Here is a 243,793-nt window from a genome sequence, read left to right as displayed (position 1 = left end):
CAAAGAAAAACCAAACCATCAGGACATTCATAGGCATTGCCAAAGCTAACTATCCCACCAGTCCTGGCAGAGTCCTGAGCCTGCCACCCCTCTCTGTGTTAAAGATATTGTTGTCCAGCATCTTTCTGAATATCAGTGGGTCATTTTTTTAACTTGGTCCCTATTATAATGATACTAAAAAGAATACATTCTCTTGTGAAGTTGGGTTGCATTATGTAATCTTTCATGGTTTTTTTTTTTTCAAGAATGCCTAAGGTTCTGAGAGCACAAATCTTTTGCAATATATTTTTCAAGCAATACAGAAATAACTAAATATAATACATAAAGCATTTTTTAAAAAAGTGTTTCACTCACAATCCCAAACTCAAGAGGTAATCACAGCCATTCAAGAAATAAGCAATGCTGAACATACAGCATTTTTTAGTATTAATTTTTCAATATGAATAGGTGAAAAGAATAAGAAGTTAATATATTTCTTTAATGAAATTATCCAAACAGATAAAAGAAAACCGTTATAAGTATATTCACTGACTTATTTTTTGCTCAGGATGTCCTAAAAAGGATAGCAATTGAGTTTGAACCATTCCTTCCCTTAGTGTTTTCAGGACCACACCAAATTTGAATCGACAGCTATGCTTTCTTAAACCAAATATTTTGGTCGTATCTTGGAAACCTCCACTCTTCATTTGAATGTCACTTCTTGGTGAGGACAGGCCCCAAGAGATTAAGCCTGGGCTGGCTGTCAGAGCCTAAAGGAGTCATCCCCTTTCATCCTTTGCTAATAATCATGTACCTTCTCTGGAGAAAGCAGGAACCTCAGGGATAGCATTGTGATTGAACAGATTTCCTCCCCTTCTTCACATTACTGTCTCTTTCTGAAATTACCAGTCACCCAGTTTCTCAGACTTGAAATCCGGAATCCATGCTTGCCTTTTGCATATATCTACCCCATATCCCATTGGGTGTCTCGTTCTACCCATAATCCCTCTTACACTGTCCGCAGAGTCTGCTTGTGGCCTCAGCCCTACACTGCTGCTGTCTACTCCCTTATCACTGAACTATAGTAGCAGGCAGCATAGTATATATAGGGAAGGACTCATAAACTATGGAAATAAATCAATCACAATTAAAATCCCCGCTTTGCCTCTTGTTTCTACATAGATTCACCTGCGCTCCTTGATTTCTGTATCCTAACACTTTAAATGAAGGGAACGCTTACCTTGATATCTGGAAATCAACCTACTGCAATGCGCTGGAAATCTAAGTACTCATCGGAGTTCCTTACTGAATGTACCTCCCCACCCCAGTCCATCTTATACATGTGTCAAAACTGCTCCAAAGTTATAGTTCCAATTAGTCAGTTCACTCCTTAGCTTAAAACCATCCACTGACAGAATTCTTGTTGCCCTTAGGTAAAAATCTGAACATTTTAGCATAGAATAGAACACCTTCCAGAATCTGGTTGTGGTGGTTTGACTAAAAATGGCCCCATAGGCCCATCGGGAGTGGCACTATTAGGTGTGGCCTTGTTGGAGTAGGTGTGGCTTTGTTGGAGGAAGTGTGTCTCTGGAGGTGGGCTTTGAGGTCTCAGGAGCTCAAGTCTGGAGAGTGTATCACTGTCACTTCCTTCTGCTTGCAGATCCAGATGTAGAACTCTCAGCCACCTCTCCAGCACCATGTCTGCCTTCATGCCACCATACTGCCTATCATGACAATAATGGACTAAAACTCTGAAATGTAAGCTTCCAATTAAATGTTTTCCTTTATTAGAGTTGCTGTAGCCATGGTGTCTCTTCACAGCAATAGAAACTCTAACTAAGACACTGGTCCAAACTGTTGTCTCTACTTCCCTTAGAACAACAAATCAAAGGCTTAAATTGTGTGACATAATTCTTGTTTTGTTCCTTAGCACCCTAACATGGCCGAACCCATGGCAGATGTTAAATAAAAGTTTGGTGGCTGGAATTTGCATGCATGAAGAGAGGAATACATGCACACATGACTGAATAAACTTAAGGGAAGATAAGATTCAAATGTTTTCCTCACATCCTGAAATGTTTAATAAATCTGAATTTGCAAGCTGCTATAGAAGCTGACCTTTCATTTCTTGTCTCTTTCCTATATTTTCTGCCTTTTTCTAAAGAAAAAATTTCCTGCTTTAAGTAAAGGGTGTGGTCTGGCTCATATTATGGATGAATGTATCCCAGAATGAGATGCTGCTGAGAAATATCCCACATATTCATGGAGCCGTTTTCAGGTGACAAATAGTCTGAGATGTGTTAATGGTTTTACACTACATGGGAGATCAGATGTTAAGAGTTGCCTAGAAAATGGGAATCTGTTACTGTGAATACAAAGAAGGTTCAGAGACGACTTCATATGAGAAAGAGAGCCTCAAGTGGGCATTGAGTGTGGGTCTGTACAGGTCATTTAACCCTGAGTGAGGCCGAGGGCTTCCTAATGGCAAGCATAGTATGTGAAAGATACAGAATAAACAGAGAACATGGATGAAGAATTTGCAATGGTTTCACTGTAGTTGTTATTGCAAAATCTTTGATTGAGAGGCACATTCCTGTTGCTTTTAAATGATTTTATTATTATTATTATTATTTACATCCCAACCAAAGTTTCCCCTCCCCATCTCCTCCCAGTCTCCCCCACCACCACCTTCCCTTTGCCCCCTACCCATCCATTCCTTCTCCATTTCTCTTCATAAAAGGTTAGGCCTCCCATGGTTATCAACCAAATGTGACATATCAAGATGCAGTAAGACTAGGCACCTCCCCTCTTTACCAAGGCTGGACAAAGAAACCCCGTATGAGGAGTAGGGTCCCAAAAGCCAGCAAAAGAGTCAGAGACAGCCCCTGCTCCCACTGTTAGGAGTTCCACAAGAAGACCAAGCTACACAACTGTAACATATATTCTGAGTGCCCAGGTCAGTTCCCTGCAGGCTCCTGGTTGTCAGTTCAATGTCTTTGATCCCCTATAAGCACAGGTTAGTTGATACTATGGGTTTCTGTGGTGTCCTTGACCCCTCTGGAAGACCTACAATCTGTCCAGCCCTTCTTCCACAGGATTCTCTGAGCTCAGCCTGGTTTGGCTGTGGGTCTCTGCATCTGTTTCCATTAGCTGGATGAAGCCTGTCTGATGACAATTAGGCTAGGCACCAATCTATGAGTACAGCAGAATGTCATTAGGCACCATCACAGTGACAGTTTTTTCATTATTTCTTCCCCAGTCATGCTTGGTTCTATCTTAGGTTTCTGGGCTATCCAGCCTCTGGGTCCTGGCACTCCAGGCAATATCAGAGGTGGGCTCTCTCCCATGGCATAGGTCTCAGGCTGAACCAGTCATTGGTTGGCCACTCCCATAATTTCTGTATCACATTTCCTCCAGCACATCTTGTAGGCAGGGCAAATTTTAGGTCAACGGTTAGGTGGTTGGTTGGGTTGATGTTCCAGTCCCTCCACTGATTACAAGAGATGTCCAGTCCAGGTTACATATCCTCTATTGCTAGGAATCTTAGCTGGGGTCACCCTTGTAGATTCCTGCGAGTTTCCATTCCACTGGGTTTCTAGCTCACCTTGAAATATTCCCCTTTCCCAGTCGACTCTTCCAATACTGCCAGCCTCCATACTCCCCACATGTGATTCCTCCTGTTCCCATCCCCACTCACTCCCAGTCTACCCATGAAATCTATTCTTCTTCCTTCTCAGAGGGGTTCCAAACATCTCTCTAAGCCCTGCTTATTACTTGGCTTCTCAAGGTCTGTGGATTATAGCATGGTTATCCTTTATTTTACAGCTAATAATATCCACTTATAAGTGAATATATATTATATATTTGTCTTTCTTGGTCTGGGTTACCTCACTTGAGATGATTTTTTTCTAGTTCCATTCATTTGCCTGAAATTTTCATAATGTCATTGTTTTCAACAGTTGAGTAATACTCCATTATGTAAATGTGCCACACTTTCTTTATCCATTCTTTGATTGAGGGACATCTAGGTTGTTTCCAGTTTCTATTTCTATTATGAATAAAGCTGGTATGAACATAAATGAGCAAGTGTCTTTGTTGTATGAAGGAGCATCCTTTGATTATATGCCCAAGAGTGGTATTGCTTGGGTCTTGAGGTAGATTGATTCCCAATTTTCTGAGAAACCACCATGTTAATTTCCAAAGTGTCTGTACAAGTTTGCACTCTCACCAGCAATGGAGTATTCTGCTTGCTCTACATCCTCTCCATCAAGAGCTGTCAGTTGTGGTTTTGATCTTTGCCATTCTGACAGGTGTAAGATGGAATCTCAGAGTCATTTTGATTTGCATTTCCCTAATGGCTAAGGATGTTGAACATTCCTTGAAGTGTTTCTTGGCCATTTGAGATTGCTCTGTTGAGAATTCTGTTTAGATCTATACCCCGTTTTTTAATTGGCTTATTTGGTTTTTGATGTCTAGTTTAAGTTCTTTATATATTTTGTAAATCAGCCCTGTCAGATGCAGGGTTGGTGAAGTTATTTCCCCATTCTGCAGGCTTCTATTTGTCCTATTGACAGTGCCCTTCACCTTACAGAAGCTTTTCAGTTTCCTGAGGTCCCATTTATTAATTGTTGATCTTAGTGCCCATGCTAGTGCCAGTGTTCTCTTCAGGAAGTAGTCTCCTGTGCCACTGTGTTCAAGGCTAGTTCCCACTCTCTCTTCTATCAAGTTCACTGTATCTGGATTTATGTTGAGATCCTTGATCCCTTGGATTTCAATTTTGTACAGGGTGATAAATATGGATCTATTTGCATTCTTCTACATGCCAACATCCAATTAGACCAGCACCATTTGCTGAAAATGCTTTTTTTTTCCATTGTGTGGTTTGGAGTTATGTCTGGGTCTTCAATTTAATTCCATTGATCCAACTGTCTGTTTCTATGCCAATACATTTGGTTTTTATTACTATAGCTCTGTAGTAGAACTCAAAATCGGGGATGGTGATAGAGAGGTGCATTTCAATATAAGCAAGAACAATTATGAATAATCAAAGTTGGATAATTTGTGTTAGCAAGAATGAAAGTGAGAAATTCCCCCAAGTGATCACGTGCATTCTTCCTATCTTGCCACATAGCTTTCAGCCTGCATGCTGATAAATCTTAAATGTTTATCTCTGATCTTGATTTCTGTCCCAAGCTTCAACTTGCTTACTTAACACCTGACAACTCAAATTTATCTCCTAAAATGAACTCTTCAGTTTCTCTGCTTCGAATCTTTAATTCTCAGATGGACTAAGTTATCTCATTTACTCTGTTGTTTATGCCAGTATTGGGCTAGGATACACTGACTTTCTTCATTTCCACTCATGTTGATTAGTGAGCCACTGATCTTAGATGGCCCTCTATTGTCTGTCAGTGGCCACTACTATGTTTGAAGTACTGTTTTCTTGTTTTCTCTGATCCCCTCCAATCCATTCTTCACCACAGGATGGTTTCAAACTGATACATCTCAAGTGGTTGCCTACTCAATGCCTTGACATTGGGGTGTGGGTGTTTGTATTTGGGGGGCAGAATATACATCAGTTCTGGACTCAGACAGCTGAATGGGACTCTTTGGGAACTCCACAGAATCTTGGAATTTTTGAATTACTGGGTTCCACTTCCACTCTTCTTTGCCATTTTAAGAATTACCAACCCACAAAGCCAGGTAGTGTCTGCAAGTTACAAGGGCATCATATCGTCTTGAGAATGCCTGCATTTAAATTCTATGTGTGGGTCTTTGGGTAATTTAGTTTTTCTGTGCTTCTACATCTTCATTGGGAAAACCAAGATGCTTTCGAACTAACTCTCAGGTTTCCATGAGGTTCAAATAACTACAGTTGAAGTGGCAGCCTTTAGCACACCTTGCCAACCATCCTGGTTCTCTTCTGCTTTGTTGGCCAATAGTTGTACTTCTCCCGATCACTGAAAAATGATCACCTGATGGTTTTAAGTCAGTGGCACACGAGCACAGACAATGTGCATCACTTCCAACAGAAGCTTAGAAAGAGGAGTCTAAATGCCCTCTTTTCTGCCGCCACAACAACCACAGAAGGGCATGTTGAGACTGGGAATGTCTAATATAGAAGCAGTGCAGAATCCTAGATCAAGATATGCCAAGCAGCTGCCCTGAATGTGTAAGAAAGAAATAACTGTTTATCATTCTATGCTCCCATGCTACTTTCTTTCTTTGCCATTAAAATACATCATCATACAAAATACAGTAGTAGGGTAAGAGTGTATATCTGCTGGCAGAATGCCCAGGTTTGAACTGGCAGTGTGTGAGTTGGGTTTTTAACTCATTTCTTTGTGCCTAGCCCAACTTAACTTCACAGTGCATACAATGTTCTTGGGGTAGGCCTTTACTGACAGCTCAGAACACAATCTCCGTGACAGCTTCAGAACAAAAGTCCAGCAACGTGGCCAATGGAAGAGCTATTTGCCTTACATCAACTTAAAACACACAGAAGACTTTGTAGTTTTGCCTTTGACAATGTCTTGACTGATTCTAGTGGGATTCAATTTCAAATCTAAGTCATTAATCGCATGCTTTGGTCTCCAGGTTTATCTTGTTCCCTCTTCCATCCACTCTCCTATCAACTGGCCTCCTCTCGTGTGACAAGGGCTTCCATGCAGGACACTGAGCTCTGGGCTTCCATGCTCCTCCAGCATTCAGCTTATCTGCATTTCTCCACTAAATGGTCAGAGGCGTCTTATGTCCACCCAATTGGAAGCATTTGCTCTTACATTTACTCCCTTTCTTACTCCTGTCTTGGCACTTTTTCTGTCTCTATGTCACTTAGGAGTTTTAATTAATTTGCTGGTCTACTCATGCGTTTTTGTTCGGAATGGAACAAGGAACGGAAGCTTTATGAGGACATAGTCCACATCTCTCATGTTCTTATTTTCATCCTCAACTAAAACAGCAATGTTAGGCATGGAAAAATGAACCAGAAAGAAAAGGCAAAGAAGGAAGAGGGAATGAGGTCATCCTAGAATTAGAGCCTTTCTGAGATAAAAATACTATATCCTAAAATGACTATTCTCAAAAGAAACAGAAATTCTAACAAACGTGATGAAAACTCTGAGGAGTAACGTTTCTTATCGTGATAGGATGGCTGTCCTATTACTTTCAGAAAATGCCCTCCATCTATACAGAGAGAAGTACATTCCTGCCAAGACAAGCTAGTCAGTAAAAATGCTCTTGAGCGTCAGCTCATATTACAGGCAATGTATTATAAACACACAAATCTCGAATCTGAGTTACACCTTTTATTCTGAACATTTCACTCAGTAAAAAGTGGATCTACTGGGTCCAAGCGATGACACACGCTAAGCAAATGAGACTTGCTGTTGTTTACATAAGCGGATTCAGATCACTAAACAAAATCCAAGCCGAGGATGTCGAGAATGGATTGGAGCCTCTAATGGTTTCATCATCCATAAGAACTGGGTCTTTGCAGTGACACCGTATTCGACATTTGTTCTCACCTAACTCATCTAAAACATACACAACATCCATCTTGATAGCTGCCATTTAATGTCCCAGACTGAGAAACCTGAAAGAGAACTGTCATGGAGCAATGTGTTACCTTCCCAGTTACTTAAGTTAGAGGAGTTCTCCCACGGGATTCTAGGTCAGACTATGTGGATTTTCTGTGTGCTTGATGCATTCCTCTTCCTCACTGGTCCTATTTTTCTGCAGTAAATTTCATCTAGGGCTTAAAGATGGATATAGGCTACTTGCTCACTGACTGGCTTCCTTTATACCAGAAAGCTATTTGCCTGGGTCCTCAAAGGCACACACATAAAGCTGCTGTTGAATCCTTTGTTATCAAGAAGATTTCTTCTCTCTAGTGACAGAAACCAAAGGAAGTGATGGGGTCCTCAGGAGGGCAGAGGATAAGAAAATGTTGTGACCTAACAAACACTCTGCTTCTCACGAGCCTTTTCCTAATCCAGACAGAACCTACATTTGGTTGTAAATGAAGACATGTAGCCAGAAGTTTCTCCAGTCCCACTCAACCCCAAGGTTGGGATGAATTTCTCCCACTGGTGGTCCTGCAGCTGTTTATAAAATAATTATTCTGAGGCATGATATTAATTACAAACTTTAGGGCCTATGGCTCAAGCTTCTTGCTAGCTAGCTCTTAAAACTGAATTCAACCCATCTCTATTAATCTATGTATCGACATGTGTTCCATGGCTTTACCGGTTACATGTTACTCCTTAGATGGCAGGCTGGTGTCTTCCCTGACTCCACCCTTCTTCTTCTCTCTGTATCTCTGCTTGGATTTTCCACCTGCCTCTAAGCTTCCTTGCCATAGGCCAAAGCTGCTTTCTTTATTAGCCAGTGGGAGCAACACATATATTCACAGCATACAGAAAGACATCTCACAGCGTACAGAAAGACATCCCACAGCAAAGACACCCAGCTTTCTTAAAATGGTTGTTAGCAGGGTCATGTAACTCACAGAAAGATATGGTTTTCTTTCCTAATTTCAACCAGCAAATAATAGAACTTGTGGTGGTTTGAAAGAAAATGGCCCCAAAGAAGTAGAACTATTAGGAGGTGTGGCCTTTCTGGAGTAGATGTGGCCTTGTTGGAGGAAACGTGTCACTGTGGAGGTGAGCTTTGAGATCTCATATATGCTCAAACCACATCCAGCATCTCAGACCACTTCCTGCTGCCTGTGGGATCAAGATGTAGCTCTTTCTCTACTCTCAACTCCTTCTACAGCACCATGTCTGCCTGCCTCCTGCCATGCTTCCCACAATGAACATAATGGACTAAACCTCTGAAACTACAAGCAATCCAGTTAAATGTTTTCCTTTGTAAGAGTTGCTGTGGTCATGATGTGAAACTCTTACTAAGACAAAAATCAAATACTTTTTAACACTTTGATTTTCCTTCAAAAGAAAAGAGAAGTTCTAATTTAATGGCTAGAGTATGTGGGATCCAGTTTAATTTCCTCTTACCATCTAGAGCAGATGTTCTCAACCAGTGGGTTGCAACCCCCCTTTTTGAGGGAGTTGAATAAACTTTTCATAGGGGTCACTTAAGACTATCAGAAGTTAATATAATAGTAGCAAAATTATGGTTATGAAGTAGCAATGAAAATAATTTTATAGATGGGGGTCAGCACAACATGAGGAACTGTATTAAAGGATTGCAACATTAGGAAGGTTGAGAACTACTGTTCTAGAGATTTTTAGGAATGTCTTAATACTAGAAGACAGAAGAGTTCTTTGGTCAACCACTATGTTATTGAGCAGAACTGGTACATTTTGTGTTGCTTTCACTGCCTGGTAAATTATATGACATTAAAATGATGCCAGGCACTTTGTGTGAAGTCCATCAGTTCTGGTAAGCTTTCTATTCCACTGAAGATGAAGGGGTGAAGGAGTGAGAGTTAGATGCTTACCTACAGGAACAGAGCTGTTCCTTTTCAAGTGGACACTCAACTAAAACTACAAAAGTTGAAGGTATCATTCAGAAGTACAATAAAAAGAATCCACACATATTGTTTTAAGTTTTTTATTTGCTTATAAAAAAGAATAAAAACAAGTCTTCAAAAACATATCTGCATTTACAAAGCAATCCCTGTAGTCAAGAGGAGGCAAGCCCCGAAACACACTGCTGGACAAATTATTCATTTAATAAAAAGGGTCTCTTTTGCATTGGAGTTGGTAGGAAGTCATTATTTTACATGGATCAAAAACTATTGGAAAACAATCTATTTTTTTAATTATCAAATCCAAAAAGGCTATATTCTAGCTTTTATTTCTGAATACCCGTGAAACCAGTTACTGAGTGATCTAAGAATTGAACAGATTATTTTAAACAAAAAAGAGGTAGTTTCCTCAATGATGGTGGTATGTTAATTATCAGCCAGGTCATTGCCCTGGGTATGGGGTAAGTGACATTAACCATGAATCTCCATAGTAACACTTCCACTACTGGAGCCCCAATTCCCTCCAATGTAACCACACATCTCTTATATATTTTGTAAATTGAAATGATCTAACAGAGAAGAGATTCTGGGGTTCAACTTATCCTTTTCAATTCTTCTCTCAGCACTCTTCTTTGGGAAAAGACCAAATTATCTGGCATGCAATTAAAACAGCAAAGGGACAAAATTTCAACAGTGTCACAAAAAGGGGATGGTTTAAAAATACAGTTTTTTAAAACAATAATTAACGATATCCATAGAGGAAATACCGGCTGATGACATGAGCCTTGCCTCCCCCTGCAAAGTAGCATACAAACCACATGACAACATTTTGTAAGTAAAGCTCCAGAAGAGGGCCCGCCACTGCTCTTCAAATGTCTCCTGAGGCCATCAGATGCTCGAGCTCCACAGATCCATGGCCTCCTGCTCGTCCTGGACCGGTGTGAACTCAGGCTGATCCGGATGGGACACTAAAGAGGAAAAGTGAGGGTGGGGGCCTGATGGGACCCAGGAACCAGAAATGGATAATCTCTCCTGAGTCCTTAGAGACACAGATTTGGTCCGTAAACCACAAAGGTGCCCTGTGTGAGGAGAAAGCACTCACTGCCTAGCCCACTGTGCTGCTTCCCCGTGAGGCTTCACAGTTAGTAAAAGGAGGAAAGGAAAGACAAACTAGAAAAAAAAAATAACATTGGAAAACTAGAATCGTGGCCAATTGCTTAAAATGTTGTATGTTTTATTTATAAAAGAAACCCTGAAATGAAGTAGAGTCATAAGAGAAAGTATAAAATTAAAAACCCAATCTTGTGTTACAAGTCCATCACCAGGGGAGAGTGGGAATAGGGTGATCAAGAGAAGAAGGAGAGGCAGAAGGGCCAGGAGGGAAGGTGCCCATCATCTTGTGTGGGATAGGAAAGAAAGACATAGAGTTAAGGAACTGTTAGAGACCCTTGGCATAGAGGAGGTTGGGATCAAGTCTTGGCACACACACAACTCCATTCAGACTGACTCGGGAAATCAGTTTCTATCACAGTTGACCTATATTTCTTTGCTATGTTTTGATGCTATCACTACAACACGTTTGGTGCAGGGGAGGCAGAGGACTTGATCATGGTGAGGTGGGGAAGCAGTTGAGACAAGAAAGAGGTGACAGGGTTACAGGCAGGAGCTTAGTAGTGGAGGTGAACTGGTTCTGTATCCATAGCCAGATGCCCAAGTCAATGCAACCAAAGTGCAAGATTGGCACCTCAGTGTTGGTAATCATTGTATGGGATGAGATCTTAGGGGACAGGGGACAGATTTGAGAGGACAAGGACAAGGAGGGAAAAGATGAACAGAGAAAAATACATCAACACAACTTTGACCAATTTCTTGGGCAACTAAGGTTAAATTTCTCTAAAAGCAGAAAAATTTCATTCACTGACTAATCTATGGACCTCTCCCATTGTGGCTCAAAAAGGCCCTAGGGTGAGCAGGAAGATTGTTTCATCTCTCAGATTCTCAGTCTAGCCCTTATTATTTTTATTCTTAAGATCTCCCTTGTCATCTGGTGGGCAGGATGTCCTCTAAAAGAATCATGGTAGCCTTATTCATTATGGGGAAGGTCTAAAGCGAAAAGTGAAATTTCACAGGATGTCATGGCCACACCATGACAAGAACAGCATGGAGGATACTAAAATGTTCAACTATATGTGACAAATGACCCAGTAGGAGGCCAAGTCTAGGTGGGTCATCATTTGGCAAATATTCTACCACTATGCTATATCCCCAGCCCTAGAGGATTTACATAGACTGGACAGAAAATTGCAGTCTACAGAAGATAATGTAAGGGAGTGAGGAGTCCAGGCTCTACTACCCTCTCCTAACTGTTGATTTTCAACCCCTCCACAGGTTAGTAGTAACCACCGTATAACTCTGCAAAGCCCACAAGAGGCTGGTACTTACCTCCAACACCATAGGCAGAACATGATGAGGGGTCACAATATCCAGGCTGGCCAGAAGGACCCTGTGGTCCAGGTACTCCCAGGTGGCCTGGGGGACCCCTTGGTCCAGGAGAGCCAGGTGGCCCTGGACTGCCAGGACGACTTTCTCCTGAAGGTCCTACGAAGCAAGCAATGATGAAGAGTTTGTCATTTACAACAGCAGAGTGAGTTTTGAGACCACCATGAAGTAAATTAACTTTAAAAGATGTAACAATGAGGGGACTGCCTTTCTACTCATTGTGTACTCTTTCCTGAAGTTGAGTCCCTGAGCAAAGGATCATATCATAATCACATGTTCTCCTCAAAGACAATGCTTGCAATCAGCTCCAACACTGGGGAGCAAAATGTATTCTTCTCTGTGTCCTCTTGGGCATTCAAGGGAAAGGAGTAGGCCATTCTCAAAAACCTCATTTTCTCAATGGAGCTCTTGTTTTCCAATACAGCCCCTCATGAGTCCAATGTGTAGACATGCACATATGTACACACATGAATACATTCAAATCACAGTCTCATAAAGCTAAAATTGTTGTGTAAATTAGTACTGGCTTACATTTTCAGCTAATTAAATTAGTCTAGGTCTAAAAACATCATCCTGGAAAAGACAAATGGAAAGTAGTTTAAAATTGGACCCAGTACATTAGTCTAAATTTCCTTAGGCCATCTTACATCAATTAAGAACTCTGAATGGAAATAAGGGATGATTAAAAAAAAAATTTTTTTTTTTTGAGTTCAAGAAATTTGTTGGGTTTGGTCGTTTGGTTTTTCATGCCTATTGAATTTTAGGCCTGGCTTTTCTTAGTTTAAAAAGCATTCTCCAACTAGAAATAAAACCATTCAACTACATAGAGAGAGGAAGGGGCTTTAGAAGTCCCACCCCTAGCTGAGGAGCTGTTGGAAATTGAAGGCTGCTGTGAGATAAGTCAGTTTTCATCCAGGAAGTGATGCCTAAGAGGCTAGCCACACTCTAGTAGGTTTTCCTGCTTCTGTACACATGTAGGCAGTACTCAGTGGACTCCGTGAGTTTTTTTTTTTAAGAGCACATGAAGTTGGAAGGAAAAGTGATGTATAGGAGACATATAGGGCAGGAATCTGAGAGGGAATGGAGATGGATTTAATCAAAACAAATTATGTGTATATATGAAATACTAAAGCTATAAAAATTAAGATCCCGCTCAACTAACATTGAAATGAGATATAGACACAAGTACAGCTTGCTGTTCGAAGGATGAGAAGGTCTACAAGTACATTCAGTTTCAGTCCACCAGTTCTCATAAACCACCGAAACTGGGGAACACATGACATCAGTTCCTCACACAACCTCTGGTACTAAAAGTACTTACAATTAAGAGGGACCTATTGATTTTGTACTATCACTTAAAGACATGTTCCAAAACCACTGTTACACTAAAAAGGAAAATCTGTACTCGTTTGACTCACTATGGCTAAGACTAGGGTTGTAAATACAATAGAACACAAGCTCATGTTTCCGGTGACAAGTCAGCTCATCTGGAGATAATTTGAAAAGCATGATATTGTACTCAACTCAGAACTTCCACAAAGCTCATTTGGCAAGACAACCACAGCAGGAACCACCAGTGTTCTCCAAATTCCCTTGTGTCTCTCTAGATTTCATGCCTCCCTTACAGTTCAGCTGAGGCTGTGTGACTAGTTCCAGCCAGAGGTGTGTGAAAGTGTAGGAGATTGATGGGCCTTCTTCACCTTTTTCTTGGAGAGTGCATAACTCATGATGGACATCACGTGGTTCAACACAGGGGAGTATTTACCTCAAACACACGAAAGTATGCAAATGTGAAGTAAAGTTTCATCGTATCACCAAGCTCCTAGGATGTATGTGTTCCTGTAGCCTTATCTAACTCATTCAACCAAAATGAACCCAAATGTGCTGTCACTTTTTAGACTGACATCATGGGTGGATTGCGACCAGTGCATTAGCCTTGCAATAAAATAAATGAGAAACACAGTTATTCCTGTTGACACCAGGGTGAAATATGGCTATTTTCTTCACCTAGGAAGTGACCATAAAGAGTTACATCTTATAATTTCTGTTAGGTAGAAAGATTTACCTGCTGGACCAGGGGGACCTCTTGGGCCTTGAGTTCCAATGCCTGGATTTCCTTTTTCTCCTTTGAGACCAGTTAGACCTGTTTCAAGAAAAGGGGGGGGGGGACAGAAGTTCTCTTCAGAATTAAGTCTTGGAAGTTCCATTTTTATGTGTTACAACAGTTTTTTTCTGGGGAGGGCAGTGAAGTTGGGTTAGGGTTACAGGTATCATGGGATTTTTGGTTAGATTCTGACATGGTGAGCTTACACAAAGCCATGTTATAGAAGATCTGTACTGTAATCTGCTCTATTGCTCTTTCTCCTTCCCACCAAAGTGGCTCAGCCTGCCAGGAACTGCCCTGTCATTGCATATACCAGACCACTCAGTGTACGCACTTGGCAGTCCACAAATAGCACAATAGAAATCACAAGTGGACATGTCTAACATTTTCCTTTTGGTCCACCTCATAATATAATCTGCAAAAGGCATGAATTATAATTGAACAACAAACTTCTGAAGAGTGTGACTTTCCAGTAAGAAGTTGGAAGCCTCAGGAAAGCCTGTGTTTGATTTGGCTGGTTCAGTCCCATAAAAAAATCTAAATGCATTTGAGCTTCTTTTCCACTGGGTAGACCTCTTATTCCAAATAATTTACAGGCTTTTAACCCCCACTTTGAGTTAGGTTCTCACTATGTACCCCTGACTGGCCTGGAACTTACTCTGTAGACCAGGCTGGCCTTGAACTCATAGAGATCTGCTTGTTTCTGCCTCCTGAGTGCTGGTGTTAAAGGTGTACACCACAGCACCTGGTTCAATTTTCAGTATTCTTCACATTTTACAGGTTAAAAAAAAACACAGAGACATATACTCTGACACATCATTATGCAATCATATTCTACAGCAAGACCACTGGATGGTGTCCTTTAGGTGTCCCAGCCTCAAACAAGACAGGTTAGCATTACGTTAGAATTAGGGCCCATGGCTCACATGACTCTGTGTCTCAGCCTCACAGTGTTCAGGAACAACAATGCTTTGAAAGATTGGAGTGCAGAATAGCATCTCCCATGAACCAAATTTACTGAGAAATAATGTCTAATTGACTGAGAGTGGAAGAAAATGTCAAAAAATTAGAATGGTAAGCTTGATAGGTAGTAGTAATATAAAGGATTTATTAAGTTCAAATTATAATAACTTTCCTGAGCATAAAAACAATACCTATTCACTGTAGACAAATTTGAAATCATAATAATCAAGAATTCTGACAGCTGAAAATAATGTTTTCACGTGTTAGTTTCTAAGTTTTAAAAAGAAAGGTGTCAGTCTAGTATTTGTTCTAGAAATAATGAGGGAGGATGAAGGTAGTTAATGATGAAGTTTTTAAACAATGCATATAGAATGACTATCTATGCAGTTTGGATAGACTCTGTAATCCTAGTCATTATCTCCTGGGGTCAAAATACCATGGCATCTCTGAAATAAAAATCTCTTCTTTCTGGGCAACAGTCATCCAATGAACCAACTATGCCAGCACTTCCCAACACCCATTCCTGCTGCCCATGACCTTGGTAGTGCTAAGTGAACCCAATAAAGGTCAGTCCTTCTATCACCAACCCGGGTAGAACCACCATGCCCTATCTGTCTACATCCAGTTGAGATCAGACTAGCCTTTTGGAAGCCTACAGGGAGGTAAAGATTTCTCAAAGGTAAACCTGTCATCTCTGAGTTTCAGTAGTCTTCATTTCGTACTCAGATACTAACCAAGTTGGCAGACAGGAAGCCACCCTAGACAAGTGTGTTTAGTTACTTTTGTGTCATAGTGACCAAAATATCGGACAGAAGCATGTTGAAGGAGAGAAGGATCATTGAGGCTCATGGTTTCGGGAGTGTGGGACTTTCAAGGTGGAAAGGTATGACAGAATTCAAGGTGGCAGCAGTATGGAGCAGGGTCTGCTCACACTGTGATGAACCAGGAAGCAAAGTGAGGTGGCCAGAACCCGGGGTAGACATAACCTCCAAAGCCCTACTTGACTCCTAAAGTCTCTACTGTCTTCAAAACTGCACTGTAAGTGGCGGCCAAGCACAGAAACCATGAGCCTCTCAGGACATTTCAGATCCAACCCACTTGTAGACCATCTACTGCATATTAGTTTAGAAGCTAACTACAGTTAGTTCTTTCTATTGGGTGGGGGTCCCCACTTGTCAATGCCTGCGTCCTAAAATGTATTTTGGTATTTAGTGACAATTCCTCTTCTTCTCTCAGAAGTTACACGACTTTCCCTACAGGGAACCTCTAACTGTGAAGGAATTAAAACACAATAAAACACTGATGACTAAATGCTAAGCTGCTCCTCATTATCATCTCGCATGACTCAGAGACCTCTCATGACCTTATGCCACAAGCACAACTTGACTTGCTCACAGCAGAAGACAGATTAGCTTGAAGGGACCTCCAGGAAAGTGCCCTCGGGAACAGCTCCCCAATTCCCTGACTTATTCATTAGAAAGAAAAGGGCAAAGGGGTTAAAAGCAACAAATCTGGTTGTTTTGATTTTGTAAATCTACAGAGAAAAGTAGATATAATTCAGTGCAATCTGTAATGCAAATAACAGCAACTGATAGAAAACCTCACAAAAATATTCAGCCCATTGAAATGTCTCAGAAAAGATGAAGACTGTGGAGATACAAGTCCATATTGTTAGGGAAATTTGGGTTTTATTGTCCTTGAAGTTATTGTATAATCCATACTCAAATTTTCTGTGTACATATGTGATTCCCATAATGGAGATTATTCATGCCCACCATACCTGTGCTTGACTGTAGGTCTCATTCATTCATTCATTTATTCATTCTCTCTCTCTCTCTCTCTCTCTCTCTCTCTCTCTCTCTCTCTCTCTCCCTCCCTCCCTCCCCTCCCTCCCTCTCTTTCTCTCCCTCTCCTCTCTAGGATTGAGATAAAGTGCAAGTTTACACAGATCTGCAGTTGGACCTGGAGATGCTTTTGTACACCTTGTTGACCTGATTAAAAAGCAAGAGAACCAAGTGTCCTAAAACATGTGTCCACAGCTGCTCATAAGTTGGTTAAGTCCCCAGAGCTGGGTGTGAAGAAATTCTTTACAGAAAAAAAACACAGTCACAGTCCATAACAAAGATTTTTGCAAGGACCCAAGGTGAGGCCACTTGATAATGAGATGGGGCCACCCAGTCTAGGTGCCAGTGCCCTTTCTAGGGAGATGCTGGGATTTCTTAGTACAGGAGATATTCCCTCCTCAGTACCCATTCCCCTTGTTTGCCTCTATTACTATTTATTCCTCACTCTTTTTCCCTTTGTTGAGACAGGGTCTCGCTGTATAGCATTGGCTGGCCTGAAATTCACTCTGTAGACTAGGCTGGCCTCAAACTCACAGAGATCTACATGTCTCTACTTCCCAGGTGCTGGGATTAAAGGTGTGCATCAGCATGCCTAAATAGTCCTCTTTCTTAAAGTCTCAACTCAACCCTTCTTCATAATTGTAATAAACAGAGCCACCATGAGTCCAAGAGATCAAGGGTTACCTATCTTATTTGTGGTTACATTTTATTGGTGTCTTCCGTACAATATGTAAATTAAGAAAAGTTTGTTGCATGAACTAACAAATGAATGGATGAATGTTCTGCCCTCATGGCTTCCCCACAGCCTTTGCTATCTCTGACCCATCATATTGTTTAATCTCATTTCCACCTTGCCTCCAAATGAGAGCCTTTTGACTGTTGGCATCAGACCTTATTGAGCTCTCTTTCGTCAGACCAAACGAGAGTCTCACAATGAATAGGTGGTCCAGCGTATACAGGATGAAACCTAAGTGAATGTATGTCCAGATCAACACTTAAATATGTGTAACAAGCAAGCATGATCTCTGAAGGATAGATAGTCAAAATTTCTCAGGTTGAGGGTTTAATTTATCTCTGATCTTCTCACTCTTAAATTTTGTAAAACTGATTTTTAAAAATTTAGTGCCTCATGGGTGATGGTGGCACATGCCTTTAATCCCTGCACTTGGGAGGCAGAGGAAGGTGGATCTCTGTGAGTTCAAGACAACCTGGTCTACAAAGTGAGTTCTAGGACAGCCAGGACTATTACACAGAGAAGCCCTGTCTTCAAAAAAAAAATATCTAGTGCCCTATGTCCTTGTAATCCTAGCACTCGGTGTTATAGGCAGTGGTCGTAATTCAAGGGCAGCCTCAGTGACACAGTCTCAAAAGAAAATTATTCTGGGTAATTAATATCCATCATATTTTTAGATGATTGTTGAACTACTGAGTGAATGGTTGACATGCCAAGTCCCATTATAGACTTCGTAAAGGAAAAAAATGTGGCTGGCAGTTTATCAGGTATTCTTCTAGACTATTTCACTAGGTCGTAAATGCCAGGTAGTTTATGTATGTAAGCTCACTTTTAGTCTTCACAAGAACCAATAAGGCTGTTGTTACTACTGTCCCTGAAAAGGGGCTGTAAAACCGAGGCCAAGTTACCTGTCCTTGTAGGTAGGGCAACAGAACGCAAAAGCAATGGTTACTGCTTCTCCAATGGATGCTGGTCCTGTAGCCGATGTCTGTTCTTGATAGGTTTGCTTTCTCAAGCCTCCAGATGGTCTGCATGTTCCTTCTCCCATCAACTCAGCAATCAGCCTTGAGTTTATTAGCATGTTTCCTCTTGCTCACTTGCCCTCTGCTCTGAGTGAGACTCAGGGCCGAATTTAAAAGGATTTCTCTTACTTACGCTGACTACATGTCCTGTGTCTGGCCTTTGTTGTCTGTTTCCTATTTTCTTTGGCCCAATGGCCTTCAGCTTGGAACGTTTTATTCAGTTCTGTGCCCTTGGCCACCCCAAGCACTCCAGGCAGGAATCTCATGCGACTCTAAGGAGCAGAATCACTTCTTCCTGAGCCGAGACATTCGGAGAAACTCCTGGGATTGCTGCCTGGGCAGATATGCAATGCCTGGGGAATGCTTTCCATGTCATTATACTAAAAGCCAGAGACTGTGAAGCAAGGCTTCAGCTGTGTTATATTTGTCTGTTGCCTGGGAAATGTTGGCAATGAGATCTAAGTATAGTCTGCTTCATGTGATGTGGGTTCCAGTGCCTGAAAGGTACAAGGTACTTAGTACCACTTTCAAGAGGGCAGTGTGACTGATCAGTTCCCTGAGTGTCTGATGCATTTTCCTAAGCTCTCATGCTTCTATGTGTTTGGTTGACAGGACTAGTTAAGACCATACAGAGCTCTATACTTGGTGTGAAAGTGGCCAAGGATAAAAAAAAATATGGAGTTGTTTTAGGTATAAATAAGCCCAGCAAAAGTTCTTCCTGTTGAATTTTGATGTTAGCTGGCTAGTTACAATGCTGTTATAATTCAGAACCCTGCCAGGGACATACAAACCACTCTAGACCTTTTTGGGAAAGCGAATTTCACAGAGACAGAATTTCAAAGATGAGATGATATTAGAAGGTCTTCAAAGCTACATAGAGATGCAGCCTATAAATGAACAAGAGAAGGAAGTCACTATCAACCCTTGAAGTGCAGGGACAATAGGAGAAGCTGATGTGAGGAGAGATGGAGCAAGAGGAGGAGACAAAGAGAAAGGTCAGGTTGACAGTGGTTACCACACACCCGTCTACTACAGCACTGTAAAGTACCTGGTCACAGTTACAGCTACATTGCCAACTAAAGGGAACACAGGTCATGTCAGGCACCAGGAATCCCAGTTTTTTTATTCATGACTTTTTGTTACTCACACCGTGACCCCCACAGTACATAGGAATGTCAGTGCAAAGGTCATTTTGTCACTTTCATCTCCAAAACATCAACATCCTTCCTTAAACGATATGACATCAATTACAGCACAGATCATTAAGAACTCATGTTATTTATAATTAGTGGGAAAAACTGAACCAAATATGAAAGCTTAAAAAATGAATATTTTAGGCTCAGCATGAATATTGAACTAATCAGTGACATTAAAATGATAGTTTGGTCTCCATGCCTTATAATATTGAACTGAAAAATGATGCAATGGTCTCTAGCCCTGTGATTGAAGGGAACTGGGATAAGATCAACGTCTGCAGAATTTTGAATTAAAGTGCTTTTAAAATCAACAAAACTCCTTTTTGAATAAGCATACTTTGTGTATAAGGACTCTCATTATGTTTTCCATTTTCAACTAACTTCAGAAACATCAAGCTCTTTGCTGTATTTACCTAGTAATCCCATGCCAATATGAAATCTAAAACCAAGTAAAATTGCAACAGCGAATGCATGTGCCTTCTCTATGTATGTCTTACCCCATTTTTAAAAAGTACATTTTGTAATACACTTATTTCATCATTATTGTATTTATTTTTGAGACCCCATATTCAAAAACCCACAAAAATAGTTGATTATAGATAAATAACCTTGGTTATATCATATAAGTTTGGATTTGTTATATTTCTAGTACACTTATTTATTATGTTCAAGCCCTGAAAATCTAGAAGATGGAAAGGTATAGCTTAATAAAAAGGAATTCCTTTTTCCCTGCCTCTGTTCCTCCTCCTTTCCTTCCCTCCCTCCTGTTGTACACGCCACTGCTACCATCCAGTGTAATAAAATCTCCTTTAAAACTATAGCAACCAGAGACGTGAGGCTCATATCACTCACTTATAATAATGTTCCATTAACATGGTGTCTCAGATACACACACACACACAAACACACACACAAACACACACACACACACACACACACACACACTGATGTGAGATATTTGTATATTGTGTGAAGATGTATTGCTGTGATTGATGTAATAAAAAGTCAAGCAGCCAATAGCTAGGCAGGAGGTATAGGCAAGATTTCTGAGGAGAGAAAGGAAGACGAAGAGGAATCTGGGTGCAAAGGAGAAGCCAAGAGACAGAGAAGAAACAGGAGGTGCAAGATGGAAGAGAGGTAACACCATGTGATAGAATGTAGATTAATATAAATGGGTTAATTTAAGTTATAAGAGATAGTTAGGAACAAGCCTAAGCTATAGGCTGAGCTTTCATAATTAATTAGAAATCTCCATGTCATTATTTGGGATCTGGGTGGCGGGTCAGAAAAATACTCATTACATGTAACAACATGGGCTTCCATTTTTGTCATGATGCTAGAATGATTGAGAAATGGCCATCACAAAGCTAGCCAACAGGCAGTCAACGCCATACATCATTTATGATTAGTGACAGAACTATTGTATTTCAGGTAGTATGGGGAACTGAAGCAAACATTCTATTTGGCCTTTGATGAGAACGTAGTCTCCTTGGTGAGACAGAATTAACAAAAGTGAAATCACTAAAATCCAATTCAAGACAGTGTATCCCACCAGGGTGCTAAATGGTGCGTACCACACATTAATGAGGTAAGCATCAGTCTGTTGATTTATTAAATATTTGTTTGGAGCTGCTCTGTAGATGCTAAGGTTTTTAAATTTTTGTTTAAATAAAGAAATAATTATATTGGCTTCCATGGGGGAAAAAGAGAGGCTTTTATATATACTGTTTCATAGCTTTTGTTCTGGTAGTAAAGACGTAAGTTAATCTGATTTCAGTTTGACGGTGGCTTTGTTTAACCTTCTTGTGTTTGGAGAATTGTTTTGTCTTGATTACAATGTATCTCAGGAACAGGATTATAAAAGATGGCGATATCTATAAAAAATGTTTTTCTATCCTGTCATACATATACTTCCTTAAGGTGCTTAAACCTAGATATTCTATCTGCTTCTAAAAAGCTACATCAACTATTAAATGATTTGAAAGGCCACGAGAGAAAAACACACATGAAGGGTGAAAGTTGGTACCCTGGACAGACCTTTTGCAGCCCATTCATTCCCAAGTGTCCCAGAAGTCACACCCGGTGGGGGAGAGGGGACTCGGTCACACTACGGGGTAGAAGCATTTTGCCTAGGTTTGATCTGGGAGGGTGAAGAACTAAATCATGGCTCATAATTTGGTTACTTGCCTTGCTCCAAAACAGACTGCATATTCTCCCTGCTCTTGAAGATGAACTGTGTTTTCTGACTCCCATCACTGGTTTTGACCAATTGAGGATGGTAGAAAGAAAAGCTTGAATTTCTGAGACTAAGTCCAGAAAGACACTGTGAACTTCCTTGTTTTCTACTGTTCACCAGTGGCTCTGAGGAAAGGAAGAGTCCATGGAGAGTTCCATGGTGAGGAACTGAGCTCCTGTAGCCACCCTGGGCCCCAGATGCCTGCCTACTGCCCTGTGAGGATGTTGTCTTGAGCGAGTCTCCTGGCACAGTTGAGCCTCTGGTTGCCTACAAGCCTGGATGACATCATAACTTCAACTTCAAAAGGCACTGTGGGCTCAATTCTGAACCCCAATCCCTTGGAGGAAAAAAAAGTGAAAAAAAAATCCCTTGCCAAAAAAAAAAAAAAAAGGAAGGAAGGAAGGAGGGGAGGGGAGGGAAGAGAGGGAGGGAGGGAGAGAGGGAGAGGGAGGGAGGGAGGGAGGGAGGAAGAAAGAAAGAAAGAAAGAAAGAAAGAAAGAAAGAAAGAAAGAAAGAAAGAAAGAAAGAAAGAAAGAAAAAGAAAATGGAAAGAACAACCATTGGCAACACTTGGAGGAGATCATAATTAGGAAACTGATCTATCAGACTTGAAGAGAGAGACCTTGTTCTAAAGGGAGTCCCAGTTAGACTTCCTTTGATCATTGTATGAGAAGAGGATACCTGTATTCACCTCACAAGAAATATGAAGTGGGAAAAGAAAGAAAAATATATTTCAGTTGATTCTTTTCTTTTCTTGAAGTTTTTATTTCTTTTTATTTTTAAATTAATAAATGTATTTGTTCTTCTCTCATATATTACATCTTGATGACAGTTTCCCCTCCTTCCTCTCCTTCCAGTCCCTCCCTATCCCACCTCCCTGCTCTCCCAGATCCACTTCTCCTCCATGTCCCTTCACAGAAGAGCAGGCCTCCCAGGGATACCAGCCAAACAAGATATAACAAGTTACAATAAGACTAGGCACATCCTCTCATATCAAGGCTGAACAAGGCAACCCAAAAAGGGTTCTAAAAGCAGGCAAAAGAATCAAAGGCACCCCCACTCCCACTGTTAGAAGTCCCACAATTACACCAAGCCATACAAGCATGACATCTGTGTAGAGGAAACTAGGTCAGACACATACAGGCTCTCTGATTATCACTTCAATCTCTGGGAGCCCCTGTGAGCCTGGCTTAATTGATTATGTGGGCCATGTTTTTGTGGTGTCCTTGACCCCTCTGGCTCCACAATCCTTCCTCCCCTCTTCCTCAGGATTCCCTGAGCTCTGCCTAATGTTTGGCTATGGCAGAGGAGACACCATGATCAGTTGATTCTTAATAGCAATGGAAATAAATAACACGTGCCATGCAACTGAATATCAATAGTAACGCAAAAAATAACCACAGTAAGACATAAATATTCAACTGCCAAACAGTAGTTTGGCAAATCATAGTGAAAATTGTTTACTCACTTTCTCTAATTAAGTTGATTTGTCCCATAAAAGTCCTCTTTTTTTCCAGACCCAAACCAGGATACATGGGACATTAAGAGTTTTCACAATGATCCTTCCCATTTCTCCAGTCTTGGCTGGGAGTTACTGCTATGCTTTCATTCTGACTAATAATCAGATCATCTGTCAAATTTATCTGCAGCTCTCATGGCTATCTGTTAAATTATAGGAATACTGAACACAAGAAACCTCCCTAGCATCAGATCTAGGGCTCTATTTTCTAAGTTTATCGAATGTGTTATGGACGTAGGCTATCTTAGTATGGGGCAGCAATCCCTGCCTTCATGCCCTTTCTTGGTCTCTTGGACAGACTGTCATTTATTTATGGTATCTGAGCAAGGTCAGGTCAAATTTGTGTTTGATTAGGGGCATTCTCTTGGTTGGATCACTGATGTTCACATGCATGGCAATCTCGTATTTGGAGTCTTAGCAGATCTTCACTATGAACAAATGCACAATAATGATATCCTGAAGAGGAACTTTAGGAAGTTTCCTTTGTTCCTAGGATGTAGTTCAGATTCCTCCTCCAAACCCAGCGAACAAGTGTTGATCATATAACTCCCTTCCCACCCACCCTTTCTTTTAGCTGGCTTCTGTCTCTTCACTCAGAGTGCCACCTATGCTAATCACCGGAAGCAGTGACTCTCAGTAGTGCCACCCTTAGGAGATGGCCCTGATATTTTAGGGAAAGTTCTGTTTGATGAGATGATATAAGTACAGGGTATACTTGCATTTAGGAAAAAATCATTTCAGTGAAATATAGACCCCAGGTCCTGGTACCCTGTTTTTCTTCCTAGTGACTTTGAACAATTAGTAATTAATATTTACTGCAGTTTCATCATCTAAGATGGAGCTTGGCTAGGTGTAGTGATGTACACCTATAATTTCAGCACTTAGTAAGATCAAGAGTTCAAAACTAGCCCTAGGTAAATAGAAAGTTAAAGCCAACCAAGGCAACATGAGACCCTGTCAAAAAAAAAAAAAAATGGCCTGGAGAACAGCTCATTCAGTAAAGTGCTTGCTTTGTAAACACAAAGATCTCAGTTGGATTCATAGAAGTCATGGAGGAACAAGGAAGAGGAAGAAGGAGGACAAGAAAGAGAAAGAGGAGGAGGAGGAGGAAGATGAGGAGGAGGAGAGGAGAAGAAGGAGAAGGAGAGGAGGAGGACGAGGAGGAAGAGGTGGAGGAGAAGAAGAGAAAGTAGTAGTAGCAGCAGCAGTAGTAGTAAGTGGTGTTGTGTACTTATTATAGTCCTAGTACTGGAGAGGCAGAAACAGGAAGATCCTTGGAGTTCACTCATCAGTCATCTTAGATTAACCGGTAAGGCCAGTGAGATGTCTCAAAGATGATGGAGGTGGCACCTGATTAGCACATGGGAACACATATGCACACACAAAAGGAGGGCCTAATCCAGGGCTGGAATGCACACACATGAAGGTACACACACACACACACACACACACACACACACAGAGTAAGGGCTAATTCAGGGCTAAAATGTACTCCGTGGTTAAACATCTTTCTAGTATATGGAAGACCCTGGATTTGACCTTCAGCATCACAAAAATAATGGGACTAATTCAGATCTCAAAGTTTTTATTTTTAATGAATATCATGTTAGCAAATAACACATGGTATTTGCTCCATGTACACCAGCCCTCTTTATTATCAAAGTCCACAGTTACGTCGTCCTCTAAATTCTGCAACTGTTTACTTTCTACAATCTCAAGGCACCTGACATCCCCAGCCTATACACTCAGTAGTAGGCTCACCCTCTCCCCTCTCTGGATCATTTCCCAACCTTTTGAATGAGGTAGTGTGCGTTCTGGTCTATGACAATAGTTGGTAGAGGTATTCGATGCTGAATAAGTTATAGCCACAAATAATAGTATTATCTCTCACATGGAGAAGCCTCAAAACCTTACACAATCCTTGTCCTGAATAAAATTTTGCTGATTTATTGTGGAAAACATACCAAATATGAAATTCAGCTGTCACTGATGGAAAATAAAAAAAAAATGAAACTATTGAGTTGGACGGTGCCTCTAATCCAACTATTTTTGAAGAGTCATAGGAATCGGAGGAATTGTCAAGAAGACAGAAGTTGGGAGATTTTTATTAATTCTTTCTGAGTAAATTAAAAACATCTCATTCCAAGTAAATAACTCATTTCAAGTAAATGAAGAAACTCATTCTTAACCAAGATCCCAGTGTGGATATGAACATTTCAACAACTAGAGAAAGTAAATGAATGATGAATGAAAGTAAATGGTAGATGAATGTATGATCCAGGGGATCTAGTCGGGATCTTCCAAGCCAATGACCATCGAGGCAGAGGAAGGTCAGAAGAGTCAGCACACGAGTGTGGCAGTTCAGGGAATCAAGGAAGAAGGTGAAGGTTGATCCTGATATAAAGAGCCCTGTACCCCAGGGCAGTGTAGACTGTAATGAGAGGAACTAAGCAAGCAAAGGAAATGTTGGTTCACAGAAAAAGAGTTTTCTTTGTAATAAGGTAAGAAAAGGCAGGTGAGAAAGCAGGCTAGATAACAAAAGCATGATGTTGTGCTGAATGGAGGCCCTGGAGTTCTGAGAGCCAGCAAGTGGGGAACTCAGCAGTGGAGTGGGTGAAGGAAACAGCAGGTGCATGATCTCTTTGAGTCCTCCCGTTCTGAGGAGTCTCTGTACATTACAATCTAAGACAGAAGGGAGCTGACGGGAATCTGTTCCTCGTAAGTTCTGAGTGTGACTTTCTGAAGTGAAATGAGACAAAGAGTCTAGGAGGAGGGAGACAGACAAGCAGAATGAGCAAAAATCACCTGAGGGAATGAGAGCTGCAGAAGAAGGTTTGGCTAGTTCTCAAATGAAGGAGTTAAGCAAAGATGCCATTTCTAAGACAGTACTTTTCAAACGGAGATAATCAAATCCAAGATCCTCTGCCATGGTTAGTGTGTGAATTGGACACAACCCATAATCACCTGGGAAGAGAATGTCAACAAGACATTGTCTAGATCAGCTCAGCCTATGAGGCATGTCTATGGGGGACTGTCTAGAGCAGTTCCACCTATGGGCATGTCTATGGGGACTGCCTTGATTGTCTTGACTGACATGGGAAGACTCAGCCTGAAAATGGGCCGTCCCTGTTCCCTGGTTTAGATTCTTGACTATACAACAGTGTAGAAAGCTAGCTGAGCACCAAGCATGGTGTGTGTGTGTGTGTGTGTGTGTGTGTGTGTGTGTGTGTGTGCATTCTTTTCTCTTTGCTCTTGGCTGTGGATGTGGAGTGACTAGCTGTTTTAATTTCCCATTTCTTTGACTTCCCCACAAGTGTGAGCTAAAATAAGAAGCCTTTCTCCACTAAGTGACTCAGTGATAGAATATTTTATCACACCATCAGGAATGAGACGAAATCACCCCCCAGGGAGGGGGTGCTTTTAATGAAAATGGAAAACAGAGTTAGGGTGCTCCTCCACTTACCCCAGCATCATCTATTTGCAAGGTTACTGCACCAGCATTCCACATTACACCTCTCCCACCCTGGCTGTCCTAGAGCTCAGAAATTCACCTGCCTCTACCTCCAAGTTCCTGGATTAAAAGTGTGTGCTACCACACCCCATCCACTCACATATATTTCTGTGTATTTTCCTGTACACTGTGTTTTTCAGAAGCTTGAAAAACTTCAACAGAGAAACCAAATGAAGGACTTCTGCTGAAAAACTGGCCAGATGAAGAAAGCCTAAGTCTTCAGACTCAGCAGAGAGTGGGCTACACTTGAGTCCTAAATAGCCAGAAACTATTTGTCAGCCACGTTTCCTTTTATCTTGCTTTCATGGTTTATTATATTGCCGACTGACAATATTTATGGTTCCTCATTATGAAATGGTGTTGTCTTAAGCATCATGATAATCACAATTGATGCAACAGTGAAAAAAAAAAGCCTCTTCTGTTTCTTATTACCAGTCCTGATGTTGGCTGACTTTGAACACTGTTTGGCCTTAGTGCCTTCATATGCTTCCTTTTATATAAAACTGGAGGGCCAGAGAACAGATGGATGAGGGCTTCAATTTCAATCCCATCACACACACACACACACACACACACACACACACACACACACACAGAGAGAGAGAGAGAGAGAGAGAGAGAGAGAGAGAGAGAGAGAGAGAGAGAGAGAGAGAAATGATGATGTGGAAATTCATATACCCAACAGTTGTCTAGCTACCCTTTGAGAACTCCTGGGTAATTTTTCTTTTATCTAATCACTCAGTTATCTTGCCATATAGGAAAGACTCAGTTTGGCAAGAGCAGAGTAAGGATTTCCATACAGAGCAAAGACAACTTGGAGCTTGCTGCGAGTGACTCAGGCACTGGCTCTACACTCTGTGAGTCACTGTTTCTCTATCCCCAACACCACTGAAGGGCACCCTGCTGCCAGAAGTAGACTCCCTCAGGGTGTCCAGATCTTTGGTGCATTGGAAGGGCATTAAGACCTTTGTTCTGATTTTGTGTCCTGTACAATAATCACCATCAGATCATAATCGATGTGACAGCCTTGTAGGAAGTGAGGTTAAAAGCATTGTGCACTGCCAATCACAACATGCGGACTATTACTCCCAGGAGTCTAGCTGTCAACTGATGTCAGAGGCACACAAAACCAGGAGGGAGAGTCAGTAAATGTACCAAGTGTCCATGGGTGGCTCTACTTCTGGACTGGGGTGATGAGGATGAGGTTCATGAACAGGACAGGATTAACCTGAACCTTGCACTAAGAATAAGATGCATAACACAAGGGAAGATGGATTTTTCTAAAGGTAGACAAATAAGTAATATATGTAAGTGCAGAAGCAGAAATGCATCTATTCAGGTGGCCATGTGCTTTTTGTTTTTAAGTCCTTTTATATGATGCCACAACCCCTACAGGTAAAGCTCAGGGACCATCACAAAAAAGCCTGAGGATTGAGACAACTGTTGCAAGATAGTCTCCTCTGGACACTGTAAGGATGTTGCACCCATGAAATCTCAACAATATGGTTGCCTGCACAAGACCACACCAGCCAATGTACCAATATGGATGAGGGAAAAGTTAACAAGGCCCTACCCCTAAATGAAAGCTACAAGAAGCAAGTGGCTGCCGAGAGAGGGAAATCAGGATTTTCACTGATGAGCCCCGTGGTAGGTGCCCCAATCCTAGACTGTCAGCCCTAAACATATGTCCACATGGTCAAACCTAACTGGACTCAGTAAGGTGGATGTATCTGTGCATCTGCATGCAGATGTAAGAGTAGTTGTAGAAGAGGTCATGAATTTGAGAGGGCATAATGGGAGGACAAGGAAGAAGAAGGCGGTATAGAAAAGACTTAACAGTGTATTCATATATACAATTCTCAAATCATTAAACAAAAACCTCTTAGCGGTAAGTTGGGGCTCCTGGTCATACAAGTCATACAAGTAGATATACTCTGATTAACAGGTATGTTGCTTAATTTTCTCAACTTTTGTCCTGTTGTTTCAGTCTCTGTCACTGTATAAGTACCCCAGTCACATTCTGATTCTCTGTCCTCTTCCCTGGGGATAGCCTGTGAAAGAAGTGGCCCAGCTTACCTCGTTCTCCTGGGGTCCCTGGCACACCTGCATTTCCTGGGAAGCCTGGAGCGCCTGGAGGTCCTTGGTCTCCCGGGGTTCCAGGTGAACCTGGTCTCCCAGGCTCCCCAGGTGGGCCCTGGATGGTCCGGATGGATGTGGAATGGCTGGGAATCTGGTTGAGGATGGCTGTGTACCTGGCCATATGACCTGAGCAACAACAAATAAATGAACTGTCACACATTTAAAGGAGATACTGGGGGGGGGGGGTGTCATTCTTCAAACCTCCAAATAACTCTGTCAGATGTCCACTGAGGAAAAGGCACACCCTTCTGAAATGGGCTCATTTGTAACTTAGGATTTTTTGCATTTTATCCTGGATGATATTAACAGCTGGGCTGCATTCAAGTCATATCTCATGTGTTTGGAATTCCACAGCTCACGTCAGCATTGCCATAAACATCATTGAACAGAAGTCATAAATTTTCTACTCACCCCAACATTTATCTGACCCCTGAACCCTCCCCCGGCTGCCTTTCTCCCCAGCAATTTCCCGCCATGTTAGTTACTTGTCTTTGTTCCAACCCACAAAGGCTGCTCCACCCTCCTGCTCTCAAAGCCCCAGACAAGTCCCATGTCTGTGCTCAACTCTCGTTGCCAAGATAGTGTTTTCAAGAACTTGTGCTGTGTCCTAGCTGCAAGCTGCCCCTGCCCCGGGTTAAAAACAAAGGAGAAAACAAAACAAAAACCTGGTGCTCTCTCTTCTAACCTCTTAACTTAGTTATGTTTGGAAGAACACATTTTAATAATGACATATAAAGCCTTAATACCATAAATACTTCATTTTCCAGCATCTTTAAGGGTGAGATTTCCCCACCTAGGTGATGTTTATTTATCTTCTTTTAAGAAACGAGCAGTTCATTTATTATTATTTCAGTGTATAGGGGCACCCACTCTTTTTCGTGGCTTTTTGGGGCTTCTTTGTTTCTGAGATATAAGGACGTCTCACGTCTCTCATGCTGGCCTTCACTAGCTATGTAGTTGAAGATGACCTTGAACTTGTCATCTTCCTGCCTCCACATCCACAGTGCTAGGATTCAGGCATGCATCACTAAGCCTCCTTCATGTAGTTCTGGGGATCAAACCTAGGATCTCACACATGTAAGGCCAGCACTCTACCAACTGGTCTATATCCTCAGACATATTTATTTCCTTTTAAATACTTAAATCTAAATAAAAACAGTAATCGTATTTTAGGAAGCACATATAAATACATCCAATGCATTCTTTCCTGGAACTCTGACTGTGATCCAGGACGCTCTTCTGATTCAATCAGCAGTCTTGTCCACTGCTGTTTGGGCAGTCGAGGCATCTGTCTTCTCCACTTCCCACTCTGACAGGAGCTGTCATTCATCACTTCCGCAGCTGGTGTCACTCTGCCCTCCCTCCATTTCCCACCTAACTCTTCTTAGCATAATTCTTACCATCAAGTAGGAACTAAAACCCAGATGGCTGGGCTTGTGTGGAAGCATATGCAACCCCCAAAACAGGGTTCTGGGTCAGTGTTTAAGTAACACAGAGGAAAGGAGAGCTGTGTTTAGGGAGACGGCCAGGGTGTGGTAGATGATACCATTTCCTCCTCCTACAGCTGCACTGACAGGCAGGCTCTCCCTATTGCAGATTCTTTTCAGCTCTTGTCTCATTTCCGACTCTATTCCTAGAAGTCATTTATCACAGTCTGGGGACTTCTAAGGGAAAAAACTATATTGGGCCCTCACTTTTACTTTTAAGTAGTCACATAGCCAAAGTTTTCATCCTATAGCAAAACCAGGCAGCAAATACTGTGAATCACTCTTCCTGTTGTGTGTAGGAAGCCATATGAAGATTCAGCCCAGTGAATTTTCATACAAGCTTTATCTCCAACTCATTTACATTGTCCATTAGAGATTAAGAAACCCATGAAATAACGCAGAGCTTATATGAACTCTCAGTGCATCCTACTCTAAAAGAGACTAAAGACTACTTCCCTTGTAGAATGTACCATTTCTAAAGACCTTGTTTTGTCACTAATTGGAACTGTTTAGTTTCATTTGTAAATTTTCTCTTCCACACACACTGGCTGTGGGCACTCTAGGACTGAATAGAATTGAATTCCAGTTGAATACAACACACAGTGAAAACAAGTGAGCTTGAAAATAGCAGCTTTGTTCTCCTATTGCTACTGATCATTTTGCCTGAGTGAAAACCTCATTCCTCCATCCACACATCCCCAGAGCAGGACCTGGGTTTATCCCCAAGGAACAGGTGGAATTTTGGATCTTGCCCACAGACCTTGGCACCTACTAGACTCCACTGGCCTGATGCCTACACCTCTCTGGCTTAAAGTAAATATAACCCTGAGACAGATAAGGCAACTATCCTGAAAATGCCATGCCTGGAGGAGGAGGTTGCCATCAGTGTGGGGAGTGTGGGCATGAGTGCTCGGCTCGAGTTGGGTGGGTCTGACAAGAATTTTTGTTTTTACTTGGCCTCAAATATTCTGAAATGAAACACATTCATGGCAAAGAGAAGGGCCCACCCTAGTAACCTTGTGGTTAGATTTTTGAGACAAAATATATAAAATAAGTGGGCATGTGTACAAAATGGGTGAGTACAGGAATCTGTTGTTGAAATAAATGCTGTTGAAACATTCAGGTTTGAAAATAAATAAATGGAATAAATATTATAACAAGTATGTTCTAGTGTGATTTTAGGAATGATGTCCAACTGTCATATCAGATGTCGCATCAACCCTATGAATATATGTATATTTTGGCATACAGCCTAAGGAATCAAAGGAGGGGCCTTGGGCTAACCAAAGGTAATGGATATAACTCGGATAAGGAAGGGAAAATGATTAAAATCTGTGAGCCAGTAGAAACCAACACCATGGTCATTTTGATTCTGACCGAGTCAGGTCTTAACGCTTGAGAAAGTACCTATCCCCTTGGTGGGAGAAGGAGGAATGGAGGATCCCATCAGAGCAGTTAAATTAAATATTCATTTGCAAATGGCTCTTGGAGGGAGGACATGGGAGTCTGGCTCCAGGGCCATGACTGGAGAGCTCTAGAGCAATCTGTTAGGACGGTAGGTGGTTCGGAGGCGGGGCCTGTAAAGCTATGTGTATTCAGCAGTACATAGCTTCAGAGGGGTCTTCCTTGGTCTCCCTGTCCTGGGAATGGGGGCTTCCTGTGAACAGGCCTGAGACATGGCCTGGGTGACCAGCATGTGCACTTACTCTGGATGAGTTGCTCGCATACTTGACGCGCCACCGCCCTCACCATGGCTTGGGACTGCAGGTCTCCCTGGATGGGAAGAAAGTGTATTCCTCAAGCATGGCCATAGCCGACCTGATCCATTGTTCCCAGCAAGACTCTAGGATCCTAGCAGCAGGGAGGGCTAACTACTGTGGTTAATGCAGAAGAGGCATATTGCACCCAAGATTCAGGGTTTCTGAAAGACTTTGCTGATCAAGTAAATATTTTTGGATCCCAGATTCTAAAAAATTATTAACAATATGTAAATATGCTCATAAACAGTTAATGCCTTCTCAAGTGGTGGCTCATTTAATGCTAATAACAACTCATAGGAAAACTATAAAGCCCGTGCTAGGGCTAACTAGCATTAAATCCATTGCCAAAGTTTTCACAGAAATAACCTGTTGAACCTGAGATCAGGCTATTTCTACCCCAGCCAAGAATGCAACTACATTAGGAGCCTCACAATTTCCACAAAGAGAGAGTGGGCACTGGAACTGAAGTGATTTGAATTTCAGGGCCTTTTTGTTGAGTCTATCCAACCACTGTCTTGCTTCGTGCCAAAACTATGCCATCAGGAAAATGGGAGTCCTGTGCCACTGGCATTAGTAAAAAGCCATCCACATCCATTAGGACACCCTTCTACATCTATTGTGTTATTTCCATCTCAGCTCCACTTTGTGGGTTAGGTGAGTGTGGTTCTCCCTGTGTTTATCTTTAAGGAGTGGAGCCCAAGTTCAAGGAGCCAGACGACGGCAGCACACAACTGGAAATCTTCTCCTGGCCCCCATCCCAGCCAGATGTTTTCCCTGGGAAATGTGAAAGACTGCTGAGACCGCAATGAACACCACAGTTGGCAATGACCATTTTTCATCCAGCTTAGGCAAGGGCTGCGTGCAACCACCTATAGCCAGAAGCATCCTCGGGACACTTACTCGTTCACCTCGCTCTCCCTTTGGTCCAGGGACACCCTGTAAATGTGAAGAATAAATTTCAAGTTACTTGGGATGCTGTGCTGAACTATGAGTCAACTTTTCATAGTTGACAAAGGCATTTTCCCCCAAAACTTGGGTGAAAACAGGCATCAGGAATAAAACAGGTAGCAACCTGTAGTCCCACCGAGCAAAACAGCTTATTTATGCACTTTAGTCCTCTGGATCTTTCATATAGAGATGTGGCCATTTGGAGCCATGGAAGTGGAATGGTGCAGCAGTACCATGGAGTAATCTATGTTTTCATCAATGGTACCATCACAGCTTCCTACCAAACTCCACACAGTGTGCTGAACTGTATAGAGTACATCATAATGATTCCACAAACCCCTTCTGAAAAGTTTCTTTCTATAAGAAAGGCAAAGAACTCCTCTTAATCTAGCAGTTAAAGGAATTGATGAGATCTATGAAACCCCACAGCCTCAGCCTGCTTCCTCTCCAATGATAGCAAGAGCCTCTACAACATCAGAGCTCATGTGTGCGTGCTTTCTCAGCTGAATTCTTATTTAAAACCACAGCTTGGCTACTTTTGACAATAAGAAACCTTACTATTACTGTAAAGTATTTACTGAAAAAAAAATACAATGTTTTCAGTGTTTCTGCAATGAAATTGTGCTTATAATGGGAAACAGGTGTCCTCAGAAGGCTGTCATATTTCTGTGTCAACTCACAGGCAATATGGATGCAACATTTCCATAATTACTCCTAGGTGGGTGAACAGAATCCATGAATGGAATATGCCACATTGTCAAATTGTTTCCTCTTGTTCCTTCAATCTTATCAGGTCTCAAAACAAATGCAGTGTAGAGTCCAAACTCTGATTTGTAAGTTACCCAAGCTTAAAATTCTGTTTACTTCATAGGGTCCAGAGAACACCATGACGCACGGTGTGTGCAGATGTTAGCAGCAGAAAGACTTCTTCCCGGGTTGATTTCCATCAACACACATACAGTCATAGTTGGGGTGGGCAGGGGAAGGGAAACAATAGGGACCCCTCCTAAGTAGGTGGCAGCAACCCACTATTTTTCATCTCTTTTCCATTTGTGCCCTTCCTAATGTATTCAAAACACACACACACACACACACACACACACACACACACACACACACACACCTTAAAATATCTTTTTAAATAAGAAGAGGAAGGTAGGTGGGCACAAAGTCACATCCCTAGTCAAGGAGCTATTGGCAACGGCCAGCTCCTGAGAAAGAGTCAATTTTCTTTAAAAGTGTAGCCTCTGCTAAGTTGGCTGCACTCCAGCAGAAGGCCCCACATCTAACAATGTATGGGTGATGCAAATGGATGGGTTTATTGTTTCTAAAGACACAAAGTTGGGTGGGTAGGAAAGCGAGAGTAGATCCGGGAAGAGTTGGAGGAGGAGGGAAATATGATCAAAACACATATGAAATTCTCAAAAAAAAAAAAAAAAAACTAATAAAATTAAATAAATAAAAAGTTTTAAGAAGAACAAATATTTTGGGGAACATGCAAGTCTTTGGCTCTTCAATCCATTTAATGTCTCTGCATTTCTTCATAAGGCAGGGCCTTCAATGAAGGGACTCTCGAGAGTAGAAGACCCACAGCTTAGAATCTCAGGGCATGCTGATGATTTGGAAATAAGTGGCCAAAGAGCTTGTAAGAGGATCCCAGATTCCAGAAAGAAAGCAGCTCCTGCTTGGCATTTGAGCTCCACAAGGCTGGGTCTGCATCTAGCTAAGGGATTTCCATATGTCCATCTCCAGAGAGTGCCTGGGGCATGGCAGGCACTCACACATACGTGTTAACTGGATGATTGAGTGGTTAGGTTTCATTTCAAGTCTGCATTACTAGCCAGTCTACACTTTGCCTCAACAGCCTGGATAGGAAAGAGAGAGAAGAAAAATAGTTAAGACACACTACAGTGCATTGTTAGAGGCTTAGAGAAAGTGTCAGTTCTGTTTAAAAATACCCAACTTCCACAAGAAAAACTTGTTTGCAAAAATAAAATGTATGCAATTGTCTCTCTCCCTCCCATCCTCCTTTCCTCTGCCTCCTCTCTCTCTCTCTCTCTCTCTCTCTCTCTCTCTCACACACACACACACACACACACACACATTCATTTTTTCTCTTTGTGTCTGTGTAACAGCCTAAATTCATTTTGTAAATAAATTCATAAGCTATTCCTTCTTCCCTGAGCACCTGTCACCCCTGATTTCAAGAGCACAAAACCCCAGAGAAGGCAGTGTGCAGTGGCAGCTCCTAATAGAGACAAGAGATACTTATGACACCATTGGGTAAAAAAAAAAATGGGGGCATTAGATACAAATAAAAAACCAGCAGTAAAAAAGAAAGGAAGGAAGGAAGGAAAGAAAGAAAGAAGGAAGGAAGGAAGGAAGGAAGGAAGGAAGAAAGAAAGAAAGAAACAAAGAAAGAAACAAAGAAACAAAGAAGGAAGGAAGGAAGGAAGGAAGGAAGGAAGGAAGGAAGGAAGGAAGGAAGGAAGGAAGGAAAGAAAGAGGAAAATCCTGACATTTTAATATATTCAGAATTATAAATTTTAATAATGAATATTTGGGTTGCTTTTGCCAGCCACTGTTCTGGGTACTTCTTATATATTCCCTCAGTTAGCCTTTCCAATAGCTTTGTAAGGTAGCTCTTTTTATCCCTATAATAAATATTTCTATAAGATTTCATTCATGCAGTCCTTGTAACAACTGCATGCTACAGTCCCAGTTTACAGATTAGGAAAATCACACACGGAGAGTTCAACTCCCATTTGTCCAAGATCACACAATAAGGGACATAGAAGAGCTGGAACCTGAGGCCAACTTGTGGACTTCTGGACCTGGTCCTCTCTGTTGCTTGACTAGAAGAGGATGCTGCTCACAACAACCATGATCCAGAATCCTCAATTCCAATTAAGAAAACATTTTTCCCAATACAAACAAAAGCAAGCAGGCATACCACTCCTCTCCTGACACACTTCGTTTTAGGAATGCAGAATGAAGTCCTAACTTGAGCCATTTAAAAAATTGATCGTGAGCCAGGCGAGGTCACTCACACATTTGTAATCAATAGTGTTACATAGTGTCGAGGCAAAAGTATTGCACTGAGTTCAAGCCCAACCTGGCTCCACAGTGAGGTCTTGCGTTTAAAAAAAATTATTTTGTCTTGAACAGTTTGATTTCGACACCAACATGCCTTTCCATGTTTCCTTTGTTGCCATTTGTTCTATTAGCATATTTGAAAATATTTCATATTTAGAGAAAGGAATTAGAGAGCAAACTTGATTAGTGAGGGAAATAGACAGTATTTAGCTATTGGCACTTTCTGGTCTAAAGAGATGGATGTGTTAATTAGGTCTGAAACTCCCTAAACTCAGTCTCAGGATGCTTGTTATTAAGTAGTTAAAAGGCACAGCTACGCAGTCTCAATGCAGTCTCAATGAAAGATCTTTTCAGTGAAATATTAGTACAGCAAGTAATTATTTTTGATTCCAACTTCTCTGACATATTCCCTTTGATTTTTGCAAAGCAAAACAAAAACACAAAATAAAAATTCCTGAGCACATGAAGGCCCATAACTCCACCAAAGTATGCTTTGAGGGAAAACACATAGCCCCTGTAGATGGAGGCAGGAAAAAGTCGTGAATTTTTCCTTTAACTTGAGGAACCCTTGAAATGTAAAGAAACACAGTAGCTACATTCATAGATTCACAGAAGTTTGGGCCTGAAAGGGAGAGAATGATCTCACGGTCCAAGTCCCACATGTTGAAGAAGCCTGTTATACAAATCCAACCCTCATCAGGCTTCACAGATCTTCAATGACCTGACCTCTAACCAGTAACAGTAACTAAGTCTCCCTGAACAGCATCGCCCCCTCCCCAGAACCTGAATACCTGGTTGTCTCTTTTCCTACCCCCATCCCCACCTTATCCTTTTCTCTTCTCCTCTCTTTCTCCTTCCCTTCTTACAAATATGTAGAAAGTACTCTATGTCTCAGATGATAAAGTGGTATATGAGCACAACAATAAAATCTCCAGACATCAGGAGCCAGAAGATACAGCTGACTGTCTGAGATGGGTGGGTGGGTGGGTGGGGGACTTACCTAAGATATAAGCTAAAAGATTTAGTTCAGTTTGTGGCTCCCATAAAGAGTCTAGTTTGTGCCAGAGCCCCACCTAGACACGGAGAATTTGGACATTTTATACAGGGCTCTTTAAATAATGGGCTTACCTACAGAAACACGTGGCCTCAGCAGCAAGAAGCCCCCTCACGAGCTTCATTATGCATGTGACCCAGGGCAGGGAGGCACTACATTTAAGCCACCGCCTAGGGAGGAATTAGAAGCTTGGCAGCAGCCATGCTCATCTGCCTGGAAGAGCCGGTGCAGAAGTTGGACTCCGGGATAGTAAGCATTGCTGGCATCAACTGTAGGAAACACAGAGCCATTTTCTGTGCCACAGTCTGTCCTTCTCGGTTCCCTCATTTTCCTAGACAGTTATCTATGGGAAATCAATCAAGGCCTTAACAGCACCACATGGAGCCTGCTTTAATAATCACACCAGCCCAGCAGTCAGCAGGCATGTGGGAGCTGGCAGCCTGGACACAGGGATAATATTAGACTCTTGTGCAGAGAACAACTTGCTTTGGATGGGGAAATAGACAAGCTGACTGTTGCATCCCTACCCAGCAGCTACAGACCAATTTCTACTTCTGATAAAAGTGTCCGTGGCATGAGGCCTCTCTCGCTGCCACCAAACGCGATCCTCTGCTGATGGATGATAAAACTAACATGAAGTGATCTATTAGTATGTCCCAGATGCACGCTAGGCAAGGAGGGTAAGTGAAAAAGTATGATCCTGACCAATACATTCTAGCCTTACTCTGGCCCTCCCTAACCCATTTAAATTCTCCAGAGACCTTAGTGCCTGCTTCTTCTATCCTTTTTCATCCCACCCCTCTTAGCTCAGGACCAACCATGGCTTGTATTTTCATAACCTGGGCAAGAAAAATTAATTCTGGGAGATGTCAGCAGGAAAAAGGCCTGCTTCTCCTCCTACACACACATAGATTTGCTTAGTGTATGCAACCACGGTATAGTAACTTCTTCCTGATTTCTTAGTGTATTTGGGATGCTGCAATGTCTTTGATGCCTGAAGTGCTGCCATGGTTCTGCTGCATGGAGCATGCACTGCCTCTGAGACTTCTTTGACCACAGGCCTTTGCGCCCTAAATCTCAATAATGAATTCTGGGATTCTAGTCCCTTACACCACATCTTGAGAAACAGACTGAAACTTTGTAGCAGAAGGTTTCTAAGGCTATCTGGTATGGAATGGCTGAGTAGATAAGATTGACAGGAAGAGAGAGGGAGGGAGAGAGAGAGAGGAAAGAGAAACAAGCAGTCTGTGTGCTTACTTGTAAGAACTCCAGTGTGTGTGTGTATGTGTGTGTGTGTGTGTGTGTGTGTGTGTGTGTGTGTGTGTGTGTTTCCACACACAGGATCAAATGTGGCAATGTCTTTTTGATATATGTCTGAAGACAAAGTCATTCAGTTTTCTTCTGTGACCCAATACTAATTTGATTTGAAAACAGGAGAGTCAAGAGTGTTTGGGACAATGAGAAGGTGGTTAGGTTAAGTACATAGCTTTGTAAAGTGACTACTAATGATAGTTAATGAGGATGTGCATCCCACATGTGTTTGCTGAACCCTATATTCATTTTTCTGGGCACGTCCCAGGTGCACCTAGGTATGTGTCACGTGCACCACAGTGTCCTTTCTAATCTGCCCCAGTATTCTGTTATGCCTTTTCCCTATGACAAGTGGAAAAGGCTCCCCACCTTCTCTACATGTCCAAGTCTTATCCCAGAAAGTGTGAGTATGTCACTTTGTGAAGCCAAAAGGATTTTGCAAAGAGAATTTAGTTAAGGACTTGGGAATTATCTAGGGAGGGAGGTCCTTAAAGAAAAAAATCTTTCCCACATATGGAAAAGACACAGCCATGGAAAATGGGACCAAAAGAAGGCACAGTACTGGAACTGAAGATGGAAGCGGCCACAAACCAAGGCATGTGGCCAACACTTAGAAGCTAGAAAAGTCAAGGAACTAGATTCTTCCCAAGAGCCTCCAGAAAGGAAATTCCAGAACCTTGGTCTTTTCTTTTCTTTCTTTTTTTCTTTTAATTTTATTTAAATTACTTTTTTTCCATTTATTTTACAAACCAACTGCAGTTTCACCTCTCTCCTCCTCTCTTGTTGCCCCCACTTCCCATCTACCCCCCTCCCCATCCACACTTCCTCTGTCTCCAATCAGAAAGGGGCAAACCTCCCAGGGTTAGAACAAAGAAAGACACAGTCAAGTTGAGGTAGGACCGAGCTCCTCCCCTTGAAAGGGAAAAAGATGAGATCTCCTGGGTAAACTGGGGGCAGCAGCGTGGGGGGATGAAGGGATCGGAACTTGAGGGAGCGGTTGGGCGGGCTGGGTGCGGAGGTGCGTGAGGTGCGTTGGTTCGGGACCGTAGGGGAGAGTAACCAAAAAAGTGATGTCTTGATGGGGGGACGCATTTTGGGGTTGGAGAGAAACCTGGCGCCAAGGAAACCCCCAGGAATCCCTAAGGTTGACCCAGAACCTTGCTTTTAACGCAGTGAGATCAGCAGCAGACTTCCATCCTGCAGAACTGTAGGATGATAGCGGTGTACTGCGCTAAGCCACCGAGGCAGTGGTAATTTTTTAGGCAGCTGTAGAATTCTAATTCATACCCACCTCTGCACCCTTCCATCACACATCACACGCTGCAGGTTTGCAGCAGGATAGACTTTTCAACAGTGCACCTCCTTGAGCTTACTGGTGGCTCAGTCTAGCACAGATGCTGTCAGAGTGCTGATATCTAAGCCTACAGTGAGCATCTTGCAAGTCACAGACATGAAGTATGGCTTTGGTGAGAGTGACATTGCATCCCTCGGTTCCTTACCCTCTCTCACTGGTCACATTTAGACGCCAGTGAAGAGATTAGGAATGCAAAAAAAAAAGGGGGGGGGGAACAGGGAAAAACGCACGCTGTTTGCTTATGTGTGCATGTGCTTTCTGATGTAGTGTAAGGTATAAAAATATATTCCCATTTTCATTAAAACTTTGAATTTCTCCAATTTTGTATTTTCACTTCCTGCAAGTCCAGCTTGATTGACACTTAGCTGTTGCCCCCAACCTTGACGGGTGGTGCTGAGCTCACTTAGGCAAATCCAGAACAAGCCATGGGGACACATTTGAGCATCAACAAGGCTGGCTATTCTAGTAGGGACCATTTCACCTTTACCGTGGCATATGGACAACCCGATCTTAAAACCCCGTCCACTGTCATTCATGGAATCCTGTAAAGTCCAATCCCCATTTTTGATATAATTTTTTGAGACAGAGTCTCTCTATGCAGCCCTTGATATCCTGGAACTTGCTATGGTAGGGTAGACCAGACTGGCTTAGCCTCACAGAGATCTGCCTGCCTCTGTCTCCTAAGTGCTGGGATTAAAGTTGTGTGTCACCCTGCTTGGCATCTGAATAAGCACTTCTGATCCACGGGGATGCTGGTAAATTCAGACATATAAATGATGACAGGACATAGATCCTGAGCAGCTATCACTGAGTACTCACAGGTGGCCCCAAGGATCCTTGTGGTCCCATGCTGCCTGTGATCCCTGGGACACCAGGGGCTCCAGGAATGCCCTAAAAATAGAAGCAAGAAATAGGACTGAGGTGAAGATTCATATATATGATGGATCACAGCCTTGAACAAGGATAATAATGCATGCCTCAAGAGTTTCCATCCCCAATGATGTTTCAGGAGTCATTGCTCTTTCCTGTGCCCAATGACCAACTATAAAGCTGTTTTGAAATCTCCATAGGATTAGTCTTATTTACCGATAATAACAACTACATGAATGCAGAGGATCTTACAGAAACTGACTCAGTGAATAATCAAACCCTCTGGATTTGCCATTTTTAAAGGGTGTTACAGGTCTGTACCAACAGACAAACTATTGTTACACAATAGCAAAGAATAGCAGCTAGAAAACCCAGCAGAAGAAAATCTCTACAAAGAAAATAATACTTTAAAGCAGAATGGATCTCAGAAGTTTCTAGAAATACTCACGATTGGACCAGGTGGCCCTGGAGGACCAGCGGAACCGTCCTTTCCAGGAAATCCCTGAGGAAAAGAAATGGCGTGTCACCCAAGTGTTTGCTACATGGCTTTCAGAAGAGGCTCATCAAATTCCTTTCAGCATCTAAGGCACAAATCCTGTCACCTGCTCTGGACTACCAAGGATGCGCTGCTGTGGGACTCTCGTGGGACTTGATCTTGGCAGGTGTTTTGTGCCTGTTGGCCCCAAGAAGTGCCCCAAGTGCAAGGATTGTAGGTGTGAGAAATGCCACTTACAAACAAAAATAGGAACTTATTTTCAGAAAGTTTATTAGACTAAGCATAACAAATAAATAAGTTCAATTCTTTGTAATTAATGTCCAGACTGAAAAAGTGGATTAGTGTCTTTTGGGACCCACAAATCTTGGGTGAGGAGTATCCCCTATAGGGAGTCTATATTGCAGTAAGAGAAGTGCAATTATTTGCAATTCTTAGCTCTTGAGAAGCAGATTGGAGGAGAATGTGGGCAGGGCGGCCCGCTGTGGTGACAGTTTTGATCTGGGGAAGTTTCACTGAGTGTAGCAGGCTCATCACTGGGTACATACTGGCTTCCCATTCCAGTTCTTAAGTGTACAAAACAAACAAACAAAAAAACTAAAACAGTCCCCCCCAAAAACAAATGAAATCCCTTGAAAAATCCTCCCTCCAAGACACTGGATAAGTGTATGTGTGATATTTTTATGAGTGTAAAAAAATATGTAACAGTTGGGATGGCTTACTCTTAGCACAGCTGTGAATGCTGGCCTTTCTGATACAGTTGGCATGAGAGGGAATCTTCAATCTAAATTTTATAAGTTCATAAAAGTTTTCAAAATATCACCTCCTGCTTCAGGGACAAATAAACTTTTCACCATGAGATTTTTATATGGAACCCTCAGTCCCAGCCCAAGCCACCGAATCCCACAATGCCCTTTCTGACAATTCCCACCACTGTTGCAGTAGGCTGTCCTCCCCCTCGCCTAGCTCACAAGCATCTATCTTATCAGCACAAGGAATCTTCTACAGCATCACCTCTTCCACCACAGAGTACCAAATACTGCTGTGGACCGGTATGAAGAGGGAGTCCAGTCGGCCACAAAGAAACGGCGTAGGGTGAGCGTGTAGGAGAACCGTAGGTGAGCCAGGCCCTTTCAGCATGCTCTCAACCCGCACCATGCCAATGAGTCTTCGCACAGAAGGCGGCCAGCGAGGTGAAGGCTCACCTCTATTTCTAGTTTCCCTTTTCTGCCTGGCACATTGCTTGGCTTCATTTTGCAGCCTCCTCACAATCCAGTTGGAGCCTCCTGCCTGAGTACTGGCCAGGAAAGGGGGCCAGTTCCAGCCTTGGCTCATGAACATTTCCTGCGAGTGATCCTCCACTTTCTAGCCCCCCCCACCACCACCACAACTTTGGAACTTTAGAGGCTGAATGTTAATGAGTCCTCCAAGGCATAAAGACTATGAAATGATTATGTGAGGCAAAGACTCCTTCTGCTCCTCCACCTACCCTTGCTGGTTGCTCTGGGTTGTGGACAAGATATAGTCATTATTTATTTTATTGTGCTGCACTGTATAAGGCCACTTATACATTAGGGTCACTATGGCCACTATCCAAGACTGATACATATGGTATTCTTGTTGTCATTTTATAATATTTCTGGTTTTTCACTTTAGTGAAAAATTGTTAGAACTGGGCATGATCGTCTGCATCTACAATCTCTGCACTTAGAGGGCATTATGAGTTTGAGGCTAGCCTGGGCTATATGGTAAGGTTTTGTTTTGGGGGAAAAGTCTGAGAAAGCTCTAAGAGTAAGTCCTGATACAGACAAGTTTTACACACACACACACACACACACACACACACACACACACACACACCTCCATTGGATCTGATAGTTATCAAAAACTCATTGTGATATAGGGGTAACAAATAACTTATTTTAGCATCATGTGATATCGTTCCTGCCTCTCTCAGTACTCAGGAGGAGAGGCAGGAAGACTGCATGAAAGTATGAGACCAGTCTTAGATACATGGTTGCCCAATGAGGCCTTGTCATGAATGAATTACCTTAAACGGGTTTTAAATGAAGCATTTCCTGGGAAAAGGACATACATAAACCAGAATAGATAAGAGATAAGTATAACCTTGCAACCTAATAGCCTCATTTCATGAGAAAGCTTGAATGTAAGAAAGGACAGAAAAAAAATCTTCATGTAAAAAAGTTAAAATATATTTTTTAATTTTATTTATGAGAATGTGCGTGTGCGTGTGTGCGTGGTGTGTGTGTGTGTGTGTGTGTGTGTGTGTGTGTGTGTGTGTGTGTGTGTGTGCTGTCTGTGTGGCAGTGCCCTTGGAGGGCCAGAGGATATCATCAGACCTCCTGGAGCTGGAATAACAGCATGGATGGGGGAGGGGCTTATGAAGTCCCACCCCTAACTGAGATAACTGCCTGGGCAGGGAGAGTATATTTCCTCAGGGATGTAACCCCTGAGAGGCTACCCATCCTCCATGCCATTCAATAAAAGCAACAGTTAAGCGTACCCCGGCGGGGGGGGGGGGGAGGCAGAAAACAGAGGGAGGTCATGAAGTTGGAAGACAAAAACTGTAGGGGATGCAGAGGAACTGGAGGGGCAAAGGGGAGAGATTTGAACAAAACAAGTTGTTTGGATATGTGAAGTTCTCAGTAAAAAGTAAAATGTTAAAGAGAATTTGAAAATACATACTTTGTTTCTTAGATGAAATTTTCATATGGCCAAGGTGGACTCTGGGCACATATGAAAACATTTTTTTAAAGGATTCCTCTTAGTTCCTGCCTGCAATGTCTTCTACAAAAAGGAGAAACAGCCTGGGCCAGAACAGCAGCCTTGTTGCGTGAACCTTCCCAGCCTCAGCTCTAACAATGCCCAGAAGAGGAAGACTTCTAATTCAAACAGAGACAAGCTTATTCAAAAGGAGAGTTGAGCCATGACATATTTTCTAAGAGGGAAACAACATAAAATTGCATTATTCCCCCAGAAGATTGTCAGGAAATAATGCATTTACACCCGGCTCGGCTTCTCACCACAGGGAGAGAGTGTGAAAAAGCAGTGGTCTGCCTGTGTTCTGCTCCCTGCTGACATGAGTTTGCATTCGCCTGATTTATGAACATAACATGCTCCATCTGGGAGGGAACACAATGAAACGTGGTTCTTACTCAGGGGCTTAGCTGTGTACGCAGTAAGTGAGAAAGATGCTTGTCAGCTAGACAACATGTTCAGGGGCAGACGTAACTGAGTCCTATGTTTAGGGGGCAGTTTCTCAGAAGTAGGCCTGCATCTGTGTGTGGCTTTTTCACACTCCTCTCCCTGTGGTGAGGAGCTGAGCCGGATGTAAATGCATTATTTCCTGCCAATCTTCTGGGGGATAATGCAATTTTATGTTGTTTCCCTCTTAGAAAATATGTCATGGCTCAACTCTCCTTTTGAATAAGCCTGTCTCTGTTTGAATTAGAAGTCTTCTTCTTCTGGGCGTTGTTAGAACTGAGGTATATGCTGTTTGGTGTCACATTCCTAATACCTTTCTGATGCACAGAACAGTCACTGATAAATACTTCCAAAAGTGCTCTGCTCACGTTCATTCAACAAGTAGATGTTAATGGGAGTTACTCTGAGTCTGGCAACATATAGGGTAGAAGGAAATGCTGGTGTCATTCCTTCATAGTCTGTTTTTTTTTTTTTTTTTTTTTTTTTTTAATGGTGCTGGGGGTCAACTCAGGGCTTTGCACATGCTCAGTCATCCAATGACTGAGCTGCCTTTCCAGTCCTTATCATTCTCAGATATGGACTCGTCTAACTTCAGAAGCCAAAATTCCATTTCACCAAGTTCTTGGGGGCAATTTCTTAGAAGTAGACCTGCATCTGTGTGTGGCTGATTTCTTCCTGAATCGACCTTGGAGAAAATCTGAAAAGTCAGGGAGAGAGGGAAGTAGAACAGGGGGGACAGGTAGAAAAGTAGGTCATCTTAAGTTTGGTCTGTCTGAGCCAATGGGGGAGCTCTGGAGTGTGAGATACACATCAGAGCCAACCCAGGCTAAGATTTTTACATACCCATATTAGTCAGCTATGGCCCAGGGACTAACATGCCATTTCCAAGGATAAATTTGTAGGGAAATGAACAACTTTGGACAGCTGTGGGATGTAGCACATTTGCCAGGTGAAGCGGATCTGGCCAGGGCACCCACAGTACCCAATACAGCGGATTTTATATCTGATCTTAGAATCTTAGAAATAAGGCCAAGAGGTGGTCACAGTGGATTTCAGTCTGACATTTTCTTTCATGGACTACAACATTTGAACAAATGAACAACTGACCATTCATTCTTAAGGCTCCTGTGAATTTCCTATTTCCATCACCACCCCCATTAAATTTTACATATGAGATGAAAGAATGTTAGCCTTAACATTATATTAGAGACAAAGTCAAAGGCATTTCCTCAAACATCTTCTTAGTCCTAGATAGAAAATAAAAAGTATTCACAATTTTGATTTCATAATTAAAAATATATAATCATCACCAGTAATTTTATCTCTACAATAGTTTTGTTTTTGGTAAGCTTCCAACTTACCACACATTTAAAAATACTTGCACAGTTATGATGTGCTAGACATTCTACGAGGTTTAGATTGTCAACAGAGAGAATAAGTTCAAAGTTTTGTGAATGATCAAATAATGGAATGATATCAGCAGCATCTATGCTAATACACAAGGGAATTCCAAGGGGACATGCAGGACAAGCCACTGACCCTGGCTCAGGGGGACAAAAGGCAGCACTTACAGAAAAGCAAACATCTAGGCCAACAAACTCAAAATGGTTGGACCTTGCTCTGGTTTGAATGTGTCCCCAAAACACAGGTCTTAGAAACAAAATTCCCTTCGCAGCCCTATTGAAAGGTAGGACCTGTCAGGATAGTTAGGTCATGGGAGGTCTGCTAGTGTGAATGATACACATGGTCATTATGGAAGTAGTCTTGTGATAACAATGAGTTACTCTTTCTCTATCACTCCTGTTCACTGTTCAGTGACTTCTGCCATGTTATACCTCAGGCAAGAAAGCCTCATGAAATGTGATCCTCTAGATCTTGGACTTCCAAGCCTTGAGATTCATGACACAATAAATCTGTTTTTATAAAGTATCTAGCCTTAAATTCTATTACAGTACCTTCAAAATCAACAAACATACTCAGTGCATCAGTTTCCCTCTCTAGGTACCACTATATTCCCAGATGTAGCCCACCCTGAGAAAATCTATTCACTCTTTCTTACTAGGACAGAACTCAGGCCCCCTTTCTCACCTCTCTATCTCAGGAAAGCAAGAAACTCGGTGAAATGAAATTTTGAAAAATGTGTACTCTTTATAAGATGTATTTTTTAAAGTATGTGAAGTCAGCCATCCACAAATAGACATGTTTGTTGACATGGCTTCAAGTATTTTTGCCTTTTTGATATGACTACCACAAAATACTAATATACACCCACATCCCACATTCAAATAATTCTTGCTATTAAAAACTTAAAAAGATTTTTGTAATTTATTTGGGAAATATTTGGTTATGAGTAAATTACTGAGTTATTATTGGCTTTGATTTGTCAGCAACAAAAAAATCTAACTTACAATTTGCTTTCATTGTCACTAATATTCCAATGAACATTAAATGCACTTTTGCATAAACATTGCAGGCAACTTCATTGGATATTTATGAATTTCCATTATACTTTTGCATACATTAGAGCAAATATAGATGTCTAATAAGTTTATAGTTTCTAGGCCAGAGCCTGCAGTACCTGTAGGATGAAACACACCTACCCACACCTAGATTTGTAGCTGATGTTAAAGTCAGACTCTAAAGTATATGTGTTTATGAATCTCTCAGAAACATCTTTCAGATCTACTGACTCACTATGATACTTGCATCGCTTTCCTGAAGCCTGCAATGGCAGATCACTGACATAAGTGTAAGATTCTGTAATATGGGTGATTGTTAAGGTCTCTTGATTGCTCAAGTGGGATCTGTGAGCCACCTGGATTTAATGAGTTAGTTGTCAAGAAGCGAGGGCTAGACAACCCCGTGATACATGATTTCAATCCTGTGCTCTGATTCTGGATTGCCAAGACTAGTGCTGGCCACTAGAAATAAGGCTGCTACTTGCCGCAAAGGATTACTAGTAACTACCAGACACAAAAGCCAAGCAGCCAAAAGCTACAGGCTATGCAAACACTGGCCTGGGGTAGAGATTAAAGACCAGTCCTTACACATGGCACCATGCTAGGTCTCATTGGAGAGTTTTCAGTAGCACCCACACATTAAAATTATGTGTGTATGCATAGTATATGTCTGTGTATTGATAAATGTACACATATACACTATTTAATATAATATGTAATGCAATTTAGAAAAATGTAATTATATAGATTTTTTAATATCTTACACTTACAACTTGAGATAATTAAAAAATAACACATCAGCAATATTGTGCCAAAGAACTGAATTGGGCATACAATAGACCTTGTATAATAGACTATTCAGTGCTTCCAAAACTTCGGTATAGAATCATTAAACTGTCTAAATTTAAACATTCCTAAGTCTTGCCTAAAGAGCTTTCTGCATCTGATGTCTGAGGATAAAGAGAAGGATCTGTGCCTTAAACAAAACAAACAAACAAACACCACCTGATGAGTGAGGTGGTAGATCTGTTGTTTTACAAAAATTTAAACATCTGGTCCTTCCCCGAATGACAACACTCCAAGAGGAAGGCAAAGTCCATGTCCAAAAATGGGCTTCATCAGAGCAGCTAAGAGCAGGAAACTAAATACCCCAGAAGCTCCTCCCTCTCAGATGTGAACAGATGAACTGCCATCCAAGTAAAAGGCTAAGAGGTTAGAATCACAGCTTTATGACTGATCAATTCCTACTTTATTAGGACAATAACCCAAATAGGATTCCTGCTCCCAAAGTGCAGGGTGTGACATCCTCATTGTTAAGAGTCCCACTACTTAAATGTCTTCTTGGAAGATTTTCTCAGTCACGAAACTCCACAGTAATCTTTACTTTCATAATTTCGTAGAAGATAAAGAACAATGCTGGAGCCAGAGAGATGAGCTAAACTCTTGGCTCCAGCACGATCTAGTTCTGACCATTGTTTAGTTCCTCCAACTTTTAGACCTTCTGCTTCTCTGTCTAGAACAATGGAGGTGGCATTGCCTAGCGTACGTAGATATCCTGGAGTTAAAGAATCGAACACAGACATCTGCATATGATCCATACTTGATGGTGTAGCTTATTGACATTTTAATTAAAATAAACAGCCAAGTCCCGATTGCATAAACTGTCCTCACTGTGGCTGACTGTGCAAATGTTTTCCTGAGACTTTATAAAAATCCATCTAGAGTTGGACCCACAAAGAAGAAAATCCAATCATTCTGGCTACCAGTTTTGTGGTAATAGCTTACTTTGCTTTTTCTGAGGGAGGAAGATGCCCAAGGGGCTCATTATCATGAACCTAGTATTTTCCAAAGTATTTTTTAGATGACTCTCTCATCACTGCCTAATATTCATGACAGGAATGAAATCCATCCAAATAGTTGACTCAAGTTCAATGTCTCAAGCACATTTTAAGTCCAACTCATTTCTGATGAAACGGAACATTCCATACAATACGGTCTTTGTGTACATCAAAACCACAAAATCAAGAAGCATGCTTCAAGGGTCCTTTCAAGGTAGAATCCAAGTATTAAAAAAATACATTTCCTTGACTTTTTGTATTTCTTCACCATCTAAGACATCTTAATTTACTAAGCACAGGCATTACAAAAAGTCCTTACTCATTAGGCCAGCCTGAAAAACAGTGGATGCCAATAATATTACCTTAAAATCCTATCATTAGAAATGCTTCATATGAATGAATCTCCACGACAACTCCATATAGTGCGAGATTATGTCTTTAACTGACAGATGATAAAGGTGGGTCATGGTGACATGGAGTAACTGGGCCCACACCATACAGCCTGGGTTTAAACCTGGTTACCAATGGCTGTGTGTGCCCTTCCCCACAGACCTTTTCATCCACACCCAGGTTCACCAGGTCTCAGGGGCAGAGCACACTCCACAACAGTTCATCCTTTATCGATAAGGAAGGGCAGCTACTGCTGAACCATGAGGATGAGGGGAGCAGTAGAGAAAAAGGACTCCCACATGGGTTTGCCCTCATTAAAAAACTAACACACCCTGCACACTGAGGAACTGCTTCCCGATGGGCCATAAAAGCGTTTCCTCATCATCTGTATTTTTTCCTCTCAATTTTTGGTAAAAACAAGTTGAAAGATAGGCATAATTCTAAAATTTTTCTTTGGGTGCTGGCCAGAAAAATTGAACTTGGAAGAAATGGAACTCAGAAGTATGAAAAAGGTTGTCTTTCATTTTTCTTTTCGCTGTACTATTTTTAATTCTTCCATGACCTATCTATCTGTCATCAACTTACCTAGCTCTCATTTATCAATAATCTATCTATATATGTCTATCTTTATCATCTGTCTCTATATCTTTATTTTCTACTGATCTTTCTAAATTTCTATAATTTTCTTTCTAATATTCTATATTTTCTCTATATAATCTATCTCTTTCTATTCTTGTATTTATCTACCCCTGTATCTCTAAGTATGTATGTATGTATATATGTATGTATGTATGTATGTATGTATCTAGCTACCTACCTACCTACCTACCTACCTACCTACCCACCTACCTGCCTTACATCCCTCTTCTATCTGATTTCCTAAGGACCATACAAATGTGTAGGGTGGAGACTGAGAAATCCACCACACACCAGAGGAATTTGAAGATCTCATGAAAGGCTATGTACTCAGATACCAAGAAAAGAAGAAAGTAGGCAGGGGGTGGAGGGGATGATGGGCAGGGGTGCAAGATTTATAGGAAAAGGGAGAAAAGGCCCGAAATATTTTAGCTGGAATGGCTTAGAGTGAAACCTGGATGCCTGACTGAATTAGCTGCAAATGTAAGCTTGAACCACCATTTTCAACAAGCTAGTGTGTTGGCTCTCAAGGTCGAGGCGGAAACTTACTCTGGGAAGTCTAGCTAGACTTGCTTATGGCCTCAGGCCCAGAGTTGAATAAGAGTTGTCTCCAAGAGTCCAAGATTCCCCTTGGGAAAAGCCAGAATAAGCTGGAAATATGAGGAGAGGTTATATTTTCTTTTTTATTTCTCAAGACCTCCTACCCTCTCAGTAAATTCAGAAGTAACATTGGCACCAGATTCATGAAAGAGGTCACCCTTTTCCTAAGCTACCCACCAGGTGATAGTGTGAGGTTTGGACTGTCAAGACAAGAACTGCAGAATGCTCTAACCAGTTACTCTGGTTGTGAACCCCAACCTTCTGTTCACTCTCAGTCAGCAGAGTGCCACAATTATTGCTATTGTTGATAGCATCCTATAGCAGAACAGGGATAATTGTGAAGTATTTGTTCTCAGTATTCTTTAAGTATCCCCATATCTACCACTGCCTAGCCAGATGGACCTGGTACTCCATGTCTCCTGAGAGGGTTCTCAACCTGTGTCTGTCTACTTCTTTCAAAACTAATCCCTGCAAAGTAATTCTTTTAGACCTTGACCATCCTCCAGCCTTCAGATCACCTGACTAAATATATCAGAGTCCCCCAAGTGGCTCTTCTTTAACCAATCCTTCTTCCTGCCTCCTCAGCTGCCTCTAAAAGACTCATTGTTTTCCTTGCCCAGGAGAGTAGGCATGAGATCCTGTCCTGCTTTTTCCTCCTGTAGGTGGTCTGCAGATTGCACTCTTTAGCAACTAAAAGTATTCCTGCTTTCATAATCTTCTCTGCAGATGGTAATGGGAAACTCTTTTCATGCTGAGGGTGGTAAATGGCATGGTGCAGGTGCTCAGTTATGGCTGATTGAGAAAAGTGTGACTTGTTCTTCCTTCATGCAGAGCAGCTACGTCACAGTTCCACGGCACCACTGTTTTCTTTCATGTGAATGGTATCTCCTTAATTTTGTGCCAGATGATACCATCTTCAAATACCTCTCCTAAGGTAATAATCACGGGATCCACTTCTTTAAAGGACATGTGGTTTCATACTGAATGGATATCCTGACCATCAGATTTTTAAAAGAACTCCATCCCCAGCCAAGAGGATTTCATAATCAGCATCAGATACATCCTCCAAACTTTATTTCCAAATGGAGGGAGAGGGAGAAACAAAAGCCAAGTATAGATAGCTTATCATTTTATGACAGCTCTAAACTTTTATTGTCAAAGATGAACACATGTGAATAGAAAAACATTTATTAAAAGTCTGACTTCAGATATGGATTTTAAGAGAAATAATTATAAAACCAAAGGACTCAAACACTAGCCTACCAGGTTTGGTTCCAAGCTCTTTGCCAAGACTGGGCTCTATGTGTAGATAAATCAAATAAACTCACCCAACCAAATCTTCAGACATGCTGCTTTCAGGGCTTCCTGAAGGAATCTAGCTGTGTAACCACACAGGATCTTAGCCTATGCACTTGGCCAAAACATATAAATACTTCTAGACACTCCTCCCACATGCACAAGAACCCTACATAAATCTAACTCTCAGAGAAGGCCTTCTTCAGATGCACTAGCCTAAACATGTTCTATAGCCTAGTCCATTTGGTAAACAGAAACTGCACCAAGATTGTAAACAAATCTAAACATGTTGCTAAGGGGGGTTAAGAAGAGATTTCAAATCCCATACCTATGCACCCAAAGAAAAATTAATTTTTCTTTTTCTTTTCTTTTTTTTTCCAGTATTGGGAAAAGTAGGACTCCATGCATACCAGCCAAGTACTCTACCACTGGAATGTATTTTTATTCTCCATTTTGTGAGAAGGAATCACTAAGTTGTCCAGATTGGCCTTGAGCTCACTGTAGCACAGCCCAAGCAGGCCTTTAACTTGCAGTCCCCCTGTTTCAACAGGATTCCTAGGATTGCAGACCTGTTTCCCCATTTCCATATCCTTGAGCAGCCTAGTGAGAGGAAGCCACCCATAGTCAGGACTGACAGAGGAGAGAAGTAAGTGTACTAATCCAGTGTTAGCCCCCTAAAGTGTATCAACTCCCAGGGGATGCTATGCGTGTTGAGCTTCATTGGACAAGATGTAAGTGTTTGCCATTGCTCTAATTCAGGGATTAGAGAAATGTAGGGTTCCTCCCAAGCCCTAACCAGCAATCATTTAGGAAGATAGACCCTGAAGAGACACATGCTTAGGTCACAAGACATGGAGAAATCAAGCTGGTACAGACTTAGAAGCTCCCTCCCTAGTGTCTAGCTTTCAGAGTGCTAAAAGGTACTGTGTGGGCTCTAGGGAAGAAAAGTCATCAACAGTCTGATCCAGCTGTGAACTCTGCAAGCTACATTAAAGACTGGCCTGCAAAATACACCCATTCATGCAATAGTAGCATGAATGTTATTAGGGTAACCAACTATTTTCTGTTTGGATTTAAGCCCACTCAACAGGATGGAACTCATGCCTGGTTTTGTAAACTGGACCAAGAACCCATGATGGGTAGGTCATAGACTCTAGGGGAGAACCTACTACTATATATTTAGACTAGGTATCAAAGTGTTTTATAAATATTAACCTCTATGCCCATAAATTACTTCAGCTTTTAACACTCACCAGACAAGTTTCATTTTGCAGTAAATATCAATTAATACAGATGTACAACTGGTCAAAATGCAGAGAATAATTGATTGTAGTGTTCAGATCTAAACTGAACATCTGTATCACACTCCTTCCCCCTCAAGGCTCCAGGGACATCATGGAAGAGGGAACAGAAAGATTGGGATAGCCAGACATTGGGGAAGACTGTTAGAAAATAATGTTTTCTTGACATGCCAGGGCTGTGGTACATATTAACTCACAGCAGCTGTAGTTGCATGCATAAGACTTACACATTATCAAGCCAGTCAGAATGCCAACATGTTTGGTGGAGGGGCTTACAGAGCCCCACTCCTAGCTGAGGGGCTACTGGGAGTTGATGGATGCTGGGGAAGAGACAGTTTTCTTTAGGGATGTGGCCTCTGTTGCCCATGATCCAGTGAATGGTCCTATACCCATGCATATCCCGGCCACACTAATTGAACTCAGTGGATTCAAACAGGAGGCTATGAAGTTGGGATGGAGAATTGGTGGTGAGTATCTGGGAGGAGTTGAAGGGGGTGAAGTAGGGAAATGATACAACCAAAATATATTGTGTACACAAATGAAATTACCAAAGAATAAATAAAAACATTTTTTTTAAAATAAAGACATTTTTAAAAATCAGATAGCTTTTCTTTCCCTTGAAAACATAGTGAGTGAATTTTTATTTCCTTCATGTTAAAGTTCAAAATTTTAGGTTAAAAAAAATTAATATTGTGAGTAAATCTGACTGCATTTCACAATAAACTTGCATTCCTATACATTACACAGGCATGTAGTTGCTGATTGCAACAGTTTTCTTTTCCTCATCCACCTGGTCACCTCTGTCTTTCAATCAAGCAGCAGCCTAAATGGCCCCTCCTCAGAGAATCCTCAGGTCCTGCCAGCCTGGTTTGATTTTCCATTCTTTTGTCCTAACAGAAATCTGACCTCATCATAACACATGACAAAGTTTTAATTTTCAATTTCCCCCAATAAATTATAACCCTCCAAACCTGCCTTAGTGAAAACTTGTCAATGAAACAAATGCCATTATTTCAACGTACACCTTGCTTAATGATTTTTGTATGTTACTTTGCGGCTGTCTATTTGAGCTGGTAAAAAGAACAGATAACTGAGACATACTAAACCAATGGAGAGTCCTTTATAAGCCACACTACTTAAATTTCCACTTACGTGGCTGTTACTTTCTTTTAGGTCTGTACTTCAAGGATGAAACAACGACAACAAAAACCTAGAAAAACCTACTAAGCCAATAGATCCAGTTCAGCGCAAATAAGAATCAGGCTTGGGAGCACTCGGAGCTGAATGCTGCCAACTGGGGTAAGTTTGATGAAAGAAATGGACATAGAAGACATGGCTGAATGGAAATAACTACGTAATAGACAGAAATTAGACTGACAAAAGAAAATACACAAACCCTAACTTGGTGCCCATATATAAAAACCTGTCTGCAGCAAAGTGACTAGGCAGGAAGTCTACCTTGCCAACAACCGATATTTGCAAATTCTTACCCTCTGGCCTGGAGAGCCATCACGTCCTGGTGAACCCACACCTCCAGGGACACCCTAGGGTGGACAAGAACAGAAGAGAGTCAGAGTTACGGAAACAGCTGGTCTGCTTCCCTGGGACAGACCGCAGTCTCAGAACAAAGCCATTGGCACAATGGGAACCCCCTTGGGACACAAAACTGCAACCCAGAAGTTCCTACTGAGAAATAAATGTTCCCAGTCTCAATCAGTATGACTTCCAGACCAGTCCATGAACATGGGCAAATGTCATTAACAGACACCCCTGGCAAGGTCACAGCTGATGTCAGAAGCTTCAAGCTTCTGTCCTTGGCAAAAGACTAACAGCAAAAATAATACCTGTGGACCAGGAAGGCCAGCATCTCCTTTGTCTCCTTTGTCACCTGGCATACCCTGAGTGCCCAAAAGTACAGAGTTAGTTCACAGACATAAGTTCTCAGTTCATCCATCCGCTGACAAAATACTGTCAGTGTTTCAACAGTAAACTGCCTTGGCACTAACACCCACATGTCATATTTCACTTCTCACATATGCTAAGCCATCCATGTAAACATTCCTACGGAGCTGGATGTCTATGTCCAAGAACAATTCCAACCCATCATGTGCAGTCCCAGATGGCCAAGCTGATAATGCTAACACATGTGGGGACGAGTTGAATATTTAAATGTTATTTATAGTTTACAATTTAAAAATCACATACATTTCAATGAATTAAATTACATTTCTTTTCAAAGATATCCAATATTTCAAAATAGTCATTTAGTGCCCACAATCTAAACTCTAAAATCCACTCAGTGAACTATATTCTACTGGAAAGTAGAAATAGGGAATCATAGGGTGGCTTTTATTCTTCTGTGTTCACAATGGCTACACATCAATAATAAATTGGTATAACAGTTGTTACCTTCTAGATGTTAAAAGTTTAGTCAAGGGCTGGGGATGTAGGTCAGTGGGTAAAGCACATGAGGACTTCCAAAGTTTGATCCCCAGTGCCCATATTAAAAATAAAAATCTGAGCATGGTATCACATGCTTGTAATCCCCGCACTGGGGTGGGGCACTGGAGACAGGTGGGGGTCCCTGGGGATCCCTGGACAGGCAGCCTAGCCTATTCACCACATTTTAGGCCAATAAAAGCACTGTCTTTCAAAACCAAGGTAGATGACTCCTAAACATGACACTCAAGATTGACCCTTGCCTCCACTTGCATACATGCACACCTGCACCTGCATTCAGTACACCCACGAAATGTGCACGGTATATGCACATTGTGCACAGTATATGCACACACACACACACACACACACACACACACACACACACACAATGATTTTATGAAAGAATTTAGATGGACAAGCAAAGGCTGTCCATGTTGGCCCTGCCATTCTCCTTAGGTGCAATCCTGTGGGCATGCTTACGCCCTTTCCATTTACCTGTCTGTCAAAAGACCACCATCACTGAGCAAATAATGGATTGTGGGTTGAGTTAATGAATGGTCAGCCAGTCATGTTTTCCTCATGGACTGGGACTCATTGGTAAGACACAGAATATAAAAGCTCATTCTATATGCCTTCATGGAGAACAGATAACAATAAAAACCCATCTGAATATGTGCACATAACTCACAGGCATGCCTTGAATGGACAGACCACTGGGTCCTTGAGGTCCAGGGGGGCCCTGGGGTCCTGCAGGACCTGTTTCCCCCCGAGGGCCTTCTGGTCCCTAGAAGCAAGAGAGAAATGTTACTCTAGAAGTTAGATCCTCTAGAATCCGAAAGACATCTTTGCGTACAACACTTATTTCTTAATACAACTTCTAAATTATGAAATGCTCAGAGGGTAGCAAGGCACCAAAAGCTTCAACTGATTTACCTCCCAGGTAAAATGTCATCAGTAAGCCATCAGAACAAACACACCAGGATTTCATCAACTATATTTATTTTGTTTCTGCAAATAAGAATGCTATGCCAATTATGTGAGCAAGTAATCCGCCACAACTGCCCAACACTTCCCCAAGAGGAAGCACTGCAGGACCACCCTCCTGGTTTAGGAAGGAATCTGGATGAACAGGCTCTTCCCCATCCTCCCTGCTGCCAGTTCCCACCTTGGTGGGGAGCCTCAGCCTCTCTCTGAGAACTCCCCCCCCCATGCCTGTTTCCTTCCCCCACCTCCCTGCAACACCACAGTGCAGTTCTGCAGCCACCAAGCACCTCAGCTCCCAACCATCTTCCCTTTATCCAGGCCAGAGTCAGACATCCCTCTCACATCAGTAGCTCTCACTTCTTTCAGACCCTATTGGGTTTTAAACAACTCAATGAATAATCTTAGACTCCAAATATCTATTTTTGCTCAATGTCTTCATCCTTGTCAAATTTCTTGATGACAACAAAAGCTATCCCTATATTAAATTATGATCCGCTGTGCCTGGGTAGCGTCCTATTCTGTGTAGTGGACATGCTACAACTGTGCAATTAATGCAGTACCACATGGTACTTCTTCTCCACACATGCATGTGCAATATATCAATCCATGGTAAGACCATCTAACTCCTCAAATGTGTGTGTGTGTGTTGAAAACATTGAAAATCCTTTCTGCTAGCTTTTTGAAATAGAAAGTATGTTATTGTTACCTACAGACCTTATTATGCAGTGGAATATTAGAAGTTATTTCCCCTGTAACTTACATATTTGCTAATTCTGTCTCATTCTTCATCCCCACTCTTGAGCCTTGGGTAACCACTATTTTACTCTTAATTTTCTACAAAATGTTTAGATTCCATATATGAATAAAATCATTCATGACTTTCTCTGCCTAATTTATTTCATTTAATATAATTATCTCTAGGTCCATCCATGTTTTACAATTGACCTTCTTAAATGGTTAATTAGTACAGGCATCACTTTTTCTTATCCACTCATCTTTTGATGGACAGTTGGGTTGTTTCCACTTTTTATCTATAGTGAGTTCTATTGCAATAAACACAAGAGTACAGATATCTCTTCAACATACTGATTTCTTTTTTTTTTGTGGTTTTTCGAGACAGGGTTTCTCTGTGTAGCTTTGCGCCTTTCCTGGAACTCGCTTTGCAGACCAGGCTAGCCTTGAACTCACAGAGATCCGCCTTGTTCTGCCTCCTGGGTGCCAGGATTAAAGGTGTGTGCCACCACCACCCGGCCTGATTTCTTTTGTATTTATAATTTCAAGTGTATAATTTGTAAATCGTCTCAAATGTGAAATTGCTCAGTGGATTTCTTGAGACAAAGAATATGGAAAAAATGCTAATGGGGTAGACTGTAGATAGGTGATCAGGACAGACTAAGTTTCCTCAAGATTTAGTGTATAGGCAAAAATCACATGGAAAAGTCCAGAAGCTGAGGATGCTGGCAAAGTCTGACCTGTGCAGACCACAGAGTGCTGATGACATGCTTGTAGATGAAGTCGTAAGATCATGTTGAAAGAGGCTGGAAAGACAGGTCAGTGCTGAAGGCCCTGTCTGCTCTTTCAGTGAATTCAAGCGTGGTTCCCACTCCCCACATAGTAGCTGTGTGTACTATGTCTGTAACAACTGTCTGTAACTCTAGTTCCAGAGGACCTAGTGGCCTCTTCTGCTGTCCATCAGGGTAAGACATGCACATGGTGCATAGATGTGTATGTAGGCAAAACACCCATATACAAACCAATACAATAAAATTAAAATGAAATATTTTTTAAACTCTACATTGAAAGTAGAAATTGATTAAAATTACATGACAATTAGAATGGAGAGGGAGAAAGCCTGGGAAAGAATCTGAAAAAAGCCAGAAAGTTAGTGCCAGAACAAAGAGAGAATGGCAAAGAGGAAACAAATTCCAACAGAGAGCCAGCCAAATGAGTCAACTACTGCAGAGATCGCAAGGAAGATAAACATTAAACAGTAGCCCATGGAACTAGTCACATGTGGTGACTTTAGTGAGAACAGCCGCACAGGACTTGGAGGGGGATGAGAAATCACACGTGATTTGAGAAGTGTGTAGGAAATGAGACTGTAGAACACCAAATGATAACTCTCCTTATAAGGAGCATGCAAGGTTTATGTGGAAGAGGCCTAGAGCATTAAAATTGCAATGTGCTTGAGAAGGGGCAACTTACAAACACCACTTAGAATGTTGAACAGTAATAGTCTAGTACTACATCATTTATGTATTATTGGTGAGTAGGGCAGAAGGTAAGTGGCTCATTTTATTCTTTACAATATAAAACAAATAGACTAGAAGAGACCAGTGACCACTGCTTTTTGATCCAAATTCTTATCATCTACTTGGTGTTAGAAATGAAAAAAGATTACATATTGGGAATTTCACTACATGTATATATGCATGTATGTGTGTGTGTGTGTGTGTGTGTGTGTGTGTGGTATAGTTTATCTGCTCTCATACTGTTCACAAAGGTAGCTATGTGATACTCTGCTATCCAAAATCTACTGCATAGCAGTATCCTTTGTTTGTCAAAACTGCCACACAGAAATAACCATACTGGTGACAATCCTGTGGGAGTAGATAATTAGAGAAAATGGGTTGCCTTACAGTCACCAAATATCAGAATTAATTCATAGTCATCATTAGAACCGTTGTCCACTGAGAATGTTGGGGAAATTATTGGGGTCTTGCTGAGGGAGGCCCTGAGAAAGAGAAGCCAGAAAGCAGAGGAGCTCCTGGGCTCCGCCATGGGTGACAGAGAGAAAGAGCCAGAGCAGCCCTGTTGAGAGGGGACATTCGGTTCTAGCCTTTCTTACAGCATGGTAAGAGATGGGGCCACGTAAGGAACAGCGAGCCTCTCTCAGAAAATGGAACAGATAAACCACAAAGCATACATCCCATGGTCTTTGAATTGGATAATACTTGATTGATTGTCTTCAGCTTTCTTTCATTTACTTCTTTTTCACGCTCACATCTTGTCCTACCTTGTATCATCTGTTTCCAATTCTAAAGTGGAACTCCTCTTTAGTGCAATGGTCTCTTCTATATGAATTAATAGTATGTGGAATTAATGTATTTGAAGCACTAAATCAGTAAGACAGGTGCTGTGGAAACCATGAGAAGCAATGTCACAAGAATGAGATGGAGAATTGAGTTAGAAAGGACCTGGAGGAGCTGGAGAGACGAGTCAGTGGTTAAGAGCACTGGCTGCTCTTGCAGAGGACCTGGATTCGATTCCCAATACTCACATGATGCCTCACAACCACCTATAACTCCAGTTCTAGGGGATCCAGTGGACTTCTATTCTGGACTATTCTGGACTTCACAGGGACTGCACACAAGTGGTGCACAGACATACATGCAAAACACCCATACACATAAAATAAATCTTTTAGGAAGGAAGGAATGAAGAGCCATGAATATGATGCCAACAATGACCAAGCCATGGTCCATGGCTGAAAGTTTTAAATAAGCATAAATCCAGCTCAGGAAATTAATCTCAGAACAGATGTGTAGAATCAATCAGAAAGTCAAGGCACTGCACATAGATCAGTTAAAGATTTTCCAGGATCCAAAGGGGAGAGGATGAGGCCTGAACCCAATTAGTAGCTGGGCTTCTGCCAGTCCTTAGGATGCCTTTGTGCGAAGGAGAAAAATGTGTGTTTTGATGTGGGCTGCATGGCCTGGTCAGTTTGGCTGACTGATGCCTCTGCAATGCATGACCTGAAGCATCATACTTGGTGGCCTTGGGTACTGAGAATAGAACTCAAAGCTAGGTGTTTGATTATATATAGTGCAAAACTGGAAAAGGAATCCAAAATGTGGGAAATTTCCTGGGAGGGACTGAGGCTGAATTGTGATTGTGTGATCCTGCTTAAGATATTTCTGTTACAGATGCAGAAAGAGAAGCACCTTACAGACCTGTATGGCCACCTTGTAGACTAAGCCACACAGACACTGGCATTCTTGTCTGTCCCAAAAGTCTTTCATTTGACTGAGTTATTAAATACTTAATAACACATCTGCATTAGAAGTAAAAATTGTAGACATGAGTGTCACAAATGCATAAGATGCTATCAGTCACAAGGTAGTCACATCTAACTCCAAAGTGATAACTAGTAGAGACAAAGAGGGAACACATTACCTTCGGCCCCTGTTCACCTTGTTGGCCTTTGGGTCCTCGGAGTCCTGGACCACCCTGGCAAACAGATGTTAAGTATTAGCTCAAGAACAAATCTCAAAACAACATACTTTATTCATCTGTCTTCATAATATGGGATTAGGTCACTGCTATTTTATATGAAGCCCACACATTGTGTACCAGTAAATGTTCATCACGATCTTCAGCTGGAAACTCCCCACCCAGTTCTGGCCCTTCCCGCAGATCATTTCATAGCCTCAGAAAAACCTTTGCTGCCAGGTCCTTTTAAACCTTAAAAATCCTTATATGATTTGTTTATTTAGAGCTTTCTATAACGCTACTTTGGTTCACATATAAAAAAATAAAATACTCAGTTGGCATGGGATTATGTGTGTTTTATACCATAACTTCATAAAAGGCCAATGAAAAATCAACAATTCAACTCCAACTATTTATATAGAAATAAAAGTAATTTACTGTTTCTGAAATTACAATCATTTGTTTTTCTTCCCAAGATGTTCTGACATATCAATGCACCAACTGTGCCATTTTAGTGGAAATTTCCTTTATTAGACATATCTATTTACACAACAAACATGTGAATATATTCTTTATGTATTTGTTCACATTTGTAAACACACATCTACATACAATACATGTGTCCTCTGAATATTTTAATTGGCTAACACATTTAAATAAATCTGTTTGTCAAAGCAAATAAAGAATTATAATAAATAGAAAAGAGCATCACTAGATCACCTTAAAAATGAATACAGTGTAGATGGTGTCATTCAATTTACCTAGGTTTTGCTCCTACTAAAGTCTGTACAGACAACCTTGCTCTATAAATGGAGAGGTGAACAGTGTGAGTGTGGGTGACACCAGACAACTTCTTAGTTGAACAAAAGGACTGAAGAGCACTGAAACTGACTTAACACTCCCCCTGTGTAATTCCAATTTATTTCAAGAGGTGCGCCGGTTTACTTGAAAATGGCTCAATAGCATCAACAGAACGCATATACATCTTTATACAGAGTGGGCAGCAAGAAGATATGCCAATCTTGTTGTTGTTGTTTTGGTTTTTTTGAGACAGGGTTTCTCTGTGTAGTTTTGGCGCCTGTCTTGGATCTTACTATGTAGACCAGGCTGGCCTCAAACTCACAGAGATCCACCTGGCTCTGCTGGGGTTAAAGGCATGTGCCACCATCACCAGGCCGATATGCTAATCTTATAAGCAGGGGTCCAAGGACTGACACTCACACTGAAGATAAACCACGGTGGCTTAAAGGGAGGACTTTGCACATAAAGCAATGGAAGGTTGATGGCATGGTCAGAAGAGGATCATCTTGTAGATGTGTCTAAGTTTACTTAAGATTAAGTGGGTAACAGCCCCTTAATTCAGTAGGCAGCACATGTGAGACCCAAGGTGATGGCATTAACGCTATTGAAGAACATTCAAGGCTGAGCTAGCAAGACTTACTGGGGGGCCTGCTGGTCCTAGGGCCACTTCGTTAGTTTCTGAGCAAGAGCAGGAACGTGGAAGGTCTGGGCAGGACTCTTCATCCCTCTGAGTAGGGAAATAAAGAGTAGTTGTGAGCAAGACGGTCTATATAAATGGCTCTATTAACTCTAAGAAAATACTTTAGGAGGTGTTTTAAAATTTTAAGTGAACATTATACTATAAGGTTCCCAACTGCACTATGTCTTCCGTAAGGAGGCAGCATGGACCATAGGTATCATTGATTATCCTAACTTTAGAGGGATTTGCTGAAACTGGCTTAGAAATCCAAATGAAGAAACAAAGAAAAAAGAGAGCAGAGGATACTTTGGTTTCTATCTAATTCATCTAGAATAGCAATGAACTAAAGGCCTTCAACACTTTCATTACACGACATCATTTTTCTGTTTTAAAGAATGAAAGAAACCTTGTTGAAAGGCTCAGTCAAAACTACTGTTTTAAAAGAGTAAGAACATTAAAACAAAGAACTACAACTGTTGAAGCACATCTGTGTCCTGTGACAATTCCACCAGGGTTTGTAGCTGAAACTAAGAAAACACTGTGGGCCTGAAGCTTTAGGGTAGGGGTCCTTCTTCTCCTCTCTTAGGATATTTACTGACAGGTGATGTTAGAAAATGATTGGTAATGTCAGGCTGAATAAATCCAAGTGAGTTACTCCAATGTAGAGCAAGGCAGCACTCCTGGTAACCACCTTGTACAGTTTTTAAATATCCCGTTTGGAGCAGATGCCAAAAGGACCTCGGCACTATAGGACTTAGCGTCCACCAGTCCCATTGAGTAGATGGGAAGGGGCTTCATCATTTGAGACCTCACAGGACAGTGGGGTGAGATGGAACAGAGCACAGACAATAAATAACCAAGATGAAAGTAAGTCTCTCAAATATTCAAAAACCCCCCAAAACAGCTAAACCAATGACCGGTTTAACCGGTCTTCACATCCTTTTCTTTAAATGATGGACAATAGGGGAAGATTTCCGTTCAAATCTCCTGCTAACATATTTCATCTGCTCTAACATTTTGTAGGCTAGATTAAAACATAAATTTAAGTATTCCAAAAGACCCCCCCCCCTCAAATGAATTTGGTACCAGGCTTCCTGTTTCAAAGACTCAGGGGTGTTTTTGCTACTGCTGATGATATGTGGTCCAGGTATGGAATTATAAGCCTTCAATGAATAAAGCAAGGAGAAAAGTACTGAAAAGGACCTAGGTCCTTCCTAGGGGCACTAGGGACCACATTTTTGTTTGATGCAACGTGAGATTCTGTTTCTTCTTCCATTTCCCAACCTATCTTCCTTTATGGCTAACACAAAGATGTCTTGTTTAATTCACCACTAGTTTAGAAACTTATCTGGATGAAGAAAGAATGAGTTACATGCTTCCCCAAACAGGCCTCCAGGAATTTACTGCCTATAATAAATGTTTTAATCTGGTTCTAGCATCAAATCCTCTGGACTTCATAAAGACTTGACTGTTCTTATCATGCGGGTTTAATTATTAAGATATGCTAACTGCCTGGCCACAGCAGAGCCTCCTACATTAGCTTGCTTTCCATGAGGATCCTAAGATATGGATCTCTCTGCTTACATGTAGACTTATAGATACTTTATGAGAGAATAGTGGGAAATGCTTAGTTTTCTAATAGTGTCAAATTATACAGATGATGACTACAGTACCAAATCTGTGGGACAAGATAGCCCGGGGCAGTCTTTTAAATTCCTATTGACACTGTGAATGTTTTAAAAAATCAAGGAAAATAAAGCAACATTTGGTATCCATTGGACTTCATGTATATAACTAGCTCAAGACAGTTCAGAGCTTCATTCTGGGCATGGGGATGCTACCTTAAAATCCCAGGACTTGGGAGGTAAAGGCAGGAGGGTCAGAGTTCGAGGTCATCCTTGTTTTAGTCACATCCTCTCTGCTGTTGTGATAAAACATTCTGAAGAAATCAACTTAGAGGAGGAGAGGGTCTATGTCAGCTGACTTTGAGAGAAGTCAGAGCAGGAACCTGACTCAGAAACCACACATTGAGTCTGTTCATTGGTTCATTCACAAACCCACGCTCACCTGGAGTTAAGGTAACCTAACTTACAGCGTTAAGGACTTGCTGACTAGTGATAGTACTTCCTTTAGTGAGCTAGTTCTCCCACAATGAACAGTCAAGACAACTCCCTATAGATAGGTTCTCAGGCTAATATTAACCAGATGATTCCTCTCAGGTGACTGTAGGCTGTGTCAAACTGACAATCAAATCTAAATAGGACACTAGACTAGATAGTTAATTTGAGTACAGCCTGGATGACATGACACCCTCCTCACAGAACAAAATGGATAAACAAAAGCAGTCTACAATTTCAGCAGCATATTTTGAAACATCTTTTTGGTGTCCTGTCTTTACAAGCCTAGTTTTTCAGTAGTTGCTATGATGAAAAGCAAGACCATGGGGCAAATCCGTGTGTAAAAGGAAGTGAGGAACAGGCATAATCTAACCTCGACACATGGAAACATTGCCACGTTCAGTAGACACACACTGCTCACTAATAATCATCATTAATCAAGAATCAAACAGAAATGTCATATTTTCCTTTCAATGCCTGCATAGTATTTTCCTATGGCTACTGAGTGGCTAGGATAAGCAGGAGGCTTACAGCTAAACATTTCATAAGTGGAACTTTTAAGTATTTCCTTTGGCCTAGGAAGCTTTGTGAAGCAGGAAGTTTGAAAGCATCTGGACTGTGTGTCGATAACATCTGTGATACCAAACCACGTGGGATCATATGTGATGGCTTTATTGATTTCTTCTTTTCTGTCTATTTATTAAAACTTACTGATTTTAGTTATCAACACAAAAGGAATTGCCTATGGTTTGAATATTGATAAACAGCCCCTCACTTCCAAAGAAATCATAGATTTTAATTCTGATAGAGGTGAAAGAATTCTTACCAGGCCGGGAAGTTCACAGCATCTGTCTTTACTGGCCCATGATGTAGAGCAAATGATATCAAACATCTGTAACTGGAACTGATTAAAAAAGATAGTCATCATTCAATAAGGGGGATACAGATAAAAGGTGTTCATAGTTATAATTATTTCATCTGAGATAAAATACAAAAGCATTTCTAACATAAGATTCCAGTACATAAATCTAAAAATAAACTCAAGCTAATTTTGTTCCTGAAATGCACTTTCTGTCTACAGTTGCTCTGTCTACTATCCAAATCCTCCCCGAATCATAACTCCCCCTTCTCAGATCTACTACAATAAGTTTAGTTCTGTGGTCAAAGCCTTCCTTGGAAGCCCCTCATGATTCTCAAATGCCCTGTAATCATAGAGCACTCTAAATGACTTCATAGATCACTTCCCATCCACTGTTGTTATTTGTATTATCAGTTCCTTAAATTCCTCAAGGTAAGAAGAAATGCTCATCTCTGAGTCACTTAGCATAGTATGTAATACATAATAAACAGGTAGACTATCAGATGAACTAACTCTTAGTTCATCCCTTTGTGCAGTTATTGTTCTGTAAGCAAGATATTGTATAGCCTTTTCTGAGATAATAGTAAAATTAGAAAACAAAACATTTCTCTGCTGGAAAAACTTATAGGGAATATTAATAGTAATATAAACTTATACTATTGTTGTATAATTAATATCATATTAATTTTAATTATATTTCATTTAATTGATTTGATTAATTATATTAGCATATGATAAAAGCAATATAGTATGTTAATATATTAATATTAATATTCTATATAAATATTGTACTCAAAGAGGTGCTGTGAGAGATTCACAGTGAGTACATGGACTTGGTGTATTTTTATTTAAGCCACTTGTCACACTGTAAATATTTAGTCTTGTTTCACCTACATGTGTTGGTATAACTCAAGGTACAAGGTGAAACATACATAAATATCTCTGTAACATTAGTTAGGGCGAACACTAACTTAATGACCTGATCACTTCTACTTATTTCTTTCTACATTACTTTAAAAAATTTAAGCACGCCGTTAACAGCAGAACTGGGAAGATGATAATATTTCTGCTTTAATGTTCAACCTTCCTTCAGCAAGTAATGTTTTCAAGAAGGGCCATAAATATGTTGTCCAAAGAATGCTACTCATCCTTGGCCAAGAGCCTCCAGGGTGCAAATGACAGCACTCAAGTAGCTACTACTATTGAAACCGGCTACCGGAAGTTTGGGAAGCATCACCAAAGAGCCACTTCTAACAGAAAGAAAATGAAACCAAGTTTCCTGTCCTCATGCTAAGAATAACTGTGTGCATTATTGGAACATTTATTCTAACAAGTCAACAGAATAACCTTGGGTTTTGAAAAGAGACTCGTTATTCAAAACATCTTACTTTCTTGAACTTATGCATAGCAACATATTATTTGCTGAAATACCAGCAGAGCACATAACTTTTGTTCTCCTAGATATTTTAATACTCAGGCCCCAAATGTACAATATATGAACCAGAACAGGGAAGCCATACGACAAATAATGAACAATCTTAAAAAAAAACCTGAAAAATGAAAACATTTCCAAAAGCATGCTACAGCAGACTTTTGTAAATATATACAGCAAGAATTCGTTCAGAGAGTACAAATATTAGCGCCTATGGAGCCAGACTGCTGTGGTGAGGGTCCTGACTCCAACCCTAGTGAGTTGAGTTATTTGAAGACATTTGTCCCTATCTTAAACTCTCATTTTTCTCATCTGTAAAAGTTTGCCCTGACACAGGTTGAACACCCTCAGTCTGAATGTACGAAGCTTATTAAATGTTGAAATGATGCCATGACTGAGAAATTCTACATCTGGCTTTGTTGGGTGGGTTGCATATAAAATGCAAGCACATTAAAGATATCTAAGGTTCCTGCTGAGTGTATGTAAAGAGTATACATGAAACATAAATAGATCTAGTGTGTATACTCGGATTCCATCCACAAAATATCTCATTGTGTATATTTGAATACTCCAAAATTCCAAATTCTTTGATTCCAAGTACTGCAGATAAGGGACTGTCCATTCTATGAGCTAGTCATATGTTTGTTGTGAAGACCAAATGAGTTAATATGGAGATAATATAGAGAACAGTGCTTGGAACACAACTGCAATAAAAAATAAATATCATTTTAAAGTTCTACACACAACTCTCTCATGATTTACTTTTCAAGTATGGAAACTGAAACTATAAAAATCAAAATAAAAGTGATAGTAGCAAGGGCAGAGACAGAATAGTTTTCTTCTAAATTATTATTGACTTTTAACATTTTGTTTGAAAAAAATCTTAGCAACAAGCAATATCAACCAACAGGTTTTGGAAATTTGCTCTGTACCAGGTACTATTGTAAGCACTCTATGTCTATCACTTTTCCTCAGATCATCACCGTGGAGCACAGTGATGGGAATGTCCATTCTGTAGTCCAGGTCTGTAGATCCTGGAATGAGGAAAGCCTAAGTAATTGAAGTACATTGTGAAAGTTCCATTCCAGTTGAGATTTGAACAGTACAACCAATGTGTGGTCTAAACCAGTGTGGTTTATTTTGTAATAAATGGATCTTTGGGTAAACGCTTAAAACAAAGATAGTGCGGCCTGACTTTTTAATGTCATTGCATCTGAAAACATTTATTCAATGGGTCTCACGATGGCAGCATCAGCTACAGTCAGCTATGTCTGGAAATCATTCGTGCATTAAGAAATTTAACATTCCTGGATAAAGTCTTTATGTCAAAATATTTCAGTGAATGGAAAGATTTACTTAAAGCAAAAGCCCTTCATCACCCCTAGTACGCATCAAGCTTTCTTGAAGTTTTTCCAATAAACATTCAACACTCAGCCACTGGAGCTGCATAATGTCTACCTATAAACCTTTGCCTAGCTCTCTGCCCTGCGGAGTGGTTAGGATTTGTATGAGCTCAATTTATCTCCTGAAGGGATCAAACATCCACTAAGCACTTAATGAAGCCAATACGATCATTTGCGGAATGCTACTACGTGGGCTGCCTTTTCTTTCGCAAGTCAGATGGAATCAGCAGCTTTTTCTTTGAGTACAGACAATTTATTCATAGTCATTTTGCGTTTGTGATAGCTTAGATTCCTGAGCCTGTACTTAGGACTTCTTTCCCAAGGCACATTTCTGCAGATGGGTTAAACGACCACAACAAAATAAAAAAGGCTTCTGGCTTTTATTCCAAAAGCAATGGTATGCAGAATTGTACAACTTACACAGGAGATCACATAGCAACGCTATGTTAAAGCATCTCACACTTGAGTGCCTTAGAATGCAAAAGGACATGGTTCAAAAGAAGTCATACCTCAGGCAGTTAATACAAGAGACAGCTCCCCTTTACTTCACTCACCCCCAAAACATAAAATATCGATTTTAAAAACACAAGGAAGGACACATAACCTTCCACATTTACTTTGTAATTTCTCTAAGTGAAATACTTAGCCAATTACAAATGCTCATTTTCCATCACTGGACACTTTGTCTGGGTGTAACTCAAAAGACAAGTCATTTGGGGTCAAATGTTAGCAAGAAAATAAGATTAAAATATTTCTTGCCCTTTGAGTCATTTTGATCTATGAATGGGAATTTCAAAGTTCTCTTGGCTCCACTTTCCACTGAGTACCAAATTTTCTCCTCCAATTTTTCTTGAATAATGCAAGTACATTTATGTATTTGTACAAATAGAAAGAGTTCTGTGTATAAGAATGTTCCATATGTAGAGCTGCAGAGACCTAAGCCATCTTCCACTTCTCATTGGGTGTCCAACTTTTCATTGACCTCATTAACAAAGCAAGAAATACTTAGCACTTGTCATGGTAGAGCTTGGAGATTTGACTTGCTTTTAATTTATTAAACTTTAGAAAAACCATGAGCATTCTCATTAAATTCAGAAATAAAAGTTAACAACTTTTATTTAAATTTGTGAGAAATTTAAACGCTGAAGTATATAAGCATTTTGAAAACAAGATTTGACCACAGTTATTTGCAAGCTTGTAACTCAAATGACGAGTCTTCGAAGCTGTGAAAGAAGAGATGGGGCACGTGGTCACTGGATCAGACTCACTCCTCTGCCTTACGATGTATAGAATCAAAGTGTGCGCTAGTGGAAGACAGCACTGGAAAAGAAGGCCCACAGTCCTGGGGAAGGCAGACAGAGTCTCAAATCTCAAGTTCATTCTGTGAAAGAGGAACTCTCAATAACTTCTTCAAGCCTCAGTTTTTGCATCAATGGAGTGAAGGCAGCATGAATATCTCTTTTTATGATTATAGAAGATTAAATTGATATTTCAGGGTAATACATGCTTCCTAGACCACAACAGGCATATGTATTAGCTACTGTTACATCATATGGATCTAAAAAAGCAACGCATGGAAAGCTCCTTTTAAAAATTTAGCACTTATTCTCTTTTTTAATACATAATTTATTTTTATTTAATGTGCATTCATGTTTTGCCTACATGTATGTCTATGTGAAAGTGTCAGATCCCCTGGAAACAGAGTTACAGACAGGTATGAGCTGTCCTGTGGGTGCTGGGAATTGGTCCTCTAGAAGAACAGTCAGGGATTTTAACCTCTGAGCCATCTCTTCAGCCCAGCCCTTGTTTTCTAAAGATTTATTTATTTATTATGTACACAGAAGAGGGTGCCAGATCTCATTACAGATGGTTGTGAGCCACCATGTGGGTGCTGGGAATTGAACTCAGGACCTCTGGAAGAGCAGTCAGTGCTCTTAACCTCTGAGCCATCTCTCCAGCCCCAGCACTTGTTTTCTTAATGTCCTGCTTTTTCACTATTTATATGTTTTAGATATTGGTCCTCTATTGAATGTGTAGCTGGTTAAAAAAATATTTTCCCATTCTCTACCTTGCCATTTTGCTCAAATAATGGTTTGCTTATAAATAATGGTTTTTTATTTTGTTTTTATGGTTTCTCTCTCTCTCTCTCTCTCTCTCTCTCTCTCTCTCTCTCTCTCTCTCTCTCTCTCTCTCTGTGTGTGTGTGTGTGTGTGCGCGCGCACACACACACACATCTGTATCTGTTTCTTGAGTCGTTGGCTCTTTTTATTTTTATTTTTTGGTTTATCCTATTCTAGCTTGTTTGCTTTGCTTATTTTGTCTTATTTTGCTATTGTTTTGGGATACCTGTTTGTATTCTAATGGGTAAGAGAAAGAAAGGATGTGGATATGGGTGGGTGGAGAAGTAGAGAAGATTTGGGGGGAGTTGGGAGAGAGCAAACTGTGATCAGAATATATAATGTGAAGGGAAGCCTGTTTTCCATACAGACAAAAAAATTAACATTTGGCTATTGAAGAATCATCAACTAGTCTACTGTTGAATTCTACACCAAAAAAGTCTACTCAGTGAATAAAATTATAGATGGCTCCCTGACATATTTCTCTTTTATTTCAATAGCAGGAGCCTGAATACATGCCAATTGAATAACTGCCTAAGTGTTAGATTCAAAAAAAGTAGAAGAGAAACTTTAAGAAACATAGTTCCATGCCAGAAGCTCAAACTTTCTCTAGAATCATCCAAAAAGAAAAAAGGTAACAAACCTCTTAGAGGAAAGACTGGCAGGGAGAGGCAGTTACTTTCTTTCCACATGTGTTTTGACAGCTAAGTGAGGCCTGCTTATTTAGTTTAGTCTCCCCGGGGGCTGCCACTGCCTGCAGAAACTTGCATTTCTGAGCATGAGTTGTTTTTGTTAAGCATGTGAGCAATTTCTATACAGTAGTTACTATGTCCCTAATTTCTTTCTCGACTATGGTTTGAAAGGATAAGTTTCCTTTAGAGATAGAGTCTTTACACTCCTCTAACATTTTGAATTACTGCTAGATTTGGCAGGTGATGCTGACCTGGGAGATACTATTATAATGATTCCTCTGGAATTATCTGAACCACAAGCCTTTACACATCCCCCCCCCCTCCTGGAATTAACTGACTCATGCCCATTGCTCACACCCCCTCCTGGGATTATCTGAACTATACCCCTTACACATCCCCTTTTGCTGGTTATCAGAGGAAGACCAACGTTGAGATGGATGTTTTTGAAAATGAAACCCAAAGGCCAGGACTTCTCTTGTGAGGCAATGGTACCAGTAGGCAATGCCTCCCAAAGCAAGAGTAGGACTACTCAATCGCATTTTTACGATCTAACCTAATATTATCCAATTCAGTGTAAGCAAATTCTTTAGTAAGTGGGAAACTGAAAATCTATTTAGTAGCCCTACGTAGACTCCTAGATTATAAGGGAAGCCATGGCTTTTTTTCTTAGTAGCCTTACAAAGAACTCTTTGGTTATTGACATCTATAAATTCGCCTTTGTCTACTTCTGGCTACAAGTTGCCACAAAGGGCCCTCTGTTTAACTGCATTTCTTTGGTGTCCCAAAGTGAAAAGTTACCATCAGTGCACCTGAAATGTACAGGCACTTTTAGGTTTAGAAATCAATTTTTTGATATTTCATTAGTTATGTACATAGAGTACCCATGGTCTAATTTGAAACATAATGACTATAAAGTTATAATTATAAAATACAAGTAGGGGAGAGTAGGATATGTTTAAGAGATTGCAGTTGATGCCACATATGGGTCTACTACCTTTTAAGGAAAGAGATTATGCGAGTCAAATAGTCTAGTACTAGGTATGTAGTTCAGTTGGAGGCCTTTGCCTGATAGTCACAAGGTCCTACGATCAAACCTCTGAACCACAAACAAAACCTCATGTATGAGAAATAGTCCATTTCTGTTCACATTCTAACAAGTGTTTCTTGGGCACTAATTCTGCTTGTAGAAATATGTTAGACACTGTGATGGTTTTTAAAGGAAGCACATGCTATTGTTTTATTTTAGGGAATTTATATTGTCTAGAGAGGTAAAATATAAATAAATGAAAAAGCAAAAAGCTGTGACTGTCAATAATCAGGTTGTAAATGAGTATTTAGCTGTCTGTGAAATGTGGGGTGGAAGACAGAAAATTCGTTGTAAAAAATTTCATTTCTCCAGTAACACAGCTGATCACCTTTGAGTACTACACTGTCAGGGATATTAGATGCACCGTGCCTAAAATTAAGACAATCATAGCAGTACTAAATGATTTGGGCCTAGAGTCCCACCCCAAGCCTCCCACCCCCATCTCTCTTCAATGAGTCCATCTATTCATCCTTGAATGTGTTGATCCAGCATATTCTTAGTTTGTTAATTCTGTATTTTTACACTCTCTGGAAAACCATTTCTGGTGCTATATAAAGAAGAAATATAGATAAGAATAGTCAGAGTTCTTTTTTTAAAAAGTTACTAGTTCTAGAATGACCCAAATCAGAGTGTGCTACTAATTAGCTGTGAATGCAGGCTGTTAAAACGAAACCCTGTATACACTATTCTGTTTTTGTGGGTAGTGAGTGAAAGGAATGTGATTTCTGTGCCAATTGAAAGTCTCCCAGACTTAAATTTCATTTAGTGCTGTAAAAGTTATTTTAGAAGGATTTTTACATAAGCAAAGGCTAATAAAGGGTAAATCTCACATTAGTGATAGCACAAACAGTTTTAAAATACACAAATCTAACCCAAATCAGAGGCAAATGCCACTTCCCTAGATATAATATTGAGAAACTTTGCATGGATTTGTATTTTCTTGTATAAGTTTGTACATGTAGAGTTTTGAATTCCAATAACAAACCACTTACGTCACAAATTAACTGCTGAATATTATAATATTAAATTTTTTTCATTTTTCTTTATTAAGAAATTTTCTACTCACTCTACATACCACCCACAGATCCCACCTCCTCCCTCCTCCCATCCCCTAGCCCTCCCTCCCAAGCCACCCTACATCCCCACAATCTTCAAATCTTAAAGTGCATTTAGATAATTAACTAGCCTAGTTCCTGAAGCATTCTCTTTATCATATACCAGCAGCCTACTGCCTTGAACATCCAGGTTTGTTTAAAGAGTCACCATCTATCTGTCTGTCTGTCTGTCTATTTATCAATCCATCCATCTGTCTGTCCATTTATCTCATTACCAAATTCCCTCCCTTGAAAACAGCTAACTGTATATTAAATGGGTTTTTCCTGTAATAGACACACAGCTTCACTTCCTTATCTACTTACTGGTGCAGAGTTTCCGTTGGGTCCTCTTGATCTGACCATTCTCCCCAGGACTTCCACACCATCCGATGTGATATTCGCCGATGCATTGATTGCCTTCTGGCCCACTTCCTTACAGTCAACAACCACTTTGGCCAAAGTCTTGCTGATAACAACATGGAGCTAATTAAAAGAAAGGATGTTTTAGGAAGTGCGATGCAGGGAGAACTGTCCACCAATGTGTGTAATTGTTTAACTCATCATTAAAAAGTACCGAGAAAGGAGGGAATTCTGTCTCTATGTTCTTCGCTAGACCTTTTCTGTGACTGTTCAACATTCAAAAATAAGCTCTATAAAATACCTCTCTCTTATATGACTTTAAAATGAGTCACTTTTTACTAGAAATTTTAGTTTACTTTTACTGGTGTTTTAAGTTAGCATGCTATTGTGTCATAGTTTGTGTTCTGACAAATAAAGCTTGCCTGGAGACCAGAGGGCAGAGCTGGCCACTAGTTAGCCATAGAAGCCAGGAAGTGGTGGTACACTCCTTTAATCCCGGTACTTGAGAGGAGGAAGCAGATCCCTGGGCTACATAAGATTGAACCAGTCTAAAAGAGAAACAGCCAGGCAGTGGTGGGGCACACCTTTAGTTCCAGCACTTGGGATCTCATGCCTTTGATTCCAGTACCTGGGAGGCTCACACCATTGATCCCAGCACATGGGAGGCTTATGCCTTTAATCCCAGCACTGGGAAGGTGGAGATAGGGATATAAGGCAGGTGGAGACAGGATCTCAGCCCCCCATTTGGTCTGATGATTCGTAGAGGTTAGTTTCTAGTGGCTGCTGCTCTGCTTCTCTGACCTTTCAGCTTTCACCCTCAATGTCTGACTCCGGGCTTTTTTATTGTTAATACTAATTAGGAACAAGCTTCAGCAGACAAAGTATTGTGTGCTATTATAGAATTTTATATGTGTCATTACAGTTAGTTCTAATTTGTTCCCTTCCCCCATTGTCTTCCCCCTTCTTCCTCACCTCCCTAAAGCTGAAAGGAGTCCTAAGAGTGAAGGACATGAGGGGAAGGGAAGCAGTGGAATACATATGAGAAGAAGCCCTTCAGCTTAGATAGTGTCTCATGTAGTTTTCTCAAACCATAAGACACGGAGGACACTGTTTCAGCAGTCACTGGATCTTCGTGAGGATTTGGAAAAGGCAGATATTTCTATCCTCTAAGTAACCATCAAGGGTAAGTATATTGTAGGTAAACCAGGTAACCATACTGTAACCAAGTTCTCAAATAAAAATGTCTGTGCCCACTACACATTTTGATTTGGACTGTTTGTTTCATGACTGCTAGTTCCTCGTGGCAGACTAGTGAAAGTAAAATCCATACTCCAATAATGATTGCACTCCCAAAGTAAGATAACCATGGCAACTCCATGAAGAGGATTAGGCAATGTGAATCAAGCTTATAAGAGCTAAATCAGCTAACACTGTGCTCAAATCACGAACAGACTCAGAACGTCAATACTGTAACATCTTTTATGTTAAGATAGTTTAATTTTCCAGATTTTGTTCAATATTGTTTTGTCCCAAGGTTGTATAAAGATGAAAGCACATGGATTCCTGCCTATTTTTATTTAATGTTTTATTTAAGATACATCAAGGTAAAAGAAATTCCAGTCAGCAGGGCAGTTCATTAGAAATTTTTCTCTCAAAAAGAAACTAACCATTACTCAAACAGTGACCATCCCTGGGGAAATCCCACCATATCGCTTGCTTCTTGCTAACATTGTCATTTACAAGAGTAGAAATTGACTTCTGTGAGTTCTGGGGAGATTGTTCATTCTCATGTTTAAAACAGTATTTTTGCTTTACAAAGGACATTAAAACATTTTTTAAAAATATTTTGCTTCTTTGGTTACACATACAAGTGGTTATTCCACTTATATAGTTGCTAACATGTTGAAAAAGGTTTGGGGACTGTATTTTATATCCAAAATGTAAAAGATGGAGCTAACTCATAATCAATAAAGAGTGAGGATATTTATTCAATTGTAATGCTTTGAACAGATAAAATCTGGTCTGTGAGAATTGGACTTTCATTGGCATCTTCCATCAATAGTCATATGCTGCATCTGTTCATCACACAGTAGGCCTCTCCTTTTATTTTGTTTCTTGTTTAGCTTTACTAACACATAAGCTAGAGGGAAGTATTTCATTATTCAGCTTTAACTAATTTAAAGGTTTATGCATATGAAGCCAATCATTAACCACACTTCCAGCTCCTTGAGTTCTGGTAAGGTAAATCAAGCCTTACACCGCCTAAGACACATGAAGAGTTCCTTGAAGGGAGGACACGAGCCCATACCTAAGCCACAGGCTGTGATGGCAATGACTCTTTCGACACAGATGGATATGTTTTTCATCTCCCCTACAGTTTTCCCTGGCGGCCTTGCAATATACTCTGCACAACCAGGAAAAGCATCCCACCACGATTCTAATGAAATTCAAAGAGCTATCAATGGAACTTCTAATTAGTAAACCTCCACTTGTACCCCCCCACACACACACACACTTTTAAGATAGGTATGTAATCCTATCAAACATGAAAAGTAAGTTTTCATATATAATCATTCTTAATTATACAGTGTGCAGTAAAGATACCAAAAGAAAGAAAATTCCAATTGGCTAGGAAGACCTGTAATCCTTTCTAAGTGTGTGTGTGTGTGTGTGTGTGTGTGTGTGTGTGTGTACATGCTCCATAACATGTGTAATGTCAGAGAACAACTTTGTAGAGTTGGTTTTTTCCTTCCATCTTTCACATGGATTGCAGGGATCAAAATCAGGTCATTCAGCCTGTACTATCTGGTGCTAAGTGCATTTTTCCACTAAGTTATGTCACCAACACAGCCAGCAATCTTTACTACATTACACATAATGCAGCAAATGGGCATTGGCTAATTAGTAATGCAGAATTTTCTCCTCAAAGGGGGAACCCGGACCAAATCTGTCAATGTCTTCTGGAGTGCCTGCAATGAATGCACATTTCAATGTCCCACCTCAGAACCTTGAGTGTCATTATCAAGTCCTGAAGGAAGTAATTCTTACTCAAGTTAAATTCTGAAATCCAAAGCTCTATGAATTTTAAGAAATATATTTCTGAGCTGGGAATAGTGGGAATAGCATTCCTTGAATCCCAGGAGGATTAGGATGATTAGGAGGCAGAGCTTGTTAGATCTGAGTGCTTGATTTCCAGGACAACCAGGGCTATGTAGAGAGACCCTGTCTCAAAACCAGAGCAAAACAAACAAACAAACAAAACAAGCAAACAACAACAATTACACACACATATTTCTGTTCCTCCTAACAGAAAATGGAATTAATCAGTACATTTTACAGAGATCCTCACTAACCTTGTGAAAGCTTCCGTAGAACATTTTCCTGATGTCAGGTCCTTCAAAAGTGACCGTTTGAAAATCTCCAGTATAGTCATAGTTAAAATAAGTTAGAGTTTTCCCACCATCTAGTCAAATAAAAAAAGGCAAAATATTTCAGAAATAACTTAAATTGGTGAATAACTTTTTTCTAAAATTCAGCTTGACAGAAAACATTGAATCCATCATTTTGAAACCATGTCTAAAACAAAATGAGTGGGATGAGATACCGATCACCCCTCAGGTTGTTACAGGCTTTCAGGGTTAAAGTACTTGACTTAATGACATGTGATGATGGAGAGACCAGGTACCTACATGTCCCTTTCCCTTATACCTCTCTACCTAAACTCTTATCCACATCATCTCTGAAGAGAGGTCATCAATGCTTAGAGTAAAAGAAGATAATGAGAGAGGACATTATCAATAAATATTAGGAAAGAAAAACTAGGCACTTTGACTACTAGCCCACTACAGACATCAACTTTCCCAGAACATGATGCATTCATTACCACATGGATGTCTCCTTTGTTATGAACTGACTTAGGCTTTCTAAGTTTTGATCTTTTGTCTTACAATGAATTTTCATTATTAAAAATAAAAATGCTCCCCCCCTCAATAGTGCTTTGTTACATGAAAATTTAATTTTCACTTTACTCTTAAGTGAACATTCTGACCAAAAGCAATCTATGGGAAGAAAGAGTTTGTTTAAGCTTGCAGTCCATCATGTCAACTCAAGGCAAGAACCTACAGCCGAGCCTGTCTGCTATTCCACACAACCAAAGAGACACAGGAGGAACCGTGGAAGGTGCTGCTTGGTGATTCATTAGCAGACTCATGCTTACCTATCCTTCTTATGTAGCATAGGACCATCTGCCAGCAAGGTGCTGCCCACAGTGGGCTGGACCTTCCTACATCAATTAACAGTCCAGACACTCCCCTATAGGCATACCCACAGGCCAATCCAATCTGGGAAGACCCTTATTGTCTTCCCATGTGACTCTATGCTATGTCAAATTGACTGTTAAAGCTAACTAGGACAAGGATCAAATTCATTTTAGTCATTTCAAGATTTCTTTATCTTTAAGCCCAGAGTGCATATGGAGTTAATGATTTAATCCCTTTCAGTCTGTAGATGCTCCTTAGTTTCAGTATCAATGCAAAAGGATTCCCCCTATACTATGTGTGATTGTTGATTGACTCCCATACATTTTCCATGACTTGGAAATAAGACCAAACTAATCTCCTTACTCAAATGTTTGAGTCAGTTAAGTAGAAATACCTTTCACGGCTTCATTGTAATTATGGGACTCACTAAACTCCATGACATGAATCAAGAACTGCGCATCGTGTGCTACACTTCCAAGCAGGACAGGGGAAAGTTTCCCTGGCTGGTTCCTCCTCAGTTTCCAGCCTCAGAGCATTGTAGATTCCCAGCATCTGAACATTTGCACTTCTCTTCACTTTCTCAAGGATAGGATTTGGTAGCATACACATAACTTACAAATTTATATCTATTCCAGAATTCTTTCCAAATACAAATTGGCATCCTCTATGGAATATCAAATAGGCATATGTATTTATCATATCCATGTACAATCAATGAACTTCTGATCTCCTTTCTCCAAGCAACCCTGACCCCCTAATTTTGCTCTGCCTGTAGTCTTCACTCTCTAGTAGAAACTGCTTGTCTTGCTTCACCTTGCTTTACCATCCATCTGAGCCTAATGCTGGCACAAAGCTGGAGTTCAATGAGCATTTCTTGAAAGAATTGGTTAACAAGTGAATGAATCAATGATTTCATAACCCACTGCTTGTTGTTTATATACCTCATAAGTTACATTGCAACAGGAAATGGCAAGATGGGATGCCACATGCATTATCATCTAGATAGCAAATGCTATACACATAAATATACTTACTGTCTAAAATGATGCCAACCAGTGGGTCAGAATTTTTATTTAAAATCTCCCAAAGAGCAAATGGCTCCTGTGGAGTGTCAGGAAGAATCCGGAACAGGAAACTCATTGTATAGTCAGAAGGCAGTCCTTCTGGATGCAGATATCTGATGATGGAATAAAATAATGCCTTATTGTATCTTTCTTGAGAAAGTCATCCTGTGACCATAAGTAATACATTTTCATTATAGAAGCTTTGAAAAAAACAAAAGGAGATTGCCATGAACCCCCATTAGATCACTATTTTAGGCTGTCCTCTCCAGCTTTGGGAGGTTTCCCCTGTTTCCTCCTTCCAATTCACTTTGGGAGTGATTGGATTGCAGACATACACCCCTGCATCCATTGCATCCATTTTTTTTTTTCACATAGGTTCCAAGTTCCAGCTCATCAGGTTTGCATAACAAACACATTTATCAGCTGAATCATCTCCCTGCCCCTATCTGTGGATTTTACCTCAAGTCATTGGTTTCTCTGAGTTTTTCTTTTAGCATTTCAGAGTTGTTTAGAAGCTTGAAACTTAGCATACATCAGGATTTAGAGTACACATGGTCCACTGGGTTACTATGTACACATCCATTTTTTTTACATGTTTTCACAGATGAAACTATGCTAAACTTCACCCAGTATGAGGCTGATGTCTTAATGTTAATTTTTCAAAAATTTCATGTTCTATGTATGAATGTTTTGTCTGCATGGAGGTCTGTGCAACAGGTACACGCCTATTGCCCAGAGGGGCCAGAAGAGGTTACCAGATCCTCAGGAAGTGGAGTTACAGATGGTTGTGATCTGTTCAGTGGGTGCTAGAAGTTGAACCCAGGTCCTCTGGAAGAGCAGCTGCTGCTCTTAACTGTTGGCTGACCTATATTTCCAGCCCCAGGGTTGTTTTTAAATAAAGAACTATAAACATCATTCGCTCTAAACATCATAGAAAATCTTACCACAAACTATTACAGTAAATTACAAATTGACATTTTTCTTCTTTTTTTATTTAATTTTTTTTTCATTTTATATACCAACCACAGTTCCCCCTCCCTCTCCTCCTCCCTTTACCCCCTTCACCTCCCCTTCCCCACCCCCTCCTCAGGTAAGGATAAGGACTCCCAAGGGGAGTCAACAAAGTCTGGCACGTTAAGCTGAGGCAGGGCCAAGCCCCTCCCTCCTGCATCAAGGCTGAGCAAAGTATCCCACCATAGTGAACAGGCTCCACAAAACCAGTTCATGACCCAGGGACAAATCCTTGTCCCACTGCCAGGGGGCAAATTGACATCATTTTTATATTGAGATATGATTAACTTTAGCATCTTGCAAGGAAAACCTACTTGGTTGGCTGGGAAACCAGGGCATCTTTGTGGATTTGGTAACACGGGAACAAATTGAAGGTGCCAGGTTCCATAGAAACTCCTTCCACTGCAGAAAAATCCTTTTCAACCAAACCAAACATTTCCATCATCTTAAAGCCTAAGGTGATGAGAGAGAGATAAGAGCAAACAGGAAATTAAATTATTTTTAATTTTCTACTAAGTATTTAAACAGTGACAGCTGGACCCCAAACAAGTATTAATCAATGTTTGTATTTAAAATGTTGTGGTAATGATGGGGATTGTATTGAATCTGTAGATTGCTTTTGGTAGGATGGCAATTTTTACTGCATTAATCCTACTGATCCATGAGCATGGGAGATCATTCCATCTTCTGATATCTTCTTTAGTTTCATTTTGCAACGTCTTCAAATTTTTATCTTATAAAAAAAAAATCTTCACTTGCTTGATCAGAGTTACCCCCAAGATACTTTTATAGGCTATTGTGAAAGGTGTTGTTCCCCTGATTTCTTTCTTATTACATTTGTCATGTGTCTAGAGGAAGGCTACTGATTGTTTGAGCTAATTTTGTATCCAACTACTTTGATAAAAGTGTTTAACAGCAGGAGTTTCCTGGTGGAATTTTTTGGGCCACTTATATATGCAATGATATCATCTACAAATAAAGATACTTTGACTTCGTCCCTTCCAAGTTACAATCCTTCTAACAACAGAGGTTAGACATAGAGCAAGGGACTGTGGGATAGAAATGGATCTCCCTAAGAAGAGAAAACAAGATAGTTGGATGAATGAGGAGGAGGAGGACAGAAATGGGAGCACTGAATGGGGATGAGGAGGGAAGAAGGGAACAAGGGAGTGAATACAGAGAGGAACATAAAGTAAGGGCCATCGGAGGAGTCAGGTGGAAACTTAATGCAGTAGAAGCTTCCTATGTGTATGAAGGTGATCTAAATAAAAGCACTAAATAACACGAGAGATGGAGTCCTAATTGGGCATCTCTTATCACTGAATAAAGCTTCCAGTATCAGGAATGGGTTGCATCTCTTATCACTGAATAAAGCTTCCAGTATCAGGAATGGGTTGCATCTAATTGAGCTGGTGGCCAAAGAGGCCCTATGGAAAACTCCAAAACAACCTAGACTATGGTCAAGACTGTTGGTTGCTCTGTACAAACTGACAATAAGGCTGTATTGTTGAAGACAAGACCTACACGGATCACTGAACACGGAGCTGGTGCCTACCTAGAGCCTTCACTCCTATGGGCTAATGTTCATGGTCCTGGAACAAACTCTGCATGCTACCAAAAAGAAAGGTAAACACCAACCCAGCTACAAAGCCTTAGGTCGACAGGGATGACCTGCCTGAAAGATGTGTTAGTGCAATAGTGGTGCAAGGCTTGTGGTAGTCACCAACCAATATACGCTTGGATTTAAGACTTACTACCTGACATTGCCTGGGTAGCCAAGAACCTGAAACTAGATAGGTCAGGGACTTAGGAGAAAACAAAATACTACTGCTCTGCTAAAGGAATACAGCCATAAAATGACTCCTAGCAACATTCTGCTATACTCATAGATCCATGCGTTGCTCAACCATTACCAGAGAAGCTTCCTCTTAGAGTAGATGGGAACAGATGCAGAGACCCACAGTCAGACAATGTACAGAAGGTGAGAGACCTTAGGACTCAGTCCTAAATGGGATATCTCTATCAAATACCTCCCAGGCTCAGGGAACCCTGTAGGAAAGGAGGAGGAGAGATTCTAAGAGCCAGAGGGGATGGAGGACATCAAGGAAATAAGGCCTTCTAAACACAGCAGGACCAAGGCACATATGAACTCACAGAGACTGTGGCACCAAACACAAGGCCCAAATGGGTCTTCACCAGATGGGGTCCCAGCACTAAGAGAAATGGACACAAGATTCCATCCCTAACCCAAAAGCTATCTCCAATTTATAACCACTCGCAAGTGAAAAATTCAATTTCTCCAATGGAGTCTCACTGGAGACACTCCGAAAGCCGGGCCCAGTGCATCAGTAGATGCTAACACAAAACTAACTCATCACTGGAGGTTCTTCATCTCATAATGCCTTGTCGGGGTTAAACACCATACAAGTCGTTTGCATAGACATTAAGGCTTCTGTTTTTATGGGATTCCTGTGTGTGCTAACGTGTGTGTCTTGGCATCTGTATATGTTTCTTTGGCCTCTTTTTCTCATGTTTGTTTGCTTGTTTTGTCCTATTTGTCCTTATTTCTTTGTTTTTGTTGTATCTTATTTTATTATCATTCTTTAGATGCCTACTTGTTTTCTGGCAAGAGACAGAAATAGTATGGATTTCAGATGGGAGGGGAGGAGGGAGGATCTCTTGAAGCTGGGGGACGGGAAACCATAATCAGAATATATCATATGAAAAAAAATGTATTTCAATAAAAGAAAACAGGAAAAAAAATGTGACAACACATACCTGCAAGATCGACTCCATCCTTGTGCACCATTGGACAGGCTGAAAAACAAGGCAAGCAATGTAAAAGCCCATCTTATGTATCTCCCAAATATATGGTTTCATTGTTGTGGGCACAGGCAATTAACACAACCTTCCCTAAGCTTCCCACACCTGAATTGTGGAGTAACTCTAAGACGATGTGGCTGTGGTTATCTAATGTTCCATCTAGGCTGAACTAAAGGGCCATAGCTTCTAACCACTCTCCTGAATCCATTAAATCAGTGGTTGTTACTTGAAAGCCCAAGTTGAGAGATGTTTTGATTAAGACATCTTTGAAAACTATTTCCTACATTTGTTTATTTTTGGTTTTAAGACAGGGTCTTCCTATGTAGCCTTGTCAGATACTAAGCATTCCAAGCTGGCCTCAACCTCGGTTCCATCATCCTTTGTCACACTCCTGTGTTTAATACAAATTGTCATCAACTTGGGACGATCTTCATCAACTTCAACTGTAACAGGAGGAGAGAAGACGTTTACCTCATATGCTCAAAACCATAGGACTTAACACCTGCACAATAAATACCCCATGGGAATCAACAGTTCTTCCTCAGTTCTAGATGGGACTCTGTACTTAACCAGTATTCGATATTTCAGGTTTTAAACAATGCTCAGGAATGCAAGTTCTGAAGAACTAACTTGCTGATGCGGTTTCGCAGACAAAAGTAATCAGTTCATCCTCAATTTTCTTGAAGGCATCGAAGTCATCCACAAAGAAGACGTGACGTGAGCTGGGTTTGCTGCCGATCCGAACCAACTCTGAATAATCGGCGTCAGCCACACCAATGGCAAAGATGTTGTATCCTATGACGACACACAGCAGACGTTCAATTACTTAAGCTTCACAAAATACAAACAATGCAAGATGCTGAGTGCCCAGATGTTTAAAATGTACTCATTTAAGAAGTCCAGTAGGAATGGCTAATTCATTTCTTACCATTCATCAGAATTCTTCATGTGCATATTACATTATGTGAGAATTACTCCATCATACCCTGAAGAAATTTTCCATTTTAAAATAGACTCAGCAAAAACAAAGCCCCAGTTGGTGCATAAGCCAGAAATGTTTCTCATTTGAGTAACATATTCACAGTTGCATATTCTTTTTTTTTGTTTTGTTTTGTTTTGTTTTTTGGTTTTCAAGACAGGGTTTCTCTTGTGTAGCTTTGTGCCTTTCCTGGGACTCACTTGGTAGCCCAGGCTGGCCTCGAACTCACAGAGATCCGCCTGGCTCTGCCTCCTGAGTGCTGGGATTAAAGGCGTGTGTCACCACCGCCCGGCACAGTTGCATATTCTTAATAGTTACTTTTACATCTGTGGCATGAGGTACTATTTAAACAGTAATGGTTTCTTCCCCCACCCCTTCTGAAGCACAACTTAAGGCCTAGCAGCCTAAAATGGGTCACCATGTTAAAACATGCTAAGCATGTCATCTTAGTTTCTTTCCTATGGCAAAACACCCTGACAAAAGCAACTTCAGGGAGAAGGGGTTTGCTTTGGCTCACAGTTCCAGGTCACAGTCCATCCCAGCAGGGATGTCACAGCAGCAGGGGTTTGAGGCAACGGGTCACAATCATCCATCATCAGGAATGGAGAGTAAAGAATACACACAAGCTAGTGCTCAGTCCACCCTCTCCTCTTTCAGTTCAGGGCTCAGCCCATGAGATGGCATGACCCATATGTAGCATGGGCCTTCCCACCTCCATTAATCTAACTAAGAAAACCCCTCACAGGCATGCCCACATGCCAACCGGATCTCTACCTTCTCTCATTGAGTCTAAATTATGTCAAGTTCACAAAGAACACAACTCGTCATACATATTTCATATAGCTGAATCTTCACAGCCATCCTGAGAGAATCATTATTTTATCGATCAGGAGACAGAACAGTTTCTATGAGCATCTTCCTCTCCCTGACCCTTTAGAGTGGTCTTCTCAATATTATTGTACACCATTGCTGGCATTCCTTAGACAGGAAACCCTGCTGTAACAAATCATATATTTGTCTCTAATAAAAACATATAATCGCAGAATTATGAATGTATGTGATTTTTAAAACCGATATTATCCACTGGGGGATATTTAATTAAGCTGATAGGAATATGTGCTTGGTGCCAACCTTTTTCTCAGTAGCCATGATGGTGCACATAAGGGAACCTTACCATCGGCCTGCATCTCCCTGGAGATTTTGTTGACGTCATCTTGTGATCTCCCATCAGTTATAACCACGATAACTTTCGGGATGCCTCTCCTCGTGCCTGACTCTACAGTGAATAAGGTATCGCGAACGTGCTTGATAGCTTTCCCTGAAACAGAGAATCAACAGTTCCGTTTCACTCCTCCGCATGCTTTCACAGACAGCAAAGGGAAGGACAGATATGTTACATCGGTGAAAAATTATTGTGTCCTGAGAGCTGGGGCAGCCACGGAAGGGGAAAATACCTGTGAGGTACATGTAAGGCCCTGGATTCCATACACAGCACCAAAACAAACCAACAAGTCACATAACAAAAGTCATCCCGAAGTTTCTAACGATTACAGCGAGCTTTCACTGGGCATCATTTGTCTGTTTAGGTCTTACCTGTTTTAGTATTTCCTCCTTTGTAGGAAATGTGTCTGATTGCATCAAGAAGTGTCTCCTTGGTTTTGTAAGCATCGAGTTTGAATTCTGTTCTGGGGTCATCAGTGAACTGGACCATTGCCACCTGGAGAGAGAGGGTACATTCACTTTAACACAGGTAGGGACTTTCCACAGAAAACGTGACCCAGTAGCTCAGTATCACCCGTCATTTACATTTCTTCCTTAACCCAATCCTCACATTAAATTTTTGTAGAGGTTACATATCAAATTTGAAGACAAACAAAGTTTCAAGTTCTAGATACATATTAAGAACTAGGATTTTTAAAAATTCTTTCTAATGGTTATAATACTTTTGCCACGTCATTTAACAAGTAAAAATTGACCTAAATCTGGTAAATGGATGTGGCACAGAGTCAGGGTTGTATTCTCTGTAAGAGCTTCCTTCCTATGACACAAATATAAAGTAGCCACTATGATTCCACCCACTGTACAAAGGAGGAAACTGAGGCACATGAAATCAAGTAATAGGGTCAAGATCAAAAGCAAACAGCTGAAGCCAAGTACATTCTATTTCAAAATCTGTGTCTTGTTCATTGCTGCCCAAATCTTTCTACCTTAATTTCCTACAATTTACTTCTATTCCTGTGGCACTATGGAACAATTTTCAGTTGATTGCCTTATTTTATTTATTTATTTTTTTGGAACAATGAACTACGGATATCTGTTGGATGAATGAAATAGTTTCATATTCTTCATGATCCTGAGAAATGTGTGACCGCCAGCCAGTGGTGGTGCACACCTTTAATCCCAGAACTTGGGAGGCAGATGCAGGTGGATCTCTGTGAGTTCAAGGCAGATCTGGTATACAGAGGGAGTTCCAGAACACCCAAGGCTACACAAAGGAACCCTGTCTTAAAAAAACTAACTAACTAAATAAATAAATAAATAAATAAATAAAATAAAATAAAATAAAAAGAAATGTGAGACTGTGGCCTGGCCTCTGATTTTCAAGACTTCCATGTACTTTAGGGCAGGGACAACAGTATGTGTAAAGGACATACTCTGCCTTAATATAAAATAAATACTCCCTAATGTCCTTTGTAGCATCTTTAATTTGCTAATCTCAATAGCTTTTGCAGGGATGTCTAACCTTTTGAAGTTACAGTATGAGGTTATCATCTACAATATCATAGCAATCCTGGAAGCATATATCCATTAGCAACAGGTTGGACATGCCTATAAGGATTAGCATTCCTTCATCACATTTCTTTGATTACAATCCCTGACAAGTGGGAACAGTAAGAGACTAAGAAATAATTCCTAGATGCATAGTATAGTGTAATGATTGGCTTGTTTACCTTACCTGATAGGATAATGTAATGATTGGCTGGTTAACCTTACCTGAGTTCCATCTGCACCAATCTTGTCCAGGGCTCCCACGGTGCTATACAGAAAATTGATGATCTTATTGAAATTGTCATCTCCAATACTCCAGGATCCATCCACCATGAATACTAGGTCTGCCTTGGCAGCTTTACATACTAAAGACAAAGAATACATTTTGAGTCAGAGGAAAGAGGAAAATAACATCTTTATTAAGACAGAAGACAGGTAGCAGATGCCTTCTGGTAACTAAAGCTCTTTGCAAAAGGAAAAGCTTCAACTATTAAGAATCACCATCCGTGCTCCTAAAACTTTACCACCACTATTTCCCTTTCATGCCCATTTATGACTGAAAAGCTTCTACTGACCATGTGAGAACAGGGAGGAGAATAAATCCAACAATCACCACAGAGAATGAAAATGAGGAATAGGAAGGAGAAATGGAGGTGGATGAGATGTAGAGTCAGAAGCAAACAGCAAGCACTATCTAATGGCCACCGACAGGGAAAAAGTCTATGCAGTCACACTGTGCACCCAGTCATCTGCTTGGTGAGTCTGAAGTAATAACAAGGAGTCGAGCTCGGGAGGAAGATGTGTGATGTGATGGAATCCGATGAACTATGATTTGGGGTGGGGATGGGTGCCAGAGCCAGAGTGCCCACCCAGCATGCTCAAAACCTTTGAGCTCAGTTTGATCCCTAGCATGGCATAAAACTGAGAAGGTGACCCATGCCTATATACCTGGCATTGGCAAAGTAGAGAAGGAGGTTTACAGGTTCATGGTCATTCTTGGCTAATGACAAGTTTGATGCCAGTCTAAGCTACATAGACACTGTCTTTAAAAAAAACAAAAAACAAACAAACAAAAAAAAGAAAAAAAACGGGCTGGAGAGATGACTCAGCCATTAAAGGCTAGGCTCACAACCAAAAATATAAAAAAAAAAAATCTACAATTCACTGGGAATAAGCAGAAGCAAACTTTAATTACTGCATTGCTCATCACTGACATAGCCCCCCCCCAAAAAAAAGTATAATAATACTAGGAGAAGGAAGTCATCATCAGTAGTTACTATGGATACCAACAAAATAAAAAGGCCATACAATTATATAACCAAAAAGCCCTTCTCCAATGAAAGCCCCCTTTCAAAGTCCTCTAAGCTGTTTCTCAGGATGCAACCCTCTGTTAGTGTGGATCATTGAGATTAACTGTGTTTTATGATGATGCCCACAATTTGTTCTTCAGTAATCTCAATTTTTTCATCTTAGTTCGGTCACATACAAGCACTCTAGGAGATAATCGGCATTTCTCCCTTAGAAACAACAGCCTGGTTACTGTTATAGTAACTTCGTTCCTGTCAGCTGCCCATAAGGTAAGACAAATCGTCTTCAAGTGAGGTTACACTCGGGGACAGTGGGGGTCTGGAAAGCTTGCTTTTGTGAACTCTGTGATTTGTACAATTTCATAGATTCATAGTCTGACTCTATAGTTGAAAAAGATTATAACAAGCCTCCTAATGATAAACAGGAAAGGAAATCATGTCCTCTGTTTCCAAAGAAAGATGAAACAAACATTAAGTTTCATCTTCAAAATGAAAGCAAAAATTATTTTAAATTTTACTAATGAAACATTTGCTTAGAATAAAAGAAAATTTATCAACATGCATGAAAAACTTACATTTAAGATATAAAATTGTGTTTTTAATTTCCTTCTTTTAAGCCTTTTATTCTAATTTTAAATACTTGCCTAATAAGTATCCAGTATAACTTTGATAATTTAAAAAAAATTCTATATTCTAGGCTTTCAAATAAAAAGCCCAATGCCAGATATGGAATACCTCTCCTCAAGTTGTTGGTCAAGGGTGTCCTAGATATTTCCAAACCAATACAGGGTATTCCTATTGCTTTCGGCTGCCCTCCAGAACTAGATGGTAAGACCCTGTTGCTAAGGACACCACACACTTTGCCACAGGTTATGGAGAAATCATATCTGTACTGCCAGGAAGCTTCCTTCCTGGTGGCTTGCTTTCATAGATCCAGAAGACACTATGTAGGCTGCATCCGGGGAAAACCACCCACATTTTTACCCAGCTATGAATACTATGAACCGTAACATTTGTGTATACATGTGTTCATGCATGTATATGTGCATGCATGCATAATGGAGGCCTAAGGTTGATGCCGGGTGTTTTTCCTACAGGGTATCTCACTGAATCTGGAACTTGAGCTTGCCATTTTTGCTAGACTGCCTGGGCCATAAGCTCCAATAATCTGCCCAAGGTTATATATATCTTACCCAACATTTATGTTGATGGTAAGGTGCGAACCCAGGTTTTCCATGCTTGTGCAGTGAGAACTTTACCAACTGAGCCGTCTCCCTGGCCCAGAGTTACCTTTCCTAAGCAGAGATTTTATTAGGTCATCCTCACCTTAAGGGAACTTCTTGTGCACCATATTTTTGAAGGACAAGTCCTTGATGTTGGCACACAATTCCCTTCATCACTCTCTTTACTGTCTTCTGTGTGTCTCATTAAAGCATTGATAGTTCCCCAAAACACATTATGGACCTAGACCACTCTATGACACTGAGCATTATTATTCTGTTATTTCTCTCTCAAGCTGGTTCAGAGATAGATGAAATTTCCCCCGTTTATCAGTCACTAGTCAACTGAGGCATTGATTATTCTTACTCTTGGGTTACCATAACCCAATTTCTCTTTCATAACTCCTACCAGTGACATTGCTATCTGCACTAGTACATATTTCTCTTATAATACTGAAAGTAAGCAAAAGGTAGCAGTCAGGTACTATTATGGCATTCCTTGTGCCTAACCTAAGAACTTTGAAAATAATAAATGTTTGTTAATGGGATGAAAAATTAATGAGCACTACATTGTTTAGAGGCTTAACCTCTAATAATTACCTTGGCAGCTCCAGGTGTTGAGATGAGATTAGAACCTGGAGAGGCATTTAGGGGGAAAATTGGAGACCATTCCCCTTGAATTCAAAATTATATGCTAGCTTTTCACTTTCACTATGTAGGGCAACAAATATTTTGTATTAATACCTTGGTTTTCTTCTAAAATTTTAACTTTTATTATTCTTTTAATGATGTGTATTTGTACAGATGAGTTTGCATAGGTAAGTGCAATACCCAAGAAAGCCAGGGGCTTTGGATCACCATGGAGCTGGAGTTACAGGGTTGTGAGCGGCTTGATGGAGGTGCTGGGAACCCAACTCAGGTCCTCTGCAAAAGCAGTAAGTGCTCTTTACTGCTGAGCCGTCTCTCCAGCAGCCATTCGGGTTTTCACTGGATGGACAAACAAAAGCAATGGAAATCTTGACTGTAGAATCACACTGTCCTCACTGTTCTCTTACCTTCCTTTGCTGGTGGAATGGTTGGAGGGAATGTCGGTGGTTCAGTGGGAGGTGGTTCTGGGAAGGAAAGGACAAAGAGCCCCCATTAGTGATCTCATTATAGGGAACAGAGGGAAGCGATATAGTAAATCTTTATTCAAGGTTATCAAGAATGTTGATAACTTGCTTCTTTGAGAATTTAATGACTGCTATAAACTAGCTGCTGCCTGTGAAAACTGGTTTGATCCATCCTTTCATTGCACACCAAAGGCTTGAAATGCCATTCTGCCCCCATTCAGTCTGCACAGCAGGAGTTGGTATAATCAAACTGCCAACTACAAAGTGGTTCTGATGTTGATTTAAGGCAGAAAGCTTAGCCTTCTATTGAGATGTAGGTTCTGACTGTTTTCACATACACAGTGAACTTCATTTCCATTCTGCCTAAGTACTGACCATCAATCCTTGGTCCCTGACACTTCTAACCCTTCCCACCCTGTGTCCCCAAGGATACCAGTTGCGAATGAAATGTGATTCACTGTCTATTCTGTTCAGTGTGCATCTGGAAAAAGTCTTTCGGTTCTGAGGATCAAGAATAAATACTTAGTGTGTTCAGATACTTTCAACCTGCCATGAAGATGACCCGGGGAAAGTTAGAAAAAGGAGTGATTCTCATGCCAACTCACATGGTAAAGCACCAAGGAGCTGCAGTATCATTAGGTAAAGATAATAAAGTAATATTTTATTTTTCATTTTTAGTAAGACCTGACACTGAAGATTTAGGGGAAAAAAAACAGAAAATCTGACCATCTCACTTTAATATTTGGGAAGTCCCTCTACTAATAATGGCCATTCACAAAGGGGAAGTCCAGCTTCAAGCAGCCAACAGTTGGAAGAGTTCAAGCTCTGACAGATGTTATAAAGAGAATTCCTTCATTAGAAGAGATGAATTTTGTAGTCTCTTCTAATCTGGGATTCAATGAAATGAAATGATCTAGGTGGCATGAGTCAATAAGAAAGAATGAGGTAACTGTATATTACTGAAAAAGAAAAAAATGTCCACGAACTAATTATTATGTGAAACAAAGCAAGTCATGGAACACCATGGCAGGATCCCATTTGTGGGTAAAATGAAAAGCTTTTTGTTGAAGAAACCACAATGGTAGAAATATGTCTTTCTGGAAGAAAGCATGAGAGAAGAGACACTGTGCATTACTGCTGTTCTGTTGTGGATACATGAATCACTGTTGTTTTTTAAGGTTTTTGTTGCTTATTTGAGAATTCTAAAATTAAAAAGGAGAGAGAAGAGAAAGGGAGTTTTTAATACTAAAACTATGATTGCAAAACTTTCATTAGATCACTAAACATGCTTCCAAAGCCTGGTTTCTGCACTTTAAATAACTTGGGAATAATGGGACATCTTTACTGTTAAGCATTTTCTTTAACATAGAAGATTGGGACATATCCTCAGTTTCATCAATACACTCAGAATCAAATCAAGGGGCAGTTTGTTTGAGCAGAACATCTGGCCAAAGAATCTCTTGGGTATGAAGAGCACACACACTGGTGCCACATGTTTATCCTCTTTACGTGGCACACAGATGGTCCCTATCTTCAGCCATATGAGGGGCTGCCCCAGAGCAGACAAACAGTCCCGATCTGCATTGCTTCAGAAAGTTGAACTCGAGCCAATGGATGGAAGCTACAAGAAGACAGAAGTCTTCCACATCAGGGAAATATTTACATCAAACTAAGAGATCTGAATTGGAATTAACCCTGGGATGGTAGCTAACAGTTGTTGAGATTAAGGTTAGGGAATACTAAAAGAGACCAGAGGTCCCAAGCTTAATTGTTTTTAACAGTCAAACACTGAGTGTGAAGAAAGAACTTAGCCTATAAACCTGAGAGTATAGCAATTAACAGCTTCCAGCAGATTGGCACCAGGAGGGTACATGGACTGTATTTGAAAGATGTCCAAAGTGTTCAAAATATATTTTAATTTCTTTTAATGTAAAGGTCTAGAGAAAATATGTGTTAGTGAAATCTAGCTCTTTGGCTATAGGTTGTGACTCCCAAGAAAATAAGGGAGAAGATGAAAGTATGTGTCCAATAAAACATAAGTTGAAAAGCTCAACAGATGCTCAAAGATGTTGAATCTCTCCTGCCAACATTGGTGGTAAGAAAAGATATAGTTCTACTGAAGAGCAAAAAGAATCTCAGAGGCATCGAGTTGCCCAAGACCATGATAGTAAAAAGTGGCCTCACAGAGATCCAATAATACATGCTTGACTCCAAGACCTGTGAACTTCAAAAATTATATGATGCATATCCATAAAACAGAATTATAATCAACAATAACAGAAATAAACACTGGATACATTTTATGGCCTTGGTAAAATTCAAAGACATGCTAATCAAAATGTGACAGATACAGAGGATTGTCTGTTATATATTTTTATTCATATGAAGTGTCCACAAAAGGAAAATGAAAAATAAAGGGCTTTCATACAGACGGAAATGGGAGAGAGATGGATAAGATTTCTTTCAGTTGATGGAAATGCTTTAAGATGGAATGGTAGTGATGTCTATATGATTCTTCAAATGTACTAACAATAACTGAGTTGCCACATAAAATGACTATTATGTTTTATGATACATAAATTATATGTCAAAACACGTATAAAATGTTAAATATGTTTATTGTGAAATAAATTTTCTATATAAAAATTTTAGATATTCTACTTATTATATTTTAACCAACTTTTTTTTGAAAGTATCTCATTGTGTAGCACTGGACAGCCTGGAACTCACAGAGATCCCCCTGCCTCTTCCTCCTGAGTGCTGCAATTTAAAGCATGAGCTATTTCACATCAGCTCATCCAATGTGTTTTAAGGGAATGTGCTGATTATGATTTCTTTCTCCATGGTCCTGGAGGCTGGAAGATCTATACAAGGTGGGAGTTCTTTCTAAATGCCATGCAGAAAAGGAAGGAAATCCTATCACCCATCACCTGTTCAGATGCTCATTCTCAGGAATTTGAACTTAAATTAAGGATATTGAGTTAGGCATAAAAACACCACTGCCCTCAGCCTGTTACTATTAAATCTATTTTATCCATTTTAACAGCTTTAGCCTGCAGGTCAGAACTTCAGATTAAAGGCCATCCCAAGAAGCTGATACCCTCCATTCTTCAGAACATGCAAAAAGTGCTTTGTTTTAATTTTATACTTTGCTTTTCCATTCCATGCATCAGATCTGGGTTCCAACTTGAAAAAGAGGACAAGGACCTCTTAAGGAGGCAATGACTCCAGGGTCATCCAGTTGGAACATGTTGGCTTTGAGCCTACCCTCATCACTGTGGTAAGATGGTATTGTCCTCCAATTCAATTTCACACACCACATACCATGAATGCTTCTTATGCATTTGGATCATAATGTAAATCATTGTTTCAAGCCTTTTGCCATCAGATGGCCTTGTGTTCTCTTGTGCAATGTATAGAGAATGGAAACGAAGACATACTGATGACGGTATAGGGGCACTGCAAAGACTTTGGGGGTGGATAAAAGAAAGAAAGGGGAATTGCCCATACTCCTGGGCAGCAATAGCTATTACTTTTCCCAACAGAGCAAAGATGTGGAGCCATGTCAATATGCTATTCACTCCTAATGAGGGGGATCAGCAGAAGACATTTGACTTACGTGTTCTTTGCAGGATGCTCACACTTGGTCCCTCAATCTCCTGGAGCTTTGTGTAAACACTGATTTTATATTCTGAATCTGGCTGAAGTCCATAGAAGCAATGCCTGTTTACACCTCCTCCCAAGGTAGATTCTTGTGTTTGTGTATCTACAATTAAAACAAAACAAAACATACATATAATGGCTAAAAAAGAAACAGTCATTATTTCAATTATTAGTTTCTAAAATGCATAATAGGAATTGTCTTTATCATTCAACCCCAGTATTCATGTTCATCGGTAGTATTGTATCTCCAGGTAAAGATTTTATATATATCCAGCTGGGGAGTGGTGGCACATGCCTTTAATCCCAGCACTCAAAAGGCAGAGGCAGACAGATCTCTGTGAGTTTGAGGCCAGCCTGGTCTACAGTTCCAGGAGTTCCAGGACAGACTCCAAAAAGCTACACAGAGAAACCCTGTCTCAAAAAAAAAAAAAAAAAAAAGAAAAGAAAAGAAAAAAGAAAAAAAGATTTTATATATCCACTGAATTTTTTTTCCTATTAAACATTACATTTAGTATGGACAAAATAAGGCTTATTATTTTAAAAATTGCCAACTTCAAGCTTTAATAAATGAAGAACTATTGCTGCACATAATTTTATGCATGCATATCTTAGCCCATTTGTTGCACTAAACTTCCTTTTATTCAGCTTGATTCACCAGAACATAGTCACATGGTCACAAAATGACATAGAAGGACAGATCTTTAACTCCTTACAATCTAGCATCATATAAGACACTGTAATTGGAATTTGTTCTCAAGAAAAAATGCACAAAAGCTTGAGAAATTGCCAGAATAATGTAGGAGTTCCAGAGGGCCCAGTTTCTTCTGTCACTCATACTTTTTCAATTAGTATTTAAATGGTGGGTTTCATCACAGCATTTTCATGCATATGTGTGATTATACTTTGTTTTAAGTCATTCCCCTTCCCTACTGTTCTTCCCTGTTCTCCTTGTGGTCCCCTTTGTTTCCTCAAATAGACCCCCCCTTTCCTTTGTCACATGTATTTCATCACCCTCTTTTTCTCCCCTTTTCCCACTGAAGACTTCTCTTCCTCCTCTCTCATTACCCCCTACCCATACCCCAAGCTTAGTTTGACTTTGAACTCATTATGTAACTAAAAGCAACCTTGAATTTCTGATCCTGATAACAGATGTGTGCAACCATGCGCAGTTTTATTGGGTGCTAAGGATTGAACCCTGAGCCTTGTGCAGACTAGGGGAGCATTCTATCCCCAAGCAACATCTCCCATCTCCAGTCATGATTTTTAGCTGACATTTGTGTCATGTCTATCATGTCACATCATATCTTAGCTTGTCATGTCTATCATGAAGAAGACTCAGCAAGCTTAGTGTGCCCTCCTAAACACCCTGACTGTACTATGAACCCCTTTCTAGTCTTTCAACATGGACATGGCATTTAAGTGGTTTAAGGCCACACAGCCAGGAATATTGTCTCCCAGTCACTGGTAATAAGGCCCTTTCAGTTCTACCAAGGAGTTGTGTTGCATACACCAGCTGCACATCATCATATCTGTCTTCACCATGTTGAAGGCATAAAGAATGGTGGAAGAGTAACTGTTGGTCCCCTTCTCTTTGCCCATATCCACAGTAAAATTGCTATACTTCTCTGAAAGAATTAATGTTGGCCCTGGGGTCTGGAACCAGAGGAGTTGGATTAATCAGCTGCATCATTTATTAACAGCCTATTCTATTCCAGGTTCCATTTGCTATTCAGTGATGACCACCACTATAAATGACAATGGTCAAAAAAATTGAATGAAATGTTTTTCATTTGCCAAGAACTATCATAAAAATGTTTATGTATATTAGTCTACTATATTCTTATACCATTTGTAGTTATTGTCAATCTAAAGATAAGAAACTGGAGGACAGAAACATTGACAAGTTACTACAGTCCCTAGCTCAGCCATAGAACTGAAATTTGAATTCAAACTCTAAATTCGGGTCTCAGAAGGAGTCACTCAACCATCCACTACTACATCATAAAACAATGTAAATTAAAGACTCCATTCTTCAAAATGAACAGTCTGAGAGCTGTGTGGTGCTCACTAGCTAGAGACCAGGTAAGAGGTCCTCATAAGTCCATGCTGGCTTTTGTTGGTTTTAAATTACTGAAAGGTTTCAGAATTAGTCATAATATTCATTTTTTTTTTGCCACAATGGATAACAGACTGGAGGGAAGAATCACTATTACTTAAAAAACAATTATTAAAATTCCCCTTTAGGAACCAGCATGATGGCTCAGTGGGTTAAGGTGTTTACCACTAAGTCCAAGAACTTGAGTTTGGTCCTTGGAACCCACATGGTAGAAGAATGGAGCCAGTTCCCACAAACGGTCCTCCACACTTGCTGTGGCATGCATGTGCTCCCCCACACACACTCCCCTGCCACCAAATACACAAATAAAATGTAGCTTTCAAAACTTCCCTTAGGGTTAATTCTAGATTCCATTCCATAAATTGTGTCTTTGTTTTTTTCTAAAGATTTTTTTTTATTAATGTTTATGTGTGTATGTCTGTGGGAGAGTATGTCATGTATGTGTGGGTGCTTGAAGAGGCCAGAAGAAGGTGTTGAAACCCTTTAGAGCTAGAGTGATAAGAAGTTGTGAGCCATGCTCACAAATGTTCTGGGAACTAGCTCAGGTCCTCTGCAAGAGCAGCAAGTGCTCTTAACTGCTGAGCTATCTCTCCAACTCAAAATTGCATTTGTTTAATCAAAGTCTTACAACTGCTCATTGCTAGGAATTTAGAAACTATTGTCAAAGTCTTCATAGAGTCAATTTACTACATATTTTGTTTAATGGTTAATAAGAGCCATCTACTTCTCCAAATATATCACTTTAGAAGTTTATTTTTTTAAATAACATATACAAAATATATGTACAAAATATATCTATTTTGATGAATTATTAATTCAAAACATCAGAGAAATTTTGTCTTTTAGAAAGTATGACATCTAAGCCGGGCAGTGGTGGCGCACGCCTTTAATCCCAGCACTCGGGAGGCAGAGGCAGGCGGATCTCTGTGAGTTCGAGGCCAGCCTAGGCTACCAAGTGAGTTCCAGGAAAAGGCGCAAAGCTACACAGAGAGACCCTGTCTCGAAAAAAACCAAAAAAAAAAAGAAAAAGAAAAAAAGAAAGTATGACATCTAGATGAACTTTGATCTTATATTTTAATCTGTATCAATATTTATGTATCATAATAAACATTATTTTGAATTTTGGCTGTGGGCAAATCTTGACTAGAAATTAAAGTCATTTGGCAAATGATATTGGAAATACATTTCTGTATATTGTGAATATTGAAGAATTTCAGAATTGAACTTTATAAAGTAATATTTATTAATATACTTGCACTGGCCTGAGAGTATAGCTCAGGGCTTCTCTAGCATGAGTGAGGCCTAGGGTTGATCCTCAGCATTACAAGAAAGAAAGCCAAATATATACAATTAATACTGCCTACCTTAGTTATTTCTCATACATCACATGTAATGATGAAGTAAAAAGCATGGTTACTGAGCCAGCAAGATGGCTCAGCTGGAAGATGCTGGCCCAGCACACCGGCTGACCTGAGTTTGATCCCTAGAACTCACTTAAACGTGGAAAGAGAGAACCAACTCCACAAAGCTGCCCTCTGACCTCTACACCGCCTCCTTCTGTGATAATAACACTAAATTTAAAAATCGTTACCATTTTATCGGATTATATTTCACTGTGAACGAAACAGATTTAGGAAACCCAGTGCTTGGCTTTGCTAATATTCAAGTTCACTTTGTGGTTCCAAGGTTCAGAAACCCCCAATATCTATTTCTTTCTGAGCTCCTAGCATCCTTCGAAACTGCCTGGAGGTCTCTGTAAGCTGCCCCGAATACAATAAGTTCCTGAATCTTATTCATGGAGCATAAAGATCTGTGACCACAAAAGTTTTCCATGGATTCTCCAGGGAATCATCTCTAGAAATGCTTTATTTCTGCCATTTCCTATTTATCATGGATATCTATGTAGTTTAAAGACCCTTGAAATAGAATATTAATGGGCTTTACTGCAAAATATAATAAATCTATAAACTCTTGGAAAATTGAAATGGGCACATTAAAATTAATGGCAAATAGTATTAGTTTGACTCCCAACACTAATGAAGAAGGGTTCCATGAGTTGGGGTGTACACATATTGCTTTTGGTATGTGCCATTCAAGGCTAATGGCTTTGTCTTAAAGGAAAACAAAACCTAAACCAATCGGATGATAACTAATCCTCTCGATCCTTCTGCCCAAAGTAGAAAGTTAACTTGGTTTACTTTTTGGAACAGAGTAAAATGTTCAGGTTTTGTATATTTATTTCTAAGAAGCAAGGTAATCTAAATTCTCTGGATTGTTATCACGTTGGTAACGACATTACCACCTTGACTTCCCAACCCCACACCCAAAATGCCTTGAGTGGCTGCTGAGAGCTCTATGCAGACGCTACTAAAGACTGGGACAAGAATCAGGTGAGAATTTTATGACATGAATACTTCCTTTCCCTGGGTCTCTCAAATACCTGACCTCCAATCACCATGCCTCTGCCTTTGACAATTTGATTTTGAAGTAGGTTCTGTGTACATTTCTTTGGAACCTTGGTCTTTGGTAAGGTAGATACTCCAATACTCTGCCATCCTCTATCCCAGAGAGCAGACACTCCCACAAAGTTGGCATCTGAGCACCTAAAGGGAGAAAAGAGGGGATGTGCCCTCTGAACTCTTTCCTAAGCAGTCTATAGGAATTCACCAAGTTATACAAATTAGCAAGAAGACACAGCATTGGGGCCTCCATGGCCAGAACTCAAAAAGAAATGGTGCATCCAACCTTAGCTGCCATGACAACTTGTAAACAAATGGAAAAGGAGAGCGACTGTGGATGTAATGGGGCTCTCACAGGGGTCTGAGGTACCAACTACAAGTCTCTCACTTTGATCTATGCCAGAATTAACCAAAGCCTATTCCTGAATTCAGCAAATGGGTAACTGGCAACTTTTCTTTCAGTGTTTTCCTGGAGGGGCCTTGTCCTTCTGGTGATCTTTTCCCACCTCCTAGCCATAAAAATGACATAATGTTTACCCAAGCAGATGTATTGTGTTTGCCAACCTTGAATGGCATTCTTCCTTCTCTGGATCCATCCCTCCCCCTCTTCATACTTATAATCTGGACAGCATTAAATACCACCCTGCTACTCCTGGCCATTGCCACCAGACACAGTCAGGGAAAGCAACCAGGTCCAACCAGTCTGTTTATTTCATCTCTGTGCACTCAATGACAGATTTAGGGGCATGTGATCACACCAGACCAGTATGACTCAGTTTCTGGACTTCTGTTGGAAATATTGAGAAAGAAATTTCTCTTTTCGCCACGCCTGTGAAGCTAGAAGCTGGAAGGATGTCACTCTGGATGTGACTGGAGCCCACTCACAGAGCCTGGCTGAGAATGAAAAGCAGTCTGAGGGAGCAGGACTCCAGCTCAAGGACACGGTTCAAACACCTGATCCAGATGTGCCTGAAGCTAAATTCGTCCAAGCCTCTCAATGTATAAGCCAATGAACGGATCCTTTGCTTAACTCCCTTTATTTAGGTTTCTGTAAATGTAATAAACAAGTTTGAATGGTCCAGCCTGTAAGTTTGCTTACAGATCCTTGGGAATGTGTGGGTAACTGTCACAGTTAATAATTTCAAATGAGGTGATTTTGGAGAAACTGAAGCTGGGAGAAGAAAGCTGACGAGAATCTGAGGTCCCAGCAGAGACATCTCTACTGATGTCACATCAGAATGAAGGTGTACATGATCAGACCATGGGGAATATATGAGGGAAAAAGTAGTATTTACTCATGCAATACTAGAAACGTGACTGAGGCGTTCAGTAATAAGTGGGCCAATCACAGAACTCCTCTCTACCACAGAACTCCTCTCTACCACAGGACTCCTCTCTACCACAGAACTCCTCTCTACCACAGGACTCCTCTCTACCACAGAACTCCTCTCTACCACAGGACTCCTCTCTACCACAGGACTCCTCTCTACCACAGGACTCCTCTCTACCACAGAATTCCTCTCTACCACAGAACTCCTCTCTACCACAGAACTCCTCTCTACCACAGAACTCCTCTCTACCACAGAACTCCTCTCTACCACAGAACTCCTCTCTACCACAGAACTCCTCTCTACCACAGAACTCCTCTCTACCACAGAACTCCTCTCTACCACAGAACTCCTCTCTACCACAGAACTCCTCTCTACCACAGGACTCCTCTCTACCACAGGACTCCTCTCTACCACAGGACTCCTCTCTACCACAGGACTCCTCTCTACCACAGGACTCCTCTCTACCACAGGACTCCTCTCTACCACAGGACTCCTCTCTACCACAGGACTCCTCTCTACCACAGGACTCCTCTCTACCACAGGACTCCTCTCTACCACAGGACTCCTCTCTACCACAGGAGGTATCCGGCCCCATTTCTTCCTGCTAGCTCCTCTGACTGGGGCAGAGCAAGAGAAGGTTCTGCAGAGGCAATATATGTAGCCAATAAAATATGTTACATGGTCAGAATCTGGGATTCATTCTCCCACTGGAATGAAGGGTATCTTCCCACAACTCCTCCACAGACAATGAGCCAGGGCAACATTTCTCTGTAAGATGAAGATGCTCCACCCTATTTTCTCCCCCTCCAAAGAAGAAACCCAATTCTTTGAACTAAGTTCTATCAGCTAAAACATCAGACTTGCATTCCCTCCAGCTACCCCCACACTCACCTCACCAAACATCTTTTCGGCAGCTCTTGATTGAAATCTGCTGTGATAAATGCCATTGGATGAGCGGCAACTGAGCTAATTCGGCTCCTAAATCCCTCAGCTACAAACATTGATGGAAAGTAAAAGAACCACTTCTGTACATTCTGACGGCTACAGTGATTCAGGCTGAAAGGTTCCTGGCAGCCTGAAAATAATTCTGAAGGAGTGTGGAAGACTTATGCATTATGACTCATTTTGTGGCCACCAAAGGCCTTAACTTCAGCAAAAAGTCACCAGATCAATAGCTACACACACTAATCATACCTTCTGATAATGAATCCCAGTGCTTCTCTGCAAATACATTGTCCTAAAATCTTGAACAAAATTACCTCTAAATGGTATTAATTCCAGTGATTAAGCTAATTTTCATCAACCCAAATGATAAAGTATTTTTTATAAAATATAATGACTATCTACAAGAATTCACATTCTGCATGGGAGGGTGGTTATTAAGCTTTTATTTAAACATAATAAATGCCAGTAAATATCAACCTTGCTATATTAAATATGGTTATTATAATGAGATAGGAAATATAACTCAAATTTTGCAGCTGTTCCTTCACTCATATCTTTCATACCCTTTGGCTTAAGCATACATAATTCATACAACCACAAAATTTATCTTTTTTCAAAGTTTTCCTTGCCTTCACTGTTTATTCTATTTTAAACCACTCCTGTATAAGAAGACAATGTCAGGCTTCTATTACATGGAGAGAATCAAGGACACAGTGGTATAAGTCTATAGAGATACTATCTTGACTGGAGCTGACAAAAAAATTGTTCTAGAACGTTCCTTCTACAGCAGCTCATAATCTACAGGAGACATGTTTCTGATGGTCCCACCAGACTATTAAACCACATTTCTACCTTATGGATTAAGACAAAAGTGGTATTTCTTTATTTTGAATGTTTTTATTTTATTTTATTTTGAATGAACTGAAAAACAAAGGTTCCTTCAGCTTTCTGTTTCTTTCTTGTTAAAATTTAAGAGCAAAGTTTCAAATCATAGATGTTCTGAAGAAATTTCTACAACTTGCTCAGGGTGATAGTGATACATGATGCCTCCTCCTGAATTAGGATACGTTCACCAGTTACCACTAAGATGAAGAAACGCTCAGGAAAATATGCCTTTTGAAGCTGGTCATCATAGAGCAGACAACACGATGCTAACAGCATGAAACTTAAATGTATGCTAGTTGTGGTTCCTTGGCTCCTGAGACCAATGGCAGTTCACACCATTTACGAGCTTGCTGGGTGCAGAAGGCGCAGAGCATTAATGCATGAGCTTCTACATGCATTTTTTCAGGTTATACCTCACAACAACCCCACACACACACACACACACACACACAAAAAAAAAAAATTTCTGTGGTAATATTTGTTAACAGATGAGGAAAAAGTTCAAGAATTTGAGTCAACTGGTCTGATGTCACATGCTGCATCTCTGAGCCCTGAACATGAAGCTTCCAAAAGAGGGCTCTGGTCTGATGTGACTTGTCCACCATGGTTTGCATAGAACCAAGCACGCAAGTACTTCACAAAATTGCACTTACCCTGAAGGGATTCTAGAACTATCCTATAGGCTGTGGCATGGCGATGTATTTGCCAATGAGCACACAAGCTTGTTGTTTCAACCTGATTGGCTTGGAGATCTGTCACTCCCAGGAACACTGTAACAAAACAGAAACAAAACTTTGTCACACTGCAGATAGTGCCACATATGATACCCAGTTCTGGAAGTCATTTATGATAAAATTTTCATTCAGAGCACTAGACTCAGAAGTGGGAAATTTATCAACTCATAAAAAAATTGAAGATGAGAAGATAATTATTTTATCATTTAAATAAATGTGTGCAAAACAAGACCTGTGAAGCAGAATGTCTGATGTTCATAATGAAGAGGACACATATATTTATAGGAAAAGGTAAGAGCAATGGGTACTGAAGGAACGGGGGATACCTAAGCTTCCCCTTTAGGAGGTGTACCTTTGCTGGTTCCACAATGACCATATAACCCAGAGTAATACAGGATGGACTCCCAGGGGAATGAGAACAGCCGTGGCTTAAATCAAAAGGAAGAGCAGGTAGACATGGGCCTGCTACACAATCAAAGGTGGCTTTGCAAAGCCTGGGCACTGTGTGGACAGTTTTGTGACATTGGTCCTTTTGTGTCTGGTATTGCCCAGTGTCTTCTAGGCTCATACGCTTTGTTGAAAATGACAGGATTCATTTTTTTTTTTTTTTTTTTTTTTTTTTTTTTTTGGTTTTTTGAGACAGGGTTTCTCTGGAACTCACTTGGTAGCCCAGGCTGGCCTCGAACTCACAGAGATCCACCTGCCTCTGCCTCCCGAGTGCTGGGATTAAAGGCGTGCGCCACCACCGCCCGGCTCAGGATTCATTATTTTAAATGTCAATCGATACGCCATTCATTGTGACCTCATAGAAATAGAGACAGAGGGTTGCTACCAGTCACTGGGGACAGTGGGGAGGCTGGGAAATGACAGAGAGAGGCTCCTTAGCTGTTCTGAGTCACTGAGAGAGGTTGGGGATTTAGCTCAGTGGTAGAGTGCTTGCCTAGCAAGCACAAGGCCCTGGGTTCGGTCCTCAGCTCCAGAAAATTAAAAAAAAAAAAAAAAATAGACACCGGGCGGTGGTGGTGCACGCCTTTAATCCTAGCACTCGGGAGGCAGAGGCAGGCGGATCTTTGTGAGTTCGAGGCAAGCCTGGGCTACAGAGCAAGATCCAGGAAAGATGCAAAGCTACACAGAGAAACCCTGTCTCAAAAACAAAAAACAAACAAACAAAAAAAAACTGAGTCACTGAAAGAGGAATGTAGCCAAGTGTTCCATCGCACAGTAGGGCTAGCACACAGTGGGGCTGCTATAGTTTCTACCTATGCACTGCAGGTTTGGGAATCAAAAGAACAGCAGATTTTGAGTAGTCCCACCAAGAAAGAAATGATAAACATTTAAGGTGGCATCTGCTAATGATCCCAATTAGATCTTGTGATGTATGCAAGTATTAAAAAGCCACAACATACCCTACAAATATGCGCAGTAATTAATGTTTAATCAAAATTAAAAAAAACAAATTGAATATAAATGAACTTTTTTGAAACTTTCAAATGTAGAATATGCACATGTAAGAAATAATTTAACACCCTTGGATTCCTTTTCATCTTAGAATGCTGCTCGGCTACAGGGAAGATAATTTGAAGAAGCCATGGAAAGATTTCTCCAGGATAATATGAAAGTAAGCATTTGGTGTTTATCATTTAAAAGCAAAAGCAAAAAAATTCACATTTGTTTCCCAAATGGTCTCTTCCTTCCATATGATTTTTCTCTTATGTCACTCTGTCTCTTAGCTAACTCATAAAAAAGATACTTCATAATTAATGTTTTTAAGATAGTAAAATAATATTGCCTAAGCATGATTTACATCCTTATATGGCTCCTATCTGTTGGAGCAGAGAGAGGCTGTGAGTCACTGTCACAGCAAGGCAGGGGACATACTGAGCGACCGTGCTAGTACCCAAAACAGGGTTGCCTCGATAGTTAAGGGAGAGACAAAAGCTAAAGGCATCCTAGAGTACTCCAACGCAGAGAACACATTTGTGTGTGTGGTGTGTGTGTGGTGTGTGTGTGTGCGTGTGTGTGTGTGTGTGTGTGTGTGTGTGTGTGTGTGTGTGTGTGCTTTATTTTGTTTTTGAGACAGGATTCCTGTATTATGTAGCTGTGGCTGCCCTGGAACTCCCAGAGATCTGCCTACCCCGACCTCCTGAGTGCTGGGATTAAAGATGTGTAATCGCTCTGTATAAAAAGTACCAATCTTGTGTGTATCACGGGCATATGGGTTTGTTTGTTTGTTTGTTTGTTTGTTTGTTTTAAGTGTTTGGATCTAAAAATGTAAGTTGACCTAAAGAAATGCATACAACAGATGGTGTGGAAGTATATAACAAATTTCAGAACAATAGATAGAACACATCTATTGAAAGTTGGAAAGCAAGGCCTCCATAATTCCATATGTGTCTAGGAATTCTGATGCCAATGAGAAATCCCAACTTGAAAATCCATAAAAGAATATGTGAAGTCCTCTGAGTGGTGTGACATGTACTTTCAGTAGATGGTGTGTGTGGGGTGTGTGTGTGTGTGTGTGTGTGTGTGTGTGTGTGTTTGTTTGTGAGTGAGAGAGAGACAGACAGACAATGAGAGAGAGAGAAAGAGAGAGAGAGAGAGAGAGAAACAGAGACAGAGACAGACAGACAGACAGAAAATGAGAGAGAGAGAAAGAGAGAGAGAGATCATGTGTGGGTGGTGAGCGGCAATACTTTGAGAAGAGGCAAACTTCTCCTTGGCCCAACTTTGACTGGCATTGGCCATGTCAGAATACAGGCTCCTTGGAAAAATTCACCTAATTTGAAAAGTGCCAACAGATTTTCCAAAGGGAAATCCTATCTGTAACCATCAAGCCGACTGGAAAAAGCAGTTGCTGGCATCTGCTTGCCAACTAGGTCTCTGGACAGCCCTGAGAAACCACCACACCTTTCTTTCCACAAAGTGCCCTCCAAAAAGGGTAATGAGGAAGGAAGAAAAGCCAATGGTTGCACTAAAAATGAAATCGAGAGATGAGTCACAGGAAAAACCAAGCACAAAGCCACCGATGGAGCTGAAGCGAGCAGACATCAATCAGGCTTACATGTTCTCACGAGGCCAGTCAGAGCATCACTGAAGCCTGTGGCCTGGGAAGCAAATATCTTCACGTTGTAGTCCATTCCACTGAGGAGGTTCGTGATAACAATGGTGTTAATGTCCGCACCCACGAAAGTCTCCAGAGTTTGACCGTGAACTAAAAGAGACATACTACAGTCACAACAGGCATGCGTCCTCAGAGAAAACTACTCAACCAACTCTTGGCAGTTGCCCAGGATGACCCAGCATCAAACAACTAGGCTGAGGCTAGTATCTCTAAAACTACATTTTCGTCCTTCTTCTAGCAATGTTTTATCCCACGTACTTAATAAAAAAGTTGGTACACCTCACTAATCCATCCATCGCCTTATTCTGACATCTATATTTTAAAAAGCAGTCAGCACAGCTGGGCTGTGGTGGTGCATGCCTTTAATCCCAGCACTTGGGAGGCAGAGGCAGGCGGATCTTTGTGAGTTTGAGGCCAGCCTGGTCTACAGAGCGAGATCCAGGTAAGGCACAAAGCTACACAGAGAAACCCTGTCTCAGGAAAAAAAAAAAAAAAAAAAAAAGCAATCAGCACTTGCCTAGTTAATTCCCAACTGTTTCTATTTATCTATTTATATAGCCACTTTGTTCACAGTACATGTCAAGAACAGAAAGCTCTCTCCTGGATACCAGACCACATCTTGTCACAGGAAAATCTGTGTAGAGGTCATCACTATAGTTCCATCTACTCCTATACCATGGCCTTAGCTCAGCTGGATTTTGAGGCATTTGTGTCTTTGACTGGATTCAACTGGAGTCTTACATATTTAAGAGCATTCTGTGCTGAGTCCTATTCTAATTTTTTACCTAGCTTTCTTTGATGTGTCTACTCTTTTAAGAGCTTTGAGTTAATGATAATTTCTAAACACTCATCACTTTCCTCCAGAAACCCTCTTCTAACAGCATATTTATGTGTTTCTGGATGTATGTGTTGTAAGCATTAGTATTTTCCTATGCTACAAAGATCACATGTCCAGGACAACCACAAGACTACTGACATGCTGGACACTACAGACAATTATTCTAAGGCAGAAGAGTACTGGGAATTGGACAATAGTTATCAGTGTCTACTAGATGAAAGCTCCAGACCCCAGCGTGTGGCAGTCAAACCTGTCTCTACTGAAGGCAAACTATAGCAATTGACAAGTTTAATACAAGGCAAATATTTGTACTCAGATAATTTGACACATATTTTTCCAAAGATCCAGAAAACATCTGTAAGTATTTCTACAAACTAGTATACACCTTAGACCTACAACAAAGAGACAAAAAATTTAAATCAGTGATGAGTCTGAAGAAGTCAGTGTGGAACAGGCCACTGTCTAGCCCACTATTTTATTTTCTTGGTTCATAAAGATAATTTTTTTGGAGAAATCAGAAGTGGGCAACTGTAATCACATAGGATGGATAATTATCAGAAGAGTAAAAATGACGATTGAAACAAAGACATTAGCAATGTCTAAGATGACAGATTGGGACCATTGAAGTTTTTGAGAAAAAAAGTAGTTTTTCATGGCCCCCAAGTAGCTTTTACCTATTTTTTTCCTGCTAAATTAAGAAAAACTGATTTTCTGATCTCTGCTGAACAGCCAGAGTTCTGAAGTTCAGGTCTAGAAAACTGGAAAGGTATTTATAATATATATTTTTCCTGTTTAAACTCCCACAAGGGTGTGAAGCTTTCAGAGAGGCAGGATTGTTAATGGGTGCTGCTACTGAAGTTCCCCTTCACAGCCTATAGACTAGGGTAAAGGCACTCCCGATTTTAACTGCTCATCTGCCTTTAAAATATGATGATGTAGGGGACATACATGGGGGCAGGCAAAGAGAGTGGGAAGAGGGAGCTAAGTGTAGATATGGTCAAGATGCACTGCATACATATATTGTCAGAGAATAAAGACACAGAGTATACAGTGATCTGGAAGTAGAAATGAATCTCTCATGAAGCACTTTTTCACTTTGATGGGCTTTATCCCACAACATACTTTTAAAATGAAGACAAAGAAAAGTTTATTGATGGAATGTATCCAGCTTATGCAAGAAGAAACAAAAGAAAAAGTCCAAAGTACAAATTTTAAATGTCTAGAGTTTGCATATCTGTTGAGCTACAAACCCTCTTACTCCTGGGGAGCCCAGCTTTCCTTAGACTTGTTCCCAGCCTAGGGTGAGATTAGGTCAGGGAGATGCACACCAAGTAGATATTCTATTCTGTTAGTTGGTATGCCTGCTAGTTTGTTATATGAGGTCATCATTTCATCCTTCTAATGATGTCTACCCAACAAGGACCATACTAAAAATCTCTTCTCCTCAGAAAAGACAGGAAGCAAATCTTAGCTATTTAATCTATAAGATCAAACACTAATGGAAACAGTGCCCAAAATGATCTTAAAATATACTTAGTGTCAGTGATTTGCTGTCAAGCCTGGCCACTTGACTTGGACACCTAGTACCCACATGATGGAAGGAGAGAACTGACTCCAAGTTGTCCTCTGATCTCCAGTTGCATGCTCTGGCAAAGGAAACCACACACACACACACACACACACACAATTTTTTGAAATGTAATTAAATTTTTAAAAAATATATATACTTGAGATATCTACTCGTGGTTCTGAGAGGAACTTACCGCTCACAGGTTTGTAGACAATCCTATAGCCCTTCACGGGGGCAGATGGTGGGTCCCATGTAATGCGCAATCTGTTGTACCATTCTTCTGAAACCTGTAAGTTCTGAGGACCAGAGGATGGCACTGTGCAAACACAATAGGGAAAGCAAGAGGTTCAGTGTAGTTTCCTTCTTGGGGACCTTCTCTTGTTGCCAATGAAATTTAAGTTCTTTCCCTACAGAGTTAAACATGTATGCAAGTGAAAAGGCAATAATACTCACAGTGGGGGTCTGTGTGTGTGTTTTTAAAAATACATTATGTGAAAAATTGCTCTTGTGGTGAATGAGTTTCATCTGAGATCTAGAGGTTCATTCAAACTATGATAGTTCTCTTTTCAATTAATTTTAACCAAAAATAAAATTGAATGGTGCTTATTAAAAACTCTATCTTTGCACCAATGTCGTCCACATACATCAAGATGCACATGTCTGTTCATATTGAGGATGCTACTCACACAATGTGACTGATGATTATCCTTGCTGGTGAGAGTCAGAGGAATTTCTGCTTCCTCCTTTATATTGACTTAGGTGAAAACCCACATACAAGAGTAAGGCACAGAACTTAAATCACTGACGTTATTCTGCACTCAATCCCATGTAAGTATTTGTCAATGATGATGGACTAAAATGGTCACAGGTTTTTTTTAGACCTTCTTTCCCTTAAGAACTGGAAGCAATCAGTCTCTGTTTGAATGTGGATGGATTCTCTGACTACTATGTTAGCCACAGAGTATGTGGCAGTGGCATCTCTTGGAAATCTTCCTCTTACAGTGCAGGATCACCCTGTGATAAATATGGAGAGCCTCTGAGGTGAATGGATAGAGACAGCTGGACCCGGTAGCTGTCCTCACCAAGATGTCAGGCATGTAGACCAACCCACCAACAATGTCAATACCAGTAAGTAATGATAATTTATATCATTATATATATATTATATATGTGTGCATGTATATGTAATATATATGTATATACATAATTTATATCATTATATGGTGCAAAAGAATTTCCTAGCAAGGCCTGATTTCCTGACCCACAGTGTCAGAAAATATAATATAATAAGCATAGTCACTGTTTGAAGCCACTAAATGCTGGGGTGGTCTATGTAAGAATAGGCATTAATAATGGCAAAAAAGACAGAAAAGAGTTAGTGGTGCTGATTCCTCATTTAACTATGGTCAGTGCATCTTAAATGTTTTAGGATGCCTCCTGGGACCACATGGTACTGTCAGAGGTTAGCATATAAAAGTGAAGTGTATAGATGGGCTCCCAGAAATTAGAACCTCTGAAACTGTGAAAGGAAATAAACCTTCCCTCTTTTTAGTTGATTACCTCAGTTAGCATGCTACAACAACAAAAAGCTGACTAATTTGAAACAACAAAGGTTGCTAGGGGGTGGGTCTATGAGCAAGACAGTACTACAGAGTATTAGCAGCATAAGAAGCTTTGGGAAATTATATAATTGCTTTCTGTTTTTCTACTGTAGTAGTGATGGTTACATGAACCCATCCCATCCATGTGTTAAAACTCACAGAACTGTAATCAAAAGAAAGCACATTTGCCATATGCTTATTTAAAAAATAAAACTATGTCTACAAAAGGAAAAGAAGAGGAGGAGGAGGAGGGGGAGGAGGAGGGCACCACCGAGAGACTTAGATTGTTGTGGTCCCACAAAACATGGAGAAAGTTCAAGGGCCTGAAGATTCTACCTTGGTGAATCTCCAGGACTTGTGATGAGTTATGAGATGTTGCCAAAAGATAAATTCTGTTGAGCATTTCAGCTTTTACAGAAAATAAAACTGGAGTCTATTCATGCTAAATAGCTTGCCCAAATTGCACTGTTTCTGGGTGTGGCGTCAAGATTCAGACAGATTTTCTGGTCCCTAATCTTACATTGCCCTTACATTTCACTATACTTTACCCATCATAGGTGAAGGAGATAAAGATTCACTTACAAGTTCTCCCAGGGGCAGAGACGCTGACACCTTCTCCCGTGGTGTAGATGGGAGTCACTGTGACTTTGTATTCAGTGTCTGGAATTAGAGTCTTCAGCAGGATATTGTTCTGCATTCCAGGCACCATAATCTGAGCAGAAAGTAAAGTACCATGACCTTGTAAGACCTCCTGTTCCCACTGAACTATCAAAGAAGTGGGACTATAGACACTGAAAGCTTCAGGGGTGAGATAGTCTTTGAGAGTGCTGAGAAAGGGAAAGGCATTCATGCAAGAGCATTTCCCCATCATGTGCCTCACCAAAACATTAGTCTGTAATCTCTAATACGGGAGGATTAACTCCACAGGATATCTCCTCTCGGTGTCCTCTCAACATTTATGGAGGAGACTGCATGACCATCTGCACAGTCAGCAGGTGCTTATGGTTAACATACTCATTCTACAACACAGACTGTTGCTTATCTGTTCTGAAATGACTTGAGCATCCTCTTGTGAATCCACCCTCCCTGATTTTCCTTCCTCAGTGATAACCTGACCCCAACATTTTATTCTTTCAATTAGAAGAGATGAATGGCAGCCAAGAGCAACAGAGTCAAGCACTGTGAGCCAAGTTTTTTGAGTTGAAACATATTTAGCAGCAACACTAAAAACTGCAGCAGCTTTCTTACATCTGAAAGGAGATGTCCTTGCTCCATCTGGATCCACTATCCTCCTGTCACTAAAGATGCCAGAAAAAGAAATCCAGAGGCGAGGCGGACCCCGCACCAGCTGGTGCGCCATGTGCCACGTGGCATACAGTACGATTTTGGTGTTTCTAAGAGACTGTTTCGGACCACATCTCCACTACAAAATATTGTGCTTGTGCTCCAGTAGTTAAATTCTCTGGGCTGTTAGGAACTTAATAATCACTGGGAAAAAATGTGAGGATGTAGGAACTGACCCAAGGGGGCTTAAAAGAGTCACAAGACCAGGACAGCCAGAGAGGTTTTCCATTCCACGGCTGGGTGAGATGCCAGCAGGCTGAGGCCATGCTGTCTCCTTCCGAGTGAAGGAAGGAACCCATCCATCATGGAATAAGTCCTAGAGAACCATGTGGTGAACCCAGAAGCAGCTATTGCCACAATACCGTTAAGCTTCAACATGCCATAGTCTTGTATACGATAAAGGAAGTCTGCCTTGGGTGACCGTATTTCTGCTCAGCATTGAAGGGGACACTAGAATGTGCAGGTTGCATCGGGTGGGATCTTGGGACGCAATTATAAAAATAGCAGCTCTGTTTTAATCTAGAATGAGTTAGTCGACCCCAGCATGAAGGAGCTGGAAGACAGCTGTGGATGCCCCAACATGTATGGCCCCATCAGGGTAGCTTCCTTAGGGGTGTCTCTCTTCAGCAGAATGCTGGAGCAGAGCCCAGGCTTTCATTCCAAGCTGCCTAGCAAACCACCCATGTAGATACTCTTTAAGTAAGGTCAGGTCTCACACTGAGAAGCATGTGGCCTTGTTGCCAATCAAATTTAGCCTGTCGAATACTGTAAAGCAGTGTGAGCACTCTGGAGGATTCCCACTGCTTGCCAGAAAGTAGTTGCTGCAGTTTATAACAACAGCCCTCATTAAGCACCAAAGAGCTCGTGCCAGGTGCTACTAGAAGAATCTGAATCCATGAAGTTACTTCATGGTAGCCAAAACTTTTTAAAGCAGAACTATCACACTCATTTTATAGATGTGGAAACAGACCCACATGGCCCGGTACAGGAGCCATACTGAAACCTCAGAGATCTGACCTAGGTCTTGCTTAAACCTTGGGGTTCATGCCACACAAGTAGGAAGAACGAACCTTTTTCACCCTGATATTCATTCCCAAGAGTGAAACAGGAATTCCCTCTAGGGTATGCAAATTTCATTTCGTTCGGTCTCTGCTTGTTTAAGTAGAGGGGAATAAAATTATGTTTATTAATAGAAGCTCCTACTTGAAAACAAATGCTGCAGTCCTAGCACATGATGCTTTTCATTTTTAAGACACATCTATCTATGAAAGATGTCCGTGATTAAATGGGATACAAACACCCCTAGGAAGCGACATGTTTTTAATTTTTTCTGGCATGTAACTCTTCTGTCTGGGTCTATCAGAGCTGTCTGGATCACACACAAGAAGCTGTGACCTGTAGAAGGAACTAGAGTCCCTGCATTTTGCTGTGTTTCCCTGCTTACAAAATTCTATTTTTAGACCATGATCTCCATCCAGTCATGAAGAATGATGCAGAGTGGTGTTGGTGGCACTATTTTAATTCCAATCCATTGCTGGATATATATAGTAAATACACTAAAGCTTGGCTTATGCTGTGGATGATTGATTGATAAATAAAGTGCTGATTGGCCAGTAGCCAGGCAGGAAGTATAGGCGGGACAAGGAAAGAGGAGAATCCTGGGAAGTGGAAGGCTGAGGCAGAGAGATGCTGCCAGCCTCTGCCATGAGCAGCAGGATGTAAAGTACCAGTAAGCCACGAGCCATGAGGCAAGGTATAGATTTATAGAAATGGGTTAATTTTTTAAATCTAAATTTCTTTTAGACATGTATTTATTTTTCTTCTTTTTTTAAGATTTATTTATTTATTACACATACAGTGTTCAGTCTACATGCCAGAAGAGGGCACCAAATCTCATTATAGATGGTTGGGAGCTACCATGTGGTTGCTGGGGATTGAACTCTGGACCTTTGGAAGAACAGCCAGTGCTCTTAACCTCTAAGCCACCTCTCCAGCCAGAAATGGGTTAATTTAAGATATAAGAACAGATAGCAAGAAGCCTGCCATGGCCATACAGTTTATAAATAATATAAGTCTCTGTGTGTTTGCTTGGTTGGGTCTGAGCAGCTGCAGGACTGGCGGGTGAGAGAGATCTGTCCTGACCGTAGGCCAGGCAGGACCAGGAAAACTTTAGCACCGAGCTTATTACAGCAACAGCAAATGGATGTCAGCCTTAATATCTGGACCCACCCTGTAGGAGACTAAGGCACAGTCTTAAATAGCCCCTCTTTGGACAATGTTCACCAATCAGAGTTCAGTTTGTGGTTAACAATGACACGTGGGCTATAGGATGCTGGAACCCCAACCAGCCTTTCACAGAGAGACACCTCTACTCTAACAACAGCCTTGAGGTCACTGCCATTGTTGCCTCTTCATGGTTGAAAGCACTGTGGAAGTCAATCCTTGTGAAATATTGACATCTACTTTTACATGTTAGAGTTTAGTTTTTTTTTTTTCTTTGAAGTACTTGTTAGACTTGATTATGCCTAAAAGTGAGGAAGTAATTCACATACCCTAACTGGTAAATTCAGCCCCTCTTTGGTTTACAAATGCTATATGGGGTTCACAGTTCTCCAACCTGAATATTGTCTCATCCTTTGCCCATGCAAATACAATCAGTAACAGTGAAAGAAAACTTGGAAACATGGTAAGAGAAAATATGTCTATTATCAGGTTACATTTTCTTCTTTGCTTTCATAGTATATCTTAGCCATCCATCTTTCCTGGGCAAGCATAGAGCGTACACGTGTGTGTGTGTGTGTGTGTGTGTGTGTGTGTGTGTGTATACATGGATGAACCTTGTATGTGTGTGACTGTGTATGTGGAGGCCAGAAGATAATCATGAGTGTTGTCCCTCAGGCACATCCACTTTTTTACTTTTGAGACCAGGCTTTACTCGTTAGCCTGTTACTTATTGAGCAGTTTAGGATAACCAGCCAGCAAGCCCAGAGACCCACCTGTCCCTGCCTCCCCAGGGCTAGGAAGACAAGAGCACCACCACACCCCATGTTACTATTTTTTTAAACATGGGTTTAGAGAACATAACTCATTCTTCATGCTTGCAAGGCAAGCACTTTATTGACCAAACTAGCCCCGACACCATTAAGATACCATTTTGTCCACACGATTTCATAGCCTTTGGACTTGGCCATTGGCCCGCATCTCACTGTCCTACCTTACTTTCATATCCTAAACTCAGATGCGGCCTACTTCCTGTCTCACTAATAATGCAGGGCGGGGAGGTCAACACTCACAACCCAAGCATGAAGATCTGACTTCAGAACCCTACAACCACACAAACATCTGGACATGGCAGCCCATGTCTGTAACCCCAGCACTAGAGGAGTGGAGACTGGCAGACCCCAGAGGCTTGCTTGCCATCCAGTCCAGTAAAATGTCAAGCAGCAGATTCAACAGGAGACCCTGTCTCAAAAATGAGGTAAATGATAGAAGAAGATACCAGAGTCAACCTCTGGCCTCCACAGGAAATGTACATGTCTCTCTCTCTCTCTCTCTCTCTCTCTCTCTCTCTCTCTCTCTCCCCCCGTGTGTGTGTGTGTGTGTGTGTGTGTGTGTGTGTGTGTGTGTGTGTGTGTGTGTCTCACTCACACACACAATTATCTAATTAGCTGAAGAATTAAAATAATACGTCACTGGATTTATACTGCAGTAGCATTTGATAAAATACATCTATAAATTCTCAATCCTCAAGCCAGCCTATTAATTCATAAAGTGCCTGTAAGTTGCATGCAGGAGTCTAATTTAATTAGAATTCATGGAAGGAGCTTGGGATTTGAAGACTCCCACTAGAATTCCTTTTACATGGTAGGAAACAAGCAGTCCACTGCACAGTAAACTTGTCAATATTTTCTCATTTTCTTTAAAGCTTTGTTTAGCTGGGACAGACTAAGACTCTTTATCTGTTTCCCTTCACTTGGGTATCCAAGTGTTTCAAATATAAATAGCCCTAAATAAAAGAAATTCTCGGAGGGACCACAATCTAGAAGCCACCCAAAGTAAATGTTATTATTATTTCACTTTGTAGAGTTTACAAGTGCACATGTGAGATTAAATTGTTACTTTTTCCAAATCAGCAGGAATTAGCACCAAGAAGCTAAATGTGCTTCCTGAAAACTCAAAGAAAATCGTCTCATACTGAGAGGTCTCTGTGGGTCCTTATTTTTAGGAATGAAATTATAGTAGTGGGATAATAGCAGGGAAAATGAAATGCCCAAATATCATATTTAATTGCTACACCTAAGCATAACTTTTTAAATTTGCCAATCATGAATCATTTGGAATGTATTTGTTGTCAGAGGGAAATTACAATGCAATCTGAACCAAGTGTCCATTAATGTTCCAGAAACACTCTCAGATCAATGGCATGAACCTGCTGGTGATCCATTATGTACAAGGCCTTGGAGGCCATCACTCTGCCTTGTAATGTTTCTCCCATCGCCTGGAAATAATGTTGGGCTCAAACAATTGCTTTTCCTCAACAAAGTCTTCATAAGTTAAAAAGCCAAGGGGCGGGCAATGTTATTCTGGAGCAATGATGAGTTTTGGAGACTTCCTCCGTAGAGCATTAAAAATGACACAGTACCAGAAAAAAAGTTTAGTAATGATATATTGTAGTAATAAATAGAGCAGACGCTGTGAGTAAGAAGTCAAACACCTTCCACTGATAACTGGAGCACTCTCCTTGGTCTGAACACATGTAAGAAATAATTCCTAAGGGGACAATACGTTATAAACTAAGGAAACCTGGGGAAGCCATGATTAAGAGTGTACCAGGTTTGCCACATAGAAATGTACACAAAACAACTTGAAGAAAATGTGTCACACATCCCTGAGAAGAGATTAAGAATAAATGAAAAATATTTAAGAATATGCTCAAAATGAATTGACATCAGTGGAAAAAAATGGTAAACTGTTAGATTACTCTTGTGTGCTTTGCTTAAAAGCTTTAGAGTTGACTTCAAAAAAAAAAAAAAGTTTAATCCCTGCCTTGAAATTTTACATATGCATCTACATCTCTACATTCATGTATACAAATATAAGTGTGCAATGGTTCTTTGTCTTATCTTGATTTCATTTGCTTTTGAAATAGACAGGGTCTAGCTGTGTTGCCAGCTGGTCTCCAACTCCTGGGTTCGAGTGATCCTCCTGCATCAGCCTCCCTAGGCACTACAGGCACATGTCACCATGCCTGGCCTAATGGCTCTATTATAACCCTATTTAGGTTAGCAAAGGCAATACTAGGAGAAAGCTGCAGAAGCTTGATTAGCTTGAAGCAAATCATGTGAGGCAGGTTTTAGAGTTAGAAAGGATGTGATGGAACCAACAGTGAAGTTTGGGTTAAGCAAAAACATTCGTTTCTGCAGACATGGAGTCGGCAAGCAATGAGTAAGAAAGCTTGTTCATCGCCACAGACAGCCGTGGTAGATCCACCAACAAAGGCTGTGGGACTCCTGGTCAGGCATAGTTTATACAGACCGTTCCTACCACTTCTTCCATAGGGTCCCCTTGGGCTGTCAGGTAGGTCACCCTAAACTCCTCCACATTGCTGTCAGAAATGTCCCACGTGACCCGCAGGCTAGTAGCAGTTTCGTCATCTACAACCAGGTTTCTGATTCCTGTCTGGAGAACTGGAATAAATACAACCACACATTAAAGAACTTGTAGCCCATCATAACCCAAAAGGAGACACAAATACTATCTGTGGGGTAGCGCATCCAGCATCATTCAGTGCAGTCCCTCTGAGGGATGCCCACGTGAAGCAGGCGCTCCATGTTTGTGGCTGGCAGAGAACTGAAGGAAAGCCACTGGACTAAACTCAAGAGGGACCATGGTTCTGGGGACCTCATACTAGTTTTCTCTTAGAGAAGTGGGTTTGGGGTACCAGATCTCACCACTCTCCAGTGTGATGCAGCAGCCAACAAACATCCACCATCACCGCCCACCCCTGTCTATTTTAACCCTACTTGCTCTACAGCAGCTCCCCAACACAGGCTGCCTTTATCTTTTTGGCCCACACAAGTCATCTTTCCACACACACATTATTTTTTTCTGGGATATTTGCCCAAAGTTCTTCACCTGTGTTCACTGGAACATTTATCTTCATCTGCCAAGGTATCTGTCTCTTCCCTGATATGTTCCATTTTTTTAGTTCTCCCTTCTCCACTGACTTCCTCCCCTCCTGTCCATCTCAACTTTACGTTTCCTTTCTTCTCATTCATTCACTCATAAAAACATTCATGGGACCTGTCTTTAATGCCATATTAGGTAGATCTTTGACATATGCATGATTAAGTCTTGAGAAAAAAAATTCAAAAAGGACACAGAGTCGCTAGGAGTCTTAACTGGTATAACCCTGGTATACTACCTGACAGGGGGATTATGGGAAATTCTCAGTTCAAGGCAGAGTTCCAGAACTTGAGTGCCAAGAATGAAAACAGAAACTATCAAGAGAGAACTTGTGTGTTCCAACAAAGAGAGCTTAAGTTCCAAATAAAGATTAGCTGAAGAATAAATAAATGAATGAGTGGGTGAAGGGTAATGAAGAGCCACTGAAGTGTTTTAGATGTGGAGATAAAGGTGTGTTTCACTTATTTAACTCAGACAGATAGGCTGGGAGGTGTACTGCAGTAGAGAGAAAAGCTTAGAGGAGAGGAGAACCTACTGGTGAGGGACTAACACTACGAAAGCCAAGTCTCAGATCCCAACAGAAATGAGTAAAAGTGGTGTGAATAGTTAATTCTCCACAGAGAGCAACAGCAGCTAAGGAGATGAAGACCCCGGTGGGTGTTGCAGGGTTAACAGCCTCAGGAAGGTGAATGAGAATCGAAGATGGAAGAGGAAAAGGTGGAGCGCTTTAATGACGGCGAACTAGGAGACTGAGTGGCGCTCTGTGGAAGAGAAGATGTAAAGCTCCAAGGTTGGTGACACGTGAACTGTCTGCAAGAAAACAAGGAAAGAACATCTCTTTTCTAATCAATCACAAAACCTAAATAAAACCCGGGAACATAACTTCTGTTTAAATCAAGCTTATTAAGGATAAACAGGCCCCTGTGGGTCCTCACCTGAAGTCACAGGACTGGTAGGTTCTACAGTTGAGGGTATTTCTGTCCAAAAATCATCAACTGAAAGAAAATTCATTACTTACAAATTATGTAAAGACAATATTCTCCACATTTGTATAAACTATTGAATAGCTTCTGAAGGGACTTGCACCAATGTTACCCTACTTTCTTCTCACAACAAACTTGACTTCTTGCGAGGAAGAAAAGGTGAGCTGTAAGGCAATTGTATCTGTTGTTTCAACGGATAAGGACGATGAACTGAAAAGACATTATTGTCTCATCTAGAGACCTCAGATAAGTGCTTGAATTACATCCACAAAATTATGAAACCTCACAATTATTTTTAAAATAGGGGCATAACCATGATAATTAAAGACAATTAAATTGCAGACCAAGTTGTAAAAAGGGTTACCCCAAAAAAGACCACCCAAGAGGGTAACATGCTCAAGCAGGCAGTGTATCGTCTGTGTCCTGAATCTACCATGGGGGGATGCTGGAATGGAGTGGCTGTGTGATATGCTGCGTTCACTTGCCAATCAACACATCCTTCTAGCAGGTCATCAAATACTAGCTTTGGGAATTGCCTTCTCTGAAGACACAGCCTCTTTAGTGGAGAGTCTTTCCCTACCAACTGAAGATGCAGGGGTTACTGGGCCCAGCCTGTCTGTCTCACTAACAGTGCTCTTTCAGATTCCCCTGTGCCGGACCATGCTTTCTTCAGTTTATAAGAGTCTCCCAATTGCACTCACCAATAAGTTTTCCGAATGCTATTTAACAAAATGTAATGTATAGTTATACTTCACTTTTTAAAAAGAAAGATGTAGTTAATATATGATTTCAAAAAGGGAAAAGAAGGGAATATTAATCAGTGAGTAAATTTTGCAAAAATTTCTTACAACTTGGAAAATTCCAGAAACTCTTAGCTATAATAATATCTAACTTATTTTCCAATTTGATCATTTATAATTATATCCATCTATTCATCTATCTTTCCATTCAGTGAGTGCATGTGGTACAGTTAAGGTATGTCAAATACAGTGGTCAGTGCTGGAGAATAAAATAATGGACAGGACAGAAATGCTCGGTGCCTTCACTGCGATGACAGTCTGAGATGCTTCACACATGAATGTCACTAACTATAAGACATAAAACAAATTCTGGAGGATCAAAGAAAAGTTGAAGCCTAATAGGGGAAGACAGACTGGCTGTGTGGATGATGGACACAGGAACTCAACATGGGCAAACCAGGACTTACGTGTGGTCCCAACAGCAGTCACCACCTCACTCTCACTTCCGTCATCGAGGACAGCTAACAGTGAGACTTCATACTCAGTTCCAGGATCCAGGCCTTCAATCACGTAGGAGTCCTGCTCTTCCTTTAGGGCAACCTGAAAAGCACTTGATGCTTAGTAACTAGGGTTACTTAAGAAAGGGGGAGATTGACCACTTGATATTGGAAAAACAAATGGGTGTGCTCTTCCCTCGGGAAGATTATTTCTCCTGAACCCAGCAATCCTTAGTTGCCTGTAGTTCTTTGTGTAGGGCTGACAACTCACTGTCCTTCCTCTGTCTACTCTGGTATGTCTATTATTGTCTTCCTTATTCTGCTCATGTTTAGGTAGTCATGTTGGTGAGACTTGACTGGTTGTAGCCTCTAACATTTCTAGGAGACACAATCTTATAGCAAACTCCCTGATCTTCTTCTCAAGATCTTTCCATCCCATCTCCTGCAATATCCCTTAGCCTTAAGTACAACATATATGCATGCACATATATGTATGTAACAACAATTAATGAAAAAAGAGGCCATGAATTTGCAAAATAGCAAGAAGGGGTATATGGGAGGGTTTGGAAAGGGGAGAGAGAGAGAAGGGAAATTATGTAACTATTATAAACTCAAAAAAAAATTTTAAAGGGGGAAATGAAAGTTAAAAGAAAAACATGTAGGAGAAAATCTGTATGTAAGCAAGAACTAACTGAATAAAATAGTGAAATACTGAAATCATTTTCAAAAGCAAACTATGGACCTTATTGCCTTCACTTCCTTCAACAAATTTATTATTAATGTTGTAAAAGTAGCATTGCAAAGTTTTATTAGATGTTATTTGTGAGGGTCAAGGAATCTGAGATTTAATATTAAATCCCTGGTACTGATACATTTTTAATCTTTGAACTATAGTATTATTTGAGGCTTATGAAATGCCTAATGCCATGCCCTGCAAGATGAAGACCAGCCTGGGTGGAGCCGTAGGCATTCACTCCCAGGGAACATGCTCGGATCAATTTTTGCTCCTGGATCAACTCACCTCCTGGGTCTTCCCGCCATAGACTGGAATCCACATCAGCTTGTGCTGCCCTTCCTCAGCCGAGAGAGGATGCCAGGTCACTCGAAAACTGTCTGTCTTCACCTCATCAATTTCCAAGTATTGCTGGGCGGGAACTTCCTCTGTGAACCATGGAGGAGATCGAGTTTGAGAAATGAGAAGGCAAGAAACCAAAATTCAAGGAGTTCCCGGGGGGGCCCATAGGATAGGAAGACTGAGAGAACTTTTGGTTTTGGAAAACCATGGAAGAGTGGGGACCAGCCTCGATCCATCAGTGTGGCTTGAATGTCTGTTTCCAGCGCCTTCCAACAGCATAAATTCGGGAAACCACAGAAATAATGTTCTCTAAAACGTTTCCAGTAACTCCAGAACTCTTACATTGTTTATATTGGGCCATTTTTATAAAGTATAAAAAAAAATAAAAATGGTGCTGAGAAGATAGTTCATGAAGTGCTTGTTTCAAAAACACGAGGACCTGAGTTCGCAGGCCACCCCCACCCACCCCAGAACCCTTGTAAAAGCGCTGTGTGCAGTGGCCAGTGACTGTAAACAACAGTTCTGGAGAGACAGAAACCGAAGATCCTGAAGTTTGCTGGTCAGCTAGTCTAGTCTAATAAGTGAGCTCCGGGCCAATGAAAGCCACGGGTCTCAAAGAAAGTGGATGATCCTCTTGAGGCTGACACGCAAGACTGTCCTCTGCCCTACACACACCACACACACACACACACACACACACACACACACACACACACACACACACACTCACTCACTCACTCACATGCATGAGCACACACGTGGACACACACAAACATTATTTTAAAGTAAAAATGTCATATTCATTATTTTGGAGAGACCTTATATTCCAAGTATTTTGAGGAAAGGGCACCTTAAAGCCTAGAGAAACGATCTCTACATTTTGTATCAAATCGCTCTGCAGTCATGAGTGGAGTCCTGGAGAAGAACCTCCACCTTTTTAACATGGAGGTGTAGGCAGCACCAGAGACAAAATATCACTGATTGTTCATTCCACCTCCTCACACCATACACACTTTGGGGGTTTACCTCAGAAAGCATAACATCCAATGTACCCAAAATAACTACTCAAGTCATTGATGTTTATTTGAAGTCAGTGATTTTAAAACTGTTAGGACACCAAGAGAAATACAAGTAGGGTCCCATAAGGAGATTTGGGTTTATTTTCATTTTGTATCTTAAACATTAATATGGACTCAAAGTCACAGTTGAGGAGGTTGCCCCAGTCTCACTAACCAGTTGCGTCTGAAACCCTCTCCATCCAAAATGGGGCTTACCTGTAGTAAACTCTCCAACCAGAGGCAGGGACTGCCCCTCCTCATAGATGGAGAAAATGGCAATAGAGTAGTCCGTGAGGGGGGTCAAGCCTTTCAGAGGGAACGTAGTGATGGGATCAACTTCGACCTGTAAAACAGAGTAGCCAGAGTCTATACCCAATGCTCTCAACCTACACAAATCATCTTATTATCTGCAGCTTGGCTGCCGGAAGGGCTGTCCCTACTGTAAAGCACAGCACTGAATCACAGAGCCAGAGAGGGGCCAAAGCGCACGCGTTCTAGCCTTCCTTGCATTGTTTATCAGCTGTTTCTCCGGCAGTCTGTAAAGTGTGTGCAACTTAGGAGGTTGATGGAATGCTGTACAGAGATTCTAGCTAAGTCTGCTAAGAGCAGACAGTTTGAGCTTCATGGCCTGGGCTCTTCCAACTAACTCCACAAGCTTTATCATAATTGCACAGTAACCACCATGCAGCGAAATATTATCACAAGAGGAAAGAGTAAACATTCCAATGTTCCTTTATATTTCACAGAAAGATGTAATTATGGGAGTGTGTGTGTGTGTGTGTGTGTGTGTGTGTGTGTGTGTATGGAAGTGTATGTATGAATACAATCAAGTCCTGAAGAAAGAGACAAGGGGCATATTAGATAAAAAGGCTTTGAAGAAAGAAAGTACAAAGAGGAGATAAGGGCAGGATCTAGACCACAAATTTCCATACAGATGACCCTGAAGGTAAGACAAAGAATGGACATGACTTTATCATTGAGGTTGGTGCTGGACTACCAAGCTGCATAGTTTGGAGATCAAATTATAGATCCTGGTTATGGTACCCACAGCTGTGAGCTTAACGTATGTCTTAACTAATCCTCATGACAATACAGTGTCATAAAGTAAAATGCCTTAGTCCTGGTGGTAGTCTAGAAAACTGAAGAAATAACCATATTTACCTGAAATCCGGCTTTCTCAAATTAGAGGCCACTTAGAGTAATTTCAAGAGGCATTTTAAAGCAATACAATACGATCTCTTATTTTAAGTATTATCTTGATGCCTAATGTAAAGTAAAGATAAATAACGCCATGTCTGCTCATAATAGCCAATGTGACCTTTACCAAAATAGGAAATGTCCCTTCCCCACTTAACCCTTCATTAGCTGTCAACGGGCCTTCAACTCCGTGCATTCCATCTCTCTTCTGCATTCACTGTGAGCCCCTGCGGGAAGGACCCTCCCCTTACCCCTCTCACCACCCCAGTTGTGGGGTGGACTTGGTTCCCTTTTTGCTTTTATTAAGTGGACTGAGACACCCAGCAGCAGTGAGGTCATTTTGGCAGCTCCGCCCCAGCCAAGTTCCTGGAGGGATGCACCGTACGCTGACACCACACTGTATGCAGGGCCAGCCACACTGCATAACAACAGGCTGCTGTGTTGCATGGCAAGAGTCACTGAAAATAAGGATTATAGCCTCCTGAAGGATCAGCAATATTCTAGATGATTCTTAGAGCTTAGTGTTTAGTATTGCCTGGCCATTATCTACATCCACTGTATTAAGTAATCATTTGATCCTCCCCAAATCTCCAAGGATATGAATTTCTCTGCTCAATTTGAAGATGGAAAAATTAGTTAAGGATCTTGCCCAAAAGTGTACAAACTAGACCCTATGACTTCAACCCAGATGTTCAGATTCTGAACCCTATTGTCTTAAATGCATTTTTACCATATGTTTCATTATTTAAGTGCACAAAACCCACAAATTCATATTTAAAATATTAATTCAATATAAATCTTCCAAAATGGTGTCTATGAATTGTTTCCTGGTGTTGTGAACTGTTGTGGGTAAATCTGGGGATCAACACATATTATTCATTCAGAGCCCCTGCCCCGACTTCCCTGACCACACCCTAGGTACTTATAAAAATGACTTTCCAAAGAAGAACCTCAAGCCCAGTAGTCTGTCTAATTTGTTTTGAGCCATAGAACTTTTAAATGGTAGGTTGGCGTCATCTTAACTTTCTTTTTAAGTCTCAGATCTGTGACAAATGGTAATCTTGTACGGATATCAAAGCTACAAAGAAACAAAATCCAATTTGTTAGGTTCACTGACAAGCTCAAAAGTTCAAGCTTTTCATTCTCTATAACTCAGTAGGCCCATTTCCTCCATGTATCTTAAGTTGCATATAATTCTATATTACTGAAGATTCTATGGGTCCATCCCAAATGTATCAGTTGGCTCAGGGGCTGTGGTCTCTGGGCTTTCTGGAGAGCAGGAATAATTTTCTAGATCTCTACAGTCCAGCTGACTACAAAGACCTCTAAGCAATATACTTCAATTTTTAACTTGATGAATTACATGTAAAAATAGGGATTATGAGTGTCTTCTCAGAAGTCCCACAATCTGACAAAAACCCTTTCTCCCTCCGTCTCTTCTGCTGGGACAGAAGGTGACTTAGGTGGCCACACATCCCTACACTTTAATTGCCATACTCCTCTTGTCTATATTATCTGCCTGATCCTCTTATACAGCTAAGAGTGCAACTCATGGGAGAATAACTTATCATTAGAAATAACAAAACACCTACAGCTCAGGGATTTTTATTTTAATTGCTTTACTGCTCTGGGCTATTATCTTCAAAAACAAAGCAACTTTCAACCAATGACCCCAGACTCATCAGAATTATTTACTCTTCAGATTTATGAATGTTGAAGAGAGGGGTTGAATGTTATTTGTCCAGGTTAGAAAATCTGCTCTTGATGACATTCCATTTCACAATGATTCTGATGAGAGTGTGCACGCTGCAGAATATTGCTTGAGTTTAATTGTAGGAAAAAAGTTTGTCCCAACATATGAAAATACTTATTTTATTTGGTCAGAAAATAGAAATGATGTAATCCAACATATTTCCCTCTATTTCTTAGCTTCCTGGACCAAGATAAGGAAAAATAAAACAAAATAACCTTGCTATCTTGCTAAAACATATTTCTAAGGAAGGAATTCCTAAAAGTATTAGTCACCCCATGCAAGACACTATATTTTCTTGTGTTAGCAAGTTCCATTATTTAAGTATCTGTCTACAAAAGCTGAATTCTTTTCTAAATCAGAACTTAGTTTTAAATTCATCTACCTAGAGTCTTTGAAGTGCCCATTTACTCAAGAACAGAGAAAGAAACCAAATTTTGGGTCAGTTTGTTAAGACATGAAGACTCACACATCCTCACTCCCATTCACCTGGACGTATTGTCTTCTTCAGAGATAACTAGACTGTGGAACACCTCCCATCCACAGGCTCCCCATACATGACTGCCAAACTGCCCAGAGCAGATGAAACCTGTGTTTCTCCCCACAATCAACTGAACTGGGGCAGAAACTTCTGACAGTTTCTATCAATGGAATGTGGCAGTGATTATATCAAATGTCTCTTCTAAAAAAAACTTTAAGATGTGGGCTTCTTATGGAGTCCATACTATATCTCCTGCCTCAGTTTCTTGAGGGCTGTGATCATGTGTGTGTGAGCATGCCTGAGTTTAAATGATTTCTGAGTCTAGATTACTAAAGTGATATCATTCCATTTAGCACTTTCTCTCTCCTTTGGACAGGTGTCATGGGACTCTTGAACCAACCCTCCCGAAGCTGTGTGCTGGAAATCTCACATGAAGAGGAAACTCAGAGATGTAGACATCAGCGTTAGCCGTCAACTACACCAACCTCTCTAGACCATGCACTGGACACGTAAAAAGTCACTGAGATCATGCCAGCTCAGGCCATTTACATGTCTGGCCAGAAGTATATACAATTCCCACCTCCTGAGCCCCACAAGCTATGAAAGGAAAGAAGTATTATATGTAATAATTATATATTATGTCATTAGTGTTGTTTGCCTGTTTGTTTTGCTAAGCTCAAGGACAATTTTATTTAAAAGAAAAAACCTCCAAGGCTGACAAGGTGTACATCTCAGCAACTGCTTGGAGGAAGTGGGGGTGGGGCGAAGATTAAAAAAAAGAAAAAGCCGTTTGGGCTACCCACATGGAGGTCAGCAATATGACAGCAGACACCCACATGGCAGGGAGTCGGCGTTAGACAAAGAGTAAGAGAACCCAAAGTAGCAGACAAGAGCATACTTACATCCCAGCCAGCATCCACAAGAAAGAGACAGAAAGAAGGAAAAGGAAAAGTTGGGCCTTTCGGAGTCAGAAATGGGGCAGACCCAGCGAACCTTCGAGATGGCTAAGCTTGTATGGATTGCACCAGGAAAAGGAACGTTAACATGGTCTCAACCCACAAGGCTTTGACTATGAGGTCATAATCAACAACTCCACAACAACCCCAAAAATAGCATGTCCCACAACTTACCTCATTGATTTCTGTCCCATCTGCACTGGTATACACAATTCTGTAACCATTGATCTTTCTTGATGTGGGATCCCAGGTTAACCGAGCACTATTGGAGCCAACATTGGAGATTCTCAAATTTCTTGGTGGGGTTAAGGGTACTAAGGGAATAGAGCATAATTAAAATTTGAAATGACTAAAATCATTTAAAATACATGAAAACATAAGAAACGGCACCCTTGATCTTCAAAGACTTGTTATGGGTGAAAAAGTCATTTAGATAATATAATCTCGAAACACTCAGTAAATTGTCTCATAAAGATCAATAAAGTTGCCTAATTAAAAGGGAATTTTTCCTTGTAGAGAATGAATAGCGGCAGAAAGTTACGCATGCTTAGAAAGAAGCAGGGTTTGGATAAACTCCCTGTGCCTTTTTTTTTACACTAGAAAATGATATTAATAAGAAACCAATGACCCAAAAACAAGACACCTAAAACCAAGTCTGAGCCAGTCCACTCAGCTGTCACGTGACTCTAGAAAAGCCACAAGTCGCCGTGTGTAAAAGGAGGAAGATGCTGTCTTCTATCTACATGTGATTGTAGCTTTTGAGACTTTCTCAAGCTCCCACCCATCCACAGCAGCAATAACTGTCATCGATTAGGTGACTCCTACAAGTTGAACAAGGACCATACTGTCTCATTAAACCACAATGTTAGACTGCAAGAATGGCAGTTATCCCTACTGTACCGGTGACAAGACGGAATTAACTTAGCCAAAGTCACTGTTGCACCGTTACAAGGCACTGGGAGCGTAGCTCAGTTAACTGACTGCAGAAACAGCAGTATTAACCTGTATGCAACTTACACACATCCACACACAGGCACATGTGCCCATGCACACACACAACAAGAACTCAGCTGTTGCTCTGCTGGACCCAACAAAATAAAAGCCCTGGGGACGAATTCTGCCGCTTTTCTCAGCCACGAGGGGTAACGCTTTCTACTCCAGCGGTCAAGGATTTCACTGTCTTCGTGCATACTGCTTTTTGACATTACGGAGCTCTCGGGAGCGAGTGATCATTTTAATACTTAAGGGGCTATAAACAAGGTGTAGGAAGTAAAATAAAGTGATAGAATCAGGCACGATGCATGCTTAGGTTTACATCATTCCAGAATCCAATTATATGTTGGGGACATGGCAAGAAAAAGTCCATTTCCCTTAGGACACAGAAATGTCACTTGGGGACATTTTAAATTGATCTTGCCTCCTTCCTTCCCTCCTCCAGCTACTAATCACAGGAAAGAGCTATATATAGTTTAAGCACATAGATAAATAAGCATTCTTCCTCCCAGACAGTTGGGTTTTTTTTTTTTAACAGATAGCTTCCCCCAAATCCCTCAAGTTATATAGAGATACTTTCCAATGAGATTTATTTTTTTTCTTCTTGTCCAGAGTTGATGTTTTAATTACTATTCTGAAGAGCAAGAACAGTATGCCTCGAACTAACAAGGAGTGGACGTGCAAAACGTCTTTATCATTAAACTTCTATTATGTTGTTGCCTCAAGTCAAATCGTAAAGACAAAGAACTATTGATATTGTGCTACTCATCTCTTTACAAGGAGCAGAGTGGTGCCTCCTGCACTTTCATGAAATTCAAAAGATCACGAACGGAGCCATGTTTATAATGGCCTGTGGCAAACCTTGTTAGCACACGATCATACTTAATCTACTATCATATTTTCTGTACAGTTAAATACATACATTTTCTTAAAACATTAAGAGTAATTTAGTCAAAATTAGCCTCATAGATAGGGGCATATCTCACCAGTAGACCACTTGTCCAGCGTACATGAGGTATTACACCAGAAAAGTCAAAGTTAGCCTTCTTAATAAAATTTCAATTAAAAATCAAGCCCAATAACGAGGGGCTCATGTAAGAAGGACAGCAAACATTTTTAGAAAAAAATTATTAATTTCAATGAGCATAAAACAGATATTGAGTAATTACACATTTTCACATAGATTTATCTTATATCAACCACATGATAGATAAGAAATTGTCCCTTCCTTTACAGACAGAAGAATTGATAAAAATTGTCATTGTCACCCAGTTGGACCTGAGGTAAGCTCCCTGACTCAGCTGCTATGATTCCAGAACTTTCCAAAGCTCTCCCTTTCTGTTCGGATCTAGTGCCCAGCACACTTAGATTCAGAGACAGAGATGGGTGGACTACACGGAAGGATGCTAAAGTTCAGTGCTAACGCCCATGCTTCTCTTGTCGTCTCAAGATAAAAAGAAATACATTTCTCTTCCTAACTAAAATACATATTTTTCCTAAGTCCCAATGGCCTCTTGACAGGTTTTAATCAAAACTGGTAGTTTGGATTGAGAATCTCAACCATGTATCTGGGCTTTGGGGATAGTACTTCATGGAAATCTGCTGCCCCACTCACAGGTTGTCTCTTGTCCTGTAGCGGGATCACTGGCCTCTTCTCCAAACATGGCATACACAGTGACCGTGTATTCTGTATTGGGGAACAGCCCACTCAGTTCAATGTCTGTGTGGGTCTCGCCGATTTTCATCTGAAAAGAACACATGTCATTAGATCATGTCCCAATGTGTGGTATCCCTGCTCATCGGAGTGGGACTGAATACAGACAACACTTCCTAGAATGAGATTGTGTGACCTCTCACAGCACCTACATCGAGCAAGCCTTAGTTGGAGATTTGTGTCCGTCTCAAGTTGTTTTACATTAGAAGCTGATAATATAGATCCACATAAAACTGAGTGTCCCCCAGCCCCCGGCACAGGCTGTGATGGGATAATGCTTTACAGCTGGACAAACAGCAACCACAGCCAGAACAACATGGCTGTCTGGTCCCCAGGAAGGTGGGGGTGGGAGTGAATTAGACATATTCTCTAGATGTGCGCCTCAGAGCAGCAAGCTGGAGGTAAGGCCAAGTGGGCATTTGTCACTGCTTGCTAATTCTAACCAGGCCTCTGGCCAGATGCCCAGATTCTGCTTCGAGCTCTGTTGCCCCAAGCCAGTTTTGTCACCCCATTTAGCAAGAAGGCCATCTGGAAGAACCGCACGTCCCTTCAGGTACTCAGAAGAGAGAGGCTCGGCATGACACCCAACTTGTCAATTTGTCGCTCGATGCGGGGGTAATTTTTTTGACCTTTGGAGTTTGTCAAAACAACTTGTATGACAACTGGACGTCAAACATGTGACAGGGCAGTTTTAAATTTTAGGAGGAAAAAAAATCTCTATAACCTCCAGTCACACAATTCAAGTTAAGCTTCCAAATGCTAAACCATCTGAACACACGCAACAAATGTACATAAATAACAATAAACCTGATGGAAGTCTTACTCAATTTCAATAACTATTAAAAAGTTGTCCTATAGAGTTCAGATTCTATTTTTGATAGGTCTAATATATACCAATAAGAGAGAAGTTTCTCTGTAGTCTCCCCGCTGCCTGCCACCTCTGTCCTAATACTACTGTGTAACTAACTGTTCTTGCTTAGCTTCTGTGTCAATATTTATCCATCTGTGCTAGGTTTTGTCAACTTGACACAAATCTATCCATATCTGGGAAGAGGAAATCTCAACTGAGAAAATGTCCTTCACCAGACTGGTCTGAAGGCAAATCTGTGGGGAATTTTTGTTTTGTTTTGTTTTGTTTTTCGAGACAGGGTTTCTCTGTGTAGTTTTGCACATTTGCTGGCACTCACTCTGTAGCCCAGGTTGGCCTCGAACTCACAGAGATCCACCTGCCTCTGCCTCCCAAGTGCTGGGATTAAAGGTGTGCGCCACCACCACCACCCGGCGCATTTTCTTAATTAATGATTGATGTGGGAGGGTCCATCCCCCCATGGGCTGTGCTACTCTGGAACAGGTAGCCCAGATTGTAAAAGAAAACAGAGTAGATAAGTCATGGGGAGTAAGCCATTAAGCAGCACTCCTTCATGGCTTCTACTTCAGGTCCTGCCTCGAGGGACCTGTCTTAAGATACTGTCCTGACTTGCCTTTATGATGTGCTATGATGTGGAAACATGAGCCACATAAACCCTTTCCTCTACAAGTTGCTTCTGGTCATGGTGTTTATCGCAGCAATAGAGACTTAACTAAGACACCATCTCTTATCAATGTTTAGTTTTATAGCATCTACAATATACATAAACAAGTCCATAATAATACAATTTTTCCTCTATCAATGTTTTTCAAGATTTATCATGCTGATACATAGGGACGCCACTGTCATTAATAATTACTTTATGGTATTCTTTAATATAAATATACCACCTCTACAAATGACCATGGTTGTTGTTGGCAGTATTCTATTACACAAGCAAAATTTCATTGAATATTCTTACAAGCTGAGTTTGGTGACACATATTTGAGGGGTAGAGGCAGGAAGATCAGGAGTTCAAGGTCATTCATGGCTATACAGCCTACTGGAGGCCAGCGTGGACTACCTTACATTCTGCCTCAATAAAGAAGACCATGTGAGTTTGTGTGTGTGTGTGTGTGTGTGAGAGAGAGAGAGAAAGAGAGAGAGAGAACACTTGCAAGACGCTACCCTCTCATCACACATCTAACATACTACATATATTCAACATCTCAAAATATTATCGAAAGTGGTTTATTATCCGGAAAATGGCATGCCTGAACAGTTGAGTACTGGTCATGTTCTCACATGCTCACTATGCTTGGTGTTATCATACTTTTTTTTTTTATCTGATCTGTTGGTTCTGAGTAAGTTTCCTTTCATTTTTATTTTCTCTTGAGTTAGCATCTTTCCAGCACCAAATTTCAATCATTCTTCTGCCAAAATAAAACTCAGAGCAACATTAAATGCAAGTGGAGAGAAACAGCCTAAACTATAAAAACAAGAGAGCACATGTCCACCAGTGCTTGATACTCAGAGTTGCCCCACTTTGGTTTTTAGGGAGCTCAGTTATCTGAGGCAATCTCGGAGGGTGTCAGAGAGTCAAGTTCCAAACTGCCTCTCTTATCCACACACAGAAGCAAGGCACCTCTGAGTGGCATAGGGAGAATGTTCTCTTTTCCCTTCGATGGCTGCATTACAGCAGTTGCTCCCTGTAAATTAAAACCCTGATAATAAACCAGTGAAATCAAATATTCATAAAGCAGAATGGAAGCGAGCAAAAATCCTGTTGGGGTGGAGAGGTGCCTTAGACAGTAAAGTGCCGCCTGCTGCATAAGCAAGACGACCTGATTTCGGGCTCCCAGCACCCATGTGAGAACTGAATGGAATGGCACACAAATGTAACCCTAGCTCTGGAGAGGCCACAATAAGAGGATCCCTGGCGTGCACTAGCCAGCCAGTCTAGCCTAGTTTGGGATCTCTGCTCCAAGTTCAATGCGAAACACTGTCTCAAAAAAGCAAGATGAGTGGTGAATGAAGAAGCCATGCAAAGTCAACCTGTGGCCTGCGTGCGCACGCACACACACACACACACACACACACACACACACACACACACGCACGCATGCACGCACGCACGCACGCACATATACACATGTACACACACATATACACATACACACACGCACACACACACATACACACACATGGACACACACACACACATTCTTATCAAGGAAGTATGTTTCTGTACCTCTGAAACCATAAAGACAAAAATTTAATTCAGTAGATAGCACATAGTCACTTATGAACTATATGTGGTAAAATATATAAACTTTCTCTAGAGCCATCTGGTAATCATCTAGTATTTAAAAAAACAAAACCACTTTTCAGAATAAGGAAATTGTGGGGCAGTCATGCAAAAACACAAGGTAGGAATGTTAATCTCAAACACTGCATACCAGATAAGTTATCTCTATGTCCTATAACATGAAATTAATTAAAAACAACTTGTTCAAACCAATAATAAAATGCTATGTATAAAATTACTGTGAAAAACATTCCTTAATAATATGGAAAGATATTCACAAAAAAATTAAATTAAAATGATGGGCTGAAAAAAATTTTCTTCACTTGGCAGATTAAAATGCACTGAAGGGAGCCTGGAGAGGTTGCTCAGTGGTTAGAGCACATCCTATTCTTACAGAGGAACTGGTTGGGTCCCAGCACCCACACAGGGAGGGTTTACAACCACCTCTAACTCCAGCTCCAGGGGATCTGACGCCCTCTTCTGACCTCTTCAGGCATCTACACACATGTACGTACACACATATACACATACATATATGTAATTAAAAATATAAAATAATCCTTTAAAATTATCCTAAAGGGATGAGAGGATGTAGCTCTATGGTGGGACGCTTGCCTACTGTGTGTAACGTCCTGGATTTGATTCCCAGAACCATAAAAGAAGGAAGGAAAGGGGGAGGGAAGCAGGCAAAGAGAATGGAAGGGAAATAAAAGGCAACAGAACACATGAAAACGACTGTCAATAAAACCTCATCAAAAGGGATGCGGGTATGTCTCAGCAGTCCAACTTGGCCAGCGTGTGTGAGGTCCTGAGATTAGTCCTTAGCATTACAAAATAACAAATAGCTGTTTTTGAAACTATGGCTGTGTATCAGTAGTAAGATTGCACCTATGTCTTTATGTTGAGAGTTTGAATCTTCTGAATTTTACACAATCAATTTTTACAATAAAAATTTTTATCTGGACGTCCAAGGTCCTGGGGCTACAATTGAGAGCAGGGAGTTACCTCTTTCTCATCTCCTGCCAGACCTTCTGTGAGAGGGGCGTAGAGGATCAGATATCCCGTGGCGCCAGGCACGGCATCCCACCTGACGCGCATGCTGTTCTCAGTCACATCGTACAGCTCCAGGTCGGAAGCCATGGGCAGGGCCACTGCAAGAAGAGACTCTGTGTAAGATTCATTTACAACTGCCCTCGAGAAAAAATGGAGTGATAAAGAAACAAGAGGCCGGGCCTGCTGGGCCATGCTCATGATCCGGCACTCAGAAGAAGGCAGGAAGATTGCTTCGAGTTCAAGACCAGCCTAGGCTACTGAGTGACACCTTTCTCAAAAAGAAAAAGGGAAAAAAAAGTAATAAAAACAACAATGCCAACCATATTTCAAGAGATGGGAGAAAGAAATTGGGATAAACCTCTAGTTCAAGGCTTGAACAACACTAGTGAAAGCATAACTTTATTCTTTCCAAGTGTAACTGGAGATCCCTCATATATGACCACACAACTGGAGATCCCTCATACATGACCACACAACTGGAGATCCCTCACATATGACCACACAACTGGAGATCCCTCATATATGATCGTACAACTGGAGATCCCTCACATATGATCACACAACTGGAGATCCCTCATATATGACCACACAACTGGAGATCCCTCATATATGACCACACAACTGGAGATCCCTCACATATGGCCACACAACTGGAGATCCCTCACATATGACCACACAACTGGAGATCCCTCACATATGACCACACAACTGGAGATCCCTCATATATGACCACACAACTGGAGATCCCTCATTTATGACCGTACTTGCTTCTCTAACCACATTGTCAAGTTCAGCACTTTGCTTAAACTTGTGACCATCTGCACAGGTTTCTTTTGGAGTGCCTGCAACACTTCACGGGACTAACGTAGTCAAATGTCCCTGGTTTGCAGACTCAGCTTGCACTAGACTGGAAACATCGATGAGAGGAAAAGCGGCCCTCAGACTATCTCTGCAAAGGGAGACTACTTGCAGGAGTGGGAGGAAAGCAGCTGGGGCTGGCAGGATGGGGAAAGCCATTGGAGGAAGGGGATGATTTAGGACAAAATGTGATGCATATGTCTGAAATACCACAATGGAAACCACGGCTTCATATGCTAACTTAAAACTCATTTAGAGAAGAGAAAATATATTTCCGCAAAGCAGAAGCATCAACACCAGCCTTACGGGTTACCGTCATTCAAAAGCCCATCACTGCACAGGGGGAAAGCACCAGGGTCCGGGAACATTCTTTTTAATGTTGTTTACATAGCTATTGTTCTATAAGATGCAAGTTACTTAGGCCAGTTTGGCACAGTGCCCAGCATGTATTAAGGACACAATCTTTAAAATGACTAAAAAAATGATCGTTTGAAGATTATATCTTTTTATGATCCTCTGAGTGTGCACCGGTAATGTATGCATGTATGTATGTGTGTGCATGTAGCATGCATATGTGTAGTTGTGACCATGACCAATGAAGGGACTATCACGATTCAGCAGTTCCTTTTAATTATGATGAGATGAATAGTGAGGGAAATGTGATGTCATTCCCTCAATACTCCCCTGGGGAAAAGAAGTCCTGAACTTCTTCTCGATTCTAACGAACAAATTTTGGCACCGTTCTTGGCTCACAGGAGACATTTACTAAAAATGTGTTTGGTGAATGAATGAATGAGTCTGCCTCCTTCACCACCTGCTGTCCTCTCTAAAACATGCTAGAGATTGGTCAAATCCATTCCATACACATGACTGTGAAGCTGAAGCCTCAGCACCGTCTTCTCCCACACACATCGTGACAGCCCCTTCCTGTGACTTTCAATCAGAGTGTCTAGCCACCCTGAACAGCCCAGCTTAGGAACAAGCCACCTAAGCATGGCTGTGCATGTTGAAAGTAGAGGGGAATTAAATACACACGTGTGGTTTCTGTTCCCCGCAGGCCTTCACTAGCTGTGTGCGCAGATACCGCAAACACTGCTATCTGGTATTCAGTTGAAGACATCAAGTTTTTCAACACTATCGAAGATACACTTCCATCCACCACCACCTGTTGAAAGAACAGTGTGAAGAAAAGATGAACTACCTTATATGCAGAATTGAGACCAAAAAGCAAAAAAAAAATATTTTCAGCAAGAACATCTCATTAAACATTCTATTATTGGTGCTGTGTCTTCATTTTTACTATAGAGATCAATTCTCCTTGTCTTTGTACATAAATGGATGCACTTTTATAGAATGCATCCAAAGTCATTTTTTAATTCATATGTAATGCTAATTGTGTCATTCCTGGGCTAATTATTGTCCTAGTCATATCCACACGATAACAGTAGATATAATTTCCCGCCCCCTCAGAACTTTGGGAAGCATTTCAAAGGTTTGTTAGTCATGAGAAAAGCGGAGCCACTGGAAGGATTTGGGTTTATTTTTCTCTTTGGAACAGAGGACTTGAAACTCCAGGATCAATTTCTCTAACTCTTGAAAGTAAAAAGGAGCCACAGATCCTGCCTTGGTACAGAAGAATATTGTGAAACAATCTGAGGTCAATTAGAGGTTAGAACAACAAAAGGAAGCAGAGATTTCATCATGTCTTAACTTGGGAAGGGAATCACTGCATCCAGGGAGGGAAGGGAATCACTTCATCCAGGGAAGGAAGGAAATCACTGCATCCAGGCAGGGAAGGGAAGGAGCCCAGCCATTGGCAATAGGTTTTCTCCTCAAGCTACAACTAGCCATGATGGGAAAAAACTGGCCACAGCTGCTTCATGATGGCTTCCCATTGTCCTAATGTCTACAAACGCTCAGGAAATTCCAAATCCCAAAAGACTAGCTCATCACATTACCACATAATTTGAAACATACCGTCTTCACTATTGCAGAAACACCTGACCACTCCCAGATAGAAAAAGATGGATTTAAATCTTAGTCAATTTAGAACTTGCTAATTTGGAGAAGAAAAGTAAACTAGGTTATAAGTGCATAATTGATCCATTCTGAGGATGACTGTACGATGGGATGAGAGAAGGTATGGGTTCCACAACTTGGAGAGATGGAGAAATATTACAGACATGTAGAGATCCATTTCAAATCACTCACAATATTTAAGCAGATAATGTCCTACACATACATTTATATTTCATGCCCACTATCGAGACATCGGGGATCGAGAAGTTTAAAAAGACTGCCACAGTACCTCCTCTGGTTTTCCACCTCGGGTGGGGTAATACACAACCCGGTATTTTTGCACTTTTCCTGGGGTATGAGTCCAGTTAACCATAAAGCTCCTGGCAGTGACTTCGGAAGTAATCAGCTCGGTAGGTGGCCCAATAGTGGCAAGGGCTGAGGCTAAATAAAAGAAATACACCAGATAAATCTGATTTCCCAAGTCATTCCTATGAGCCTAAGAAATGCCATAGTTAAAAGTGACTACCAATGCTATGGGTCCCCTCAGAGCCACTGTGGACAAGTTGGCTTCATTAGTAAGTCTAGTATTCATTCATTCAAACATTTTAGTGTCCATTAGAAACTGTTTGAAGGTGTATTCTTAGGACACAAACTGAAATAAAACCGTCTTTAATTCTCAGAGACTTTGACAAGAACTGTTAATAAACAATGAAAACAAGCATTTAAGTGAACGTGCACATATCCGAAGACACTCTTCTGAGTTTTTTAGAGTTGTATCGTTTAATTCTCAACTGTTACTATTACTGCCCATGTTTTGTAGATGAGAAAATCAAAGCACAATACAAATAACGAACAGACCGACATTAACAAGTAGTAGCTCTCAGAGTTGAGACTGTATCTGGCTTCTCACAGATACAAGGCCATAGCATTTATACTGAAGATGTCAAGTCAGCAAGTGGTCGATATTGAAACATTAAAAATAGAAAAAAATCTGACACATACTGAACACCCATTCTGTGTCATACATGTATGTGACTTGTACATGTTAAATAAAGAAAATGATTTTTGTAAAGCTTTGGGGCATGTAAAATCTCAGTAGAGAGGAACACAACTTGTAAATGAGAATAAAGAAATTGATTGCTAGGACTACTCAAACTTCTAGGGAACTCAAAAGAACTTTAATAACCACAGCAATGGGAAGACCATTTTGCATTGTTTTGAACAATTAAGTATTACATGCTTTCTTATCAAGTACATATACAAGATTCTGTGTATATGTCTGTGTGTCTGTGTGTGTGTCTGTGTATCTGCCTGTTTGTGTGTCTGTGTGTGTGTGTGTATTGATCTGTCTGTGTGTGTGTCTGTGTATCTGTCTGCCTGTGTGTGTGTGTCTGTGTGTATGTCTGTGTGTGTGCCTGTGTATCTGTGTCTGTATGTTTGTGTGTGTCTGTGTGTGTCTGTCTGTGTGTCTGTGTATCTGTCTGTCTGTGTCTGTGTATCTGTCTGTGTGTGTGTCTGTGTGTATGTCTGTCTGTGTGTGTATCTGTGTCTGTGTGTATGTCTGTCTGTGTGTGTATCTGTGTCTGTGTGTCTGTGTGTCTGTCTGTCTGTGTGTGTATCTGTGTGTCTGTGTCTGTGTGTCTGTGTGTGTTCATCTGTGTGTGTGTCTGTGTGTCAGTGTCTGTGTGTCTGTCTGTCTATCTATCTGCCTGTGTGTGTATGTCTGTGTGTGTATGTCTGTGTGTGTGTGTCTGTGTCTGTGTGTGTGTATTGATCTGTCTGTCTGTCTGTGTGTCTGTCTGTGTGTGTGTCTGTGTATCTGTCTGTCTGTGTCTGTGTATCTGTCTGTGTGTGTGTCTGTGTGTATGTCTGTCTGTGTGTGTATCTGTGTTTGTGTGTGTATGTCTCTGTGTGTATCTGTGTCTGTGTGTCTATCTGTGTGTGTGTCTGTCTGTCTGTCTGTCTGTGTATCTGCGTGTGTGTGTGTGTGTGTGTGTGTGTGTGTGTGTGTGTCCTGTCTGTGTAGACAGGGATATGTGGGAAAAGCTCAGATGTAAAATAGCCTCCCTCTGAAGGTCAGAAAAATTTGTTCACCGTCTTACAGCTTGGGTACCCAACTCATCCCCAAGAGCTCTGGTCCGTGGAAAGTTGAATGATAGAAAGAGATAAGAAAATGAGCCAAACATAACAATGAAACTCTCCTTGATACAACAAAGGCAAGAAATAAAAAACAAACTCCTTATTTTTTCAAAATGAAGACCTTGATCCTGCCCCTCTTCCTAGATCTTATGAACCAGGTGTTACCTGCTGACCAGTAATACAGTGAGAGGCAAGGATTGAACAACAATGATGAATTTATTCCCAAGAAGACAAAGTATGTGTACTTTCCTCTACCCTCCTTTAAGTATAACTAAAAATTCTGGACATCATGTACAAGCCAAGCATAAAAAGACACTGAAGTCAGAGAGAAAAAGGTGGAGGCCAGAAGCACTGCAGGACCCAAGGAACATCACAGAAGCAGTTTTCCTTTCTCTTTAGCACTCAGATGTCCCTAACAGAAAGGGAAAAGCATCAGGTAACACAGAAACATCAATGTATCCAGACAAAAGCCATTCCAACAAGGACTGTTCTCTATTACCAAAGGACCAGGAAAAAGCTAGCGCACAAAGACAGAAGCTTTCAGACAGTAACTCCAGGCATGCACTAAGGAAAAGAGCTGCACTCTACCACTCTGATACTGTTACCATGGCAGCCAAAGGCTGAACGGGCCCCCAAATTCTACTCTGATTTGGTTTTCATAGTGTATCACAACATCCATCCCCATCCCTCCATCCAAGCCAGGCTGGGAGGGAGAGTAAGGAAACTCTTCCTACCCCATCCTCCCTATCTGTGACAGCAGTGTTGATCACAGAAAGGGCCTGCTTAAGCTCCACCCAGCCTGTTAATCATGATATAACCCTCCTTCATGTGGGGAGATACAGCAGTGTGTCAGGTCTTTCACAACTTTCCTACAATATGGAGGCCACTCCCACTCTACCGTCAGTAGAGGCCACCTCAGGAACAAAGTGAGAGATTTCTGCTTCTCTAATAAGGTGTAGATTAACAGCAGGCCAGTAAGTAGCCCTTTTCTCCTAAGAAACTAAAGTATGTAAAAGAAGTAACCCAGACTTCTAATCCGACTAGCAAAAATGCAGTATCACTCTCCACTCTTGGCAGGGCACTATCAGAGAAAGTGCAGCCACCGTGGAATGCTTTCGTGCAAACGGACAATGAAAAACACACTTAAAACCAGTAACACAAAACTCCCAGAAAATAAAAAAATCGTTAGTAAAATTAATGAGTGGGCTCAATAGCATCAATGTGGACAGAGGGAAGAATCAACAAGCTTATTTGCTAGAACAGACACGGCATGGTCAAAATGAGAAAGAACCATCAGACTCAAAACTCAGCAGAACTGGGTGTTGAGGTCCACCACTACCTGCACATCAGGAGGTGGATACAGCAGATTAGGAATTCAAGGCCCTTAGATCCTGGTTGCAGGATGAGTTCAAAGCCAAAGTGAGCTACAGTTAGTTCAAAGCCAGTGTGTGCTACATAACCTGTCTCAGAATATTTTTTAAAAAGCTACAAGTGATAATAACAGAGACTCAACTACACATGGGAATACAACAAAATATCTTGAATTCATAACATCAGAATCTTAAAAGAGGATGAAAAAGAAGTTAGGACCCAAGCAGTATGTGAAGAAACAAAATTTACTCTGTTCAAGATAGAGACACAAGGATTCACACTAAGCCAACCACACTCAAACTTCTGAACATTAAATATGATAGGGGAAACATCTTTAAAATAATGAAAGAAATGCCCCTTACCTGGAGAAGGAAAACAATTTATAAAACCCTGGAAACCAAGAGGAAGAGACACACTCTGAATGTTCAGAAATAAAATTGTTTAACAAGATCTCAACATCCAGCAAAGACATGTGCCAGCAATGTAGGGAAAACCAAGATATTCTCAGAAAAAAAAGAAGAAACTTTGTCACCAACAGACTATCCTTTTAAAGGGGCTAAAGTGACATTGCTGTCTCCCTAGAAATAAAATTATTTAAAAAGGATCAGAAAACATAAAATAATGGAAACATAATAAAATGTATTCTCTTAAATTTTCCCAATTATGTTTAATATGAGCTGCAGAGGTCTGCCGTTTTCCGAATAGAAATGGAGGAAGAGTGAATCAGGGAGTAGAAGGGAGGTTGGGGGAGGGACTGGAAGGAGAGGAGGGGGAAAACTACAGACAGGATATGAAATAAAAGAAGGGAGAGAGGAAGAGAGGGAAGGAGGGAGGGAGGGAAGGAGGAAGGGAGGGAAGTAGATGAGCTGGGGATACAGCCCAGTTGACAGAGTACTTGTCTATCATGCATTAAGTCGTGAGTCTAACTAATCTCCAGAACCCCATAAACTGGGCATACTGGCACACACCTGTAATCCCAGTACTGCAAAGTGGAAGCAGAAGGGTCAGAAGTTCAAGGTCATCCTCAGATACACAGCAAGTGCAAAAAGTACCCCGAGCAATAGGAGACATTGTTTCAGGATACTCTGTTTGATGACTGAAGCAGGAGTTATAAATTTTCTAGTATAATTCTACCATATACAGAGAAATAGGGAATACCACAGTTTATGACACACAGTTGTAGCAAAGAAAAAATGGCTGAAGGTAAGAGAATTTTGTACATGTCACTCACCAATATCAGAGAGAAATTTGAAGCCATTACTATAGACCCTACAGATATCAAAAGAGTGTATATAATAGTAGAGTGTGAAGAACTCTACACAATTCTCCAACATTTATAAAATGGGCCAATTCCCAGAAAACCAAAATGTTCTTTCTACAGCAGAGAATTAGGCAACAATATCCCTATGCAATAGTGACATGAAACTTTGCGTGGAAAATTATAGCAAATGCAATAAGGTAAGAATGTGAAATAAAAGTTGCAGAAATAAAAAAAAAGAAAAAACAAATGATTTGCATTCACAAATTAAATGATTTTCTATATAAAAAAAAAGCTATTTTAAATCCAGAAGAAAATCCCTAACCTAATGAGTAATTTCAAGTCATATATATGGTACACATGACAAATATGCAAAAATCAAATTTATTTCTGTTTGCAAGAAATAAACATGTGGACACTGAAATTAAAAATTCAATCAAAATCATTCATATAAAGATAAATAATTTGTACAATTCTAACAAAGCCTTTATAGTAAATAAGCGATAGGACTCATAAGCCCTGAAAACTATAAAATGCTAATGAAAGAAATAAAATCATATCTAACCATATGGACAGGTGTACTATATTCATGGACCAGACACCAAAAGTTGATTCTTTCACCCAAGTGGATATTTGGTAACTGATAACTTATGTGATGCATTTCTTATCAAAAATCCAAGTACAGTTTTTATGGAATAAAAATATCCTAGTATTTAGTAGATTAATAAAGAAATGGGATGGGGGTGGGTCGGAGGAGAAGGCTGCAGAGGAACAGGAGGGGGATCTGTGGTTGGTATGTAAAATTAATTTAAAAATTTTTAAATAAAAAAATCATTGGAAAGAGTTTTTAAGAACTTAAAAAGAGTAATCAAGGGCTGAGAAGATGGCCCAATGGGTAAAAGCATGAGCAAGTCACATCTTGGTTAGATCCCCAGAACCCAAGGGTGTGGTGGTCTGCATCTGCACCCCCACCATTCCTGCAGAGGCATGGGAGAGAGAGAGAGCAGGCTAGGCTGGAATGTCTTGCCCAGCCAGCCTCAAATAGCACAGCAGCAGAAACAAGAGAGACACTGTCTCTATAAAGTGGGAGGAGAGGAGAGAATCAACTCCCAAAGGCTGTAACCTGATGTCTACATAGAAGTCACGGAAATCTGTAAATAAATAAATAATAATGAAATAGAAGTACTCAAGTCTACACAATTTAAAGACTTATTATATAGCTACAGTAAATTAAAAATTATTACTGTAAGAAAATTTGACAAGATGACCTAAAGGAACAGGCCAAAGAGCCTGAAATGAAACTACAGAATTATACCGAATTGATGGTGGTACACAACGTTCAACTAGGAAATGCCTCATGTCTTTGTAATGAATGTGTCTTTAGAGGTGTTTCACCTCAGAGGACAAACAGAAGAGAAAACCAAAAAGAACATGAATATAGGTGTCAATGCATAGCAACTGGATCACTCACATGTTGCCACTGGAAAATAAATTATAGACTCTACAAATAGTCTGACAGTTTCCTAATGAGAACCAAACTGAACTAAACATGCACTCGAGATACTGTTCAGTCACTGCATTCCTGGGCATTATTCCAGAGAAATTCAAATATATATTTACACAAAAATTAATAAACAAATATTCACAGCAGCTTTATCATAGTACCCTCAAACTGGAAAGCATCCAGAACATGCAGATGCTTAAACAAATGGCGGCACATCCATCCTACAGAAGATAGCCCTACAATGAAAACAAAGAGCTATCGATACACATACACTGTGGATAAATCTCCAGGGAATTATTCTGCATGAAAAAAAAAATCCAATCCCCAAAGGCTGAATATTCAAAAATTTCATTTGTATCATAGGTTTGAAATGAAAACAAAAAAGAATAGAAATGGAGACCACTCTATTGGCTGTCAAGAATTAGCAAGAGGGTGCTAAAAGGATGTGAGACTGTTTGGGAACAGCTGCAGGAGTATTCCTGTGATGGAAATGTTTTCCATACCGAATCTACCGCTACTCATCGCACACCGAAGCTATGGTGGTGCTACAAGGTGCTGCCATAGGGGAAAACTGGAAAAGAAGATGCTAGCTCTTTGTGTGCTGTTCCTTACAACTTATGTGATCATATAATTATCTCAAAATTGAGCATTTTATTTAAAGAACAGAATGTTTTAAATGTTAACAATTCAGAGAAAAGCCCCTACTGGTCAAAGCAGGTGTCCCTTACCCTCACAAGACTGCCAATGAGTATGTCTCCTTTTGACTGATGACTCAGACACCAGAAAGAAATGGAGTATTAAGAAAGTCAACTTGAAAAACAAAATAGGAGTTTTTAGAGTCCATGTGCCCACCATGATTGACGTGTGTGCATGGTGATCGACCTATGTGCATGGTAACAGACCCGTGAGCCTGATAAATCTGTGGACGTGTTTTCTCTCATGTGCAGTTCAGTGTCCACAGTGATAGGGCTGTACACAGTGCTAGATATGGGTGTGTGCTTAGAGACCTGTGAAGACGATGGCAAACCTGTGCACCTTGTGCTGCCCACGTCCACAGACCCTCTCTGAGTTCCTTACCTTTAATCTCCTTGTCTTGCTCTTCTACTCTGGAGCACACAGTCCTAGTCAGGCTCTCCACCACAGTGTGCATCAGGTCGAATTCAGCAACATTGTACACATGAGTGCTGTCCGGCTCAGAGGCGATCTCCTGCAGCTCATTCAGGTCAGCATTTTTAACCCCTGTCATTGAGAATGAGAGGGAGGAGGATGATCTCAATGCCTCATTAGAAAGAGCAACTAGAGTGGAGTTCACCCAATCGGACTTTATCACAACCAAAGCATCCTCTACTTGGATGGTTGGATTGAATTATGGGTCCAATAACATTGAAGTGGATAAAGAAAATGTGGCATATATACATGATAATATTTTTCAGCCACAGGGAGGAATTATGTCATTTACAGGAAAGTGGATGTAAATGGAGATAATCATTTAATTAAGCCAGTCTCTGAAAGACATATACTGTATTTTTCTCATTTATTGTCCTAGATTTTAGGTACATATATAAAATCTTGTTCATAAATATGACATGAAAATACAAACCAAACTTTTTAGGGGAAGAAGGGGGACTCTCAAAAGGGGGAGGTGAAAGAAAAGGCAGGGTGGGAGGGTTGAGGGGGATATACTGAACGCACAGTATTTATTCATTAGAGTGTTTTGTTTTAATTCCAGAAGAAAGCATATGGTGGAGTGTGATGGCACACACTTTGACTCACAGCACTTGGGAGGCGAAGGCAGGCAGATTTCTGTGAATCCACAGCCAGCTTGGTCTACAGAGCAAATCCTAGACCAAATAGTACTACATAGTGAGGCTCCATTTCAAAAACCAAAGGAAATGAAAAAGGGAATGTTTCTTGTGAGTCGTGTCCTAAGTAATTAGGTAGTGATCTTGCTCAATGCACCCCAACAGGAAGATATCTGGTATATCTTCTATCTTCCACAAGTATCGCAGTATCAAGAGTAACTAAACTAGTACCCAAACTATCCATCTTCAGGTTTAAACTTCTGCAAAGTAAGTTTATTTACATTTGGAAGCATGCTTATAATCTCAGCACTCTGGAGGCAGGAGGACTGTCATGAGTTCAAGGCTAGCTTGGGCTACATTGTGAGTTCCAGGTGAGCCTGATCTGTAATGTGAGATGCTTCACCTCAAAAAAAAATAAAACTGGGAAATACTGCTAGAATGAAAACTTTATATACATAATTACTTTATATAGTACTAAACCACAGCGAAATATGGGTGAAGATATTTTTTAATGGACTCAAACACAATTTACTGCCCAGTGATCTCTACAAATTTTGATGGATCACATAAGGAAGTTCTGTTCCTTCTACTGTCTCTATTGAAGTGCGTCACCACAGGTAAAGCAGAATGCTGAGTGTCTGGAAGAAAGTGCAAAATCGTAGGACAAAGGCAGGGGCTGGAGACACTTGCAGTACGTTTACTCTGCCCCCAGCACTGCGCTGTCCATGTCATCGATGCACTCAAGCCTCACAACAATCACTGTTGTTTCTGCTGCTCTACACACGCACAGTTCACGAACTTGTCTGGAAAGCGTGCGGTGGTTTCACGACACCGTGCTGCCTCTCCAACGGTACATCACAAAAAGCAAAGGAACTTGGAGATGGAAAAGGAGAGGCACATGAGTAGGTTTCATGGCTGTGAGGGGAGATTTCTCCAAGAGTCAGCAAACAAGGAGGATTTCTTTAGAAATTCCTGCAGTGCCAACCATCTGAGGGTGTTAAAGAGGGGCATTTTAGATGTCCGCCAGAGACGCCTGGAGCAGCACGGGTGAGTTCTTATATGCCTGGCTGGGCCAAGGACACTTCTTTCACACTCAGCATGCTAAGTAAAAAAGCTTTAGTAGTCACTGAATTATGTGACTAGGAGGCTGCACGAGCAATAATATTGCTCATTTCCAGGAAGTTTCCAGAGAAGTTCAAACAACATCTAGATGAATTCACCAAGTTTTGTTTAAACACTCTTCTAAGGATTAGTAACAAAAGCATAAAATTCAGGATAAACACACAAAATAATCCTCCATTTGCTTTGCTCTTCTGCAGAGGCTTTCTTTACGGGATGACGGACTTAAGATATGTGTATCAGAAGTTTCTTGCCAAAGGGCTTCTAGAATACACAACCGAGTCAATATAACATCGATTGTGGGCTAAAACTTAGTGGAGAGAATGTTTTCTCATGTCATGCAAGTCTACACTTGATAGAAAAGATTTAGTCTCTCCCCCTTCCCATATTTTTGCTTCCCTGTCTTCATGAATAAAATACTTTGACTGTTGCAACTGCATGGAAAATAAAGGAAATCGTGGTGATGACTTGGAAGGAATTTGTGCAGTCAGGAGTTTTGCGCCACTCATCTTTGCGTCCCAGAGTTCACCACAATGCCTGGCACACAGTGAAGCAAGTGAGTCTTGAATAAAGCATTCTATAACCCACAATCTGAACAGCAAGTCTAAGAATGGATTATAGGCATTTTTTTCTCTCATTGGCAGCTCTGAAAGATGCACTGTTCAACTTCAGAGTAATAAATGTTAATGCCTAGTAAAAGCAACTGAATCAGTTCCCAAGACAAAAATGATAGCATGGTTTATTGCCCTTCTGTGTCCCAGGAGTATGCTGCTAAATACTCAACAGTCATCTGTCTGCCCTCATTTCCAGTATCTACCATGTTCTCTAATATAGATACCTACGCCTTATGTCAAGCACCTATGTGAGGTCCAAAGATGCAAATGAGGGCTGCAGTATACACAGCTGGACAGCTGGCTCTCGAAAACTGGTATGAGATGGCTCCTCCATACCGCTAGGATACAATACTCACCTTGTCTTCCACAACCACATGCAAGCAAAATAACAGGGATATAAAAATAACTAAGGCAAAGTTTGAATATGAGCCATTTTTAATTTTTTCCCTTGGACCTCTTTTATTTCCTCTTCTATGAATGGAAAAATGCAGCAGTAACAGTTGTATAGTGCAAAACAATATCCCCTGCTTACTTGAACAAAATAATAAACAAACAAAAATAAACAAAATAAACAAAAAATAAATAAATAAATAAACAAAAATAACTTTGCTTAGATGCACCATTTATGAGCATCTTGATTTTCAATGCTAAGAGTAATGGTGATACCTCTGAAATATTTGAGACCACCAGGTCCTTTACAGAGCACTTGGCAAGTGTTGACACTAGGTGGGGTATGGGAAGGAGAGATGAAGGTACTGTCTTACCCTCCAGTGACTCAGTGTTCAGAGAGGGTGCAGGGAGTTAGAAAAGAAGGGAAGAAGAATACAGTGTCACTGGTTTCTGCAGCTATTGTCAGACACGTCAAACACTGTAGGAAATAAGTCCTATGCCGGCAGTGATGGTGCACACCTTTAGTGTCAGTACTCAGAGACAGGCAGATCGCTGAGTTCAAAGCCAGCCTGGTCTACAGAGTGAGTTCCAGAATTACACAGAGAAACCCTGTCTCATAAAAACAAAACAAACAAAAAAGCTCTCTTCTTTCTGCCTGCTGATCCAGATGTAGAACTCTCAGCTCTTTCTCCTGCACCATGTCTACCATGCTTCCCACCATGATGACAATGGACTAAACCTCTGAACCTGTAAGCCAGCCCCAATTAAACATTTTCCTTTCTTTAAAAAAAAAAGTCCTAAAAAATAGTGACCAAGCAGCAATATGCTCTACTATAAAAAATAAGAATAAAATAAAATGTGTAAACAGGAATCTTTTAAGATCTTTCTCTAAGGAGAAAAACGAACCAGCCGTCATGGAAAGGGTACTCCAATGGGTCTGTCAGTCAACCCTGAAGAGCGTTTTCAAAGTACTGAGTCTCACAGATATCTCTGGCTGGTGTAGAACTCTCTATGTGGACCAGGCTGGCATGGAACTTAGAGAGACCTGCCTACCTTTACCTCCTACATGTTGTAATTAAAGGCATACACCACTATATGTAGCCTGATCTGGGTATTTTTTTAAAGCATAGCTTGCCAGACACCATCTCCCTCGTTATTTCAATTTCGTAGTGTGGTAGTTTGAATGAAGTGGAAGCCATATACCAATAGGGGGTGGTATTATTAGGAGGTATGGCCTTGTTGGAGTAGGTGTGGCATTGTGGGAGGAAGTGTGTCACCGGAAGTGGGCTTGGAGGTCTCAGAAGTTCAACCTAGGCCCGGAGGCTCACTCCACATCCCTGCTGCCTAAGGATCCAGATGTAGAACTCTCAGCATCCTCTCCAGCACCACGTCTGCCTGCATGCTGCCATGCTTCCCACCATGCTGATGATGGACTAAACCGCTGAACTGTAAACCAGCTCTAATTAAACATCGTAAGAGTTGCCATGGTTACAGTGTTTCTTCATAGCAATAGAAACCTGCTGTGGGATGGTCTGTATGTCAAATTACTCTGATTGGTCAATAAATAAAACACTGATTGGCCAGTGGCTAGGCAGGAAGTATAGGCAGGACTAACAGAGAGGAGAAAAGATAGAACAGGAAGGCGGAAGGAGTCACTGCCAGGACAAGCAGCATGTGAAGATGCCGGTAAGCCACGAGCCACGTGGCAAGGTATAGATTTATGGAAATGGATTAATTTAAGATATAAGAACAGTTAGCAAGAAACCTGCCACAGCCATACAGTTTATAAGCAATATAAGTCTCTGTGTTTACTTGGTTGGGTCTGAGCGGCTGTGGGACTGGTGGGTGACAGAGATTTGTCCTGACTGTGGGCAAGGCAGGAAAACTCTAGTTACAGAAACCCTAACTAAGTAAGTAGAATTGGAACAGAAGCCTGGTGTCCATTTCAGTACTGTATCCACTGATACCTTTCCTGACCTCTGCAGAACCTGAAAGTATTCTCTGCTGATGAAGAATACAGAAAGTCCATGAAAAGACAAGCAGGTTCTTGATAAGAACATCCTAATGAGACTAAAGATTGACACCAGAATAATTAACTGTGTAAATATAACTAAGTGGGTCATTCATAACAAGAGACTGTAAGTGTCTTCAGAGCCCTGGTGAGGGATTTGCTACACCATTTTGATTAATGTTTCGGTGTCCTTGGGAATCAGGCTGTCGTTTTATTTTGTTTTCTGCCAGAGTTTATTGGTCTCTGCTAAACAGAAGACCTTCCTCTTGCCAGAGAAATTGTAAACATTTTAATTGAAGGCAAAGCTTATCATGTAAATATTTTGTAATTATTCTGGATCTGTTGTGTATATCCTGTTTCATAAAATGATAGCTTTGAGAGTGCTTGATGCAAGTCGGCAACACCACATGTCTTTAATAGCTTCAGGCCTCTTAATTCCTTGAGTATGTGGGAAGTGATTTCTTCTAGTACAACTAGCAGACAGCTATAAACTGACCCTGAAGAGCAAATCCTGACTGATTAAATGGAAACAAATGTGAATCTAACTTTAGCACATCACTATATGCCTTTTCAAAAGTTTGGTGCTCAGTGTTTGTCTTAAAAGTTCCAAACACTGTGGTGTGCGTGACAGAATCACTCTTATTTTAAATGCAAGGAAGCTGGACTCAGATGGAAAGCCTGATACAGAAAGTGCTCTGGTCTCTGGCTTTCGAAGTGGTGCATGCTACACTAGTGGTGTGTACCTATATCCACAACGGAAGCTGGACCATTCGAGACACATAGCAACATCCTGCGGTTGGGTGTGTTGGCACCTGTAATCCCAACACTCAAACAGAAAGAGGATCCCAAGTTCAAGAGCAATGTCAGCTACTAGCCAGAACTGTCTTAAAAACAAACAATTGGTTAGATGGCTTGGAGGGGAAAGGTACTTCCTGCCAAGCCCAGTGAATTCCATTCTTGAGACTCACACGGTGGAAGCAGAGAACCAACCATCACAAGTTATCCTCTGAACACACATACACACACACACACACACACACACACACACACACACACACACTTTTCCACTGATACATGCTAAATAAAAAAGCAGTAAACACATACATAACAAAATGAGATTTTAAAAAGAAAGCATACCTATGGCAAACAGCTCTACACCAGATTCACGGAGATTTCTAGAGGGTGGGATAATATCATCTTGGGATTTTCCATCTGTGATTAAAATGCCGATCTTGGAAACCCCACTCCTCGATCCTGCTTCTGGTTTAAAGCTATTCTCAAAAATGAAGTTCAGAGCAAGACCTAGGAGAAATAAACACAAACCAAACATTTCTAATTAGAGTATTCTAGTTTGGAAATCGTATCCCCGTGATGAGTAGAGCTAAAAGGGTTTTTATTAGATGTGAGCCTTCATTTTCACAACAATTCGATAGAAGCTAATGAAAAGCCCAAATCCACTAGAATAAAGGTAATAAAAAAAATAACCTGCTATTGCATCAGAGTATACAACATAGATGATAACATGGTCTGGATTCTTCCTTAGACTTCTTTTCTTCAGAGAATGGAAAACATTGCAATAACAGCCAAGTTACTGCAGAATAATGCATTTCATCCATCTTAATAATATACTTCTCATGGATGAATCTTTAATAAGGATTTTTGTCTCTCACACAGCTATTTAAGAAATATGTTCTTTTTATTCTTTCTAAATTAATATATAAAACAACAACCTTCTTTATTACAAGAAATCTTTTAGACAACCAAATCACTCAACAAACATTTACTATAGTCTTGTTAAGTATCAAGAATTAGGTTAGATGATAAAACCTCTCCCTTTTTCTGTATCATAGATCTTACTTATTCGTTTCCTTTATTTGGGGACAAGACTAAAGATTGACTCTAGAGCCTCACACATGCTTCACTGAACTAACCATGAATCTACATGCCCAAGTGAAGTCTAAACTCATGCTACTACATTCTGGGGCAATTTTCACCTGGAAAGGAATAAGAAAACATGCAATATTGTATCTGTGTTTAATAATTCTTCACAGGTATTAAAAATTCCACTAGAGTATGCTTCCAATTGGCAAGGAGATTACTTATCAAGTTGCCAACCATTTGCCTAAAAGTCCATACTAAGATCTTCATGACTAAAGCTGAGCATCCAAACCATATGCTAGTGGAAGGCAACAGCTATTCTAAGGTTAAAATCTGTTCAAATGGTGCTGGAGATGCAGCTCCGTGTTAGAGCCCATGTCTAACCTGTACAAAGTCCTGGGTTCAATCCCGAGAATCAAAAGAAAGAAAGGAAGGAAGAAAGGGAGGGAGAAACAGAGGGAGAGAGGAAGAGAGGGAGGGGAAGGGAGGGAGGGAGGGGGAGAGAGAGAGAGAGAGAGAGAGAGAGAGAGAGAGAGAGAGAGAGAGAGAGAGAGAGAGGAAGGAAGGAAGGAAGGAAGGAAGGAAGGAAGGAAGGAAGGAAGGAAGGAAGGAAGGAAGGAAGGAAGGAAGGAAGGAAGGGAATCTAGAATTTGGTGCTAATTTGGGGAATATTATTATCTCAAATATATCTCAAATATTATTCATCCTTCTCCCTTCTCTTCTGGAATTCCTGTTATCCGTGTATCTATGCAGCTGTTCTATAGTCCTTGGATTTCTAGTTTGGGTTTTTTTTTTCCTCTTTTCTGTTACAGAGCTCGTCAAGCTTAGAGATTCTTCATGAGTCATGGCCAGTCTACTAAACCCATCAAATATGTTCTTCATTTGTTTTATAGTGGATGTTTATTTGGTTTTTGTTCCCCTCCTACAGCTAGTATTTCTTTTGGATCTTTTAATTGAATTTCCATCTTTCTCCTTGTACTGTTCCTTTGTTATTGTATGTCATCTACTTTATCCATTAAACTCATTAGTGCACTAAAAAACTAAAATAATCCTAAATAAATCACATCTACCCAAACCACTTATGCTCAGGCCACATATAATTTTAATATTAATATAGCTGTATTAATCACTTATTAAAAATACTAGTGGGCTAAAAGTCTTCAAATATTTTCATGGTAATTAGTAATTGAAGTTTCAAATAAGAAAAAAGAAAAAACCATTAATTAAAAATAAGATAACATTGAGTGTGAAGATGCACACTCAGAATCCCACCACTCAGGAGGCAGAGGCAAGGGATGGCTGAGTTCCAACCCTGCCTGTTCTACATAGCTAAGCTGTCTCAAGAAAGAGAAAGGAGAGACTACCAAGGTGGTAAACACCAGGAAGCTGCTGACAGCTATTGACTTCCACGATGGCTTCATTTTCTTCTAGAGCCTAGCTTCCTAAACTGTGGGGCACATGAACCCCTATATATCTGGGGTAATGAGGCTGGCCAAAAAAAAAATCCACCAACAGTTAAGATTTCTGAATACACTGGACCACAAATTAACTCAAAATCAAATATGCAATGAGTCAGGCAAGAGGGCACACGTCTTAAATCCCAGCACTGGGGAGGCAGAGGCAGGATGATCTCTGTGAGTCTGAGGTCAGCCTGGTCTACACAAAGAGTTCCTGGTCAGCCAGGGCTACAAGTGAGACACTGTCTCAAGTAAATACAAATAACTAGGTATATAGATAGATGGATAAATAAATCATATGTAATGAATCTGAGGTGTTTCTGGCTGCACTCACCCATATCACATCACACAGTGCATCGCTGCAGCCTTACTTCTGGGTGCATAATATGCACACAGCACTGTGTGTACCATCATGTCCCACCATGCCAATGAACACTGCCAACACCTGGGTCCAGATTCAAGGATATTGTGTGCTATTAACTGCAGTCTTTTACTGAAGATAGCAAGTTTCCTACTTGTATAGAAAATATAGTTGTGGGGCTAGAGAGATGGCTCAGAAGTTAGGAGCACTGGATATTCTTCCAGAGGTCCTGAGTTCAATTCCCAGCAACCACATGGTGGCTCACAACTATCTGTAATGAGATCTGGTGCCCTCTTCTGGAGTGCAGGCAGAACACTGTATACATAATAAATAAATAAATAAATAAATAAATAAATAAATAAATAAATAAATATAAATAGATATAAATAAATAAATAGATCTTAAAGAAAATGTACTTGTTTAACTGTGGAAAACCAACATTTTTAATATTTTTCTGTCATCACACCTCAGAATCTAAGTATAAAATCAGTATATCTTGGATTGGATTATATTAAGTCTTAATAATCTGATAAAAAAAAAAAAGGCCATCTAAGAGCTTTTGATGTTACATGGTTTAAAAAAACACTATGCCACCTCTTAAAAAAGAGCAAAATAAAGTAATACAATTGCTCTTCCGCAAAATATTTAGCTAAGAATGAGCATTAAAGAAAACATACCTGTTAGAGTGTTCCCTCCTTTGTAGGGAAGGCTTCGGACAGCATCAATCACTTCATCTTTGGTGTTAAAGGCATTCAAGTGCCACTCTATTCTGGGGTCCCCACTGTACTGTGCCAGTCCTGGAGAGAAGGAAGAGAAAACTGGAAGTTACATGCTGCTCAGGATCACATGACCACTCTCCAAAGTGTGATGACTCAAGGTATAATCTGTCTGCCGTCCTTTTCTTTGCCTGGCAATGTGCTTTCAAAGAGAAGTCCTGGCATCAGCTAAAGGAGTCTAGATGGATGTATCTAGGAGTGGAGGAGTTCACATATTTTCTAGTTATTTAGAAGTTATTGAATAACAAGGTATTTGGCACTTAAATGCAAAAAGGCTGGTCATGTGTAGATGAAAGGTCCAGATTTATTTCCTTTCATTCTCAAAGAAATGATATTCCTTAATAATTACTTAAAAGTTATGACTTTTTATACAAAATGTATTATTTTATTGCTTAGAATATGACACAAAGATTTACAAGAGTTTTTTTTTTCTTTTTATCTTAACTAGAATTACCTTGACAAAGATTATAATGCCAAGATGATATTTCCAGCTTTTCAATGCAACATTTCCCTGGACTTGGCTGCTTCTTTTAAACACAGATGGCTGTGTGATGAATTGTTATGCAAGCTATGTTCTAAAGCTTCATAATTATTAATAGTAAAAGGAGGAGTAAACACAGAATTAATGTTTTCAATAGTCAAGTGAATGGTAGCATAAACTGGAAAATTTGTAGAGATAATATAAAATTGTTAGGAATAAATATTTATTGATCTGAATATGTGTGTTCAGGAACAACAGCGTAGTTGATCCTTCAATAACTTTGAAAGTAGCTTCGTAAAGGGTTTCTGAATTTCTTAAAAATCTTCCCAGAAATTTTGTAACAGCAACTAGCTTCTATGGTCCATAAGGTATACCAATTCGTGTCTTCTCAGAGCCCACGTTGAATGCTGTGACCAGGTTTTCCAAGAAATTCCGCACCAGCCTGAAGTTGAATCTCCCAATGCTCCATGACCCATCCACCAGGATGACAATGTCAGCGATGGCTGGAGTCTCACAGAAGAATTTTACTTCTGCAAAGTGCAGACCACAAAAGCACATGTGTTACTGTCAGAACTTTTAGAAGTGGGAGTCAATTTCAATGTCACTCAGATAACTTAGTGCTAAGAACACAATAAAGTTCCCATCAACGCTGCCATCTTTTCTGTAACTCTTCCCTTAAATTCATTCTTCCAAGGAAAAATGTGTAGTAATGGTTGGCAGCAGACTGGAGGGTTCTGGAAAGCATTAGCAAAGTGCTGTCAGGTTCGGGCCAACCTGGCAACTCACCCTGCTGTGTGCTTTAGAAAGGGGTGTCTGTACAAAATCTTCCAGCCTTGGGCTTCAGCCTGTAGATTCTTTCCAGGAAAGGTCTCAACAGTGTCAGGTAGGGCCATCCTCCCGGGTTGGGCGAATGGCCAGGAAGCGCAAAGGCCCTGAAGAGCCTAACTAGATAAACCAAGTCTAGGTGTTTAATCTAAAAAATGGCACAGCGACCTTTGATGAAGTAAGGTGCTCCTTTGGAAAAAAGAAAATGGAGGAAGGGCTCAAGGACTTCCCAAGTCTATTTTGTGTTTTGTTGCTATTGTTGTAGATTTTCATATTACTTCGATGTGACAATAAGATTTTACCCATATAGACGGGCTAGGTAACTGGTGTTTTCAATAGCTCAGTGAGTACTTCACATAATGATCCATAAGGAAAACATGTTGTTGGCATGGTACCACCAGTGTCTGACCATCAGGGATGGTGCCCATCCACTGCAGGAATGCTGGGAAAGAGGAAAAGAAAGCTCTTTTCACAACCATAGATGGCTGTCTAAGAAAGCAGAGGTCTGTGCTTGAAAAAGTGAAAGCCATCTCCATTCACACAGAGCCGAGATGGTAGGATATCCCTAAAGTGGTTTCTAAATCCTTGAAAATATTATGGCACTTTTAGTGTCTTATCTGGCATTGTTTCATACTATGGATTATCCTACCCATAACTGCTCATCCTTGCTGGATTTTCATACTAAAATAGAAGTAATTATGTATGTGTGCCCATGCATGCATGCAGATACATGCTCTTATTAATTTTAATTTTTGCCAGTCCAGAAAATCCCTACTTGGTTTATGCCTTAACATTAAAATGACAACATAACAATATTTGAAATATAATTTGCATATTGAAATCCAAAATGCAGAAAATCACCATCAGCCATAGGCAAGATTGTGCTCACTGGCACCACAGTGACAAGACCATGTGGGGGAGGTTGGGGGGGCAACTGCTATCTTGATTGAATTTTTCAAGTCTGCTACAAAGGAGGGAATTCATATGTAGTACTGTGAGCATGGTCAAAATCCATAGTTAGGAAAGTCATCAGCCCTGGGAGAGAACCTTTTGCTATTTTGCTAAACAATCATGGTGTCAAACTGCCTTCTAAACATTCATGTTTATATCCCCAGATTTGTGTTCTCTCAAACTTGGTCAGAGATGCTCTTTAAGGCAGTGGGGAATGGCTAATGCAGAAACTCTTTTTTTTTTTTTTTGGCTTTTTTGAGATTTGGGTGCCTGTCCTGGATCTCACTTTGTAGACCAGGCTGGCCTCGTACTCACAGAGATCCACCTGGCTCTGCCTCCCGGGTGCTGGGATTAAAGGTGTATGCCACCTCCACCCAGAAACTCTTAACAGCTCAAAGTGCTGAAAAATAAATGTCTCTGAGTACATGGCCACAGATGGAAAATCTATATCAACCACCCTATCCAAGACTCAGGGAAGATCATGGAAGAGGAGGCAGAAAGAATGTAAGAGCCAAAAGATGGGGGTATATGCTGTGAATGCTTTCTTCTGGAGATGGCGCGGCAGTCATACACATAAACTAATAGCGGTTATGATGGCCTGCGCAAGATCAAGCCAGTAAAAAATTCCAGCATTAAGTAAGGAGGGGCTCCTGATACCCACCACTAGCTGGGGAATTCCTGACAGTTTGTTGGTGACTGTTGAGGAAGGCAGAGTCACCTTGAATGGGTGGGTAGGCCGCTGCTCCAAGTGGGTGACACTACATCCACGTGCAGATGGGCAGCACTGATTGGATTCAGTGGGTCATGACAAAAAAAAAAATGAATTTGGAAGAGAGATGTGTTGGGGAAGGTGGGGGCTGAAGAGGGAGGGAGGTGGATATGACCAAGATAGATCATATATGTGTATGAAATTTTCAAAAACTGAAAAAACAAAATGCTTCTTCCATCATAAAAAGGCAGCCGAACTACTATGGCTGGCAAAAGAGACAGGCAGCTTAACAAATTTGTCTTTGCATCTACCATACCACATTTACTTAAAGGAGCTTGATTTCTTTTTTCCAGACATAAATATGCATGGAAGACCCAGATCCTTTTACCAGATGCTGGGAAATGTGCTTGCCAAGGGAATACTCCAGTCTTCATTGTGGAAGCTCAATAGTACAACTCAATCCAGAGCGATTACTTACATTTTTGGCCCTAAATACCCCTTATTTAATAGAAGAAAGACACCAGCTTTGCACTGGACCCAGCCCTAATATAACTTTAAACAGTCTAAACCAGATACTGCCACAGTCCATGGGACAGAAATTCCTTAGCTTTTTGGTCATAATCTGGGGAAGTCGTTATCTTATTATGCTTCAAGAACTCATTTTTTATTAGTTTTTAAATGAAGAACACCTACTCACAAATGGTGTGGTTTTGTTTCTTTCAAAACGTCTAGAAATATTATTAGATAATTGGAAAAGGTACAAAATATTTTTTTAGAATTTTCTTTTGGCTTACACTCTCTTGGGTTTCATGGCTGCCTGTTTTTTGCTGAGCTAAGGATTGAACCAGGGGCCACACTCATCTGAGGCAAGCACTCTCTCACTGAACTATCTTCTCAGGCTTAGGAAAGATGATAGAGTGAAAATTCCTTCTTCTTATTCAAAAGAGTGAGGAAGCTTAACTTTTCTATTTTCAAAATGATTTCCAATAAAAATATCTTCTTCATTAAGCTCACTCATAAACAAATTATATCTAGGCCCAAAGTATAATATAAAATTAATTGACTGTAAGTCAAAATACTGATAACTTTAATGATATTCAAGCTTGAAAAGTTGTTCACATAAACAAAAACACTTTAAAGAAATTTTTTAAAGCCAAGCATGGTGGTTGACACCTATAACTACATCACTAGAAAGTCCGAGGCAAGAGGATCACCAAGATTTGGGGTTGTATGGGGAGACTATCTCAAACAAACAAACAGAATAAGAAGAAAAATGATAGATTACACCAAGAAGAAACATTATACAATCAGGAAAACTGAAAAGCATTCCTTTCAAGAGTAAAGAATCAGGAGCAGACACTCTAGAGGACAAGAAATAATGGTCAATGAGTGAACAAAGAAATATTTGATTATTTTAGTGGCCAAAACAAGATCATAGTAAAATATAATGTATGTTCATTCAACTGGCAAAAATTAATAGATGCATTGCCACTTACTAATGCTCTAAAGATGAAAAATGCTTAAGAATATATTTACCAAAACATACATAGAAACAGTGGTTCAAGTCAGAGAACACCGAAGGAAAACTCCACTCACACACGTATAGAGACGCCTGTGTTCGTAAGTTAGAAAACTCAACATAGTAATGATATAAATTATGCTGAAGTTGATCTGAAGATTCAATTTCATCCCTAATAAAAATCCAGTTAATACACATCCTGGTTTGCTTACTGGTGCAGGGGTGAAACACTGACCAGAACCAACTTGAGGGGGAAAGGGTTTATTTCAGATAATCGGTTCCAGTCCATCATTGAAGGAAGGCAAGGCATAAACTTGGGCCAGGAACCTGAAGCAGAAACCAGGGAAGAACACTGTTTACTGGCTTTCTGCCTTGGCTTGCTCAACTACCTTTCTTCTATAGTCCAGGCCCACCTGCCCAGGGACAGCACTGCTAACAGAGAACTTGGCCCTCCCACATCAGTCAGGAATCAAGAAAACAAATGACAAGCAAAAATGACACACAAAGAAGCAATTCCTCTATTGAGATTCCTTCTTCCCAGGTATGTCAAGTTGTGTCAAGTTTACAAAAATTAGGTATGACAAGACAAATAGTAACAAGTATTATTAATTAGTCATGATTACAATAAATATAAAATAGTAGGTCCAATATAAACAATGTGAACCCTCGGGGCTTCTTATGTAACCCTAATGAAAATATAAATTGCTGAAAGCTCCTTGAAGCACATCTCTTCCAGTTCCGTCCACAGAGAGACAGTTCCTAAACCTTACTGCTTTCTTTGCAAGGCTTCAGGGTAGACATCTGAAACCCCAGCACTCAGAAGACTAAGATGAGAAAAATCATGATTTCAAGGCTAACTGGTGTGCATTGTGAGACCCTATTTCAAACAACAACAACAAAAATAAAGGACTCTGTTTTTACAAAACCTGTACTTTCAGCACTAGAGACACTAGGAAACTGGGCTGCAGTCACTCGGCGATCTGGGAGGCTGTGCAGAATTACTTCCACATAAAAGGGGAGTGTGTACTATTCTTCCTCACCCTGACTTACTAGAGAGCCAGAAAAAAACCTCATAATCATTTCATCAGGATCCAGGATTAATTTAGTGGCTTTGAATTATTTTCTTTTACTCCACTAGAAAAATATCTAGCTAGGTCATTCAGTATCTGAGGCATCCAAAGAAAAGCTGTGGCTACAGATTTTTTTTTTTTTTTTGCTTAAGTCTCCTGTGAGATGATGTTCAAATTTCCCAGGACAATGGGAAAGAAAATTCTTATCAAATGGATAAGGAACTCTTAAAAAACTGTCACCAAGCAGACATTGGCTCCAGCTGTATCATGGAAGAGACATCTTTCGAAATGAATAAAAACATCTTATATTTCCCCAAAGCTCAATAAGTTTTTTTGAACACATTGGCCCGTTTTGATTCTTACATTATGCCCAAGAGGAAGGATTATCGTCACTGTTCAAAAATCCAAGCTGGCATTCATAAAGAACAAGTGACTGGCTCCATGGTCATTATCAGAGGCAGGACTGGATTCCAGAATTTCTAATTGACCTTTTCCAATGCACAAGGCTACGGGTTCCATAGACATTGTGTTTGTGGATGCACAGGAGACAACTTTGGAAATTGCCCATGCATGGGGATGGAGCAAGGATGTTTCAGCTCTAGCTGGCATTCATTTGAGCCAGAGTAAAGTCAGTTCTCATTTTCTCTGGTCTTGGTGGAGGTGTCCCTTTTAAGGCATCTGCACTAGTTACTTTTCTCATTGTTTGGACAAAATACCTGACATACATGGTTTTAACAGTCTCAGTGGACTGTGTGGGGAGGACATGGCAAGGCCAAGTCATTCACATCACAGAGGCCAGGATAGGAGTGTAGGAAAGAGTCAACACATGACATAACCCAGAACAAGATGGCGCCAGTGACCTGCATCCTTGAAGGCCACACTGTCTCTACTTTCTACCTTCCATCTCCTCCCAACCATGCCGTCATACTGCAAATCTATCAAGGAATGTATCTATTGATGAAGTCAGAGCCCTCTCCTTATCTCCTCTGAAATCACTGTCATAGACATCCCCAATAATGTGCTGTAGTAAGCTCTTAGGTACTCTTCCATCCAATCAATGGACAATTAAGTTGGCCACCACAGCATCCTTGATGGGTGGTCTAGCACAGCACACCCCAATATTCTCTTCCTAACCTGGTCTTAGTTCTTCCTGGAATGTCTTACTTTTTAGAAAAACTATGCAGAAATGAGAAGTGATTGCTTTATGTCCATTATGTTTTACGTCATTAATTCTGACTGAGCTTTGTGGGCCTTCACATTTGATCAAACATTAGTCTCAATGTGTCTATGAAAGTGTTTCTCAGTGAAACACTAAAGCGGATTGCTCTGTCTACTGAGGGTGGCCTCACCTGAACACCTACTGAATGTCAGTACCTGAATAAAGCCAAAGACAGCAGAAGAGGGAATTCCTGCCAGCTGCTTAGACCCCCAGGACAGCAGTTTTTCTTACCTTGAGCTTGCTGGGCTTGGGTCTGGATTTGACACCACAAGTTCGAGTCTTCCAGTTGAACTAAATCTACACCGTTCTTGTCTCCTGAGCTTGCTGATTGCCTCCATGATTTGGTAAGCCCATTCCTTATAAACCCCTTACAAACGTCTTTTCAATTAAAGGCCAATATCAATCCTATATGAGAAGTGTTCTTCCCACTTCATGGAAAAGAGATTGAGTAACTAGAGAGGGTAGGAACTCTGCCTGCTCCCCATACACTGAGAAAATGCAAAGTCTAAATTTAAAGGTAGGGCTGACTACAAAGCCTGGGCTGCTTAGCCAAATGCACTTCAAACACTACCACAAAAGAAAAAAAACGGAGGGAGACAGAGAGGGATGGAGGGAGGGGAAGAGGCAACGATTGCCAAGCTGTGGAATTACACATAGCAGGAGATCAAATCCATAGGCGTGTGTCCTACAGTCGACCTGCAGTCAGAATACCGAAACAGCTTCCAGGAATGTGAAGCCCAGTCGCTGCACACCAGCCAAGAGAACATTTCAGCTGTCACTCAGAGCTCTGAGTCATAACAATAACTGACAGACCTATAAACAGCACCATCGTCACATTTCTCCTCTGCTCCAAGGGCCTGGGAGAAGACAGCTGCTTCCATATTTAAAGGGCTGTCAACCTGGAAGGGGGATTAGAAGTTTCTGTATGCCCACAGGGGACTATGGGTGACGGATTTCAACTCAATTATAGACAGGATGTCTGCTTAGGGGAGCAGCAATATCTCTATGAACTAAAGCAGATGAACTAGGCATGGTGATACTTAGCTGTCACCACAGAATGTAAGAAACTGAAGCAGGAGTAGTCTCATCAGTTGAAGACCAGCCTGGGTTACATAGTAAAATTGTGTCTAAAAATTTTTTCTAGAAAAGAAAACAGATGGAATACGTGAGGAGCCTCAACCACCTTCTCTATGGCCTAACTACCTGGTTGCCCAATAATTTCCAGTGATAAATTCTAAGATTACTGCTCCCTCCCCAGCCCACAAAACTGAGCTGAACTGTTCACTGTGATTTTTCAAAGCTTTACTCAACTCTGCTACTCTTGACCTGTCCGTATTTAGTCCTCACTTCATGCCAATACACTTATTATTCTTCCCCTCAACAACGCCCATATTTTACCCACTCACTTTTCATACACACACACACACACACACACACACACACACACACACACACACACACGCCTTATCTACCTTCTCAAAAGTGAACCTGCCAAAAATCAAGATATCTAAAATAGGTTAGCATTCCTGTGAAAACACATGGCTCTTCCTAACAACTTTTGTACGGAGTCAGTTTTAAAGTTTTGTTTGTATAGATCCCTGGTTACTTCCTGGTTTTCTCAACAGTGACTCAAGAAAGGCTATTTTGTCTTATCAGCTCTGTTTGCAGATAAAATTTTCTCATTAGAGCCAATGTATAACAGTCGTATTTGTTTTCAACTCTTCCTAAAGTATGTAACTGTACAGATTATTTTGCTGAATATCTGGCTGTAGGCTTACCTTAGTTGTTCTAAGTGAATGTTTATGAACTCAGCAGCTCAGCCACCTCTGTGACTAATTTACTAATAAAAAATAGAACCCAACAACTTTAAGTCCAAAGCACCTGCTCCTTTTGATAGCAACAATTAAACTCTTCAGGGACAGAGACAAGGAGTTCTAGAATATTCTTAGACAAGTGTTGTGTGATATTTTGTGTTCTGACAAACAAGGCTTGCTTGGAGTCAGAGGGCGGAACTAGCTACTAGTTAACCACAGAATTCTGGAGGTCTGTATAGAGAGGAAACAGGAAGTGATAAGGCAGGGCGGAGACAGATCTCGGCCCTTTTGGACTGGAGGATTGGAAGGAAGTGACTGTGGCTGCTATCCTGTTTCTCTGATCTTTCAGGTTTTTATCCCGATATCAGGTTCCTGGTTTTTATTGATAAGATTAATTAGATTCACACTTCAGACAAGAATTTAGGTACTGATCAGAGGGGTCCCCCCATTCTAGAGAGAGACGGACACTGCCAGCGTCACTAACAGTACTCATAGCAACAAAGCAGCTGATTTATTTAAATATTACAACTTTGCAAATGTGGAAATTTGAAACTTTACTTGGGATGCAGCTAAGAATTCTTACGACTGTAGAAGTCACAGGTTGAAAATGGTAACTTTTGCTGGAGAACAAAGGGGAGGGAAAGGTGTCTAGAATTTGTTAGATTATCAAGGGCAGTAAAGGAGGAATGAGAAAACTGGAGATCTAACACTAGAAGTCCAGTCCCATGTGGTCTTGGTGCATTAGGATCCATCTAAGGAACAACTAAATAGAGTGTGCTTTGTGAGGGATCGGTGGTTACTTTCTGACTGGTGTATTGTGCCTCCTGTTTTTCAGAAGCCTAAAATCTATAACCCCTGGCATCAATGGGGAAAGGATTTTTTTTTTCTTTCTGCTACATTTAAAGATCTTTTAATAAGCGTGGTCTCTCTCTCATTTTTCTTCCAGGGATTCAGAACCTCTTTCCTAAGTCCAAAACAAGACAACTATGCCTCAGATAGTTCTTGAAGATCCATGAGACACTAATACAGTCAGTGTTGCCGATATGCTCAGCCTCCTAAAGAAACAAATCTGCAGCTACAGGTTCAACCACCCGTGCATTGAAAGTACTTTAAAAATTGCATCTGTACTGAACATGGATACCTTTCTCCTTTTCCCTTGATAGTACAATGTAACAACTGTTTCTATTACTTTAGTCCATTGGGTACTGTGACCAGTTCAGAGATGAGCTGAAGAACATGGGAGGAGGTATGTATTATATGCCCATGCAAGATCATTTTTAAAAACTTATTTATGGGGGTTGGGGATTTAGCTCAGTGGTAGAGCGCTTGCCTAGCAAGCACAAAGCCCTGGGTTCGGTCCTCAGCTCTGGAAAAAAAAAGGAAAAAGATAAAAGATAAAAACTTTTTTATGTAAGGCACTTTAGCATCTTGAAGTTTGGGTATTCGTGAGGGCTCTTAAGAGTCTGTCTTCTGGCCACACTAGTGGAAGCCCATGAACTGTGGACTGGTGGCTGTGAAGCCCCCATGGGACTGGAGTAGGCCCTCTGGATACGGAGGACGGCTGTTTGGCTCAAACTGTTTGGGGGACACCCAGGCAGGGGGATCGGGATCTGTCCCTGGTCTATGGGCAGGCTTCTGGAGCCCGGTGCCTGTGATGTGACACCTTGCACAGCCTTGGTGCAGTGGGAAGGGGCTTGGACCTGCCTAGGCTCAGTGTGCTGGGCTTTGCATGGGAGACCTCGATTTGGGGGATGTGGGGATATGGGGTGGCTTGGGAAAGAGGGCTGGGGGTGGGAGGAGGGCGGAGGGGGTTGTGGATAGTATGTGGAGTGAGTAGAAAATTTCTTAATAAAGAAAAATGGAAAAAAAAGAGTCTGTCTTCATGGATACTGAGGGATGACTATATTTTCTTTTGAAAAAGAACACGCACACAAACAGAGGGGGGAGTGGAGAGAGGAGAGGGGGCAGGAATGGAAACACAGTTCCCTTAAGAGCCTAATATGAGGCAGACATGACAGGCGTGATAGAACGGGCTGTCCTCTGCAGCTCTACATGCTAGTAGTGAGTATTTCTTTGTGGAACGGGGAAGTTGGAGCTCAGCGGGTTAGTCTAAGACTGCACAACTAGGAAGCAGGGGAGGCTGATATTTCAGGGACTATTTGACCTCAAGTCTTGTGTGCTATCTGAGCCATACTGGCGCCAATAACAAAGACAGTGAGAAAGAAAAATTAAATTTTAAGAAAACTACCGATGCAATAATGTTCCTGTTTCCTCTCCCAGAGTTCAGGCTGGCAAGCTGCTGGTCGTCTGATGTCTTGGTGAGCCTGGCTACTCAAGTGTAAGAAGTATTGACTGCCTTGTGTTGGACTCACATGCTTTGCGGTTGCTCTGTATTTCAACAGCATGTTGTGGAGAGCGCAGAGAGCAAACGGGAGACAGAGGGGCTGACATGATAGGGGAGCCTCTCTATGGCACACTGGTTTTACTAGGCCAGTGTCTCCTAACCCTTTAAAATCATCTTCCCATGAGAAGACCTTCCAGACACACTTTCACCTAATTGACTCCTCATGAAATGTTGATGTCATGCCCTGTGTATCTGTTTGTATGCTTATGTAGATCTAAGCTAAGGACATAAAAGGAATAAAACATGTCTTCAACCTCTACCCCAAAAACCAATTTTGCCCCTTTGGAGACTACCCCATTCCCACTGAAGATGCACGTGTTAATCCACTGTTTTGCAAAGAAAATGTCACTCCCCTGAAGCCAGGGGCATCTAAGGCAAAAGCAGCTCTAAGTGGGCAACTTAACACCTTGTAGGAGTTTACACTATTGTTTTTAATCTTCAATTCTTCCATGAGGTGATTGTTAAGATTGCATAAGAAATGTCCGCCAAAGACTTGTTTGACTTTGATTCCTTGGTCCCTGACTATCATTGCAGTTTGGGGAAGTTTCAGGAAGTTTAGGAGGCAGAGATGCAATGGAGAAAGGGAGTCACTGGGAGTGAGTTTGGAGGACCAGAGCTTGGTCTTGCTTCCTCTCCTCTCTCGGTGTCTAGATCCACTACAGTGTGAGAAGTAAACTACTGCATATTCTCACTGCCATAAAGTCACTTACTACCATAGCATCCCCACCATGATGGCCTGTATCCCCTCAGACAGTGAGTCAAGATAGTCCTCCTTCCTCAGACAGTGAGTCAAAATAGAATCCTCCTCCCTTAAGTTTCTGCTTGTCAAGTATTTAGTCACAAGAAAAAGCAACAAACACAGTGAAAGAAGCAATTTACTTTAAGAGGGCGTACTTATGAGACAATCATAGAATACAACTTTCTGTAGTGAACGTGTGTGTGTGTGTGTGTGTGTGTGTGTGTGTGTGTGTGTGTGTGTGTGTTCCCAAGTCCATTCTGAGGCCATTTATTTCAGTTTTTTTTTTTTTTTTTTTTTTTTTTTTTTTTTTTTTTAGATAGAGTCTCATGTAACAAACAGTCTGGCCTTGAACTCACATAGATAGGAATAGCCTCGAAGTTCTAATCACCCTGTCTCTGAAGTGCCAGGAAAACAGACATGACTCCCATGCCCAGTTTTATGAGGTGCTAAGGATTGAACCATGGGCTTCATGAATCCTAAGCAAGCACTCTACCTACTGAGCTACATCTGCATCTCCTTTTCAGTTCACCTTGAGCCAATCTTTGTATATCCCGATGGGGCCAATCAGATTCTCATGTCTCCTTGCTCATGGCACTCCATTCAGGAATGAACATATGAATTAAGCAGACCATAACAACTCCTCTTGAGACAGCTTCTCAAATAACTAGAGCTAAAGGTGTAGTTCAGTAACAGAGTGCTTGTCTAGTGTCCCTGTGTCTGGTCCTTAGTAATAAAAAGAATGAATGAATGAATAAACGAGAGTGAGTGAATAAAGCATTAACCAGGCCTTCTCTCATATGACACTGGAATGTCTTGCTACCATGTAACTTTTTTTTAAAAGATTCATTTATTTATTATGTATATAGTGTTCTGTTTGCATGTGTCCCTGCAGGCCAGAAGAGGGAGCCAGATCTCATTACAGACAGTTGTGAGCCACCATGTGGGTGCTGGGAATTGAACTCAGAACATCTGGAAGAACAGCCAGTGTTCTTAACCTCTGAGCCATCTCTCCAGCCCTCCATGTAACTCTTTTGAAGAGCACCCTCAAGGCCCTTTGTTATTACCTCAGGAAGCTTGCCCATGAATAAATCCATCCCAGAAAAAAAAAGCGAAGTCAGACGAGGAAGCAAGAGAAGGGCAACTAATGCTGGACTGAGATGTCACAGTGACCGAAACACAGGCATGCACTGCACGGTGACAATTCAGTCCACACTTGACCATATATGCAACAATGGCCCCATATCTCTGATGGTGCCGAAGCATTCCTGTCACCTGGTAAGGTGACAACCATCAGAATGTGAGTGCCATGCATGAATCGTCTGTTGGTGATGATGCCGGTGAATGCAAACCTACTACATGGCCAGTCTTATAAAATACAGCACATACTTAAGTCCTGGACATAATATTTGAAAGTGCTGATTGATGATGATGTTGCTGGTTTGTGTTTACTATGAAAGGTGTAAGTAACTGGCAGCATATTCCTCCTATTCGTATACGTTTACTATAAAACAGTTTGCAGGGTCGTGCCAGCCGCAGCCTCTCGTATCTCTTATTAACTGCACTCATCAATTGTATCAAGAACCAGAGTGGGTAACAGACCTCTGCCTCCAAAGTTTATATAAGCAGTAGTGGGGAACCAGCCCAGAGGGTATAGCATGGCCACACAAGCAAGAGAACCTGAGTTCAAATCCCTAGAACCCGGGTCAAGCCACCATGGTAGACAGCACACATCTGTTACCCCAGCTCTCACATACCAAGATAAGAGACAGAGACAGAATGACCCATGGAAGCTCACTGGCTACCTAGCCTGGCATACACGGACATGAACAAGAACCCCTGTCTCAAACAAGGTGAAAAGTGGTGCACGAGGCTGTCCTCTAATGTCCATATGTAATCTGTGGAGGTTATGCTCATACATATATGTACATACACACACACCATACAAATACATACACATACAAAGATATTTAAGAGCTGTGTGAGTATATTTTATCCTGTTCAAAAAGTGATGAAATTGCCCACTGAAGGATTTCTGAAGATATTTGCTGCTGCTGCTGCTGCTGCTGCTGCTGCTGCTGCTGCTGCTGCTGCTGCTGCATGTGATGGTCTAGTCCACATCTAAACCTCAATATTTCACTTTTGACCAGCCCCAAACTTTTCCCCTCACTTATAGGAATGGAGTCAGGATTTAGCCAGAACTGGCCTAAAAATCCACCTATATCCCTGTGTTTTAACTGGTCCTCTGACCTCTGTCTGACGTTTCAATCCCAAATAGTCCCACTGTTTCCAACATCAATCCACGATCTTGAATTTGGCATGTGTAAGTCCTGGAAAACTAGTGGGAAAGGTTGTAATTTTTAAATCAGTCTCTTCGTTATAAGTTAAGAACCATAAAGGTGTCAAAAGTGATGCTAAGAAATGAAAATATGGCAGGGTGCTAGTGGTACATGCCTTTAATCCCAGCACTTGGGAGACAGAGGCAGGTGGATCTCTGATTTTGAGGTCAGCCTGGTTTACAAAGTGAGTTCCAAGACAGCCAGAGCTACACAGAAACCCTGTCTCAAAAAAATGAAGGAAGAGGAGGAGGAAAATGAAGACAGAGGAGAAAGAGGAGGAAGATGAAGGAGGAGGAGGAGGAAGGTGGAGGAGGAGAAGGAGGAGGAGGGAAAATATGCCCTGAGTACCATCATAAGACCTAACTACACTCAAACATAATTATTATGCATAATTCGGAGTTGATTCCTCATTTAGAGATGCCATTGGATACCTGTGCTGAGCTGCACTGAGCTACATAGGCTCCATGAGGATAGACATCTACCAACCATGTTCATCAGTTCATCCCAGTAGCTAACTCAGTGCTTGCCCCACTAGAGGATCAATATCAAATCTTATCTATGCAGTCACTGTCAAATCGACATAAAAGAGAGGCCTCTTAGTCAAATATGAAACACTTATAATCCCAGCCCTGGGGAGTTAGAGGTAGGAAGATCAGGAGTTCAAGACCAGCTTCAGCAAGTTTGAGACTAGCCTCAAGTGTACAAGACTTTGTCAGAGATAGACAGACAGACAGGCAGGCAGGCAGGCAGGCAGGCAGACAGACAGACAGACAGACAGACAGACTGACTGACTGACTGATTGATTGATTGATTGATTTATCTATAAGTATACTTTCTAGTATTGGGAGGGTCTTGTTTATTTTATTTTATTATTGTGTTTGTTTGTTTGTTTCTTTAAACAAGACATCTCAACTTATAGTCCAGGTTGCCCTGGAATTCACTATGTAAACCAGACTGGCCTCAAATTTATCCTTTCTGTGTGTTGGGATTACAGGCTTGTACCACCATGCTCAGCTTCAAGCATTCAAATATTTATAATAAATGCTTAAGTAGCACTCACTGTGTTCTAAGTATTTAACTTACTTTAATTCATTCAATCTTCACAACTAACACAGGAGTTCTCATATTTCCAGTTTAAAAGAAAAGAAAATGTGGACATAGAAGAAATGGAATCTTTTGCAGATTCATAAAGGAGATTACTACATCCTAAGCAGTTCTGATTGGAAATAACAGAACAGGCCAAATGTCCTCAGAAAAGGAGCCAATTTATTGGGGGATTCAGTCCCAACACATCTGAGAGTTTTAAACATTCTAAGGCAAAAATCAACAACTGTATTCTGAAGAGGCCAAAATACTTGAGTCTTTGCTGGCCATATGATCTCTTCTGGAACACTTCAACTCTGATATTATGGGAGAGCAGCCACAGACAATATGTCAGGAATGAGCAAAGCTGTGCCCCAATAAAACATTGAAGAAAAATAGCAGAGGACTGAGTTGAGTATTGTTATTTTGGAAAGAAGAACAACCCCATCTTATGTTTTTAGGGTTTTTTTCCTTGGAAAATCAGAGCTCTGTTGTATGGAAGAAAAAAATAATAAATGTCTAGTCTCCTTACAGCAGAGAACAAGAAAAATGGAGGGCTGTCTAAGGCAATTCCATGTGAAAGTACTTGACCTCACCTGATACCAGAAGCTAACAGGGTCAAGTCCCATTAGTACATGGGTAGAAAAAGAGAGGCTTGATGGGTTTAATTGAAAAAAATCCATTAGCAGAAAAGAAAGAAACCTTATGCTTCTTTTCCTATCTGGCCCATAATCTTTTCCAATCTGGTTCTGCGTTTTTTATGCAAAAATGCCAAAAATAACTAGAGAAAGCTGTTTGGACAGCCAGTAGGGAAATAACCATTCATGTCAACGTGCCAACACTGTGCTCAAAGGCAAATACCACTTTTGTTTGCAAGCTAGCTTTTGAGTATTGAAGAAACATGTACAGTGTATTAAAAATAAGTAACTATTTCACAGCACAGAAGTTTCAGCTAAACATTCGAGCTCCTCTCATTTAAGTTAAAATTTTGACATATGTGAAGTAGGACTGACTGTTTCTACACTACTCACAGTATAAACACTCATAGCAGAAGACTATAGATTGTAGGGGGAAACAATGAACAACATAGTTTGATGTGAATCATAGGACTATCTCATCCTGGGAGGGGTGTATGCTAAGTCCTGGGAGGAACTCTGAGTGGTTAGTGGCCTCCCCTCACATTTTTCCTCCTGGGAGCCCTAAAGCTGGCCTGCATTGTTATAACCTACTTCCTTTTCTTCTTCTTCATAAGCCGCACTTTTATTTTTCTCACCCCATAAGCCCACACTGACCTGGAACTCATTATGTAACCTAAGGTGGTCTCAGACTTTCAGCTCTTTCTGCCTCCACCTCCCTGAAGCACTGGGACCTCTAGGGTCTCTGGCATCCATTCCACACCCAGCCGGAGTTCATAAGACAGTTCTATAGTCTGTGTCTTCAGAGAGTCCTCACAGCCTCTGTACACACCTCACTTGAAAATAATTCCATTTCCCCTCTCCGAGTCTCCTGTGAGTCCTAGCCCCCACACAGGTCCTGATCACAGCAACAAAGCTCCCTGACCATGGATTCAGGAAAGTCCCCCATGAATATATCCCCAAGGGAATACACGCAGTGTGGACTATACAGCCTCAGAACATATGACCCTATCACCTTCAATTCTGTATTATTTTCTTCTTTGTTTTTCATTCATGTCACTCAGTCCTAGGTTTTTGAAGGTCAAGAGAAAGGTATTTAAGGCAAAGAATAGAGAAGGTAGGACTATTTAGTAATATACAGCTAAAACTAATAAATTCTGAAGCCACATGAATCCATAGATTTTTTTTATCACATATATTCTCTAAGCATAAACAGGCAAAGAATGCTGATCCAAATATTAACTGAGAACTTAAAAAATACCACATTAAAATGCTAATGAATGTACTTTAACAAAAAGAAACAGAAATGAATAAGTCAGAAACTGATGGACTAGGAGTTCAGGATGTCACATAGTAGTAAAATATACACCAGGCATGCTCAACGTCCTGGGTGGGTTCAATTCCCAGCACTGTCCCCACCCCATCCCAAAAAACACAAGGAAAAGAGAGACTTTGGTTCTTTAGGTCCTTAGCCTGAGTAAAGAAGGAAGGAAGGATACTTTTTTATTGCCCTTTATTTAACTTTTGGCTTTTAATAATGAGTCACATCAATATTTTTCATACTCAAGTTAACCTATGTTAAAAATGAATGGCAAAACATAGCAAATAGTGAATAAAAGCACTAATTCAAGCTTAACCTCATCCTGGGCAAGCACGCTGTCCCTGAGCTACATCCCACCCACCCCCCCGCTTTGTGTTATAGCTCTTTATTTTGAGACAATGTCTCACTACATTACCCAGGTTTGCCTTTACTCATGATGCAACCCAGGCAAGTGTGAGCTTGCAATCCTCCTGCCTCAGCTTCCAGAGTATTTGGAATTACTGATCTGTGAAATCAGGCCTGGTTCCTAGATCTTTTTGAATCTCCATTTCTATATCATACACTAAAAGCAAATATCAAATGTTAGTGAACAGACTGTGTGTCTACTCTGCCCGTCTTGTAGTATGCACAGATGAGCAACTCTGAAATGATTTCTAAGGCTGCACACATAAACAGAAAAACTTAGGATACTGAGACTCATGTTTCTCACTTGGAAGTGATAGACATAAAAACGCAGGTTTAAACGAGCTATGTGAAACTGGCATGAGATAAAACACAAGACGTAACAAGGCAAAGGAGGAGACATAGTTGGTAGACAGAAAACAGTGTGCTACCCTGAATTCATTATAAGGATTGTTGAGATATGCTAAAGCTATCATACTTGTAGACATTGTTAAGTTTCATATGCATGGTAAATCTTAATACAATCGTATCAAAGAAATACAAAAGAATGAACACTTTCCAGACCAGTAGAAGGGTAAAACAATTATAAAGAGAACAGAAACTGTAAATAGAGGGAAAAGAACATGAACAATGTGAAGTAATACAAAGCAAAGAAATAAATGATGAGTCCAAAATTGTCAGTAATTTCAGCAAATTTACATCGTCACAGTTATAAATATATATAACAGTTGTAAGATAGGATAGTCAAATGTCACTCAATCCTCTCCATAAGATTCCTCAGTATAAACCTGGGAACACAAATACAGTGACAGCAAGAATGGATTGTTTTGTGAACACTACACCCTAAAGAGGGTATAACTACATTGTTTTAGACATTTGGACTTTGAGACAAATATTGAATGACTAGTGATAAAAGGGGTCATTATGAATAACAAAAGTAAATTTTCCCTAGAAAATTTAACTCTCATTTATATGTCACCAGAATTACAAATATTTAAAATAACCAGTTTCAAACAGAAGTGGACAAAAATTAGTGAGGGAAATTAAAACATATTTTTCTCAAGGACATGTGGAATGAATCTAACCATTGGCCATATTTAAGTAATAAAATATCTCAACAGATTTTTAAAAATATCCCTGCATCCCACATGCTCTGAACATAGTGCAATAAAGTCAGATACTAATAATAAATGACTATGTTTAAGATCACCACATGTTTAAAATTAATAACTTATTTGAAGTAAGTCATGGATTAAAGAAGACAACCCAGTGGAAATTATAAACTATTAATGCTATACATCAAAATACGGGCTACAGTGTGAGCAGTATTTGGATAGTTTTAAAAAATACATAACACAGTGGAGGAAGGGCCCAAATGAGAACAAAGCGGAATAGACAGTTTACTATGCTCTAAGGATCTACAAGGGAAGTCTCTAACGTGAAGAAGCGATAGACACAATGAGGAATATGACAGGACAGCGTTCATGTGTATGCTCGTTTAGGTTTAGTTGTAGAAAGGTAAATGGAAGAACCCCCAACCGATTGCTGACAGCCATTGGGAAGGAAAGAGCCAATGGCAATTTTCATAACAGATTGTATGGCTCTGCTGATATGCCCAAAACTATGTGTGTTTTGTCTGTACAATTAAGCCAGCCATGCCCAAAGTGAGTTCAACACATAAATATCTAACCTTCTGGTGAGGTTGGTTTACTTCCGTTTCCTTTGTCCACAGCCTTCACTCTGGGCTTTGTTGGATCCTTTCTTTTCTCTAAATCTTTAACTGGAAGAAAAAGAAAGAGTTGTGTTAATGTTTTAATTTGAAAAGAAAAGAAAATGTGGTGCATTTACACAATGAAGTACTACTCAGCTATTAAAAACAATGACATCGTGAACTTTGCTGGCAAATGGATGGAACTATCATCCTGAGTGAGGTAACCCAGACCCAGGAAGACTAATGTCCTCACGCATAAGCGACTGTTAGCCGTAAAGTAAAGGAAAACCATGCTACAATCCACAGACTCAGAAGCAGAGTAACAGGAGGGCTCAAGGGGGAACACATGGGGATGTCCTTGGGAAGGGAAAACAGAATAGGCATCCCTGGTGGACTTGGGGAGGAGTGTGAATGTGGGGTGAGGATGGGAAGAGGAGGGATCAGGGGAGGGAAGGATGGAGGGAGAGAGCACTGGGAGAGACAACTGGAATCTAGGGACAGCTCTTGGATGAGCTAGAAACCTAGAGCAATGGAAACTCCCAGGAACCTATGAGGACTAAGACTCCTAGCAATAGGGGATATGGAGCCTGAACTGGCCATCTCCTGTACCCTGACAAGACTTCCGGTGGAGACATTGGGAGACACCAACCCTCCACCAACCCTTAGACCTACAGTTTGTCTTGCCTATAAGATGTCCTGGAGTAAAGATGGCAAAGAAATTATGGGAGTGATCAACCAATGACTGGCCCAGCTTGAGACCCAGAGAGAGTCTCACCCATGAGGGCCAGGACCCAGATGCAGAGTACCCCAGAGACCTAGGATAGAACCAAACACTACTGCAAAAAAAAAAAAAAAAAAAGTCAACGAAGTGATTCCTGATGATATTCTGCTTTACTCATAGATTGGTGTCTATCCCAACTGCCATCAGAGAGGTTTTATCCAGAAACTGATGGGAATAGATGCAGAGACCCACAGCCAAACTTAGGCAGAGTTTGAGGAATCCCGTGGAAGAGGGGGATAAAAGTTTGTAGGAGCCAGTGGGGTCAAGGTCACCTCAAGAAAACCCATAGAGCTGCCCTAGCCCACCACCAGCTGCAAAACTTGGGAGAGCAGGCCCTGCACTTCAAGTGGGCAGCACAATAGAGTCAACCCCATTGGCAGAGAGGTGGGTGAGCCAGCCCGATGGTGTGGGCATGGGAGAGCTGTCCCCATTACTCATCTGTCATGTGGGGGAGTAGGCGGGGGAGAGCTGCCCTCCCCACTCCATCAATGCCATAGACAGGTGGGAGAGCCGCTCTGAGGTCATAAGAGAGGGAGAGCTGGCCGTGCCCCTGATCAGCTGCAGCACTTGGGAAAGTGGCCCCTACACTAGCCTGGGCAACACAGTAGAGCTGGCCCTGAAGGTGTAGGGATGGGAGCGCCTACCTTGAGGACATGAAAGGAAAACGGGCCATGTCCTGTGCTCATGGCTGCAAGGGGTGAACTCATCAAGGCAATGCAGAAGAACTCACCCTTGTGGAAAAGACAAGGGAGGGGTGGCAGGCTGACCAAGCCTGCACGAACCCAGGTCCAGAACTGGGGTTATTTGTTAGCCCACCCCAACATCCATCCCATCTGTGATCTGCTGGAGCATGTGAAGGGACCTGTCCTGCAGATCCAAAGCTGCAGGATTTCCACACCACACCGGGCAACAGCAGGATAATCAAGGGGAGTTCCAGTGAGGGCCTAGCACCAATAGTGGAGCAGAAACCAGAGGCCCCGAACCAGACCAATGACTCTTTGCAATGAACACTTGCAAGTAGAGAAGAAAAAGAAGAGAAGACATAAAAGTAGAAGGGGTCTAGGAGGTATAAGGAAGGCAATCATTGGGAGTAGGGTGGGACATTAAAAGGTAATGGAATGAAGAATATGACAAAAATTATGAACATGTATGAAAATGTCATAATGAAACTCACTATGTATAATCAATCTTTATAAATAAAAATGAAACAAAATAGTTTTGATAGTTGTCAAGGCCCAAATTACTCAGGGTCAGAGCATCTGAGCTTGCTTTACCCAGCAGGGCTGCATAATGATTTGGCCACGGGCGTGGTTACCAGGTGTTTGGAAGGGTCTACACTTGGTTGTACGGTGTGCTTTGATCTTGCAAGGAAGAGGTCTTTTGCCTTGCCCCTTGGCATATTACAAAAAGCCCTTTTCAGTAAAGGATGAGGTTGTTGGGTATTGATCCAGGCCCTCCCGAAGCTATCCTGCCTATGTTTCTGTCTTTCTTCTTGTCCGCTAGGATTCTCTTTCTATCTGGTATTTTCTTATTACTCTCTCCTCCTCCTAAGAACCCTAGAAAATGTGGGAAAGGTGGGAGCTGGGCTCTATTCATAGTCTCCCACAGACAGTTAGATGGTAGCTCTTGTCACTTTAATGAGGCAACATTCAGAGGCTAAAAACTACCCCTACTCCTTCAGTACACTCATGGCCAGCCATGTGCATCATTAGCTTAATTTCCCACTGTACTCTATGTTTGACACTCTGCCTGCCATTGCTTGGCTTCTAAAGTTTCCAAAGATTTCAAGGTCATCACCAATCAATGTCAAACTTCTGTACATATAAAATTCCCTGTGAAAATGCAAAAAAAAAAAAAGTCAATGGCAAGATATGTCATTTAATTGTTTCATTTGCTTTAAGGAAGTGAGCAGACGTATTGGCAGGTCAGCTCCATAGGGGAGCTGATTTCTCCAGCCATCCTTGCCGTCCTGCCCAGGAGATGGTCGCATCAGTCCTGTCTCCGTAGCCACCCCTCCTCTGCCTGTCCACTGGCTTGGAAGCCTTTGCTAAAAGGATTCTGGATTTGTCATCTGCCCAGAGCTTATCACCTCAATTCTAGCAATCCTGTCTTTAAAACCCTCCTTGTCTTTCTGATACCAAGGGATTTCATTCCGAGCTAGGAATAATAATTAAAATTTTAAGATACTTTCTTCTTACTAGGTTTAATAATCGAATTTTATATCCCATCTTTAGACCCCATTCTCTGAATTCTTAATCAGCACTCTGTCTCTTTAAAAAAAATCTTTGTTCTCAGTTTTTGCAGATGTAATTGCAATTTTTTTCCTATTCCACTACCCTATCTTTTATATTCTCATCTTTGGATTCCTCTTCTCCTTCCATTCCTGAAACATGACCTATACTAAAATCGCCTTGCATCTCTGCCTATAATTTTGTCATCCAACAATTTAAAATCTTATCCTTTATGGATTACTTCCAAATCTACATCTTTTACTCCACCCACACTTGGGCTATGTACCAGGCCACTTACATTTTCTAAAACAAAATGCATCTGTCGGTTTAATATGAGGGGGAAAAAAACGTGTTAAGAAATGCTAGAGGTATAAAGCATTCCAGGAAATAATGAGAATAGTTCAAACATGGCCATCTGCAGATCTGTTCCTGGAAGGGGAACACTTCTGTACCTCTGTTAAGATGGGCAGGCTGATTCAAGCAGAGGCCAGCGGAACACACTTCCAAGGAGAAAAGTTGGTGGCTTAGAAGTGTTCCAAAACAGACCACAGCACCAGGTTACATTTGAATTTTGAAAAACAAGTCTCAGTGGAAGTTGAGCCCAAAGGTCACACAGAAAGTATAATGAATGATGCTACCTTCATGTAGAAACAAAATCAGTTAGAAACAAACTGTCCTGCCTGGTGTAGTGGCACACAGTCTCCTGCCTCCTAAATCGTTACAGAAGTACCAGAAATGACATCTATTAAGGTCAATGAGAAACAGAAAATGAGAAAAGGAGAAGCGGGTCATTTCTTTTGAGTGTCAAAATTACAATCCTGTAATCCCAGGATTGGAGATTAAAAAAAAAAAAAAGCAGGAGGCTCACAAGTTCCAGGACAGCCTAGGCTACATTGTGGGTTCCAGGCTAGCCTGATCTACAACACAAGACCCCACAACAAAGCAGTACTGTAGTAATCAATTCACCAGCACAAGGGTTCTCTCTGCTCTTAAAGTCCAAAAAAATTGTTTATGTATCAAAAGATTTTGTTCAAAAAGAATCCAGATCTCCCAAGACTTTATCATGACCACCACCTTCCAGCATGTAACCATGGAAGTTTTCAAGGCAGGGAGACCGACCGGGCTAGATTTAGCACCGTCACATAAGGGAGCAAGAATATCAGCGAAATACAAAAGGGGAAAGAAGGTCCTGCAAACAAATTTATTTCTACATGAGCAGAACAAATGCCCCCATATCCCACCCATAACAGTAAGAGCTAAGTCACAGAATGCACTCCCACAGTTTGTCTGCAAGAGGCTGGCCGACCACAGCGACTGGCCCACAGAGAGGAGCAAGCGACTGGCCCGCAGAGAGGAGCAAGCGGGACATAAACAGCTTTTCTTCATGTGCTCTGAGGGAGAAGCCAATGGGGAAGCTTCCCACGGCCCCGGGGTTTCCGCTACTGTTCAGCAGGAGCAATTCTTGAAATGATCAATCACAAAGCTTCGACACTCAAAAGCAATGGACCGCTTCTGCTCCTCTCATTTCCTGTTTCTCATCAACCTTAAGAGACATCATTTCCGGTACTTCTGTAACAATTTAGGATGTGGGAGGCTGGAGTGCCATCAATCACTAGGGAGGCAGGACTGACTTAAACTGAAAACCTCTCGATAGCTTTCTGACTATTGGAGAATCTCAAACAGTGTAACATATCATCTGACCCTGAGGACAGGTAGACTCACTAAATGTCTTTGTTCGGAAGTCAAAAAGGCAAAATATCTCAAAAGCCTCCCTCACACATCTAGTATTTTAAGCCAAAAGCCCCCCCCCCCCGTGGTAATTAAAGACTGTCAATACACACTTCTGAACTGGCCTTGAGCCGGCTTGCTTTCTTTGTCTTTATTGTAGGCAATAAGTTGAACTGTGTAATTCTGCTCTGGCAGAAGGCCTTGAATGATCGCTTTTGTTGCAGCGTTCTGCAGGTTCAGCTGGTTGGTTTTTCCCCCTGTAATAAAACAGAAAGGTAAGTCCATTCAAAGCTGTAAGGAACTGCATGCTCTGAGAACTTTTATTAACCAGAATTCAAGACTTTTAAAAGGCAAAGGCATTACATGTTTTAAAATTTTTGGTTGTATAGATTTACAATGCACAACACACTTTGATAGGTATCAGACTGTAGGTAACACCCCTTGAAATACACACACCTAATGTATGTGTGCCCAGAGCTTAACTGGAATGTAATTTTCATTCTCATGTTCAGCATATCCTTTCTGCTTCAGATAACAAATGGTTGCCCAGGTTAGATTAAAAAAAAAAAAAAAAAAAAAAAAAAAAAACAGTTACAAAAGACTTTCATCATAGCACTCTATCACATTGATTATCTAAGGGAAACCACAGTATAAGATTAGAAAGCAGATGCTCAACATCAGATAGTCTTCAAAGAGAAGAGGAACTGCTGTGGGATGTTCTGTCTGGCAAATGTGTTGCTCTGATTGGTCAATAAATAAAACACTGATTGGCCAGTGGCTAGGCAGGAAGTATAGTCAGGACTAACAGAGAGGAGAAAAGAAAGAACAGGAAGGCAGAAGGAGTCACTGCCAGCCTCCGCCATGACAAGCAGCATGTAAAGACACCAGTAAGCCACGAGCCACCTGGCAAGGTATAGATTTATGGAAATGGATTAATTTAAGCTATAAGAACAGTTAGCAAGAAGCCTGCCACGGCCATACAGTTTGACTGTGGGCCAGGCAGGAAAACTCTAGCTACAAGGAACGCCTCTTAAAAGTGTGGGGGGATGGACATGGACAGGGCACAAGGAGCTGGCTGGATGCTGTTAGCCATGCTGATATTGTTTGCCTCTGCTCCCTGGAGTAATACAAAGCATCCTTGAATCATAAACAACTTAATTATCTTAAATCTGGCCATCACTGCCTCAAGGTGCTGAAGGAAGTACTAATTGCCTGGCTACTTAAGTCAGATTGATTCATTAAAAAAAATTTCAAAATCCCCATCAAACTATACAGACATCTAATGCTTTCTTTAAAATGCTTTTGGTTAAATACTGAGTGTCTATACAAAGTTTCAAAACACCTTTTTTCCCCCTAGAATTTCTGGCAGAAATTAATCTGAAATGAAGGGGAAATTAATTCAAAACTTCTGTCCCTCTAACAGCCCTCAGAAAGGTATAAATTAATCAAATGTAGCATATACTATTTTTAAATTTTAATTGAATTCCAATAAAATTAATATCTGGATCTGAAATGGTTTTTGCTATTATCCATGCTGCCTGCTGCTGAAGGACAAAACTGAGTTTCCTCTTACCAAAGCCAATTTCTTAAGTGTTCCAGATGTTAAGTTGTTTTGTTTCATAAACCCTTATCATTTGAAACTCATTAGTTAAAGAATATTTTAAGGTGTGTTACTTTTGTTCATGGTATACTGTTTCACTCTGTGAAGCTGTGTTACTGTGCCTGTCTAAAACACCTGATAGTCTAAAAAAGAACTGAATGGCCGATAGCAAGGCAAGAGAAAGGATAGGCAAGGCTGGCAGGCAGAGAGGATAAATAGAAGGAGAAATCTGGGAAGAAAAAAGATCAAAGAAGAAACTAGGAAGGAGGAGGACTTCAGGGTCCAGCCACCCAGCTACACAGCCAGACACAGAGTAAAAAGGAGAGAAATGATATGCAGGAATAGAGAAAGAACATCATGGAGCATTCTTTGGAAAAGATTGACATAAAAAGACTTGGACAGTGGTTCACAGTGCTAGAATGTCCGTGAATGTTTTGTAGTTAAATGTATTTATTAAACTTCTTTATTTGCTGTGTTTAATCAAATAGATTCTTGTGTATCTAAATGGACTGATTGGGTTTGGCCGCTGTAATAAGAACAGTGGATAAGTAAACCTAATATTCATTAAGAAATATTTTATCTCACAATTTTTATCATTAGAAATATTTAAACAAAAGTTAGGCATCTAGCTTTTGAGCACACTGTCTAGGGGCGCGGGGGTGGGGGGGATTGGAGGATTTTGTTGAGGTTTGGCTCATAAGGCACTTATAAGTTAGTATAATTAGCAATTAATCTATAAAAATTAAAGTACTGACTAAGAATGTATTTTCAAGACCTGACGTAGGGAATCCCTCAGTTCTTTAAGTTAATAACTTGGAAGGAGTCTATAATGCTTAATATTAGTGATCAAGCTAGAAACTAGGTGTTTAATGTACCTATATGTTTTTGAGGATTCTAGATCAAATAATGGGTAAAAGATTACATACTTGCGAACACAAAATCAGTTGAGAAATAGTCCTTAACAGAAAGAAGTCCAGTTTTATATACCCATCTTCATCACCTATTTGAATTCTATTTATAAAAACATGTATTAGCTGGGCAGTGGTGGCGCATGCCTTTAATCCCAGCACTCAGGAGGCAGAGCCAGGCAGATCTCTGTGAGTTCAAGGCCAGTCTGGTCTACCAAGTGAGTTCCAGGAAAGGCGCAAAGCTACACAGAGAAACCCTGTCTTAAAGAAAAAATAGGTGTTGGGAGTTCAGCTCAGTGGTAGAGAGCTTGCCTAGCGAGTGCAAGACCCTGGGTTTGGTCCTCAGCTCAAAAAAAAAAAATGTATTACAGGTGTCATGGTTAATCATTGTCAAGATTACTAGATCACAAAAGAGCTAGGTGAGGTGCAGCTCTGTAGACATCTGTGCAGTTGTATCTCTAGACAATTAACTGAGTAGGGGAAAAAAACTTTAAATATGGGCAGGAGCATTCTATGAGCTGGGGATCTAGGTCAGAATAAAAGGAGAAAAAAAAGAGAAATCAGCTAAGTGGCAACATTGCCTTTCTCTCCCACTCTGCTTCCAGGTCAGCTGTGAAGCCAACAGTTCTCCTTTGCGGCACATGCCCACTGCTGGGATGGACAAAGTAACCACGGACTCAACCTCCGAAACCAGGAGGCAAAACAAACCTTTTCTCCCTTGAATTGCTTGTGTCTGGCATTCTATCACAGCAGCAAGTAACTGATCCATTGAGGTTACAATGTTACCAGATAGTTATTGTGTACTTGTGTGTGAGGATGGGAGCTGAGAGGCATCCTGAAGAGCATCCCTGTGGTGACGGTCCCTTAGCAACCACTCTATGGCACCCCTGCTGTACGTGTGTTCTTTACTTCCTTTGGTCTTCACAATCAGTACTTCCCAAACTCCAATTTTACAGGAATTCTTCTGGGGTGTTTTTACAGTTCAGATTGATTCAGAAGTTTAGGGCTGGGATCTCATAATCTGTATTTTAAATAAGCTTCTGGAAAATGCCATGTGCATGCTCAGGAAGCTTTCGTGGGGAGGGTGATAATGGTTTCATACATTCTACAGAAGAGAAACTGAAGCCCTAAGAGGCTAAATAACCTGCCCAGACCTCATTACTTATTGCAGAAGTAGAATTAGTGTTCAAGAAATCCAATGTTGATTCTCTGTGTCTCCATGACAACCATTCAATTCCCCTACATGCCCTGCCTTGAATAACTTTATCTGTATAGTAGAAATATAAAGCATGAGAATGAAAATTTCACCTACAATTTTATACCACACCTTTATGTAATGACGAATAAATCTATTCAATTTATATTTATTTGTTATAGTTTATTTTCACAATGTCTAGTTGACATTTTGATGTGTAATTGCTAAGTATCATTTTATAAAGTTCATTAATTATAACTTATTCCAACAGGCACGTATTGTATACTCAGGCATATTGTATCTTTACAGGGTCCATGGACAAAAGTATTTATTATATATCGAAACATGAGTGGTAGGGGTTTTTGATATTCTGGAAATTTTGGCATAAGGCAAATCAATCATGATTGAGCCGAAGAGTCAGACCTTACACTTTGGGAAACATTATCTCCTCGATGAGAAGAGAATTTATCAAGTTCAAAAATTAAATTAAACCAAGTCTTTCACACAATCCTAAAGCAACATTCAGCACTACATATTTTTAACCATCCATCTGTAAAAAGTTCCTAAAGCTCCAGATAATATAGTAGATTGTCTTTACCTGAAGCTGGAGTCACAAGCAGTTTGTAGCCACCAAATTTCCCTCTTGGAGCTTTCCATGAAATCTGTATACTGTCGTGGGATATTACATTGTATCTTAACCTTGTGGGTGGAGCCACTGAAAAGGAAAAACAAAATGGTTTAAACATGAAAACAATTAAATTAAAAAGTCAAAGCAGCATGACCAAACTACAAGAGTTCATCAGACTTGGAAGGTGTTCTTTCTACAACCCTAGTCATGAATCAATCAGTGTGCAAGACAAGACAGATTAGTGAGTATGCTCTTCTCCCAAGGGACACCCATTTGTCAGAGACAATCAGTCTTGCAAATTGACTTCATCATGTGTCAAGGATGTATTTTCCTACTTGAGACATGAAAACTTCTCTACCTTACTGGGATCATCGAATGTATGACTTCAAGTTTTCCACTGCAGCAATCAAATGTTTTTGATTATATAGTTAAGGAAACTATTTTGGGCATATTACGGTAATACAATATTCATTCTGAAACATTTGAGAGGGGCTGAAGACATGGCTCAGTGGTTAAGAGTCAGCACTGCTTTTGCAGATGACCCAAGTTCAGTTCCCACCTGTGTCTGGTGGTTCACAACCACCTGTAACTCCAGCTCCAGGGAATCTAAAGGCATCTTTTGACCTTGACAGGAACTTGCACTCATGTGTATACACACACACACACACACACACACACACACACACACACAATTTTAAAATAATAAATAAATAAAATATTAGAGATAGTGATTATAAATTCATGGTCAATGCAAGGAAATTGTGTTTTTTAAGCTCTGATCTACTCTTCGGGAGAAGCTGGTTTATGCAGATCAGGTGTGTTGCACATGATGATGATTTGGGCCATGGTATTTGATCTTTTGAAACATCACAAAGGGGTTTAGATCCCTTAACTTTCATGTAAGTCATTAAAACTTCAAAATATGTTTCAGATTCTGCAAATGCCCCAAGGTTTCAAAAGAAGTCCTTTGGCATGGACATTTTTACTATATATTATCTAAATAAAGTTATTCATTAGCAGAATTTCAGGACTCATCACCCACTTTGTGCCAGTCTTCTTTTCTCTACTTTGGGACCCAGCGTTGAGGAAGGAAACAGACATTCATAAAAGGCATGAGGCATAATGCAAGCTCGGACATGAGTTTGAATTCCAGTTCTGTCATTGATCAGCTAAACGGCCTGAATCCCATGGCCAATTCTTCCAAAGCCAGTTTCCTTATGCTTTCTCCAAAGCCTAGATTCATTGATACAATATAATAGATAGCCAATAAAGATTTCTTCCCCTTCCTCTCCCTTTAGCTAATGATGGAGTTTAAAAACTCATTTAAATGCTCACAAAAGTATATCACTAGGCTGACTTTAGGATAAAGGAACCAAGGAATAGCTGCTGAAAGCCTTATTCAAGTTCACACACTGGGAAAGGACAGTCTCTGGCCCAAGTGAAATCTATACACTGCTTCTTGGTTAAAAAAAAAAAAAAAGATCCATATTAACAAACCACCCTGCACTGAGCTAGATAAACAAAGAACTTACTACTTGTCTTGTCAGTTTTTTGGTTCACTTGATACAAGCTAGAGTCATTTAGGAAGTGGGGATTCTCAATTGAGAAAATGCCTCCAGGAGACTGACCTATAGGAAGGTCTAGCATGCATTTTCTTGATCAATGATTGATGTGAAAGGGCCCAACTCACTGTGTACCATCTGTGAGCTGGTGGTCCTGAGTTCTACAAGAAAGCAGGCTGAGCAAGCCACAAGGAGCAAGCCAGAAAGCAGCATCCCTCCATGGCTTCTGCTTTAGTTCCTCTTCCAAGTTCCTGCCTGGGTGTGGTGATATATTGTTGTACTCTAATAAAATTTGCCTGAAGATCAGATGACAGAACCAGCCACTAGATTAAACATAGAGGTCAGGAAGCGGTGGCACACACCTTTATTTCTAGCACTCAGGAGGCAGAGAACCAACTGGATCTCTGTGAGTTCAAAGCCACCCTGGACTACATAAGGTTAAGCCAGTCTAGGAGAGAGACAGAGCCAGGCAGTGGTAGCACATACCTTTAAGCCCAGTACTTTGGAGTCACACACCTTTAATCCCTGCACTTGAGATCTCATGCCTTTGCTACCAGTATTTGGAAAGCACACAAGCAATTAATCCCAGCACTAGGAAGGTTGAGATAGGAAGTGAAATGGCTGAGCAGAGAAAGGCATATAAGGTGTGAAAAGACAGGAACTAGAAAGCCTTCCAGCTGAGGACTCAGAGACATTCAGTCTAAGGATTCGTGGAGACAGGATTGGCTGAGAAATTGTCGAGGTGAGAAGTGGCCATGGCTTGGTTCCACTGATCTTTCAGCATTTACCCCATGATCTGGCTCCAGGTTTTTATTATAACACCATTTAGGATTCGTGCAACACTCTGGTACCTAACCTGACTTCCCTCAGTGATGGAGCCATGACCTGAGAGTTCTAAGCTGAAATGAACCCTTTCCTCCCCAAGTTGCTTTTGGCTGTGGTGTTTACCACAGCAATAGAAACCCAAACTGAGACACTTATCTTAACTATCCAGACATGTGAAATCAGTGAGCCCTGACGGGATACTGCTCAAAAACAATATCTCTTTAGACCTGCCTTTAACCATGTATAAGTAGAGAGGCCATTCCCAGCACAACAAAAGCATTAGTTTTATAGTTTCAACTTGATACAATGGGGAGAAAGAGTTTACATTTTTCAGGCTAATGGGAAAATACAAATTTCTCACAAGAACAACTATTTTAGTGCCCAGAATTTTAATGAACAAAGAAGGTGTTTTTTTCTAAGTCTTCAACTCAAAAGCAAAAATCTCTGTGTAGCTGCATTTTTATTACCTGTGGGAAACATTACAAATATGAATTAAAAGTCTGAGAAAGCCTTGCTGAGTTCAATCACATCAGTGGGTTGGCGTTTATCACCGACAAGCTTTCGCATGAATGCACTGGTGAGGACAACCTGACCTACCTGGGCCCCATGAAATAAGAAAGGACAGCCGCAGATGGAGGCTTTGATCTAAGCCAACTCTAAGCGGTGCAGGGGACTCGGCTGGCATGCCAGGTGTGCTGAAATCTCAAGGAGAGCCAAGACGCCAACAGCACTCAGGATTGCTAGGCTAGACGGTAGACATCTGCAGAAGATTTCCTGCGTAGGCCACTGTTCTTTGAATGCTCTGTGAGTCCATGGGCCTCAGCATCTCTTTAGACAACAGCTAACTTTCTAAGCTCCCAGCAGAAAACAATGGAAACAGCCCTGGGCTGTTTCCATTTATGAAATGCAGATGGTCATCTAGAACCCAAAGCGACTTGTCTTCCATTGACCTCAAGGGCACAAAGTGTGAGGCAAGTGACACAGCGAAGTCCAGCCAAGGTCAAGTCTTTAACTTACAAATAGATCATATGACCACCACCCCATGATGACCCTGAAAAGCCAGATCACATCTAATGCCAACAGAAGCATAAATATTCTGACAATCACTAAGACAAAAATCCTTGGATAGACATGAAGCACACACTTTTGCCTTTGGGGAAAAACACGGTGCAAAGACTAAATGCTAACCAAGAAGCAGTTCTAGATTTCAAAGTCAGCTGCCTCCTACCCCCACCCCCTCCCTGACTTTGGAAGGCACTGGGACTTGAGCCAAAGCAAGGGCAAGCAAAATTGACAGAAACTCTGTGAAGAGTCATAGAAAAATAATTGCTCTTATCTCACACAACAAGAATTTCTGTGTGGATTTTTTTTTTCTTCCCTCTGCAAGCACAAAGAACGTGCTTTCTATTTCATATATGCTGTCCTTACCAGCAAATGCTTGAGTGAACATCATTAAAAAGTTCATCTGTGTCAGTTCAAATACTAATCTTCCCAAAAAGACAAAATCAAGTGTAAAGTTTTGGTTGGGGCACACACTGGGAGCGCAGAGGAAGCCAACAAACTCTTCCATGGTGATATGAGATTAGGCTCAACAGAAAATATTTGTGTGTACATGAACGTCACCCCAAAGGGGAATGAGGAAGGCTATCCACTTTTATCTTCTCTTTACTGAGGCTTGTTACTAAAAGCATGGAGGCCTTTGTCTTGCTGTGTTGCTCTGTGCTTTGTTTGAAGGGAACAGTTTAGCAGTTTTTCCATAGGAATCTATGGGAGGAAAGTCATTTTTATATTATTCCATAATCTACCTGCTTATTCAATGGATAATTTTCTCCTGTTTCTTCTCTTCCTTCTCATAGGACTCTCCTTTCTCTGTCTCTGTCTCTGTCTCTCTCTGTGTCTCTCTCTCTGTCTCTGTCTCTGTCTCTCTCTCTGTCTCTGTCTCTCTCTCTGTCTCTCTCTCTGTCTCTGTCTCTGTCTCTCTGTCTCTGTGTTTCTCTCTCTGTCTCTCTGTCTCTGTCTCTATCTCTGTCTGTTTCTGTCTCTTGGTCTCTCTGTCTCTGTCTCTGTCTCTTGGTCTCTCTGTCTCTGTCTCTCTTCCCCTCTTTCTCAACTCAGTTGCAATATGGCTGTTTTGACAAATGATAGTTTATGTAAAGATTTATGGCTAATGATATATTTTCATCAGTTGTTTCTAACACTGAGAGGCAGCCACAGATATTCTCTGTGTGTGTGTGTGTGTGTGTGTGTGTGTGTGTGTGTGTGTGTGTGTCAATGCCCAGGACCACACCCCATTTTCTTACCTAACAGAACTCTGGTTTTCTTCCACAGAGCACCATCACCCCTCCCACTGAATGAGATAAACTGTCAATCAGCCGCACTCCCCAGGCTTAGAAATGCAAGAGCACCTGAAGGTGGGTCAAGCAGGCTTCCCCCAGGAATCCAAAACTTAAGTCCAGTGAGGAAAGGAAGGACAGTAGCTGAATGGTTTCATCTCAGTGGCATGCTTGATAGGAAAAGATAGGTGGTCCCTAGGTGAGAATGTCCTAGATTTCAGCATTTCTCTCTTCCAAGCTTGAGAGTCTAACTTCTATTTTGCTTAAATAAGCTGCCATGTTATCTACTAGTAAATACATTTTAAATTGGCCAAAGAAAAATTAATTTTTTGCAATCAAAAATATCTTCTGATAGAGATGCTGCAAGTAGAATTCATAAGTGAATAGTTTTCTCTTAAAAACATAGTTTAGAGGCATTTGTGGTGACACATGACTCAATTCCTAGCCCTTGTGAAGCTAAGGTGGGAGAATTATGGGGTCTAGGCCAACCTGGGCAACATAATAAGATCCTGTCTCAAAAACGTAATTTATGATGCTAAATTGATGAGATAACATGATTTTTATTCTTTAAAAAAACTTAAAAAGTAGAGAAGTATTTTGGCTATTTTTCTAAAATATCTGAAAAAATTCAATTTTTTATGTTATTTATTGTTTTCCATTAAATGTATCACCCATTATTACTGTGGGACGGTCTGTATGTCAAATTGCTCTGATTGGTCAATAAATAAAACACTGGTTGGCCAGTGGCCAGGCAGGAAGTAGGTGGGACAAGGAGAGAGGAGAATTCTGGGAAGTGGAAGGCTGACGCGGAGAGACACCGCCAGCCGCCGCCATGACCAGCAGCATGTGAAGACGCCGATAAGCCACCAGCCACGTGGCGAGGTATAGATTTGTAGAAATGCGTTACTTTAAGATATAAGAATAGTTAACAAGAAGCCTGCCACGGCCATACAGTTTGTAAGCAATATAAGTCTCTGTGTTTACTTGGTTGGGTCTGAGCGGCTGTGGGACTGGCGGGTGACAGAGATTTGTCCTGACTGTGGGCAAGGCAGGAAAACTCTAGCTACACATTATTATTGTTTTTGTATAGGGATAATTAAATTTTGAGGAACATTTCACTGTGAAACATGCTAGTAGTTCTTTTTGACCTCACTTATAATACAATATGTTATAATTTCATGATCCATTATAAAGATGATGAAGACATCAATATGGCAAATATTTTCAATTCCCAAATATGTTAGACTACTCACAACACAAAAATGTATGTGCTCCTAAGCTAATGTGGGGGTCTCCATAAAGTTATATCAAGCCTCCATGAGAAATCTTCCATTTAATATGCCTTGAAGGATTTGTTTTATTTTGAGATAGGGTCTTACATAGCACAAGACCGCAGGTCAAGATGATGAATTCTTGATCCTCCTGCCTCCACATACCCTCCTATATCCCTTTTAATATCAACTGTATCAGTTCCCTGCAAACTTCATGAATGTACAGGCTGAAAATAACAAGGGGTGGGGTTACAAATGCCACCATGTCCAGCCTTGGAGCTTTATAAGTGGCAGTTAGTTGACCTCCATGAGTCTTTCTTTTAACCATCCTAAGCAAATATTACTAGAAACCAGTGCATAGTTACTGTGAAATTCTGACAAAGTGTGAATACTACCCTTCTATCATTACAAGGTGAGCAGACATCCTAATTCCCATTTGCATGTAACTCATCCATGAGTTCTGGAAATCAGGAAGTGAACATGTTTGTGGTACATTATTTCTGACCACAGTGACTATCTCTCCTATTTTCAATTTTGTGCCAAACCAGTTTCACAATGTGTACATGGCTTTTCAGGGTCATATCAAAAAAAAAAAAATGACCAACTCATAGGAGCTAACTACAATATAGCTCATAAAAATATAAAATCAACACAGTAAAGCGATTTGTATGTTTTTTCCTTGCTCAAACTCAAGCATGTAACTGAGTGGAAATAATACAAGCTTCCTGGACGTTCTCGTGTATTCTCAGACACCAGCGCCAGTGACATCTAACGTTTTTCTAACCTGGACTGCTTAGCATGCGGCCACAGTCTTGCATCCTTCCCTTCCAGACACTGCAGCTCCCTGACTCTCCTTGTAGTTTCCTTGATCTCCTCCTCTCCCTCCTCTTCCTCTTCTTCTTCCTTCTTCTGCCTTGGACGCTTTCGATCAGCCATTTTTCTTCTACTGAACTCTTGTCTGAGAGTGTTCTGCAGGCCTCATGGCCATCCTTGCATGGAGCTAGCCCTCTCTAACGACACCGCTAGTGCCCCCAAAGGTCTCTAGTCCTAACTGCAAAGTACAATACAACTCAAGTACAAACTCCACTGTCCTAATCTTTTTCCTATAAACTCCATCAGCTGCACACCTCCCAACCCACCTGTACGTCTCCCCAAACCCTAAAACCCCACATATTTGTCTAAGGCTGAACTCAGTATCTTCCACTTACAATTCCTCCTTCGTCTATTCTGGCCAACCTATGCCCTCTAAGACTCAAGCTTTCTCTCGTAGCAGAGACACAGAGCACTGCTTTTAGTGAGCTCTGGTGACCAAGCAGTTGGGGTGCAAACATATAGAAACAATAACAACACAAGGGGCAGAGCCAACTGTCCCCTCCTTTCAGGTCTCAGTCAAGGAGCCTCAGAGTCGCCTCGTACATTCCCTCTCTTCTGCCTGCCTGCACACCTAATCGGCAAACACGCCCCATCTCTTCTCCCTCTCATTCCTGCATCCACACTTTTCTCCCCAGCCACATTGCCTCCTTCAGCCATCAATGCTCAGTCTATGAACAATTTGGTATTTTAGCAGCCTGACAGCCCTGCCTGTGCCTGAAACATATGAAGCACGAGCACAGGTCGTGTTGTTCTCAATACTACCATCTCTACAAAATAAAATTATCTGAAAATCAGCAACAGTTCAAATGTCCATTTAGTCTCCAGCTTTTGCTTGTTGCCACAGCCTCATGGGATATGCACTGTGATTATCTGTTAGGACTTCTATCTACCTAGTGGCCAGTATACTTCTTGATGAGGGGGGGGTGGGGTGGAAAGGCCTTACTCAGGTTCTCAGCTTAGTTCTTGAACCACAGACACACAAAATGTGCCCCTCAACTGTTCATTTGAGACAGAATCTGGCTGACAAGGTGAATCTGGTAGTGCACCTTTGAAGATATTGCATAGAGATGTCTGCAACCAGTTATTCTAATCCACAAATGAAGGTTCTAAATTAATCCAGACTGAGGTGGCATGGCTGAACATTTCAGTGACTTGTTCCATTCCTAAGGACCTGTGTCTTGCATCATGGAGTTCAGGGAGTAAGTTGCCTCTAAAAACATTCTTTCACCAATGTAAATAAGACGAGCAGACCCTGCCTCCTTAACTGCTCACTATGTGTTCAATGAAGTGGTTGAAAATATGGCCATCAGTCCCAGGTGCACAACAACTATTTGAACTTGCAAGAAGTCAAGTTCCATGCCTTTTTAAACAGGTAAGTCGCTTTGAAAAAGCAGGGAATGGTGGTTCGTGCATTTTACTTTTGCAGTCCTCAGATCCACTTATGAGACACTAACATTCCTAAAATACCTCGTCACGTCTGTACTTTCTGCTCTAGTGATATTTCAACAGCAGCAGTTAAGTTTCTGTATTACCATGCATTTGTCTAGTTATAGTGGTGTGTGTACACACTGTGTGTGATATGCACTGACTTCATGGACAGCACAATCCTGTGTAGAAGGCCAGACAGTAGATATGTTTGGCTTTGAAGAGCCATAGTCTCTGTCACGACTACTATCTTCTGCCACTGTGACATAAAAGCAGCCACCCACAATATGTAAACAAATCCGTGTGTAATAAAAGTTTATCCAAACAGACAGTGGGCCAGATTAAGCCCATGGATGGTAGTTTGTCAACTACAGACTTATAAGAAAGGGGTTTTAAAACAGTGTAGATCTTGTTAATGCAAAGAATAGTTTCACAAACTCTTTTTTCCAGAGTCAAAATAAAGTCACATATTACTGGCAACCTCTACTAGACACTTAACAATCTTAAACTGTGCTCAGTTTTAAGAAAGGGACTTTTTTAAAAAAAGGAACCAAGTTTAAAGTGATATAAATATACTATAGGTCCCAGGTAGGACAGCATACAACTTTAAGCCCGGCACTCAGAAGACAGAGGAAGGTGGGTCTTTGCAAGTTCTAGGCCAGCATGGTCTACACAGAGAGCTCATGGCCAGACAAGGGTACACAGGGAGACTAGGTCTCCAAAAATTAAATAAAATAAATGTATTATAGACTCTATGAGAAATAAGACAGGGATAAGATGCACATACGTATATGCTGTTGCTACTTATAACATATCTGATCTGGCAACGTGCAGACTTGGTTTTCACAGATTAAACTGATAGCTTTTCAGCACCCTCCTTAATCCACTCCTCCAAAATGGCTATGCCCAGTTTCTGGTGACATGGTAACCCTGTGAGTGCTGTGTTCCATTGCTACAGTTGATAAAGTAAATAAAAGCTAATGGAGTTCCTGCCTGGAAACACAGTTGTACCAACCAAAGATTGTGAGACTGAAGACCCCAAAAGACTAGACTCCCAGGTTTTTCAATTACCTTGACTCCGGACGATGGTGCAGAAATAAGCAACCGCCAAAAAAGCCAGAATCAGCCAGTACCGCATCTCGCGCTGAAAAATCTTCATTTTTTTTAAGTCTTCGACCTTTTACATGAGGTGCAACCGCTGTCTGGAAACAGAGAGAGGGTGGAAAATCAGCATATTCTATCATCCAGGAGAAGCACAAGGACCACCGTGGCATAGCGCTATCAGGAAGAATTAACTCCCTACAGCGTTGGGGACTTCCTTCTCAAATACCAACTGCAGAAGAAAGTTCTTTTCCTCTGGAAAAATCTGTATTGTAGACAATTGGGAGAGCTGGGTGTGGTGACATACACCTTTAATTCCAGGACTCAGGAGGCAAAGGCAGGCGCATCTCTTTAGGTTCAAGGATAGCCTGGTCTACATAGTGAGTTCTGGACCAAACAGGGAGACATAGTGAGACCCTGCCTTAAAGAAAAAAAGAAAAAAAAGAGGAGGCATTAAGATTGTAAGTGCCAGAGGTGATGAGTGATGGATGACTCCAAGCAAATAATGTCTTCAAGACACAACATACTAAAGCACATGTGAACTCTCACAGAGAATAAAGCAACATGTACAAGGCCTGCCCAGGTTCAAGCCAGATGGACTCGCAGCTCTCAGAGGGGCTGGTGGACACAGAGTCCTTCCCATCGCCAAGAAGCTATCTGTAATTGACACCTGGGACTACGGAAAATCAGTTTTCTCCAGTGGAGTTTCAGGGCAGGTCCCATGCCCAGAAGTAGTCAGCCAACACAAAAAGAACCTCAAACTGCTAATTTTGTAGACATTTTGCTTCCTATTACTTTGGGTACTTCTTGTCTTTTCAGTCTTTTGCTTTTGTTTATTTTGATTTTTGTTTTTGTGGAGGCGTGTGTGTCTGTCTGTGTGTCTGTGTCTATGTGTCTATGAGTGTGTCTGTGTGTGTGTGTCTGTGTATGTGTGTGTCTGTGTGTGTGTGTCTGTGTGTGTGTCTCTGTGTGTGTGTGTGTCTGTGTGTGTGTGTCTGTGTGTGTGTGTGTGTGTGTGTGTATTGGCTTTTGTTGTTGTTCTGTCTTTTTCTGTTTTTTATAAAGAGAGAAAGAGGAAAAGAGCATAAAGTTTGGTAGGGAGGGAGGTGGGGAGGACCTGGGATGAATTGGGAGAAGGTAAAACATAATTAAAATATATTTTATGAACAAAAAAAAAACTTTTTTCAATAAAATAAAACTTAAAAAAAAAAAGAAAGAGGATGGGGGCATTAGAACAGGGTGAGATATTCAGGCTGGACTGTGAGTCTCTTCTGTAAGGACGAATATAAACTGAATAGTCTGCATGAAACTGTCTCTTCCAGTTGTGTGTCTGTCCTCTGCCTATCACACTAAGGTGAAACCTCGCCTGCCGCCTTACGTTACCCACAGGACACGAATGAGTACAGCCTTTATACTGGTGATCAAAGAGAGCTTGCTAATGTGAAGTCATTGCTCAATTTTCTCCTCATAGGTTGAATAATCTCCAATCCTTTGATCTTTACTCACGGCTCTTTTTGTTTCTAATATATATGAATCAGAAACTCTTCCAGATATATTTCTTTTAATGTTAGTGAAAGATGAGGAACAAGAACAGAGTGAGAAGGAATGCAGAGACAGGAAGACGACGGGAAAAATAAAGGGCAGGAAAAAATAAAGAGAAGGGATGGAGGGAGGGGAGAAAGGAACTATGCTTGGTATTAATTGAAAAGGTCAGTCTGCTGACCACAATCCTATTTTAAATCATTACACTGGAGAAATTCTGAGTTCTTAGAGATTAAGGCGACATTTCCATAGCCATTGGTAAGATGTCTATGCTCCTATAATAACCTCCCTATGCTCCCGGAAGTAGCCATAATTAAACTCATTGGTTAAATATTCATAAGACAGGAATGTAGAAGGGGACTGATTGGGTAGAAGGAGGAGATCAGTTAGAGTGTTGAAGGGATAAGAGAGCGTAATGGGCATATAAATGTGATGGAAATAGGTACAGTTATGGAAACATCCTAACAAAATCTTTTTATATGTAATTTAAATGTACTTTTAAAAACTGTAAGAAGATGTCTCAAAAGCCTTCTCCTACTGGACATCTTCAATCATCTATCCACTCACTTATTCCCTCCTCCATTTATTATATAAAATTGTTCTTCATAAGAGCAAAGGCAACTTAACAATATCATAGAGTATCCAATACATGAATATATAGCTGGGCGGTAGTGTTGCACACCTTTAATCCCAGCATTTGGGAGGCAGAGGTAGGCGGGTCTCCGTGAGTTCAAGGCCAGGCTGGTCTACAGAGTGAATTCCAGAACAAGCTCCAAAGCTACACAGAGAAATCCTTCATGTCAACGTGCTTATCCCTTAAAATATCCCTCCTTGCTGGTCCTGTTTTCTGGCTACATCTCTAATTTGGTGATAAAATAGCCTGACCAAAAGCAGCTTAGGAAGAAAGGGTTTATTTAGCTTACAGTTCTGGGTTACAGTTGAGCATTTGGAGGCAGGTCTAGGCAGGAACTCAGGCAGCTAATTCACACCATTTCCTCACCTAAGAGCAGAGAGAAAAGGATGCTCTCTTGCTGCCTGCGTACTCTCGTCTACCTTTCTCCTGCCCTGTCTAGCTCAGAACCTCTGTCTGCCTAGAGAACACTGATGCCCACAACAGGCTAGGTCTTCCAACATCCATTAGCAGTCAAGACATTCCCCAACAGATGGACCTGACCTAGGTAGTCCCTCAACTGAAGCTGTCTTCTTAAGTGGTTCTACGTTGTAGACACAGGCTCCCAGCCCTAACCAAGAAGCTATCTGCAACTGATACTATTGGCAAAAGAAAATCAGTTTTCTCCAGTGGAGTCACACTGGGTATATTGATCACACTTTCAGAGCAGGTCCCAAGTTCAAGAGTGGATGAGCAACACAAAACAAACTCAATGGTATTTTTATGGACTTTTGTCTCATTTTGCTTTGGATTTTTTTTTAAATCTTATTGGTCTTCTGCTTATATTTTTATTTTGTAGAAGGGAGTGTATATGTATTTCTTTTGTTTTTGTCTGTTTTGTTGTTTGTTTGTCTGTTTTGTGTTTGTTTTTAAAGACAGAAAAAAGAACATGAGCTTTTGTGGATAGGGAAATGGGGATGATCTGAGAGGAACTGGAGTAGGAGAAAAACATCAAAATCTGTTATATGAAAATATTTTTTCAATAAAAATAAACAAATAAAAATCAGGATTTTAAGTACAAAAAATACCCATCATAGATCCTAAAAACAATGTTTTTACTGTAAGAAAACCTAAGAATATAAACTATTTGTCAGTATTTGAAAATTTTAGGTTATTTCCAAAGTTCTTAACATAAACACTGCAATAAACATCCTTACTGATACTTATGGACTTTCACTAGATACAAGATATGGAACTGCTGGGTAAAACAAGATATACATTTTGTTTTGTCTTTTGAGACAGGGTCTCAATAGGTCATCCAGACTGGCTTTGAACTAATAACCTTCCGGCTTTTGGGCCCCAAACAGTAGGATTGCAGGCAGGTGCCACCTTGCCCCTCTAAGATAAGAGGTTTTTTTTTAGCTAATTACACAATGCAGTGTGGACAGTTACACTGATTTTTCCTCCCACCAGCACCTAAGTACCACGCTGTATCACTCCTTCCATCAGAGGGGTTATATTTGAGAAGTAAATGTGATTATGAGTCTTGTTTTAATTTGATTTCCATAGCCAGTGATTAGTCACTTTTGCACAGCTATAACCAAATCATCTGACAGAATAACTTAGAGAAAGGAATTATTTATTTCTGTTTTTTTGTTTGTTTGTTTGTTTTTTGTTTTTTCGAGACAGGGTTTCTCTGTGTAGCTTTGCGCCTTTCCTGGAACTCGCTTTGGAGACCAGGCTGACCTCAAACTCACAGAGATCCACCTGCCTCGGCCTCCCAAGTACTGGGATTAAAGGCGTGCGCCACCGCCGCCTGGTTCATTTACGTTCTTGAGAATGAGAGCAGCCGAAATCTCCATCCCTCCAGGTCCTAGGAAACTAGTTAAATACAAGTCGGCTGCTATAATGCCAATGAATTGCTGAATGTCTTAAGCTTTAAAGTGCTTGCATGTCCTCTATTGTAGATATATGTCCAAAAAAAGACAAAAATAAGCCAGGCAGCAGTGGCGCACGCCTTTAATCCCAGCACTGGAGGCAGAGCCAGGCGGATCTCTGTGAGTTTCAGGCCAGCCTGGGCTACAGAGCAAGATCCAGGACAAGCACCAAAACTACACAGAGAAACCCTGTCTCAAAACAAACAAACAAAAAACAAAAACAAAAGACAAAAATAACATCAAATCAATTAAAGTCACCTAATTGCAACTTATAAATTAAAGGATGGTTCATTAGTAACAGTTGCTATAACTTTTCTTGAAGAACAAAACTGCTGTTTTCTAAAATTTTTTAAAATATTATTATTTTTTTTTTTTGTGTGTGTGTGTGTGTGTGTGTGTGTGTGTGTGTGTGCCATTGCCCTCGAAGACCAGAAGAGGGCATTGGATCCCCTGAAGCTGAAGTTACAGGTGGTTGGGAGAGGTCCCATGTGTGTGCTGGGTTCAGAAAGCTCCAAGAGCAGTAAGTGCACCTAACCTCTGAACCAAATCTCTAGCCCATCTTAAGTGTCCTCCGTCTTCAAACGAAGAGCATGAGTTTGGTTGCTTTTTTTATTATTATTATTTGTTTGTTTGTTTTTAACATAGGTGTTTTTTTAATTCCTTTTTCAATTCTCCTTATGAAGCCCAGGCTGACCTTAATTCTCTTTCCTCGACCTCCCAAATGCCAGGAATACAGGTGGGAGGTTTATATAAATTTCTCTGGTATTTCTACTTTGAGGTCCTTGATAGTGGGACGTCTGGATAAAATCCCTGGTGTAGCTGGAATATACAAAGAGTTGCCCTCTATGTCTCCTAGGTTACAAAGCTTGGCAAGAGACTCTGGCATGTGAGTGTTTAATCGAACACATGTTGCTTATTCAGTCGAAAACGTTTTAAATGGCTCTCATGATACTTCTTCCAGGCCTGAATGTTCTTATTTTATTTTATTTTACTTTTATTTATTTAATTATTTTTTTGAGACAGTTTCTCTGTGTAGCTTTGAAGCCTGTCCTGGAACTCAGTCTGTACACCAGGCTGGCCTCAAACTCACAGAGATCCACCTGCCTCTGCCTCCTGAGTGCTGGGATTAAAGGCATGCACCACTGCTGTCCAGCCTGAATGTTCTTCTGAAAGATGCTAGCTCAGTCTTTGGAACAGATCTAATCTAGCAAGGCACATAACAAGCAAGCTTTAGGTTAGAGGCAGGGATAGAAGATAATTTTTCATCAGTTCTGGAAAAATTTCATTAAGTGAGAGATAAGGTCCCTAGGAGTCTTAACCCTCTCCAAGTCTATAAATGCCATAGATAGGTAAGAGATCGGTGGTGCCATCAGGTAGTGACTATTGACACTAAAGCCCCATGACCTCCTTAGAGGAGCTTCCTAAGGTTAGACTCTTGCCTCATTTGTGGGGACACCTGGGACATGGCCTTGTTAGTGGCAGCCACAAATGGTCTCAAGGCTCTGCTGAGTTTTGCTGGATAAGGAATGTCAGGGTCAATTGGATCTGAGTCAGGACTAACCTAGGGATTTTCTTCCCATTTTTGAGGCACAGATCTCATCTTGCTTTTCTGGCTTCTTCCAGACCCTCCAGGGTCATGCTCCTTTGTGATCTACTCCAGAACCTTACAGATGAATGCCTTTTCATCATGGGACTGAAGATAAAGGAGGAGACATCCTGCTTGCAGCACTGTCTCAGAAGAGCCTTAGAGTGAACATCCGCTTCTCCAGTTAGACAGGGGGAGAGATAGGCTGTGATGCTAATATTGGGGTCCTTATCCCATTGAAAATGCCGCTGGAGGAGGCAACTGCTTTTTGCACACTTCCCACAATGAATGAATACTTTAGCGATCACACATCCCAAGGGCCGTCTGCTCTCCTGAAGCAGTGTCACATGCTGCCAGAGTGGCTTCTCTTAAGATTGCACAACACACAAAAGGAGATCCAGGAGAAGGTCTCAGCTTGCACCGCCACTCGGGAACTAGCTCTTTGCTTACTAATTGCTCTATCCAAATTCCCATAACAGTGACTTAGCATCCAAGGTTTTGAAGACAAAACCAGGTCTGCATGAGGCAAGACTTGGGCAATGATTCATCTCCAGGATCCCAAGATTCTGTCCATCTGTGTGAGCCTCCTGCACAGAGTTCTGGCGCCAGAGTCTAGTCCTGGACTGAATTTGTGCCGCCCATCGGTGCATTGGCTTACCACAGGACCTTTTTCAACAGCTGCCAATCAGCCCCCCCCCCCCCAGTGCAAAGCCTCTTCTGAGGAGCTTCCTTCCAGACTCACGTATCTTCTTGCACTAGCATAGGATCATTTTTACACTAATTCCAATGTGTGCAGCTAAATTTTCAAGTTATGTAAATAGCTAAGGTTGACATAGTTTTCTTGAGAAATCTTGGTGTCAAGATTATTCCAGCTTCTTAAGGAAAACTGGAGAGCGTCTATTGTCATCTTTGTCCTGTCCAGTGACTTGCTTCCCTTCTTGATACTGATTCATGCACAACCTTTTCCTTGTTCTCCTTTTCTTTTGTTTTCTATCTAGTTAAATTTTACACTTCTTGGCTCTGATCTGGATATCTCCCCGGATTTTTTTTTTTTGGATTTCATGTTTGCTCATACACCGTCACATTATCTCAGCTCCAACTGTTTCTTTTCTGTTTATAAGCTCTAAATCAGTACGTTTCTGACAAAAAAAAAAAAAATACACAATTTTTAAGAACAAGAATCTGATAAATTGTCAAGTCTATTGCTTTTTTTTTTCCTTTTTCAGTTTATTTCTGCATTTATCAGGAATGGTTGTTTTCTGTTTTAACTTCTGGTTGATAGCAAAAAGTTCTTTTTTGATGTTCATTTATTGTTTTGTTTAATCCTTCATTAATGCACCATTATTCTTTCTTTGACAGCATCACACAAGTTTTCCTTTCCCTTTTAACCCGAGAGTTACTTTGGTGAATGCAATAAAATATAAATCTTCCTTGGAGTGGTGGTGCAAGCCTGCAATCCCATCACTTGGGAAGCAGAGGCTGGAGAATCGAGTGTTCAAGACTGACCTCTGCTAGAGAGCAGGTTTGAGGCTAGTCTGAGCTATATGAGGCTTTGTCTTCAGAATTAATAAAATACCATAATTCTATAAACTGTTAGAGTAGTATAACTCATCTACACTTCAGCCTCACTATTCTGGTTTTATGTCAGAATGATATAAATATATCTTCCAGATATAGTGTATCTGGAAGAATATATAACTATTTTCTTTGTGCAATTCATTCATAAAGAAACCATAGAAGAGGTGGAATATTCAATATCTGTACAGCATTTGAGCTTGAATTAATTTATTACAGGTTAGCTAACTAATCCAAAGGGATTGAGCAGCCCTTGTGTACAGGACTTGAAAAGATTCCAATAGGCAACTTCAGCCTACTCAGATTAATATATCCTCAATCAGATAATCATCCATGGATCTGCCCATCAGATGCAAAGAAAACTATAGATGAAATATTCATTCTAATAATTCCTTCCCCGAGCATGGTAACTCTAGGTTTCAAGTGAACAAGTTAAGGAAAGAGACCACATCTGTCCCATAGGCTCTTTCACACTAGGTTATGCGCATCAGGTTATGTGAGACTGTTCTAACCCGGGAAGAAAAGGTCCCTTCTCCAGCCATATCAGGGCAAGAGCCTTTTGTCTGTTTTTGTCAAAGCATTGCAGTTCCTGTGCCCTGGTGCTGACTGACAATAATTAACATGTGGCATTGGAAGTGAATATATTTCAAACTGTTCAGCTAATTAAGTACCTACTGCACTCCTTTTATCAGTTTGGGGGTAAATGGTTTTATTTATAAGAGTGGAAATAAAGCTTGTATGCAGAGCCTATCTTTAAATTCTTTTTGTTGTTTACTTTAAGTTAGGATTAGCAAGAGCATCTTAATTTTCCCAAGCTTTTCTGCCAAGTTGCCAAACTTCTGGACAGAGAAGTAGAGCAAGAAAAGTCTCAATTTCTGTTTAAATGCCATGAGAAATTTTTACATTTACCAAAAAATGTCAAATCTTCATTTGTTGAAACTTTGCCCGAGAGTCTGAATAAACAAGTAACTCTACTTTTATTTTTTTCTTTTTCTTCTTCTTATTCTTAAATACACCATGTCTGAAAGCAGAAGGTACAGATCAAATTGGGGGAGAGCTGATATTGCGTAGCATAAGTGTGGTCAAAACATTGTCATAACCTTACAAACAGCCATAAACCAGCCCGATCAGTGCTAATTCAGCATGCTTCTAGTTTGTGTATTTGTTTTTTCAGATCTCATTTGTGTAATGAGGTTTAGTAAAGAGCAAAGACCCAAGTGAAGCCATTAACCAGTGCTTACAGGCTCTCAAAGAATTCTCAGCTTAGCATACAGCCGGTTTTATCAAAAGTCCTTCAAATGTTTATTCAACAGTTATATCTCTTGCCACTTATACATATATACAACCAACTCTTAAAGAGCATTCCCACCAGTCATTGTTTATAAACCCTACAAACTTAAACAGAATTGCTCTTAGCCACCTGGTATACACAGATGCTGGTGACCCAGGCTCTGAGAGAGACAGCTATTTATGGCACTGGAATTATCATTCCGACACTTATTGAGAGCCCTCTATATAACCAAAGTGGAATTCTTGGTACTAAAGAAGGTACAAAACATTATACCATGTGTTGCCCTTAGGGAGCTCACTTACAATTCCATTAAAAAGCAAGATTGAAAGCTAAATGCAAAGCTAACAGAAGCATGAATTGGGATGAAAGGAACGTTAGCACAAGATGGACGGCATGTCAGCCATTCCGTGTTTCTTTGTCAATGATATATGTAAGACAATGTCTGTCTCTGAAAATGAAATCATGAGTTTTGCAGGAAAATCAAAGGACTTGGAAAATACTCCATCCAACAAGCACCTTAGACTCAGAAAGACAGATACTGCATAATTACATGCGAAGACTAGATTTTAATTTTCATATATGTATGTGGAGGGTGGAGTATGGTTCATAAAACCAGAGAGGGAACCATGAAATGGGAAATAATATCTCAAGAATGGTAGGTAAGAGCCGGGCGGTGGTGGCTCATGTCATTAATCCCAGCACTCAGGAGTGAGAGGCAGCCAGATCTCTGAGTTTGAGGACAGCCAGGTTGACAAAGTGAGATCCAGGACAATCAAGGCTACACAGAGACACCCTGTCTCAGAAAAAAAGGAAAAAGAAACAAGAACATTCGGGCTGGAGAGTTGGCTCAGTGGTTATGAGCCCTTGTTCTTGGGAAGAACCAGACTCAGTTCCTAGCACCCACACATGGTACAGACATACTCGAAGGCAAAGCACTCATCTGAATAAAATAAATCTTTAGAAAAAGGGTAAGTAAGAGGAGAGAGAAATGGTAATAGAACATATATGACATGAAGGCAGGAGGGTGCGGGGGAAGAAGGGGACCAGCAGGAGTATGGGGTGGGGGAGGGGGCCTGCAAAAGGGGATGAAAATGCCGGGCAGAAAACCATTGCCTGGTACACTCCTTTTTAAAATCTAATGTCAAAAGAAAGATGATCACTGTACTACACAGAGAGCACTCAGAGAGTTCTCATTCTGGCCCCTGGGCAGCAGGTTAACGGAGAGGAAACGGAAGTGGTGATAAGCAGTGATTTTGCTACCTCGGCAGACGCTAAAGGAAGAAGGCAAACAAAGAACCTTCTATCTCCCTCAGACTAAGGGTGTAAGGCCAACTTGGCAGACAGGTTGAAGCCAAAACTGAGGATGCAGATAATTACAAAGGCAGCCATTACCGCTCGTGTCAACTACTGTAGATGATTCGCAACACATTCCTATCCATTTTTTTTTTTTTTAATCTCTCTCTGGATAGAGCTCTATGCAGGTTAAAATGATCAGCTTTCTGATGATGTGGCCACCTGACCCGAGAGCCATTCACAGGTTTCTTAAGAAAAAAAGGGGGGCTGGAGAGATGGCTCAGTGGTTAAGAGCAGCACTGTCTGTTCTTGCAGAGGTCCTGAGTTCAATTCCCAGCAACCACATGGTGGTTCCCAACCATCTGTAGTGAGATCTGGCGCCCTCTTCTGGCATGCAGGCAGAACACTGTATACATAATAAATAAATCTTAAAAAAAAAAAAGAAGGAGAATGAGGAGGAGGAGAAGAAGAAGGAGAAGAAGGAGGAGGAGGAGAAGGAGGAGGAGGAGGAGGAGGAGGAGGAGGAGGAGGAGGAGGAGGAGGAGGAGGAGGAGGAGGAGGAGAAGAAGAAGAAGAAGAAGAAGAAGAAGAAGAAGAAGGAGAAGAAGAAGAAGAAAAAGAAGAAAAGGCTTTGCAGTTGTGGACAAGTTTGTGCAAAGAAGCCTTGAAGGAATAGACATATTCACGTGAGCATGTTTCAGGCCCAAGAGAGCTAAGAATAAGAGGTGTGTAACAGATGTCTTCATGTGTTATATTTAAAGAGCCTTCATGCAGAAGCTAAAACTGGATTCTTGGGCGCACCTTCTAAAAAGAGAAGGTTTGAACTGATGCAAATCCAAAGTCTAACAATGAGACTAGTTTACTTTCCTCCCATAGAAGACTAGGATCACAATCCGAGTGAGTTTTCCAACTTGGGGGAGCGTGACAAAATGGTTTCTAAGATGTCTGCCTCAACTCCACTTTTCCAATATTGTTTGTCCATCATTTTCTGCTTGATTGTTGTAGGAGTTCCTTTGTGGTTTGTGTGGTATTGTTTGTTTGTTTGTTTGTTTGTTTGTTTGTTTGTTTTATGTTTAAGACATGGACCTCAAGCTGAGGAGATGGCTTGTGGAGCAAAGCATTGCCGAGTATAGGGACTACAGTTCCGGCGCCCACATAAGGGCTCAGAGGGTATGACAGTGGCCTTCAACCCCATCTTGGGGAGAAGGAGAGATAGTGGAACCCCAGAGTAAGATGAAAAGATTGAGTAGCTAAAGCCACAAGATCTGTGTTCAATATATCAGGTACAGAATGATCAAGAAAATGCCTAAAGTCAACGTTAGACCTGTATACACACATGCATGCATGTGAACATACACACAGGTGCCCACATATATACAAACATGGATATACACATGAACAGGCATGATATACAATTATACACATTAAAAGAAGAAGAAGACAAATCCTCACATGCACACAGGCCGACCTGATCCGGGAATCCTGGGGTAAGTCCCTCTAACTCTAGGCTGTGTTGAGTTGACAATTAAAGCTAACCTTCACAATGCTGCTTCCAAAATGTCAAAGAACTGCCCTGATTTCTTCATGAGGGATGCTTTACCAAGAAAAACTAATCTCATCTGGGGCTGACAACACTTTTGTGGATGGCACCATCAACCAGCTCACCAGAAACAGCAGCTCCTCAACTAATTTGGTGGCCTTAGAAATTCTTTACCTTTCTGGATGTTGGAACAGGGAGACCTCTGGATGACATTTTAAAACATAATTTAACAAAATCAATACATACAATAAGCAATCAATAAATACTGATTAATTATCAATGAGTGATTAGGGATAATGCATGTACAGTTCAAAGGTGAATATGTTTCACAATTTACAATTGGCTTCGGGAAAACAGTGCTTAAAACTAGCAGGCACCTGCCAATTGTGAGCCTCAGGGCCAGATAACCCTGAAAAAAGCTCAGTTTTCTTCTCCAATCACATAGGACTTCCCAGAGGTGTCACTTTTTGCTAATTCGTCCTATGAGGTTAGTAACAGCTTTGTGAGCGAGTCGGTTGTACAAGAGCCGATACAAATCAGAAGTGCAGCCATTCTGTGGGTTGGAGAAATAGCTAATTAGGTAAAGGATCTCAGTTCCCGCCCCAGAAACCACATAAGAAAGTCAAGCATGGTAGCATGTGCTTGTAATCGCAGTGCTGGGGAGGCAGAGGCTGGAGGATGTCTAGCCAGCCAAACTAATGTAATTGGTGAGCTCTGGGCCAATGAGAGACTTCATCTCAAACAAAAGTAAATGTAGAAGGCTCCTGAGGAATAACATCTAAGGTTGACCTCTGACCTCCATGCTCATTCACTCCTGAGCATATACTCATTCATACAAGCACATCAGAGAGAGAGACAGAGACAGAGACAGAGAGACAGAGAGAAACTACAGCTGCCTTGACATTCTTAAACTAGATGTGTAAATTTTGAGATAGAAGCCAGAGCCATTCCAGAAGCACAGCAAATTAGTGACAGCTACTTGACACAAGAATGTCCCATCATCTGGCTTTTGTCTTTTCTCACATCTTGCTTTTTTAAGGACTGACAGAGCTCCCCCACCAAAGAAAAGGGAGCTTACCTTCATCAAAGCCTATGACTATCCTCAGCAGATTAGCTCACTCCACACCTCAGACATCTCCATTCAGAAGGGCTTCCCTGGTCCTCCCGCTGAGAGCCAGAAGGCTTTCCCCTGGTGCCTGCGATGCTAACCTTTGTTTTCCTGCTCTATATGCTTGTCATTGAACTGTAGTTATCTGCTGCATTTCTCTTTTCAAAAATGCATTATGCAATAATGTATTTTGAATATTTAGCATGGTGACTATACACAGCAAGATGGTGAGCTGAAGAGGGAGACAATCAAATTCCTTTTTTTTTTTTTTTAACCTCAATTCAGTGTGCTCCTCACCCCAAAGCAGAGACAGAAAGCCATCCAGGAGCATCTCTTTATTCAATAAAGTGTCTCCTGACTGCCCACACAGACCTGCCCTAAGTCATTCTGATGGACTTAGCAACGGCTAGCAGTAATTCCCACAAGCAGCTCAAGTAAAATCTGGGAGAAGAATCGGAATGCAACTCCCTAAACATTTCAAGTTAGGGACATCTGCCAGGGTAATTTCAGCAGCCACTAACAGAAAAATGCGAGATGACAAATGATTTAGAACCAGGCATGGTGGCTTATGCCTGTATGGCCAGCCCACAGGAGGCTGAGACGAGAGGGCTGCTGTGAGTTCGAGGCTAGCAATAGCTGCATAGGCAACAGCAGAGGGGTTACACAGTCTTAAAAGGAGGCAGGCAGGGGGAAGAAGATTGCTCAACAGGTAAAAATGTGTGTTGTGTGTTGTGCCAACCTGGTGACCTGAGATCAAGCCCCAGCACCAACGGTAAACGGAGAGGTCTAACTCCAGAAAGTTGTCCTCTCACCTCCACATGGGTACATGACAGATGTACACACACACACTCCTACATACACAATATACATGCATACAAGCCCATACATACACAACACATAGGGAAAAGAGAGGAAGCCTCGAAGGGGTGCTGTGGATTTACATTTTTCAACCTTGGTGGAATTTGGGTCTCTAAGCGCCACACTCCGGCTTGTACTCTTGGCTCTCATAACGCCCCACAGATGTTCCTTTCTTGTCGCATTCCCACAAAATAAAGGAGCCAAAAAAAGAAAAAGGAAAAGAAAACCATAGAACATTTAAGAGGAGAAAAAAAAAAGAATGAAGCAGGAGATAAAAGAAACTGTTTTTGTCAACCAGACTCTTGGAAGTCAGCGTGGTCCTAAGCTTTCCCTAGATCCCTCTGCCTCAGCAACCACGTGACCTCGGCTTACACCATACACTCCAGTTCCAGACACATTCCCTACTGCCTCCCTCAGCAGAGAAACTGGTTGATAAAGTGCCCAAAGCTGTGTGGACCTGTCAGACTCCACGCATCTCCCTGTCTAATCATCTCCCTGTCGCTTGCTAGATTTGTGACCCCAGAGGAGGCACCGTATTTCCCTGGAGTTCGGTGGCTTTATTGGGAAATAGTATTTATGTCCCGAAGTAATGAGAAGATAGTGTATTTTTTACAGAGAAAGGAATAAACACTCGGAATGTGCCAGTATTTCTGCTCCAGTTTGGGTTATGAATGTCACCCACAGGACCAATATATTATAGGCTTGACCCTCTGGGAGGGGGTAGAATGTTAGAGGGATCTCCAGAAGGCTGTCTCAGGCAGGACCTTTCCCCTTCCCTCCCTTCACTCCCTGGGTCACAATGTACATGGTTTTGTTCCACTATGCACTTCAACTTGATGTACTGCCCTGCCACAGGCCCAGAGCATCATCAGAGCCAACTCATCACGGACAAGACTTCCTCAACCATGAGCCAGAGCACATCTTTGCTCATTATAATTATCTCAAGTATTTTGTTATGGTGACAGAAAGCTGAGTAGCACAGCTTCTAAGACAGACAGACAAACAGCAGAAAGACAGACAGACAGACAGACAGACAGACAGACACACACACACACACACACACACACACACACACGGATAAGTATCCCCATGAGAACAGGAAGCAGCCTACACTCAACGTTTAATGTATAAAAAAGTAACAGAATCCCCTGCCACTGTTTATTTACTTATGAGGAGTAAAAGAGAATGATTGCTTTCTGGACATCCAACACTATCAAGGACATATTTTCTAAGACGAAAGTAAACTTTTGTCACTTCCCTTTACACTTTCTTCCTGCCTCCCTCCCCCGAGTCCCTGGAGTGATCATCTCGTGTGTCCTGCACGCATGCCACAGTCACAGATAGTTTGTTAGCTCGGTGATGCTCACACAGCACAACCCCAGTGTGCAGCGATTCAAGAAGACTTAAAGAAGTTGTCGATGATTATACTCTGTGGTCCAGGAAAACAGAGGTCATTTGGCTGAATTTAACTGAGAGTGATTGCAAAGTAGTGGAAGTCCATCTCTACAGACAATGTCAACTACAACCAGGCAAGAAGAAAAAAGAAAACGGATCTTTGTGTCTTCATAGGGAGCAGTGGGAAGTAAGATCTGAAGAGACCGTGCCCTGTGGGGTCTTTCTAGTAAGTTAGGGGCTTCCCTGACTCCCACATTAGTCCCTCTAGTTTGCTCAGCCTGTCCTGGAGGCCAGCCCCTGATGGTTCTGAACAGCATGGAAGGCTAGAGACTTCTCTCAAAGCTTCAGCTGGACTGCTGGAGCACCAGGATCAGGGCCAAAGAGCTCCTCCCATCCATCCTGAAGCCTGGGAGGCATCCAAAACTACTCCAGGAACACTGACAGGTTCCAAGGAACCCTGCCCAGAGAATTAATTATTAAGAGGCCTCACAAGGGTGGCTCCTGTCCTTTCCAAGGGACCTGTAGGAGGTCAGGGCTGCAATGGAGATTCAGGATTGTTCTGGTTCAGGGCTCCTCAAGCAGAAAGAGAGGGTGTCCCATGTTTATTAAAAGACAAAAAAAGATACCCTGTGTACCACGGATAAAACCTAAAGATATCTTAGTAGGTGAAAAAAAAATCAATCACAAAGGGCCATATGTAGTACAGTTCCATTTATATGAAATCCCCAGAGACTGAGTGACAGGCCAGAAAGAATTGGGAACTTGCTGTCTATATGTGAAGGTTTTCTTTTAGAAATACTAAAAACATTTATTTCTTTTTTAGAATTTTTAAAATATGTGTATGTGGTGTGTGGGGATGTGTGGATGTGTAGGGGAATGTATGTGTATGAGTGTGTACGTATATGTGATTGTATATGTGGTATGTTGGGAATGTGTGTGTGTGGATGTAGGGGGGATTGTGTGTATGTGATGTGTGGAGATGTGTGTGTGTGTGTGTTTGAGTGTGTGTGAGTGTGTATTGGTGTGCGAGTGTGTGAGGATGTGTGTATGGATGTCTGTGGGGGATGTGTGAGTGTGTATGTAGTGTGTTGGGGATGTGTGTGTGTGAGAGAGAGACAGAGAAAGAGAGACACAGAGAGAGAGACAGAGAGGGAGAGACAGAGACAGAGGGGGGGAGAGAGAGAGAGGCTGTCTGATCCCCTGAAGTAGGAGTTACATGTGGTTGTGAGCCACCAGATGCCCCTGTTAGGAGCATTCTTAATTTGTGATGTTGACTGCCCACTCTAATATACTAAAAGCCTTTGAATTATACATTCTGAATGTGTGGGTTGTATCCGGTGTGGAATGATTGTCAAGTAAACTGTTTAAAATACAAACAAGGAACCAGACATGGTGGTGTAAGCCTGCAATTCCAGCACTTAGGGAGCTAAGGCAAGACGGTCCTGGAATTCCTAGCTAATCAGTGCTACATGATGAGTTTCAGGCCAGCCAGAGCCACAAAGTGGCAACCTGTCCCAATAAAACAAATAACAAAACAAACAAAAAAAACCCAGCAAAGAAAGTCTGGAATATGGCATTGAGCCTAGGTTCAACCAAAGCCCATTCACATTATTCTCTTAACCGCCAATCTAAATCTCATTCATCCATCCATCGGTCCATCCGTCCACCCACCCACGCATCTCCAATGTGCAGAGCTGGAATCCCTCATCAGCGACAGAACACCCAGTCTCCTCATTCCAACTGCCCTGAGCCTGCTTGCTACCTCACCCAATCAAGAAGTGCCCTCTTGGCCCTTGGTAGAAGCTGCGTTCCAGGGCCTACAGCAAAAGAGGATGGAGAAAACTCGTTTTCGTTTCTCCTTACTGTGATGCAACAGGAGGATGACTCCTACTTCCCTTGCTCCTGTTCCCACTCCACCTCTCCAGCCCCTACCAGCCAGGAACTCCCCATACCTTCTGGCAGAGTCTAAAGGCAGGTGTTGGCACACACCTGTCATCCCAGCTCTTGGGAGGTGGAGACAGGCAGATTGGGAGCTCAAGGCCTCCCTCACTTATGAAGAAATTTTTAGACCAGTCTAGACTACATACAACCCTGCCTAAATAAGCAAATCTTTCTTGGGACTTCAGGCAGTTCTAGAAGCCATTTTTGGACTGATGGGGAGGGGTGAGGGCACGAGGGTGGAGATGCAGGCTACTGTGAGAAGTGCATGCAAGGGTCTTCAGGGACGCTCTTTTGGGCAAGGTGAAAGCTCTCCTCGGCCTAGGCTAAGCATCCCTGAGCTCTCCAGCGCAAGACTAGCTTCCCACAGAGCACCCAGGAACTCAGCACCAAGTCTGCAGAACTCCAAACCTTGCCACTCAGTAACTAAGGCTACTCTACTGATCTCGCCTCGCCCGGCCCCTGCCTGCCTGTGCACACTGTATGACAAAGCCCAGCTTCTGCAGACGCCTCGGATGCCCAGAGGCTGAGTGTGAGGAGACTCAGAGAGGAGTTCGGAAAGATAAAAGGGAAATTAAGTGAAGAGGGTCCGGGCAGCGTCTTAGCACGGTGGCTCCTTTCAAAGCAGCAACAGGCAGAGCGTGGTAGCACTCTACACTCTATGCGCTCTGCCTAGCTGCTCCTCTTTCCGCTCAGAACCTGGTCCACAGCTGCTAGGATGTGCAGCAGTAGAATTAATGTCTGGATGAATTGTCTCCATGGACAAGTCTCCCAAGCCACCAGCAAAGAGAATCTAAACAGCGTTGTGCTCTATGCGTACACAGCGCTTCCACACAAATCCCTAAGCCCCTGCCACCACTGTAGGGCAGCCAAAGGCAGCCAGTTCCTGCCCGGCGCCCACCGCACCCAGACACCATGGAGAAGTCCCTAGAGAGAAACGGAGGGCTGCTTTGCTCTCCCCATATCGGTCACTCAGCGCCTGCAATCTCTCTGCCCAGAGAGGCATCTGTGTGCACGATCTACTATCTCACTCCTAAGGTCCCCAGGCCATCCTGCAGGCACACGTGCTGTGGACGATCCTGGAAATCGCTTTCGTCTGCAGGTGGGCTCACTCTCTCCGGCTTTCTTTCTTCACCTATAGATTATGCAAAGCCGAACCAAAGAACAGTAGAGAAAGACGGACTGACCTGTGCAGGGCAACTTTCCAGCCCAGGCTGGGGACCGCCTGGTGCCTAGGGAAGGTTTGCCGCCCGTTGGTTCTTAGCGTACCACTGCCCTAGCTCGCGTCCCTCGGAGCACCCTTTCTTAATTAGCTTCTCTTCCCTGTCGTCCACTCTGTCCTCTCCTCGTCCCTCTCCCGCCGCCTCCTCCCTTGCAGAGCTTCCCCTCCGCGCCTCTCGCCCAGGATCAGATAAGAGGAAAGGAACCGCTGAGCGAGCCAATTATAAAGCCCAAGGTGGCCTCGGGGGCGGGAGGTGGGGGGGACAGACCCCACTTTCCCTCCTCCTCTCCAGCATCCCCGCCCTCTCCGAGTTGCAAAGGAGCCCGCCCCACGCCTCCCACGTTCCCCCCAAGGCCTGGCAGCCGACCCAGGTGCGCGTGGCAGCGGGGTGCAGAGCGTGGATGACCAGCAGCTTGGTCCCCGCAAGTGGCCTGGGCCCCCAGATCCTAAACCAGAGCCCAGGTCCCTTGGAGAGATCTCCAGCACTCCTGATTTCATCCCAAGCTCCAAAAGGTCCCATCCCCAAAGATGAGCCTTGTCGTCCCACAGGGTCTCCTCTCCCTTGTCCCTTAAGTCCAAGAGGCCAGCACCGCAAGGACGCCTCGGGTAGACTTTTATGTGCAGGGGAATCAACTGAAGGGATGTTAAATTGGAGGGGTTTCTTCCTCGTAAAAACTACATGTGGGCAGTTCCGTGCGGTTGGACCTGCAGATTTCCTTTCTCCATGCACAGACTATAGTCAGTAGATTTGGGCGGATCCCAGGGACTCAGCTTCTATCAAACCGCCCCCTGGGGGGGGGGGCTGATCCATGCAGGCCACGCCCTTTGAGAAGTCCTGCCCTGGGACAAGAACTCCAGAGCCCTGGGTGTCTGGGGACCTGAGTTCTCGCCTTCTGGGTGCTCTTTAAAAGGTCATGTTCCCATTTTTTTGTGTGAGGCTAGAAAAAGCCAGGTATTCATTCACCTTCATACTAGAAGTTGTTGGCTCAAATGGGGGAGCGGGAGTTGCATACGTGCCGACCATTTAGCAATACCATACTTTGTGAGAAAAGACCAAAACGAGTGTGATTTCATCAGTTGCCGGCGCAGGAGGTAGAGAAAAGTAAGAAATCTTCTCATAAGTTCCCGAACTGCTTCTGAAACCTCTTGCTGGGAGCACATGCAGGGATGCTCGACACCTTTCAAGGTGGTTTCTGAGACATTCCAGCCTTCCGAGGTGCTGTGAGTCACCTATGCTTTCTTCAAATTTGCGTGCTGTTGGCCTCTCTGCCTAGTTCTGAACTTCACCTGAGACCCTGGGTGAGGATCAGCCTTGGCTTCAGTTCATGCCTCAGGGTTGAGGCGGCTGCTGAGCGAAGTTGCTTCTGCGCTTCAGGGAGTGTAATTCTCCCGGGTCCCGGGAGGCTACAGCTTTCAATGGACCGGCATCAACGCCAAGGACCTGCTGGCGGGACTGCTGGGGTCAGAGCGCCACCTGGTGTCTGAACCGGGTTTGGGACCTGGAAACTGACCTAAGACTGACAAGTGGGATCCTGAATCCAAGAAGTATTTGTTCCTTGGTTTGATCTCCTTACTCCCCAAATGTCTATTGCAATCCCATTTTAACAACGTATCAAGGTGCCGATGACCACTGTAAACCTTTCTACTTATTCCCCTGGGGGAGGTCGTTGCGAGTTGGCACAGACTTGTAGGTAAGAGACCAGAGAGGTAGTGGATTATTTAATTATGAAACGTTGAGGATGGAAGACTCTCTGAAGATCATAAGCTATGAAATGTGTGTATAAATATCAATATAAAAGAAGTATGTGGGCCTGGCGTTGGTGGCGCATGCCTTTAATCCCAGCACTCGGGAGGCAGAGGCAGGCGGATCTCTGTGAGTTCGAGGCCAGCCTGGGCTACCAAGTGAGCTCCAGGAAAGGCGCAAAGCTACACAGAGAAACCCTGTCTCAAAAAACCAAAAAAAAAAAGTATGCATAACAGGTTTTTACTAAACTTTTTATATGCAGAGCTGGAGGGGTGTCTATGAGGTAGGTGCTTGCTGATGGTTTGAATTTCCAGAGCCCTCATAAAACCAAACAAAGTTGTTGGTTCTGACCATTAGTAGAGAGGTGAATTGACAGGAGGACCAGCTTGTTTGCTGACCAGTCCAGCCTAATCAGTAAGCTCCGGGTTCAGTGAGAGACTGTCTCATAAAATAACGTGGAGAACCAATTGAAGGAGATACCAGACATTGACGTCTGGCCTACACACACACACACACACACACACACACAGAGAGAGAGAGAGAGAGAGAGAGAGAGAGAGAGAGAGAGAGAGAGAGAGAGAGAGAGAATGGACATAGGCACATTAGAGTTTTTGTTATTTTTTACTTTTAGAGACAGGATCCCGCTCAGCAGCCCATGTGGGCAACAAACCTGCTCCGATGCTTTGGCCTCCAAGGGCTAGAATTATAGAATTGTCCCAATAGGCCAGGCTTTAACATTTGGATTATCACCTATTACTTTCCATTGAGATAACCGTCAGTTAATGCTGAAACAGAAGGCTGGCCTCAATCTGTGTTTCATTTAGCTGTGGTTGTGAATGAATTTCCAGCTTTTTCAAGACTATTCATTCAGTGTGTATCTTAAGGCTAGGAGTCAGATTCTGTTGGACCATTGAGAGCTGAGTCATGGCAACAAGCCAAGAAGACCCCACTTCAAGTTGCCTCTGCTCTAGAAACACACACACACACATACACACACGCACTTACACACACATGTGCACACACAAAGTGGCCCTCCTCCTGAAGCCTTACACTTTGCAAGAAGACTTTGATTTTAAACCTGAATTGAAAAGCCCTGTACCTACGGCCTTGGCAAATCTCTTACTTCTGAGCTTACTACTCCTGTGTAAGAAAAGAGTCTTTATATAGTTTAGGGTATTGTCATGTAATTAAGTGACATGCACTTGTGGATCTAACCCATAATCAATAGAAGTTACATTTCCACACTGGGATCGTCATTTCCTTTTTTTAAGATTTACTTGTATTCTTCTGTGTACTGATGCTTTGTCTCGAGTATGTCTGTGCCTGTGGAGGCCAGGAAAGAGTGCTGAATCCCCTGGAACTGGAGTTATAGACCATTGCTAGCCACCATGTGGGTGCCAGGAATCCAAATCCAGTCCCCTGGAAAAGCAGCCAATGCTCCTAACTGCTGAGCCATCGCTCAAGTCCCAAAGATTGTCATTTCCATGTGTCTCCATAGAAATGTTACTGGCATTTGGGGCAGGACAGACTGGCGTCAACCATATTCCAGCATCACCCACCTCATCTCCTTTTTGTGAGATAATCTTTTTATCCACTGTGAAGATGTGTCTCTGCCAAGGTATCTTCTGATTGATTTAATAAGGAGCTGAACGGCCATAGGTGGAACTTTCCAGGACAGAACAGAACCTGGGAAGCGGGTTTAAAAGGCAGTGAATTCACCAGCTAGACACAGAGGAAGTAGGAGGCATGGTACTGAACAGAGGTAACAAACAGAATGTAGATTAATATAAACAGGTTAATTTAAGTTATAAGAGCTAGCTGGGAACAAAGCCATGCTTTCATAATTTAATAAGAGGTCTCTGTGTCATTATTTCAGAACTGGTAGTCCAAAAAAATCCTGCTATGTAGCTAGAGTTTTCCTGTGTCCACCCAGCTCCTGCACCTGCTCAGACCCAAGTAAACACACAGAGGCTTATATTACTTATAAACTGTATGGCCACGGCAGGTTTCTTGCTATCTAGTTCTTATATCTTAAATTAACCCATCCCTATTAATCTGTAAGTTGCCACAGGGCTTGTGGCTTACCGGTACTTATACATCTTGCTTCTCATGGCGGTGGCTGGCAGCATCTCCTGCCTCAGCCTTCCTGTTACCAGAATTCTCCTCTCTCTTTGTCCTGCCTATACTTCCTGCCTAGCTACTGGCCAATCAGCACTTTATTTATCAGTCAATCAAAACAACACATTCACAGCATACAGAAAGACATGTCCAGCACTGTTATATCTCCTAGTCATTATGAAGGCCAATAATACCACCACACCTCCTGCGTGCTGCATAAAACCTGTTTCTGGCTGAATGAATCGCTTGTGTTCTACCATAGCCCGTCTATGATAGCCAGCTATAACTCTTCCCCTAGGCCCAGCCTCCACTTTCCCTTCATATGCAAGCAGTATACAGGTACCAGCTGGTAATAACATGCCATGCCTGCCATAAATAGCCATGGCACAAGTCCCCAGTCCCTGCTTCCATATCCACTCTCCATACTGACTAGCTCATTCCTTCTCCAGAGCCTCTGGCATTCGCTGAAATCTTGCATGGGCGCAGTTGCTAATAGATAGCTAACGATAGCATATTTCCAGACCCTGCCCACATCCAAGGGACCATGTTCCTTCTAATTGACTCATGCTTTACCAGCTGTTGAATACTGATATTTTAAATTAATTGTTTGTTGAGCCCCTTTAGTAGATTGCTTCAACTGCCTTGGATGCAATTAGAGTGCACACTGTTATTCGGGGATCCTTGTTTTCCCTTAGCCAAAGGTGGATATGAGCTCCAAATAAAACCAAGTGAGTAGTCTTTGCCTCAAATGTGATTATTATACTGTCTTAGTAAGGGTTTCTATTGCTGTGATGAAACACCACAACCAAAAAGGAAGTTGAAGAGCAAAGAGTTTATTTGACTTACACTTTCATATTGCTGTTCACCATCAAAGGAAGTCAGGACAGGAACTCAAGCAAAATCCTGGAGGCAGAAGCTGATGTAGAGGCCACGGAGGGGACTTGCTTCCTGTGACTTGCTCAGCCTGCTTTCTTATAGAACCCAGGACCACCAGCCCAGTGATGGTACCACCCACCATGGGCAGTGCCCTCCCCCATCAATCACTAGTTAAGGAAATGCCTTGCAGTTGGATCTTATGGAGGCATCTTTTTAACTGAGGTTCCCTCCTTTCAGATAACTCTAGTTTGTGTATCAAGCTAACATAAGACTAGCCAGCACATTTATGATGGGATACACAAATGAGAAGAAAATGCTGATGTTTTAAATTAATTGTTTGGTTAGCATAGAAAGAGATGTGACATTGTCATGTATATTTATCATTAATTGTACTTTGTTTTTATTCACTTACACACAATGCTCTCTCTTGCCCCCACCCCCTGCTGTTCCACTTCCTCACCTCAATAGATGCTCCTTCTGTTTTCATGAGTGCCCTCCATATTCCATGACCTTCTTATACCCCTTCCTTTCCTTTAGAGCTCTTCTTCCCTCCCACATTACCCTTCCTACTTTTATGTTGTGTGTGTGTGTGTGTGTGTGTCCATGTCTGTGTGTGTGTCTGTGTGTGTGTGTCTGTGTGTGCGTGCGTGCATGTATGGGAATCTACATTCTTCACAGGAGAGGAAATATGCTCTGTTTCTTCTGAGTCAGGCTTATTTCACTTAACATTATGAACTCCAGCTCTGTTTTCCTAGGTATGGTTTTCCTTTACAGTTGTTTAAAATTCTATTGTATAGGGGCTGGAGAGATGGCTCAGTGGTTAAGAGCACTGACTGCTCTCCCAAAGGTCCTGAGTTCAATTCCCAGCAACCACATGGTGGCTCACAACCATCTGTAATGAGATCTGGTGCCCTCTTCTGGCCTGCAGGGACACATGCAGGCAGAATACTGTATACATAATAAATAAATCTTTAAAAAAAAATTTATTGTATAAATGTACCACATTTTCTTTTTATTTTTGCTTTTTCGAGACAGGGTTTCTCTGTGTGTAGCCCTGGCTGTCCTGCAACTCACTCTGTAGGTCAGGCTGGCCTCAAACTCAGAGATCCGCCTGCATATGCCTCCTGAGTGCTGGGATTAAAAGCATGCACCACCACCCGGCATACACATTTTCTTTATCCATTCATCTGTTGATGAATGTTTTACTGTTTGCTCATTTTTTTTATCTCTTTAAATCCAAACTTTGAGGCCTGAAGGAACAATAACTTTATACCCTGATGTACCTCCAACTTCCTGTAGGAGTTTACCAATGCAACTTCCTGCATGTTGAGATAGCATAATGTTGCTATGTGGTTGCTGAGTAACTGCTGCTCCAGAGCCAGGAATGGCCTCTCCACCACCTTCCTGGAATCATGATCATGTTCTCCCCTTGACCCAGCAACTGAGCCAAAGGCCTCCAGATACCTACTCAAGTTGAGTTTCCGGCATCCATTCTGATTAAATTGTCCCTATGGTGTGATGGTTGTTCAATGCCTTGAATAACAGCCTTGCCCAGCTCTCCCAAACACCTGTCCCTCTCTTTCTGGAGATCCTGTCTCTGCTATGAGCCGCTCTCTGTATGCTGGATTGGATTTCTTTCCCTGCTAATGGAGGGCTTCAAAGAAGGCTGCTTTTAGTTGAGCAATCCTGAGGAGCACCAAGAGTATAAGAAAGCTTGCCCAGGTTCACCCAGAGTGTCAACAGAAAGTTAACACCAGACTTTAACTGTCTTAACTCCTGGGTCTGAGCTTTTATTATTGCGATGTGCTGACCCCTTCCAAATAACATGAATGATGCCTTCCATGTTTTTACTTTGCTTTACAAAATGCATTCAAGTTCAAGTTCATTAGCCTAGTTTAATACATGAGCTCTGCAAGATTAAAATCACTCCCGAGGTTCGAGTGATGCTGACTCATTCTGTCCTGTGGTCCTACAGTCCTCTGCTCACAATCGCCATTCATACTCTTGAGCAAGTGATTAAGACATTCCTCATCTTTTCAACCCCGTGGCCCAGATCAAAGTCATGACGTTAATAGCAGCCAAGCTTTTCATGTGTGACAGCATGCTGTCAGGGCGTGCATGTTACATAAAAGGTTCTATTCATAGCACAATTGTGCTAGAGCAGGCCTGCAATCATGCATGTGCCAACCCCTCTTCATTTTACAGTGAATTATTTACCCTGTCCACATCCTCCAAAAGAGCCGGTGACAGATATTGCTAGATCGATGCCATATAACAAAAAGCAAGGCTCTGTGCAATTACAACAATATTATCATAAAAAGAAGGGCCTTACTTAGTGCCTTTGACTTTAGCTGTGATAGAAGAGCTCATTTGGCTTATTTTTGCTTATTTAATCATTATTTTATTAAAATAATTCAGGACTGGGGATGTTGCTCAGCTGGTAGAATACTTACATTGCAGGTACAAAGACCTGAGTCCAATCCTTAACACCAAATAACTCGGGCAAGCTGGCATACATTTGTAATCCAAGCCTTTGGGAGACAGAAACGGGATCACTTCAAAATTAGTCTTGACTACACAGCAAGTTTGAAGCCAGTCTGGGCTACATGAGACCCTGTCTCCAAGTGTTCAATTCATGTGTTCAACTTTTAAAGTCAGTAATACTGAAAATGTGTAAAGTGTAAATAATACTACCTTACTCTACTGAAGCAACATCTTTTACTCTCCCATTTCATCTGACATTTTCAAGTCTCTATATTTCTAAATAACATGCATGTAATGACTAGGTTTTGCTTTTGTTTTTGTTTTTTGTCAACTTGACACAAGCTAGGGTCATTTTGGTAGAGGGAACCTCAATGAAGAAAATGTCCCCACCAGATTGGCCTGTGGGCAAGCATATAGGGCACTTTTCACAGGGCACAGTTCCAACATGGCAGAGGGTCTAGTGTTGTATAAAAAAGCAGGAAGACTACAGAATGGGAAAAGATGTTTAGCAATTACACATCATAGAAGGTCAATATCCAAAATATATAGAGAACTCAGGAAACTAGATATCAAGAAAACAAACAACCCAATTAAACAATGGGATACAGATCTAAACAGCGAATTCTCAATAGAAGAAACTCAAATGGCTGACAAACACTTAACAAAATGTTCAACATCCTTGGCATCAGGGAAATGCCAATCAAAACTACTTTGAGATTTTTATCTTACACCTGTCAGAATGGCTAAGATCAACAGAACAAGTGACGGCTCCTGCAAGCAAATGGAAGGAACTAGAAAAATGTCATCCTGAGGGATAGATCTCAGACCTACAAAGACAAATATGATCAATACCTTCTTCAGCCATCATCAGAGAAGCTTCCTCCTGCAGAAGATGGGAACCAATTCAGAGACCCACAGTCAGATATTATGCAGAGAGAAGAGAGCGGTCTTGGGACACTCAGCCCTAAATGGGATGTCTCCATCAAATTCCTCTCCTCAGAGCTCAGTGAACACTGCACAAAAGGAGGTGGAAAGAATGTAAGAGCCAGAGGGGATGGGAGAGACCAAGAAAACAAGGTCCTCTAAATCAACATGAGCAAAGCTCATTTGAACTCAGAACCTGAAGTAGCATGCACAGGGCTTTCATGGGTCTGCACCAGGTCTTTGTGTGTATATGTTATGGCTTCCAGTTTAGTGTTTTTATGGGGTTCCTGAATGTGTAAATGAGTGGGTCTTTGATTCTGTGCCTCCTTGAGGACTCTGTTACTCCTTTTGCTTTGTCTTGTCACACTTCAATGAGATAGTTTTTATTTTATCTCATTATATTGTATTTTGTTATGTTTTTAGAAAAATGAATGAATGAGTAAATAAATATAAACCTAGCCACTAGGGTAAAGATTAACAACAGAACTGTCATTTATACCTGCTAGAAGGCAAATCAGTTTTCTCCACTGGAATGATACTGGTATATCAACTACTCACAGGATTTTTTTTTTATTATGTGCTTTTATTTGTTTACAGTTTGGTGGTTTGGCTTTTTTGTTTGTTTGGTTTTTTGTTTTGTGTTGTTTTTGTTTGTTTGGTTTTGGTTTTTTGAGACAGGGTTTCTCTGTGTAGTTTTGTTCCTTACCTGGATCTTGCTCTGTGGACCAGGCTGGCCTTGAACTCACAAAGATCCGCCTGCCTCTGCCTCCCGAGTGCTGAGATTAAAGGTGTGCACCGCCGCCCAGCCGGTTTGTTTTGTTTTATTTGTTTGTTTTTATTGGGGGGGTGATGTATTTTATTTCTAGGTTTGAGGCACTTTGTTGTATATTGGGGTTTTGGTTTCTTTTTTGAGAAAGAACTTACAGTTGAGTGGGTAGGGAGGAGGAGACGATCTGAATGAACTTGGGGCAGGGGAAAAATATGATCAAAATATATTTAAATTTAAGTTTTGTTTTAAATCATAAAAGAATAAATTTTTAAAATATCAAGCAAGCAAATAAGCAGACTGAGCAAGCCATGAGGAACAAGCCAGTAAGCAGCATTCCTTGTGGTCTCTGCTCCAGTTCCTGCCTGCAGGTTCCTGTCTTAAATTCTTTCCTGGCTTTCCTTCATAATGGACTGTGATCAGGACATGTAAGCCAAAATAAACCCTTTCCTCCCAAGTTGCCTTTTTTCCTGTGTATTAGATTTGTCATTCTTTAAAGGTAGAAGATAGACACTGTAATGAAGCATGTCAACAGAGATCACCAGTGACACAGCACATGACTCATAGTAGTCACTCATAGTTCACAAAAGACTTGTCAACTTCAGTTTATTTCAACAGGAACCAGAAGAGAAAGTGCCAGTTGGATAAGAAAGTCGATCTGCTTTGTCATTTTCCAAATACCATCAATTATAAGCCTCCTTCAAGGAAGCAGATGTGGCAATATCAACTCCAGCATAAGGCCTTCTTCACAAAGTGTTTGCCGCATTGATTTGAATAAATTCAATCAGTTGTGCCCCACGTGATTGTCTTCATGTATCAGCCATCTACCATACGTGTGGCACACATTTGTCTGTCTAAAAATGCAGGTGGCCCAAGGTTCAAGAACAGAGTGCTTATTGAGATACTCATTCAACCAACAAATACTCATTTACCACCTCAGTCCTACCAATTGAGATTCTGGCTATCAGGGACAGGAAGTGAAGAAGCCTCTCCTACTTGTAATTTAGCCATGGTGAAGGCAAACAGAACACAATAGAGAAATAACAGTTTAGCTGGAAAGGAGAATAACACCAAGGATTGGAGACAAACACAAGCTGTTGTTGTCCAGGATGGTCCAGGAAGTTTGGAGCTCACAGTCATCTGGAGCAGTGGAGTCAGCAACTGAAACCTGGAGGTGACTCCCAGCCAAATGGAAATCTGTTGAGACAAATTTAAACTAGGAACAGAAGTTAAAATTTATGAACTTATTTGGAACCCTTAGGTCCATACCCTTAGTAATGGGAAAAGCAGTAGTCCCAAGACCAGGAGAGAGGAAAAATACCATCTTTGGGAATACTTATCTGGGGTCCTTTTGACCTCTGTGAAGTGGGTCTAGGTTTTTATGACTCTTTTGATCCTTGAGGCCTACTTACAAAATGACATAAAAGTTTTAGATACATTAGTATTACCAATCTGTACTGAAATCCATATTGTAGACAAAGCAGATAATGGGTATCTTGTAAAACAGCAGAAGTGGACTCATACCTTTGAGTCCCAACAAGTTACATTTAAATATGACATCTAAAACAAATCCAAAATATTGAGCTTGTGACTGAACAGTAAACAGTAAGTAGTCATTGCTTTACCAGCTCATCAGGACTCCTAAATGTTAAGCTCTGAACCATACAACAGGAGAGTAATCTGAAACTTATCTCATTTTGGACTCATATCTGAACCTTTATGACTTACTTAAACTTTTATATCTTAGAACATTTTCCTAAAAGTGAGCTAATAAGAAAGCTATAGCCTTGTATGAGGATCTGGTTGATGCTGCCATGCTGACAAAGTTAGAGCTAGCCTGGCCATCAGTACTGTCAGAGATCTGAGAAGGATAAACTATATCTGAGTGCAGACCAAGAAGCTTCCAATCCTATAAATTACAGGGATCAAACCCTACCCAGGTCTTCTTAGCGTTGGAGGCATCAGTCAGAACAGCATCAATCTTCTTCCGCCATCAGGTCCATAAGGCAGAGTATTTTTCCTGTGGAATAGGGACATGGAAGACTGACCTTGATCACGCAAAAGGGTGCAATCAATTCCAGTGTCCTACTGCTTGTCCACAGTCTGGGCTGGGTCCTGGCGGCAGGCGTTGCATTGGGGCATCTTGCCCTGTGGTCAGCGTTGTCATATTTCAGGCAGAGACGTTGTGGTGCCTCGTACGTAATCTTCTTTGGAGACCTTGGGTCACTGCTAGGATCTGGAAGCCTGTCTGATATAGTAAGCTTCAACATTTAAATGCCATATTCTGCAGATCTCTGAAGTATGAGGGCTGTCCAGGCATATCTGAATAGACAAACTTTGTTTCTAATTACTTGTTTCAAGCTCAACCCTAAAAACATATGCAAGAGACTGAGTAAATGAGTAAACTTACATCAGTACTTACTTACCCTGACTACAATTAAAAAACTTGATTACTTATGACTGATTATTTATGTTCTCTAACAGCCTACAATAAGTAGCCTAAAAACAATGCTTTTAAGTTGAAGCTCTTCTAGCATCAAATACAGGTTCAGTGAGGAAACCAAAACAAAATATCATTATACAACATTCTTAAGCCTGAACGTACCTTGGGTAAGAAGAAACATTTTTTTAAGCCATTGGTTTTTAACTATAAAAACTATTCTTAAAAGACTGAGATCTCTCAAATGTCTTCCACCATTGCAACTAGACTCTTTTTGGAACTCTAGTCCTGCCATACATTTGCTAACCTCAGCTGTTTCCTATGATTCCTTTATGTTGCAAAGTTTGGCTGCCAGAGCAAGGTCTATTCCTGTGAATAAAAGCACTGATGTGCAGCTTTAATAGTAATCAAATAAACATATGTTGCCATCTATTTAAATTCTCTAGAAACTTGCTGTTGAACACTTGGTAAAGACATAAGTATTAGGTGTTAACCCGAGTAGATCTTTATAACCTTAGTAAAAGATGGCTGCCAGCCACATGGCTGCCCATGAGGTCACCAGCCAAGATGGAGGGAGCCACGTGGTTGCTGTTTAAAGCTCGTTTTTCTAAACAATAATTACTTGCACACATACACACAGTTGGATCCAAGTTACACACATACATACATACAGTTAAAGCTTGCTTACATTTTCAAGTCACATGCCTGTATACATACACACATAAGCAGTTTTCAGAATCATTAGCCATTCTTAAGATGAAAACCAACCGGAATCAACTTTTAAATTCAGTATTTGCAGGTATAAGAAACCTTAACAGTTTACATCACATCCCCTCTGACCTTCTACAACCTTCCATGAACCCTCAGTCCGTTCCTTTGATCCCTCAGACATTTACTCTAGACAAATTTCACTTTTTTCTTTTCCTTTAAAATAGAAACTCTTACCAAAGTCTTTCTTGTGATTTCCCTCAGTACTCTAGAATATATTGTAAAGTTACAATATTTTAAACAAGAACAGAAATACATGCATACACCATAACAAGAATAACTCTCAATTTGCATCAGCACTGTACCGCAGACAAGAAACTGTTGGTGACATTCCATTCTTGGAGCCAGACCTTGATCAGGTTTTAGCCCCAGGGCAGGTCTTGGGAGCCCCACCCAACAGCATGGAAGAGAACGGGGAAGGCATGCACCATGGAGACAAAAGATTGCTGTTAACCTCAGATTTTCAAGAACAGGAGAATGACAGACTGAAAGTGACTCCACGCCCTGGCTGGGCCCACAGACCTGTAGGCCACGGAGCTGTGACCCTGGAGGGGCAGTTAGTTCTCCACCAGGCCCCACACTGAGCTCCTTGAGGCTCCTGCTGGCTCCTGCCAGCTCTGCCCCATGTCCACACAGGAGCCCAGCCAGAACCTGCCGGCCATATCTGGGCCCCACAGTGCTCACAGCCCGCTCTAGCACAAAGCCATGCCTAGTTCTCATGCAGCCAAGCCTCTACTCCACAGCTTTTTGAGCGAGCTGGGGCCCGAACCCGCTGCATCTAGGCCCCCGTGATGCTCACGGGCCACCTAGCCCTCTCAGCGGCGCCCTGGGTCCCCGAAGTAGCAGCTGTGCAGCCGCTGCCTGCTGGACTCACAGCAAGCTTTCTGCTGCCTGCTGCCTGTGCTCTGGTCAGAGAGAGCAAGGAAGCAATGTTAGGTTAGTCTGTGCCAGTTCAACCACCAAAGGGATCTCCATCCCTTCGGCTGGCAATCCGGCCCACAAGTCCCAATGCATACACAAGCTCAGGCATAAAACACTCACACATGTGGCCACAGTTCTCACACATTTATACATTTATGAAGGTATAACAAATAACACTGACGAACAAGATAGGCAGACAAAAAGGAAGAATAAGGGCCCTACAGATGGTCCAGGCAGACAGACGAGAGTCCGGAGAGGGAGCCTCAATAATGCCAAAGACCTACAGATGGGACAGGGACAATTCAACAGAGTCTCCCGATCCCCAGATGGATCCAAACAGACGGACCCCTCATGGGCATCTCCCGATCCCCAGACGGATCCAAACAGACGGACCCCTCACGGGCATCCTAACAGACGGACCCCTCTCGGGCGTCCTATGACCGGGGGACCTGTAAGGCCCCCTGCGTCCTGATGAGGGGTTGGAACGTCTTCCAACTCCTCCAGGTCACCTTACAGGCGTGTCCGCCAAGGTGAGCCTGTCAGATTCAACCGCCGGCTTCGGATAAGAAAATGAAAGTAAAAGGAAAGCAAAGACAAGAAAATGGAGCGCTCTTACCGATCGGTGCAGATGGACCTCCGGAGCTCTTAGGAGTCCTGGCGGGGGGTCTCTGGGGATCCCGGACGAGCCCCCAAATGTTGTGCCCAGATCGTGACCCCCAGAGAGACCACCAAAGACGAGCATGCCGGAATGCAAAAGCAAGGTTTAATCGTGGATATCCAAAAGCAATACAAGCCTAGGCAGGGACTTCGTCCAATGCATCCAACGCAGTGGAGGCTGGAGGAAGCGCCCACCTGTCTGCAAGCTCAGTTTTTAAAGGGAAAAGTCACAAGGTTACATCATTTAGGGGTGCTAGTACAGGTACAATTCTGATTGGCTCGCTTCTAGGGACTTCTAGAAATTACTTCTAAGGGAGTGGTTGCCCGCCACCATTTCTCATTGGCTGCCCTCAGGTGGGGGCATTTCTGTGGTCAGTTACCCTGGAAACCAGGGAGAGGTCTGGCAGGCATTACCTCGTGACTATCTTGTGGCTCTGTACTTTTACACTTCCTGGTTTCTGGAATCTGAACTGACTGGTCTCAGTAACTTCTGGCCTGTTCCAGTAACTTATGGCCTGTAGCTAAAAGGAGCAGTCTTAGGCCTTTAGTTTTGGGGTGAGAGCATTTTGGTCTTATTTTGGTTCCACTTAGAGAAGAAGAGGAAGCCGGAAATATGGCGCCAGCTTATAAAGGCTGGGTGGCACACGGATCCACAGGTCTATGTAACTACTCCATGCATGTGCAGATCACATGGTTTCGTTGTGTGCTCTTATGAAACCATGCAAAGCCACGGGATCCTGGTCACACAAGACGCCTTGACCCGGAAATGGCTATTTTGACCTGGAACTGGCTAGGTGGAAGTGTCTAGGCCCGCCAGGCATGCGCAAACATGCCCAACCGTGGGGGCATGTTGTGAATCCATCACCAAAGCTACACAGAGAAACCCTGTCTCGAAAAAACAAACAAACAAACAAAAAAAAAAAAAAAAAAAAGGTGAGCTCCCAAGAGAACAAGGAAATAGTCAGCTGTCACTCTCAATATGACTTCTCAAGCATGCTGATCAGATCTCCTTGGGTGCTCCCTATGGAAACCTTACTTCTCAGAGTGATACTGAGAGTGTTTTTATGAGATGACTGTTTTGCTCCCAAAGCTTCATGAAATAAACTCTAGAGAATGATCCTATCCATAAACATGTGCATATAAGAAGGCTGGGGGAGCCGGGCGGTGGTGGCGAACGCCTTTAATCCCAGCACTCGGGAGGCAGAGGCAGGCGGATCTCTGTGAGTTTGAGGCCATCCTGGGCTACCGAGTGAGTTCCAGGAAAAGCGCAAAGCTACATAGAGAAACCCTGTCTCGAAAAACCAAAAAAAAAAAAAAAAAAAAAAAAAAAGAAGGCTGGGGGAAATGGAAGCATAAAGAAATTAAATGGGTCTGGTGATGAATTCCAGCAATCCCAGTTACTTGGGAGGCAGGGGTAAGAGGGTCACAAGTGTGAGGCCATCATGAGGAACATGGTGAGACCTCATTTCAAAAATTAAATATAAATTTAAAGAAAGAAAAAATGGGATTTCATGACCACGTGGCAGACTCCCAAAAAGTAAGACCTCAACAATTATACAGTCAACTTTCAAGATAATTAATCTGAGTCCTCAAAAAAGACCAACACTTCATTTAGAATTCAGAGGAGGACCCAGGTCCTTTAAGGGTTGAATGTGTTCCTTGCCCAAAAGCATCTTGTCCAGGGACCCAGCCCTAAACTAAGGAAGAAATGCTTGCAATCCTCTATCCCTTTCCAAGCCTCCTAGGAAGCACCCTTGCCAAGTCTGATCCATCAGCACTTGAGATAATGAAGTAATTTATGACAGCTGTGGTGATGGAATTGAACAAGACTGGAAAATCTTTTCCTTCTACACAGATCAAAAATGCAGTTTAACCAAGAGAATTCAAGTCCGTGATTGAAAAGGGCACATATAGCGAGCCATGTAGCTACTGGGTGCAATTAACGCCCATTAGCAAGGCCACAGAACTTCCAACTGCTTTATTCAGAATCAAGCCCGACCCATGTCTTGGAAAAGTAAGTAACTCTGTTGCCACGGTTGTGAATTTTACCAAACCTATATCTGAAGGAAGACAGTTTACATATTTACGTGATTGAACTGCACAATTAAAATGGCTGCCAGTTATCACCACTGTGGGTTATCGGGACAAAAGCAATTGTCTTGGATGACCTTACACATTCTTTCCTTCTGATTTTTTTAAATACAAATTGATGATGTATACAAATGGAATTTCCCTGGAGTCTCAGACATATTTTGTTTTCCCAAACTTCCTTGTCTTACAGTGGCTGCTTTTACATCCAGTTCATCAGGCAAAAATGTTCCCCACCGCCATTCCCACATCTACATAAGAAAGGGTCTGTGTGTCCTCCGATCTTTATTTCCACACTAAATTTCAGTTTCCTGACCAATTCTTGAAAAACCCATTGACAAGATAAATTTTGAGAAGGCTGTAAAATTATTTTTCATCTGGAATTAAATTCCCTATGAAGAAGTAAGTGAGGAGAGAGCCAGGTTTTTGAGCCAGGGGACACACCCACACCATGACAGGACCATCCTCTGCAAAACCCTGGGGAGATTATCAGCTCTATTTCCTGCCTCCAGGCAAGATGTCATCTAAAGCATTTCAACTCCTCAGACTAAAGGATCCCAGGAGAGCCACAGCCTTTGTTCACACTCACAGCCTCCTTACTGGGAAAGCTTCTCATTTCCAGAAATCAAATGACTCTACAGAAAACTAAGTCTCTACCCAGTTGAATTTTCTCAAAGGCCAAAACAAACATACAAGCAAACTAATGCTTTTCTATGCACACAAAGTGGATTTTATGTCAAAGCTGATAAATTACAAAGAAATAGTATTGAGACTTGCTATTTCTGTGAAATATTTAAATGCTTCATTTCAAATATACAACATTTCAATAGATTTTAACATTTTAGCCAATAATATGTTTATTATGGGAAATTATAAAAGGAGAAATAAAAGAATCACACAGAATTCAACCCCCTAAGCAGATATTAGTAGTCTTACATAAAGCTATTTCCTCTGCATATAAGAAGTTCAGCCGGGCGGTGGTGACGCACGCCTTTAATCCCAGCACTCGGGAGGCAGAGGCAGGCGGATCTCTGTAAGTTCGAGGCCAGCCTGGGCTACCAAGTGAGTTCCAGGAAAGGCACAAAGCTACACAGAGAAACCCTGTCTCGGAAAAAAAAAAAAAAAAAAAGAAGTTCAAAATATTTTATGATGATGAACTCACACTTTAATAATTGTATGACTCTTTATTACCAGTGACTATTATGGAATCGTTTTATCTGATTATAAATAGATGTCTATATCATAATTTAAATTCAGCATATACTAATTGTACAAGATGATGGTTTTCATTATGACATCTTCAAATATATAACATATTTTCTATAATTTTTTTTCTAACTTAAAATATATTTTAGGATGGGACCTCTCAAAACTGAGAAGCTTTTGCAGGGCAAAAGACACAGTCAATAAGACAAAAAGACAGCCAACAGAATGGGAAAAGATCTTCACCAACCCCACATCTGACAGAGGATTGATCTCCACAGTATATAAAGAGCTCAAGAAACTAGACATCAAAATACTGAACAGTCTAACTAAAAAATGGGCTAAAGAGCTAAACAGAGAATTCACAAAACAAGAAATACAAATGGCTGAAAGACATTTAAAGAAATGCTCAACATCCTTAATCATCAGAGAAATGCAAATCAAAACGACTCTGAGATACCACCTTACACCTGTCAGAATAGCTACGATCAAAAACACCAATGACAGCCAATGTTGGAGAGGATGTGGAGCAAAGGGAACACTCCTCCACTGTTGGTGGGAATGTAAACTTGTACAACCACTGTGGAAATCAGTATGGCGGTTTCTCAGAAAATTAGGAATCAAACTACCTCAAGACCCAGCCATCCCACTCTTGGGCATATACCCAAGGAATGCTGATTCATACTATAAAGATACATGCTCAGCTATGTTCATAGCAGCACTATTTGTAATAGCCAGAACCTGGAAACAACCTAGATGCCCGTCAACGGAAGAATGGATGAAAAAAATGTGGTATATATACACAATGGAGTACTACTCAGCAGAGAAAAACAATGAAAGCATGAAATTTTCAGGCAAATGGATGGAACTAGAAAAAATCATCCTGAGTGAGATAACCCAAACCCAGAAAGACAGTCATGGTATGTACTCACTCATAAGTGGAGTCTAGATATAAAATAAAGAACAATCAGACCACAACCCATAGAACCACGAAGGCTATATATAAGCATGGAGGTCCCTAGGACGACTGTGGCTTATAATAAATTTCGGTTTTACTCAATTATTGAAAAAAAATAGCCAAATGAATGGAAACACATGAACTATGAACCAAAGGCTGAGGGGCCCCCAGCTGGATCAGGCCCTCTGAATAGGTGAGGCAGTTGATTGGCTTGATCTGTTTGGGAGGCAACTAGGCAGTGTGACTACCAGGTTGATCGCAGTCCTCAGGGGAGGATTTGCCCTGGAGGAGGTGGGAATGGGGGGTGGGCTGGAGGTAAGGGGAGGGAGTGGGAGGGGGGAGAATAGGGGAACCCGTGGCTGATATGTAGAACTGAATGATATTGTAAAATAAAATAAATAAAATTTTAAAAAAAGAAACCAAAAATAAATAAATATATATATATATATGTATATATATGTGGGGCTGGAGAGATGGTTCAGTGGTTAAGAACACTGATTACTCTTCTCAGGACCTGGGTTCAATTCCCAGCACCCACATGGCAGCTCACAACTGGTCTGTAATTCCAGTTCCAGGGGACCCAACACCCATGGCAAAATACCAATGCACATAAAATAAAAATAAATAAATTAAATTATATTTTAATTAATTTCGCTGTTATTTTTTTTTAAATAGGTCCTCAGAGGTTGGTGATGTGGTGGCAGAACACTTGCCTGGTCTGCACAGAGTTCTGGATTTAATGCCAAGGACCACCAAAAAATGAAAGAAAGAAAAAGAGAGGGGGAGAGAAGAAGGAGGAGGAAGGGAGGAAGGAAGAAAGGAAGGAAGGAGGGAGGGAAGGAGGAAGGGAAAGAAGGAAGGAGGGGAAGAAGGAAGGAAGGAAGGAAGGAAGGAAGGAAGGAAGGAAGGAAGGAAGGAAGGAAGGAAGGAAGGAAGAAAGGAAGGAAGGAAAAAAGGAATGAGAATAAAATGGAATGAGAGATTCTTGTTTAGCCCAGGCTGGCCTTGTCAAACTGACTGTATAGCTGAGGCTGGCCTTGAACTCCTGATCTACAAGCTTCCTTGTCCTGAGCATGTGCTACCTTGCCATCTTTAAAATGTACTAGACTTTGAAATAACCAAGGTAGGATAATGTGGGTATTAACAACTTTCCCATTGAAAACAACCCAAAATCTATAAATAGATTTTTTTAAAAGACCTCAACATTCTTTTTAAAGATTTTATTTATTACACATACAGTGTTCTGCCTGCATACCAGAAGAGGGCGCCAGATCTCATTACAGAGGGTTGTGAGCCACCATGTGGTTGCTGGGAATTGAACTCAGGACCTCTGGAAGAGCAGCCAGTGCTCTTAACCACTGAGCCATCTCTCCAGCCCCGACCTCAACATTTTTTTTTTTTTTTTTTTTTTTTTTTTTTTGGTTTTTCGAGACAGGGTTTCTCTGCGTAGTTTTGCGCCTTTCCTGGAGCTCACTTGGTAGCCCAGGCTGGCCTCGAACTCACAGTGATCCGCCTGGCTCTGCCTCCCGAGTGCTGGGATTAAAGGCGTGTGCCACCACCGCCCGGCAACATTTTTTTAAACTGGTAAGAAAAAAAAATCCTTGGGCGTAATAAAAATCAGTAGTCATAAAAGTGACATCAACACTCAAGCACTTTGGTCTAGAACCACCTGCCAAACCCTGGAGAGTAAGCAGTCTTTGTTGGGCAGTCTTTCAAGTTCAAGGCTAGGGACCCCCACGAAAGAATTCTAGGAGAACTTCACTGAGTGCAGATGGCCTGAGAAGCTCCACCCATGAAAGACAGATGCTGCACAGGGTTGCTCTGAGTTCGTAAGGACTGAACGAGTGATGGCAGATTCCCCCCAGGAAATGTATAACCATTAGAGGTTGGGGTAATCGTTGGTTTTAAAAAATAAACGGCGCTTTTAGCATTGGAGAAAGGTCACGAGGCACGACAAAACCCAGTATCAGAGCTTTATTAGGAGGAGGGGGGGACAGAAGAGAGTGGCCAGGCCTGTGGAAGACAGTGCAGAGGGGGGAGGAGGAGAGAGTGTGGAGGAGAGGGGAGGAATCTGTGTCCGGCTTTTTTAGGGCTTACAGAGCTGACGGAGCTGATTCCGTGACCTCACTGCATGCCTTTGCGCAATCACACAGTGCACTGATGACGTAAGACCCCTTACTTAGCTACTGAACTGCGCATGTGCGGTCATATAACTAGGATGGCAGAATCCTCACAGTAATGGCTCAGTCAATAAAGTGTGAGCATGAGGACCTGAGTTCAATCTTTAGGTCCATGTACAAGAGCTGGCCACGGCCCCGTAAGGGTGTCTGTGGTCGTAGCACTGAACAGGTGAAGTTGGGAGGACCTCTGGGGTGTGCTGGCCTGAGTGCAATAAAAAACACTACCTCGGGGCTGGAGAGATGGTTCAGAGGTTGAGAGCACTGACTGCTCTTCCAGAGGTCCTGAGTTCAATTCCCAGCAACTACATGGTGGCTCACAGCCATCTGTAAGATATCTGGTGCCCTCTTCTGGCCTGCAGGGATACATGCTGTATACATAATAAATAAATAAATCTTAAAAAAAAAAAGAAAAAAAAAGAAAAAAAAAAGAAAAGAAAAGAAACACTACCTCAGCTAATACAGTAAAGAGCAAACGAGGAAGGCGCCTGACGCTGATCTGTAACCTCCACATGTGTGTGCTCACAAGGCGTGCACACCTCCCCATATACGAGGCGCTCAGACACTTACACATGAAAGGCTGAGTTCTGTTAAACTGGTCTCTGCCTGCGTGATGGCGACCCTCAACACCTAGCAGAAGTAAACGGCCTTTCTGGGGGAACTTACTTTTAAAATGCAAGCTTCAGATACTTTCGGGGTTGTAAAGTCTATTAAATACACAGTTTAAAAGAATTATGTGCCATATAAGGACACAAAAGACTGTGAACAACAGTCAACAGAGGGCTGAGGCTGCAGCTCAAAAGTAGCATGCTTGTCTAGCACGGTCAAGGCTGAGTTCAATCTCCATAGGGGAAAAAAGGAGGAGGAGATGAAGCCAGCAGAAATAAAACAAGAGGACAATAGCATTACATCTGCAAAGACTTTGCACAATAAGATTAATGACCATACAAAGTGAACTAAGACGTTAATAAAATATGAGCAAGTAAAGCGATAATAAAAATATTGAAGTAAGGGGCTGGAGAGATGGCTCAGAGGTTAAGAGCACCGACTGTTCTTCCAGAGGTCCTGAGTTCAATTCCCAGCACATGGTGGCTCACTACCATCTGCAATGCGATCTGGCGCCCTCTTCTGTATACATAATAAATAAATCTTTAAAAAAAAATAGCATCTGATAATTTAAAAAAAAAAATATTGAAGTAACTTTGGAAGGGAAAAAAAATGGAGCCTCCAGCAAAGAAAAGTCTGACGCTTTAAAAAAGATACCCTTCCAGGTGTAGTGCTCCAGGCCTGAGATGCCCGCACTGGGAAGGTGGAAGCAGGAAGGCTGGTGTTTATGCCCAGCCTGGGCTACGGAGAAAAATCTTGATGCTGACGAGATGACAGCTCTCGCAGAAGACCCAGTTCAATTCCTAGCATCCTCAAGGTGGCTCACAACCATTTACCAGTTCCAGGGATCTGATGCCCCATAGAGGCACCAGGCCTGTGGTGCACAGACACCCACACAGACAAAACACTCATGTTCATAAAAGAGATTCGTTTCTTTAAAGGAAAGAAATGGGGGGGGGGGAACCCTTCATTAGCTAAATGGACTTTTAGAACAAACAAAATGAATGATGATGCATACATACACTATCTTTAAAGTTATAAAATAGTATAGTCTGATGAGTGTCCCTCAAGGGTTCATAGATATAGACAAATATAGATATAGATACATAGATTTGGACTCAGATGGGGGTACTAGGAATTGCCACAGACCTTTCAGAAGTGAGGACTCCTGGCAGAGCAGCAGATCTTTGTGGATGTCACTCAAAGGAAATTGTAAAACCCAATCTGGGTCTCTGGGTCTCTGGATCTCTAGGTCTCTGGGTCTCTGGGTCTCTGAGTCTCTGGGTCTCTGAGTCTCTGAGTCTCCCACACCCGACCACTACCATAGCATTGAGGTGAGTGTTCACTACAACACACACTGCCATCTTAATATGCTGCTGTCACAAGTGGCCAAAAACTATGAGGCTGCATTTCCCCAAACTCGAACCTCCAAAACCTCAACTAAATCTGCTTTTTTTCTTTATAAGTTATGTATCTTGGGTATTTTGTCACAAGACTATGAAGTTGTTCAATACAGAAAAATAGTAGGATATAAAATTAGCATGTAAAATCAATATCCTTCATGTGCACACATTTATGGAAAAGAAAGTGTCATTTTACTATAGACACAGAAAAAAAGATCAGATTGCTAGAAACAAACCACATGAAACTTTTCAAATTTACATGAAGGAAATATTAATAAATAATTCTAGAGAATTTAACTTGTGAACCTAAACTAACATCCTTGTTGCACAGTTCTCCTCCCTCAGCTAATTTAGATCTTAAAATAAGACAATGATAAAAATCACATAAAGCTGGGTGGTGGTGGCACATGCCTTTAATCCCAGCACTTGGGAGGCAAAGGTAGGTGAATCTGAGTCCAATGCCAGCATGGTATACAGAGTGAGTTCCGGGAAACCCTGTATCAAAAAACAAAATAAATAGATAGATAGATAGATAGATAGATAGATAGATAGATAGATAGATAGATAGATGGATGGATGGATGGATGGATGGATGGATGGATGGATGGATGGATAGATGATGGATGGATGGGTGGGTGGATGGATGGATGGATGGATGGATGGATGGATGGATGGATAGATAGATAGATAGATAGATAGATAGATAGATAGATAGATAGATGAACGAACGAATAAAAGTCACATAAAACCTAGCATGGTGGTACACACCTTTAATCCTGGTACTCTGGAGGCAGAGGCAGGCCAGTCTCTGAGTTCCGGTTCAGCCTAGTATACTAGTGAGTTCCAGGACAGCAAGGACTATGTTGAGAGACTCTGTCTCAAAAACCAAAACAAAGTCACATTAAAATGTGGGGTTTTTTTATATGTGGTGAAGAAGCTACGTGTGATGGCACACACTTACAATCCCAACACTCAAGAAATAGAGGCTAGAGAGAGGATCAGGAGTTCAAGGCTAGTACTGACTGTAACAGGAGTTTGACACCAACCTAGCCTACATGAATCCTTGTCTTAAAACAACAACAAAATGAGAAAATACTCAGGGAAATATTGAAAATAAGGCCATCCAGAAATGGGCATGGTGGTGCATTCAGAAATCTGAGACAGAAGGATTGTGAGTTCCAAGCTAGTATGGACTACATAGGGTGTAAGGTCTATCTGTCTGCCTGTCTGCTTGTCTGTGTGTGTCTGTCTGTCTGTCTTCTCTCTCTCTCTCTCTCTCTCTCTCTCTCTCTCTCTCTCTCTCACACACACACACACACACACACACACACACACACACACATTGAAGAGATGAAGGAGATAGATATTTCTATTAGATCCTCAAATATGCAGAAACACCATTATAACTTTTTAAAAAAATATCCACTATTTATGAACACACAAGTACATTATCACCCCCACACTAAACAAACAAATGAAAAAATTATTACAAATGCAAGGCAAAATGATGATAGACTCTAACACACACATGCACACGCACACGCGCACGCACACACACACACACACACACACACACACACACACACACCATTCTCTCTGCCAGACTACTCAAAGCTGGACTCTTCCTTCGAACCCTTGTGGAGAGGCCCTGGCTGCCAAGTCTGTGATGACACGTTCTCTTCCCCCACCCCACCATGTGGGTTCCAGGAATTGAACTCAGTTATTCATGCTTGTCAACAGTTGCCTTTACCCACTGAGCCATCCCATCAGCCAAATTAGTTTTACAACTTCTTGTTTCGATTCGTGTTGTTTCCGAGTTTAAAAGCAGTTTCAAATTTTCTCTGCTCCACAAGGAAATGTTGAAGTTCCAGGAAACAAGAGTCTAGTTGCAAAAGAAAGGGTTGGAGAAACAGTGAATAGCAGTTTCTCTCCATCCTCCCCTTCTCTGTTCTGATACTGAGCCAGCCTGTTCCCCCGCCATGAGATGATTCCCTCCAAGAGACACGGACACCTGCAAGGGGCAGGCTCATTCTATGTTTGGGCAGCAAGCCTGGAAAAGTGGAAGATCCTTGCCAGAGGGAGTTGATACTACATTCTTTCGGGGTTTAATCTTTTTCCATTGCACAGTGACCAGATGACACCATTGTCTCCTTCTCAAGAGTCTCCCTGATACATGGATCCTTTGTCACATGTCAAGTATGAACCATATGGGGGGGGGGGAATGGTATCTTTTACACACTCCAAGTGTCACAACTCCAAGTCAAGCACATTTGTTCTCTTTCCACAAGAGCTCTCCCATTTCCCAGGTATGGAGAGATGAGAAAGGCGCCATAATGGGTAGTATGTGAGAACTGGCTGAGCAGGTCAGCAGAGACCACTCCACTGTGGGAGGCAGCAGCTGAAATGCACAGGTCTAAGGTTTAGGAGACACAAGCTTTCTCCTAACAGAAATTAGGAAATTCATTCACATGATTCTCTGAGCTTTCCTGGGTCTTCCTTCCCACTAGAGAGCAGCAAATGAGCAAGCCAACATGCTCTGGACTCTCACAAGAATCACGACTTGGCAAGGAACTTAGCTGTCTCAGTCTCCAAAAATATGTCTTTCCTTGCTTATGTTTTAAAAAATGTGCTCTTGTCAACAAATATATCAGTGTTTTTTACATCTTTTGTGAAACACATGCACACACACATACACACATACACCATTTCTGACATTGCTTCCTATGCTCACACATAAACTCTAAAACACATTTAAGAAAAGCTTCCCCAAACAATTCACACTTTTCCTCTTGGTGATTTGAATAAGAATGCCACCCACCCACCCACCTACCCACAGCTTCATATGTTTGAAAACTTGGTCCTCCGTTGTTGGAACTGTTTGGGAAGGATTAGGAGGTGTGGCCTTGTTGGAGGAGGTGTGTCACTGGAAGTGGGCTTGAGGTTTCAAAAGTCACTTGCCACTCCTTGTGTGCTCTGTGTCTCTTGCTGGTGGGTCAAAATGTGAACTGTTAGCTGCTCTTCCAGCTGCCTCCCACTATGCCTTAGCTCTTCCTTTCACTCTATACTCAAACTCTCTAGAATGGTAAGCCAAATTAAACTCTTGGTTTTAGGAATTGCTGAGGTCTTGATGTTTTATCACAGCAATACAAACCCTAAGACATCTTCTGTGGCCGGGCCGGTGGCGGTGCACGCCTTTAATCCCAGCACTTGGGAGGCAGAGGCAGGTGGATCTCTGTGAGTTCGAGGCCAGCCTGGGCTACAGAGTTCCAGGAAAGGCACAAAGCTACATAGAAACCCTGTCTCAAAAAACAAACAAACAAAAGCAACAACAACAAAAGACATCTTCTGTGCACACAGATGTTTGCTGGTCTGTCCTTCTGTTTTTATGATGCTTTTCTGAGCCCTCTGTGTTTTCACAACCCAATAGTAGGTCACAACCTACCGTCATTTACATAAGTTGCTTCAGGCTTTTTTTTTTTTTTCCTGAAATTGAGTTTGAATTCTCCATGAGTGTATCATCCACACAGCTATTTTTTTCTCTTTTACTAATTTCTTCAACAGTACCCATATCATAGAAGAAAAAGCCAGAGGGTTCACTCTATTTTTGTGCATTATTAATAAGGGCTTCCGTTCACACAAAACCTACTTAACGTTTTTAAAGATTGAATTTAATTATTTAAAAAATACTTTTATTCTTCATGAATTTCTTACAAGGTATTTTCATCATATTTACCCCCACTTTATTCCCTAACTTCTCTCAGAACCACCCCCCACCTCCTTACTCCCCGCAACTTCATGCCTTTGTTTTGTTGTTTGTGTTCAAAACTCCAGTCCGTGCTGTCCATGTACTACTGGGTGTGGGACCATCCATTGGATGAGGGTCCACACCCTTAAAGAAAACAGACTCTCCTTACCCCAAAAGGCATTAAGTGTCCACGGCTACTTAGTTAGGGGCTCATGAACCCCTTCTCACTCCATGCCAGAATATTGTTGGCTTTATCTTGTCCAGCTCTTGTGCGACCACAGCCCTGTGAGTTCACGTGTCCAGCAGTCAGAAAGCACCGTAACCTCTGACTCTTACAATAGTGCTCCCGTATTCCTCAATGGTCCCTGAGCCCCGGGGAGGTGGTATACTATAGATGCCCCCATTTGTGGCTAAGCAATCAACAGTTATTCGTTGTCAAAACCAGCTGTGAGTTTCTCTGTGAGCCATCCACTACACAAAGAAAGTTCTCTGATGGGGTCTGAGAGTGGCATTAATCCCGGCTCAAGACTGGTTGGTCCCCTGGGTTTATAGCAAGCGCTTTTCAACATTTGATAATGAAGTTTGGTCTTTAGCGGCTTGTATAGGATCCTGATTATGCAGCTATTCCAGACATTTTACATCTAAGTCGTTAATATTTGTGCCTCCGAGAGGACGTGAGGTCAGTAAAAGGCTAATTGCTCCAAGCTTCCTGGCTGTGGTTATCTAAGGCTTGGCAGCCAGTAAGGAAGTCATTTTATAGTGTCTTGATATCTGGGTCAAAATGAAAGGCCGGCTAGCTCAGGGGAGGTACCCCTCAGAGAGAGGAAAGCAGAGGCAACAGACCTCGGTATCTGAGAAGGCATGGAAGGTCCGGTGCTCACTGTGCCTGAAGCAATCCTCTTCATTCTTCGTTCATGGCATGCCGTCACTATCCTGCGCATGCCTGTGTTTTCGATATGACAAGATGACATCTGTGACGGTTCATGTTCATTGTCAGCTTGACACAAGGTAGAATCACCTGGGAAAAGAGGCTCGGGGAGGGCGGGACCAGATCCGGTTGGCTGGCCTCTGGGCATGCCTGCGGAAGAGTGTCTCCATACCTGAATTAGTGTGGGAAGCCCTTGGGTAAAAGTGGGTGTACCATTCCCTGGTTTGTAGAGACGTAGAGAAAAGTGCCTGAACAATAAACATCCATGCATTCATTGCTCTCTGCTCTTACCTGTGTATGTGATGTGACTAGATACTTCCCTGCAACGAACTGTCATCTGAAACTTTGAGTTAAAATAAACCCATTTTCCCTTAAGCTGTTTTCTGTCGCCAAGCAAAGAAGACAACTTGACTGAGAATATTCCCTGTATGCTCACATGCTTGCATACTTAGTTCCCAGTTAGTGAACTTTTTAGGAAGGATTAGAAGGTGTGGCCTTGTTGGAGTAGGTCTGACATCACTTCGGATGGGCTTTGAGGTTTCAAAAGCCCACACTAAGCCTGTCTGCTTCTCCCCATGATATTCATAGACAACCATCTCAAACTGTAAGCAAGTCCCCAATTAAAAGCTTCCTTTCAGAAGTTTGCTTGGTCATGGTGTCTCCTCACAGCAGTACAACAGTAACTAAGACAGAAGTCAGTACCACACACAGGAGAGGAGGAGCACCCAAACTCCTGCGGCTCTTGGGATGAGAAAATCTGGGTTTTTAGGGGTGCTTCCACCGCTTCGTAGCTCCAGGCCAGCCCCACAGATGTGAAATGGAAATGATGCTTCAGCAGCAAAGGAAACCATCAAAAAGGAAAAGCTCACACAAATTCAAATCAAGGAGGGATTCCAGCCCCAGCAAGCTGAAGAACTTCGCAGTTAAGGCCATGCAGCTCTGGATTTAGGGATACTGTAGTAAAGCAACTGTGGAATCTTTCTTCATGCTTAAGGAAAGCCAAGCTTGCAGCTGGGAAGTCCCTGCAAGGAGGCCCAGAGAGGCCAATTGTGGGAAACAGTGAAAGTGAAGCCTAGATTTCGTTAGAGATCCCAAGACATTGGAGATGCCGTAGCTATGGGATACTAGCTGAGGAGAGCTGCGAACAGGATGTGAAACCAACCCAAGGAGAGAACTGTGTTGCCGTCAACAAAGCTGGAAGGCGGGAGCCAGCTTTAACATCAGACCTGGAGTTGCAGAATGTGGAGTTTGCCTTGCTGGTTTTCATTCTTACTTTGGTCCGGTATTTCCTCACTATGTCCCTTTCCTCCCTTTTGAATGGCAATGCATATCTGTGCCGTTCAACATTGGAATGTTGAAGGTATATGATCTGCTGGGGTTTTGTTTTGTTGTTTTACAGTTATGATATTGCCTTGTGTGTCAGATGAGACTTCGGACTTTTAAACAGTCTTAAGAGTGAGAGACTACAGGGACTTTTGAAGTTAGACTAAATGCACTTTGCATTATCGTGTGGCTATAAGCCTACGGGGGGCCAGGGAGTGGAGTATGGCGGTTTAAATGAGAAAGGCTGTTGGTTTTTAGCAGGGCTCTTACCCTGCAAGGGAAAGTCACGAAACACGACAGAATCCACTAACAAGAGTCTTATTAAGATGGGGAGAAAAAGATAGACGTGATCAGGCCTGCTGAAAGGACACGTGTGTGAAGGGGGTGGGAGAACACGGGGACCGGCTTTTAAAGGCTAAGCCGCACCTGCGCACACAGGCCCACATGGCTATTCCACGCATGCGCATAGATCATGAGGTTGCACCGTGCACTTTATGCAACCACGCAGCCACAGGGTCATGGGTCATGCAGGATGTATGACCTAGAAATGACTAAGTGTCCCACCAGGCATGTGCGACCATGGGGGGTGTGGTGGGAATTTCTATCATTGGCCCCCATAGACTCACATATATATGTATGTATGTATGTATGTATGTTTAGGCCCCAATTAGTGAGTTGTTGAGGAAGAATTAAGAGGTGTGGCCTTGTTGGAGTACTTGTGGTCTTGTTGGAGGAGGCATGTCACAATAAGAGTGCTTTGAGGTTTCAAAAGTCTATGCAAGGCTTAGCATCTCTCTCTCTCTCTGCCTGCTGCCTGCAGATCATGATGTAAAGCTCTCACCTGCTACCCGAGCACCATGCTTGTCTGCTTCCCACCATGATGATCATGGACTAGTCCTCTAAAACTGTAATCGAGCTCACAATTAAATGCTTCCTTCTATAAGTTGCCTTGGTCATGGCGTCTCCTCACAGCACTAGAAGAGTAGCTGAGACACTATTAATAAATTATGAGTGTGCATCTATGCACACAGATGCATATGTAATCACACATAGTAGACAGTTAGTTTTAGTTATGAATTTTAAATATTAATCGTGTAAGGATTCACTCAGATTTACATATGTTGTTGTATTCTGATTTTCTGTGACACATAAGCTATGAAACGTAGGACTGAAATGTATCTGATCTCTGATCAGTGAGTTTTTATTGTTGGTAGATTTCTCTTGTGAATAGTAGTGTCAAGAGTACAGTTGGCAGGTCAGAGGACTGGGCAATATTCAACTCAGACTGGGGCTAAAGTGCTTGTTTACTTTATCTTAGCTTTTAGTACAATAACCAAACCAAAATGCTGGTGCATCTTGAGTTGTAAGAAACAAGTGCCGTTCGTAAGGCATAAAAGACAAAAACACAAAACAAGCAAACAAACAAAAAACTCGAGTGTCGCAGTTCACCCTCTCTGGACATTGAACATACCAGCACCTAGGATGCTTCAAGGAAGTCCAAGCTGCTCTTCTTGGGTGGCCCCTCCAGCCTGGCTCCCCCTCAGCCTCCAGCAGCAGCTGTACCAACTGCTGCTGCACCCTGGCAGCCAGGCCAGACAGCTGAGATGGCAACCACTGCATCCGATGTGGCTGTGGGCTCCACCGTGGAGCACACCCTGGGTCATGCCATCACTGGGGGCTTCAATGACAGTTTGTGTGTTAAGCCCACAAAGCCTGACATCACTTGCCAGGGGCCTCAGGGAGCCCGGCGGCTGGACCAGCAGTCTTGTGGGCCTTGCTCTCTTAAGATCAAGCTGTTTTGGGAATGTGCCCAGAACCAGGGTGATGTGAAGCCCTACAAGGGCCTTAACAAGGTGCTTCGGCAGTGCAGAATTGCAAATGGGTTAGTCTAGAAATTCAAACTGGGCCGGAGAGATGGCTCAGAGGTTAAGAGCATTGACTGCTCTTGCAGAGGTCCTGAGTTCAATTCCCAGCAACCACATGGTGGCTCACAACCATCTGTTAACAGTATCTGGTGCCCTCTTCTGGCCTGCAGTCATATATGCTGTATACATAATAAATAAATCTTAAAATAAATAAATAAATAAACCTTTAAAAAAAAAAAAGAAAGGAAAGGAAATTCAAACTGAAGAAATGGAAATCGGCTCTACACAGTCGATAGCGTCAGTGTGGTCCCCGAGTAAGCCTCTTCTTAGTTCCATGACTTCAGAATGGCCATGAAATAGGGTTCTAACTGAAGAGATGTCCACCAAGAGTTGTAGAGTTGGGGGCTGAGCAAGGGTTTGGCCTCCTTTGAACCAACTATGTTGTGTTTTGTGAGTTGATGAAAATTAAAGTGGTTTTATTCTGAAGAAAGAAAAAAAAAAAAACAACTCAAGATCAGCCCAAAGATTCACCTAAGGTGATACCCATTGTCTGCCCCACGCAATATGCAGTAGGGTCATCGGCAACCAGAAGAGCCTATTGAGCATTCACATTATGACTAGGACACTATGGCACGGAGACTTACCTGTATTTTAGCTATTACTAAATTCAAGCAGCCACATTTGGCTGGAGGCGATGTATCCTTCAGCATAGTCCTAGAGTTTTCTTTTTATGGTGATGGTGAATGCTGCTCCATCTAGCAGCTCCTCCATCACTCCTAGGATACGTGACTCACATCAGATTTTGCTTACAGACTAAGCTTTTGTTTTAAGCATTTTAATTTCCCCCCTATAGTAAAACCATATTGTTTTTTTTTTCCTAAACAACAGTTCAGGAATCCAATTGGACTGATTTTGTTCAAGTCCATATTGGAGGGGCAGGGGGTCTTCTCTCAGGAGTGCCAATTGTGGTTGTAGCCTTTATCGTTATAAAGGAAATCATTGCACTTTCTCCACGGGATGTTATTTTTAAGAAAATACCTTTCAGAGTCATGTGCAGTAGCAGTTATAATGAATGCTACTTTCTTTCACTATAGAGAAAATGGGTAGGCCATTTAAAAAATTATCAAAGCAAAGTTTTAGTTAATCAGGATGGCATACACTTGTAATCCCAGCACCTGGGAGGTACAGGCAGGAATATCAGTAGCTACAGGTCAGCCAGTGCATTTGGCATCCAAGACCAGCCTGAGCTACAGAAGACCCTGCCTCAAAAAGGCACAATTTGGGCATGGTGGTTCATGCCATTAATGCCCTTACTCCGGAGATAAGAGCAGGAAGATCTCCTGTGAGTTTGAGGTCAGCCTGGTCTATCTACATAGCAAGTTCTAGGACAGCCAGAACTACATAATAGAGAGACCCTGACTTTTTTTTTAAGCAAAACAAAACAAAATAACAAGAACACACACAAAAAAAAATTGTAAATGTTTTAGCTGCCAATACATTTAAAAATCAAAAATTCTTTTTACCGTAAAACATAACCAACCCCGGAAAACCACCAGGGGGCAGCATTTCACAACATTACAGGTGAAGAATGCTGAGCAAGCGTGTTTTCCTTCTGTACAGTGAATCAATTGGGAACGGATTTTTAAAGAGAGTATTTTATCTCAAAAAGACACTTAAGTCTGAGAGGTTAGTCTCTGTGAGTCGTCCTGAGTCACCTTAAGTCCTGGGGCTCAAGAACAGCCAAACAAGGAGTGTGGCTAGGGCTCCCGACCTGTTGAGCTGCCAACCCTGTATTTATTTTCTCAGAACATCTTCCTGGGTGACCTGCCACACAGAGGAAATAATTGGCTTCTCACCAAAAGCTCCCCGGTAAGGGCTCCATTGTCTGCAGACACAGATTACAGGCAGAAGCACCTGACACCTTGTTCCTGGAGGTGACTCGTTCAATTAGAGTAAGACACGAATCAGCTACCAGAGCAGTCTAGTGTGGCTAGCTATCTAGTGTAGCAATCTAGCTACGGCGGCGTGCCTAGTGTGGTGTGTGCCGGTCCTCCACATAGCAGAGGACTGCAGGGAACAGGCGGGCTATGACAGTTCTAACCATGCTTTGCAAATGGTACATCTGCGTGTTTTAATTTCTCCCTTTGAATCGCATGTTATTATGATTTTTATTAATCACCTCTTTGAAGAAGAGCCATTCCAAAGATTCAGCGTGTTAGACATGGTGCGTTTGCCCTCTCTAGAAAGACAGTGAAATTAGGCCCTCTGGGAAGACAAAAGGAGGATTGGTTACAGCTTTTTATCTCCAGAGCCTGATACGACATCAAAGGCAGGCCTGATGGAGTGACTGGCAGAGTTCCTTGTGAAAGTTTCCCTTTCATCCACGAAATGCATTCAGCAAGGCTTGCTGCTCCATGCTTAAAGGTGGTGTTGAAGTTGGAAGAGTAAGCAAAAATGCAAAGTGGGGACCAGCAAGAAGGCTCAGCAGGTAAAAGTATTTGCTGTGCAAGCCTGAAGAGCTGAATTTATTTTTTAGCCTACGTAAAAAGTTGGTGAGGGGCCTGCATCTGTAATCCCAGCAATCCTATGGAGAGATGGGAAGTGGAGACAGGTTCTTGACCAGAAGGTCTTGGGCCAAGCCAGCCTGGAGCAAACAGCAGAGCAGGAAACAGTGAGACAGACCCTGCCTCAACAACATGGAAGGAGAGAACTGGCTTCTGAAAGTTGTCCTCTGACAGCCATACAAGCATATTTGCTCCTGAATTCATTCTCTCTCTCTCTCTCTCTCTCTCTCTCTCTCTCTCTCTCTCTCTCTCTCTCACACACACACACACACACACTCTAATGCATTAATAGACAAATAAACAATATTTAAAGAATAAAATCTTTTTTTAAAATCACAAGGAGATGCCAAGAGTGCATATCTTGGTGAGTGCAGAACCCAAAACAAGCATGGCTAAGGACTAAGAGGGAAGAAAGATTTATCACCTGTACTAAGTAGAGCATGGTAATTCCTTCCAAAGCAATATTCTTGGAATAAGAAAACATGGGGGCCTGGCTCAGAGGCAAGAAGCACATGCCTGGTGGCACAAGTTTGATTCCTGGAGCCCACATCAAAGTGGAAGAAAAAAATAAACAGCCTTCATAAAGTTGTTCTCTGACCTCCACACATCTGCCATGACACACCACACCACACACACACACACACACACACACACACACACACACATATACACACACACACACATTGAATAAGATGTCCCCAGAATCTTGGGGAATTGGATAGCTTGGTCCCCAGTTGGTAGCACTGTTTGGGAAGGCTTCGGAGGTGTGGCCTTGTTGGAGGATGGCCCTGGAAGTTGGCTTTGAGAGTTTAAAGGCTCACACCATTTCTAGTTCACTATCTCTGCCTCATGCTTGTTCAAGTTGTGAGTCTTGAGCTTTCTGTTCCAACTACCCAGTCAGCCTCCATTCTAACATCATGGACTCGAACCCTCTGTAACTGTAGGCCCAAATAAACCCTTCCTTTTATATAACGCCTTTGACATAGTACTTTATCACAGCAATTGAAATGTAGCTAACACACACAACAATGCTATTTTTTGAGAGAAGGGATACTTTAAAGCATTAATTAAAAAGGTTCCTTCCTTAAAGGTATCTGCCTAATCAGTTCTGGCCAAAAGGAATTTTTTTCTCCCTAGGGTAAATCTTGCAACCCTGTTGCTGGAGGGCTTCTCTCCAGGTTCCCCAAGCCCCGCAGTCCCACAATCCATTTATAAAATAATCACTCAGACGCTTATATCACTTATAAACTGTATGGCCGTGGCAGGCTTCTTGCTAACTGTTCTTTTATCTTAAATTAACCCATTTTTATAAATCTATAGCTTGCCACGTGGCTGGTGGCTTACCGGCGTCTCTACATGCTCTTCTCCTGGCGGTGGCTGCAGTGTCTCCCCTCCTTCTTCCTGTTTCCCCAATTCTCCTCTCTCTTTGTCCCGCCTATACTTCCTGCCTGGTCACTGGCCATCAGTGTTTATTTATATAGAGTGATATCCACAGCACTTCCCCTTTCTTCTTTTTTTAAAAAGGAAGGTTTTAACTTTAACATGGTAAAATTACATATAACAAAACAATTACCGAGCAAGAATTATAGTTACAATATTAAAGAAGATGTCCTATCTATCTTATATTTGTGAGTTTAAGGTTTTATAGCTAACTTATCTTTTATCATAACTGAGGAAATTACGACTATCTAGTCTTCAACCACATCAAAGACCTGAGAAGGAACATAATGGTACCTGAGAAATGGTAGATGGATGCAAGCAACTTTTGGGAATCTTGCAAAAGTAGACCAAGACAGCTGGCAGCCTGGACAGTCACCTAATGTTTCTCAGCATTGTTGGTGCATTCAAATTGGCTACAGGCCTAGAGTATCTGACAGACCATTTTTAGAAGCAGGAATTTTAAGAGACCATCTTACTCTGTCTTGGCAGAGTACAGTGGTCGCTTTTCTTGTGTCCCACTTGTTCAGAAAGGACAGCATTGCATTTGTACTGTCAGCCATCAAGGCAAGGGCAGTTCTTTGCCCAGTAGGCCATTTTGTGCCAAAAAGACAAACTTCCAAATGGAAATGTCTTAGAAGCCCAACATTCTCTCGGGATCAAATTGGTGCAGCCAGGAGCAATTGTGTCTCACGTCAACAGAATTCTAAGTTATTTAAATGCCATATTCTCTAGGTCTATGAAGTGTTTGAAGATTACCTATCTATCTGAAATATATCTATGCATACCTAGAAGACTTAACTAACATGGCTACAGATATGATTATCATAGATGACTAATTATTAATCTATTTTTTAATTATCCATTACAATTTTAAATGAGTTATATAAACATAATACCTCAAACAAGAATAGAAATTTATATATATAGAGAGAGAGTATAACAAAATTAACTTTAAGTTTGTATCAATGAACTAAAATTTATACCAATGTAAAACATTTTAAACATAAACTAAAATCTATACCAATGTAAAACATTTTAAACAAGTTATTCTTTAAAAGTAGGTTCATTAATCTACCCTTTTATCTTATCATCTCCATATCCTCCTATATATCATATCCCCTTTTCTTTTTTAGAAAGAGATCACATTTATAATCAACCTGTTTTAAATAAAAATATTGGTTTTTCTCTGTCCCACACCAGAGGGCTCTTCTGATTTGGGACACAAGAATCCCTTAACCATTTTTTTTTTAAAGCAATATGTCTGGGTTTAGAGGGGGAGTGAGCCAATTCCATCTCTAAAGCCAGCTTGGTATATTTGGGAATTTGGGCGTAGCATCTCTTACTACTTCCTGCTGGAGGGGGGCGCTGTATCTTATGGGGACGCAAAGAAAATTTTAGACCTATGGGGTAGTCCGTGAGGCTGTATTGTGTGAACCAGTTGCCTTGAAACCGATCTGGATGTTGGATCATCTGGGCCATGGTGTCATCGGAGTCCTTTCAGGGGGTCTTGGCTGGTGAAACCTGATGTATCTTAATCTGGAACAAGTCCACAGCCTCTGGCTTTCTGTGGAAACAAAAGCAGAACCTCTTTTCCAAAGTAACATATCCTTATATCCAAATTTTGAAGTCAAGGTACCTTTAAAATATACATTTTGGCATAACTCAACAGCTTTTGTAATCAAATGTTTTTCTTTAGTTATGAATATCAAAGAGAACATAATCCAGATTCTCTGTGTGGTAGCCATCTTTTATGTGGCTTATGTTTTATATTACCTTGAGCCTTGAGCCTATTGCTTTAAACTGTACCATTGTAAGCCTGAAACGGCGCTGTGGCTGCTGGCTCCGCCCACTTCAGCTTCCCAACATGGCAGTGGTACGTTTTCTGCCAGCTCTGGGAGTCATCAAGTCTCAGAAATAGTGGGTCTAAGCTTTTATCAAAGCAGTGTGTAGCCCAGAAACCTCTTTTTTTTTTTTTTTTAAATACTAGTAAAGACTAAATCTACCACACAGCTTAATTTGCCGCTGGCAGATGCCTCATTTCCG

The 243,793-nt window shown here is 41.4% G+C and overlaps 1 protein-coding gene across 4 annotated transcripts; it reads right to left on the bottom strand.

Annotated features, from left to right (window-relative positions):
• Positions 1–9,536: 9,536 nt before the first annotated feature.
• Col14a1 (collagen type XIV alpha 1 chain) lies at positions 9,537–207,990 on the bottom strand. Of its 4 annotated transcripts, none has more exons than XM_028871912.2 (48): positions 207,718–207,990; positions 189,829–189,959; positions 180,439–180,555; positions 176,251–176,394; positions 171,377–171,466; positions 153,034–153,189; positions 152,080–152,199; positions 148,844–149,008; positions 142,848–143,009; positions 135,788–135,939; positions 134,515–134,644; positions 132,574–132,719; positions 128,315–128,444; positions 125,881–126,020; positions 121,539–121,665; positions 120,211–120,350; positions 119,160–119,292; positions 117,905–117,964; positions 116,319–116,470; positions 110,022–110,151; positions 108,032–108,154; positions 105,371–105,520; positions 102,229–102,345; positions 93,796–93,942; positions 90,120–90,176; positions 86,763–86,902; positions 85,362–85,485; positions 84,943–85,086; positions 83,420–83,584; positions 82,745–82,783; positions 80,281–80,419; positions 78,926–79,068; positions 76,986–77,095; positions 73,597–73,755; positions 65,415–65,492; positions 62,433–62,519; positions 60,956–61,009; positions 56,484–56,579; positions 55,198–55,251; positions 54,844–54,897; positions 41,564–41,617; positions 41,065–41,136; positions 33,383–33,418; positions 32,429–32,495; positions 29,173–29,361; positions 14,034–14,111; positions 11,912–12,067; positions 9,537–11,246 (listed from the first exon to the last, which is right to left on the bottom strand). In XM_028871912.2, the coding sequence occupies exons 2-48, from the start codon at positions 189,914–189,916 to the stop codon at positions 11,215–11,217; spliced, it is 5,346 nt and encodes a 1,781-aa protein (XP_028727745.1). In that variant the 5' UTR covers positions 189,917–189,959; positions 207,718–207,990; the 3' UTR covers positions 9,537–11,214. The 4 variants fall into 4 exon arrangements, with proteins under 4 accessions (XP_028727745.1, XP_028727741.1, XP_028727743.1 ...); XM_028871908.2 differs by having other exon boundaries at positions 9,537–10,437; positions 207,718–207,989; XM_028871910.2 differs by having other exon boundaries at positions 9,537–10,437; positions 189,829–189,955; positions 207,718–207,989.
• Positions 207,991–243,793: the final 35,803 nt, after the last annotated feature.

The sequence above is a fragment of the Peromyscus leucopus genome, chromosome 20 (genome assembly GCF_004664715.2).
Source record: "Peromyscus leucopus breed LL Stock chromosome 20, UCI_PerLeu_2.1, whole genome shotgun sequence".
In the NCBI taxonomy this organism is placed as follows: Eukaryota; Metazoa; Chordata; class Mammalia; order Rodentia; family Cricetidae; genus Peromyscus; species Peromyscus leucopus.
Note: the sequence above shows the minus strand (reverse complement) of the source record. Positions and strands in the feature narration are given on the sequence as shown.

Bases quoted from the DNA above. Each gene is read 5' to 3' on its own strand.
- Col14a1 (XM_028871908.2), bottom strand. From the start codon at position 189,916: ATGAAGATTTTTCAGCGCGAGATGCGGTACTGGCTGATTCTGGCTTTT. The intron at 128,445-132,573 runs GTAACTCCCTGC...TGTTCTTTTCAG, and splicing joins TGGCAGGAGATGAGAAAGAG to ATGAAAATCGGCGAGACCCA. The intron at 120,351-121,538 runs GTAAGCCCCATT...CATGGTTCACAG, and splicing joins GGTTGGAGAGTTTACTACAG to AGGAAGTTCCCGCCCAGCAA.